The 288,358-nt window shown below is 37.5% G+C and overlaps 20 protein-coding genes and 2 long non-coding RNA genes across 39 annotated transcripts in view; 9 read left to right on the top strand and 13 right to left on the bottom strand.

The window, feature by feature from the left end:
* The window catches only part of LOC306858146 (adhesion G protein-coupled receptor A1-like), a gene marked incomplete at both ends in the record, with an annotated part of 13,793 nt that extends 8,570 nt beyond the window's left edge, over positions 1–5,223 (bottom strand). Inside the window, 2 exons of the mRNA XM_079398545.1 lie at positions 3,714–3,816; positions 5,219–5,223. Of these exons, the coding sequence (XP_079254671.1) occupies positions 3,714–3,816; positions 5,219–5,223 (108 nt within the window). The remainder of the gene's footprint in view (positions 1–3,713; positions 3,817–5,218) is intronic.
* A 19,761-nt stretch (positions 5,224–24,984) lies between these two features.
* On the bottom strand, positions 24,985–52,893 carry LOC306857889 (gamma-aminobutyric acid receptor subunit pi-like). The gene is made up of 10 exons (XM_079398156.1): positions 52,671–52,893; positions 46,273–46,350; positions 35,937–36,037; positions 35,607–35,674; positions 34,591–34,808; positions 34,139–34,221; positions 31,532–31,669; positions 30,648–30,800; positions 29,022–29,215; positions 24,985–27,899 (listed from the first exon to the last, which is right to left on the bottom strand). Exons 2-10 carry the CDS (start codon positions 46,323–46,325, stop codon positions 27,564–27,566), a joined length of 1,344 nt encoding a protein of 447 aa, XP_079254282.1. The 5' UTR covers positions 46,326–46,350; positions 52,671–52,893; the 3' UTR covers positions 24,985–27,563.
* A 29,567-nt stretch (positions 52,894–82,460) lies between these two features.
* Positions 82,461–90,204, bottom strand: LOC306857616 (vertebrate ancient opsin-like; the record flags this gene model as incomplete). Its single annotated transcript, XM_079397642.1, has 5 exons — positions 82,461–82,721; positions 86,737–86,976; positions 87,492–87,609; positions 88,919–89,129; positions 89,835–90,204. 5 exons carry the CDS (start codon positions 90,202–90,204, stop codon positions 82,461–82,463), a joined length of 1,200 nt encoding a protein of 399 aa, XP_079253768.1.
* Positions 90,205–95,612: 5,408 nt separating this feature from the next.
* Positions 95,613–98,027, bottom strand: LOC306857389 (galanin peptides-like). Its single transcript, XM_079397312.1, has 6 exons — positions 97,909–98,027; positions 97,191–97,274; positions 97,049–97,103; positions 96,866–96,955; positions 96,569–96,622; positions 95,613–96,465 (listed from the first exon to the last, which is right to left on the bottom strand). The coding sequence occupies exons 2-6, from the start codon at positions 97,272–97,274 to the stop codon at positions 96,407–96,409; spliced, it is 342 nt and encodes a 113-aa protein (XP_079253438.1). The 5' UTR covers positions 97,909–98,027; the 3' UTR covers positions 95,613–96,406.
* Positions 98,028–99,249: 1,222 nt separating this feature from the next.
* On the top strand, positions 99,250–104,828 carry LOC306857598 (CD82 antigen-like). Of its 2 annotated transcripts, XM_079397618.1 has the most exons (9): positions 99,254–99,359; positions 100,030–100,097; positions 100,297–100,360; positions 100,474–100,604; positions 100,918–100,992; positions 101,177–101,284; positions 101,755–101,928; positions 102,014–102,097; positions 103,363–104,828. In XM_079397618.1, exons 2-9 carry the CDS (start codon positions 100,032–100,034, stop codon positions 103,432–103,434), a joined length of 774 nt encoding a protein of 257 aa, XP_079253744.1. In that variant the 5' UTR covers positions 99,254–99,359; positions 100,030–100,031; the 3' UTR covers positions 103,435–104,828. The 2 variants fall into 2 exon arrangements, with proteins under 2 accessions (XP_079253743.1, XP_079253744.1); XM_079397617.1 differs by lacking the exon at positions 103,363–104,828 and having other exon boundaries at positions 99,250–99,359; positions 102,014–102,317.
* A 954-nt stretch (positions 104,829–105,782) lies between these two features.
* LOC306857600 lies at positions 105,783–106,759 on the top strand. The gene is made up of 3 exons (XR_013783123.1): positions 105,783–105,903; positions 106,193–106,324; positions 106,500–106,759. It is a non-coding gene; the product is annotated as an uncharacterized lncRNA (long non-coding RNA).
* A 387-nt stretch (positions 106,760–107,146) lies between these two features.
* On the bottom strand, positions 107,147–107,848 carry LOC306858144 (uncharacterized protein; the record flags this gene model as incomplete). The annotated part of the gene is made up of 1 exon (XM_079398543.1): positions 107,147–107,848. The coding sequence occupies one exon, from the start codon at positions 107,846–107,848 to the stop codon at positions 107,147–107,149; it is 702 nt and encodes a 233-aa protein (XP_079254669.1).
* Positions 107,849–108,346: 498 nt separating this feature from the next.
* LOC306857597 (uncharacterized protein) lies at positions 108,347–112,165 on the bottom strand. The gene is made up of 2 exons (XM_079397616.1): positions 111,895–112,165; positions 108,347–111,007 (listed from the first exon to the last, which is right to left on the bottom strand). Exon 2 carries the CDS (start codon positions 110,995–110,997, stop codon positions 109,060–109,062), a length of 1,938 nt encoding a protein of 645 aa, XP_079253742.1. The 5' UTR covers positions 110,998–111,007; positions 111,895–112,165; the 3' UTR covers positions 108,347–109,059.
* Positions 112,166–112,664: 499 nt separating this feature from the next.
* Positions 112,665–120,733, top strand: LOC306857596 (zinc finger protein 646-like). Its single transcript, XM_079397615.1, has 4 exons — positions 112,665–112,812; positions 114,085–116,968; positions 117,110–118,204; positions 118,293–120,733. The coding sequence occupies exons 2-4, from the start codon at positions 114,303–114,305 to the stop codon at positions 119,191–119,193; spliced, it is 4,662 nt and encodes a 1,553-aa protein (XP_079253741.1). The 5' UTR covers positions 112,665–112,812; positions 114,085–114,302; the 3' UTR covers positions 119,194–120,733.
* Positions 120,734–120,955: 222 nt separating this feature from the next.
* On the bottom strand, positions 120,956–127,083 carry LOC306857595. Its single transcript, XR_013783121.1, has 5 exons — positions 126,885–127,083; positions 123,542–123,646; positions 122,564–122,701; positions 122,416–122,468; positions 120,956–122,320 (listed from the first exon to the last, which is right to left on the bottom strand). It is a non-coding gene; the product is annotated as an uncharacterized lncRNA (long non-coding RNA).
* A 1,219-nt stretch (positions 127,084–128,302) lies between these two features.
* Positions 128,303–150,779, bottom strand: LOC306857408 (E3 ubiquitin-protein ligase BRE1B-like). 2 transcript variants are annotated; one of them, XM_079397339.1, is made up of 20 exons: positions 150,690–150,779; positions 149,446–149,589; positions 148,589–148,756; positions 148,100–148,427; positions 141,882–142,079; positions 141,634–141,755; positions 140,984–141,130; positions 140,532–140,606; positions 140,255–140,374; positions 139,886–140,065; positions 139,657–139,792; positions 139,233–139,354; positions 138,782–139,044; positions 133,288–133,405; positions 133,029–133,178; positions 132,716–132,928; positions 131,550–131,675; positions 131,278–131,418; positions 131,085–131,186; positions 128,303–129,880 (listed from the first exon to the last, which is right to left on the bottom strand). In XM_079397339.1, the coding sequence occupies exons 1-20, from the start codon at positions 150,699–150,701 to the stop codon at positions 129,704–129,706; spliced, it is 3,042 nt and encodes a 1,013-aa protein (XP_079253465.1). In that variant the 5' UTR covers positions 150,702–150,779; the 3' UTR covers positions 128,303–129,703. The 2 variants fall into 2 exon arrangements, with proteins under 2 accessions (XP_079253465.1, XP_079253466.1); XM_079397340.1 differs by lacking the exon at positions 150,690–150,779 and adding an exon at positions 150,540–150,567.
* A 34-nt stretch (positions 150,780–150,813) lies between these two features.
* Positions 150,814–154,228, top strand: cfap119 (cilia and flagella associated protein 119). Its single transcript, XM_079397399.1, has 9 exons — positions 150,814–151,092; positions 151,181–151,215; positions 151,306–151,371; positions 151,740–151,906; positions 152,006–152,076; positions 152,690–152,806; positions 152,918–152,990; positions 153,079–153,192; positions 153,696–154,228. The coding sequence occupies exons 1-9, from the start codon at positions 151,069–151,071 to the stop codon at positions 153,854–153,856; spliced, it is 828 nt and encodes a 275-aa protein (XP_079253525.1). The 5' UTR covers positions 150,814–151,068; the 3' UTR covers positions 153,857–154,228.
* LOC306857447 (phosphorylase b kinase gamma catalytic chain, liver/testis isoform-like) lies at positions 153,518–162,950 on the bottom strand. 4 transcript variants are annotated; one of them, XM_079397395.1, is made up of 10 exons: positions 162,747–162,950; positions 161,186–161,289; positions 160,932–161,107; positions 160,791–160,845; positions 160,212–160,277; positions 159,935–160,098; positions 159,742–159,832; positions 159,490–159,643; positions 156,828–156,953; positions 153,518–154,843 (listed from the first exon to the last, which is right to left on the bottom strand). In XM_079397395.1, the coding sequence occupies exons 2-10, from the start codon at positions 161,278–161,280 to the stop codon at positions 154,598–154,600; spliced, it is 1,173 nt and encodes a 390-aa protein (XP_079253521.1). In that variant the 5' UTR covers positions 161,281–161,289; positions 162,747–162,950; the 3' UTR covers positions 153,518–154,597. The 4 variants fall into 4 exon arrangements, with proteins under 4 accessions (XP_079253521.1, XP_079253522.1, XP_079253523.1 ...); XM_079397396.1 differs by having other exon boundaries at positions 162,617–162,921; XM_079397397.1 differs by having other exon boundaries at positions 161,197–161,289; positions 162,747–162,880.
* A 1,298-nt stretch (positions 162,951–164,248) lies between these two features.
* LOC306857446 (chromobox protein homolog 1-like) lies at positions 164,249–169,635 on the top strand. 4 transcript variants are annotated; one of them, XM_079397394.1, is made up of 6 exons: positions 164,249–164,393; positions 164,863–164,929; positions 165,914–166,088; positions 166,171–166,321; positions 166,468–166,562; positions 168,436–169,635. In XM_079397394.1, the coding sequence occupies exons 2-6, from the start codon at positions 164,884–164,886 to the stop codon at positions 168,578–168,580; spliced, it is 612 nt and encodes a 203-aa protein (XP_079253520.1). In that variant the 5' UTR covers positions 164,249–164,393; positions 164,863–164,883; the 3' UTR covers positions 168,581–169,635. The 4 variants fall into 4 exon arrangements, with proteins under 4 accessions (XP_079253520.1, XP_079253517.1, XP_079253518.1 ...); XM_079397391.1 differs by having other exon boundaries at positions 164,250–164,742; positions 164,844–164,929; XM_079397392.1 differs by having other exon boundaries at positions 164,252–164,393; positions 164,844–164,929.
* A 1,144-nt stretch (positions 169,636–170,779) lies between these two features.
* LOC306857608 (endoplasmic reticulum membrane sensor NFE2L1-like) lies at positions 170,780–181,953 on the bottom strand. Of its 2 annotated transcripts, XM_079397629.1 has the most exons (6): positions 181,743–181,953; positions 180,023–180,872; positions 179,199–179,426; positions 178,976–179,065; positions 178,728–178,886; positions 170,780–174,261 (listed from the first exon to the last, which is right to left on the bottom strand). In XM_079397629.1, exons 2-6 carry the CDS (start codon positions 180,572–180,574, stop codon positions 172,888–172,890), a joined length of 2,403 nt encoding a protein of 800 aa, XP_079253755.1. In that variant the 5' UTR covers positions 180,575–180,872; positions 181,743–181,953; the 3' UTR covers positions 170,780–172,887. The 2 variants fall into 2 exon arrangements, with proteins under 2 accessions (XP_079253755.1, XP_079253756.1); XM_079397630.1 differs by lacking the exon at positions 179,199–179,426 and having other exon boundaries at positions 181,743–181,934.
* A 1,810-nt stretch (positions 181,954–183,763) lies between these two features.
* LOC306857652 (BEN domain-containing protein 6-like) lies at positions 183,764–191,705 on the top strand. 2 transcript variants are annotated; one of them, XM_079397681.1, is made up of 8 exons: positions 183,764–184,151; positions 184,367–184,472; positions 184,598–184,693; positions 188,373–188,438; positions 188,552–188,657; positions 188,741–188,997; positions 190,760–190,946; positions 191,037–191,705. In XM_079397681.1, exons 2-8 carry the CDS (start codon positions 184,386–184,388, stop codon positions 191,201–191,203), a joined length of 966 nt encoding a protein of 321 aa, XP_079253807.1. In that variant the 5' UTR covers positions 183,764–184,151; positions 184,367–184,385; the 3' UTR covers positions 191,204–191,705. The 2 variants fall into 2 exon arrangements, with proteins under 2 accessions (XP_079253807.1, XP_079253808.1); XM_079397682.1 differs by having other exon boundaries at positions 183,784–184,187.
* Positions 191,706–195,329: 3,624 nt separating this feature from the next.
* On the bottom strand, positions 195,330–208,979 carry LOC306857887 (CDK5 regulatory subunit-associated protein 3-like). Its single transcript, XM_079398154.1, has 14 exons — positions 208,889–208,979; positions 208,571–208,616; positions 208,317–208,448; positions 208,123–208,223; positions 207,976–208,024; positions 207,705–207,883; positions 207,491–207,627; positions 207,206–207,350; positions 207,025–207,126; positions 206,855–206,936; positions 204,388–204,476; positions 204,091–204,296; positions 196,211–196,382; positions 195,330–195,832 (listed from the first exon to the last, which is right to left on the bottom strand). Exons 1-14 carry the CDS (start codon positions 208,892–208,894, stop codon positions 195,767–195,769), a joined length of 1,512 nt encoding a protein of 503 aa, XP_079254280.1. The 5' UTR covers positions 208,895–208,979; the 3' UTR covers positions 195,330–195,766.
* Positions 208,980–215,560: 6,581 nt separating this feature from the next.
* LOC306857407 (proline-rich protein 15-like protein B) lies at positions 215,561–216,542 on the top strand. The gene has a single exon (XM_079397338.1). It carries the CDS (start codon positions 215,569–215,571, stop codon positions 215,878–215,880), a length of 312 nt encoding a protein of 103 aa, XP_079253464.1. The 5' UTR covers positions 215,561–215,568; the 3' UTR covers positions 215,881–216,542.
* On the bottom strand, positions 216,330–219,394 carry pnpo (pyridoxamine 5'-phosphate oxidase). Its single transcript, XM_079397337.1, has 7 exons — positions 219,189–219,394; positions 218,623–218,747; positions 218,427–218,526; positions 218,262–218,315; positions 217,986–218,114; positions 217,530–217,600; positions 216,330–217,426 (listed from the first exon to the last, which is right to left on the bottom strand). The coding sequence occupies exons 1-7, from the start codon at positions 219,375–219,377 to the stop codon at positions 217,261–217,263; spliced, it is 834 nt and encodes a 277-aa protein (XP_079253463.1). The 5' UTR covers positions 219,378–219,394; the 3' UTR covers positions 216,330–217,260.
* Positions 219,395–219,746: 352 nt separating this feature from the next.
* LOC306857405 (large ribosomal subunit protein uL10m-like) lies at positions 219,747–222,907 on the top strand. The gene is made up of 5 exons (XM_079397336.1): positions 219,747–219,802; positions 220,232–220,401; positions 220,493–220,657; positions 221,279–221,423; positions 221,827–222,907. The coding sequence occupies exons 1-5, from the start codon at positions 219,763–219,765 to the stop codon at positions 222,081–222,083; spliced, it is 777 nt and encodes a 258-aa protein (XP_079253462.1). The 5' UTR covers positions 219,747–219,762; the 3' UTR covers positions 222,084–222,907.
* On the top strand, positions 222,512–235,120 carry LOC306857402 (oxysterol-binding protein-related protein 6-like). 8 transcript variants are annotated; one of them, XM_079397326.1, is made up of 24 exons: positions 223,328–223,394; positions 223,470–223,569; positions 225,670–225,898; positions 226,226–226,369; positions 226,474–226,527; positions 226,630–226,743; positions 227,464–227,619; positions 227,842–227,944; positions 228,034–228,152; positions 228,235–228,321; positions 228,640–228,663; positions 229,122–229,272; positions 229,378–229,508; positions 230,249–230,341; positions 230,566–230,731; positions 231,307–231,593; positions 232,171–232,308; positions 232,392–232,455; positions 232,548–232,626; positions 232,704–232,848; positions 232,944–233,094; positions 233,610–233,736; positions 233,896–234,018; positions 234,096–235,120. In XM_079397326.1, exons 3-24 carry the CDS (start codon positions 225,767–225,769, stop codon positions 234,202–234,204), a joined length of 2,697 nt encoding a protein of 898 aa, XP_079253452.1. In that variant the 5' UTR covers positions 223,328–223,394; positions 223,470–223,569; positions 225,670–225,766; the 3' UTR covers positions 234,205–235,120. The 8 variants fall into 8 exon arrangements, with proteins under 8 accessions (XP_079253453.1, XP_079253458.1, XP_079253454.1 ...); XM_079397327.1 differs by lacking the exon at positions 228,640–228,663 and having other exon boundaries at positions 222,512–223,394; XM_079397332.1 differs by lacking the exon at positions 228,640–228,663 and having other exon boundaries at positions 222,968–223,394; positions 226,458–226,527.
* Positions 235,121–236,232: 1,112 nt separating this feature from the next.
* Positions 236,233–256,145, bottom strand: LOC306857404 (T-box brain protein 1-like). The gene is made up of 6 exons (XM_079397335.1): positions 255,343–256,145; positions 246,871–247,025; positions 245,598–245,719; positions 245,278–245,436; positions 244,850–244,911; positions 236,233–239,062 (listed from the first exon to the last, which is right to left on the bottom strand). Exons 1-6 carry the CDS (start codon positions 255,873–255,875, stop codon positions 238,282–238,284), a joined length of 1,812 nt encoding a protein of 603 aa, XP_079253461.1. The 5' UTR covers positions 255,876–256,145; the 3' UTR covers positions 236,233–238,281.
* Positions 256,146–288,358: the final 32,213 nt, after the last annotated feature.

Below are 288,358 nucleotides of genomic sequence, written 5' to 3'. Positions count from 1 at the left end.
AAGTTTCTTAAGCTTACCAAGTCATGTATTTGATCAAAACACAGTAAAACACAGGAATATTGTGAAATATTATTACAAATTAAAAACACCTGTTTTTTATGTTTTAAAAAATGTAAATGTCATTACTACAGTCTTCAGTACCAACTGATTCTTCAGAAATCCTTCATCTTACTGGTTTAGAGCTCAAGAAACAATTCTTACTATTATCAGTGTTAAAAACAGTTACTTTGCTTATTATTTTTTACCAGAATTCTTCGACGAATGGAAAGATGAATAAATGTAATGCACCTAGCTGAATGAAAGTATTAATTTATTTAAACATGTTTAAACTGTAGTGTATATCTATCTATGTGTAGTATCTATCTATGTACCAGTATGCATAACATAATTTAAATGAATAACATGGCTAGAGACGCTAATCTCACTTCTATTTTCCAGCTTGGTCTTATCCAATCAATATATGTATCAATCAATTTATCTATCTGCCTAACACCTACCTAATCATATTCAGGACATAAGCATTGGAACATCCATATATTTACAGATTCATTTAATTGAATCCCTTGACTGGACCTGCTATCATCAGGTCTTACCCAATCAGCAAGCAAGTAGAAAAAAGAATAAAAAGTGAGCTCTAAAGAGATGCCATTTCAGGTCTCAGCCAATGAGCATACAGAGAGGAAGAGGATCATCGCTGGCTCAGTAGGACCTGCTATCATTCTGTGCACTCATCCTCTTTCTTCAAGGGGCAGTCGTGGCCTAATGGATAGAGAGCTGGACTTGTAACCTGAAGGTTGTGGGTTCTAGTCTGAGGTCCGGCAGTGGTTGTAGGTGGGGGGAGTGAATAGCCAACACTCTCTCCACCCTCAATACCACGACTGAGGTGAGACCCTTGAGCAAGGCACCAATCCCCAACTGCTCCCCGGGTGCCGCATGGCTGCCCTCTGCTCTGGGTTTATGTTCACTACTGTGTGTACACTTGGATGGGTTAAATGCAGAGCACAAATTCCGAGTACGGGTCACCATACTTGGCCACACACCACTTCCCTTTCCCTTTTTAAGTAGTAACATTCCAGACCAGTTGGGACCACATTTTGGAGGCAGATATGTAAATGCAATCACAATATCACAGACTTGCAAAAAGAAACCTAAACATACTACGCAAATGCAAGAACAGATAAAACATGACTTCTAAAATCATTTTTAAAATGTGTGCCACTGAGAGACAAATTGTAGGGAGTTTTGAGATGGTGATCATATGAAAACTGACAGATCCAATTCTGAAGCAAATGGAGGCAGTGAAACAATAGGAAAGGACCGGCTGCTGTCATTAAGACACCATGCTTTCTCACTCAGACAGGCTGTGCTTGGATGATTAGCAAATTAGCATAGGCCTATGGCCCTTAAATTGATTAGGGTAAATTGTATATTCATGGGCCAATGTGATTGACACTTTTCTTGCAGTCGTATGAGGAAAGTGACATTTAATGAGAAATTTAAATTGATTGATCAATACAGTGCATTTAATGCATTCTATAAAGCTAAAACCATTCAATCTCATAAAACCCATTAATATTATGTTATAAAATCTGGCGTGACTTCTCCATATTTAGGTCTTTGATGCATCTTGAGCATTAAGAGTGTTCTTGGCTTCTCCTTCTGTGTGCCTCAGTGAGCATGCTTATCTTGGAGACAAAACTTGGTCAATCAGACTGCTCCAGTGCACAGACTCATCTCTCCAACAGAATATGACTGTTTGGGTTTGTTGCAGGCGTATATTCATAAACATATAGCAACTATGCACACTCGCATTTACACGCATACATGCACAAATGTTGCAAACATACATTGTGCAATATATAAAAGTCATGTGCATGTGTATCCAGAAGGCCTACAGGCTTGCATGCACACATGCTCTCTTTTTTCCTACTCTCTCTTACACACAGCGCAAAACAAAAAGCAGTAAAACACTCATTATGTAACAACCATCTTTGTTTTCTTTCTACAAATACTGTTTAATATTCAAGATTTCGCTTCCGTAGAAAACAACTAAAATGAATTACCATATGATCTATAATTAAACTGACTTCAGTATGCAATTCAATTTCCCTCTGCAATGTTGGTGGTAGGGACCTATGATCTTCACTGTAATCCTTGTGGAAAGTGTGCACTTGTGTGCGGTTTAAAAGAGCTGCTCTGCACATCCCTTGCACTTTCATGTCCTCTGTAATCTGAAAAAGCTCTTTTGCAAGGTCTAATGGATAATGTGGCGCTCAGGAGAACATACTTTGCATTTTTACACGGCTCTCTGGAAAACTCGATTCTGATTGGTCATTCGCAGCATTCAGATAATTTTGTACACAGGCAATGCTGTACAACTGACCGCTCATCCACACTATCTCTGTTTCCTATTTAACTTGTGTTCTTTCTCTCCAAAGTCTCTACAAGAAGGCTAATGAAATAATCAATATTTAATGTCCATTTATTTATTTATATCTATCAATATTTAAATATTTTCAGGTTGATCCTAGTCACTTAATTTCCAAAACTGTAGAAGCTAAGGCACTACATAGACACAAAGAAGACCTTGAATAAATAGAAGAAACAACTTGTTGCTGACTACATTTAAAAGCCTTTTGAGATCTATAGATGTATCTTTAGATGGTAGAGGAGGTAGGAAAATGTCCCCAGCAACCAAATCGGAAGTGTCCCGACCAATATTTGGTCCCAAACTACTGATGAGTACCAGTGAGACCTTAATACTTCTTTAAGGTCTCACTGGTGTCACTGTAGAGACATTTTAACTTCCCTAAAGCCACGTCTGTCCATGAGCTGGTTAAGCTGAATACGTCTTGCCTTAAGTACCAAACGTTGTGAGTTCAAATCCGGCTTGAATTACCTTTTTCTTTTTTTTATTAAAGGGACCCTATTATGCTTATTTAGGTTCATAGTTTTATTCAGGGGGGCTACTAGAATTGGTTTACATGATTTAATGTTCAAAAAACTTTTTTTTTTTTTAAATTTACATTGCTGCAGTACCTGTTTTCATCCACTTTCTGAACAGTCTGTTTTAGTTTTGTTTTCTTTAAAGCCCGCCTTCCGAAATGCCCAGTCTGCTCAGATTGGTCAACCGGCCCCATTCTGTTGTGATTGGTCTATTGGAAAACCATAATCAGCAAGTACAAAGTATAAAGTAGTCAGTAGATGGACATAATGACGTACCTATGTTACGGAAATAATGTGAGAACTACAAATGAGGCATTTAAGGCAGTGTTTAATGACAAACATGTAAAAGTGTTTAATGACAGGCGGATGGTTAAAAAAAAAAAAAAAAACTCAGTATGCAGCTGTCATATATAATATTTTGGGGCTGAGAAAAGTACACAAAATGAGTCTTGAGATAAGAAGGAATAAATGTTATTTTCTCTATATCACCAGATGTACATCCACGCAATTGCATTTCTCAGCATCAATACTCTGATCAAGGTCCTGTGATTCACTGTTTTAATAGCTTGTTTGTTTACAAAGATTATAATCTTATCTTAATCTTTTCCTCTGCCTCCTTGCAATATGTCCCTGTTTTCAAAGCAAACCCACGCCCTTGCTAGAATCTATGTTCTTAAATTATTAGACTAACACTGTCACTGACTGTTGGACTAGTTGGTTCGGGTCTCTGTCCTTGGTGCTTAAAACAGATAAAGCGCTAAAGGCACTCTCCATGGTGCTGCTGTGATTTTACGTGCCTTTTCTGTACGGTGGAAAGGGGGGTTGGGTTTGCCTGGTTGGCTGATACCGGTGACCTGATTGGCTGGATATCTGAAAAGAGGAAGCGGCGACAGCCGACATCATACAGCTAATGCAGACGTCATAACGCACACAATTAAAACCTCTATCCACGTCATACAGCCGCGAGTATACTTTGGTGCTGTCATAGAAAAAAAACACTGTGCAATTGGAAAACAAAGTAAAATCGCCTTTGCCTCAGGGATAACCAAGGCCACTGCCCCTTGTGATGATTAGCTGACAATGACAATTGATATTCATTGCACGCGCTCTCCAGCTTCCAGAGCCACCAGTGCGGTTACCCTCTGACTAAATCCCTTCTACACAATCTCTACCGTTTTAAGAGATTCAAAGACAGTGCATCGACTATACGTAATTGAATCAAGTTAATTTAACATTGTTGCGATATTGAGCAAGCGCCTGGCGCTGCAACAAATGGACCCTCTTTCTCTACCGCTGAGAAAATACAACGATAATCTATGGTGCGATGCCATTGTGAGGCATCGCTTTAATTTCGTACATCACATCGGAGATCAATGCTAATGCCCACCGTAAACGCCCGTTTGTTTGGGAGAAGCTCGCAATTGACTGGTATTGGTACTACAATGCCAAAAAACAAAAAAGAAGCTGATTTATATCATGACCGAAAGTTTTTGTGTGTGGATTACATAGGAAGAGAGACCAAAGTTTTATCTTGTAACATGAACTGTCCTAAATTGTAATTAAAAATATAAATGAGATACTTTAAATCACTCACCATCAGATCTGCAAAGTTAGGGTCCAGCTTTAGTGCAGTAGTACCAAGTATCACAGTCGGTTATGATGTGGTCATCTGGCGCGTGGCCCTTGTGCACGCGGAGAGAGGCGCTGAGGGGGGGTCATTCTCCAGCAGCAGAGGCTGCAGAACATCCGAGAAAAAAGCAAAAAACAAAGCGAACATCACCATAAACCGTTTCCTCGTTAAAAGTCAGCTCAGGATTGACGAATTTAAGTCATTTGCGGCGATTTCCGTCGGGCACGTGCGCATTTGCCGTGACGCAAATCTTTAGAAATATCACTCGTGAAATGTTAAAGCACGTGCATTCGAGAAAAAACAACAGTGCGACCTCTTCACAACGTAGGCAGTGTAAAGATGGTTTTAAAATAGTCTTACTGTCATTGGAGAGCCCTAACAACGGTTTAACACCCTCATGTCTCCAAAATTGTAATGCTATGACGAGCAAACAAAGCCAACACCCCTTATACCAAAATGGCACACTCAAGACTTTATCAGAAAATGTTTTAAAATGAACGCAAGAGCATGAATGTATGAGCTACCCTATTTTGTGAATATCACTTACCATATCAGAAAGAGATATAGGCTACTATTTAGACGTAAAATTTTGCCTACCTCATATACCCTTACCTATTTTTAAGAGAGCAACTGGTGTTGTACCCCATCTTTACGTCCTATTATCTGATAGACTTGACGAGCGTGAGCGCATGTAATATACTCCATCTCTAAGGAAGACAAACATCAGGTCTTGGGATTTGAACAGAGAAACGTAGAACCGGTTCCATTTTTCAAACAAAATAGCGGCACCAAATTATTTACTTGACGTTCGATTCTCGAATCTTCATGATGCGGAAGGAACACCGTGGTGAAATACTCCCGTACTACCATGCACCGCAACACCGCCAATGAATCACAGCGTGAGATACACAGCGCGACCAGTGTTTAACGAATGACTCTTATGAGCCGATTCTTTTAGTGAATCAAAACACATTTGAACCATTGAGCTGTTACTGAATTTATGGCTCACTTACTGACCAGCAAGTTATTACTTTCGTCATGTCCGGCTCAAAATAAACTGTTAGTAATAAACATTCTCAGTGGGAAAATGCTCAAAAAGTTGACCAGTGTATCATCAGCCTTGGTGTTATTGGACGGTTTGTGATAGCCTACTGGCATTGTTCAAATTATTACATCTGTAAAAACAAATAAATAAATTGTTACCACGTTTAGTGGGCTTATTTATTTGTTAAACCCTACAAGTGTATGAAAATTAATTTATAAATATTTGTGAAGAGACCTGCATTAATTGTATGAAATGCAATTTTTATTTGTTATATGTTTCTGTAGACATCTTTGGCAACATAATGGTGGCCATAAATTCAGTTAGAAATCCATTTCTATTTCCCCCACCTTATATTTCTTCCTCAAAAGTACTAAAATAAATAGGTAATTGAACCGTTAAGGAGCTCGAGTCACATCGGATGATGGCTCCTATAAAAGCATGCCATGAGGAGGAAGAAAAGTAAAACAGTTTCTCAGAAATATCGTGGGTTGGATTTTTGGAAAATTTCTTCTTCTCCCTAATAAGACGTCTGACACGTTTTCACTTTAGCGTGGGATCTACCAATCTGTAGACGAGAATGTGTGTGAAAGCTGAATATCATGTCTCTCGTGAGAGGAGCTGTTGAGCGCGCGCGGTTGAAGTTACCCACTGCAGAGGTGGAAATGGTTGTAACCTTCTGAGCTCACGGGCACATCACCGCTGCAGCACCGACTTAAAGAGACAAACTACCAGGTTTTACCCTTCGCAAGCAGCGCGTTTTGGAGAATCACTTCGGGAGGTTTCACTCCACAAAAGATTTCTATTTGCCTTTGTCTGCGTGTTTGCATATGTGTGCATATGAATGAAAGAGAGTTTTAAGTTAATTTTAGGGCAATTTATGTTAAATGTGTACTTAGCAATGTCCTGCTAATTAAAAAAAAAAAAATTATAGGCTGACGTTTATATTGACGAGTAAGTTAGGCTACTTACACTCTGTCTGAAATCGCATACAGTCTAGAACAGGGTTCTTCATTTAATTTTCGCTGAGGGCCGAATTCTGCCAACAATGCCAAGCCAAGGGCCACTGACCTATATATATATTAATGTCATTGTGTTGTGAACTTATGTTTACTTTTTTTTTAATTGCGTTGTGTTGTGGCTTAATGTCATTGTGTTGTGAGCTTGTTTGCTTTTTTTAATTGCGTTGTGTTGTGCATTACTGGGCCACCGTACCCATCCCTATCATCTATTTTGATGCTGTAGACAGCATCACTGATTATAATAATAAGTTCTATTGTATTTTGTTGCGTCCGGTGTAGACACGATGTAAGTTAATGTCGCTTTCTAATGCTGCTTTTGAATTTTTATGCCACATTATTTGACATTAGCGCGGGCTAAATATTTTTCTCTCACGGGCCGGATGTGGCCCGCGGGCCGCCTATTGAGGAACCCTGGTCTAGAAGGTACTGTATTTGGTTTGAAACTTTGACACGAAACTTTCTTAACGGCTGTTAAAAATTTGCTCTCTATTGATAGTTTTCACGTGACGTCATACCCTTCTAGGAACGCCCACCTGTAGGGCAAAACGTAGCTTTGCTCCATTGACCGCCAGTTATTTTTACGCAGTTTGCATTAATGTAGAAAAACGCAGATATTAAAAGGCGAAATTTAGTAAACACATTATTGATTATGTATATTTTGTACGGGCAAGCAGATGAAGCCAGAATATAAACGCAACGTACAAAGTTTCACGTTAAGTGGTTTCCCATAGAAAACCATTAGAAGGAAGACTGGACCACTAAATAGACTGCATTCATATTTCGGCCTCATCAGCTTGCCTATGTAAACTGCGCATCATTAATGAAGAAATTACTGAATTTGATAGTTTAATATTACTGTTTTAAATATATTAAGGCACTTTAAAGTGTTTTTACAATGTTTTGTCACGACTGAAATATTTCTGCGGGTGCTTAAATGGATTGCAAATGGCCAAAACTTATATTTTGTTCTCACATCTTTGTTTTATTCTTTTGAGAGGTGATCTAAATATTTGCGGCTGTGAAACAGATGGAAAATGAACAGGCTTGTATTGCAGTTCTATGGATGTTTTGCCCTTCGGGTCTTCGAGCCGGTCACATGACTGAAAGCTATGAATATAGGCTATATGAATAAAATTTGGATGTGCTACCTCCGCCATGTAAAGTGTCCATGTGCACCCCACAATCTCGACAGAAATAGTAAGTCATCCAGGTACTTTTTGGCTACCGTTTTTCGAATACTATGAATTTGGACATAGGCCCGACTACTCTTTTTTTTTTTTTTTTACTGTTTTTCCTATTCTACAGACCTTGTCAGAGAAACAAGTGTGCAGGATCTTTAAAATGTTGTCTTTTAACTTCTGTTTTTGCGGTAGTTCTGTATATTTCTATAGCATCGCTGTTACGAGTAATTAGCTGGTGAAGTGGGTTCACTTGTTTTAGAGTTAACGAAAGTTATGTGCATTGTAATGGTCTAAGCAAATGTCTTAACAAATGTCAGTAGACCAGCAAGATTTTAAAACAAGCGGGGGGGGGGGGGGGGGGGGGTAAATTATTCCAATGCAAATTTGTAACCTTTTCTAATCCACAGTAGACTCAAGTGAGTAAAAGCATCTTCCAATTATCAGTAAGCTTCTCTGCTGCTCAGAAAAAAATAAGATAAATTGAACAGAGAAGTCAGAAGATATCTGTGATGCCACTTTTATTTCTGGATTAAGGTTAGAAGCAGAATACAGACAAAGATAGACATATCTATATATACACCAAAGATGTGTTTTTCTTCCCCTGAGGTAGTACAACTGTCACTCTTTTCAAATTCCTCTTAAAACTATGACCACCCACTTGTTTTCTACCATGTTAGGTCTCAGTATTGCAATGCCGTGGGGAGTGTTTTTACCCTGTCACCCACATTGCTAAATGAAAACAGTCCCCAACTAAACACTTACCTGTTTTATCAGCAGTGGAACAGCTGCTAGCTTTCATGCAGTGCCCTCATGTTTTTTTCACAAGTGTGCCTGGTTTTTTGTTGCTGTTGTTGTTTTCTCTGAGACTCATTATATGCAGTTACACTACAATGCTATTCAATATGGTTATATTAGCATGCTAATTGAAATTTATAAAGCAATTGCCTTAGAGAATGCTGAAAGGTCCCTGATCCAGTTGTTGTTGTGTTAAAAGCATAACTAGCCAAGCGTAATTAAACCCTGTAACTTGGTTTCCATGCCAACAAGTCTACTCTTGACTGTTTTCAATTTAAAACAAGATGAAATAATTCCTCCAGGAAAATTCAATGTATTGTATTGTGCAAATAGATATTTTTTAAAAATGACCCATCAGACACCTCAAAACAAAACTTTTCGCCTTGGGTCAGGAATTTTCTTGATGCGTGAACACCAGTTAAACTAAAGTAGTAATGTCTTAGTGAAAGTTTGTGTAACTTTGGTAGAAGCACAAATTCAGGTTGGTTAGATGGTTACATTTGTAGAATTTCTCTTATAATTATCAGATTCTTCCAGGTCTGCACCACTCCTTCCAATCCAATCAAAACTTCATTCGGATGACCACAGTTAGATCAATTGATGCATTTACATGAAGGCTTTTCAATGAGCCATCAATCTGATTACAAATGGATTTTTTGGTTGCATGTAAACATAGATATTTATGCATACCTAGCACACTGTAAAAATCAATTGTTGACTTTGTTAATGAATGTTTTATAGCAGGGGTGCCCAATCCTACTCCTGGCGATCGACTGTGCTGCAAAGTTCATCTCCAACTCTAATCAAACACAGCTGAACTTTGCAGGACAGTCGATCGCCAGCAGTAGGATTCGGCATCCCTGTTTTATAGGAACTAATTGCCTTGGCTCATACCGATGGTTTTGACTATCGTTAAACGCAGAATATTTAAACGCAGAAGAGTCAATAGAGAGTATGCATGACTATCTATCTATCTATCTATCTATCTATCTATCTATCTATCTATCTATCTATCTATCTATCTATCTATCTATCTATCTATCTATCTATCTATCTATCTATCTATCTATCTATCTATCATAAAATGTCCTCCTTAATACCAGCTACTTTTGACTAGCAAAGGAAGTAACAAGAACAAAAGGCTGATGCATGGATGATAAAGGCATATAAATTCCATCTTAACTTCCTGCTTCGATAAGAAATGATGAATACTACAAGATTCCATGGGGTCTTGTAATGACATCACAAGTGGCATATGCCTATTTAGAGTGGTCTGTGAGATAAAATAACATAATTGGGGACCTGTTCTTCTCTACTACAGAGTATTTAATCTTTAATAATATGCCAAGATGAGGGGCAGATGTTGCTCTGAGCGTTCACATTTAACCTACAGGAGTCAAAGTAAAAGTTAACAGTAAGATGGGAAAATATTGGTCATAACAATTTGATATTTCATAGCCTGGCTCTTCCTTGTAAGGCTGCAACTCAGTGACAGCATTGTCTCGGACAGAAAGTGCCTGTCAACTGTCACATGTGATTTAAAGGCAGGTAAAATATTTGTCAGCATTCGTCTGGAAAGGCTGCCTCAACCAATCACTGTTCTCTAGAAACATGCATTGTGTTACTGTTAATATACAATAGGCTGGTGACTGTTGTGATGACAGGCTGGATGGGACATCAACCATCAGCCACTCTCTGTGAGAGAATCTCCCAGTGGATACAAATCACTGTGCTTCAACGAGGAGGGATGCAAGTTAAAAGTTATATAAATGCACCAAAAAACCCCAAATGAAATGAAATTTAAAATATACTTTATTGTCCCTGGTAGGGAAATTTGGAGTAGACTAAAAACCAACATTCCAACATCACCTGGTACACCTAAAAATATGTATAAAAAATACTATCATACACAAAAAACATACACATCCATACACCATCACAAATATCAGAAACAAGAAAAAATGTAATACTGCTCCACTCAATGCTCCAGATTCAGCAGCCTGATAGATGCAGGCACAAACTAATTTTTGAATCTGTTCAATTTACAACGTGGGGTTCTATACCTTCTCCCAGAAGGTAACAGTTCATAGCTGGAATGTAAAACATGAGACGGATCACTTAAAATCCTTTTGGCCTCTTTCAATGTACATTGTTCAAAAAGAGACTGAATACTGGGATAGTCTTTTTGTCCTGTCAGTTTCATAGCAGTTCGTGCAATACCTTGTATCTTTGTTTTAGATTTTACATTAAGGTTTCCATACCAGGTAGACAAACCATACCTAATGACACTTTCTAATACAGATTGATAAAAAAGCAAGATGATTTTACTGTCAACACCATAAAACCACAGTCTACATAAGACATATAATCTTTGTGAAAGTCGTTCACAAACCCAATGAACATGCGTGTCCCAATATACACACCTAAATACTTGTAAGATTGAACTTAAAATACAGGCGCATGATCTCCAATACCCTTAGGATCAAAAATGATCTCCACAGTTTTCTTTGTGTTCACCTTTAGGAAATTAACGTCACACCAATCAATAAATTACATAATCTCTGAATAATAAATAGAAGAAGAGTCTTGCTTTTTCAGTAAACTTAGAATAGCTGTGTCATCAGAATACTTCATAATGTAATTCTGTGGGTGCCTGTTAGAGCACTCATTAGCGTACAGTGTGAAAAGAACTGGTGAGCTGACACAGCCCTGTGGAATACCAGTACTACAGTATTTCACTTGAGACAGACTATCGTTTACTTTGACTCTCTGAGTTCTATCTGTTAAAATGGAATAATACCACTGTATGATTGCAGGATTCACGCCTAACTGGTTTAATTTTTTCATTAAAACGTGGTTGAATAGTGTTAAAAGCTAAACTAAAATCAATAAAAAGCAGTCGAGCATAAGCATCTGAATCCTCCAGGTGATTTAGAACCAAATGCATTAAGGTATTGATAGCATCACCCGTTCCTCCACCTTTCCTTCAGTTCAAGCGAACTGAACTGAAATGCACACTAAATATAAAATTACCTTATGTTTCAGTTGCACCATAACAATGGTTTCATGGTATTACACAAAGATTGACTGGCCTAATGACAATCTAAATGTCGTTATGTGTTAAGCATGAGAGATACTTGATGTTTTGTTCATTATCAGCAGCATAAAAGTATTGTGGATGCATTATTATTTTAGGCTTTTGGCTGGAGAAAGTGCTAAGTGTTGGGCAGTGAGCCAAAGTGATGAATGTACAATAACTAGATGGTGGCAGCACTGTGAGAGTATGGGAGAGGAGAGGAGCGATTGTCAGAGTGCTTGTTTACCAGACAGAATCTGTCAGATTTACATTGGTAAAAGTCAGAAACATTCTGACAATGTATGTACTACCATTCAAATATTTGGGAGTCGGGACCAGCATTTTTTAAAGAAATCTATACTTTTATTTAGCAATTATGCATTACATCATCGAAATTGAGAGTACATGCATTTATAATGTCTTTCTAAATAGATTTCTATTTGAAATAAATGCTGTTCTTTTGAACTTACTGTTCATCACAGAATCCTGAAAAAATGTATCATGGTTTCCATAAAATATTATGGAAGCACAACTGTTTTCAACACTGACAATAATAATAAAAAAATTTGAGCAACAGATCAGCACAGAATTTTTTCTGTAACACTGAAGACTGAAGTAATGGCTCCTGAAAATTCAGCTTTTGCAATCACAGAAAAATAAAAAATAAATATATACAATTTAAAATATATTACAATAGAAAAGTTATTTTAAATAGTAATAATAGTTCATAAAATTAGTTTATTACAGTTATTACTGATCAAACAATTGCAGCCCTGGTGAGCACAAGTGACTTCTTTCAAAAACGTAAAAAAATCTCATTGATTACATTGATTATTAATATTATCGACTGTAGAACTAAGCAAGACTAAAGACTAAATGGTGGCTAAATATGAGACTATTTTGAACTAATTGATTGTGCATAGAGAATCTAAAAGGATTTCACAGATGTGAAGACTAAAAACCCCTAATAAATTATTGAAATTACTTTCAACAGAGTGAAGCATATCCTGTCAGAGTAAAACAGCAAAGCAACAGGATGACTGAGAGAAGATCGTATGGAAAAGTGACACCTGGGAGAGTGAATCACAGTTCATTTTCTACATAGATCAGCCCACATCTTTGTTACTATGGAAACAACCCAGTTCCTCAGTGCAAAAGGTCTGGGTCAAATGAGGTCGGGGGTCAACAAAGTTGGAGAGGATCAGGGGTTAACATGATGCGTTAAGGCTAAAGATGGTGAAAACAGTTGTCATTGCAACACTTCCCCAAACACTCAAATAGCACTTAGGAGACAGCATGTGACGGAGGTTTCTATTTTACTGTACGGCAGCCCATCCCGGTGATTTAAAAAGTCATTAATTGTGTATGAGAATCTGTCTGTTGAAAGATGCAATGACAAAGAGGCACAAGAAGAGCTACAGTACATTCTGACACATACACTCTGACACATAAGCAAACAAACCCCTGAAAATGGACATCACGCTAACGATATAAGACATGTATGAAGCTTGAATGAGCATCGCAGCTGCACCGTCAGTAGTAAGATCTAAGTGGAAGAGATAGCTTGACATGGTCTTTATAGTCAGGTGAGATGCATCTAAAGATTTCAGAAGGCTAAATCACATACAGGGCTGGGTAGTAACCGATTACATATAATTTGGATTATTTAATCAGATTCCAAAAATGAAGTATTTGTAATTAGGTATACAGTATTACATTTTAAAATGCTCATAATTAGACTACATTTACTTTTTTATGGATTACATGATTACATATTATTTATGCAATGGCAGTAAATTATTATTATTATTAAATTTATAGATTCTGCCTAATTCTTATTTTTTTTTCCTATTGTGTGTCATATCCTTCAGCTTTGACTACTGTATATTCACAAAGACAGAAAGAAAGAATGAAATATTTCAAGGAATATATTTTCAATATGGTATGTTTAATGATAAGTTTAAAACAAGTTTAATAACTTTATCATGTAATCTGTAATCAGTAACAGAGAACAATTTGTAAGCAATCTAACCAGCACTGATCACAAACGAGGAACACAATAATATGAAACCCAAACCAACTCAATATGGCTTCCAATATTAAGGATGATCAAAAATCTATTTATAGCAACAGGCAATTTTCTTTGTAAATGGAGCTAACCCACTTTTTCAATGATATTTGTTATTATCACATTTCACAATGATTCACTGATTACAATGAGAAGAGCAGTGGGCTCTTTAAACATATATGTAATGCTTTCTGCGTTATTATTCCCCTTAGCACACCATAAGATCTGTTGAGACCAATGTAGAAACAGCTTTTTGTGATTGAATTGTGTGAACTTTTAGAGAAATATAATAAAACAACGGTTTTGAGAGTGGCCTATCCAATCAGAATTTAGAGTCTGTTTTATAATGTACCCTTTGTTTAATTGATGAGTGATGACTCGTCATTCAAAAGCTGGCTATCTAGTGCATAATATTGGTGTACTGCTAATATTATTATTACCTGTACAATTCTCTCTCTTTCATAATTTGGTCAATAGGGCTGATACCCCACATTATAATGAAGTGGAGAGTTTTATATCCCACATTTTGGCACAGAAACAAGAAAGTACTCTTATTCTTCATAGTGAGAGAGAGTGAGCGAAAGAGTGCTGGAGAGCAGAATGTACATCACCATGCAAGTGTCTGTGCTGATGGCAGCTAAGTGCACTGATAGTTATGCACAGGTTTACTTAATCATGTAATGAAAATGGTGAAAGGGGGCAAACTCTGAGAGCAGCTGCAGCAGGAAATTAACATGAATAAGAGCTTTTTCACATATAGGCCTACAGCATCAAAATATAGCCATCGACATGGTGAAATTAAATAATAATAAGAGGTTCTTTAAAAAGTGTTAGGTCACTACTTTCAGGTTCTGTTGCTTTCAGGGACTATTTGCAAAAACAAAAAAAAACAAAAAAAAGACAAAAAAAAAACAACAACACTGAGATACTGATGACAGATTTTTAATTTTGGAAACCAATTGCTTAGCGGTCATTATTAACAATATATGACCATAGAATGCCACAAGTGACCTAACCCAAATCCTGACTAATCACAATCAAGTATTTAATTGAGCAATGTAACAATTTCTTTCAATTTACCTATATGTTTACAATGTATTGCATTTGATGCACTAAACTCACAGCTTACAGCTTAGTGAACTACCCAATATTTTTTACAAGTCATTAGCATCTTTGAAACACTCACTCTGCACAGCAGTAGCCAACAGCTGATCAGATAATCTATTGATTTGTGAGGAGCTTGTAAACTAGTTAAGCCATATTACAGAGCAGATCTGGAGCCTCTGTGGGATTTCTCTCATATGTGGGAGAAGTGTTATAGATTAGATATTTTCACTCACACAAGCATTACTGTGTGTGAAGTGTGAAAGCATCATTATTACTATGTCTCGTGGCAGTCACAGCATTTAGTTCACTAAACTATCAAATGAAGTAATTTTCCTTCAGAAATGCAGTTGGCAGCAGCATGGTAATTAAGGAGCAACATCTGTTCCTGTTGTTACGAGGTCAACATCCCATACAATCTGTGGCATTAGTTAAAGCTCCAAAGAGCACAGAGGTGCTAAAAGGTTGTGACATAATGCCAGAGGGTCAGATTTTGCCTTAAAAACATCAGTTGGTTGCAGAAAAAGAGAGTTAATGTTGAATATTACAGTGCTTTTTTTTTTTTTTTTTATGTGCAAATATGCAAATGACATCACAGAACACTTCATTAAATGATTTGCATTACTAAAGCCTTTGATGCAACATAAAATAAAACATAACAGTTGTAAAAAAAAAATGTGAAGGAGAATTTCAGAAACGTGATTAGTGAATATTTTATAGATTCAGAAGCAATAACTACAGTGCTTGGTGTATATGTACAATATTACAAATCATTGGATTGATAGATTTCCTGACTTTCTCATGGTCAGGATCATGTCAGTTCTGGACAGTCGTTCCAACACAAACTGTAATGCCCTCAAATCAAGGTCTGTGCCGAAAGCCTTCGGCTCAGCTCTGTTAATTAAATTAGTCTCAACCTCGGAGCATGCAGCGAGGCAATGAGGAAACATTAGTTATTTTATCTTGATGCCTCTCCCTTCTGTCTCTCCCTGGTGATTTAATTGGAAGATGGGAGAGTGAACAAAACGGTTGTTTTTAGCACTATATCTGGCAGAATCTATAGGAGGGTCAGCTGACATTTAAATAGATCTCATCGACTGGCATTTTTTTCAGCTAGATGCGACGAGTCACAGAACAGGATGGTCAATCATTAGATCATCCAGGAAATTCATTGCTAAATGAGATTATTTAATTTGCTACAGTGAGTCTAGTCTCACTTATAGACTTCCCACAGTCATTTACTCACTGGCTGATTCATTTTGCACTTGAAAATGAAAAAAAAAATGGAAAATGGAACAGGAAAATGCATCTGTTTGGCTAATAACAACAAATAGAACTGTATATTCTTGCTCTCTTTTTCTATATATTTTTATATATTTTCTTGTACACAAAATAACACAGAATATTGGAGTATATTTTATGAGAAAATTCTATTTCAGTCTTTCTACTTTCTAATTTCATGTTTAATTCAACGTGTTACTTGCTATTTCTTTGTATCCAATTGTGAAATTCACTAGCAATTTCTAAATGATAACTGAGTGTTGACTGAGCAAGGGTGCATTCATTTGACCAAAAGTGACAGTAAAGACATTTATAATGTTACAAAAGATCCATGTTTTCTGTACAACTGGTTGTGATTTACCATTATCTAAATAATTTTTTACTATGCCAATTATTGTGCTAATCAGATTATTTCAGATAATCCAGCCCTGACATTAAAACAAAACAATCTGATAGCTGTACATCAGTCAGATGGTTTGTTCCTGTGAAAGTGGGTGGTCCTTGGCTAGAAAAAGCAGCAAAGAGGAATGGATTTTATCCGTAGCTAAAATTCTGGCTACCTGAGACTACGCTCACGTGTTGTGGTTGTGAAAAAATTAGATGAGTCCTCAGAGAGGTTTACAGTAAGTGTAACTGAATTACTTCCTGCACTCCGGTGATACCTACAGTGTTCTTCGTGTTCCCATCAGTTCTGTTCAATTCATCCAATGCAAGAAACATGTCTCAGCTAGTTACCTTTGCAAGTCCAGCACATAGTTTAAGGGGATCCGCTGTCAGCATCTATCATTAGACATGTCATACGCGATCAGTCATATAAATCTCTCCATCGCTCTCAATCTGCATCCCCTTGTTCCTGTCTGCATTTAAAAATGCTGCTTGCACATATAAACACATTTCTGGGTCAGAACACAGAGTCAGCATGAGGGCAAGTACTCAGATATTAGCATGACCAAAATCCGGTCTGTGCTCTTCCAAAAATAACCACACAGCCACCCTGACAGAATGTGTGAGCTTGAGTGTGTGAGCGGACATCTATGTAATGTTATGCATGAAATAACATAAATTCTCTCTCTTTTAGCACTCAACCCTAAAGAGAGATGGGGTAATGGGAGAAGCACATGTCTCATTGGCTTTTTCCTTACAGAGGTCAAATGCTTCCTTTGGTGCTGCTCTAAGAAACAAAAGGTCTAAAAATGACAGAAAAATTCCACCTGCAACCCATTTTACTTATGTAATGTGATGTATTTCCAAGTGAACTAGCATAAAGACGTAAGGTATGACATAATTTTATCAACTGGGAAATCGATGGTGAACAACGTCTCAGGTTATGTATGTAACCATGGTTCCCTAAAGGGAATGAGACGCTGCGTCCGAAGACGCTTAGGGAACGCCTTCAGCGTGACCGCGCTCTGAATCATCTGTACAATCAGTCCAATGGAAGGGCGAGGCGTCATGGGCGGGTGACGTCACGACCAGGAAGCTATAAAGGCACGAGCGGCAGAGCCGGCTTCAGCTTCTAGGAATGAAGCAAGCTCTGGCAGGGATGCCGGAAGTGTGGCTTCGAGACGCAGCATCTCGTTCCCTTCGGGGAACCATGGTTACATACATAACCTGAGACGTTCCCCTTCAGGAACTCGAGCTGCGTCCGAAGACGCTTAGGGAACGAGATACCCACGCCGCCAGACTGACAAGTCCCTGCCTAGTGTGTACTAGGACGAGAGGACAGAAGAGCCCGGAGCGGCTCGAATGTCGAGGTCATAAAACCTTACAAAAGTGAGGGGCGTGGACCACCCAGCAGCGTTGCAGATGTCCTGCATAGTCACACCTGCTAGGAAGGCCTTGGAGGCCGCCACACCTCAGGTTGAGTGAGCTCTGACTCCCATCGGCGAGGGGAGCTGAGAGGACTCATAGGCAATATTAATAGCATCCACTATCCACCTACTGCGGGTCTGCTTAGTAGCAGGAAGACCCCTCTTAGGAGGACCATAGCACCTTTCTCCACAGGGCAGCTCTGTGGATGTACGTGCCCAGTGCTCACACTGGACACATACAATTAAGCTTCTGCTGGTCGGGCTCCCTGAAGGGAGGAGGACAGAAGCCTCAGCGCACCGCGGAGGAAACGTGTAACTAGGGGGTGTCTACCCACTGACTGGCCACAGACAGGAACGTGGTAGGCCGCAATGGTCGCCACGTACACCTTAATGGTGGAGTAAGTTAACCCTGCGGAGAGACGGGCCTACAGAAACTCCAGAACTGTACCAATTGGGCAGTTAACTGGGTTGAGCCGGCGGTCTCCGCACCATGAAGTGAAGAGTGTCCACTTCAGGGCGTACAGTTTCCTCGTAGAGGGAGCTCTTGATTGGAGAATGGTCTCGACAACCTCGGTTGAGAGACCAGAAGTTATGAGCTGTGCCCCCTCAGTGGCCACAGCCACAGCTTCCACAGCTCCGGGCGAGGGTGGACGATAGTGCCCCACGCCTGTGAGAGGAGATCTCTCCTGACGGGAATCTCCCATGGAGTGCCGTCGAGGAAACAAATCAGGTCTGAGAGCCATACTCGGCCCGGCCAGAACGGTGCTACCAGTAGTAGACTGACCTCGTCCCGGCGTACTCTCGCCAGAACTCCCGGGAGCACAGCGATAGGGGGAAAAGCGTACAGACGAAGCCTCGGCCAAGTCTGCACCATAGCATCCAGTCTCAGAGGAGCTGGAGGAGGCAGAGAGAACCAGAGGGGACATTGAGCTGACTTTATAGTCGCAAACAGGTCCACCTGGCCAAAAACTCGCCATATCTGTTTCACCACCTCGGGGTGAGGCATCCATTCCCCGGGCCTTGGCCCCTGTCTCGACAGAACGTCTGCTCCCACATTGAGATGCCCAGGAATGTGCACTGCTCTTAATGAGAGGAGTTTGCCCTGGGACCGCACAAGGATCTGGTGCGCCAGCTTGTACAAGGGTCACGACCGCAGACCTCCCTGGTGGTTTATGTACGAGACCACCGACGTGTTGTCTCGCACACACCGTCGAGAGACCCTGATCATGCGAAGTGGATTCCCCTCGGGGAAAATCCCTTGGTCTTGAGCCACCACTGTAGGGGTCTCATGTACAGCAGGCCAAAAAGTATCACATTGGACGCAGCTGCCCTCAGACCCAGCAATCTCTGAAACTGCTTGACAGTGAGTGACTGGCCTTCTTTCACTCTCTTGACTGACGTGAGGATCGACACAATCCGAGCAGGGGAATGCATGCCTGCATCGTGGTCGGATCCCACACACGCCTAGATAAGTGGTTCTCAGTACTGGAGAAAGCACACTTTTCTTGGCGTTCAGTCTCAACCCCAGCTCTTTCAAGTGCGCGAGAACGACACCTCGATGTCGACTCGCCAGCTGCTCCAATTGAGCTAGAATCAACCAATCGTTGATGTAAAAGTGCGGGGTGAGAGTGCAAGGCCAACGGGAAGAACCCGATATTGGTAAGCTTTGCCCCCAAAAGCAAACCGCAGGGACTTCCTGAGAGTGGGAAGGATGGAGACATGGAAGTATGCGTCTTTTAGATCTAACGTGACAAACCAGTCCTCGGACTTGATCTGAGATGCTTACCTGTTAAAGTTTTGAGCATCTTGAACTTCAGTCTGCTGACTGAGCGGTTCAACTGATGCAGATCTAAAATGGGACGCAATCGTCCATCCTTCTTGGGAACTATGAGGTACCGGCTGTAGAACCCGGACTCTCTTTCGTGAGGAGGGACCACCTCGATGGCCTCCTTCCTCAAAAGAGAACTCTACTTCTCGTTCCCTTACCAGAGCCTGCTCAGGGCCTACCTGAGTGGGATTCACCCCTTTGAATTGAGGCGGAGGAGAACCAAACTGGATTCTGTAGCCTCTCTCTACAGTATGCAGGCCCCATGGAGACACATTTGGCAATAGCCAAATAGTCTACTAAGGGAACCAGTCTCTCGAGACTGGCTTCTGGTGTACCCAGAGCAGCTAGCTCGGTGTCCTGGAACGGCACACCGGCAGGAGACGGCCGAACTAGCTGCTCTAGAGACCCCCTGAAGGGGTGGCGAGCTTCTCAGTTCCGCTACGTTTCCGGGCGGAAGTAACTGAGAGAAGCGCTCGCTGGAGACTGCTGCGCCCTGGAACACTGGCAGGGTTGGCAGACCGATCTCCCGAGGGCACTGAAAAGTACCACTGAAAAGTGAATCATTTCCGAGAAAGAGTTATAGTATTTTATGGTACTTAATAGTACATTTTTATTAAATGTAATGAAGTATTTTTATAATAACATGCATAAATAATTCACAATAAGACAAAGAACATGCATCAAGAGAGTAAATTTGATTCCGCATTCTGCGTGTATTCTGTAATAATGGTTTCTTTTTATATAACAAGACCCTTCGCAGTCATTAAAAATAAAAATATGTGGACTCCTGAAACATGATGATCTGATCTGAAAACATCCATGAAATCAATGTTTCACAGCCTAGGAAAAATGCTCACAGTTCCAGTGAGGCAATTACTTCAGTGACTCAATGTTACACAGCTCAGATTTCTTATCATTAACATAGAAAATATCATGAGCCAACAGCCAGCTATGCTAAATCTATTTAGTATGAATAGCCTCAATCTCTGATACCCTATAAGATACTTTTATCACCCAGGCAGATATACATCCTCATATGAATCAACATTTGCAGTGCTGAACCACATGACTTCCTTCTAATTAGTAGTGTCCTGCTCAACGCTGCCCACCCCCCTCTCTGGAGAATGTTTGCATCGTACAAAGCTAGAATGACAGCGGAAGATATACCCATGGAAACAGGGGTCTCCATGTTTGGGCCCCCTGGCCCTTCATATATGCACTTGCTGTCTGGCCACGGACTTCCTTGGTTTGTACCATGCATGTATGTGCGCCATTACCGGACAGCAGAGTAGATGGCCTAGATTTACAGCGTGCCAAAAAACACCACTCCCTGTTTGGAAGCAGTGTGCTCTGAAGCGTAGTGCCCTGAGAACCTCACCATGCTTTTCATCATTCACACACATCCTTTGCTGATCCTCTTCCATTTTTCCTTCATGTTCATTCTCCTAAGTGCCTTATTTTGCATTTAGGATCATGTGATCAATTGGAAATAGGTCATTGTGTTAACAGTACCAGATAGCAGTGGAAGACTATATAATAACATAAGATTTAGGTTGTTTTCCATTATGCACTGTTGTAATGCAGGTCTCATATTCAACTGTGTACGAACTGTTGCCTATATGAAAATCTGCATGCCATTACAAATGTAGAGGAAAATACGAGCTGTATGACATTTATAGTCCCTGTACGGTAAGTGCAAAACAGACATTTATGGCGCACTGCAGCTATGTGTCTAAAAGCTTCTGAGAATGTACATGTATAATAGTTATTCTTGCATTTGTGAATCTCTTCTCATAAAAACTGGGAGATGAATATTCATGAAGACCCTTAGGGACAGATTGCTGCGTGTCTGAAAACTAAAAATAAAATGGAAAAAACATTTGAAAATACACTCCTCAATTTACACCTCAGAAAAAGCTTCATCGGATGATATGTACCATTTAGCATCTACTGGCACAGGAAATGATCTTGCCAAACTGAAAATAATGGCTAAAAGTGTTCTTGCACTGCCAAAAAACTGCCTCTAATGATTGCACCTTCCACTTTAGCTTAAAGTTTTCCCATCTGCCAACATACCAACTCAGTGAAACACATAGCGTGACTGACTAGTTGTCATATATTTTACTTTAGGTAGGATCATTGCTTGGTAGGTTTATTTTTCGAAAGCCAGTTTCTCTATGCAAAAAGAGAAACTTTTTGGAACCAAGTTTTGGTTACAAAAAAAAAAAAAAACTAAAACTATTGAATATTTTCATCATTATTGCTCCTGCTATGATTAATGAACACAATGTTTAATGAACACAAGTTGATGGGGGGCAAGTTGTCACAAGGGGAACCTCATGTTAATCAGCCTGAAAGCTTTTAAGGGGGGGAAAAGTCACAAAACAGTTAAGGAAAAATGTAAACAGTAAAATATAAAAACATTAATTTCTGTCAATTAATGAAAGACATGACAACTTGCCCCAATAAAATTTGACAGCCTGTCCCTATTTACATTCATATAGGGCTTTTACACCTGGACACTTCATGCATTTTCTCTGATGGGATATCTATCTGATTTGTTAAAACGTTTCCATTTACACTTGGCCACATAAATGTGTCTTCGCAAAACGGATATAAATCCGTTCTTTAATTGCAATATGCAGATTTAACGGAGTTCACGTCAATGAAAGCAATGCGCTGCATTTTATTCGTTATCAGATAATTTCAATATCAGAGACCGCAACAAGAGAGAGCACGGGTCAGCACTGGAAAGATAGGTTAGTCTCACTACTTTTAATGAAGATGATTGTGTGTTACAACTGCGACTTACTTTCAGTTGCATTGCTTTCATTGACGTGAACTCCGTTAAATCAGATAGATATCCGACCAGAGAAAACGCATGAAGTGACCAGTTGTAAACAGGCCCAAAATGACTAGGCTATTTACCAAATACTGTTCATTTAAGAGTGTTTCAAACTAAATTCTCAAAACCAATGCTACACTTTTGTGTAATTGAACTTCATCAAATGGAGCTGCTGAAATATAGTTCTTATGATAATATAAGGCTATATGTGACAACTAGGCCCGGTCTCTTCTAGAAAATGAAAAGGCAATTCAACTCCAATATGCATTGGTTTGAATCCGTCAATCAAAACGTCAAATGTGTGCCCAGAGTTGAGAAAGCTCATTTTAAGAGTGAAATAATGTACTGTAACTTTCAAGGGGTGACTGAACAACTTTATCTCCTGAAGATGGACTTAGTTTATTCAGAAAGTCCCATCCACTTTCACAGATCAGCCATAAGGGAATATGGTCTTGCTGACATGGTCTTGCTGTATATACAAACATTGCTGGAAGATGGCCTCATCTATAATTCAATTCTCCACTGTATTCTTCAGATAGGTCCCACACAACCGGTAGACACACAGACACACACAAATCCTTGTATATACATATGCTGCACTGTTGAATACAAATGCTGGATATTCTGCTTAACACGCACATTCCTTTGCATCATGTGGACAGAAAATAAAATGACTGGGGTTTCACATGTGACCTGAAATCTGAAAATAGAGCAGAAGGGGCAGGGCTTTTACCCTTTATGAGAGAGGAAAAAAGGGACAAAAGTGGAAAATGATCCATGTTGTACAGCTTTTGACCTTCCTGTCTCTGAGCCACATGCATACCACCTGGCCCTCATTGCTCCAGGTGCAGACAGAATGTACTGGCTCTTTTTCTTACCCGCCAAATGTGCTTGTTGACTCAGAGAGTTTGGAGAGCGCGGTAGGGGAGTGGAGAGCAGCTCATCTGTGCAGAAAGTGGTGTGACTCAGTGACATAATGCACCGTGGCTGCACCTCTCAGTGTTCCGCCGAGCTAAATAAATAAAGGCTAAAGCTCAAACATTATACGTGCTTCACAGATTCCCTCTGGATGATTTGTAATCTATGAAACCAGTCTTGCTTTGTTATATAAAATCTGTGTTACATCAAATGAAATCAATTTATTGTGTTGTATATGCTTACACACAGAGTCATATATAGCATAATATATACAATGTGTATTGTATTACACATATGTGCTTTGATTTTTTTGATTTTTTAAATATTATGTATTTTTTTATTTTTGTGTCATTTTATTTTATTAAACTATTTTATTATAGTACTGTATTATTTTTTATTTTGTTATTACATTATTCTTATTATTTTTAAAGTTGTATTAAAGGCAATAAAAAATAATAAATAAATTAAATAAAAATTATATCTATCTATATATATATATTTATATATATATATATATATATATAATATATTATATTATTATATTACTCAAACAAATTATATATAAGTATATATATATATATATATATATATATATATATATATATATATATATATATATATATATATATACACATATATATGTATACATACATTTTAAATTTTTTATTACATTTTATTTTATTTTTAATATAACGAATAAAAACTTATGTAATATATAGGGTACCATGTTAATAGCCTAATAGCAAATTGCAGTGAACAACTAATGCTTGCAGCTGTCACATGTCTGACTGATAGAGGAGGGGGTTTATTGAAGTGTGCTGTTTATTTATTTATTTTGGTTTTGCAGCCCCTGCTCTCAATATCTATTCCCCTTTTGTGTGATCCTAGATGAAGTTAAGCATGGCTGACTGGACTTCACACTGCAATGTTAACCCCATGGCACATATTCCCATCTTTTCATCTATTTAACCATCTCTGCCACACTATCTTCAGCATTAAAGAAACACTACACTTTTTTTTCTTTTCTTTTTTGGAATCGGCTGAATGGATTCAAAAACGGTAAAACTCAACTGTTAAACTCTTGGGGAGTTTTAAAATGAGCCGATTTCCAAAAAAGTGAAGTGTTCCATTAAGAGACAGCTGATTATACAGGTTGTGGACCAAGATAATAGGCACTGGGTCGTACTCAAGAAGAAGAAGATGAGAGAGACTGAGATTTTTCTTAATGGAGAAAATCAATGAGAATTGCTGTGATGTCTGCTTTGAGTGAAGTTGACTTTACAACGCCACCATGTGGTTGGGTTTCAATTAGGCTATGAATAATGATGATGTAGTTAATGAAATGTTGGTAAATTAAGTAATTGTTTAAGAATTCACATTTCTGGAAGGTGGGAAACAAATAATTATAAACTGACAAATGCGCAAATATTCATCTTTCAGTAAAAAGATTTTATTATCCTAAACATTTACTTAACATGCATAGAGACATGAAGTATCTTATTACATCGAAAATAAATAAATAAATACATATAATTTTACAAAAACCTTAATAAATAATTTGACCATGAAACATTAATTTTATGCCTCTATATTTGAGGCTCAGTTTTTAAATGCAACCTTATATTACACATTAACAATGTTCATTTACATGCTGAAAACAAAAAAGGTCCAGTGAATACAGCATTTAATATAAGCTGCTATAAATACCGCAAAGGAATGTGCATAAATTGTGTAATTAGAACAAACTGTTATTTTCATTTCTGGAAGTAAGTGATAAAGACCACATGTTAAATAACTAACTTTTTTGCATCAATATCAGCACTGACAACACACTATCCTAAGGGCAATAATATGCTGCAGTGACAAATGTATTGCTAAATGTGTCTTTCTGTATTGAGTTGATTCTAGATTCTTTAGACGAAGATAAACATAAATGAATACAGACAACTGGACTCATCAGTAAGGGGCTATAGGACTCTAAGGAGCCACTGCCATTGAAGGATTGGACATTACAAGTATTGTAAATTTCGCCACCATTATTGGTTTTTGTACAGTGCAGAGAAACCTGGCAGTTACATTTGTCAAAATGTTAATAAATGTTTCCAGGCAGTAGTGTGTGCTTGTAAATGTACAAAAGAACAACCAAAATGAATTTTTCATATAAATATTATGTTCTGTCTTGAAATAGATTACTTTAAAGCCAGTCTTATGGATGGTACAAATGTTTATTATGTCCAAATCTGTGGAAACAGATGCAGAACTCCTCATGCATGGAAAACATAGCAACATGGGCTGTTGTCTCTCCAACTATGGTATGCAACTTTCATGCATTATTAAAATAACAGTATTAATAATAAATATTATTTGGTCAACATCATTTGCAATATTCAGTCAGTATATACAAAAACAAAATGCGTCTTGGCAAAGTAATATTGCCTTTGTAATTTAAAATCTCAGTGCAAAAGGAGAACATAATATTTGTACAGCTTGAGCACAAAATATATTCACCTGTAAGAAGTATGACATTCACAGTAAAAGAAAAAAATTACTCACAAAGGTCAGGTGAATAACACGTTCTTGAAAAAGGTCATACAAACCAGCAATTCTCTATGACATTGATAACAAAATGTGTTGACAGTGGGAAAAATATACTGCAAACTAAATGCAAATAAGAGCAATTGACATTAACAATGCATAAAAATCTGCCAAGAAGCCTTGTAAATGTCAGTGTTGAATATGCCTTTAGCAAATTTACACATCGCTGTTTCAGTTTTGGCATTTTCACAAAAATAGCCTGCTATCAAAAATACTGTAGTGCAGTCCTTAAAGGAATAGTTCTCCCTAAAATTTGAATGACTCACCCTCAGGCCACCCAAGACGTGGATGAGTTTGTTTCTTCATCGGAAATTTAGCAGCTGTCTGAACTCTCATTCTAACGGCACCCATTCACTGTAGAGGATCCATCGGTAAGCAAGTGATGCAATGCTAAATTTCTCCAAATCTGTTCCAGTGAAGAAACAAACTAATCTACATCTTGCATCGCCCGGGGATGAGAAACTTTTCAGCATATTTTCATTTTTGGGTCAACTATTCCTTTAATGGCCCAACTTTAACTAGGTCAAAGAGTTTTAAATCAGATAAAAACATTTCATTAACAAAAAAATAAATAAATAAACACAACAATATACAGCAGAATAAATAAATGATCATGCAAATAATAGAGAATCATTCATAATCAGAGCTTCTATCCCAAAGAGAATATTCCCATACAACTCACACAGAAAAATCACCAGGAGAAAATGAGTCAAACTGGCTTGATTCTTGTTTGGCAGCTGATCACAAGACATACGACTGCTGAATTTGCAAATACATACAGTATATGCCCCAAAAACAATGCATAACTTGTGCTCATATTAATTCAGATTGTAATTATGAACATTAGATACACATGAAATCTTTGGTCCAGTTATTATTACTATAGCTGTCAAACATGCTATTCTGATGTTCAATTAATAAATAAAAGCATTATTGTATTTTTTCAACTTTCAGTTTCGTGAATTGCTTATGTTTTGTTACATGTGTCAACAGTGATTTATAAATCGTGCTTTTTTGTGCTAAAAGACAAGTAGTCATACTTACATTCATATCAATTTTAAATTGTAGTACAGATATCATAAATTCCTATTGCAATTTACAGCTAGGCCGATTTTGTTGTGGATTTGAGTGAATCTAAAGCTCCATCGGAAAATGAAGGCCACATATTTCTGACACAGAGCTGTAGATGCATCGTCAAGGTGTAGACATGGTACAAATCTGCATACATCTGTTTAGTCCAAAATCCTGCGTACCTCAAGGAATGACACATACTTGGGTGACATGAACACAGTCACTAATACTGAAGTTGAACTGAAATGCATGCTGACATGTAAAAACCCTTAGGAAAACTGTGACACAAAAAGGGACAAACATACTTCACTATTAACCCTCAACACACACACACACAGACAACAGGAGCTTTAGAAGTACAAGTAGTATGTCCAGTAGATGAAGTTGATGAATATGAAGGAGAGGGGGAAGGACAGCCTTGAGTAGTTGTCGATGTAATGCGGGTTTTCCACTTTGCAGCAGTTCAGACAGCGCACGATTTGGCGTGTCGTTGACATGCACTTGGTGCAGTGGGTTTGTGGCTGCGAGGAGTTGATGTCCTCCTTACTTTCACTGGGGGTGGGGATGCTGGTGCTGCCCATCCGGGACAGCATCTCCTCCCGTTTACGGGCCCGCAAAGCGTGGCTGCCGATGGAGGTGACGATGCCGTTCATCTCATCCTCGCGCTCCTGCATTTCCTGGCCATACTGATGCAACAATGAGACATAAATGTATTCGATTTACTGGGTTCGATTATGGTCTCGGTATTATCCAGAAAAAAATGGCTTTTTGATTTTTCCCAAAATTTTTAAAAGAATATTTCACCTCAAACTGAAAATTTGCTGAAAATGTACTCACCGTCAGGCCATCCAAGATATAGATTAATTAGTTTTGCCTCTGAACAGAAATTTTGCATTAAACCGCTTGCTCACCAATGGATCCTCTGCAGTGAATGGGTGCCGTCAGAATGAGAGTCCAAACAACCAATAAAAACATCACAATAATCCACAAGTAATCCACATGACTCCAGTCCATAAATTAAAGTCTTATGAAATGAAAAGCTGTGTGCTTGTAATAAACATATCTATCATTAAGACATTTTTAACTTCATCACTTAATTATTGGTTATGGCTAAAATGTGAATCCTCTATCCATAATATTGCTTTCTCCAGTAAAATCTGTTGTTAATTGATGGACTGGATTTGAGTCGTGTGGATTAGTCATGGATTATTATTATGTTTTTATCAGTTGTTTGGACTCACTCTGACGGCACCCATTCACTGTAGAGAATCCATTGTTGAGCAAGTGATGCAAAATTTCTTTAAATATATTTAGATGAAGAAACAAACTCATCTACATCTTGGATGGCTTGATGGTGAGTTCATTTTCAGCAAATGTTCATTTTTGGGTGAACTATTCCTTTAAGGTAAGTGGTCTTAATATTCTTAATATTAAACACATTTTTTCGTTAGTCAATGTTTTTTAGTTATATCAGCTCAGTTGTATTGAGTAGATTCCAATATATTCAAGTCAGTGTTTTGAGTAAATGGAAAGACCTGTTAATGTAGAAGAGCAAAAGTAGGAAATTACATGTCACTGCAGTGACATTTGCAAATCATACAGTTCTCATTAAGACTTGATCCATTAATTAAAGTATAGTACATCTCAATTAATGCAACAAAAAATGGATTAAACTGAAGCAAACTTTCATACATTGAAATGGATTGAACACAATAAACATCTATAAAAATTGGGTTGCTATAAGTAAATTTAACAAGCAGCATAAATCATTTTTTATAGGCCACATTTATTTTGATAAAGATTCTCACCATATATGCATTGGCAGCGTTTGGCTGGTGTAACGTGCAGAAATGAGCGACTGCGTATTCAATCAGAGCGCCAAAGATGAAGCTGAAGCAGATGCCCAGATACACATCGATGGCTTTGATAAAGCAGTTGGCATTGGGTAGAGAGGTGCGAGCTCCCATCATCAGGGTGGTCATAGTTAAGACTGTGGTCACTCCTATGCGTTAACAACAAAGAGTATTGAGTTATAAAACATTTATGAATCTAATACACTCTCAGAATCTTACTTTGTGTGAACTAAACAACAATACTTTAAAAAAGTGAATACCAAAAGCCGTTTTCTTGACCTTACTTAGATATTCAAGTATTTGTTCAAAACTTATCTAAATGTTGTCCCAAATATTAAATGTCATCAGAACAAACATGCGTTTTGGGAAAAGACAAGTAACACTGACACTTGTCAATGCTTAATGTGAATGTTACATGGTGATTCAGAAGGTTGTTACTGTGGTGATGAAGCTTGTGGTTATGTCAGAAACAAGCTATTACTAGACAAGAGTGTTGCATAAGTTATTTCTGTGAAAAAGCAAATCCAGATTCACCCCGTTAGCTATGTCATTAGAGCCATGGATTATGTGATCTGAGACTATTAATATAAGTACAAAATCTGTTCTTTTGCTAAGAGGTTGCATTAGCAAACATGGGTGTCCACCAATGGGAATAAAAAAAAATATTCACACTAAAGCACTATCAACAACACTAACAAGAGATCATTCTTTAGTCGTGGCCTAATGGTTAGAGAGTCGGACTTGTAATCCGAAGGTTGCGGGTTCGAGTCTCCGGCCGGCAGGAATTGTAGGTGGGGGGAGTGAATGTACAGCGCTCTCTCCACCCTCAATACCACGACTGAGGTGCCCTTGAGCAAGGCACCGAACCCCCAACTGCTCCGGGTGTGTGTTCACGGTGTGTGTGTGTGTTCACTGCTGTGTGTGTGCACATTGGATGGGTTAAATGCAGAGCACGAATTCCGAGTATGGGTCATCATACTTGGCTGAATGTCACTTCACTTCATTTACCACTTTTTATTCAACTTGATTACAACTACTTGCATGATTCTTGTGTAGGTCACAAACAGATTCTTGATTCTGTACCTGAAGGTATAAGTACACTACTATTCAGAAGTTTGTGGCTGGTGAGATTTTTTTATGTTTTTGAAAGAGGTCTCTTTTGCTCACCAAGGCACTGTATTTGATCAAAAATACAGCAAAAACACCAATGTTGTGAAATATTATTACAATTTGAAATAGCTGTTTTCTATTTTAATTAATTTCAAATGTAATTTATTCCTGTGTTGGCAAAGCTGAATTTTCAGCAGCCATTACACGTCTTCATGATGCTTCAAAATCATTCTAATATGTTTATTTGTTGCACAAATCATTTCTTCTTGTTATCAATGTTTAAAACAGTTGTGCTGCTTAATAGGTTTTGTGAAAACTGGATGTGTTTGAGAATTTTTTTGTGACAAATGTTCAGAAGGACCTCTATTGACATTTGTGTCATTCATCAAGCTGCTGAATACTGAAGAGGTGTTGATACATTTTGATGATCACATGTTAATGTGGTAACTAAGGACTGCATTATATTCCTACCTATGCAGATGCGAGCAGGTACTGAAGATTGACTGATCCAGAATGAGACCCATGACAGAACCACCAGGGCACTGGAAGGAACGTATGTCTCCAGAATGAAATATAAGATGCTCCGTTTGAGTTTGAAGTGGAAGACCAACTTAGGGTAATTACCTGTTACATTATTAAAGAGAAAGTAAAAACATCAATACAGCAAATCATTTGTCACGTTTTTGTGACAAATGAGGACATCAATTTGTATAATGACACAGGTATGACATAGGTATTACAAGGTGAAGGTGACTTATGAGCACATTGCTCCATGTCCCCACTTTTCAAAACGCTTATAAATCATACATAGTGAGTTTTTTTTGGGAAAGTACAAATGCACAGACTCCTGTGAGGGCTAAGTTTAGGTGTAGGGTAGGTGTAGGGCAATACAGTTTGTACAGTATAAACCATCGAGGGGAAGTCGTGGCCTAATGGTTAGAGAGTCGGACTCGTAATCGAAAGGTTGCGGGTTCGAGTCCCCGGCCGGCAGGGATTGTAGGTGGGGGGAGTGAATGTCCAGCGCTCTCTCCACCCTCAATACCACGACTGAGGTGCCCTTGAGCAAGGCACCGAACCCCCAACTGCTCCCCGGGCGCTGCAGCATGGCTGCCCACTGCTCCGGGTGTGTGTTCACGGTGTGTGTGTGTGTGTGTGTGCATTTGTTCATTACTCACTGCTGTGTGTGTGCACTTGGATGGGTTAAACGCAGAGCACCAATTTCGAGTATGGGTCACGACGACATTGCGCCTATGGGATGTCCCCACTTTTCACAAAAACAAATGTGTGTGTGTGTGTGTGTGTGTGTGGGTGTGGTGTGTGTATGTGTGTGTGTGTGTGTGTGTGGGTGGACATACCAGTCTCATAAACGGCTTCAGATTCAGAGGTGTAGTGATCCTCAAGGGTGTACTGAGCCAGCTGTAAATGATCAAGACCGCTAACTGACTGGTTTCCCCGTGTCCAATTGAAAACCACATCTTTCACATTATATCCCCCTGTGGAAAACATAATATAAATTGAAGAGCCAATTATCACTACATTATAAGTAATTCCACTGCTGAGAGCTGCTATATTTCCACCAGATTACACTTATACGGCAGTAATAAAAGCATTCAATTACCACTAATTCTATATGCAACGCTACTAGAGCATTACGCTATGATATAGGTATTACCATAACATCAATAATTCTGAAGAGAGCAGTTCAGTCATTTGGAGGCCAACCTGAAATGTTAATTCATATGAGTTCCCTACAGAAAGTTGCTAAATAAGGACTGCAACAGTTGTCTGATTCGTCAAACATGTAAAACACATCCTTGTTAGCATTTTCTTATCTTTTTTTTTTCAAAATCAGCTAGACAAATACTTGCAACAATTATACTTGTTTTAATCACTGTTTACAGTGTGTTCACAGTTTGAAAAAAATATTAAATACCAGAAAATGTTTTTCCTAAATACAGTTTTATCATCTCACAAATTTTTGCAATGTGTTCTTGTAAAATCATAATTTTGTTGTAATATAATACTGTTTTGATCTGCTATTTATAATGGTTAATTTGACTATTTTCATAGTGTGATTTTTTGTGAATTGTATTAAAACCAGTTATGGTTAGTTTGAAAAACAAACAAACAAACAAAAATAAATAAATAGTAGTATACCCCCTAATAGTAGGAACCCACAGCAATTAAAAAAGAGAAACTATACAAAATATATTGTCCACATTTTTTAATTCTCAGATAATAACAAGTGATATTTCAATTATATTTTAAACACAGAACTAGGAGACGTCCCCATTTTCCATTTTATAAATCTGTTTTAAAATAATGTTAATAACTTACTATTTTTTTATCATAAACCGAAAAATTTTTTCGGGGTTTTAGAACTGAAAAATAAGCAGCTCTATTATTGCAGCTTGTTGTATTGTGTTGTAATACATTATGTACACCTCAAGATGGCACTGTGTCATACAAAGTTTAGTGTGCAAAAGAAATCTCATAAAAAATTACTTGTTGTACAGATTAAATATTTTCCCTCAATCTAGAGCATAAAACATTGTGAAATGTTGCCCTGATTTCACCCAGAAATTAGTTATTTCATCAAACAAAAAGCACATACTGAACTGAGAAGACTAAATAAGCTTTAGCTGTCACACTGTTTTTACAGCTTGTGTCGCTAATTTAACTTTGTTTTATATGTCCTGCTGAAAATACCAGCGTACACAACTAAGAATTAGCATGCTGGGCAAGGCTAGTTTGTATTTTTGGTTTGGTGATGGTCAACAATAGCTGGCTCATTTATCTCCTGCTGCATATTGTGTGAGTAATCCATCTGGTGTTGCCAAAAAGCACATACAGCAGTCTTTCTGCTAAGGTAGAAGCCAGATAGAGACGCCAGAATCCAAAACACACCATATGCTGGCCATGCTAGTCTTTTCAGCAGGGTAATGTCCATTCAACTGGCCAAAATCATCAAGCAGATTTAACACCAGCTGATAAAGTAAACCTTAAAATATTTAGAATGACTGCTGTCTTATCTTATAGTGGCTTCAGAATGAATGCAACATATCAGCATAATGCTCATGTGTCTAAATAATATAAAACCTCTTTAATATTCATACATGCCAAGCCAAACACTCACACAGCAGTCATAGGCGAGTGAGCATACGGGAGACCTTGTATGCAGATGAATTTTTTACAACTTAAGGGACATTTATGGTGTGTACACCTGGAGCATCCATCATTAGTGAAATTAATATTTCACAGGAACTTCACAAATTTAGAAAAAGTCTTGAAACATGCAAATATTTTGAAGGTTTTATGCAGCATAAGTGTACTAAATCACACTTTGGAGGGAACACATCATTCTGTATGGCAGATTCAGGAACAGACTAAAAGCAATATAAGGTCAGCTCAAAAAACAACATTCTCATTCACTTACTATTGCAATATAATTTATTTGTCAAAGTCAAAGTTTTAAAATATAAGTATATATTAACATATATACTATGCAGTATAGTAAATATAGTAAAAGTATATATTAAAATTGTGAAAATATATATAATTTATATATATATATATATATATATATATATATATATATATATACTGTTACAATTAACAGTATAATATATAATAAAGGTTTGGACAGTATATATATATATAATGTATATTGTTTATAATATATTTTATAATATATATTTTTATAATATCAAATTAAAAGTATATTAAGCATAATTTATATATTAAAATATATATACATCAAATCAACTTTTTGAAAAATAGAATTTTAAACAATAAAAATAAAAAGGGCATGGAGAATGCATAAAAATACAGTCATGTGTAGCCTAGGCCTATATAAATGTTCTATTTTGTGAACACTTAAGCAATTGCAAGTGAATAAAACCCACAGGATTGAAAATTGTTTAAAATCTGGCTATAGAAATAGCATATTATTTGAGACCTACAGCTTTCAAGTTGAAGGGTACACGTCTGTCTGTCCATGGGATATTTGGTAAGATCCATACTGCAGGCCACCGTTGTAGTAATTCTAGAGAAACAGAGAGAAAAAAGAGTGACATACATGAGATAATGTTGTTGCTTATATAACACTGGAAATCAGCTCACTGTCTGTGGATGCTACTTTCAAGCTTAAATCTTTGATGCCAGCTGCCCATCTGTACACAAGCTTTGAGTCCCTTGCCACCGCTTCTATTCTATTCTATTCTATTCTATTCTATTCTATTCTATTCTATTCTATAAACTCTTCCACTGGCCCATAACTATCCCTGCCTCTTTCTAGTTGTCCCCTTAAACCCTATTCCCTCCATCAACCCTCCAGTCAGTCCTTCAATATCCTTTCTTAAGACCTCAGCAGTGTCTGACTGTAGAGCAGATCCAGTGAATGACACCTCACTACCTCAAGGCATACAGCACTGTTCCGTTGGGGAATATCCGGATCAGTCTGTTTTCGACAGTGATGTCATGCAGGAAGGATTTCTTGGAATCCACAATGAACGTATCAGGGACCCAAAGGAGCTCTACCAGTCTCCCATCCAGACTCAAGCTCTTATTGCCATCAAAACACAAGCGTTCGTCTGTCCAGCGCTGACGAAGAAAGATGGTGGCTGTGTAATCCTGGGAAGGTTGAAAAGAGATGCTTATTTCAGCCATGTGCACCACAAGCTTAGATTTACATCATACACTCAGCCCTTATACAACTCTGTCCAAACATCAAAGAGGCTCTTTGAAATATGGGCCAATGATGTGACACTCAATTTTTCCTACTGAGATTTAAAAAGATACATTAAAATCCAATTCATACACACGACTTGAACACATGCTGTCAATTTCTGAATTATGATTCTGAATTATGGGCTACTATTAGTTTTTGTCAGGCTTAAAGTCTGTAACTTAAATTTTTTTATATACTTTTATACTCTTAAAATTATATTATATTGCATTATATTAAATTATATATTATATTATATTATAAATGGAATCATAGAACATTTCATAATTCAAAACTAAAAATAATTATAATTATCATTGTGTATTTAAAGTTTAAGGATTTTTTTTAACTCAAGTTATGATATTTTAAGTACAATTTTACAAGCTCAACTTGCATGAAAAAAACATGCATGAATGGAAATACAAACAACTGAATTGTTTTCAAAAGGGCATATACTTTTTAAAATACATGAAAGCAACATGAATACTAAAATTACATTTCTAATAACTTAAAAAAAAATTAAAATTAAGATTTCTTCTTTTCATCACCTCAGATTCAAATAAAGAATTTGTAACTGACCCTATACTTCCTTATTAGTTGTATATGCTTTAAAGTAAACATTTACAGAAAAATAGAATGTTTTGTGATACCTTAGTAATTTAGAAATAATATTTGGATGCTTGTGATTTGTAAGAGTATCATACCATGTTGATTTCTGATATGGTGTCTATGCTGGCGATATCCAGACTCATTCCTACAGTAACAGGCCCATCTGAAAAAAAAACACAACAACAACACGCACTGCATTCACTACAGAGTGACAACACTTCTAACAGAGAAAGACAGCAGAAAAAGGTTCTTAATTTACATGCGTTACAAGAGTGGACTGCATCAACTCAAGCCCGGAGCGTTTCCACTGAGTTTACATTTGTTTTAATTGCAGTTGTTGATGATGATAGGACTTTAAGAGAAGGTAAAAATCCACTTATGCAAGATAATAGTTTGTGTAAGTGTAAAAGCTTTGATCGTCATACTGCCAAAGTATGGCCTAAGGTACTTGTTGTATCCCTTCATCAGTTTCTGAATGGTGGGAGGCAAGATCTCCTCTGTGCTGGCGACAGAGCCATCCATGCTCCTGTAAAAACAGCAGAACACAAAACACACAAATTCACACACATTAAGCACTCACTATTCCACAAGTCAGTGCAGAAAAGCAGAAAGCCAATGTTACTTCCACCGAGCCAAGGCATGTTTTGATCATGTGGACTTAATTGCCAATAACTTATGACCTAGATTTGAAACACTGTCTATTTTTAGGCTTCATCTTTTCTCTCATTAAAGCACTGCTGCCGACTGTGGCGTGTGCGATTTGAACATCCTCAGCGATGGTAGAAGCGATTGTGTTCTTTCCCGCAGAGTGAAGCCTCTGTTTCTACAGTGTAAAAGGCCCATGAGCTTCAGATATTATTCAGCTTCAGGGTAACAACTCCACAGAGCAGAGCAGCACATGTAGGAAATACTTCAAGAGACGTCTGAGGAAAAAAACCTGCTTGGTTGACACTACACAATACCCTTATAAATATTCTAGAATGAACAGAAACAAGTACTGTGGGCAAAGCACAGCAGGAGGACAGAGGTACACGTGGATTTTTACTGCGGCAGATCTCTTCCGTCCCTTCTGTAGCTTTCTCAGACATCACCCTATATATAATATTCTTATTCTTCTTTAAAAACATACAGTCAGGTCCAAAAGTCTGAGTGTACATTGAATATCTGAGATTCAAAATGGACATAAATAGAAGATTTAGGGAGTTACAATGAAGCAATAAAACATTCATAAAATGAATGGGAAATATTTAAGATTCTGCATTAGTTTTAGATATCTAATCAAAATAGGTTTGCAATATTGAACTTGTGACTGATCAATACAATGTTTTTGTATTCATTGATGCTCTTTCAAGATGCTCTTTGGATCATTCACAAATTATACTGGAACACACAGTCGTCAGATTTGACACAAACTTGTGGAGTTCATGCAACTCGGGTGCTGCGGTCATTGTAAGATGGACAAATAAAATGTTATGACTATGAAATTCATGTTAATTTTGCTCACAATTCTATGTTCAATACAATACACTATGTTCAAAAGTCTTTGGTTAGAATGTTTTTTTTTTTTTATTTCAGCAAGAATAGATTAAATAGATAAACAGTGACAATAAGACTTCTATTTCAAATAACTGTTTTCAAACACAACTGTTTTCATAATAATAATAATAAGTAAGAAATAAGAAAACAGGAAATGTGTCTTAATGATTTCTGAAGGGTTATGAGACACTGAAGACTGGAGTAATGGCTGCTGAAAATTATATTTTATAATAAAACAGATATTTTAAATTGTAATAATATTTAAAAAAAAATAAAAATAATAAAAATATTGTGTAATACAAATATTGCTATTTTTACTGTATTATTGAAATTAATGCAGCCTTCGTGAGCCAAAAACATTACATAATAAATTATTTTACTGACCCCTAAATATATATATATTCAGTGCCCTCCATAAGTATTGGAACAGTAAAGACAAAATTGCTCTGTTGGCTGTGGAGTCAAGACATTTGCAAATATGATTAAAATATAAATATGAGACAAAACTACAGAATGTCACATTTTATTATTAGCCGTTTTAACACATACATGTTTTACCAAATAAAAAGAACAGCACTTTTAGAGTTCATCCCACTCATTGATGTGAGCATAAGTATTGGGACAGTTGAACATAAGGCAGATATAAAAGATTAAAAGCTATTATTTAGTTGCAGATCCCTTGCACACAATCACAGCAGTGAGTCTGGGACCCATAGACATCACCAGACTCTTGGTCTCATCCTTTGAAATACTTTTCCCAGCCTTTAATGCAGCCAATTCCAATTGTTGCTTGTTTTGGGGAGTTTCTGCCTTTACTCTCCTCTTCAGCTGGTGAAATTCATGTTCAGTCGGATTTAAATCTGGAGATTGACTTGGGCAATCTAAGACTTTCCATTTCATTTATAATTTTCCCTTATAAATTCCTTGACTGAACTGGCAGGGTGTTTGGGGTCATTGTCCTGATGGAATATGAAGCACTTCCCAATGAATCTGGTGGCATTTTCTTGAATATTCGTAGGCAAGATGGTTTTGTACCCTTCCAAATTCATTCTGCTACTGTCATCATACATTAAGTCATCAGTAAAGTTGAGACGGCCTGTTCCAGAGGCAGCCATGCATGCCCATGCCATGACACCACCTCCACCATGCTTTACAGATGAGGCTGTATGCTTGGGATCACTGCAGTCCCCTTTTTTTCTCCACATTTTTGCTTTCCCATCACTTAGATAAAGGTTCATCTTTGTCTCATCGGTCCATAAACACAGTTCCAAAACTCTTCTGGCTCACCTTTGTGCTTTTTTGCAAACTCTAATCTTGCCTTTCTATTTTTGGTGCTGGTCAGAGGTTTGCATCTTGCTGTGTAGCATCTGTAATTCTGTGTCAAAGTCTCCTGAGGACAGTAAATTGTCCGGAGAGTGAATTTCGAGGGGGGACGGTGTTTTATTTCCAACTGGTTAGATTTATTTGAAAATTAAAGTGATTTCTATACTTTATCCATTCAAAAGACTACAAAAGCGATCCCAGTTCTGCATAAACCGTAGTGCAGTGCAGACTAAACAAAATGTAGCGGGATATTTGTGTCTATGGTTTGCTGGGCAATGCCGTCTTTGATTGGCCATCAAGAGCAGACTGCAGCCAATGGAAATGCTTCTCTATTCCTGCACATGCTGCTCCTCACAGCGCAGATGGTGAAAGCAGACTGCAGTTTGTCATTCACTGAAACACACAAAGTGTAGAGACGATGTAAATAATAGATTCAGTGTGCAGTGTAGAGAGCGTCACTAAAATAGAAGTTTGTGAGATCGCGATGAACTTCATGATTATAAAGAGTTTGCAAATGTGAAATTGAATTAATACAATAGATTTATACATTATTGATTTTATTCAAAAGTTAATATAAAGCGACTTACATTTTAGGAACACTTGTCTGATCTGTTCAGAACTATTTTGTTGATGTCACAGCTGAGCCACTGCGCATCTCCAAGCAAACAGCGCTGTTTCAATTATGAATGAATCTTTGTTTTTGAACAAATCTAGTGAGTCAATGATTCTATGACCCATTCATAAAGAGAGTCACTTGCTTCATTCCTTAATGAATCAGCCGTTTGAACGAATCGATTAGATGAATGATTCAGTGACAGACAGTGACTTGCTGCCACCTACTGGGAGTTTCATTTTTAAAGTATACATTTTAATTGTTTAATGTTTCTATATTCATTCTCATAACATTGTTTTTATTAAATGTATTAATGCCACCTTGGCAAAAAAGTCTTGTTAAAAAGTCTGTAAATATTCCACATTTGTGCTCTTCTGTTCCGTGCAAAGATTAATTGATGATGCTGATTTCAGGTCTTCCTGATTGTATCTTATTATTTTAAATGAATTTGTTGTTTAATTTTTTTTTTTTTTTTTTTTTTAAAGTTAGTAAATCTATTTTTGGCACAACATATGACATGTTGGCAATAAAGTTAAAAATGTCATTACAAAGGTTAAAATTTGTCAAAAATCACCTTATAATAGTAACTTTAATTTCTGTCATTGATCAGAAGGTGTTCCTAATTTATTTATTTATTTTTTTAAGTAGAAGCACTAGTGCTCCTGAAAAGAAACGTAAGTGTAGAGTCCTTAAGAATGTAATGTTACCTTTTAAAACTAATTGAAAAGGTTTTTGCAAAGTGTAAACTATTAAATATAATCTACAAATCATGCAATACTGTACCGCTAATCAGGCCAATGAGAGACAATCATTCTAATATTTTATGAAATCATTAGTTTGTTTCACTAATCAATGTTTTTTTTTTTTTTATTAAACACAAGAGGTCATTAATAATAATTATATTATAAGATGCACAAATTCAAACACAACGCATCTTTAATTTGGGCAGAATTGCAGGTGCCTGTCATAAGAAGGTTTAGAGAAAATATGACATAAGTTCTTAATAAATGTTTTCATAGATTATAAATGTTTTTATGATAAAATACATCCGAAAGGTAATCTAAAATTACCATTGTTAACCCCCCCTCCTCTCTCGGCCATTTCCACCACTGCCTGTGAGGCAACTGTTCCAATACTTATGCTCACATCAGATAGAGGGATGAAACTCTAAAAGTGCTTCTTAGCTGGTAAAACATCTATGTGTTGAATCACCCAATTCTGTATTTTGTCTCATATCCATATTTTAATCATATTTGTAAATGTCTTGACTCCACAGCCAACAGAGCAATTTTGTCTTTACTGTTCCAATACTTTTGGAGGGCACTGTATATATACTTAAAAAAAACATATATCAGGATAAATGCATTCTTTATAAGCTATTGACTTAAACCTAGAATTCAATATAAATATTATTTTCAAAATCAGGTTTGCCTCAAATAGAAACACTCATTTGAAATGTTCATATTCACCTGTATCCAGGTATGAGACATTTTTTTAGACATTTTCACCCATATGATGTACAGAATTATGCATGCTAAAATTCACACACATACTTGTATGAAGAAACAAGACAGACAACGACTGGGAAAGATCAAAAGAGAGGAAGTGAGACAGATGGTGAGAGAGTGTGAGAGACACAGAGAGTTTGGAAGACAGACGGAGAGCTCTAGGTCATTGACATGATGGCTCTATACTCTCATTTAACTGTTACTAAAATCTAAAAAAAAAAAAAAAATCTAAACAAGAAGTGAACCATGCAGGTCGCGGCCTCTACATTACCCCCTATAAACACATGGAAGGCAGTTCAAAAACATTTTTGACCTCCCAGACACATCTGATAATGTTCTGCATAGTAGAAAAAAAAGACTTTATACATGATGTATAGCTATTTTCACTGGTAAGCACAGCTAGAGTTTCAGAATGTCTGTTTTTCAGGATGATTTTCTTGATGAAGTCTGACTCCACATGCCTCCCATGATAAAGCTGAGGTGTGCAATTTGTTACAATATTTTCTCCTATCTCAGCTTAATAAGCAGAGACAGCTAAAAGTAAGCCATTTGTAGGTTGTTTCCCCCTCAAAAAGGTGTAACACTGTGTCTCTGTGGTGTAGCAAAACATTGCTCTGTTTGTTTGAGCATCCCGACACAGCAACCAACGGCGTGACTTGGGTGGGACTACCTGAAAATCTGACCAATGGCAAACAGTCATTATTTTTGCAATTCTGACACTACACTTCAGCTTTAATTGTCCATGCTAGTCAGAAAATCTTTTTTAGAGCAATGCTGCTTGGGCACTTTCGCATTGAGAATCGGAAACAAATTTCTATCTGGATATTGGGCCCTGTGTCTCACCTGGTTGCCCGCTGACAGCAACATTTCCTAAAGTGGCCCAGCAACATTGCTCAAAAAGTAGCCTTGTGTATCATCAGCCTAAGACTAGACATTTTTAGTGTTAAAAGTCAACACTTAGTTTGCTGCCCCCTTCAGGCTGAAGTCCAGTCATGTGTGAGGGAATGCTGAGTTATCGGCCTGTGAATGCTGGGTAGACAGTTTTTCTCTGCTAACTGTGGCAGCTGATAAGCATCCATCCTACTCTTATAGGCATTTAACACGGTATTGATGCATTCATTTGTTACATGCTTTGACTCTTTATGTGAAATACCAAATAGCAATGTGTTTGCAAACAATTTTGTTTCCATAATGCTATGAATTTTGTTCCAAACTATTTTTTCTTTTGAATCATATCTTTTAATAAACATACTAAACCATTTTACTGAATTTAATGAACAAGTTGAATGTAGTTCACTGAATTGGTCTGAATGCCGTTCTCAAAATGGTCAGAGTGGATCATTTGGACATACTCTCTCTCACAATGATCCGTGATAACAGTTCACAGACTCGGTGAAACAAGAGCCATTTCTTTCTAACATATCAGAGTCATAATGATTTGAATTAGTGATTCATCTGCAACATGTAGACTGCGATATGTAATGAGCCGAGAACTTGAATTTAACTCATAGGGCACAAAGTAAGTATTATTACAAATGTTAAAAGTAAACCTATAGTGGAAATAAGTTTTACAAGTTGGTTTTAATAACTAGCATTATTTAAACTAGATTTATTAAGATTAGGATTATTTTTTAGCCAAGTGATATAAACAGTATTGTTTAATGTAAATGTATTAAATCAAATATAAAACAAAATGACATCTAAATTAATTTTCATTTTGCATTAAATTGCTAAATATGATAAATATGATTAATAAATACAATAAATCGTAAATTGAAATATATATATATATATATATATATATAAAATTTCCCCTTTACAGAACTAAATATTTACATTACATTTATATATATATATATATATATATATATATATATATATATATATATATATTATTATTATTATTTTACCTTTATACATTTTCTTTCTTAGTTTTGAACCAACCTTGAGACTAAATCCAGCCACGTCTCTGGTGTTTACTCTGACTGACGTGTTGTGTATGGAGGAAAAGCTCTCCTAGCCCCAGCTGTTTCTGCTTTGGTCCACAGAGACAGTTTCTCAAGCTTGTATCAACTCCATCTCCCCGTCTACACACATCAGTGGTCATATGAGATATGAGCCCCAACATTGCAAATGCTCTCTCTCAGAGTATCTGGAAGACCTTATCCAGTACTGAAATATTAAACAACCCCAGAAAGTTTGTGCAGAAAATATTTTAAGTCTGAATGTTTTTAAACTGATAGAAAACAGTCTGAAACAGCAATAAACCAAATAAATAAAAAATACGCAAGCAAGCTTGCCAGGCAATTTGTTTATTGAAACTAGCTAGTGATGAGTTCAGAGTGATGATGACCTAATTATTTTCACCACTCTGATCTCCTCATGTGATTTGGATCTAGTCTTGTTTACCCAGAAGTGTGTGTCAAAGAAATGAATGCTTACTGTACTGCGGGTTCATGCATTAAATATGGCTTTTAAAATCAAGGCTTGAAAACGAAAAAAGAAGTCAATCGGTTCACTCCGAGCAGAATCGATATTTTAACGTTTCCGTTTCTGTGTTCCTCTGTATTATTACCGTTCCGAAACCGGTTCGAGTAGAAAAAATAACGGTTAATACCATTATTTTTAAAACTGTCTTTGCCTATAATAATATAGGTTGTTCGTGTGCTTGCACGTGGACTTACAATGACTTTTGCGTTGTCATTGTAAGGTGTGCTAATAGGGCTTGCAGCAGGTGAATCGGTCGTGCCATTAAACTGCCTTGTGTTCTTTTTGCCATGGTGGCTGTATGATGCTAACTGCAGAATGGCTTTCAAGGACCGCGCGCGCAGATCTACGGCCAATGTTGAATCCAACGTTTATATGTTTTCTACGAATCTTTGAGTTAACATGCACTAAACATGAGTGGAATAAATTTACACCGCAGCGCCCCCACACCTTGATGCTCATGACAAGAATAGCATGTAAAGTTATCTTTATTGAAGTGAATTAGGTTTAAATCGCCATCATGCATGAATGAATTATATTTTTGCAATTTTACACATAATAATCCACGATGATCACATTACACAAAACTGAAATTGCACGTCAAAATAAAACATTGTTAATATTTTTTGAGACACCCCAGAATTTCAGGGGAGCCCATGTCTTATTAAAGGGAGCCGAGCTCCCCCGTAGTTCGCACCCTGCTCTCCACAACAAATCCTCTAAACTTAAGGCTGCTTTAAAAGGCTATAAAAATGTCAATCCAAAAACAAATTAAAGGTGAAACTGATGCCTACCTCTGTCACTCGGCACGTCTGTCACAAAACAGTCCTAAAGTATATTTATATGTTTCTACAGATCTCTGGAAACTGACCTATAAAATAAAAGTTTAATCATGGGGTTTTCATTAAAATAACTTTTAAAAGGGTCATATTATAAACATTTTTCTCTGAGGTCCAATTGTAATGTTATTACTTTTTTGTGTACCAAATAACATTTTAGTTTTTTGTTACCATTTCAGCCTCTCCCTCAATCTTGAAACTAAACAGTCATGTGAAATAAGAAACATCAGTTTTCTTTGCCAAATCCTAAACCCTCCAACATTATTGCCATGTCCGCTTACTATAAGCAACTTTGAGCTTGTTTTTCATGAAGTCACTAACAAATTTGGGCAGTGGCAGATTGCATTTTATAGGCTTATTTGTCCAAAATACACATGGGTGTTCAAGAGCGAGAGAGTGAGAGAGGAACGAGAGAAACACACAGTCATTGAATTGGGTTAACCAGTCATATATGTGAAACATTTTAATCATTTGTGTAAGTAGCAAATTCAATTTAGAATTATATTATGCTTTGCTTTCACTTTCTCCCAGATAAAAGGGGTGGGGGAGTGGTGTGTGGCCAAGTATGGTGACCCATACTCGGAATTTGTGCTCTGCATTTAACCCATCCAAGTGTACACACAGTAGTGAACATACACCCGGGGAGCAGTTGGAGGTTCGGTGCCTTGCTCAAGGGTCTCACCTCAGTCGGGGTATAGAGGGTGGAGAGAGTGTTGGTTATTCACTCCCCCCACCAACAATCCCTGCCGGACCTGAGACTTGAACCCACGACCTTCAGGTTACAAGTCCAAATATCTATCCCTAACCCTTAACAAGGAACATTCTCAGCTAACGTTTTGGCAAGGTTCTCTCAAAGTATGAACAAACGTTCTTCCAGTAATGTTAATAGAATGGTTGTTCAGAGTTATGGTTTTTACTAATGTTCTTAAAACGTTAGCACACAAATGTTAGTTAAGTTATACATCGTCTATGGAATGTTTTATTTCTGAAAACTTTTAGCTGGATGTTCCACTAACGTTATTTAAATGTTACTTGAATGTTAAGAGAACAGTCAAAATTAACATTGTCTGTAAAACTATTAAATGGAATGTTTCCTTTAACGGACACTTTTTTTTACCCTACATATAATATCACACATAATCACTGTAAAAAATTGAGGTTGCCAGGTGTTGCAAATAATTAACTTGCATGACATCAACGGGCCAAATTTCGAATCACCCAACAGACTTTATCGAGCTGTTTTTGCAGAAAGTGAGTTTGGGTTCTAAAAGTTACAGTATGATTTCACAGTCAAAAGATCAAAGAAAATGTTTTTATGACACGGCCCTTTAAAATCCACCTAAACATTATTGGGCCTATATATGGACCTCAAACCAGTAGGTTTATATTTCAACAAACAAAAACATTACAAGTCCCTTTGCAAGATTAAGCCTTCATCCTTATCTTCATGTGCTAAACTCTAAGAACCCAAAAAGGAGGAATGGCTCTTGTTGTTGTGGTTTGTTATGTGATGGAAGCTGAATTCCTGGCTAAACTATATGTACACCCACTAAAGTCTCCCAGCTTGCCAGAAAGAGAGACTGGAGATTGGAGGGGAAAGGAGGACAGGAAGGGGGTGGGGGAAAGCAGATGGTGAGGTGAATTGATGTTGGCACACTTCCTCAACATCCTCCTTTGATCTATTGAGTCATCCCATCAACATCTTCCCATCAAATATCAAAGGTCAGACCAGAATACCAGCATCGACGATGAGATGCATATCTCATTAAATGGAATCTGCCTGAACTCTCATTGAACATGGCTGAGCGGTGGCCGTTCCAGTAAATCGACGTGCTTTGTCTCTACACTGTCACCAGTAATCGCGTTAGCATTGCAGCTACTGTACTGCTGCATGGAAAGATAAGCTCAAACAGGCAAAACAGAGAGGAGACACGATACGAGGGCTGTTATTTCCATCTGTAACCCGTACATCGACTCCGACGGTCTCATTCAGGCTCACCCAAAAGTCTACACGGATTAGCTATAATTCCATCCTTCCTTTAGCTACACCTTTCACCAAGCCCACATAATCTGGTGTGAATGGATACTTAAGGCATATAGTCTTTTATTTGCTGCCAAAAGAGTAAAACCTAAATTATACCCAGCTTGTCATCTCGGCAAATACGTCACTCCAAGAGCTTAACACCCAGGAGAACTTGTTGACAAAAATGGGTTTTCCGCCTCTGCTTTCCTGTGAGCGTTGAGAAAAGCCTTGTTTATCAACTCTACAAAGTCACTACTGAAGTGAATGCACATCCTACACTCTACAACTTTTTGAGACACAAATAAATTAAGGGGGCACGACACAAAAGCAATAAACAGAGTAGGATGCAGTCATATTCAGCTAGCCATATGGCAGTAATGAGTGTAGGAATAGCAAAATTGTGTTCATAATAAGCCACCAGGAGTTTCTTACCTGCTGATGAAAAGGAGGAGGAGCAAAGAGCCCACAAAGCTGCACAAATGCATGGCTGCTTGAGCGTTACACGTCTGACTGAGAAATGAGAGACAAAGAATGGAGAGATTATGTAGAGATTGAACAGATTTGTACACAGAGATTAAGCATTACTGACAAATTTCGCAGTTAGAACAAGCGCTCAGCATTTTAGCTTGATGATGTTCTGTCTATGGTCATGTCTCTTTTCTGTATATTTTTATTTTTATTACTATTGTTATTCTTAATTATTGTATATTCTCTTCATTAGTGTTCTTTATCACCTTAATTATATGTTGTCTGCACTATGTTTGTACTTTCTGTACTGGAAGCTCATAACACCAAGACAAATTCCTTGTGTGTGCAAACACACTTGGCAATAAAGCTCTTTCTGATTCTGATTCTGATTCTGAAAACTTTCCTGTAGCTCAAATAGTAGAGCATGGTGCTAGCAACGCCAAGGTCATGGGTTCGATTCCCAGGGAAAGCAAGAGCTGATAAAAATGTAAAAACTGTAACTTGAATTTGGATAAAAGCGTCTGCTAAATGCATAAATGTAAAATTAGGGCAGGTTTTCTCAATCCACCTTAAGTGTGTCTAGGGACTGTCAAAAATATACCACTTACTCAAGTTTTGATTTACGCTATAAGGTGATACCCTTAAAAATAAAAACTTGTTTCATATTTTAAGACAAATTTTGAGGTAACCAATGGAGATAGGAAAATATATAGAAAAAGGATTTTCAATAGCAAATTTCAAATACTTGTGAATTATTTGTGAAACTTTGATACATTTGTCTTCGGAAATCTTTTACCTCAGACCTGTATGTATAAATTTAACCATTGAAAATGTGCACTCTGATGCATAATCCCAGAGCAACGAGTGAAATAATCCCTTAAAAATGTTTTAATGTTGGAATCCAGTTCACTCTCACAACAGATTTACTGATGGTGACATAAAACTCTATATAAACTGTGCATATTTCCAGGGAATTATGTAAAACCACTTTAGCCATGTGATCACCAACTACACAAAGATGACAAGATACAACCGTATAAGTAGTATTTGGGTTCATTCTTGAATACTTTTCATTTGGCTCTGAGCTTTTCTGCCTTGTAAATAACAGCTTTTAGCTGGCCCTATATACCAGAGCTACTTTTTATCTTCTTGATATCTATTTTGAGCCTTGATGGCAAAAAATAGTCTGTGATTCTTTGCTCAGTCTTCCAGCACCATTACAATCTGTGTGCAGCTGTGACGATGAGTTTGAGACAACAGACGTCTGCCCTGAAGCCTGTGTTCATAAACACACAATGTGCAGCAAGAAGCAAAAATGCTTCAATTTTCGATCGCATGGATAGTGCTACTAAAAGCAGTTGTGCTATCTTGATATCATCGAATCATGTAGACATGGCCAAACAAAAACAAAACTGTCATATTGCTAACATGAAAAAAAAAAATCTGCTGACCCAGATTAATATGTTCATTATTATTTAAACAGACAATCACAAACAGAAAACACACTGAGATTATCTTCCAATCTGCATGACAGTGCTCATCTCTAAAATCAGAATATTTAATTTAATAATTTTTTTAATGTAACACTCCTGTCTCTTTTCTACTCATCAGCTCTTCATGATGGATTGTGGTGGAGGCGGGTAGCAGAATAAGTACCACTGTTCATGACAATGGTAAAGCAAGTTACCACAAGCACATATTTCTTGTTGTAAATCAAATGAGGTACAAATAACAGAAAATGTCTTAAAGGGATAGATTACCTCCAAAAATGTCATTCCGAACCTGTATGACTTTCTTTCTTCTGTGGAACACAAAATAGGTTTTCTGAAAACCATTTGGATTTTTTTAATAGAAGTCGATGGGGTCCACACAGATGAAACACTCTTACATTCTTTTATATTCCACAGAAGAAAGAAATACATACAGGTTTTGAACATCATAAAGATGAGTAAATGATGACAGAATTATTTTTAGGTGAACTATCCCTTTAATTTTTGTAAGCACAAGTTGAAACATCTTTACTTGGAGAAAATGTTGATGTCTCTTGATTTATTTGTACCTAAATACATAAAAAGTGCATTCTTCCCACACACATATAGTCTTCTATCCGTTGCAAAAGCTGTTCTCTTGTCTTTTGTTCCTACCCTAATGGTTTGTGAGTCAGTGGCTGCTCGGAGGATCCTAATCTTAAAACTGAGGTGTCACTCATTTACAGTGACAGATGACATCTTCCATGAGGTCCTGGACCTTGATAGGGAGGACCCCACGGGAAGGGTACACTGGACTTGTTTAACAACCTTCCCAAGAAACCAAAAAGGCCTGAAGCTGGGAATGCTGTTGTGGTCATAGCCAGGCACAGTCATGGCCAGAAATATCGGCACCCTTGGTAAATATAAAAAGAAGGCTGTGAAAATTAATCTGCATTGTTGATCCTTTTTATCTTTTATTTAAAAAATTCACAAAAATCTAACCTTTCATTGGAGAATAAGAATTTAAAATGGGGGGGAATCTCATTATGAAATAAATCTTTTTCTCAAATACACGTTGGACACAATTATTGGCACCCCTAGAAACTCTTATGAGTAAAATATCTCTGAAGTATATTCCCATTCATATTCACAATTTTGAGCACTCCAGGGTGATTATGAACATGAAATTATCCAGCCATGGCTTCCTGTTTCACAGAAATATAAATAGGAGGGAAAATATAGCCCAAATTCCCTTAATCATCCATCACAATGGGAAAATCCAAAGAATATATTTCTGATGTACAGCAAAAGATAATTGAACTTCACAAGAGCTAGAGCAGTGAAAATGCCCATTTCCACCATCAGGGCAATCATTAAGAATTTCCAATCAACATAAAATGTTACGAAACTGCCTGGAAGAGGACGTGTGTCTATATCGTCCTAATGCACGGTGAGAAGGAGAGTTTGAGTGGCTAAAGACTCTCCAAGGACCACAGCTGGAGAATTGCAGAAAATAGTTGAGTCTCTGGGTCAGAAAACCTTAAAAAAATTGTCAAACAGCACCTACATCACCACATGTTGTTTGGGAGGGTTTCAAGAAAAAATTCTCCTAGCTCTTCCAAAAACAAACTCCAGCATATTCAGTTATCAGACACGACTGGAACTTCAAATGGCACTGGCTTCTATGGTCAGATGAAACTAAAAAATGAGCTTTTTAGCAACAAACATTCAAGTACCCATAAAAAGTACCCCATGTGTACAATGAAATATACTGCTGTATTTTTGATGTTGTGGGCCTATATTTCTGCTGGAGGTCCTGGACATCTTGTTTAGACACATGTCATCATGGATTCTATCAAATACCAACAGATAAAAAAATCAATAAGTGACTGACTTAATAAGTTAGAAATCTTATAATGGGCCATGTTTGGATCTTAAAACTGTACAATAATCCAAACACAAACCTTGATTCTGGATGAAGGAATGGTCTCTGATCTCTTGTCAGGTGTTCTCTAACCTCATCAGGCATTATAGGAGAAAAAAAGTATTGAATAAAAGGGTGCCGTTAATTGTGGCCAATGTGTATTAGAGAAAAACATTTATTTCATAATGATATTTCCCCCCATTTTAAATTCTTATTATCCAATGAAACGTTCGATTTTTGTGAATTTTTTAAAATAAAAGATCAAAAGGATTAACAATGGAGATTAATTTTAACAGCCTTCTTTGATCATATTTTTTCCAAGGGTGCCGATATTTTTGGCCATGGCTGTATCTCTAGAGTTAAAGATACAGTGCTCTGCCCTTTTGACTTTCTAATGTAATATACACTACCATTCTAATGTTTGGGATTTGTAAAAAAAAATTAATGTTTTTGAGTCTCTTAGTAAAAAGACTCCATCTCACAATTCAGACTTTTTCATGCAGCTGTGAATTTATATCTCACAATATTGACTTTTTGCTCTGAATTCTGAGTTTATATCTGAACAGTCTTAATTGTGAGATAAAACTTCACAATTACCTTTTTATATCTTAATCCCATTGCTGAAACAAGCTTCCATTATACTCACCAGGGCAGTTTTCTATTTTTAAATATTTAAAAATGTAATTTATTCCTGTGATGGCAAAGCTTAATTGTCAGCAATCACTTATCCAGTCTTCAGTGTCACCTTCATAAATCATTAAATTATGCTGAATTTGTGCACAAGAAACATTGCTTATTATTATCAATCAAAAATGAAAACATTTTTTTTTTTTTTTGTTGTTCTTAAAACTGTGCCTAATTGTCTCTAGGATTCTTTAAAGAACAGCATTTGTTTAAATTATTAAACCTTTGTAACATTAAAATATCCTTACTGTCATTTTTGACCATTTAACAGTCTTATCTTTGCTGAATCAAAAGTATTCTCTTTTTTCCCCAAAGAAAATCTTACTGTCTCCTTTTCACTTTTGAATGGTAGCATAATTAGGAGGCCTGAGGGCTGGTCTGACATTGCTAAACTACATCCATCTACAAAGCAAAGAGCCTCTGCTATTTTCTTTATTGCTCACCTTCTTGCTATATTGACTTCAAACAGCAGATATCTCAGCGAGAATCTAGGTCAGTGAATGACTGATTTCTGGATCTCGCAACAGCAAGGACCAATTACTGTTCTTTGACTAACTTAAAAATATCTCAAGAACCTTCTGAATTAATCATGAAAGCAAAACAGGTGCATAATGCAAACCATTTTACTTTATAAAGCCTTTCTTGGCCTTATAATTCACTGAAAAGATGTTTATTTTTTGCTGTTTATTTGTGTGCATGATGTAACAGGGAAATCATCTCATCAGAGTATTGTAAATAAAATATGGATGTGGAGGGGGGGGGGGGGGGGGGGGGTTGTGTACAGGGTAAATATTATCATCCTGCCTTTGATAGAGATTATCTGGGCATCTCATGGCACCCAAGATAAACAACTTTCAACACAACTGATAATTTACCAGCTAACAGAGCACATGAGACATGCTGATTTGAAAACCAATGGTGAGCTTAGCCTTAAGCCCTCAGCTAATTGCCACATGGAAATTTCACAGTTTTTTTAGGCTGCAGTCCATAGTAATGGATAGCAAACAAACAGGGATCACTACCAAACCATGTCACTTGAGGACGTTAATATAATCTCAGTTCCCTTGACGTAACTCTATGCCTTCTTTACAGATTCGTTCCAGTGCACATTACATTTGGATGCTGATAAATCAATCTTTGAGTGCCATATCACTTTTTTTTACTACAAAGCAATCTTCTAATGAAATTAAGCATGGTTGCCTGTGACACAGGACGTGGAAATACATTAAACTAAAATATTTGTATCTTAAAGCTACATTTAAAAGTGAAGCTTCATGATGGCTATTTTTTCTGTAGGCTATGAAGTGAAGTGACATACTGCCAAGTATGGTGACCCATACTCGGAATTCGTGCTCTGCATTTAACCCATCCAACGTGCACACACAGCAGTGAACACACACACACACCGTGAACACACACCCGGAGCAGTTTATGCTGCGGCGCCCGGAGAGCAGTTGGGGGATCGGTGCCTTGCTCAAGGGCACCTCAGTCGTGGTATTGAGGGTGGAGAGAGCGCTGAACATTCAGTCCCCCCACCTACAATCCCTGCCGGCCCGAGACTCAAACCCACAACCTTTGGATTACGAGTCCACTCTCTAACCATTAGGCTACGACTTCCCCCTATATTCACTGTATGGACAGTGAGTATAAGTGCAAGCAAAACACAAAACAGACAGATGTGATTTCCCTTATAATATTTCTGTAATGCATATTTTTAATGCAATCTTCAACAAATATGAATATTTTCAGACCATACCTGTCAAAAACAAAAATTGTATTCAAACATGCACTGACACTTAATCGGCTAATTCAACCTAACCCAAAGTTTTAATATAAAAACTATAAAACATTATTATGAACTGATATTTGAATGGATTATCATATATGTCCGTATTTAGAGTAGAAATAAAGCACGGCCATGTGTGTTGTCCCTTGAACTTAGTTCAAGACTGAAAGGGTTCAATTTTACCATCTATCACAGTTGAACTACATTAAACACAAATACAATATACATTTAGACTATTCTCATTAATGTAAAACGCGATTTACATTTATTATAACAACACAACCGTCCTCCACAATATAAAAGAAGCGTGTTTAAACTGTTTAAAGTCTTCGAGAGATTTAAACAACAAACATTGTTTTGTTTTTTTAGTAAACGATATGATGAACATAACCGTGCAATCCATCGTACAGTTTTGACTTTGCAAGTTTTCACATATCAAAACATTTCATTCAAATTCATAAACGTACATCAAATCACATATGACTCACTGCGTACTTACATTTAAAGCCGGGCAATCGTTTGCATTTCCCAAACGCTTAGAATTTCGAATCACTCATCTACATATGTTGTATCGGTTGTAAGTCCGAGCCATTTAGTTCTTTGAAAGGAACAAACGTGACTTTCAGCGGTGTTCAAGGCGCAGGAATCCGTCAGTGATACGCAACTTCTTCACAGCAGTCCCTCTAAACTACTGGTTGCATCCCAGACACATTCTGCGCTGTGCTCATTGGAGAAGAACCTATCAGTGATGATTCAGTGGTGATTGGAGGGAACAGGATTGGAAAATATACATTGAATCACAGTGGCATGTAATTATCACATAGGCACATCATACTAATCTCCAGGCTATTTATGCCACATATAAGCAAACACAGTCTGTCATCTCTTTCTTTATGTCATGTCACTTTTGACCAAGAGGTTATTTCCTTTGAGGCATGAAATTGTATTTTCACATGCTCGCCCACTTATCCTTGGCAAATAATAAATGTTTGGCATTGCATCATATAGCTATAGATTATGCAGAGCACTCTAGGGAATAATGCGGTATCGAGTGCAGAAATGCATTCACTTCTTCTAGTGGGTTGTTAGAGGCTGGATACTGCAATTTTGGGGGAAGCTCCAGTTCCAGCACCCACGGAACTGGCAAGTCTTCATAATAAACCCGCTTACTGCTGCTCTCCGACATCCAACTGCCAACAGGCACATAAATCTGATTGTAAGAGATTTCCTTTTGAAACTGATGGATGTTTTCACGGTATGTTTCAGAGCCGAAAATGTGTGCAAATCATTGTACGTTTGGCTGTAGGCTATTGAAGTTTTGAGAAGGTAAGTTAACTAGCTAATAAAAAACCCCAGAACTTATTTGTGGTTGAAAACAGCATGTCTTCTCTGATCTATCTTCATCAAGTACCTGCAAGTCCGTTGGTGCCAAAGCTAATGGACTGCATATCCAAATACATCAGCATGTTGCCTGTCAGATCAAACATTACACAAGATGCATTCAAATAGGATGCTCCCACAATGTTGCAGAATAAAAAAATTCAGGGTTGCATGCCAAACGCTATGCTGTTCCTGTCCAAAAAGTTCTCTGCTCACTCATGCAAAAACAAGCAGTGAAGGCTTCCCGCAACACTCCCACTCAAGACATTTAAATATGTCCTTTAGTATATCACCCCATGAGAACAGAACAGAGAATTGTGAACCCATGAGGGATTCAATTCATTATTCAGTATGAAGCGTGACCTGGGACAAAAACTACACCACATTAAAACACAAAACATTAATCGTGTAAATTTAATGGATGGCAAAATAAACAAAGACAATTGTTCTGACGTACAGAACAAAATCTGATCTATACAGTATAACAGAGAATTCATGCCGAAAAACCAGGTCATATGTTGAATACACAAGATTACAAATGAATATATATATATATATATATATATATATATATATATATAAATATATGTATATACTGTGTGTGTGTGTGTGTGTGTGTGTGTGTAAAACACACACACACACACACACACACACTGGGATGGATTAGATAAACCAGCCTTTGTTTTTGTACATAAACGAAATGATAACCTAAAAAGCTTCTTTATGCACAAAGTAAAAAAGGAAAAGAAAAACAACAACAACACATTATAAAAAACATTATATTATATTATATTATATTATAAACTGGAATTCGATTATTGTTTTATCGATTATTGTTTTCACTTCTTGAAATAACCTCCAACAAATCTATAAATATAATAATCTGGATCCTGCCACTGTTTTGAATCATAAATACCTATTACAACATTATTATAACCCTTTTAATTCTTGAAAATTGTAGGTTATCCCTTTTTTACTGTAAGTCACATAGAAGAACAGTGCATTATGGGTTTGCACAGTGCTTGATATGCTGTTTAACCTGCTGATCTAAGCAGTGACTGGACAGAAAAGACCCTAAAAGTAAGCAAATGTGTTCAACAGTGAAAGCACTAAAATATATGCATGCATAAAAATATCTCTCTGTTCTGCACTTTCTAGGGAGAGACAAGCCTTCAGCTCCACTTGTCAACTCCAAACTTATAAATGTGACTAAAAAGACATGTACAATAAATGTTTTATTCAAAATCCTCTTGCATTGCTGCCTGATGTCAGACTGCTCACTGCTTTTTAAGTTTTAATTGCCTGCAAGTAGTCCATTGGGACAGTTCCTCATTTTGTTTGATAAATCTTTAATTGTAGGAAGCCATGCCTTCTGTTAAGTTGAACCTGGGCCTAATTATAAGTAATTATAGCAAGCATGAATAATGTATTTAACATTTTATACAATTATATAAAACATGTAATTACTCAAGTACTTTTTTACTGTTGTTTCAGTGATTGCACTTGAATTGCATACATTTTTTGAATAATTTAGCCGAAGAAAAAGTTCAAGGGCAAGAAGTACGCATTTTAAATTGCCTAAAATATGCAAATTGTTTAGCTTGTGCAAGAGCTGAGGTCATTTCCTGTGAAGACGCATAGCAAATAGGTGGAAAACGATGAGCCATAGTAAAATAAGTGGGGTGCAACTGTAATAGGGAAAAGAAGGCAACAACTGCATGAATTATTAACTGCCTTTGTTTGAGACCTGTCAAGAAGAGAGTGAAGGAGAGGAGGGAGAGAAATGGTGTTTAAAACAGGTTGGTTAACATTGCTCCATTAACACCTACAGCACTCCTAATGCCATCATCTCAACAAGGCAAGACCGGTCTCTAACATTGTAAACTCGCAGGAGGCTTGAAAGTAAGCTGTCAGGCACTTCGCATCTAGTGCCGCCCACTCTCGTCCTGGCAGCTTCTTGGAAAGCCTGGAGTCCGTGCCATGCACTCGATGCCTCACCATTCTCTTGACAAAATGTCAGCGGCATCCCTGTTGCTGTCTGTCTGCCCGTTCCACACAGGGCAGTTTTCTTCATTGTGGGGGACAGGAGTTCCTGTGAAGGTTGAAGTTTTGGAGCTCTGAGCCCGTAGCTGAGCTGATAGACTGCGGAGAGCGAAAGCACCAGATGGTAAAGCCTCAAGGCCAATTCTGACATGTATAGGGTAAAAAAAAACTCAGGACTTACATAAGGATGTGACAGAGCGAGGGCTCTCGCTTGGGCCTCTGAGTAATGTGAATCAGGAGAGGGCAGGAGGTTTCAGGACAGTCTGGTGTCGACTGGCAACAGTGCCCTGAGTGTAGAGCTGTGTGCCACCCACCGCTGCCGCAGAGCCCGATGACAGCATGTACAAACCCTGCCTCATTCCCTGGCCAGCTCCCAGGAGGGATGAGCTTATGAAGCTTTATATACAACTCTACACTAGCTCCACAAATCTTTCACAACAACAAACTCACCGCAAAAGGGAAGCTGATGTGATATGTTGTCAGGATTGATGCCTGGAAATGTTTCTCCTCATTCTGTCATTAAACGGCGAGGAACAATGTCTCCAAAGCAGGGGGTGGGGGTGTATAGTTCAGCATAAAAGAAACTCACAGCAAAAGACATGCAGGAAAGCTCAATGACAGGTGACAGCAATTACTGTACAATCTAAAAAAAGCGCATAATGTGGATGCTCTCCTACTCTCGCTTACAACAAAATGGTTTAGAATGATCAAATAGCTTTAATAAACATCAACAGCAGCATTTCATCTAATATTTCCTTATTTTTTTTAAAGTTCATCACTAATTCATACAGCACAGTACAAGGATAGCTAAAGATATTTGTTGTAAATGAGAAAACGATATAAACAACTGATTACATGTTTTTCAGTTAAATATATCCTTGCAAAAAAATAATAATAATACATATACAACTGTTCAAATGTTTGGAGTCTGTAAGACTTTTTTAATGTTTTTCAAGCAAGTCTCTTATAACTAAAATTTCTATGATAAATGCATTAAAAACAACAATATTATGAAATATTACTACAATTTCAAATGTTTTCTATTTTAATACCTTTTAAAATGCAATGTATTTCTGTGATGGCAAAGCTGAATTTTTAGCAGCCATTACTCTAGTTTTCACATGATTGTTCAGAAATCATCTAATATGCAGATTTGCTGTTCATGAAAAATTTTGTATTATTACCAAATTGACAGTCATGCTGTTTAATATTTTTCAGGATTATTTGAGGAATAGAAAGTTCAGAAGAACAGCGTTTATTTAAAATATAAATATTTTATGTTATAAACATCTTTACTGTCATTTTTGATCAATTTGATTTTATTTTTTTACTTAAAAAGTATGAAACATTGGTTTGAAGAATAAAGTTGACTTGATTTTAATGATCTGATTAATGATTTAAAAAATGAATTACAATGTTTGATCATAATTTATTTTAAGGTCCAATTCTCACCACTAACAAACCATTAACTACGAATTTTGCACCAATAAACTCCTAATTAATAGCTTAATTAATAGGTAGGTGTTAAGTTTACGTATTGGGTAGGATTAGGGATGTAGAATATGGAAATAAAGAACCAGTTAACTCAGTGAGAATTGTTCCCTATAATAAAGTGTTACCGAATGTTTTATTAATTTAAATAAAACTGCCATCTAAATCAATAAATACATATTTCTCTCTGTGTTTAGGGATTGGTGGGTCAGTCTCACTTTGTTATTAAAATGTTGTGTGGCATAGAATTTATTTGTCCTTCTTATCCAACCACAAGCAGAACTTCTGTAAGAAACACAGATAATCACATTACTAATTCAGACGGAGCAAAGCTTACAAGACATCATGATATAGAGACAGAGAAATATAATTTTGGAGTTATTTCACACTAAATCACTCAAAGCCCAAATACAAGTGTATTCAATAAATAATTTAATAGTTTAAGAAATAATATAAATTTTTATGTGAAATGTGGGGGTAAAACCTAAGCTCAAACTTACTTAGAATAAGCAGATATAGTAACAATGGTACCATGCAAAAAGCAAACAAATAATCAGAAAACTTAAACCAGAAACATTCTCTGTCTGTTAATCTTTTTGATTGATTGGTTTTAAGAAATATTCTGTGATATCAAATGCAGCAGACAGGGGACACATAATTCCATTTCACGGTCAAAAAAATAACTAGTAAAGCACCTTTAATACAATATTTGTGGGTCATGTTCTGATTTCATCAGAATACACAGCTATTTTTGAATAACTGTCAATAGAGAACATTACAAATTTGAGTTTCAGCATCAATCAGGAGGGGCTAACTGGCCTATACTAACCAACCAAACCATGTCCTGCAGAGGTTTCCTGATATTTCTTTAGAATTATGCCTCAAGAGAATGAACACTTTTGAGGCCAGATTTGGCAGATTTACCTTTAGCCCGGCCCATTAACTTCTTAGGTCCTGGGCTGAGTTTAGCCTGCTCCAGGGGTGTAAATTAGCAAATGAAAAGTTATCACATTCAGTTCAGTGGTTTCCACAGAGCTAACGGGCCCTAATTCATTCTAAGCTGTTGAGTCAGCATTCCCTCCCCCATACTTCCTATGTGATAACCTGAGTTTAATGCTAAAGGGCAATGATTGCTTTCACAACCTATTATAGCATAGCGGAGCATTTCTTGATGATGATTTCACAGCACAGTGCATTTTCTTCTGTGAGAGATGAAGTTTACATCAGCCACAGGGTGAGATTTATCCACTCTCACATCTACTGTATCATCACTTTTCACACCTCTTATTTCTGCAGACATTTCGATGGCCCCAAGAGCAGAGGTTTGTAAGAGCTGAAGTGTGTAATTTTTTTGATGTTTAAATATTTTCAACTACATCAGCTTAACAGGCAGAGTAAGCCATTTGTAGGTTGTTTTCTCTGCAAAAACTGTGTAAACATGTTGTCTCTGAGACTTTATCACAACATGTGATATCACAACTGTTTTTGAAGCATTAAGACCCACATATCCTAGCAACATATGTTTAACCAATGGCATAGGCTTGAGGCAGGACTATCTTTTTGTCTGACCAATGGCAGATGAAGGGGAGTGTTTGGAAAACCTGTTTGAAATAAGCCTTATTCACTAAAACTTTCTACAATCTGTGTATTTATGTGCGCAGAAAAGGTTTTTACCCAATAATTATTTTAGATTTATAACAAAAAGTGCGGACACACAGATAAATTAGTTCTTACCTTTGTTCTAACATTGATGAATCTGGATTATTCTAGAATCTGGATGGACTAGTCAAACTGCCCAAATCAGGACTTTCTGTGCACAACAAATTATGTACAACTTTACAACATACCATTTTTTTACAATGTACATGTCATTTTTATTTTATTGTTTGGCATACTTGGAAATAATTTATACTTTTGTATAAACAAATATATAAATAAAGATATATATATATATATATATATATATATATATACGTGTGTGTGTGTGTGTGTGTGTGTGTGTGTGTGAGTGGTATGCAGTAGTGTTATGCAGTAGTGTTCTGAAATGAGGAGGCAAAGTCCTCAAAGTTTTTATTTATTTTTGTCCCCATCACATTGTTTTGGTTAAACATTACTTACACTATTAAAAAGACAAATCTATTACATATTTTTACATTAACTATGTAATCAATATTCTATTTATTAAAGCCAAGTATGACTCTCATTAAGTTAGTGTTAGTTCATTTTACATTTATTTCAAAATAATAACAGTAACAATTTAAACAATGTATTTTATTTGTGAATTTATGTTCAGCTATTCTTTTTAATTGTTTTTTTAATAGTTAAAAACAATTTTTTTAGTTTTTTTTTTTGGATCATCAGTAGAAACAAAGCAGGCTAAATATTGGTCACAGATATGGAGATTTAAATTTCAGATAATTACTCACTAAAAACTCACACAGATAATTTTTTCAGGTAATCAGGTCTTATTTTGATGTAACATCATGGTTATATCTATGTGTGTGCCTTGTTTACTTAATTAAAAACAAAAAAATTAGCATTCCCATTAACACCATTATATTGTTAATTCAGACTGATTCGCAAAATGGAACGCTCACAAACACAAGAAGTGGGATTTATCACATGAACCAATCACAGCCGATCATAACCAGTCATATCCAATCATATCGCGATGGAGGCAATACCTCCTCTCATGTGACTTTTTCTCTATTCATATTCAATTACGCCCAAGCTTTAGGGTGGGTGTTAAAACTCAATGGGCTCATGGGAGGCAAGACAAAATGCGGACACCCGCTGTAACTTTACCTGTTGGTTTCACTGTTGGACATTGTTTCTTGAAAAAAAACGAGTGATTTATACACTTTGTAATGTTATATTTTGCATTGTATTTGCTGCTGCGGCTGTGTTGGATTGTCATCATCACGATCTAGATCAGATCACAATTTTTTAAAAATCTGGCTTGCGTCCAGCCCCGACAAAATGGTGCAAAAAGTTTATTAAATGGAAACGGTGGTGCGTTGAACACCCTGTTCTGATGACGGAAGATGGTCGCTGAGAAGGCCATTCTTTGTGTTGTTTTTGAAGAATTTCCAGAGCTTGATGAAATCGGTGTAAATACGTGTTTAATACTGCAAAATACACTTGATGTTACAGTCACTGCCCTTGCAGTCCAGAATAAAAGAGAATATCCCAATCGAGTGAAGAGATTTGTGGAAACTGTGGTTCCTAATTATTGTGATCCAGCATTTGCCTCGCATTTCAGGATGAAAAGACAAACATTTCAGGTGAAGTATAATCCACTTCTTACCTCAGAGACTGTGTTAGGATCTATTATTTTTATTGTATTAGGCTTATCATTATTGCTGATCACTGTTATTGTGCTATGATATTGTAATATTTACTATTATATAATTAGAGGAGCAAAATATATAAATATATATTTTTATGCTACATTAATCAGTGTCTAGCACACATTCTTAAGGAAAGGATATGGACCAGAAGATGTTGCAATTACTACATGATATTTAGACAGACTTAAAGAAGTTCCAGATCTATACTTGTGCTCTTATTATTTCAGTTATTTTGCCTTTAATGTAAATAAACATGTGCAAACAATACACTTGCTCTTGTGAATTTATTTTGATGTTAATTACATTTACTTACAAATTCACCATCATCACGTTATTATGCTATGTTACAATAAAACTCTTACGACAAACATGTCTTCTAATATCTTCAATTGTAGCGTATACTGAGCAGCAGCAGACACATTTGTAAACGACTTCACTTGGACCCATTCAGAGCCATAAAGAGATGGCCACATAGAGTCATGTCTCTCTGTGGCTCTGGACCCATTGTGCGAGCTGTCTCTTTAATACCGCGTGGTTTATATACATGTTGCGGCTGATTGGGCTGACATTTTTGACACACCCACCAAACAAGAGTTCACGAGTTCACACTTGCATATAATAAACTGAGTAAAGGTTATGCGTATTTGGCGGGCTGTCCATGGAGAGGGCTCCGAGCTCAGTAATTACTCCCAAGCCCGGGGTACTCCCCCTGTCCAGGGAGAGGGGTCCGAGCTCCGCATTTATCCCGGACCCAGAGTGCTCCCCCCAAAGATGTAATAAGCATGGGACAGCAGCCAGAGAGGTGCGTTGATAACCCCCCAAAATTTGCAGAGCTTAAGGTTTGTGGGGTGCACACTTGGAGTAACGACACTTCTGTGGCCTTAGAGAAGAGAGTTTGGCTCCTGCGGGAGCAGACACCACTATGGTGGTAGGAACGAGAGAGATAAAGGCTTCTGCGGAAGCGGGCACTGCTGCAGCATCTGAAAGAGAATGTGGCTTCTGCGGAAGAGGGCACTGCTGCAGCATCTGAAAAGAAAGCAGATTCTGAGTAAGCGGGCACTGCTGTGGCATCTAAAACGAAAGCATATTCTTCGGAAGCGGGCACTGCTGCTGCAGTGGGGAAATACAGATAGGGCTGGGATGGGATGGGATGGGATGGTTGATGTGGAGATGAGCTGCTATAGGTGGATTTGGTGATGTTAAAAGGGGTGGCTATGGTGGGTCTGAAGATAGAGTGAACAGGGATAGACTGGCGTTAAAGGGGGTCGGCTGATGAGGGTTCGATGAGCTTCTTTGATATGAAAGTGATCTGACCATATGTAGGTCTTGAAGGCCTCTGACAGCCGAGTTCCTGGATCTGAGGCTGGGAGAGGCCTCTTTTTTTTTGTAGCTACGCCTATTGCGGAAGGAGTGGCAGGAGTAATGATCTGCTGGGATGCCGGATGGCAGTAGAACGGACTTGGTGTTTTTTGGAACCAGAACCGTGTGGCAGGGCTTTTAGAGTCATCAGCAAAGTAGGTCAGACTGGAGTTTAGCCTGCGGGCTTCTGTAATGCAGATAGGCTAGGAGGGTTTGGTGTGGTTGGATTAGTGATAGGAGATTGAATTAGTAAAGGGTTGGGAGTGGTTCCGCCTCTGGTGCCAATAGTCTGATCTCCATTGTCCTGATGCTGCTGGCTACGGGGGGTGGTTCCAAGGCGAGAGCATTCAGTAGGGGCATGGCGGAAGATAGTGATAAGGAAGGGCGAGCCAGGGGAGTAGGAAAGGTATCCATTGTAACCACTAGCGGAGATAAGCTCGCACTTGGGACGGCTCTGGGAGTGGGAGAAAGGGAGGGAAAAAGAGGGGGAATGGCGGGCGTCGGGGGCCTGCACCATTAGCAGAGGCGTGCTTATGCTTGGGACGGCTCCGGGACTGGGAAAAGGGGAGGGAAAGAGAGGGGGATTGGTGGGCGTCGGGGCCTGCACCATTAGCGGAGGCATGCTCATGCTAGAGTTGGACAGTGGGGCTGCAGGCCATGGGTAGAGGAAGGGGTTCGGAGTGGGGTGAGTCAAGGGCTGTGGATAGGTCTGTGCTGCTAGCGGAGGCGTGCTCATGCTAACGTCTGCTATGGAAGCTGAAAGTCACTGAACAAGGAAAAGGGGTTATTAGCAGCAGCAGGAGAAGACCGAGATGTGTGGGCCTGTGCTTCAAGCGGAGGCAGCCACATGCTTCCTTCTGCTGCTATAGGTTGCAGAAAAAACGGGGAGTGGTTTGTGACTTTGACGGGACATGCTGAAATGTCCGAGTAGCCTGCAGTGATGCCAACTAAGCAATTTTTGTTTTTGTTTTTTTAAACACTTAACAATTTCTCAGATTACCCTAGCTACTTGTTTTTCAAAGCAACTAGCAAAAGATGTAGCTATTTAAAAATTTTTATTTGGCAACCTTAAAAAAAGTGATAAAAAAATAAAAGGCATGCAAAACTTCCCTTCCACTGCTGATCTTAACCACAAAACAAAAATTAATCTCATCCGACTTAGCTATTCATTTATCAAAATGAAATGAGTTAATTAAATACAGGTAAAATGCTGGTGAAAAATACAGAAAGTTGAGTTGAGTGATTTCAGTGTGTATTCTTAGCACTTGCGTCATGGTTACAAAATGCCATTAAAATCCAATGATGCCCCGATGTCACTTAACAACTTTAGCAACAAATTATCTGCCTTTAGCGATCTTTACCTGAAAATTATTTGGCAACACTGGTGGCCTGCGCCACTAGCGGTAGCAGCTTCGCGTTAACAGAAGTAAGAGGCCCGGCTGCTTACGGCTCTGCGGCCGGAAGAGCCGCGGTGAAAGGGTGACCCGAAGCGGGAAGTGAGTGAGGCTTTGCTGCAGTGAGTACTGGGGGCGCGGCCCAGGCTCGTTGATTAATAGATGGTACAGATCCGTTTGTTTATCCTCCGCGAGAACGGAGCGTCGGAATTAATCAGCATTTGCCTCTGGCTTAAATACAGTCCACTTTCCGATCAGAGGAATTGTTGGCGCGGCCGAATGATACGAGGATGCCGGGAAGTTGAAAGTTTCGGCAGTAGAAGCGAGGTTAAGCCCCGGTGTTGGGGAAATCTTGTGGCTAGTCGAGCGGAGCGGCGGCCGCGATGGAGCCTGGGGCTCGGCGGCGATGACTGGAGGAGAAGGAGTGATCCTGGGGCCGGTGGATTTGCTGCAGAGGATCTGAAAATCTTGAGTATAGGTCTCGTTGTTTGGCTGGGGAAAAAATTGGGTCTGTGAAATAATGGCAAAGGAGCGAACCGACCGCTGAAAGACTAGAAATGATTAAGGTAAGACTCAATAATTTGAAACGGGCAGCTCCAGTAGTAAGAATAAAGGATTTATCTTGAATTCTGTCACGGAAATTATGTATAAACCCTAGTTAAACAATGCAATAGTCAATTTACAATGAAATTGTACCTGTGTTGTATTACACCGTGGATGAGCGCTTTTAAAATGAATGAAGGATGATTCAGCTGCGGGCGAGACGCAGTTGAAGCAACTCATTCGGCGCGCGACTCTCACAGTGCATTATGGGGATTCTCTAGCCGTTGAGTGTACATCGGTTGTACACTCGTTTTTGCGGTGCATTGTGGGATTGAATGAGTGCACTCGAGAACGTCCAAGCTCACACAATGGGTCCAAGTGAAGTCGTTTACAAATGTGTCCTGCAGCTCGGTAAATGCAATAATTGAAGATATTAGAAGACATGTTTGTCGTAAGAGTTTTATAGTAACATAGCATCATAAACATGATGATGAATTTGTAAGTAAACGCAGTGCTTGAAGTGGGCCGGTACGCACCGGTATGCACTTCTATATTAGGCTATATGATCCCATATATGATTTTGAAATGATATAGAAACTATGTAAATCACACTACCCAGACGGGATCACCTCTCATCTCGACCAATCTCGTGAATGAATGCAAGCAGAGTCGGACTCTGTCTACTTCATTGTGTGGTGCGCGAGAGCATGTCAGGGGAGGCACGCGGAATAATATTAATAATATAAATTAATTATTAATTACTAATTTGATTCGGTACTTTATAACGAAAATCATATCTTAAAATGAAAAGAAGCAGGCTTTTGCAATCACATCATTTTAAACCATAAACTCCTGGAAAGTCCAAGGATCCAGTGAACGAATTCAAACAGTACGCTCAAAACAGCGCTAATGCAACGAAAACAGGGCCAATTTCATCAGCGATTATGGAGAGAATAATGACTTGCGTCCAGATGTCAGTAAAATTATTCTTTTCAGCGTGTATTTGGCAAAGCAAGAGTGTTTTATAATGAACGCTGATTATGCGGTGGTCAGAGATTTAGCGATTCTGAATGGATCCGTATATTAAAGGCAGACGATTTAGTGGTCTTTGGCGTCTCCCTGTGGTCCTGTTTGGTATCGCAGCTTGACTTGTGCTAATTTGCATTGAAAAAATTTATTTCATTATCGATTGCTTGATTGTGGCACTATACATACATTGTGAATTATTAAAAAATACTTATTTAATATAAATAAATAAGGGGGGGAGGGGTCGGCTGAGTCGACCCGCACTTCTTTTTTTCCACTTCAAGCACTGAGTAAATTTAATTAACATTAAAATAAAGAGCAAGTATATTGTTTGCACGTTTATTTACATTAAAGGCAAAATAACTGAAATAATAAGAGCACAAGTATAGATCTGGAACTTCTTTAAGTCTGTCTAAATATCATGTAGTAATTGCAACGTCTTCTGGTCCATATCCTCTCCTTAAGAATGTGTGCTAGACACTGATTAAATGTAGCATAAAAATATATATTTATATATTTTACTATTGTATTGTGGAGTGACACTTTCATAAACTTTTCTATGCACCTCTAATTATATAATGGTAAATATTACAATATCATAGCACAACAACAGTGATCAGCAATAATGATAAGCCTAATACTCACAATAAAAATAATAAGGTCATATAGATCATAACACAGTCTCTGAGGTAAGAAGTGGATTATACTTCACCTGAAATGTTTGTCTTTTCATTCTGAAATGTGAGGCAAATGTTGGATCACAATAATTAGTAACCACAGTTTCCACAAATCCCTTCCCACTCGATTAGGATGTTCTCATTTATTCTGGACTGCAAGGGAAGTGACTGTAACATCGAGCGTATTTTGCAGTATTAAACACGTATTTATATCGATTTCACCAGACTCAGAAAATTCTTCAAAAAGAATGGCCTTCTCAGCTGCCATAGTTGCAACACTTGCGTCATCAGATCAGGGTGTTCAGCGCACCACAGTTTCCTTTTAATAAATGTTTTGCACCATTTTTGTCAGCCCGGGACTCAAACTCGGGACGCCTGAAGCGCAACAGCTCTACATGTAGGTGTGTTGCCCACAAGGCTATCGGCACCGATGTAATTTAACATTTTAAGATTAACAAAATTGTTCTGTGGTCTCATTTTTAACCTAATTCGCAGTTTACTAATGGTTTTGAATAATTATTAATTGCATGCTGTTGTGGTCATTAAGACAGAATTTCAATGTTGATGAGCATACCCCAAACGTAGTCCAATCTCAGCGAAATTTGGTTTGTTTCCATTTCTCATGAAGGTGAGTTGGAGGGTAAGAGCAGAAAATTAAAAAAGTCCAAAAATAAGGGCCACCCTATAATGTATCCTTTAAGCCTAGTTTTAGGTTTTGATCAGTGTGTTAACCCTTTACCGTGAACCAGCCTATAAGAGAATAGTCTTCTCAACAATTACATGTCTAATGAGACCATCAGTGCAATAGCGTGCACTGGCACCCATTCAAGCCTCTTGATTTAATTTCAAACAGATTTATGTATCTGCTCAGAATTTTTATAGGGAGGGAGTCTCACTGAACTGGTATAACATCTCTGTTATATCAGCTTGGCAAATCATAAATTCAGGCATTTACTAATGCTTTTAGCAGTATGTTTGTGAGTGAATTAGTGTAATCGGATTAGTTGGTAAGCAGTTAGAAAAACAGACACTTTAAATTGTTTGTGGAGTCAATTTAGCTTTGATAGATGAATAACATTTTATGAACAGGTAATGTAACAAATAAGCAGGATGAAGGGTTTGTTCTGGATAAGTGCTCGATTAAATGTACGCAATAATTCTTACACAGACTAAGACTGTTTAAGATTTTCTGTGGAAATGCAGGAGACTCATCACACTGCAGCAAAGTTCCACCTCATTCTTATTCCAGAACTTAAACCATGTTTCCCTCGGGCACATCTCTGGTAAAACTAAAGCTACTGTTGACCAGATGTTTTAATGTATTACAGAGGTTCATAAATATAAACCACACCACTATCAAAAAGTGCTATGATCAAAGCATTAGCAAATTGTCAAAGATGTAATGTTACTGTCTTCACACCAGAGGTCAATATCACTGTACTATTGAGATTTGGAGTCATGACTGGTTTATGATGACTGGTTTACGACTGGCTTCAGATGATCTCAGCCTGTTCCCAATTATGTGTTATTTGTATATGTTTGCCTCCTGCTGTATTCAGTTTCTGTTAGTTCTCGTCCTCCTCATTACATCCTCAGGCCATTTTTTTTCTCACACATTCCCAGTGGAGAACTTCAGACCTTTTCTTCTGATATGGCTAATGTGTTTAGATACAATTGATGTATATACTTCTAATCCCACCTCATAAAGTGATTCCTCATGCTGTATGTTCCTACCAGCTATGGTTTTTATCTAAAACCGTGTGCCACATTCTTCCAGTGCAGTGAAGATGACGTCTCATAAGTCTGGATAATCCACATGTGGTGTGACTGGGCCTGTCTAGTGCCAGTTCAGGAAACAGGATTATGATCTGCTCAAGAAGCAGTGCTATCTGCTTGTCACATCACACCAATCTGGTCTGAAGTGAATTTAGAAATCACTTTTTTTGCTACATAAAAAAGTAAAGGCATTGTGTCAAGTAAGCTCATTATTTGCTATAAATGAAAATGTGCCCTGGCAAAGAGACGCTGTTATAGGTGCTGAAACCAGGTGTGTTTCTGGCCATGTAGCAAGCCTGTTTTAAAAACACAGCCAGATCTCTTTACAGCAGACAGGAGTGACAGAAGTGTTTCCCTCTTTATTTTTTATTTTTTGTCTGTTGCACCCAGCATAGCTTTTTTGCATGTTTAAATGGATATTACTAAATTACAAATTTTTTATTTGGAGAAATGCATACATATTTACACCAGGTGTATACTACATACTGTAAATTATATGTGACCCTGGAGCACAAAACCAGTCTTAAGTCGCACTGGTATAATTGTAGCAATAACCAACTATACATTGTATGGGTCAAAATTATTATTTTATGCCAAAAATCATTAGGATATTAAGTAAAGATTATGTTCTATGAATGATTAATTTAAATTTCCTACCATAAATATATCAAAACCTAATTATTGATTAGTAATATGCATTGCTAAGGACTTAATTTGGACAACTTTAAAGGGGATTTTCTCGATATTTTGATTTTTTTTGGGGGGGGGGGGGGGGGGGGGGGGGTTGCACTTTCAGATTCCAGATGTTAAAATAGTTGTATCTCAGCCAAATATTGTCCTAAATAAACCACTCATCAGTGGAAAGCTTATTTATTCAGCTTTCAGATGCCGTATAAATCTCAGTTTTAAAAAAAATTTACCCTTATGACTGATTTTGTGGTCCAGGGTCACATATGCACACAATCCGCCATGTGTATCTTCACGCTAGAACATTTAAAAGCAGCATTTGAATAAAAGAAAAAAAAGTCTTCTTATTTACAACTACAGAAATGATCCATTCAAGAGTATTATTGTTTGGGTCATATAACTGTATAATGCTGCTGCCACTTAATGCACAGATCTTATATAAACATGCAATTTATTTCCCAGCTGTTTACCTTCAAAGACATAAAAGACGGTGTGTTTGTAACTCGCATGTTTTTTTAACATAAACTTGTGTGTATTTAACAGATTAAGCGCAATAAGACATGAAAGAGGAATTAGTTTAGTACTCACATTCCGTGTGACAGCCCCTTTCTGTGTGTGCTCAGAAAACAACCTGTTTCTCCTTACACTCAAAACAGACATTTTCTATATGATATAATAATGATCTGTGGGGTATTTTGAGCTGAAACCTCACATACACATTCTCGGGACACCTGAGACTTATATTACATCTTGTAAAAAGGGGCATAATTGGTGCCCTGCATGGAGTTGTCATATGGCAAGAATTAATTTCTACTCATTTCCTTGTTATTCTGAAAAAAAAACAAAAAATTAAATAAAACAATATATTGCACTATGGGAATTAAAAGGGCAGGCCTTAAGGTAGACAATGATGTGCTGTTTTTAAGTCACATGACATTTGAATGTCCGTCCAAAACTCTTTTTTCTACTGTTACCCTCACACGTAAGACACCTGTTGAAGTGCTCCAGAAATTGCTCTGTTAACCTCATTTCTGAACATCTCTTCTTAAGGGAGATTTTTTGCAGCATCTTTCCCAAGTAAATTAGATACTGTTATTCACAATTTAACTTTATCTAACATAATTTTACTGTAAATTGAGAAAATATCAATGTTTCCATATGGCAACGCTCTACCACAGTGGAATTGCAGTAATGTATTTCCCCATTGGGATTTTTTTTAATAGATAGTAGCATCAATAATATGATTGCAGTTATTTATTTATTTTAAGTGTTTAAAATAGTATAGTTGTATTTATGCATAAAAAAACAAATGTATTTATTTTTTTCAAAAAATTAATACAGCAATATTTTACAGAAAGGCCAATGGGAAGAGTGCAGAGTTAGCTCTTTCATGTGATAAGAGTTAGGATGAGTTAGCCTTCAGTGTAGGTTAAATGATAAGGATCTACTTATTTTTGTTTTGCATGAGTTCCGAGTATAAGTCTATCGATTTCTAAAAGAAATGTGCATTTAAATAGAAAAGCAAATAATTGTTTAGAAATAACTACTTTTTTGACCATTTTCTATTGCGTTGCCATAAAGCAACGTTTCCCTAAGTACTTGTAACGGCGCCGACGAGACATGAGACGTACGTATCCATGTGCAAAGCTTTATTAAGAGACGTGATCATGAAACAGGCATGGATTCAATAATGGCAAACAGGTACAACACAGGCAAGACAAAGAGTAATCCTAGGACAAGCATAGGTCTTCGATCAGCGAACAATATCCAACAGGGCAAGGCAACGAGATAATCCAGGTACACGAGCAACAGTCCAAGCGAGGTGCAAACAGAGTCCGAAACAGCAGGCAAAGGGTTAATCCAAGATACACAGGTAGGAGATCAGGAAACAACAAGGCAACACAAAATGACTAGACTTAGATTAGAACTAGAAACTAGGACTGGAAATGTGAAATGGCTCCGTAGTGTAGCTATCGCTAGAAGAGTGATATACACTAGACAATACTCTGTGATCTGAAAGAGGAAGTCCAAGGCTTATAAAGCGTGTCTGAATGGATTCAGCTGTGTATGTGTAATCAGTGCATTCAGCTGTGTGTGTGCAATCAGTGCAGTGGATCATGGGAACAGTAGTCTGGAATGACATGTAAAAGTCTGTGTGGTGTGAGAGGCAATGTAAAAAGAAGACGACATCTGTTGGTGAGCAAACGGAAGTGTATGGACAGGATTCGTGGCATAAGGACTGATAAGGAAACCATGGCAGAGACCAGACAACACAGGCAGTGCATTCATGGTCTCAGGTGACAAGGCTACTAGAGCCTGCAGGGAGCTCGGGAAAGGTTTCTAGGGTCATGACTGGACTAGTGGGGCAAAAAAAAGATTCATAGACAATGATTAAATCAGGTTCGACAAATAGATCAAATTCAGATTCCTTGACGGAAACAGGCAGGACAGACAGTACAAAACCAGACACCATGGCTGGTTCAGAACAGGACAAAAGTTCATAAGCGGCCTCTGTAGCCATGACAGGACGAGAGTTCAGGGACAGCCCTTCTGGCTGCGACAGGACAGGCAGAGAGTTCGCAGATGGCCTCCATAGCCATGACAGGACAGGACGAGAGTTCAGGGACAGCCCTTCTGGCTGCGACAGGACAGATAGAGAGTTCACAGACGGCCTCCATAGCCGTGACAGGACAGGATGAGGATTCGCATATGGCCTCCATAGCCGTGACAGGACAGGCAGAGAGTTCGCAGATGGCCTCCATAGCCATGACAGGACAGGACGAGAGTTCAGGGACAGCCCTTCTGGCTGCGACAGGACAGATAGAGAGTTCACAGACGGCCTCCATAGCCATGACAGGACACGATGAGGATTCGCAGACGGCCTCCATAGCCGTGACAGGACAGGACGAGAGTTCATAATTGAGTACCACTGACACCTGTGGAGGTTCTGCAGCAGATGCCACCTAGGGCTCACAATACTCTGATGGTTATGCTACTGACCAGCATAACCGCAGAGGAATGCAACAACCGCAGCAACCGCAATATTTCTGTGTTTTCTTTTTCTTAAGGTTACGCCCTTCTCGCTTTACACTTCGTGCATGTGTACTGAATATTAGTAATGATAACAATGTGTACCATGCTGATTTGTACAGAGGCTCTGTAAATTTGCACTTAACAAACCTAAACAGACGAATGAGACAGAGATTGACTGATCGCGTGCGATTACCTGCATCTGTCCTTCAGGCCAAGTCATGTATATTTGTGAAAATAGGTTGTCGTGTCCAAGGAAAGCGAAATCTGTATTAGCCTCGACGCATTGCTGGTCTCTTTGAATGAATCAGCGTTTTTGAACGTGTAGTTGAATGAACGGTTTAAATACTCACTCAAAGACAGTCTCTTGATGCTACCTTGTGGCGAAATAATGAAACTGCACTGACTGACAGCCCGTCTAGAAATCGCAGGTGAAATATCAACAGAAAAAGTATCTTGTCAGTCAGATTCGAGGATCAGAACTAACTGTTATATAACAACAGAATAGCGATCTTATTGTCAGGTTTATGTTTTGTTATGTGGACCGTTATTTTGTCATTCTCTTCTGTTTACTTCACTTCCTGTTTCAACACAACTTTTTCGGTTTCATTGGTTTCTGAATATGACCTTGTTACATGTCACATTTTATTATTGGGTGATTCAACACATAGATGTTTTACCAGCTAAGAACTTCAGCACTTTTAGAGTTTCATCCCTCTGTCTGATGTGTATTGGAACAGTTGCCTCACAGGTCTTTCTAAGTGATCAGCTGTGTCCTGTTGCATTAATTCTTCAGATATTAAAAGCAGGGAAAGTGTCGTATCAGTTATATCCATTACTTCTGCATTCTGAATCCTGCATTCGATGATGACACACACAAACCAGGATGAAGACGAGGGAGCCGACTTTGAGAGAAAAGCAAGCAATTTGGATGCTAAAAGAAAAGAGGAAGTCAGTTAGAGCTCTAGCAAAAACAAAGGGCATGGAGAAATCAAGAGTTTGGAAACCACCAGCGACACCAGCAACCAACAACGGCCTGATCAGCTGAGCAAACAACAGTAGTTGATGACAGACAAATCATAAAAGCTATGTAAATTAATCCTAAAAGACGTGTCTGTAAAATCACCAACAACTTCCAGAAAGCTGGGGTGATGCTCTGACAATTTACTGTCCTCAGGAGACTTTGACACAGAATTACAGATGCTACACAGAAAGATGCAAACCTCTGACCAGCACCAAAAATAGAAAGACAAGATTAGAGTTTGCAAAAAAGCACAAAGGTGAGCCAGAAGAGTTTTGGAACTGTGTTTATGGACCGATGAGACAAAGATGAACCTTTATCTAAATGATGGGAAAGCAAAAATGTGGAGAAAAAAGGGGACTGCAGTGATCCCAAGCATACAGCCTCATCTGTAAAGCGTGGTGGAGGTGGTGTCATGGCATGGGCATGCATGGCTGCCTCTGGAACAGGCCCTCTCAACTTTACTGATGACTTAATGTATGATGACAGTAGCAGAACGAATTTGGAAGGGTACAAAACCATCTTGCCTACCAATATTCAAGAAAATGCCACCAGATTCATTGGGAAGTGCTTCATATTGCATCAGAACAATGACCCCAAACACCCTGCCAGTTCAGTCAAGGACTTTATAAGGGCAAAGAAATGGAAAGTCTAATATTGCCCAAGTCAATCTCCAGATTTAAATCTGACTGAACATGAATTTCACCAGCTGGAGAGGAGAGTAAAGGCAGAAACTCCCCAAAACAAGCAACAATTGGAATTGGCTGCATTAAAGGCTGGGAAAAGCATTTCAAAGGATGAGACCAAGAGTTTTGGAACTGTGGAACATCATGTAAAGCGTTACTTTTCACGCTTTACATGTTACCCTTGGGAGATATCATTAGGAAATTTGGTGTTAACTTTCACTGTTATGCTGATGATACCCAGCTCTATATTTCTTCGCGTCCCGGTAAAACTAATTGAGAAACTAACGGAATGCATAGTCGATATAAAAAACTGGATGGCAAGTAACTTCTTACTGCTAAATTCGTTAATTCGTTAATGTTAATTATCGGACCTAAAAACCCCACAAGTAATAACCTAGAACACTATCTAACACTTGTCGGCTGCTCTGTCATGTCTTCTTCATCAGTTAGGAACCTAGGTGTGCTGTTTGATACCAATCTTTCATTTGAAAGCCATGTTTCTAGCATCTGTAAAACTGCATTTTTCCTTCTCAAAAACATATCTAAATTGCAACCTATGCTCTCAACGTCAAATGCAGAAATGCTAATTCATGCGTTTATGACCTCAAGGTTAGACTATTGTAATGCTTAATTGGGTGGTTGTTCTGCACGCTTGATCAACATACTACAGCTGGTCCAAAATGCAGCAGCTAGAGTTCTTACTAGAACCAGGAAGTATGACCATATTAGCCTGGTTCTGTCAACACTGCACTGTCTCCCTATCAAACATCGTATAGAATTTAAAATCTTGTTAAGTACTTATAAAGTCCTGAATGGCTTAGCTCCTCAGTACCTGAGCGAGCTCTTATCACATTACAGTCACTTTATCAGTGTTTGTTTGGATCAATTATGTCTGCAATATCATGGTATTATGGTATTATAAAAATCCCATAGTTTCATGCTACACTACTAAATTATATATTTTGCAGGTAGAAAAAATGCTAGGGCATTATAATGCCTCAAGGCAAGTCTGTGGGCTGAACAACTATGTTTTATGTTGACATGCTATAATTGGAAGCAATCCGTATTGTAATTTTGCCAAAAGATTTCAAAATGTGCCATGAAGATGTGTTTTGCTTACCCTGCATGAAACCATTCAATTAGAAACAATTCAGGTCTTGGGCTGAAGGTCAATTCAGGTCTTGGGCTGAAGGTCAATTCAGGCTGTATGTTACACATTATAAGGCACTCAATCATGCTATCAAGAAAAATAGCAACTGCTTATATTAGTTAATGCGAACCATGAGGAACATGTTTGGTCATCTGCACCATGTGACCCTGCAGCACGTCGGCTTATGAACGAGCTGAGCACAGATAAAGCAGCACCAGAGAGGCTTGAGAGGCCGTTCTCTCCCTGAGGGCTCAGCGTTTTGCCTGGAATCCATGAATTGCTCTGTGTCGCCCCCGCCACCCACCCCTGTTCTCCATTTTCAGTTTCACTCAAACACACAAAATACAGTGTACTGAAAATCTAGTATAACCACACTACATAGGGCCTACAATACTTTGATTTAAGAGTACGGTTTGGGTATATCTCAATTAGTATTTCCTGTATGACAAGCTGTGCTACGAATGTTTTCATCACAAACATGTAAGATGATAGTTTTAACTGCTGGTATCTTAAGCAGGTATTTTCAAAACAAGTTAAACAGACACTCTACCCACTGAGAAACTTCTATTCTCTCTGTAAATACTGACTGTCAGAATCTGTTCATGTCCATTTAGGGCATCATGTTTGTCACAGTCTTTGATTCTAATCGGTGAATTATTTATCACAGTAGTGTTAGTTTGTTAGATGTAAAATGCTGTTGGATTTTCTCGCTTTTTCATTATGTGCCAAATATACACTTGAGCAGTGCCTTTCAGCAGTGCTTTTTCAAAAAAAACAAAAAAGGTAGAAAAGAAATATAAATGATTACTGCAGCTGAATCTCATGGTGGGCATGGTGAGGTATTGAGCAAGCCTTTACTCTGCAGGCAGTGAAACGCTTTGATTTCATGTTTCAGTGACTCACAATGCATTCATTATACAGCAGGAGTCAGCGTGTGGTTATTGAAATTGAAAATGTCATGCTTTGTGTGCAAACATGTAATGGCCAATTGTGCCATAATAAACGTCTGAGGCAAATAGGAGCAAGAGATCTGTAATTTTTTATTCAATTTCGAGACCAACAGTCAGTAAAACTATGATGTGCTGCAGAATGAAGCTGAAACAAACACAGTGAGTGTGATGTAACAGTGCACTCTTGTGGACTCAAAAGAAGTGAAACAAAAAGAAGCCACATTCTCACCTACCTTAAATTCATAATGTAATAATACACTACTTAGCCATTATTAATACTAACATTAATATTAAATATTATTTAATATTAAAATCATTGTTTTTAATAATTATAATCAAAATGAAAGATTTGCAGGGTTTTGTTGAGTCCCATAAAGAACTGTATATATTTGTACACAGGCACAATTTTTTTTATTTTTTCTGCTGAACAAAACATATTCAAGTTACAGTTATATAATGAATTGCACGCTCTGAGCTTAATTTGAGGGTATTTTCATCAAAATTGGAGGAAAAGTTAAGGAATTACAGGTCTTATATGTACCTCCCCCCTTTTTCAAGGGACCATAAATTGGACAATTGACAAAATCTGTTTCATGGACAGGCGTGGGCTATTCTTTCGTTATTTCTACATCAATTAAGCAGGAAAAATGGCTGGAGTTGATTCTAAGTGTGCCATTTGAATTTGTAAGCTGTTGCTGTGAACCCACATCATGCGGTCAAAGGATCTCCCCATGCAAGTGAAACAGACAATTGTTAAGATTCGAAAACAAAACAAATCCTTTAGTGAGACAGCAGGAACGTTAGGAGTGGCCAAATCAACAGTTTGGTACATTTTGGGAAAAAAAGAGAAAAGAATGCACTGAACTAAGCAACATAAAAAGGCCTGGATGCCCACAGAAGACACCAGTTGTGGATGATCGGAAAACCCTCTTCATGGTAAAGAAAAACCCTTTCACAACATCCAGCAAAGAGAACACTGTCCAGGAGATAAGTGTGTCACTGTCAAAGTCTACAATCAAGAGAAGACTTCACGAGAGCAAATACAGAGGGTTCACCACAAGGTGCAAACAAGGCCAGATTAGACTTTGCCAAAAAAAAAAAACTAAAAAAAAAATCAGACCACATCTGGAATAGCATTCTTTGGATGGCTGAAATTAAGATCAACCTGTACCAGAATGACAGGAAGAAAAAAGTATGGAGAAGGCACGGAACAGCTCATGATCCAAAGCATACAACACCATCTGTGAAACATGGTGGAGCAGTGTAATGGCATGAGCATGCATGGCTTCCAGTGGCACTGGGTTACTGGTGTTTAGTGATGATGTGACAGAGAACAGAAACAGCCGGAATAATTTAGAAGTTTATAGGTATATAGGCTACTCTCTGCCCATATTCAGCCAAATGCAGCTAAGTTGATTGGACAGCACTTCATATTATAAATGGACGATGACCCAAAACATACAGCAAAAGCAACCCAGGCGTTTTTGTAGGTAAAAAAGTGGAATATTCTGCAATATTCTCCTGATCGTAACTCGATTGAGCATGCATTTCACTTGCTGAAGACAAAACTAAAGGCAGAAAGACCCACAAACGCAACAACAACTTAAGTCAGCTGCAGTAAAGGCTTGGCAAAGCATCACAAAAGAGGAAATGTCCATGAGCTCCAGACTTAAGGCAGTCATTGCCTGCAAAGGATTCTCAACAAAATATTAAAAATTAATATTTTATTTATGATTATATTTATTTGTCCAATTACATTTGACCCCCTGAAAATGGGGAGACTGTTTAAAAATGCTTGTAATTCCTAAGAATTTTATCTTATATTTTTGTTCAACCCCTTTAATTAAAGCTTAAAGTTGGCACTTCAATTTCATCTTGATTGTTTTATTTTTAATTCTGTTCTGGTGGCATTCAGAGCCAAAATTATGAAAATTGTGTCAGTGTCCAAATATATATGGTCTAACTTTATATCATAATAATATAATCACCATTATAATTAAAATTATTGTAAAAGGTCAGTGCTGATAGTCTTGTGGGCAGTGTACCGACATATAGTGCCGTTGTGCTTTGAGTATCCCAAGTTCAAATCCCGGGTCTAGGACCTTTCCTGATCCTGTCTCCCTCTTATGAACAGTTAAATGCCCCCCCCCCCCCCCCCCCCAATTATGTAATAACAGTGTGCAATAACCTTATATTTATTTGCTACCACCTCCATCCTTGTACATCCCTGTATCTCTTTCTATTCTATCCCATTCTATCATCTATTGCACAACTTATATTACAATCATTTATGTTTCACTTATTTTTTTTCTTTTTCAATTTTGTGTTTATTTATATTTACATATGTGCATTTTTTTATTGTCATCTTATTTTTATTGTCTGTGTGTCGTTGTTGGTGTGAACTGGAAGCTATATGTCACTAAAACAAATTCCTTGTATACGCAAGTATACTTGGCAATAAAAGCTCTTTCTGGTTCTGATTATTATCTCTGCTCTTACCAAAAAGTAGTAAACTTCTACTAGTATACTAGGTAGTATACTAAGTTTATTTTATTAAGTATACTTAAGTAAAGTTCAAGTATATTTTTAAGTATACTTTATCTAGTAATATACAAATATCAGTGTACTAGTAGTATACTTGTAAGTGTACTATTTCAATACACCTTGGGACTAAATTGGCCCACTAGTATATAAAAGTATGCTTTTAGGTGTACTTTCAGTATAACAGTAGTAAACTTACACAACAAGTTTACATCAAAGTTTTTAGCTTGTACTGATAAAATTGAACTTAAAGTATAATACACTGATAGTTTATTAATTAAATACTTAAATAGTAGCATTTTAGTATACTTATAATACTTATAGTCTCAGTAAACTACTAGTTTAGAAGTTTTATACTGCAAGTTTTCTTTAAGTGAACTTCACATAATACTTAAAGTATACTACTATGTCCCTATTTAGGTATTAATTTGTATATATTTTGTTATATGAATATCTGAACATACAAAACATCAAAAGAAAGAACAGGGTATCTGCTTGTAAAAAAAAAAAAAACATTTTATTCTAGTTTCTTGCATTCTTTTTTAACACTTGAATGTGGGTAAGTTTCATAAATAAAAAATAAAGAAATAAACAACATTTTGAACAAAAACCTGAAAAAAGACTATGAATTGGATTCAGAATGATAATCAAAACGTAGATGGAGTCTATCAACACCCCAAAGCTTGATTAAGCGTCATTATTACCTCTTCATTGGTGACATTTTATTCCATAAAGTTATACAGTTTTGATGCTGTTTTATGTCTGATGATCGCACATGGAAGCATGTTGTTTTGGTTTCTTCTTCACTTGAGGGGTTTTTTTTTTTGGGGGGGGGGGGGGGGGGGTGGGGGGGGGGGTCTGTACAGAAGATGTGTACTAGCGGCCCCCTACCGTATAACAATGAAAACACAGATTCTAAGAGCACAAGTATATCTGAAATATATTTAGACTTTTTCTATGTATAAGTCAAGTGCAATTTGAAGTATATTTCTGAGAAGTACATAAAGCACATTTCTGAGAAGTACATAAAAAGACTAAAAGTATACTTTCCTATTTTTCGTTTAAAAGAAGTATACTAAAAGCACACTTGAATAAACTTTTTTGTAAACTACAAAAACATTATTTTGTGAAAACAGTCAAAAACGCAAAGGAAAAGCTTTCTTATTTTTGTACATAGTTGGCGTCTAAACATCTCCTCATGTGTTATACTGAAACCAGTGCTACTTACAAGTCTTTCTATCATACAGCGGGCTCGCCCTCTCTTATTTCATAAATGTGACTGGTGACATCTTGATTGTAGCGTCAGTCAGTGTCAGTGTCAATTTTTAACTAATTTATGTGCACATTCTACAGAATATATTTCAGAAATATTAAGTTGCTGCTGACTCCTATGTTTTATGGATTAGAATTGATATATTTCTGTGCACATCTGAAGTTTAATACCTCAAGATATTCCTGCAGATTTAAAAGTGTGTTTATATAGGACAGATGTGCTTTTCCTTATACGGGTAACCCCATGGGTAATGTTTCTGTGCATACAAGATATTCTTAGACTACCATGAAGAGAAAAATAAATCAATCTTAATTTTTAAATATCTTATTTGTTCTGCTTTGAGAGCTGATTACATGCTAAGACTACAAATCCAATTCCCATTTAATTGCTTATTAGGCAAAACAGTTTTTTTTATTAGATAAAGCAGCAGCTTGTAGACAATATAGTCTGAAGTTTCATGTAAAATGCTATCTTGACTGTTAACAGATGTTTATCTTTTTTGCAAGTCTCAAATTAATTTTAGAATCCCATGCATTTTTCAAAACACTGTTTTCCTTTTACTGATGATTTCAACAAAGTAGATACTGTGTGTGGGAAATGCAGCAAAAGGAAAAAAATAGCATAGCATGAACAAATACACATATACAGTATATATAGCATTCCACTACCTTCAAATGAAATAGGAAACTGCAGAAAGTAATTCATTTCAAGTGAGCCCTACAGTCACCTCATTGCTGTTTGTGTAAATAGGCATGTTGGCCTCGTGACCAAGCTAAGCCTGTTCTTATCACATTGCTTTGGAGATTTCCCATTAGTAGTGCAAACCAAAAAAGTTCAGCATGCCTGATGAAAAGTAACTAAAGAGCGCCTCAGGCACTGCAGATTTCTATAGCAAGAAATCTTGAAATTCATACCAATCTGAAGCCTTCTCAGATGAATACAAGCTCAGAAAATTAACATAAAAATGAGACAAAGACAAGGACAAAATTCAACATTCCAAGCAAAAATTTAATATAAAACCAAAACTGAGACCCAAAAGGTGAACAAAGATATTTTTCAGGAGGAATGTAGCCAGACATGTATTTCCATGCATACTTAAGTGGTTTGCATGATATTCTAACAAAGGGAACTGCATTACTAGGTCACCGCTCAACTATAACAAAGCAAAGATTTTGTTGAAAATAATTAAAGCAATTAAAGAATAATTTTATGCTTGTAAAGCTGCAATGAGATTTTAACCATAATTGTTTCATCTCTTATTTTGCCAGGCACATTTATGTGTGATTACATCTATAGATATTTTAGTATGAAAACCTGAAACTGTTGCATTATGAATTAGCTAATAAAAATAAGATCTGACATAATGTTCATATTATTGCACAGAATTATTTAAAAAAAGAAGGTGGACATATATATATATATATATATATATATATATATATATATATTCTGTCTCTTTCTATTAATGTTTCACACACACACACACACACACACACACACTCACACCAACTATCCTCTGAAGATAGTGACAATGAATGTTTATATTATATATATATCACATAAAAAAATGTATAAGCTACAGGGCATGATGTACACAGCATGAGCTGTTTTAATGACTATCACTGATATACATCAAGGGCTCAAAAGCGCTGCAAAAATGTCATCTTTTAAACCCATCTACTTTAATCTTGAGGCCTTTGTAATTGTCATTGATCACACAGAATTGTGTGATATACTAGGAATAATACTTGAAATTCATAACTCCAATCGAATGCCTTGGAATGCCTGCTAATGCTTTAGGGGAAAGGTAGAAGACATCTTTGTTCATGCCCATTGCTGAGGCCACTTTCATCTGCTTTATGATGTATAATCCATTATTAAACTGAATTTGAAAACAGGTTGAAATGTATTTAATTAATATATTTGTCTCAATTCAAATATATTAATAAACCACCTTCCTTATTTTACCATAAGCTCTGAGTTTGTAGAAAACGTTGTTGTTGTTTTGTTGCTGATATATGTAAAACAGGATATAAAGGAATAGTTTACCCAAAATCTGCTGGAAATTTAATCACCCTCAGGCCATCCAAGATGTGGATGACTTGAAACAGATGTAAAGAAATTTAGCGTTACACCAGTGGATCCTCTGCAGTAAATGTGTGCCATCAGAACAGCTGAGGTTCAAACAGCTGATAAAAACATTGTAAAAATCTACATGACTCTTTAAATTAACTTTTTCTGAAACTAAAAGCTATGTGTTTGTAATTAACAAATCAATTATTAATGTGTTTCTAATTGTTTAAAACTGTTGCTTCTGGCTAAATATGATATCCATTATATTGCTTTCTCCAGTGAAAAAGTTGTCTCGTGCGAATCAAGAGAGAAATATGCATGGATCAAACAATGCAAAACAGTGCTGAACAAATATGTAGGTGGATTTTGATGTGATAGGACAACACGGGATTGAATTGTTTTACTGAAGGAAGTGTTATTATGGATTTTAGACCGGAATTTTGTCCAGAAGTGACAGTTTAACATTAAAATTATGGATTTGTTTATTGCAAACATGCCGCTTTTCACTTCAAAAGAAGTCAGTGATGGACTGGAGTAAGGATTGTGGATTATTGTGTTTTTATTAGCTGTCTGGACTCTCATGGACCCACTCACTGCAGAGGATCCATTGATGTGCAAGTGATGATAAACATCTTTGATGGCCTGAGGGTAAATTTTCAGCATTTTTTTATTTTTGGGGTGAAATATTCCTTTAAGATTTCAGGCCAAAATTGTTTACGTCCTCTGACTTTTTACTTCATGAGTGAGAGCAAGCATGATGGCCCTCTGCTGATAAATCTTCTTCTGTGCTCTGATACTTGGTTCCTCTCACTACCTAGGGTGATAACAAACCATGGCCAGGAGAAATTGAATTCAGATGTTTTCATTTAACAGTCTGATGTTGAAAGAGTGCTTCTGAGTTTAAGGGAACCTGCAGCGCTCAACTCTCAACTCAAAGATTCTGTTATTTTAGGTTCTCTGTGTGATGCAATAAACACATTGTATTTGCCACAGTACTATTTTGATATATACATTTTTTTTCCATTACTGATTCACAATGCACCTCTGTATTGAATTATAAGTTCATTATAAGTTGTGACCACTCTTTAAAATTATTGCAAGTTGTTTTATTAGTGTTCTACAACATTGACGTTTTAAAAATAAATTTAAAAATTCATATTAATCGAAATATGACACCAAATCTAAATGACTCCAAGACATTGATAAATAATACATAAGTAAAACATTACTTGTCATGCCACAGACAAACATTAACATCAATATTCAGTTTGGACAAACTGTGAGCAAACACCAAGCATTGTGGCCTAATAAGACATTCAGACAGTTCATTCAAACTCACATAAATACAATTTGATAAACACTTCATTAAACCTTTCAAAACAAGAAACTGAATTGTCGGATGAGGATGTTATTTCCATGAGATGAGGGACATAAATTGCATGGTTTATTACTATATTGCAAAGTAGATACGCTGCCAAACATGTTTGACCCATTAGTTCACTAAATTAATTGCTATGCTATATCAAACAGCAGTGTGTGTTAGATTCTGAGATGTGTAGATACACTTTATTTTTCAACGTTTTTATGTAAACATGTACTAGAATGACTGTCTTTGGTCAGGCTTAGATTTTGTGATACAGAGCAACTCATCAATGTCAGTTTTATAACAGCAGACCAACCAGATAAAGCCGGAGGTGGAGCAAACATTGCTAGCTGAGTGATTATTTTATATTTTCAAAAACAGCTAATTTTAATTTTGCTGTTCGGCTGTTTGTGTTGTTTTGTGTCATTTATGCTTTAGTTAGACAACAGATTAGATTAAAGGTATACATTTATTCTCTACAAAGGACATACTCGACTATCAGATAAAGGGAGCTGCTTTGGATCTCCATTCCCGCTTTGCTCTGACTCTTCCTCTTCATCATCACTCTTCTCCATATTGCACATGGACATAGGCACACGAGCAGCAATGGTGGACATCTCTCCAAGGTGACTCTCTGCTGTGGCAGTGATGGCCCCTTTGTCTGATGTCTGGTTCAGATTGGTGGAGTCCAGATTGGTGACATTTCCTTTAAACATCTGGATCAGACACTTCCTGAACTGAGAGGAAGAATGTTGGATTCAATGTAAATAAGGATCATGGTCTTTCTAAATCAAAGAAATCACACAGAACCTGTAGCAGAAGAACCGCTTCTCAATATTATTAACTCATCGTTATCTTTAGGTCACGTCCCAAAACCATTCAAGCTGGCGGTTATTAAGCCTCTTATTAAGCAACCACAACTAGATTCTAATGAACTAGCAAATTACAGACCCATTTCAAATCTTACGTTTATGTCTAAAATTTTAGAAAAACTTGTGTCTGCTCAATTGTGCTCCTTCTTGCAAAAAAATGATCTCTATGAAGAATTTCAGTCAGGTTTCAGGCCTCACCATATACAGAAACTGCACTTGTTAAAATTACAAATGACTTCCTTCTTGCTTCAGATCAAGGCTGCACCTCATTGCTAGTATTACTTGATCTTAGTGCTGCGTTCGACACTATAGACCATGACATACTCATAGATCGCTTACAAAACTATACTGGTATTCAAGGGCAGGCTTTAAGATGGTTTAGATTCTACCTGTCCGATCGCTACCACTTTGTTCATTTAAATGGGGAGTCATCTCAGTTATCCCCAGTAAAGTATGGAGTACCACAAGGATCTGTCCTAGGTCCTCTGCTATTTTCAATATACATGTTGCCTCTAGGTAATATTATTAGAAAATACGGGATTAGTTTTCATTGTTATGCTGATGATACTCAACTATATATCTCAACAAGACCAGATGAAACTTCTCAACTATCTAAGCTAATAGATTGTGTAAAAAATTTAAAAGATTGGATGACCAATAATTTCCTCCTATTAAATTCAGATAAGACAGAGATATTACTTATTGGACCAAAAAACAGTACACAAAATCTCTTGGATTACAATTTGCAACTAGACGGATGTACTGTTACGTCCTCTAAAGTAAAAAAATCTGGGTGTTATATTAGACAGAAACTTGTCCTTTGAAAATCCTATTGCCCATGTTACAAAAACAGCATTCTTCCATCTTAGAAACATTGCCAAGCTTCGAAACATGCTACCTGTTTCTGATGCAGAAAAGCTAGTTCATGCATTCATGACCTCTAGACTGGACTATTGTAATGCACTGCTAGGTGGTTGTCCTGCATCTTCAATAAACAAGCTACACATAGTCCAAAATGCAGCGGCTAGAGTTCTTACCAGGTCAAGAAAATATGATCATATTACCCCAATTTTACAGTATCTGCACTAGCTACCTATTACTTACTTACTTTACTTACTTTTGTCATTTAGCAGACGCTTTTGTCCAAAGCGACTTACAAATAAGAAAAAGTAACTAAAACTAAAAAGTTACAACTCTATAAATACTATCTACCCACATATTTAAGAAAATAAAGAAATTAAATAAAATTGACACATGCATATAACAACAACATTTCAATAATAAACATATCAATGAAAAAATTTAATAAAAAGCGATACTACTATCCCTTGCCGGTGTCCCTGCCCGGTGGAGTCGCACGGTAGAGTCGATGGTCTTTACACTCTTTACTTTTTTACTTTTGTCATTTAGCAGACGCTTTTGTCCAAAGTGACTTACAAATAAGAAAAAGTAACTAAAACTAAAAAGTTACAACTCTATAAATACTATCTACCCACATATTTAAGAAAATAAAAAATTAAATAAAATTGACATGCATATAACAACAACATTTCAATAATAAACATATCAATGAAAAAATTAAATAAAAAGCGATACTACTATCCCTTGGTGGAGTCGCACGGTAGAGTCGATGGTCTTTACACTCTTTGGTCTTCACACTAAGAGGGCTTCACACGACGACTGCCGCGACCGCTGCCGCGGTATAATAACCTTTATTATACCAATCCAACAAATGATCATTTCAATTCAGCTGGACCCACTTTCCTGTTTATCAACTACAAATGGCCAAGCAAGTGCACACACTGACAAGATACACGATACAGTACGAGACCAAACGCGATTTCAGCAACTCTCATCCCAGTAAACAAAATAAGCGTTTCCTAGCAACGGCAAATGCGCTAAACACTGAGACAAGTAAATACACTTACGAGCTGATTTTAAACTTCCGCTGATAGACTGCTTCTCTTAAAGACCACTTCATTACACTGCCTTCTGCTGGCGCTTGAACCCACTTTCCTGTTTATCAACTACAAATGGCCAAGCAAGTGCACACACTGACAAGATACACGATACAGTACGAGACCAAACACGATTTCAGCAACTCTCATCCCAGTAAACCTATTAAGTTCTGTATCATTTACAAAATATTATTACTTGCCTATAAGGCTCTAAATGGTTTAGCTCCTGCGTACCTAACTTGTCTTCTACAACGCTATAATCCAACCCGCTCCCTAAGGTCGCAAAACTCTGGACTTTTGGTAGTACCTAGGATAGCAAAGTCCACTAAAGGAGGTAGAGCTTTTTCACATTTGGCTCCCAAACTCTGGAATAGCCTTCCTGATAACGTTCGGGGTTCAGACACACTCTCTCTGTTTAAATCTAGATTAAAGACACATCTCTTTAGCCAAGCATTCACATAATGCATCTTATAATCTTGTACTGCAGTTATATCTGATCAAATGTACATTATTATTATTCTTTAGCTTGGGTTGAACAAATCATTTTTGCTTAGATGGAACAGCAGTTACGCTAATTATGTCTCTATTTGTTTCTTCAGTCTGGATCCAACCCTTTGATAAATAAAATAAATAAATCTAGTCGTATATGTCATATTTCAGATCTATCAACTCTATATATGATCCATTTCAGAAAAGGCTGACAATCAACTTTGCATTCTTATTGGATACACCAAATAACAGCAAACTTCAATGAAAAAACATGCCTATACATATAGCCCATATATGATATGTAATTTTTTTGTAGGATTCTCCATATGCTCAAGAGCTCTTGCGATATCCAAACACAATGCAGCATTACTGATGCTATATAAACCACCCCTATTCTCACTCTTGAGTGTTCGTTCTCGTGTCTCTATAATGTAGTCTGTCTCTCTCTCTCACATCAAAGAAATTTGCGACCCTGTGACCCTTGACCTGAATTTATTCTGGGAACAGCTGGGAAGGAATTGGGTTAGTTCTGGAAGATGTGCACAGCTCAAGGGGTCCAGCAGCCTCCGCTCCAAACCACCTGGGACCCACATCCTAGGGGTGGTCATCAAGAGTCACATGACTACAAAAGATCACTGCTTCACACTTTACATCAAACGACACACTACAGGGACACTGAGGAGAAATTTCCCTCCACAAGCTTAATGTATAGGTAAAAATAAAAGATATCATGGAGCAACTGTGCAGACTGTATCGCTCATAATGCATAACTCCTCTGCGAATACAGAATATCTTTAATATGGAAATAGTCAGAGGTTTAAACCATTGTTTGTCCAGGATGACAAAGTAACTCAAGCAATTTAATTGTAGGACCTAAGACCCCCCCTGATGAAAGCTATAGGCACCCAAACATTTCCTGAGGTGGATTATACTCGAGATATATAATATTTAATACATTTTTGAACTAAGAAAAATGGAATATCCTCAACCAAAACTGTCAAGAGTAAAGAGCATCAGATGTCTATGATTTGTCCCTGACATTTGATGAAATAAAAAAAGTTTAGAAGTTCAGACCACCTGCTCATGCAATGGCTTTTCTAGTAATGCATAGTCAATTCTGACAAGATAGCTATAATATATTTCTCACAGTGCAATAATTATTTAATGATGTTTACTGCAAAAAAAAAAAAAGAATAAAAGATGTATGTAATATATGCCAGGTAAGATTTACTGTCTTTGCTCCTTGTTGCTTTTCTGTCTTTTATTGATTGGTGGCATAAAAACATAAAAACACTACAAATCGATTCTTAATATATAAATCATAAAACCCTCTCATCGGATTGTTTCTCAATGTGGCACCCTAAACTTTTTTTAATAAAATGTGTAAGTGATCCAAAAATGCCAGATAAGGATGACAAATGGCAAAGACATACCTGCTTATTCATGAAAACATAGATGATGGGATTGTACACAGCTGCAGTCTTTGAGAAGAAGGCCGGTATTGAGCCCAGACGAGGATCAATATGAATTGTGGGACAGGCTGTGACAGTAATTGAGAATGCTGCATATGGTGTCCATCCAACCATGAACGCAACTATCATTACAACGACCATCCTCGCCACCTCTCGGTCAGGCTTACGCGTATTACCCAGCCTTCCATGAGTGTTCGACACCTATTAGGCATATTAGAGTTCTAAGATTAAATGCAGTCCAAGAGTAAGTTAATGTACATTAGGCACACCAAACAGAACCTCAAAAGCTTTGTTTTGCTAGTTTTATTCAGATTTTGGTAATACTGTGAAATAGGGTTGCATTTGTTAACTATATTTAATGCATTAACTAACAATGAGCAATGCATTGTTACAGTATTTATTCATCTTTGTTAACGTTAGTTAACAAAAATACTGTTCACTGTTAGTCCATGTTAGCTGAGGTCCATTGAATTACATTAATAGGTACAACATTTGATTTTAATAATGTATTTGTAAATGCTAGAATCAACATTACTTAAGATGAATAAATGCTTTAGAAAAATTTTAAATTGTTAGATTATATTAGTTACTAAATGTTAACAAAAGGAACCTTATTGTAAAGTGTTAGCAAGTTTTTTTGTTTGTTTGTTTGCTCTTTATTTTTATATCTGCTAAAAAGCAAATAATGAAAATCAATATAAGAGTATATTACCAACCTTTCTGAGTTTCTGCATAAGTTTGCCATAGGAGATAATGATCATGCCAAGAGGAAGGATAAAACACGTAACCAAAAAGGTGATGATGTAGGTGTGGTCGTAGTAATCAGTTGAGTACCTTAAAAAAAACAGAGACTTGAGACCTCCACAGTTTTTCCTATATGTCATCTTGCAGCAGGCACTTTTGGTGTTTTCAAGTCATGTTAGAAAAAGATCATATTTACGAGTTGAATGCCACCACAAAGTAGTAATTACAAGAGGAAAATATTTCTTTAAACCCCAAGTTTCCGAGTTGGGGTCATGTCAGTGAGAAAATATGTCAGCCGCAAAGGAAGCAGCCTGTATTTATGGTAATTTTGTTCAAATTATGTTTTTTTTATTTTATTTGGATGTACAAAATATGATAGTATCGTGCAGCATCTTCATAAATGAAATAAAAAGATAAAAAGCAAAAATACTCCTTATGCACATTCTTTATTCATCTCTTTTTTAAAGTAGAGTTAATTTTTAGAGTTTAAAGGGGATTTTTTTTATAAGTACTTCGCCATCTTGTTCTGACTAAATAGACTTGAATGCACTTGACTTCATAATTATGATGTCCCAACTAATAAATACAAACCTCCCAGAGGATTTGAACACACCATTTGAGCACAAAAATTTGTGTTGATAATAATGAGCTGTGCCCAAATCTTTAACATTAAGAGCACATGTGCATGTTTTACAATTGCATAATATGCTTAGTGTGCTTTGTTTGGTCCAAACAAACAATGCAACATAACAGTTGAGTAATAATAAGCACCTGCAAGCTCAAGGCAGTGTCAAAATTTGGATCACTGAGACTGAATAGAAACCAAAATTTACAAACTTACATTTAATGTTTAGCTGTCAGAGCTCTCACCTGCAGAAACTACATTACTCTTACTGAACATCAACATGGACGCAACTATCCCCCACAATGGTCAAAATATTCCCCATCCTTGGTCTTCTCTGTGTCAGTGTGCATTCCCTATTCAATAGTTTGTCCACTGATTTTGTTCCAAGGCCAAGGCCAAGCTACAGCCACAAATGTTTTGTACCAGTCTCTTGAAAGCAATTTTTCAACTGATGGCTGCATGGCATCAGCCTTGGGTTTATAAGTGGTTTCCTTTATTCTGTCACAATATAATAACACACAGGAAGAATCCTTGACTTGAACTCCTTGTCTACTTCCAAACGATGCCACTTTAAGGAACATGTGCCAGGCACATTAGTATTCATCAATAGGGTCATACTGTGCAACTGTGGATGTTGTTCTCTTCATTCATGACCATGACAGACAAACACAAAAAGAGATTGAAAGACTGCGAGCGCGAGAGGAACAAAAAATGGATGAACAGCGTGAGTGAATGAAGGAAGGTAGATTCAGTGAAACAGTATTTTGAGCTCACCAGTTCGGTTCACAAGTGGTACCAATTTTGCTGACTGTATAACTGTTCCAGCCAAAAACTGGCGGGATTGTCCAGATGAAGGAGAAGGTCCAAACGAAAACAAGACCCATAGCTGCGTGCTTGACTCCCAGCCGGACATTTTTGAGAGGACGACAGATCACAAAATAACGCTCAAATGCCAAGATTGCTAAAGACCACAAAGCCACAATCCCTAGAAATCAAGAAAGTACACCCATTATTACTGTGCTGAGTCAGTATTTATACCTGTACTGACATTTAACAAGAAATGAAAACAGAAGTTCTGTGTAACTTTGACTGTTAAAATGAATTCATAAGATTCCAGCTTGCTTTTCAGAAAAGCAATTATTTTACATCAAAAGTAATGAGCATAATGGGAGACAAGAACAACTAATGGATGTTTACTGCAGGGAGGGGAAACTCCTCAAATTCAAATAAGACCCTGATTACCTGATTGCAAGAAACTAAGCCATTAAGCCACCACATAAGAAAAAAAAACATGCTTTGGTCTATCACAGTTATAAGTTAAAAAGCAAAATGAGAAGATACAAAGTTGACTATTGTCATCAACTTTATATCACATAAGTATGACTTTGGATCTCATAATTTCTCATTTTAATGTCATAATTATGATTTACCAAAACAAGATTTTTATTTCTTATGTAGAAGAAATGGGTTGATTAGTAAAACAAAGAAAGTCAGGGCTTTGCATAAACTCGTCTATCTAATGACAAGAATACGCAATTTATTACCAAAACAGTGGAATTGTCCTTGGGATGTCTAGTAGCAAAGGAATAAGTACTACTAAATTAAAAAAATGTATTAGTAACAAAATTTGTACTATTTATTTTAAAGTAATAAATGTTACACGTCTTGGTATAGTTATATAATAACTCACCGAAAAAAGTGACAGCGAATCCCTCCAGCACACACGCCCAGACGCCCAGGAAGAAGTAACCTCGTGCATTAGTTAGAAAACTTATAGTGCCTCCTGTCAGTGAAACTAGAAAATCAGCGACAGATAAATTAACAATGATGTAATTCAACGGTTTCCTTAACTGTTTGAATCTAAACGTCACAAGCATAACGGTGAAGTTCTCTGTTATAGACAGTGAAGTCACTATGAACATCAGACATGCGAGGACAGTGTAATTCCAGGGCGCAACAGACTTCAGGGGACCAGAGAACGGATCGTCCGGTGTGGAGATGTCGGTAGACTCGGTGACGGAAGACCCAAACGATTCCATGACAGAGTTTAGGGCGAGCATCGGGATGAAAAAGACCAGAGGGAAAAAATCATCACTAGGAAGCTTCTTGAAAGTCCAAGACGGGTGTTTTTATACTAAGAGACACATTATTTGCGCACTGTAAAACATAATTAATATTAACTCAAACACACACATAAATAAGTGTAAAATTAATGTGTTGTATGCGTTGACTTATTAGTTATTTATTTTTAATTTTTTTAATATTCCAGTCCTTTCTAGGAAAGCTATCCACTTGAGGAGGAAGAAGTCCAGAAGAGCGCCTTTGCGTAAAGGTTGCAATTAAACGTCAAAGGTCCGCTCGCTTTGCGTCCACAGTTGAGCATAAGCATGTTCATGCTGTTCTCCTTTATATATGCAGTCCGTCAATGTGGCCATCTCAATCCCTCGGGGTAATGAGAAAAGTCCTTTTCCAAGTTTACCGAGAGACATTTCAGAGGGGCGGCACGCGCTTTGCTCTCTTAAAGGTACACGTAGTCGTTTATAGCTAACGAAAAAGTTTTACACATCATACAGTAGGCTACCTTTGAAATACCGTCGTTAAAATAATACACACTCACCTGAGATGAAGTCTCCGGGCACATCACTCTTCTAAAAAAGCTAAAAGAAAAAGCTATTTTATTCTACATAGAGCGGTTGCCCCCTCATGGGCATCTTCATATTTATATCACATGACCAGTTGTGTCATTATTACAAGCAAAGGTGCAAAAATGGCGTAGCCTATGCAATAAATGCACCTCATAGGGGCATCAGGAGCATCAGACAGCGGGCTCCTGCTCTATTTACAAAACAGTATAGAGTTTTTCCTTATCATGAATTAGTTAGAATAATTCACTCAAATATAAAAATTTGCCAACACCGAACTCACCCACAGGCCATCCAAGATGTAGATGAGTTTGTTTCTTCATCACAAAAGATTTGAAGAAATTTAGTATTACATAACTTGCTTAACAGTGGATCCTCTGCAGTGAATGGGTGCCGTCAGAATGAGAGTCCAAACAGATGATAAAAACATCACTCCATTCAATCAGTTAAAGCTGTGTGAAGTCAAATGCTGCGTGTAAGAAACAAATCCATCATTAAGGTGTTTTAACTTTAAACCATAGTTTCTGGCCAAAATACAAGTCCATTCTCCATAATAAGAAAAAGTCCATCCCATATTGTCCACTCACATCAAAATCCACCAACATGATTTAGACCGGTTTTAGCCATTTTCACTTGTTCTGTGCATATTTCTCTCCTGATTCAGACAAGATGTTTTCATTGGAGATACACTTTTTCACTGCAACATTATTGATTGAGGTCAATACTCAGCTGAAAGCAAAGGTTTGCAATGCCTTGGATGGATGGAACAATGGATTTGTTTCTTACAAACACACAGCTTTTCACCTCACAAAATGTTAACCGATAGACTGGAGTTGTGTGGATTTCTTGTGGATTATTGTGATGTTTGATCAGCTGTTTGGACTCTCATTCTGACGGCACCCATTCACTGCAGAAGATCTATTGGTGAGCAAGTGATGTAATGCTATTTCTCTGAATCTGTTCTGATGAAGAAGGAAACTCATCTACATCTCGGATGGCCTGAGAGTGAGTACATTGTTGTGTGAACTACTCATTTAATGCAAAGTTTGCCTTTTGTAAAAAAAAAAAAAAAGATAAGTTTTAATTATTCACTACATATTTTTGATGTGCTAAATATCTTTGACATGAGAGATTATTTTATGAAAGTCAAATCTTCTCCCACAGATAATGTCTGAAATGCCTTCTTTTCCTGCCTCAAACTGACAAGAGTGAAAATACCAGGAGTGATTCATCTGCTACAAGATAAAACCACATAATTAACTGTGCAGATTTACTAGAAGGAAATACAAACCCGATTCCCAAAAAGTTGGGACACTGTACAATTGTGAATAAAAACAGAATGCAATGATGTGGAAGTTTCAAATGTCAATATTTTATTCAGAATACAACATAGATGACATATCAAATGTTTAAACTGAGAAAATGTATCATTTTAAGGGAAAAATAAGTTTATTTTAAATTTCATGGCATCAACACATCTCAAAAAAGTTGGGACAAGGCCATGTTTACCACTGTTTGGCATCCCCTCTTCTTTTTATAACAGTCTGCAAACATCTGGGGACTGAGGAGACAAGTTGCTCAAGTTTAGGAATAGGAATGTGGTCCCATTCTTGTCTAATACAGGCTTCTAGTTGCTCAACTGTCTTAGGTCTTCTTTGTCGCATCTTCCTCTTTATGATGCGCCAAATTTTTTCTATGGGTGAAAGATCTGGACTGCAGGCTGGCCATTTCAGTACCCGGATCCTCCTCCTACGCAGCCTTGATGTTGTAATTGATGCAGTATGTGGTCTGGCATTGTCATGTTGGAAAATGCAAGGTCTTCCCTGAAAGAGACAACGTCTGGATGGGAGCATATGTTGTTCTAGAACTTGGATATACCTTTCAGCATTGATGGTGCCTTTCCAGATGTGTAAGCTGCCCATGCCACACGCACTCATGCAACCCCATACTATCAGAGATGCAGGCTTCTGAACTGAGCGCTGATAACAACTTGGGTTGTCCTTGTCCTCTTTAGTGTGGATGACATGCTGTCCCAATTTTCCAAAAAAAACTTAAAATTTTGATTCGTCTGATCACAGAACAGTTTTCCACTTTGCTACAGTCCATTTTAAATAAGCCTTGTCCCAGAGAAAACGCCTGCGCTTCTGGATCATGTTTAGATATGGCTTCTTTTTTGACCTATAGAGTTTTAGCCAGCAACAGTGAATGGCACGGTGGATTGTGTTCACCGACAATGTTTTCTGGAAGTATTCCTGAGCCCATGTTGTGATTTCCATTACAGTAGCATTCCTGTATGTGATGCAGTGCCGTCTAAGGACCCGAAGATCACGGGCATCCAGTATGGCTTTCTGGCCTTGACCCTTACGCACAGAGATTGTTCCAGATTCTCTGAATCTTTGGATGATATTATGCACTGTAGATGATGATAACTTCAAACTCTTTGCAATTTTTCTCTGAGAAACTCCTTTCTGATATTGCTCCACTATTTTTTGCCGCAGCATTGGGGGAATTGGTGATCCTCTTGCCATCTTGACTTCTGAGAGACACTGCCACTCTGAGAGGTTCTTTTTATACCCAATCATGTTGCCAATTGACCTAATAAGTTGCAAATTGGTCCTCCAGCTGCTCCTTATATGTACATTTAACTTTTCCGGCCTCTTATTGCTACCTGTCCCAACTTTTTTGGAATGTGTAGCTCTCATGAAATCCAAAATGAGCCAATATTTGGCATGACATTTCAAAATGTCTCACTTTCAACATTTGATATGTTATCTATATTCTATTGTGAATAAAATATAAGTTTATGAGATTTGTAAATTATTGCATTCCTTTTTTATTCGTAATTTGTACAGTGTCCCAACTTTTTTGGAATCGGGTTTGTAATTAAGGAAAGTAGGAAAATGCAAGAAACTGAGATAATATCCAATACACAAGTGTATTGTTTGTAGCATTTCTCACTGTCCCCACATCCTATTCAGATGCTTAGAAAGAACACATTGCCACAGCCCTTGCATATGTAAGCAATTTATGCATCCTGTGAGGATTGATCAACAGTATAGCATGTGAGATTGATTTACTTGCAACCACAGGCATGACAGGAAAATAAAAGTGTTCAATTGACTATTGCTAATTGCTATTTTAAAGTAAGGGTCGATTGATCATGAGTATATTTCATTAACTTGAGTAAGGTCCATCTAAGTTGTGCAAGGCTGCTTTGAGGATGGATCTTTTTCTTTGAGGATAGATTATGTTTGTGTGTGTGTGTGTCTTCCACAGTCATCGACTTTTTTTTATTTCTAGTGATACTAATTTCCAGTCTGTGCCTATTCACTTAGTGACGTGGGTCTCTGGACCTTTTAACACATAATGGGACACGTCAAGAAAGCTGTCTGATTCTTCACAGCTGCAGATTCTCTGTAGCAGTGGCATTAAAATGACCCTAGTCCTACTGAGCAGTTAAACATTCTCATTTACCTTGAACCCTCTTATCAGTATTCTGACTGGCTCAGTAGATGACAGGCTGTCCATCATATAAGCACAACCTAATTAATACCAGCACTTTTAAATCGTGGCATTACCATGATGCTCTGGTTAATGGATTATTGTGATGTCTGGAATTGACCCCGACTGATTTATTACTCACGTATTTTCTTGTTTTCACTTTCTAATTGTGGTGGCATTTATGTGATAAGTGGTCTGCTAATTTTATAGCTTTGCAGTTATCACATAAAACAAACAAAACAATTGTAGCTTAATGATACTGCACAAGTCTAATGTAACCTTTACAAATCCAAGCGACATTTATTGAGCAGAAGCTGTATTGGAGCCATGAGCGAGCTGAGTGCAAGAATTTCTGTAAACACAGTGATTGTCAGTCAACCTTTTCCACTACAGAATCATTACACATACAGTCCACAGTTGGTTGGCCTTTCTACATGAAGATGAAAAATGTCAACCCATCTTCCAGGAAGACGATTGATTAAAATCTTATTATCTTGTAAATTCCAGTTGACTTAATAAACGGACACAAACTAATCACAAAAGTGTTTTTTTTTTTTTTAACGAGAAGGTGTGATACAAGGTGCTTTTGTAGAAAACTACATTCACGATGAGCAGTTCAGACTGAGGATAAATGGATTGATAAGATGGGGTATATTTAGCACAGATGCAGTTTTTGAAATAGTTTTTGGAAAAATGTTAAGAGCTCAGATGTTGTTATAATCACCATGCGGAACTAGGCAGCCATCCTTCCAGGGACCCCATCTGCCCCCCCAAGCCCTAAATCGCCCCTTCCCATCTGCCTCATTCTGCCCCCAGCTTTCTTCTGATGTCTCTCTGTATCTAGATAACCAAGTTAAAAACAACTTCAGAAATGGCTGAAGCAATCCATGAAACACTTAGTAGTGTTGTTTTTTTTTTCACTTTGGTACGACTTTATTCTGCATCTACATCTATTTTTAACAGTGGGCCTATTTATTCTTTTGAGTGTTTTGCATGCAGTTTTATATCCTCATATTATTTAAGAGATTATATTCACATTTTTAAAAAGTAATTTGTACCACTCTACAATTTAAAATAAAACTAAAGAAAACATTGTGACCAGTGTTGTGGTAAAATAATTTGTTGAGTTACGTAATCAGATTAACTTTTTTCATGTAACTAAAGTAACACATTACTTTTACATTTTCAGGCAAATATCTAAATTACTTTTTCAAATAAATGACGGCAGGTACTTCATTTTCTCATTTATTCGCTGACACCTCTACTATCCCCATGTTGAGAGAAATCGGGAGTAAGTGCAGAGGCAGAAGCAGAAGCACTTCTTTCAGCCTGAGGCTTATTTATTTCACTTTTGGTGTGAAAGGGCCTTTACAGTTGCCTTTTGGGTTTTTTTGTTGTTAAAAACAAATAAACAAATAAGCAAAAAATTAAGCAAGCCCGGCTCAGGTGACAAAAAGTAAGGCAAAAGTAACGTAACACATTACTTTCCTTAAAAAGTAACTAATGTCCAAGTGTTTTGTGAAGCCTAAATAACACAGCATCCATTTACAAGGATGTCGTTTCATCCATCTGCCACTAGATGGCGCCACACGTTAAAACTATGCTCTTCATTACATAATAACCTACATTTGACATCAAATAGAACAATATCCAAAACACCTTAAGCGCTCCGGACGAATCAGCAATCACGAAAACTGGTCTAAAATTAATTTCAATTTTGTTCATTTTATTATCACATTATTCTAACTGTGTTAGTCATACAAAATTCCTTTTGGAAATCAACGGGTTATTATTTTGCTATTTATTAAAAAAATGTGTATTTGTAAATGGCAATGGTGAAATCACCCAGTTTTTACCTCTGACTCAAAGCATTGCTGCATTTGCAAAACATTTGTCATGAAGTGCTTTATTTGATCTCTGAAGCAGAAAATTATGCACCAGCAATGGTTCAAGATGGAGAGTGGAGAGATGAGTCAAATCAGCATGATTCATGGGATATTAATCTATGCATTTTACCCGTTTGAGCTTGTTAATACATATTAAATAATGATACAAATTATCAAATTAAAAACAGTATTAGAGGGCAACTGTTGCAAAACAGTAAAACAGAGATGTTTTGTTATTGCTTCATATGACCACTCATTAAAGAGCCGCTGAAATCTTCAGTCATTCCCATTTCTGAAAGAGAAAAATGGTACTTTTACTTGCCTAGAATCACATACATTTTTCAATTACTAGAAATAGAAAGGAAACAAATCAATCAAACTACTTTGTAATTTACCTTTTAATTGCAGATATGCAAGATGACCCAGCAGTGAGAGAAGATAGGAATCATCTGTGAAATAAGAAAATAGACCTCTTTAGAAACAAAGAAAAATTAAATTATCAGAGGAAAAAACTAACAAACTGAATAACCAAGAAAGAATAGCCTAATATTTTAGAAGGGGACTAGATCACAAAATATTAATGTACTAACATTTCAGATTATTCCTTAATATCAGTCCGGTTTAAGGTTGTCTATAATAGCCTAATAATAATAATAATAATAAAAGTTATTATAAATGCTTTAAGAACTGACTGTATGAAGATGCTGGTAAGCTTGAACTTTCATTCCACATGTCTCTTTTGCCCATAGCTCTGTGTCTTACATTAAGACTTCTGTGAGCATCTGCAATAGAACCGCAACAAAATCATGTACTTAAAATACACATTTGCACAATATTTTCAAGTATGTCTAATTATTTGAATACAATGAACTTACAAGGTCCTAGTAGGTATCCAGCACTGTTCAGAGTCCATCCCTTTTTCTCTGGATTCTGTGGGATTAACAAAGAGACTCATAAAAGAAATTATGATAAAACAATCATCTTGTTGAGCTTTAGAAGAGGTAATAGAAGATATACCATGATGGTCATGCCATGGATCATTGACAGATGTGCAGTGAAGACACAGAGCGAGATACAGAGTAAAGCACAACTCATCTGCATCTGTGAAAAAGACATAGACTATATGTAACAACCCTCATTAATTATTTTTTTATTGTATTTATAGGTTGTGTTAGGTGTTTACCAGATCACATTAATCCGAAAGGATGACATTAGAAAAGAATCAGTATTTATAAATAACTATGTAAACTGTAAAACAGCAAGATTGAGATTACTTTTTTAAATTTAAATATTTAAATAAAAGATCATGATTTTGTGTAGCAGTTGTTTTTCTTTCCAAACTTGTTGAAAGCTATATAATCTGAAATATCCTTTTTGTTAGCCTTTTCCTCCCCGGATTTCAATAAAACAATTATAATAATATTCAACAAATATGATAAAGACATTTGTACACCTCTGTAAAATAAAGTTTTTTTTCTTTGTTTGTTTTTTTTTATCTATGGTTCCATGGAAAAGCTCTAGCATCCATGGCATCTTTCCATTGCACAAAAGATTCTTTAGTGAAAAGAAGCTTCTTCAGATGATTAAAATGTTTTTCACGCTAAGAAAAGAACAGATCTTTGGGAAGCCCGAAATGGGTCTTCTGTGGCAAAAACACCCTTTTGGAACTTCAGACATCATTTTAAAAATATATTAAAGTGGCTAAAGCATTAAACACAACACAGATAATACTCACCTTATAAGAGAACAGTTGCTGTTTATAAATATTTATAAAAACCCCGGATTCCAGAAAAAAAGAGACCTTCAAATGGCAGGTTTGCTGCAGGTGTGCGTCTGAATGAGGAACAGTCTGTCTTTTATACACCCAGCAGCATACAGCATATTAACATAATGAAACTCTATTAGTATGACATTCATTTGTTTATTTCTCATAATTACTGGTACTGTTTACAGAGATGGGAGAGAGTGGAAGGACAGAGAATGATGAGACAGAATTAATCAGACAGTAAGGCTACACAGTACATGACAGGAGGAGGAATAGTGCCAAACATCTAAACAACAACAACATAGATGTAGTGTAGATCTATCTATCTATCTATCTATCTATCTATCTATCTATCTATCTATCTATCTATCTATCTATCTATCTATCTATCTATCTATCTGTCTGTCTGTCTGTCTGTCTGTCTGTCTGTCTGTCTGTCTGTCTGTCTGTCTGTCTGTCTGTCTATCTATCTATCTATCTATCTATCTATCTATCTATCTATCTATCTATCTATATCTGTCTGTCTGTCTGTCTGTCTGTCTGTCTGTCTGTCTGTCTGTCTGTTGGATTCACAAGAGGCAATACTGAGATCCATTTCTATCCATGATGCTTTTTTCCATTTAATAACAGCACTTTGCCCTAGATATAATTACAGCACCTTTTGCTCCTTTCTATCCATTAACAGGGAAACCCTAAAAAATTCCACCTAATTATCTACAACTAATTGTGCTAAAGCTGCATTTGTGGCAGGGGTGGGGGGAACAGGCCGACCAGGAAACGTGTTGAAACAGGGAATGAGAGCTGAAATTTCAGTCTCCTGTGGGAGGCATAATATTGACCTCAGATGAATTAACCCTGATCTCTGCCCCTGTGTTTAATTTGTATGCACTCATCTTCAGCTAAGCACAGGTCAGCTCTTATAACAGAGGTAATTTCTTCTGTCCCCTTTCAGAAATTGATATCCTGAAGTTTTGGGCAGCAGTTGAAATCACATGCATCGTGGAAACAGATTAAACTATTCAGTGCTTTTTTATATAAATGTCAAATCTATTAATTGTTCTATATCTTGCAGCCTGTGAAAAACATGAAAACATCACAAAATGTCATATCATGGCACATAATATACCTTGTATTTCAAATGAAATGCTGCTAATTCAGAAGAGTAAAAGGGGAGTGTATGAATCTAAAAGCTGTAAGAGTCTGTAGGGCTTATATTTTATGTATGGTGGGTGTTCTGTACACTTGCTTTCCGCTGAATTATAGTCAAAGATGCTTTGCTCACAGACGGGAACTCTCAAGCAATACAACGAATCAGAATTAAGAATTTTATTTATGCAAAATTTAGTTTCACATGATCTCATGTGAAGCCACCACATTTCATTTACCTTCCGTTTAACCTTACCGACTTTGCCCAGTTTAAGGTAAGTTTTACAACTTTATTTCTTTTGTAAAACAATTGATTCTAGAAAACAATATAAGGAATCAGTCAAATTATTAAAATGTTTTGAGAAATGCCAGTTAGATGTTGATAAAATAGAAACATTGTTATTCTGAGACACCATTTCCTGAAAAGCCAGTTGCATAATTTTATCAAAAAAAGTTACATGATAAAAGGAGGAAATAACCAAAAAAAGCTGTTTTAACCATCATACAGGATGTAGCCCTAAGAAATCTCAATTTACGTAATCACCGAGGGATGTGTTCTCAAATTTTCATTACAGCAAACAAAGCAATTTTTCCCATGTGCTAGTACTTGAATAGTTAATGACACGCATGTGTAAAATGATAGCTTTGGTTTTGTTACCGTTGGCGAGGAAATATAAGAATACAAGACACTTCCTGTACCCTGTTCTGTTTTTGTGCTTGAGAAGAGGAGCAGGGGTTATTTTGTAGTATCTTTCTGGGCAGCAAATCCATATAAACACATACAAAAACAAATGTAGCTCACATGCTGTTCTTAAAGAAAACTGTGAAACCAGCTTGGTTCTGTTACTGTTACATATTTTCTGCTACTGATAATATCATTTATTTATTTGAATTTTTTAACAATTCCCACTGGATGTTTAATATTTATTTATTTTGTGCTCACAGATATGGCATCTGAGTGCTGTCTCAGTCTCACCAAATACTTCCTCTTTCTCTTCAACTTGATATTCTTTGTAAGTTGCAAATGAGTCATAAAACACAGTTAACTGGTCTAAAATCAAATAAAGTATTTTATAATATACCAAAAATATAAAATACATACATTACAATACCATTTGGTACAATGAGATAATTTTCGTACAGTAATATAATTGTTGCCTTTTTGGTCTCAGCAAGGCCAAACTTTTACATTTTATACAATGTCTCATTTAGGTCTTAGGATCATTCCTCTTATCTATGGGACTATGGATACTACTTTCAGAGAACAGAATATTCAGTAAGTGTTACATTTATTTGAGTGTGGAAATCACAGTGCTATTTTGATACTTTGTCTATTAATTATTATATATTGTGAACTATTAAATAATTTGCTCTATATGTCTTTTGCAGTGCCCTCTCCTCCCTACATTTCCATCTCTCTCTTTTCCTACTTGCTGATCGTCAGTGGATCTGTGACCATGTCTTTAGGCTTCTTAGGATGTCTGGGTTCTCTGAAGACTGTCAAATGCCTGCTGGCATCTGTGAGTTCTCAGAAAACCAAACCTGTATGGATTTATATGATATTTATGTGATTGATTTGAGATTTGTGCCATCGGAGATACACTTTAACCTTAAAAATATGGTTATTTGTTAGGAGAACTCTTGAAATATTAAGAGCTTAGTAGTAGTAGTCACCAACCTCTTGGGAATTGTGCATGTTCTTGGTACAGTTTTTATAACACATCTGTACGTTTATCTGCTCCACTGAGCTGTAACAGTGTGTTAAAATAAGCTTTATTTATCTGCTCCACTGAGCTGTAACAGTGTGTTAAAATAAGCTTTATTTATCTGCAGTATTTTATCCTGCTCACGGTTCTTCTCGCGGCTCAGATAGTGGGTGGGGTTCTTTTCTACACCCAGAAGACTGAGGTAACTCAAGCGTGAGGATCAGCAGTCCCACCCAGTTTGGTGTTGGGCTTTTTAGAATGATCCAGCACATGACATTAATTTTGAAATAAGTTTGATTGATATCTATTTTTGAAAGCTATATATGCCTATAAAGCTTCAGATACAATCATGACCAAAACATCTTCAACTTGTTTTTTCCCCCCAGTTGACTGGTTCACTAGAGGATCATACTCTTCAACTAATAGCATCATTTGGAAGGAATGATTCCAGTCTCAAGAGTTTTGAAAAGACTCTAGAGTATATTCAGATAGAGGTGAGAGTCAAAGCACAGCAAACAAAAGCACACAGCAGTAAACAACAAAAAGAAAACTATATATGAAAAAGATAAGTAAAAATTACTCTTTATTTTACAAGTTTTTGCACTCACATTTTCCAAGTAAATTTCACACACAGAATTAAGAAAAATCCACAATTGATAGAAGTGTATACGTACATACTTTTTGATTTTAAGGCAAGTGTTTGCATGCAGTTTCAGTTTAATGCCACAAAATGATTCATGTAGTGCCAGCACAAATGGATTTTACATATTTAAATGAGGCTATAAATTAAGTTGGGTTGCTTTAGCTCATTTTAAATGTAAATTGAAAAGGCAGCTATAAAAAGTTTAGAAAAGGTGTTTTTCTTATTTGTGCTAGAGGTGTCTCGTTGTATATGCTATGATATCAGTAGAACTTGACAGTTACTTTGAAACAGGATATCACCTCCACCATTACATCTCCACAGGGCAAATGCTGTGGTTGGAATGGAAAAGATGACTGGAACAACAGTATACCCTGTTCTTGCTACGTCAAAGGCAATGCCACTGTCAATGCGACATATGAAATAAATGATCAAAATTGTGTCAAATGTTTCTCAAATGGTAACCTTTCAAATTACAACTGTGACGCTTATAATCAGGTACGGTTTCAGTTCTGCCCTCTAATTATTTTTTGGTAAATTGTGTTCCAACATCACACATGACACTCTTTTCTCTGCCTCAAAGGGTTGCAGTAAAAATATAAAGGAATGGCTGAATGGAAATCTTCACATAAGTTTGTTGGTTATTTTGGCCATTACTGTGGTGGAGGTAAGCAAGTTGTCACCAAACACTTTACACCCGATTCAGAAAATCCAAATAACTATAGCCCTTTGCTGTCCAAACTGAGAGTTAATGAGAATAAACAAAGTAAAATGGTGTTCTGTCTCATAGTGTCTTCAGTGGATATGCCTTGTATCTTACTGTTGCCTTAATCGCACACACCGCTGCTGCCCTAGAGAGTCTCATGGCAGCCATGTTCAGCTGTCCAGGTCTCAGTTTGTGACTGGTGGAGTGTCTGAGTGCTTCATTTTTGCATGCTGAAATACTGTCAGTCTTGTATTGTCCTTAAAGGCTGGAATACAATACACAAATTTTAAATTTGAACAGATTTTAAAACACTAAAGGCATCATACACTTGCCAACTTTGTACGGTTACAGAGAAAAACTGGACAACATCATACACTAAACGAATGAGGATCACACACTTCCAGATTACAAGACACTACAAACTCAACAAACTGTATTGCAGCCTTAAGGAGGTTAATTTGAAATACTAAGTAGACATTACTTATTATACAGCTCCTCAGTAAAAAATAAACAGTTGGACAAGAAATACTGATTCAAAATTGTTTTATAATCTTATCTGTATAATATCTTAAGTCAATCGCAAATCAGTCAGCCAAGCAGTAAGAAGAAGAACACAACAATATTACAATTAAAACTGAGGTTTTCCATTTTTATTACAATCAGCAACAGAGACATAAGATTGCATTTGTTTAAAACAAGATAGAGCAATCAGTGACATTTCATGGGCCAAAAAGATCCTTTGACTGCTACGATTGACCAATCAGAAGCAAGCATTCAAGAGCAATGTGTATAAGTAAAATAATGCATGATACTACTTAGTGTGGAAAACCAGAGTATAATATTGTTTCTCAGATTAGAGAGTTTGCTGTTTTAGCTGTACCTTTTCTTATGATTTTTCTAACTGTGTGAATGTTTGTTTTATGAGCTCGGAGTCACAAAATATGATCGTACAAAGGCCTCAATGGTTACTTTTAATTATATCTTCCCTCACAGAGATTTCACTGTGGAATACTGGCAAGGTAGATTTATTGTGCTGTTATAATAGTAGCCTAGTGTGTGGTGTGAAGATTCATCCATTGGCTTGGTCCCAACATTTGAATCTGCCGTGTTTGACCAGAATAGTTCATTTAGTACATTGTTAAAGGTAGATTATTAATGTTTAACTGAGGTTGAAACATGGAGGATTAATTTATAATATATATATATATCTTTCATCCTCTTTGCAGATATGTGGTATGATCCTTTCGATGTGTCTGTATAAAGAGGGTTCTGTGGATTACAACACAATTCTCCGCTAAGATGACCCGGATCAGTGAGGAAAAAAATATATTCATATATTTGATGTTTTGTTCATGTGCTTCTTATGAGATTATTATTTTTTGTACAGTATTTGATTGTTTTATACAGATATTTTTTCTTCTTCAAAAGGCAGTCACTTGTTGTTTTTCCTTGTTATTCAGATGATATGTGTTTTTTTTATCTGTTTATGAAAAAGTACAAATAATTTGAACCTGTTCATATGATATTTAAAGGATATAGGCCCGGTTTCACAGACAGTGCTTAGACTAAACTAGGATTAGGCCATTGTTCAATTAGGAAATTTATGTAATTTTTATTAACATGCCTTAGAAAAAACTTTACTAGTGTGCATCTTGAGACAAAACAAAGGCACTGATATATTTTAAGATCAATCAGTGCAAGTTTCTTACAGTTAAAACAGCTCAGACTCACACTTTAGTCTTAAGAGACAGCAGGTGAATAGGGTAAAAAAATAACTAATAGTTATCACCTTACTTACCTAGTTGATTGATTACATTGATATCTGCAAACATTTTTTGTATTACAAGCTTTCTAAAATGTTAGGTTTAAATATGCAAATTAGGCATTATTTAATGAAATATGCGCTAATTTGCTATACATTTCTAGAACAAAAATCTAAACACTGGATGAAGTTGGTTTCAAAATTCTTATTTCATTTTATTGATATATTAGAGTCAAAAGTTTTTACAGAGGGAATTGTGGGTATCTCATTTTGTCACTCCATAATTCAGAAAATACTTAGAACAGACAGAAAACAACAAATTTTCACAATTTTGGGGAATAAAATGTTGTATATAATCAAGAAAATTATATATGAACAAATCCCTCTGTAAAAACCTTCAGGATATAGACAGGAATAAAGATGTAAAGTTTGGTGTGTGTAAGTGCCACTGAAGTGGCGATATATGGCTCAATGTAGGAGAGAAAAATCATTTTGAGAAAACGGCCTTTGTATTGTAATTGAAATCTATTGACACAAATAGATAAAGTGCTATAAAAGAAACACTTAACAGTGTCTTTTGGATGTTTTCTTTACACTAGTCTGAAAAACCAAAAAGCCCAAAATCTCAAATTTGACAGGTGCATGAAAAAAACTTTAGTTTTTTTTGCCTGCAGTGTCTCCCCTTAAGCCTTGTCTGTGAAACCGGGAGATAAACTTTTATTTCTTAATTCTTAAAATATGTGCATGTGACTAAGAATGTTCTCATTTGTTCAGTTTAGCCAGTGGGTGAGAAAAACATTAGGGTGGGACAGTATAATATTTCACCATTGTTGTGTGCACAAAGCAAATGACCTCAATATTGAGGCAATGTGTGCGATACTGTTCTCATAACATGTATTTTACATGTAAAATATTAAAACTCAAATTGTCCTTAAATATATGTTGTTTTTATTTAAGGTGACGACAAGTGGTACACACTGACTTTTAAAAATGTTTGAACTTTGAAAAACAGAGTAATTGTAATAAAACTGCTGTTGCTAAATGGAAATAAAACAAAAAATTACGTCATAAAGATGACTTTTTTTTGTCGTAATGAATGCATTTATGTGTTTATTTACACTGAGGATCTAAATGGTACATGGGACATATAATACCCCATAGCAAGTTATTGTTAGGGCAGGGAGGAGGACAGTACACTTGTTATCAGGTATCATATATATACATGCTGTGTTCATCTCCCTCATTAACTCCAGAGCAACACTACAGAGAAGGTAAGAAGGATATTTTCAGACTATTTTTTACTGTACTTTTAGTCTTTATATGTATATTTAGTCGCATATATATGTATATGTATATATATATATATATATATATATATATATATATATATATATATGTATATATATATATATATATATATATATGTATATGTGACCCTGGACCACAAAACCAGTCGTAAGGGTAAATTTTTCGAAATTGAGAGTTCTACATAATCTGAAAGCTGAATAAATAAGCTTTGCATTAATGTATGGTTTGTTAGGATCTTTCAATATTTAGCCGAGATACAACTATTTGAATATCTGGAATCTGCGAGTGCAAAAAAAAATAATATTGAGAAAATCACCTTTAAAATTGTCCAAATGAAGTTCTTAGCAATGCATATTACTAATCAAAAATGAAGTTTTGATATATTTACAATAGGGAATTTACAAAATCTCTTCATGGAACATGATCTTTAATTAATGTCCTGATGATTTTTGGCATAAAAGAAAATTCAATAATTTTGACCCATACAATGTATTTTTGGCTATTGTATACCCCAGCGACTTAAGACAGGTTTTGTGGTCCAGGGTCACACACACATATATATAATATATATATATATATATATAACACATTCATTCATTCATTCATTCATTATTTATTTATTACTGTCAGTTTGATAAAGGTACAAAGATGGTATCCCGCACATTGGTTCTGATCATGTTTTTAGGTGCACTCTGTGGTAAGTGGGAAATAATTTTGACTTTGTCATTACAATAAACTGGGTAATATATATGTGACCCAGGACCACAAAACCAGTCATAAGGGTCCATTTTAAAACTGAAATTACTACAACATCTGAAAGCTGAATAAATATGCTTTCCATTGATATATTGTTAGGATAGGACAATATTTGTATATTATATATATATATAATATTATAGAGCATTATAATGAAATCAGCACAGAACAGAAGCTCTTTTTTTTTTATTATTATTATAACAAAGATTTCAAAATTGTGATCTCATTAGTTGCACAGGCACTGAGGTGCAACTTCTGCCAGAAGATTGACAGAGATAATCCCGCCTGTGATGTGATGCAGGAGAAAGAATGCAGCAATGGTTTTGACAAATGCATTAAAATCAAGATGCATCATCCAGCCTGTGAGTTGACCATATTCTTTTCCTCAGATGTTGAAACTGATAAAAATAGGATAGTGCCTTAATAAGTTCTATTGCATGTGTAAACTGAGACTTAGTTGCATCAAATGATGAAGTGCAATGATTTGTAGTGAGTATTATTTAATTTGTAAGAGCTATTCTGCATTTCTTTTTGTAGATGGTGAGGTGCGCAGATGTGCCACAACTAAAGAGTGCAATGTTCAGCTGCCTCCTCAGATAGAAAGAGTGTGCTGCAACACAGATCTCTGCAACTGATGAGATCCATCAGCCAAATATATTTTACAATGATCTGTTTTTATCTCATGCTACTTAAAATGTTTAAAACATACAGCTATCATAGTTATTAACTGACTCGAATTTAATACATGTAAATGTAAGTAGAAAATAATATAAAGAAATAAAATCTGGCCATGCAGCAAAACAAAAAGCAATGATGATGATTCTTTGTGTTTTCTAAAACATTTTATCTTCTTAAGTACAATACTTTACAACAAGACCGCTCAGTCAGCATTCACACAAAAAAATTACTTCTCGCCCAGACCAAACAGCACAAAAATGCAGACACAGAAACACCTCACAGAGCCAAAAAGCATCTCCTTAACAATTTTTTGTTCTTGGTTTACATTACATCAAAGTTACATTTAACTTGCAATTTCAATTAGACTGGATTAAAATACAATCAATACAGTTCACAATATTCATCTGTAAACCATAAAAAAGCATTTAAGAGAAAAAAAGGAACACAATTTATATACAGATGCATTAAAGCTACTTAATATGCTTGTGTTCAATGAGAACCTTTCATTAACCATTACAGAGATAGTGGCCTATTGAGTAGAGACAGAACAGACCACTTGTTATGATAACCAGGGCAGACATAAACAGTAATGCATAGACAGACATTCTCTTTTCTGCTGCCCCTCGGACCACACATTGCTGTACTGAACATTTACCAAATTTTTGTGCATAACAAAGGTATGACTCTTCATTCAGTTTAGGCAGAACCCAGCAGAATAAGACGTACACGAACATAACCTCCACTGCAATCCGCAGCATGATGCTGAACAGGTACACCACCACACTGCTTTTGCTTTTGTGGAGGTCGATCATCATCCTTCCACCAACAGTCATGGTGGGATCAGTGACAGCTCCCTGCTCGCTTTGAGATGCCATTTCTTTCTCCTTCTTCTTCTGGAATGAAGAATGAAGATGGGAGGAAAACAGCTCCATCAGAAGGACCGAGAGCACAAGAAGGATAAAGAGGAAATGCCACGCCATCACTATAGAATTGTCGAAGTGTTTATTAAAACAAGCTCTAATGCAGAAGTCGTCAGTGCTGTTACAGTAGAAATCCCCATTTAGGCTTTTCCATGGAAACTGAGCCAGAAAGACGGTCACTAGGCGGATGCAGAGCAGGCCGAACCACATGGTGCGACCTTTATAGGTGGCAGTGGAGTCCACCGCAGTGCGGAGGATTGGGATGAGCCCGGTAACTATCGCTGCCATCGCTCTCTAGGGTGGATTTGTCTTCTTTATGGAAATAAGTGTATCTGCATAAAAAAGGGAGAATTTTCAATTACAGTTATGTTACAGATATTTGGTATGGATATTTTGTTTAAAGAACATCAACCTATAGCTTACCTTTTTCTAGGGAACAAAGGCTTTGTGTGTTTGTCCAGTGCTGAAGTTGTTTTTGAGAAATTTTGAGCTTCACTCAATATATAGTCTGTAACTGAACGAGTCATCAAAAATGGTTTCTCACATTTATCCACAGTTTTTCTTAACTTAGTGTTAATACAAGATCTCTAGTAGTTTTTGTGCAAAACCTATTTATATTTGTCTATCATAACAATAATAATATTTATATTTAACAAACTTCAAATGTTAAATGTTTACTGCTCATCCCTTCTTTAAGATGATTTTCCAAACTGAATTTAAATAACATGTTAGTTTAATGGCATACTCTACCACTAGTTAAAAAATTGACACCTATTTTTTTTTTTTACTAATAACTATTAAATTACTATGTTCCACATGTATAATAAAAAAAAAACAATAAAGTCATCAAAACTATGAAATTGGAACTGTCGGCTTCTTTCTTTCACTATCTAGGCATACTGACAAAAATATATGGTAAAGAAAGTCATATCTTTGTGTCTGCAAAACTAGATTAAACATTTTTAAGATCATAGAAAACACACCTTTAATCAATGTGTCCAAAATTGTGACTGGCATTATAAATGAGACCTTTTTCAAATCATAAATATTACACTATACCAAACTGTCAAAAATCCATGAAGTACAATTTTGCTTTAGGACATATAAAGAAGAACAAGAGCCGATATTGTTTAGTTGTACAGCATAAAAGCATTATATTATGTCCAAAAAGTAATTACTGTCGTATTTACCACCACATACACATTCTTGTTGCCTTCAAAAAACACTGAAATAATAACAGCTGTTAAAATAAAATAAGAGTATAAACTTGTGTAGTCAGTTGATGGAGAAAAACAATAATGTTTAATTAATTAACTAAACAATCTTGGCACATTTCTAAAGAGAAAAACATTTTTGTACAATATCAAGGTAAATTAAAGCCATTTATGTGTGGCTATTTATGCACTGAAGCATTTAACACTATTAAAAAATGAGATTTTATTGATTTTCAGGCTTTTTGCAAGATACTCTCAAAGCAGCTGACACAGTCAGCAATAAGTTCAGAGCCCCTCTTCCTTGTCTATATACACATGGGCTGGCATGGTCTGAAATGCCGACACCGGCACAGTCACTGGAACAGTCAGAGAAATAGCGGTGGGCTCGGATCCTGACGGTGACGCAGCACTTGGTGGGGATGGCAGGGGTTGGCTGTGCACTATATCAGTCTGAGGCAGGGAGGATGAGGACTCAGTGTCGCGGTGGGTGCGTAAGTGTTTGCGAAGGTAGGCGGCAAAAAGAAAAGCCTTTCCGCAAACAGCGCAGCAATGTGGCCGACTGGTCGAGTGGATGCGCTGGTGTTTACGAAGCCCGGCTTTATTCAGAAAACCCTTACCGCACTGGTCACAAACGTGAGGTCGGTGCAGTTTCTCGTGTGCCTGCATATCAGCCAGCTGAACAAACTCAGTCTGGCAAGTCACACAAACATATGGGCCAATAGGTAAAGCCGAAACCGTAGAATCAGACGGAGGAGAGATAGTGTGAAGGCTGGAATGGGCCTGCACTTCCTCCCACGTTCCAAATATCATATCACAGTGAGAGCAGGAGAACTGGGGCAGGGTGGTGGGAAACATTTGAGTCGTTTCAGGAGCGGCCTGGACCTGTAACGGCCTCTCGGACAAGTGTGTCCTCTCATGTTTGCGCAAACTGGATGACACAACAAACGACTTGAAGCACAGCTGGCATTTGTAAGGACGCTCCCCTGAATGCACCCTTCTGTGCTTGTTCAGACTAGAGCGCTCCGTAAAGGACTTGCCACATTCCGTGCAAGAAAAAGGCCGCAGACCAGAGTGCACTAGCATGTGGCGTCGCAGATCCCACGAAGCGACGAAAGCTTTATCGCAGCGCTGGCATTTGTAGGGCCGCTGACCAGAATGCACACGCTGATGCACCGCAAGGTCCGCAGGCTGCCGAAACCTCTTAGTGCACTTGTCACAAGGGTACGGCTTGAATCCTTGATGCGCCCGCTGATGTCGGCGGAAACTAGAGGGATCGGAGAACATCTTGCCACACTGTGGACACAAGAAGGGTTTTTCACCCGAGTGGGTACGAAGATGGGACTGGTACGAGGACAGCTGAGTAAAACCTTTGCCGCACTGTTCACACTGATACGGCTTGCTCTTGGAGTGGATTCGCAAGTGGCACGCCAAAGAGGACGACCGGGAGAAGGCTTTGCCGCAGTCCGAGCACAGGTAAGGCTTCTCGCCCGTGTGCGAACGCTCATGGTTCTTCAAGTCCTTCAGCTCCGTGTATGTTTTGCCACACTGGCCGCAACAATACGGCCGGTGGCCTTGGTGATTACGCCGATGCTTGCGGTACACCGAAGGGTCGGCGAAACTCTTCCCACACTCGGAACAGAAGTAAGGCTTCTCCCCGGTGTGTGATCGTTGGTGCACTTTGAGTTTGGATAGTGTGGGATAACTCTTAGAGCAATGAGGGCAAGAGTGAGGCCTTTCGCCACTGTGCTGTGTCATGTGGATACGCAGGCAAATGGCCTGCATAAATGCCTTGCCACAGTCAAAACAAACAAACGGTTTCTCTCCTGTGTGTGAACGGCTGTGGTTGCGTAACTCAGTTGGAGTCTTGTAAGCCTTATGGCAGTGTGGGCACTGGAACGGCCGCTGAGCAGAGTGGGAGCGCTGATGCTTGGAAAGCTGCGCCCGGCTGGAGAACGTCTTTGTGCACTTACCGCAGGTGTATTGCTGCTGTTTGTCTTTACCATGTACTGACAGCTTGTGGCTTTGTAGAGCTGAAGGGCTGGTAAAGACCTCCTGACAGGTCGAGCATTTAAAAGTGTGCAAAGTTTTTGGCGGTCTCCCTTTGCCTCTTCTTCTCAAAGGTTGTTCTGATGAGTTGTCTGGTTCTTTGTTGGGCTCGGTCTCAGAAGGCGCTGGTGTATACTGCTCTGCGGTTGGTGGGCTGCCTGGTTGGGGTAAAGCCATCCTGACAATGCTGGAGAAAAAAACAAAATACACAATGAGTGCCTTGAATTTATATGTTATAATTTAATTTAGATAATTTACTTACATTTGACCTATTAATTTAAATATACTTTTATTTATTGTCACTTATATTCTTTGTTACTCTTTGTTCCAACTTCATTTTTAAGGAAAAATATATTACATAATTACATTAACATTACATAATAATAATAATAATAATAAATAAATATATATTATTATTTGTAAACTTGACCACTCACCAAAAAAAATGTGATTTGAAATTGCAGATTATAGCTAAATTTCTTTTTCAGTTTCAGTTAAAATATCGTGATCACTAAACTTACTGTTAATTTTGTTGGTCATTTAGTATATTTTATATCTTGTGACAATAGAGGAACACAGATTTAATATAAGAACAACAACTGTAGTAACTAGCATATTTAGTGTATGATGTATATAACGTACAGCGTATAAAAATAAAACTAATATGTAGTATTTTGGCAGAAACCATGCTGAATGTTTTGTTTAAAAAGTTAAAAACGCTGGGATAGGCCAGGCATCACAAAATGGCCGGCATTAGGACCTCAGGGACAATTAGGAAAGACGCTCTTGTTCTCAAAGGAAGTTGGCATTTGAGCTCCTTGTCTACAAAACTGAATTACATTTCTATGTTAACTTAAATGTATTAACTACCATGACCAAATAGAAGCACTACAAATACAAAAACCTAATGAACAAGCATACAACTGCTCTTTTAGCTTGCACCATAACACAAAATGGCTGGCTTTAGGACCGCTGAACATGCGAAGCAATTTGCAGTCACTTCATTATAATCACTGCATAACAAAATGTTTTATCCCTGTAGCATACCTACAAAATGTGATTTACGTTACGTACCTTGCGTGCTCTCTGGAGAGGCGTGTGTGTCTTTGACAATGAATTGCAAATCGATGTCAGGAGGAGGCCGGCGGCTTTAGGACCACGACGAAATTATCCCGTGAACGCAGAGATGTGAGCCTTCTGTCTTCCTCACTCACCACCTGGGGGAATGTCTACAAAATGATCTGAATTTCTCTTGAATTAAAACGCGTTCATGCCTCTGCGATTTTGGTGTATCTACGGACTACAGTGCATGGTGAGTGGGGTGGAGAGAGAGCCTGTGGGAGGGGAAATCACATATGCTCACTTCAATGTGCTGTTGTTTTGTGCATATAAAGTTACATAACAAAATGTCACTTTTGATTTATTTTAAGAGTTGACAAATACAGTGAAATTTACATTTAGAAATTGTGCATTTTTAATAAAACAAGCTGTTATTAACATTGACAACATTAAAGAACGAATAAACAAACAAAAATGAGGTTTCGAAAATATAATGTAATGACTGGAACAAATTCCTAGAAGTTTATTATATGCATATAATGTAAGAGTGCTGTGTTTGCACATTTGTGGCTATATATTACAAAAATAAAACATTGTTGGTAACTTTTTTGAGAAAAGCGGACTAAACTTCATGTAGTTCATGCTTATTCCAAAAGGAACTGGCGGAGAGGATAGAAATAATATAAGTAAAACACGTTTTCAAATGAAAATGTATCGTTAAATAAAACACCTCTTAAGATGAACGCACGGATGTTTTTCGCTGATGCACATTTCCTGTTTCCTAGCAACAAGAGCAGGAAGTGAGTCGAGTGGGATGGGGAAAAGACAATTGTCAGAAAGGGGGACGAACACGCCCGTCCTGAAACTAAAATAAAGTGAACGGAGTGCCAACATTACATGCACCAACATCACACAGGGAGACTGCAACATTCAGTATGTATATTCCTAGCGTCTTTTTTGCCGTATCAGTGGGTTAGTTTTAGCTGTAGATTCTAGCCGCCAAATGCTAACTAGCTCGCAACGGGATGGGATGCTACTGCCTCTCCCAAATACATATTTTATTCCGTTCAACTTGAGGGCAGTTTGTCTACTATATTAATTTAAACTACGGCTATAAGACTATTAAAACTATCATGATTGTGCTTGTTGTTAGCTGTTAGGCTAATGTACTCGGCAAGTGTTTACTGTGTCAATAGAGCTCCATTGTGTGAGGCAGTCTGTCACCTAACTGCTGAAACCCATGAGTTGATCCTTCAAGCTGTCCGCTCATCTGTTAAAATTCTATCTAAAATCTGTTAGAGATCCGTGATGCTGTCTGATCCAGACAGATAAGCAGCGTTATTTTATTGAATAGTGTTTTAAAATAAGATCTAAAAATAAATACTGGAGCCGACTAAAGGCTTCATGATTGATGGTAAATAGCTTTGAATGGATATTAAACCCCTGCATGTACTTTGTTTTTTTTATATAACGTCTAAGTTGGTTTAATAATTGCTTGTATAAAATAAGTGTGTATTTTGTGTTTTTTTTGTGTGTGTGCTTAATGAACACTTTTTAATATGAACAAATAAAAAGTGTTTGTTAAAGGGACAAGAGACCCAGAAAAGAAAAGTCACTATTTATCCAATTAAATCCATCCTATTTTGTCCCAAGTTCTGTTTCTGTTTTAATTGATTTTAAAAACAATTTAATAAATTAATAATTTATTAAAATGGTAACAATAATAGACCTTTGACCTTTTAGAGGAATCAGTTTTACCTTTTTCCCAAATTCCTATTTACTCACCCTCATGACATTCCAACCCTGTAGGACTTTTTCTTCTAACAGCATTAAAGGAGATGTTAGGCAGAATGACAGCTTCAGTCAGCATTTCGTTTTATTACATTTTTAGTCCATACAATAAAAGTGAATATTGGCTGAGACTGTCATATGGAAAGAAAGTCATATGAAAATTGAAGACTAAAGATAGAATCTTCAGATTTGCATGAATTTCCCTTATAAACCGTGTTTTATTGTACAGAAATGTTAGAATACTTCCTTTTATTTCATTACTCGTGCGTTATGTAAACTCAGAGCTTTTTGTCAAGACTTAGTCACATTAGAAAGCAATGTTAGTGTTAGTTTTTCATCATTATTGACTTTCTTGTTATGCAACTGCCCTGTGTGAACTTAATGGTAAATAATGTATGGGTTTTCCTGTTACAGATTTCATCCAGTGCCTGCGTTTGCATCATCTTCTCAATTACATTTTTCCAATGGAATGGAACAGAATGTATTCTCAGCTAATTTTTTGAATGTTGCCTTTACATTCACACCTCTTCGAACAAGCCAATTTGATAATAGCGAGGACAGGTTTGTCCCTTACAGTCATTCAAACTGGCTCTTGTTGACAGTTCTTATGATTATACTATACCATTATAGCTATGCAAGAGCCAGGCCGGACCAAAGGCTTTTCGTGTAGACATTGTGGTGTAGTATGTGCAAGCATGCCCAGTCTTTTGGAGCATACAGACAATTTTCATCAGTCGGAAGAGGAACGGAAGTTCAAATGTGATGAATGTGGACGAGGCTACAGGCATGCTGGCAGCTTGGCTAACCACAGAAAAACACATGAGGTTGGCTCTTTTCAGTGTCATGTATGCTCCAGGAAGCTCTCCAATGCATTGGCTCTTAAAAGCCACCTGCGCATCCACACATCTAGAAAGAAATACTCTTGCACAGAATGCGGAAAAGCTTTTCGCCTTGCAACTCAGCTGGTCACCCATCAAAAGGTTCATCGCAATAAAGAGTCTCAAATCAGGACAAAGGATTCTGCAAGCAGTCTTATTGAAAGTGATTATAAAGATGATGAGTTGCTGCATCTGGATGAGATGGATTTTGACATGATACCAGATTTGCAGCCAGACATGAAGCTAAATATTGCTCCAATGAGCAGCCTTAGTAATGGTGCCGTGTCAGAACACATTTCAAACACCACCACAGAAAGTGACATGGCAGTTGAAGATGATGCTGGAGACAGGCCGTTCAAATGTGACTTGTGTGACAAGACGTACAGACATCATGGCAGCCTCATAAATCATAAGAAAACTCATCAAATGGGGATATTTGAGTGTCCAGTCTGTTTTAAACAGTTCAATAATCTTGCTGCACTTAATAGTCACCAGCGAATACACAGTAAAACCCGAGGTCGTCTCAGTGTGCAGACCTCTAAAACTACCTTTACGGAATGCAAGCAAGAACTTGCCCCTCATGTTATGCCACAGAATGGTGATGCTAATATACATTTTTGTCACCTTTGTCAGGTTGTTTTTGCTAATGATGATGAGTTTCAAAATCACATTCTGTTGCATAACTCCTCCTCGGTGTCATTTGAGCTCCCTACTAACTTGTCAGAGGAGCACAATTTTTCTTACAATGATAGTGTTACTCATTCCCCAGAGTCTAATCCTTATCCCTCCTCTAGTGACACTCCACCATTGCCCCCGTTACTCGATAAGTCTGTTGAATATTCCCAAGCAGGTGTGCCATTGGAAAATGGTCATATTTATCTACCCAACTCTTTAGATGAAAATCCATTGAATATACATGCTCAGGGACAGCCAATGGCCCTACCATCAGAAAACCTCAACCCTGATTGTTCAGCACAGGGTACTGATAACATCAAAGTAGAAGATGCTGACAGTTCTGATCGCAGATTCAAGTGTCACATCTGTGGCAAAAGCTACAGGCATGCAGGCAGTCTTATAAATCACAAACGGTCCCATCAAACCGGAGTCTTTCAATGTTCCATCTGCCGCAAGAACTACCCACATTTGGCGGCTCTGCGAAGCCACCTTCGGATCCATAAGGGAAGGCCCGCATCTTTGCCTGCGAGTTCTGAGGGTGACTGGCTTTCCTCAGAGCCCTTGACACACGAGAACCAACAGAACTGTTTTCCATCACATGAGGGAGATGTAAGTGGAATATTAGGCCTTCCTCAGGACCTGGTAGACTCTGTGCAGCATAAATCCGATGAGGAGCATGTGAATGAGACAAATGCTACTGAATTTCATGAGCAGTTTGACAATTCCTTCTCAGATGAGCACCTACCTCAGGATGAACACCTCATGGAGAGGCACATGTGTGCTGACTGTGGAAAAACATTTACTGATATTGCAGGAATCAAGTCACACATTTGTCCCCTCCTGAATCAGCAGTATCAGACCATGATGAACGGCTCACCCGGTCACATGGACTTTCACAACACAAAGCATCAACATTTCTTAGGAGAGTCAGAGGAAGATGTTGGTTTTGAGGGACACAATGCTAGTGCAGCAGACGCTTTTTTTAGACGGCAGACCTTTTGTGACAACATTCATGGTCAGATGAGTGACAGTGAAGCTAAAGCTGAATGTGAAGACGATGAAGAAGAGGACGATGAAGAGATGTATCAGTGCTCAGTGTGTGGGAATCACTATACTAGCATGCGTGCACTGCGAAGCCATCTCAGAGGTCATACTCAAACTCATGGTGCACCTTCAGCATGTGGCCCATCATCGTTGTCTTCTCTAGAGGTCAAGAAAGATGAACAGAGTGAAAATCAGCAGGGTGACTGCAGTCTGATTATCTGCAGCACTTGTGGAGAGAGCTTTACAAAGAAACAAGACCTACAAGCCCACCAACTCTTGCATAGCAATATAGAAGGTAATCCACAAGAACAATTTGTAACAAACCACCAGAATGAGCTCAAACCAAAAGTGGAAATGGAAAGTATTATTTGTGGGAAATGTGGCATAAGCTGCAGCGATATTTATCACCTCAGTAACCACAACTGCACAGGGCAACGAGATGGACAAGTGGAGGAGAAATGTGGGGAGAAACCACTTCTTAAAAGTACATTTCAACGAGAATGTTTGCAGGAAAGTCCACATGATGGAGAGCGCCAGTACAAGTGTGACCAATGTGGTCGTTCGTACAGACATGCTGGATCATTACTCAATCATAAGAAGTCTCACAAAACTGGAGTGTTTCGCTGCTTTGTTTGCCAAAAGCGTTTTTATAATTTGCTGGCTCTCAAGAATCACCAGAGGACACACTTTGATGTTAAAAAGTGAGTATTTCAAAAAATCGTTCGAATTGAACCTCAAAATTGGATTGCTTTGAAAAAAGTTATTGTATAGGTCATAATTAATTTATATTGTTTTACAGCCAAGTTCTTTTTTTTTATCTGATATTTTTCTTTTTCTACCAGGCATAGATGCACAGAATGTGGGAAAGCATTCAAAATCTATAAACAACTGTTGAACCACCAGAGGGTACATCAAGAAAACAAGGCTAAGATTGAAGAGCTCAACAAACAAATTCAGACACTCATGCAGATGAGTGGGAATGCCTCAGGGAGTGGAATGCAGGCACTTAATTCCAGCAGAAAGAGAATGAGCAGACGCCACAAGCAACGGCAGACCTCTAACAGTGATCAGTCTAGCCAAGAAAAAGAGGGCCAGATGGGAGATCCCAGAGACCCTCGCCCTTTTGTCTGTGATCAGTGTGGGCGAAGCTATCGACATGCAGGAAGCTTGGTCAACCACAAAAACTCGCACAAGACAGGTGAATATTACTGTGCTTTGTGCAACAACACTTACTCCAACCAGCTAGCAATGAAGAACCATTTGCGAATACACTTTGCCGTCAAAAGACACCGCTGCCAAGATTGTGGAAAGGCCTTCAGGGGGAACAAACAGTTACTCGACCACACTTGTTCGACCAATAAAAGAAATGCAGCAGCAAGAGGAAAGGTCAGGGGCCACAAACGAGAAAAGCGTTTGATTTGCAAGCAGTGCCGTCTGGTATTTCCAGATACTGAACTACTTGAAGGACACACCTGTAGCAAAGAGACTGCCCCTGATTCGGTGACCCTAGGAGATGTAGATGGTGACAACGATGGTGCGGACCTAGAAAAAGAAGAACGACCATTCAAGTGCAACATTTGTAGTCGCAGTTACCGTCATGCTGGTAGCTTGTTGAACCATAAGAACACTCACAAAACAGGCCATTTCACCTGCACCTTCTGTGCCAAGCCCTTTTCCAATCCCATGGCTTTACGAAATCACACACGCATTCACACGCAGAAGAAAAAGTATGTCTGTCTTACTTGTGGTAAAGCTTTCCGTCTCTCCAGTATCCTGTACAATCATCAAAAAATCCATGCACGGGGAGTAACTCATTACAGCTGCCAAACATGTGGCAAAAGCTTCCAGGGAAAGTCTGGGCTAAAGAGACATCGCTGTTACCGACATGGCAATCCAAACTCTACTGTAAACCAAGACGGTGTGGACAAATGCTATACGTGAGTCATTTTTTTTTTTCTTAAATGCTATTTGAACGCACATCTTTACCTATTCGTCATCTGATGCCAATCTTTTCCTTTGTTACAGGTGTGATCAGTGTGGACGCTCTTATAGACATGCCGGTTCCCTTCTTAACCACAAGAAGACTCATTCCACTGACCTCCTCAACTGCACTCTCTGCCTAAAAACATTCACGGACCCTCTGGATTTAGAGAGCCATTCTCAAATGGCTCGCCACTGCTGCCCAGATTGCGGGAAAACCTTCTGTGAGTTTGCACACCTGCAGAGCCACATGGAGGTGCATAGTAAGGGACTCCCCTATTACTGCACCATATGTCAACAGAACTTCCCAAACCTTGCTAGTTTTCAGCAGCACCAGGAGCTCCATGGCGGCTTGCAGGGGCAGTCACACCAAGAGCAAGGTATGCAGATGCAGCAGGATTTAGGCTGGGACTCGGCACTAGACCAGCAGATAGGAATTCAGAGCCTTCCTAAGATCGATTCAGCCTTCAGCCGAGTGCACAGATTCCCCGAGCCACAAGACCAGCAGGAAAGTAGCGAGGGATACGGTAGGGAAGAGAAAAGTCATGTGTGCGAGCACTGTGGGCGCACTTACCGCCACGCTGGTTCACTGCTCAACCACAAGAACAGCCACAAGACCGGCTCCTTCTTCTGCTCGGTCTGCCAAAAGGAGTTCACCAATCTCATGGCACTGAAGAATCACCGGCGCATTCATACAGAACCCAAACGCTATCAGTGCCTGGAGTGTGGCAAGGCCTTCCGGGTCTCCACCCAGCTTATCTGCCACAGGCGCATCCACACCAAAGAGAAGCCTTTCTCCTGCCTCCTTTGCGACAAGCGTTTCTCTAGCAAGTCCAACCTCCGGCACCATCAGAAGATGCATCAGAATACCCAACAGACTTATGAGTCCTCCTTCAACATGGATGATAATGCATTCATGGGACTGGGTGTGGACCCTTTCCTCTAAGGCCACGCTCCAGTCTTGCCGCTTCAAGGGAAGATTTCAAAACAATATTCTGTTACAAGACTCTTTCTCCACCCAAGGCCCAATGCCAATAATCGTACAACATCAGGTTTTCTGCTGTACTTGTCTAGATGGTGTCGCACACAGATGCTAATCTTGGCAGGACTTGCCTACTTTACTGTTGTTTTCAAATGTTGTTCTTTTAATGGACACTTAAGACTGGCATTGATAAGATACTACCTCTGGTAGGGACTGTAATACTGTAGACATTTTAGAATAAGTGACAGTGCCTGTCAGAGACCATTTTAGATTTTTATTTAATTTGTTTTGTGTCCCCACACAGTGCACAAATTGTTTGGTACTATGATAGGTCTCAGACTGAGAGCTTGGATGAGCATTTCTGTCCAGACTCTTACCTAGTGCTGCCTTCAAGAGCCTGACCGATTATTTGGCGTAATCGGAGGGGGAACAAAACAAGCTGTTATGTTTCTTTAAGGTATTATGGGAATAAAAGGATACATACTATCCTTCTCAATATATTTTGTATTAAGTGCTTCCATATTTTCAGGTTATTGTACTGCTCATGGTAGATGTGCTGTAATCATTGTCTCATTAAGACCAACGTACTCTTGATGTTCCTGCAGTTTCATTATGGATGACACTGGTGGTAAGGCTGTTAAACAGCAACCTTCACTAAGGCCTGTCTTGTAGAAAATCTCAAAGATATTTATTTATTTAAATAGAACTATTTATACCTTACATTAATATTTGAAATGTAAGCATATTTCTTGTCTTTAATACTGTTAAATGTGGTACACATTATGCATGGTATTAAATGTGTGATGATATGCTAGATTGGTCGATTATGTAGGTATTCTAGATAATGGTTGTAAACGCATAAGAAATACCTCTTTAAAAGCATTCACAACAGAAATATTTCCGTTTTCTTAGTGCATACTTTTTTAGTAAATGTTTTATGAAGTGGAAGTATATTCAAGATTTTGGAGCACAGAAAATTTATGGACCCAAAAAATCCATGATCGGTCGGGCTCTATTAGGGCAGGAATTCACAGACTAAACTCTTTTCAACAGTTTTTTTTAAATGCTCAGGTCTCGCAACTTACTAGACGCAATGTAAGAAAATACATTGAGCTTGATGCTTCTTGCATCAAGGCTTCTGCGTCTGTCTTTGATGCCAGATTGAATTTCAATGTGCCATTTCATATCACCACCCTACTTGGATTAAATTATTTGTAAGATGGTTTCCTTTTTAAGCCTATAGATCAGTGCTTACTGATTATTTAAGAGTAGAATTTGCAAACTTTCATGTATTAATGGCTTCATTGCATTTGAGAAAACTTAAACTGACAACTGAGACTCGCTGTAATCAGTTGCATATATCGTAAATATAAAATATTTATTTTTGTTCAGATGATCAATGTTTTTCTTTCTCAAGTAGGGACCTTAATAAGCAGATAATGTTCATTTGTAGGTGTTGATGCCCTCACTTTCTTAAACTGAATAAAACCAATATAGCAGTGCGTTTTGGCTTCTTCTTTGAGCCTTCTTGTATCTTATCTTTGTTTTAACACTTGAGTTGCTTGCAGTTGCAATGCATTACATGATTATTTTAGGGTAAGCAAATGAGAATCGAGTCAGTGGGTTTATCATTCTGCTGTCATATTGTGTCTTAAAGTGTGACGCCTGCAAATTAGACACTTTAAAAAAACACATTAAGGAAACAAAAACATTAACAAACAAACACAGTATATTAGTTGTCTCTTTATTGTATTAAAATGTATAGTTTCCTCTGCAGTCTGTGGAGTAATTGTGAATGAGTAAAGGCACAAATACACAACCAACTTTACTCAAGACTGTGACAGCGCCGTGCATGCTTCACAGGTTTATGTTTATCAAGATCTTGGACTAGCTTCTTGATGTTCCTAGATTTCTGACAAACATGGCAGTGATTCACAATGAGGTACATAAAGTATTCTTGGGAAATGGGTATAAAGTGTGCTTAGTTTTCTTGAAAACAATGCAACATTCAGCAAAATATAATTTCTTTTGATTCTGGGTGGAAATGTTACTCAGACATGTTCTTCACAGGTTTCATGAGATTAACCTCTTGCTAAACATGCTTTAAGTCATTCAAACAAGTTAATTACTCGTTAGCATCTGCTGTATATAAATATATACATCCCCTAATGCCCATAGCTGGCCACACACATCAAAAAATTGTGATTTTATCCTTTCTATATATTTTAGTAAACTGAAATGATAAAACACGAGAGATTAAATGTATTGCGATACACGTATGTAAATATCACTCTAAACTATCTAATCTCTTATTCGTATAAAGGCAGCAAAACTAAGGTGGAATCTGACACCTGCGACTTTTTCTCAGAGAATTTGTTAACGTCAGCTGGCGACCCTTGTCTTTCAGGATATCGGCTTCTGTTGCTTCGCTGGTCTTCAGTGTCTCCAGAATGTTCATCAATGCCATAGACAGGCTGGTGAGCCAGTCGGTGTCAGAACATTGTTGTACAAAGGGCTACATCTATACAATGTGTAGTATTCCAACACTATAAAAATAGATAATTCAACTAACAATGATTACAAATACATTCAAATGGCTGTGCCATATAAATCTGTTTAGGGAGCCATATTTGTGTAAAAAAGATGATCTCTAAGTCTACTATATTAAACTGGTTGTGGTTATTTGTTTATCATGTTTACAAATCTAACAAGGAATATTCAAGTGGGAATGCATCTACAGTGCACTCTAAGTGCAACATGAATGGCCTCAAATTTCTGTAAAACAGTGTAACAAGACCTGTCACTGAAGCATTTTAAGGGTTCCAAAAAAGGAATATATATGCTATCATGCTGTCCATAGGATGTCACTTAGCACCAAGGCTTGCAAAGCTATTCTGCACAGTGAGTGACAAGGAAGGTCTCAGTGCAGCTTTTGTGCATGACATAGCCTACTAATGTAATAAATTAGACAAATCAGATGCTACTCATAGAACACTCTGTGGTTGAGTTACCAGCCAGTGTTTACCAACTGGAGCATTAATTGACTGAAGCAACAGTCCATTTTCATTTTCGTCAGCTTGAGTTCCATGAACTGCAAACATTTAAAAGATTGCACATGAACAAAACTAATTTCCTTAACGCATTTCGAAGCATTGTAAGAAGTGTTGCATTTTTCAACCCTTATACCTTATGAAGATCCTATACTGGATAAAGGGGTCCTGTCGTCTCTTCAATCGGTTCTGAATTGTGGACAGAAGAAGTTGAGTTAGTTCTGAGTCCTGCTCTGAAGGAGAATGTTTGTTGTTAAAAATGTGCTGTAATGTTAATTTCTCACCACGTAAAGTCCTCTTGGACCTGCTCTGATGTACTAGAATGCCTATGAGCAAGGCTCCGCAAACAATTACGGCTGCCAGGACAGATAAACTGGTAATTGCTGCCACCCTCCAGGAATCTGAAGGCTCTATGGGTGGGCCTTAAAAACACAGGACAATGTTACTGGAAGACCTCCAGCTCAACTGATCATACAGAAAGAATCTGGCCACTCCTTCTCTGTATGTAGCTAAGCTTTGACCTGTTGCAAAAGAATCTACTTACAATGCATTCTGATGAGTGTTCAACCTGATTCAGTTTGGGAATATCAGACCATTTTATTGACTTGGACCTTTGTATCTTGTTCAGCAAAATGAACTATTTTTCTATTCAAGTTATCTCATTCATTTAAGTGGATCTAACCATTTTTTAGGAGCGAAATTCCCAATTTTTGAAAATAGTAGAAATTAGGATATTTTAATGCGACCCTTCTTCCACCACGAAAATAAATAAATAAATAAAAGATGTTTGCCACTTTTTATCTCGCAATTCTGAGTTTATATCTCACAATTCAGACTTTGTCTCTTGCAATTCCGAGACAAAAAGTGAGATTTTTAGTCTTCATTATATGGTGGAAACAGGCTTCCATAAACCAAATTTAAATGAATGATTACCTCCCCAGTCGCTACTGCAACTTGAAAAAAATAAAGAAAAAAGACAAAAGTGTTAATGGGGAGGCACCCTTTCAAAATATATACTGCAGGTAGGCTAATAATATGTAGGCTACTTTTAAAATATGTCAACTAATGTGTATCTTTATGGTAGGCTAGTAAGCCTATAAGGGCAAATAAGGTACAAAGATGTACCTTTAGATTTTGTACTTTAGGGTACCACCTTAGTGACAGCTTTTTGCACCTTTTTTTTTTTTCTTATAGTGTTCGTGAACGAGCCATCACTACTATTCAGACCAATTATAATCTTAACTTTGATCGAATATACTCACATGTGTCACATGATGGAGTTTTCGGGTACTGTTTGCATATATGACAAGGTACACATTGTGCGACATCTCCGTTCCAGAATTCGGATTTCGAACAAAGGGCTGAACCTGACAAAATTGAACAAAGAAGCAAACACAGAAAGGTGTCAAATAGCGGTAACTTAGTAGATTACAGCGAAACTGACAAAAACAACTTCTCCGCACAGGTTTCCTGATAACTCGGGGTGGGTTCGAGGTTTTGCACATGGGTAATGTGTTTTACGACTGAATAAGAAGGTCCAAGAGCTTTCTTCGCTCTGCCTCTTTTTCATATGAAATGAGATGGGAAATTCCGTTGCAGTGATGTGGTGGTGCACTCGCGGGGAAACGATATTACTCATGCTCTGTGTGCGTAAGCAAGTCTAAGCTCACGGCCAGACTGTGATGCAGCTCTGAGTGCATGCAAAGTGAGAACTGAGGACATGGAAAAGTGACTTTAAGAGAACTAATGGGTTGGCGAAGGAGTCATCAGTGAAAGCTGCAGGGCTTAGGGTTTGTCTTGCGCACATGCTTGCAATCAGGGGAGGTACATATAGGAAAAAGCGATAAGGCAGGTACCACTGAAAGTCTTTCACATAAACTGCTGCGGTCTTCAGATGACAAACATCTGCGAATATCACCCGTCCCGCAGTACTAGCCTATATGACGTGATTTGGAGAATATCGGCAGATTCTAATGAAGACTTGCTTTCTTACAAATGACTCTTGACGTCTAATCCTTGTGGGGTGCACTACATTTATCACTATCAAATGTTAGCCATCCTAGTACATCCCTGCATCTCTTTCTATTCTATTTCATTCTAGAACAGTAGACAATAGCACAACTGTGCATACAACTGATTTATTTTTCAATTTTTTGTGTATTTATATTTACATGTGTATTTTTTATTCTCATCTTATTTTTATTGTCTGTGTGTCATTGTTGTCTCTGTGAACTGGAAGCTTATGACACTAAAACAAATTCCTTGTGCGCATAAAGCATACTTGGCAATAAAGCTCTTTCTGATTCTGAAAGTGCATGAATGTCAGATCTTCTCATGACAAGTTGTGTGACGTAACAGAACAACGTGCACAGCTTACATTGATTTATCGATATTGATCCTTTATGGACACTTTCAAGGATGCATTATACTGCATTAAAAGTACACTGTAACACAAATATCTGCATATCTTTTTGTCATATACATTAAAGAACATTTAAAAACAGTTAACTCTTCAGGGAGTAATGAATCAGACCTCAGTATTCTTATCTGATGGTTGAGGTAGTGAATGTGGGCTGTTCAACAGAAAGGCTACTGAAATCACAGTTCTGCTCAATCACTGCTGCGCCCTTGAGCAATAGTAAAATGTGACCCTGGACCACAAAACCAGTCTTAAGTCGCTGGGGTATATTTGTAGCAATTGCCAAAAATACAGGTCAAAATGATAGACTTTTCTTTTATGCCAAAAATCATTGGGACATTAAGTAAAGATCATGTTTTATGAAGATATTTTATAAATTTCCTACCGTAAATATATCAAAACTTCATTTTTGATTAGTAATATGCATTGCTAAGAACTGGACAACTTTAAAGGCGATTTTCTCAATATTTTGATTTTTATATATTTTTTGCATCCTCAGATTCCAGATTTTCAAATAGTTGGCCAAATATTGTCCTATCCTAACAAACCATACATCAATGGAAAGCTTATTTATCCAGCGTTCAGATGATATATAAATCTCAATTTTGGTTTTGTGGTCCAGGGTCACAAATATCAAAGTCTTGTATGTTTTATCATGCACACCCAAGCAAGCTTATCAGTAAACATCAGCTTGAGTATCAGCCCCTCAGTGTCTGTAGTTCTCAGCCTTTTTAATCCAAGGACCCTAGTCAAAGTTAGTATTTGAAGGGCCCCCTATATACCCTATAGGTGGTCTTCCTTTTGTACTTCTGCTAAAATTATGAGGTGGCATATTTTCCTTTTTTGTTTTTAAATAATAATATGTTAAAATAATGAACCGACAAGGTTTTTCTTCATAGTTCACAAAGTTTTATTGATGCTGGAAAAGTTCTGTTACCAAAACATTTTTAAAGAAAAGTAATATGATTTTATATATATATATAAATTAATGAGGATAATGTTTCAGTTTTGTTTGCAAAGGTAGTGTGCTGCACTGAAAAACAAATCTGCTGTGAACTCAGCGGAGAGTCAATTCCTGAATTTTCTATTTGTTAAATTATTTTAACAGTTATAGATAATATGAAGTTGTTTTGCAGCCACCTTTGAAGTTTGTCTAAGGCCCCCTAGTGGGCATGAGGCCCCCAGTAGTGAACCACTACAGTAGGCTATAATGATGATCTAAGCATGTTTTGATGTGCATGATTGAATCCATAAGACTTTAAATCTAATTTCCTCGTTATAAAGTAACTTTGTGACATGACATGAATCAGTTTTCTGTCTGTATTAAATCACTGCTTAACTAAAGGAAGTCGTGGCCTAATGGTTAGAGAGTCGGACTCGTAATCGAAAGGTTGCGGGTTCGAGTCCCCGGCCAGCAGGGATTGTAGGTGGGGGGAGTGAATGTCCAGCGCTCTCTCTACCCTCAATACCACGACTGAGGTGCCCTTGAGCAAGGCACCGAACCCCCAATTGCTCCCCGGGCGCCGCAGCATGGCTGCCCACTGCTCCGGGTGTGTGTTCACGGTGTGTGTGTGTGTGTGTGTGTGTGTGCATTTGTTCACTACTCACTGCTGTGTGTGTGCACTTGGATGGGTTAAACGCAGAGCACCAATTTCGAGTATGGGTCACCATACTTGACAATACGTCACGACTTTTTTTAAAGCCCCTGAATATAACGAGGGCATATGGGCACTTTCCAAGACATTGCCGAAGACTTTTCCATAGCAGACAATGCACTTTTTTCATTCCTGCAAGTGTTTTTACAATTAAAACTGTCCCAGCAGTACTACACATGCCAAAGTAACAAAGGTGCTTCAAGCTTCATGTTCCTCGTGGAAAGCTGAAGCCTCTTGTGCTGCACTGTTCTCAGCTGGGCACAATACAACCCATGGAGCGGGCGGGAGTGAAATAAGAGCATTGGAATGCGGAACCGGTGGGACCTGTAACTGGTAAAGGAAGCTATTACCAATGAGGCAGTTCATCGTCATTAACTCCACTGACTCCACGTCTGGCCATGTTCATAGCAAGAGGACAAATGAGACGGAACTTTCCTCACCAACAGACAAATAGGCTATATAACAAATGTCACACATACGCTCTATGTTATAACACGGGGATATTAAGCAAGTAAATGTGTATATCCTTACTTTTATCCGCGTTTATCCCATGAATAAGCGTGGCGATCAATAGAGTAATCCAATAGAGGCAACGCAACATAGCACCGGAATCCATAGAGCTTTATATATCTTAAGATCCCACAGCGATTACAATAGATTAAAAGCCACAAATGGGTTTCAAGCATAGCAAAAGCAGCGCGTGTGAATGACCACCCCAAACTTTCAGTCTTGTTTTAATAGCGCCCACACCCACGCGTTGGATTCAACTCCTCTATGAGTCATTTCCTATGTACTGTACTGAAATTCTGTGGCCGTATCTCAAAAGCTATGTAGACAGCGTTTAGGACATCCGTACGATTTACAATTAGAGTTGAGAACTAACATTTTTCACAATAATATGTCCTAGAACGTTTAATAACATTCCCTTTAAGTCATGAAAACGTTATTTATTTATTTATTTTTGGTTATTAAACATGAATAATTTTGCAAACAATATGCGAATGTTCGCTTTAAATGCTTTCTAAACCATCAAACTAAACTGTTTTAGAAAAACGTTCCATAAACGATGTAGAATGTTTTTGTGCTTTGAGAACGTCAGATCTTTGAACAAACATTCTATTAATGTTCTTAACTTTGAAAGAACCTTGCTAGAACTAGTTGCTAGTACGTTCCCTATTAGTAGGGTTCTTATTCTGAGAACACAATCCTATAAAAAATATTGGATTTAATCACGACGTTTGGTTTGTTCACATGCATCGCGAAATATACGAGTTGCAACCATTTCCAGAAAAGACGATCTTGTACCTGTTATTTTCTGTAAAACAAAAGCATCCTGCTTCACTATGGTGATCCCTCCCCGCTTCTTTAGTGAGTCATACAGTGCGACCGGTTGCTGAACTATGACACCGAACCGACTCAATAACACTGACCAGTCTTTAAGCAAATAAATATATTATCTTCGTGAATCAAAGCATTTATGAATCATTCAGAGTTGTTACTGAATGAATCTGAATGAATAGCCTACACGTAACATTCGGCAACTGCGGATGGCATCTACTAAGAATTTCTAAATCCTTCCTCAAAAGTACTAGCTGTCGAACCCGTAAAGAGGACGCGGAATTGTTAATTCGTTATGGCAGGCAACTCGCTAGGATTTGAACCACGGCCCTAGAATCTCTGTATTCACAGCACGACGAGTAGGAAACCGTGATGGTAGAGACACACAAACAGCTTGTTCGCTGACAACACTTTCGTTTTTACTTTCAAGAGCTACATTTACGTGAAAAAGAAACATGTCTCTATTAATAGGAAATATCAGCCAGTAAAATACTGGTGGTCTTGTTGACGCAAATAACAAGCTAATAACAAATAACATTAAATGAAAAATGTTTAAACGAACAAACAAGTTGCTAAAATTTGTACTTTTTTTTTTTTTTTTTTTTGTAAGACCACGAACTAGACCCCAGACTCCGCGCACAAAGTATGTTTGAGCAAAATAGGCACATTAAAGTCACCCCACCCAACTACGTAATTCACTGTCTCTGGTCCAAGGGAGCAAACAACAGTTCAGTGTTTGGCAGACATACAGCGCAGTCTGAGAGGAAAAGCAGTACGACAGAATTAATAAGAACGGCAAAACTTTGGGTGCGGGGAATAACATAATGTCAATTGCGCAATATAATGAAAAACATTTACATATATATTCCAGGCAAAAAATTTGCAAGTACAAAAAAACCCGAGTGGTAGGTTTTATATTCTCCCCAGGACTGCTTCCCCTGTGATCCTCTATTAAATAGTAAGCATATCTAGCTAAACCATCTGAAGTTACTAAAGACACATGCATTGTGCAAATAGGATTGTATTGGCAGACAGCACATGGATTGCGTTATTGCATTTGGAAAGTCCAGTTTCGAGTCATCCTTTTCCACAAAAGTACAACAATAACATCACCATTAAAATGAAAATCCAGATTTCATCTAACAAATCAATCTTAAATGCAAAATCATAAAACTGTACACAAGCTTTAACTGGTAAGGTAAAACACTTGCTTAAAACACATTGCATAATGTCTCTAAATGTGTTGTCTAGGTTGACATCAAAGGAGTTCTTAAGTAACTTCATCCAGCTTTAATTTTTTTTTAAGGAAATGCAATAGTTATTGACATATGTTGGTGATATATCACAGTATGGTTGGGTATATGGTACCTACTGAGAAATGTTGTTCATGTTTTATCTTTTTAAGATCACTTCACCACCATCTATGCTTCTAATTCTGCAGCTCTCCTTTTTCCACCCAGAACCCATCACATCTGTTCATTCCTTACTTTAAGGGGTTCAGTAACAGTGTGTGTCACCATAGAAACTGACTAAGCACATTACTGGATAGTTACTGTATGACTCAAACGGATAAGGCCATAATTGTCAAAACAAAACCGTTTCTGTTAACTTCAGACGTCACTCGTATTCTGTGGAGTCATGACATTTATGATATATTGATATTTGAGCAGATACTTTTTTTTCATGGTCATTCAACAAAATGTAGGTAAAAAAAAAAAAAAAAAAAAAAAATCACTGCAGTACTTTAAAGAACACAAGAGAGACAAAACTCAATAGATTCCTCTGCAATGAAGAAGCACTGCTTGAGTGCCGTAGACCATGACTAATTCACAACTGTTTCCATTCTGTCACTGTCTGTTTGGTCACTAGCACCACCTATCACAGATGGGAGTGAAAGTGGCCTTTTAGGGCATTTTAAAATACCATATTATGGTAATCCAGTGCTTCAAGACCACTTTCATCCCTTCGTTTCTCATCTACTGTATTCAGTTCATCAAAAAGCCCACACTAAATTAGGTGATGTAGATGCGGTGGAAGTCGTTTGCTCCGAATGCAGCATTGCATTTGGGGCACTTCCTCTGGCGAGTGTCGTAGCGAGTCTTCAAGCATTCATAGCAGAAGACGTGGAAACACTTGGTGAGGACAGTCTCCTTATCTCGGGTATTACAACAGGGACAACGCAATTTAGCCTAGAAAGGAGACAACAGTCAGGTCAGCCACAAATAATACAGTATTAAACTAATCTAACAGTCATTAAATGTCATAGACACATTAATTGTGCTTATCTACAAAGATTTTTTTAAAAAGGAAGAGTTGGACCAAATAGTATAGGAAAAGCAGCCAACTAGCAGGCCGCACACATGGGAAAAAGCCCATCCCAGTTGGAGTCCTCGAGATGTTGTCTGGAAGAATAGCCACAGTGTATAATCTACGCAAAGTGTAGCTACTTTGAAGAAGCTAAAATTATATGAGTTTAACCTATTTTGGTCACAGCATACTTCTCATACTTGCATTTGTATTTTCATAACTTTGATGACTTTATTATTGTAAAGCTTAATTTTTTTTAAATCTAATTGTTTTAAATTATATATTTACTTAATAAATATATAAGTTTGGGGTTGAGATTGTTTTTTCTAAATACTTCTAAATTTTCCCAAGGCTGCACTTATTTGATTAAATGTACAGCAAAAAACAGTAATATTGTGAAATATTTGGTGCTGGGCAACGATTAATCGCAATTAATTGCATCCAAAATAAAAGTTTGTGAGTACATAATGTGTGTGTGTACTGTGTATATTTATTATGTATATATAAATACACACACATGCATGCATACATTTAAGAAAAATATGTTATGTTTATATATTAAATATATTTATATAAAATATAAATTATATGAATATAAATATATATTTTCAAAATATTTACTGTACGTGTGTCTTTATATATACATAATAAATATACACAGCACACACACATATACTGTATTATATAAACAAAAACGTTTAATCGTGATTAATTGTTGCCCAGCACTAGAAATATTATTACAAATTAAGTAACTGTTTTGTATTTTAATGTAATTTAAAATGCAATTTATTCCTGTTAATTTTCAGCAGGCATTACTCCAGTCTTCAATGTCACATGGTCCTTCAAAAAAATCATTATAATATGCTGATTTGGTGCTCAAGAAACCAATATTTGCTGCTTAATCTTCTTGGGAAAACTGTGACACCTTTTTTTATTGAAGACTCTTTAATGAATATGAAGTTCAAAAGAACAGCATTTACTTGAAATAGAAATCTTCTGTAACATTATACTGCATTAAATTGCATTTCCTGAATAAAAGTACATATGACTTTAATAAATATATAATATAAATACATTTTGACTCACCTTATACTGATTAATTTCTTCTTGCAGAATCTCATCAGCATCTGTGTAAACCTCAACTTTCTTCTGTTTCTCCAGCTTACGCCGCAGTCTGGACAATTCTTCCTGAAAATTACAGCACAGTAGAAGAGTTTCACAGACATTGTTCTCACTCGTTTGTATCCCAAACCTTTCTACAACATGCGTGCCCACGTACCTGTGCTTTCTTCAAGTTGACACTCTCCCTCTCACGGGCAGTGCGGTTGTCTAGTACAGAGGCTTGGATTTCCCTCAGCTTGGTCTGTGTGTGTTCCAGCTGCACTTTAAGGTCCTCGGCCAACTGGGCCGCCTCCACTGCCTGAGCCATCGTGCAAAAAGACGAGCATCAAACACACATCTGGGAATGTACGCTAATGGTTGGCTAAGCTGAGTCATGGTTGTCATGGACATGAGAACAGAGGTGGGCGTCTGTGATCTTTCCAGTTTTACCTTGCGCTTGTTGAGCTCCAGGGCTTGGGTGCGTTGCGCCAGCTCTTTCTCCAGAGCAGCGAGTGTGCTCTGCAGGACTCCCTCCTTCTCTTCTAGTTTCTGCACTACCAGCAGCTGAGCGTCCACCTGGGAGGGACAGTTAAAGAGCATAAGACTAGACTCAAAACATTTTTTTGTTTGTTTTAAAACATTATGTGCAGATTTTATGCCTCAAAATTGAGAGGGCCATCATTTTAACAGGGATGGGCTTACTAGTTGTCTATCAACCAACTAGTCAATTATATTATCCAGTTTTTGTCTAATTGTTATTTTATATTTAGTGACGATACATTAAATGTGATCAATTAGGAGACTTTTAGTTGATTTCTGTTGGTTTGCATTTTTAAGGATATTTTTGAAGATTAGTTTTGTGTATTATGTTACAAATATTTGAGTAAAGATGGCGTTATGTTAAAAACAGTGGGAAAAAAATTTGAGACCCCTATGATCTTGTCACATCCTGGCCCGGTTTCACAGACAGGTCTTAGACTAAACCAGGATTAGGCCATAGTTCAATTAGGACATTTAAGTACTTTTTATAAACATTCTTAGAAAAAAACTTTACTGGTGTGCATCTTGAGACAAAACAAAGGCACTGATGTATTTTAAGGTCAGTCAGTGCAAGTTTATTTAAATTGAAACAGCTCAGATTTACATTTTAGTCTAGGACTAGGCTTAAGCCTTGTCTGTGAAACCGGGGGCCTGTCTCCTGAGATATCGTCATCTGAATGATTTTTGAAGGCAGCGTAGATGTAATCTTTGCTGCCTATGATATCCCACTATTGTATTTAATTCAATGATAGCTGAGGTTTTTGACTTTTGATTTCATATCCAGCAAGAAATTAGTATTATATTAGCTATGACCAATAGTTATGACTATTTTGTTACAGATCATTAAACCGTTATGCTGCCATAGAAACCTGTCCAAAATCAGTTTCGGGAGGTACCTTTGTGTGCAAACGTCTGATTGGATGGTGAAGCAACAAGTCAGCCTAACCTTTCAGGTGTAGCCGTAGTCAACTAGAACCCATTGACTAGAAGATTATGAAAATGTTTGTTTTGTACATTCATAAATTCACGTGTGGGTGCATTGTGATTGTATGAGTAATGCTTTTTTTTTTGTGCACCTGGGTTTTGAAAGTAAGCACTTGGTCTGCCAACTCCTCTTTCTCCTCCCGCAGAAGCTTGTAAATCTGGTTGGATTTGATTCTCTCACTCATTAGTTTGAAGTTGGCATCGTCTTTCTCTCTGAGCTGCTGCATGAGTCTGCTGTTCTGCTCCTGCATGTCTTCAAAAGCCTGTCCCGTCACATCCATCTCACTCAGCAGAGCCTCTTCCTCCTGAAAGGTCCATCAGTTTTTAATAATCAGTTAATCTGCTAAAGAGGCTATTGATCTAAATTGATTCTGACACAAAATAATTCTGATCAACTAGACACACCTGTTTAGTAGCAGCCAGTTTTTTCTGCAAGTGTTCAATGGTCTCCTCAGCCACACGGATCTTGCGGAGAGCGTCTTCATCTGCCAGCTTTTTGCTTTCCTTTCTTTCCCTCTCCTCCAGTTCCCGTACTCGCTGCCTCAACTCTTCCACCTGCCAGACAATGTTGACATTAGCATTAAAAGAAGGACCATCCCAAGTGAATTGCATGTTAATGGTTTTGCCACACAGAAATACAGCAAATCTTTGTGGGTTCACATACTTCTGCTTTGGACTTCTTTTCTGCGGCCATAAGTTGCACTTTATCTCGCTGCTCCTTTGGGGCTGATTTATACATGTCTAGCAGTAGTTTCATTTCCTTCTGAGACTCCTGTGCTTTTCTGTTGGCATGACACAAATGATGTGTGGGAGAGGTGACTCAGATGTGAAGTTCATTAAATGCAAAACAGTATGGGTTGATATTATAGTTGTCCAAAATAAAGCACATTAAAATACAACACAGAAAGTGCTTTCTGTCTTCATTTTTAAATACTATATATTATATATATATATATATATATATATATATATATATATATATATATATATACATATACACACACAAACCCGATTCCAAAAAAGTTGGGACACTGTACAAATTGTGAACAAAAACAGAATGCAATGATGTGGAAGTTTCAAATTTCAATATTTTATTCAGAATACAACATAGATGACATATCAAATGTTTAAACTGAGAAAATTTATAATTTTAAGGGAAAAATAAGTTTATTTTAAATTTCATGGCATCAACACATCTCAAAAAAGTTGGGACAAGGCCATGTTTACCACTGTGTGGCATCCCCTCTTCTTTTTATAACAGTCTGCAAACGTCTGGGGACTGAGGAGACAAGTTGCTCAAGTTTAGGAATAGGAATGTTGTCCCATTCTTGTCTAATACAGGCTTCTAGTTGCTCAACTGTCTTAGGTCTTCATTGTCGCATCTTCCTCTTTATGATGCGCCAAATGTTTTCTATGGGTGAAAGATCTGGACTGCAGGCTGGCCATTTCAGTACCCGGATCCTCCTTCTACGCAGCCATGATGTTGTAATTGATGCAGTATGTGGTCTGGCATTGTCATGTTGGAAAATGCAAGGTCTTCCCTGAAAGAGACAACGTCTGGATGAGAGCATATGTTGTTCTAGAACTTGGATATACCTTTCAGCATTGATGGTGCCTTTCCAGATGTGTAAGCTGCCCATGCCACACGCACTCATGCAACCCCATACCATCAGAGATGCAGGCTTCTGAACTGAGCGCTGATAACAACTTGGGTTGTCCTTGTCCTCTTTAATCCGGATGACATGGCATCCCAATTTTCCAAAAAGAACTTCAAATTTTGATTCGTCTGACCACAGAACAGTTTTCCACTTTGCCACAGTCCATTTTAAATAAGCCTTGGCCCAGAGAAAACACCTGCGCTTCTGGATCATGTTTAGATATGGCTTCTTTTTTGACCTATAGAGTTTTAGCCGGCAACGGCGAATGGCACAGTGGACCGTGTTCACCGACAATGTTTTCTGGAAGTATTCCTGAGCCCATGTTGTGATTTCCAATACAGTAGCATTCCTGTATGTGATGCAGTGCCGTCTAAGGGCCCGAAGATCACGGGCATCCAGTATGGTTTTCCGGCCTTGACCCTTACGCACAGAGATTGTTCCAGATTCTCTGAATCTTTGGATGATATTATGCACTGTAGATGATGATAACTTCAAACTCTTTGCAATTTTTCTCTGAGAAACTGCTTTCTGATATTGCTCCACTATTTTTCGCCGCAGCATTGGGGGAATTGGTGATCCTCTTGCCATCTTGACTTCTGAGAGACACTGCCACTCTGAGAGACTCTTTTTATACCCAATCATGTTGCCAATTGACCTAATAAGTTGCAAATTGGTCCTCCAGCTGTTCCTTATATGTACATTTAACTTTTCCGGCCTCTTATTGCTACCTGTCCCAACTTTTTTGGAATGTGTAGCTCTCATGAAATCCAAAATGAGCCAATATTTGGCATGACATTTCAAAACTTTCAACATTTGATATGTTATCTATATTCTATTGTGAATAAAATATAAGTTTATGAGATTTGTAAATTATTGCATTCCTTTTTTATTCGTAATTTGTACAGTGTCCCAACTTTTTTGGAATCGGGTTGGTATATATATATACAGTGAGGTCAATAAGTATTTGATCACCCTGTGATTTTGCAAGTTCTCTTACTTAGAAATCATGGAGGGGTCTGCAATTTTCAGCATAGGTGCATTTCCACTGTGAGAGACAGAATCTAAAAATAAAAATCCGGAAATCACATTGTATTTTTTAACAATTTATTTGTGAATTACTGTGTCAAATAAGTATTTGATCACTTGCTTATCCACCAGATTTCTGACCCTCAAAGACCTGTTATTTTGCTTTTAAATAGTCCAGCTACACTCTGCTCATGATTCTAAATTAGTAGCAACTGTTTGAGGTCGCTAGCTGTCATAAAGACACCTGTGCACCCCAAAAATCAGCCAAAGTCTAAGTAGCAACATGGGCAAAACCAAAGAGCTGTCAGAAGACACAAGAGACAAAATTGTAGACCTTCACAAAGCTGGAAAGGGCTACGGGGCAATTGCCAAGCAGCTTGGTGAAAAAAGAACAACTGATGGAGCAATTGTCAGAAAATGGAAGAGGCTAATGATGACTGTCAATGTCCCTCGGACTGGGGCCCCAAGGAAGATCTCTCCTCGTGGGGTATCAATGATGCTAAGAATGGTGAAGAATCAGCCCAGAACTACACGGGAGGAGCTGGTCAATGTCGTGAAGAGAGCTGGGACCATCGTTTCCAAGGCTACTATCAGTAATACACTAAGACGTCATGGCTTAAAATCTTGCATCGCACGGAAGGTTCCCCTGCTTAAGTCAGCCCATGTCCAGGCCCGTCTGAAGTTTGCCAGGGACCATCTGGATGATCCAGAGGAGTCATGGGAGAAAGTCCTGTGGTCAGATGAGACCAAAGTAGAACTTTTTGGTCTTAACTCCATTCGCCGTGTTTGGAGGAAGAAGAATGATGAGTATCATCCCAATAATACCATACCTACAGTGAAGCATGGGGCTGGAAGCATCATGCTCTGGGGGTGTTTTTCTGCACAGGGGACAGGACGACTGCACTGTATTAAGGAGAGGATGAACGGGGCCATGTATTGTGACATATTGGGCAAAAACCTCCTTCCCTCAGTCAGAGCATTAAAGATGGGTCATGGCTGGGTCTTCCAACATGACAATGACCCAAAGCACACAGCCAGGAAAACCAAGGAGTGGCTCCATAAGAAGCATATCAAGGTTCTGGAGTGGCCTAGCCAGTCTCCAGACCTAAATCCAATAGAAAATCTTTGGAGGGAGCTGAAACTCCGTGTTGCTCAGCAACAGCCCCGAAACCTGACAGATCTAGAGAAGATCTGTATGGAGGAGTGGGCCAAAATCCCTCCTGCAGTGTGTGCAAACCTGGTCAAGAACTACAGGAACCGTTTGACCTCTGTAATTGTTAACAAAGGCTTCTGTACCAAATATTAAAAAAAATTGTCTCAAGTGATCAAATACTTATTTGACACAGTAATTCACAAATAAATTGTTAAAAAATCATACAATGTGATTTCCGGATTTTTATTTTTAGATTCTGTCTCTCACAGTGGAAATGCACCTATGCTGAAAATTCTAGACCCCTCCATGATTTCTAAGTAAGAGAACTTGTAAAATCACAGGGTGATCAAATACTTATTGACCTCACTGTGTGTGTGTGTGTATATATATTTATTTATTTTATTTTTTTTATTAGGGGTGACCGTGACCCAGAATAGTGGAAGATTCGATGCTTCGATATGAGGAGCCTGATTTGACTCCCATCTCACAGTCAAATATTCGCGGGGTGTTAGGATCATGCCATTTTGGCTATATGGGGTGCTGAAATGTCTGATTTCACATAGAACTACTGGTTTTCTCCCAATAAGTTAATATACAGCCTATTATGATAATGCTGTAAATAAGAATATGTAAAGAAAGCAGCTTTAAATAAATATTTTAACGTGCGTGAATAAATCCAACCACCCTTATGGATTTAAGTTAAGTTTCACTTTCCATAATCCGTGACCGACAGAGAAGCATCTTGGCGGCAGGGATTTAAAACTTTAACTCAAACTGACACAAGCAGAGTTGAAGTCTGGATTTTTTCGATCAGGTGGGGTATAAGTGATTTCAAAACATGGCAGCCGGATTATACATTGTGTATTATTTTATCTCGCATAGGATGCATCGCGCTGAATTAAAGCGCTTCATTGTACAGTGATTATCAGTGCGAGCAGTATAAACAACAATGCATAATATTAATAACTATAACTGGGACTGTCATATACATAACATTATAATGAGAACACTAGTATAATAAAACGCAGTGAATTTTTAGAGTTTGGTTGCCGTGTTTCTACATGTTGTTGCGTGAAGAACGCATCCACAAAAGGAGTTCATTCAGAGCCACGCAGACACGTTCACTTCTGCATTCAGGGCATTCTGTGCAGATAGCCTTTAAGTCGTAATATTAACGTTATGTTTTATAAATAATGAAGCGTATTCTATATTAGATAAATTAGTTAAATCCCACTGATTAAAAAACTGCTATGAAATGCTTTATTTTACTGGTCATCTTCAGCGCGCGCAGCTCAAAACAGAAATGCAGAAAATTAATAACTACTGTCTTATAGCCTACATAACGTTATAATGAGAGCACTGTCGCAAAAATCTTCTGAATTATTAGGGTTTCGCTGGCGTTTAATGTTAACATTCTTTTAATCAAAACATAAAACATTATTTTTGTATCTGCGAGGTGTCCATTACACATTTTCCCTGTGTGTTAACGTCAGTAATTATGACTGCCTCTTGGTAATGTATTTTACCCTGTCCCCAAACATATGATTCGACTATCAGTCGAATATTGGCAAGATTCGATAATTCTGATTCGACTTTGAAAATCCTTAGTTGGGGACACACACACATTGAACAAAATTATAAACGTAACACTTTTGTTTTTGCCCCCATTTTTCATGAGCTGAACTCAAAGATCTAAGACTGTTTCTATGTACACAAAAGGCCTATTTCGCTCAAATATTGTTCACAAATCTGTCTAAATCTGTGTTAGTGAGCAATTCTTCTTTGCCGAGATAATCCATCCACCTCATAGGTGTGGCATATCAAGATGCTGATTAGACAGCATGATTATTGCACAGGTGTGCCTTAGGCTGGCCACAATAAAAGGCCACTCTAAAATGTACAGTTTTATCACACAGCACAATGCCACAGATGTCGCAAGTTTTGAGGGAGCGTGCAATTGGCATGCTGTCTTAGATCTTTGAGTTCAGCTCATGAAAAATGGGGGCAAAAAACAAGTGTTGCATTTATAATTTTGTTCAGTGTATATATATATATATATATATATATATATATATATATATACATACACATACACGCACACACACACACATACATATACATATATATATATATATATATATATATACTTTAATAAAAATGCTACTTGCTTTTATAGTTTATGTAATGCAGTGAATTATTAAGCAGGACTTAGGCATATTAATTATGATCATACATTTAGATTCACCATGATTGAGAAAAGAGCAGACATCATTATAGGAAGTCAAGTAGCACTGAGAATCATGTTGTAGGCTGAGACGTACTTGAGCTCTCCTCTAAGCAACTTCAGTGTGTCAGAGTCCTTCCTCTTGAGCTCCTCACTGCGCTGTCTCTCCCGTTCTCGTTCTCGCTCCCTCTCTCTCTCCACCTCCCTCTCTCTCTCCCGTGCCCGTTGCCTTTCCAGCTCTCTCCTCCTCTCTTCCTCCTCCTCCTGGTCCTCATCTTCCTCTTTCTTAACCTCCAGTCCTCCATCACCCACGCTTTCTTCCAACATCAGTGCACCTGCCTCTCCACTCTGGCACTTCAACTGAAAAAAACAAAAGGAGTGACATTTTAAAGAGAAAAACATTTAGTTAAAATTCAATCATTTTGAAGAAAGAAACAGCCCACATATGCAATGGCAGATTAGTAAAATGTTTAAAAAAAGTTCCCATCTGAAAATTCCGTTATAATGGAAAAAAAAAAACTATCAACGGAGACCAACATGAGCAATACCTTGTTTATTTCCATCTGTGTCTCACGAAGTTTCCTCTTATATCTCTGCACATCACCTTTCAGCTGATGATTATGGTTTTGAAGACTGCTGATTAAGTGTCTCATTTCTCTGTTTATTGGCCCTGGAATGAATAAGAGAGGTAATATTAAAAGAGAGAGATTGTGATGCTGATAGTCATTCAAATGGCACAATGACAGACATCTCGGTTTATGATGCTTAGTTAAAAGTAAACCCCAGCCAAAACAATGAACAATGAGAGAAGTGATGACAGGATACACCCCACCCCGTAGATTTCCTCGCTGTAGCCATGGTTACTTTAAAACAAATGGGCTGTGGGAAATTCACCACTAAGGAATCCCACCTAACCTTAAAGTCATGACAACCAAAATGGACACAACAAAATTTTTGTATGAGCGACATTACCTGCTTGCTCATTGGCTGCAAGATTCTGTTCGAACTCGATCCGTAGCATTTCGTACTCCTTGCGCACCTGGGCCAGTGTGTCCTCTAACTGGATGACCTCAGTGCGTAACTTTTTCTGAAGAGACAACTCATCACTCTACAAAGAGAGAGAATGACATTCAAACAATCAGAAAAAAATATACTCGGATATAACTATCAGCAATCATTTCTGTCCCGTCATCTCTCTCACCTCCATGTGCTCTATCTGCCGCAGGTGAGCATTTTTGGCTGTAAGCAGCAGAGCTCTGGCCTCATCAAGCTGGGTTTTCACACTTAGAGACTCATTGTACAGCAGAGAGAACTGTGATTGGAGGCACTTGTACTCTGGTGACTCCTTTAACACTTCCTCTGGTATATTCCTCAGATCCATCTGCAAAGGGATACAGAGATCAGTAATAAGTCATGAAAAATAAAATCCTTTTGATATGCCCCCACCCAGCTTCCTGCTTCAACAGGAAATACGTTGAGACATGAAGGAAAACTGCTCTCGTCAAATAATGCATTGGGGTCATTACTGGGAAGTTTGAGCTGGTGTCGTGTTCTCAGTAAACTCTACTACCTTTAGTTTCTCGCTCTCCCGAACAGCTTCCTGTAGCTCTTGCTGCAGTTTCTCAAGCTCTGCCATGCGGCTGTTGGCAAGTTCCTGGTTCTGCTCCAGTTCGGCATTCAGAGACTCAAACTGAGAGTAGAGAAATACTTATTAGACAAACTGACGTGCAATGACAGACTGGAATAAGGTCTACACCATTACACTAAACAAATATTTTAATGAGATTTTTGTAAAACTACATAAAATTATTAAAAATTATTTTAGGTAACAATTTTTGAACTACTACCTTCTGTATACTTAGTGTTATTTGACCACCAGGTAAACCACCTGAACTGCCAGTGGCATGGTAACCGGAATTAAGCTGATTTGGAGAAAAAAAAAAAATTCACATTCAAGAAATCAACAAAAAAAATACGTAATAAAATTGTTAGTAATTCCCCGTCAGTAATACCCCCTAATTGAAACCACAAACAGATTAACATCACTGCATTATACTATTGTGTCAAATTACTGTGTTTTGCCTTTATGTTTCACCGGTACACTGCGTCTACTGTAAATGGTGCAGCAAGATTTGTAGTATAATATCCTGCAGTACAATTTCCTTTCTCAAAGGAAGTGCTGATAGATATGCAAATGACACATAACACCTATGACTACTATGATGATAATGAATTTCAAAAGAAATACATTGCCTGAAAACTTTAAATGTATTATTTCTGAGATGAAGGAAAAGCTGACCTGCTCCAGAGCTTCTGCTAGGTGTTTATTCAGCTTCTGCTCTCTCTTTCGAAGTTTTTCAATGTCCCACTGCAGATCCTCCACAGCTGTTTCCATCTCAGACACTTTAGTCTCAGAACTTGTAACTTTGTCAATCAGTTCATTATACTGTAGAAGCAAGGGCTGGTCTTAAGGACAGTTCAGGGTACAAGATACACATCTTTAAAAATGTGGTAGGCAGTATCTACACTCCCATTCAAAAGTTTGGGGTTGGCAAGATTTGTTTTTAATGATTTTAAAAGTCCCTTATGCTCACAAAGCCATTACTCTGATCTTAAGTGTCACATGATCCTTCAGAAATCATTCAAATATGCTGACATTGAGCTTAACAAACATTTCTTACTATGATTCTATGCTGAAAACAGTGCAGTGTAATATTTTTATGGAAACCTAGATACATTTTTTAGGAGTTTTTGATGAATAAGTAAAAACAAAACAAAACAGCATTTATTTCAAACAAAATGCTACTGTAACATTTACTTTTAATCACTTTAATGTGTCCTTGCTGAATACAATTTTCTATTTCTTTTCAACACATACTAATCCCAACTTGTGTAACATTTAATAAATATAAATAGAATAAAGTCAAACAAAACTAGGTAAAGAGATACCTCCAGTGACATTTTGTGGTGTTTCCCTTGAAGGGAGTAAGCAAGATCTTGCAGTCGATTATGTTCCTCTAGAAGTGTACGGTTTGTGGCAATTATCTCTCGCTGACTGTCATCCTCACAAACTGATAAGAACAAATTGCACAAGTTTAGCATTTGTTCACAAAGTGATTAAAACTTCTAGATATGCTTTTTTCCTGTCATAAGCAATTTGTACTTTGTGAATCACACCAAATGAATTGTTATTTTACCAGCTGACTGCACTCGGGTACACAGCTTATCAATGGTGGTATGCAGACGGTCAAATATGCAGACCATACAGGCCACGGCGCTCTTGCTGAACTGCATCCTGTCCTGTAGCTGCAGTGTGAGCTCCTCCTCACTGCTGTTATCCAAAGTAGCCAGGAAAGCCTTTGCGCTCTCACTGAGAGGTGGTGGAGGTAGAGGGGCTTAAAAAAAAAAGACCAAAAACAACATGAATTTGCCTGATAAAAGTTGCTATGGACAGAAAAATCTAATCTTTTCTTCAAATCTAAAAGAATTTGCATACGTGTTGTTTCTTGAGTATCAGATTGATACGTTAGGCTTTTAAAATATGATAATACAAGGATAAAGAATTCCAAACTCAAGGTGGAAAAAAAGACACCTCAATTTTATTTAGAGGCCCAGACTGGGCAAAAATTTTAAAATAAGATGAAATTCTGAAATGTTTCAGTCCAACAAGTGTTCATCCTGAAATATTACTAACCATATAAAAGTTATTCGGACATTTAGTTCAGGCCAATCTCATGATGAAGGTATGGCGGGTGGGGGGCTACAATGATTAGCTTTCCTTGGACTACAGTTCAGTCGCCAGCCAAATGGTTTATACGGGCTTTATTTATCTATCAAAGTTATAATGGAATCAAAATATTTCCAACAAAGTGTAAACAATCTTGTTTTTCAAAAAGAGCTGTTTTTTTTTTTTTTTTTAATTTTTTTAAATTTTGTGCAATAGTTTTTAACATATAGGGGTATTTTTAAGTCAAAATTTTTAATACACAGTTAATCAGGCAAATTATGTTTTTTTCTTTTATTATGCTGGAAGATGTGATCAAACATAACATGTGATGAGGATTCAATGACTTATCCATGTATAGAATGACATAGTGATGTAATTTTGGTCAAACCTTAAAGGAATTTTTCCTCAGTAAATAGAATTCATAATGGAATTTGTATGCACATTTATTGCAACTACCTGATTTGACATGAGTAAATACTAGGGCACAGAAAACCTAATGCTGAGATGCTAAAGATGACAAATGGCCAAAGGTAAAAGCACATGCAATATGAAAAGTTTATACAATGAGTTTTTGGAAAATTCAATTGTACCAAATCACAGGTTTAAACATGAAACATGTAAAGTGATTGCAACTGAATGTTGATCATACTTTTTTAGATAATACTGGAAATGCAGTCTATAATTTAGCTAAAGTTCTGCATGAACAAGTATCTAAACTTGATTAAGGAATATGTTTGGATCAATATTAAGGCCACTTTGGAATCATTTAAGTGCTTTAGTTAAGGTTTCAGGAGTGTTCATCATCTTACTCTTGTATACTGACATAAGAGTGTTGATTTGCTTCGTCAGATTACTGTTAACTGTTGTACGACAACAGCCAGAGACACACATTTTCTCTAACTGATGCTGGTATGCAGACAGAAGTGGCCTGTTTCCTGATCACCTGAACTTTTCAATGTTTTTGATAATGATTATGGAAGTTCGAGGTTTCATATGATTAAGAGGGGGGAATGAAGGATCTGAGGATCCTCAAATGCAAACTGTTTGTGTTTTGCTTCAAGAGAGCAATCGTACATTTGTGTTGCGATTTACATTCTTTCATATTAATTTGTTCATTCATTTATGTATAATAATTTAATCATTTTATTATTCAATTTAATCATTTATAATAATCATAGTCATTTATATACCCATTTCACTGATTCATTAACTGATTAGTCATTTATATTATATTATAGTTTTTTATATTGTTTTTCCATTGTTGTTTAGTCTTTTGACTGTGTGGCTTCAAGGGCTGTTTGTCTTCATGAATAAGAGATAAGAGGGAATGTTTATAGAAACTCAAGGTTTATGGGATATTGTTGTGAATCACTTTGGTATAATATTACTTTGTGTTCGTCAGATGAAGTATGAGCATTGAAACATACAAAACTAAGACTATTTAATAGTATTTCCTGCTTCTGCTCTTTACTGGCTTTTTCCTCAGTCAACTTCTTGGCTGATAGACTACTTTGCCGATTAGTTACCAGACAAAACTGATATTTTCTTACAGGATCTGGCATCCGGGGCTGGATCTTAATTATCTGGCATGGAGGCATGATCTAACAGGATGTCTCAATCAGGTTTTTTGTGCCCCGATCCGATTCATTGAATATTAGGTACCTGCCGATAACGAGTCCCGATCCAATACTAATATATTTCAAGTGTTTGGTGCACAATTCAAGTACATTAAGATTATTAAAATCAATCCAATGTATAAAAAGTTGTGGAAAGAGCAAAAATAATGTATGTATGCACGTATATACAGTGCAGTCAGAAAGTATTAAGACCCCCTTCGCTTTTTTAAATTTTGCCTGATATTACAACGTTTAAATTATTTTTTTTCCCTCAATCTACACTCTGTACCTCATAATGACAAAGTGAAAACAGAATTTTAGAAATGTTTGTAAATTTATTAAAAATAAAAAACTGAAATATCACATTTACATAAGTATTCAGAACCTTTGGAACAACACTTGCAATTTAGCTCAGGTGCCTCCCATTTCTCTTGATCATTGCTGAGATGTTTCTACACATTGATTGGAGTCCACCTGTGGTAAGTTAAATTCATTGGACATGATTTGGAAAGGCACACACTTCTCTACAAAAGTCAAGTCAAGTCACCTTTATATAGCACTTTTAACCATGTAAATTGTGTCAAAGCAACTGCACAATATCAAAAAAGGAAAATAGTGTGCCAATAATGTAAAATGAAAAGATAAAAAAAAAAAAGATTTTCAGTTAAAGGCATTTCATTATTGAATTCAGTGATGTCATCATCCAGCTCAGTTCAGTTTAAATAGTGTCTTTGCAATCAGGTCGACGATATCGCTGGAAATGAAGTGTCCCCAACTAAGCAAGCCAGAGGCGACAGCGGCAAGGAACCAAAACTCCATCGGTGACAGAATGGAGAAGAAAACCTTGGGAGAAACCAGGCTCAGTCGGGGGGCCAGTTCTCCTCTAGCCAAAAGGCCTCACAGCTAGCAATGCATATCAGAGCGAAAACCAAGCCATGAGATCAAAGGAACTGCCTGCAGAGATCAGAAACAGGATTGTATCAAGTCATAGATCTGCTGCAATGAAGGTTCCCAAGAGCACAGTGGCTTCCATAATTCTCAAATGGAAGAAGTTTGGCACAACCAGGACTCTTCCAAGAGCTGGTCGCCCAGCCAAACTGAGCAACTGATGGAGAAGGGCCTTGTCTAGACTGGTGACCATGAACCTGATGGTCACTCTAGTTGAGCTCCATGATCATATTTGCAGATGGAAGAAACCTACAGAAGGACAAACATCACAGCCACACTCCACTGATCTGGGCTTTATGGCGGTGTGGCCAAACTCAATCCTCTCCTCAGTGAAACGGCATGAAAAAACGCTTGGAATGTGTAAAACAGCACCTAAAGGACCCTCAGACTCTTGAGAAACAAGATTCTCTGGTCTGATGAACCTCAATTCTAAGCATCGTGTTTGAAGGAAACCAGCACTGCTCATCACCTGCAGAGTACCATCCCAAAAGTAAAGCGTGCTGGTAGAAGCCTAATGCTGTGGGGGTATTTTTCAGCGGCAGGGACTGGGAGACTGATCAGGGTTGAGGGAAAGTTGAATTGAGCAAAGTACAGAGATATCCTCAATGAAAACCAGACCTCAGTCTGGACCGAAGGTTCACCTTCCAACATGACAATGACCCTAAGCACACAGCCAAGGCAACAAAGAATTGGCTTAGGACAATTCTGTGAATTAAAGGTCACCCGATATGGGTTTTCTCTGGCCAATGCCGATATTTAGAAAACAGGGAAGCCAATGGCCGATATATGATGCCGATTTTTTGGCTTATATGTTTCTTTTTTCTCCCCATCATCTCATAAAAGAGAGTTTGAGTAAATGATTACTGCAGGGTACAAGATAGTAGTAATAGCTTAATTCATGGTAATAATACATGGCTCAAAGCTTAAGTACCTTCTCAAAACAGTTCAGAAGCATGCTTTTTGTTCATGTTTGTTGACAGACACCAGTGTTTCCCACAGACTTACAAATGCAAATTCATTCTCTGCCAGCAAGAGGCACTGCGGTTTCCCCAGTAACGGCTGTAATGAAATAAGCACTGAGCTCACAAAAGCTACTTTATCAGGCATTACAGGAAAAACTAAATGAAAATGACATCTTAGTTTTTCTGAAGACGGTCGGCTCTTTTCAAAGATACATTCATATAAAAACACCCGCGCTGCATTTTAATTTTGAAACGTGCAGTGCTAAGTTTATTCAACGAAGTATAAGCCTTTTGGAAAATGTATTTGTGACGGTCAGTTTTGATATTGTGATGAGTAGCCACAAATAACTCAATATATGGGAAACACAGGACACTGCTATAAGTCAAATGGCCACAGTGATAATAAAAATAAAAGAGTTCACATATTACACAGCCTGCTGCTCATAACTGCTTAAGAGTGCACTTGCCACGAGCGATGACATGGAGGAGGCTATTGTCGGACCCACACACATTTAATTAGTAAAGTTAACGTGCATGTTATAATCAGCCCAGAAGTTTCGTCTGAATTGCACGTGTTTCTACTTTCAAGTGCAAATGACTTGTTGCACTTATGAATCCGATAAATTTCCTGCATCAATTCTAGTAGGGTAAAACGTAATTACGCTTTTGAAACTGTCTGTTTTCCCCTGCCATCATTAGCTAAAGCTGTGCATAAACAAGGCGCTCCTGCAGAATGCTGCTCCGTCTCACGCAACCTCAAGGCTGGCGTTCAACAACAACGCTTAGCTGCCCGCAGATGCGCCTGCCTATAAAGCGGCCTAACGTGCAGTACAATCGATCAATGCCGATTAATTAAACAAATGCCAAAAATTGGCCCGATTAATCGGTCGACCTCTACTGTGAATGTTCTAGAGAACATCTCCAATTCAGGTGTGCAAAGCTTTTTGCGTCATACCCAAAAACACTCGAGGCTGTAATTGTTGCCAAAGGTGCTTCAACTAAATACGGAGTAAAGGGTCTTCTTAATACTTATGTAAATGTGATATTTCAGTTTTTTATTTTTAATAAATTTACAGACATTTCAAAAATTCTGTTTTCACTTTGTCATTATAATGTACTGAGTGTACATTAATGAGAAAAAAAAATAATTGTATATAATCAACAATTGTAGTATCAGGCTGCAACATAAAATTGAAAAAAAAAAGTGAATGGGGTCTGAATACTTGCTGAATGCACTATATAATATAATATAATGTAATATATAAATATAAGATTCACTCACTCTCTGTGCGCACAGTATATAAAGACTTCGGTAGATGTAAACATGTTACAATGTTAACCAATGTTAACAGACTGTCTCGTCACAATAACGAATATGGGACTGCTTATGTAAACTTCCTGTATTTTATGTACAATAAGCAGAATAATTACAACATATGGTTAGAAAATATGAAGCTTGCGGTGTCAGAACTCCAGTCTATCAGTCAAATTCGCATTATGACAATGAGATTTCAGATAATCTGACGGCAGATAAAAGTAAACTATAAATAAGAGATTGTTACAAAAGTATGCATCAAATTCACTAAACCTCACTGGTTCGCCCACGTGACGTCACATTCACACATTTCTTTTTTTCCTTTTAATGGCAGTTGGCAAAACCACTTAAAGGTGCAAACTGCCACCTACTGCACGTCACCTGCATGACAGCTGATGTAAAACAAGGATCGGGCTTTAGCCGATGCTATCACTTAAAAAAAAAACGAACCTTTGATCATGTGCATGTCAAAGGGATCACCCCCCTTGAGATTGGCTTGAGATATCCCTCAAATAAACGATCAATCAGACAACAGAAGCATGTAGTAGATTGAGTACAACAGTTTTTTTTCAGCAAGTTTTGATCGTGTTGATACTAATTTAGAGGATTTCAAAATGTGCATGTCAAATATGAAACAGTAGGCTTTACAGGACTAATAAGATAACTACATAAACTTTGATCATCAACATGATCAGAACTTGCTGATAAACCTGTTGTACTCTATCTATAACATGCTTCTGTTATTATTTTTAGCATGTAAAAGGCCTTTGGCACAATTCTAAAAATGCATTATTTGACATATTTGTAGATATACAGTGTATTGGAGTCTAACTCCTTGCATGTTTACCGGGAATTCTATCCTCCACTGGCTCATCAGCCGACTTCTCCACAGAGTCAGGAAGCTGCTGTTGCTGCTCTTGCTCCTTCGTCTGTTCCTTTTCTTGCACTGGTCGTTGCTGCTCTTCTTCCAACGCCTCAGCTGAAGGTGGAGGCTGGGGGAGGCCGTCATCACCTTCAATTGCAGCTGGAAAAGGAGCAGAAGGTTCAGGAGCAGACGAAGGGGCTGTAGCAGGAACTGGGACGTCTGGAACAGGAGGGGTGGCAGGGGTCTGGACAGGTGTTGGGGCGTCCTTAGGCTCCACACGTTGGAGCAGTTCATGGATATTTTCCTCAAGCTGTAAGAACATATCAAATGAGTCCGTTTTCCTACTCATTTTTGTATGCTAAAGCAATACTGTTAAAAACAATAAATTATCAATTTGACCGGAAAAGCTTCATGTTGAGGTCTGCGATAGAGGAGAATGAGTACAGCATTGGAAGAAAAGAAGTGTCGAACCTGAGTCCAGCAGCGGTTGACAATAAGCAGGGTGGTGTCATCAGTTGCCTGCCTCTTCTCCAACTTCTCAATCTTCTCCCTCAACTCATCCTCCAAAGCCTGCCTCTGTTCAAGCCGTTCGCAGAGCTTCTTGTTCTTGAATTGAATGACCTTCATGTCCATCTCCTCCTGCAAAGGACAATTTGGGGCAAAATTACAGAAGCTTCAAGAAGTCTACATTGTCTACAGAGGTTTTCAAGGTTATGACTGAAACATACATGACTGTTCCAAAGTTCGGGGACTGTAAGGTTTGCTTTAAAAGAAATGAATTATTTTCTTCAGCAAGGATGAAATTAACTGATCAAAAGTGACAGTAAAGACATTCAGAATGTTACAAAAGTTTTCTATTTAAAATAAATGTCTCTTTGATTCATCAAGGAATCCTGAAAAATATGTATCACAGTTTCCTTCAAAAATATTAAGCAGCTCAACGGTTTTCAACATTGATAATAATATGAAATGTTTCTTCAGCACCAAATCAGCATATTAGAATGATCTCTGAAGAATCATGTGACACTGAAGACTGGAGTAATGGCTGCTGAAATTTCATCTTTGCCATCAAAGGAATAAATTACATTTTTCTTTTAAATATTAATAATATTATTTCACAATTTACTGTATTTTTGATCAAATAAATGTAGACTTGGTGAGCATAAAAGAGTCAACAACATTGAGAAATCTATATGACATTTTTAAAGGTAGTGTATGAGTGATTTTTTTTATGTTAAAAATCCACATTCCAAACACACAAAATATTCCATGTCATCTGCACCTGACAGCTACCATGCATTTTGTTTTGAGAGCAGCATGAAACGAACCGTAGAAGAAACTCCTCCAATGCGGATAGGCTCAATGAGAGTGGTGGTCGTCTTCTCCTCTTTCTTCAGCTTTTTTTCAGGAGGGCCAGGGGGACTATCCCCTCCTGTGGGGCGCTTCCCACCCCCTGCGCCAGACATGCTTCCCTACAAAAAGTGTTACACATAAGTTTGAAAAGATTATAATATCATTTAGAACTACAACACAGGCAAATTAAAGGGTGCTCATCAATTTCAGAGGTAGTCTTATTAAACGGTCTAGTATAAGCTGCCATCATTTTGCCTTCCTTTTGTGGAACACGAAGGGAGGTGTTAGGCAGAACAACAGCCCCGGTCATCATTCAACTTCATAGTGCAGAAAAAATATGCAACTGAAAATGAATAATGGCTGACGCTGTCACTTCTAATCATTTTGCACAACACCTCCTTTTGTGTTCTACAGAAAAGCAAGTCATATGGATTTGGAATAACATGAGGGTGGGTACACGATTGACAATTTTTTCTTTAAGGGGTGAACTATCATTTAAAAAAAATACTATTACACTGAAGAACTCAATTGCAAAGACAGCTATCAGTAATAATAATTTCAAACAAAGACACTTTATATTTAATATTTACCTAACTGGCATAAAATAGACTTTACATAGTCAAGATATTAATATGTTCCTCCTAAACAAAACTAAATATTGGACGATATCAAATGCAACTGTCACTTAATTCACCAATATGAGAATTTCTGTTATATTAATGCTGGTGGCGATATAATTTTTATTTATTTGAATTTCTTTTATACTGAAACAAACAATAAAGAAGCTATAATAATCATTTTAATCACATTACATAATTCTTAGAGTAAAATATTATTTTCTACATTAATTTTAGGCAACCATAGCGCTTAGAGTGAGGTTAGCAACGATGCTAGCTGAAGCCTAGCAAGCGAGCTGCAACCGTCACAACATGGGCCTTTTTACATTATAAATTACACTCTGGTATAACTATACGGCGTATGTCATACGACAACGTTTTAGTTACCTCGCCGTAACAAATATGTATTAAAATATTTGTGTTAGTGATTTTCTTTGCACCCAGAAACAAACCTCCGCTCCTGTCGGAAAACAGGAAGAACAGTAGAATATGAACACTGACGCTACCGGAAAAAGTATTGTCTATCAAAATAAAAGTGTGCGGGTAACGTTACAGACAGGCCCTCACGTATGTCGAAACGTTTTTGTTTGTAGCACTCGTACCTTTTTGGACATTTGTTGGGATCACTGATGTATTTGCTCGAAGTGAGCGATTTGAATAACGTTTGGTTGTGGACTCTTTCGTGCAGGACTGATGCTTTACGTCACTTCCCCTAAATCGTAGGGTGATAATAAAAGTTCGGGAAAACGTGAATTAATTTATTCGTTGATTCGTAGAAAACGCATGTAGTTAAGGCAATCGTTATTTTTATTGTTTAATTTAATATAAAAAAAATTAATAACTTACACCTTCGTGTAAAGTTTTTTTGTTTGTTTTTTACAGAAGAAAAAAATAAAATCAGTTGCTAGGATACGATGCAACATACACAGGTGGTTTAGATCAATATTTTATAGAGCAGCTTCCAGACTGCCAGGGGGAGAAATGAGGCATTTAGAGAACATCAGGGTAAACGCTTGACTTTTTCTGTAGTAAATGGTCATTTCATCAATATTTGATCCGTTATTGTACATTATTCGTAATCTTTTTTTTAAAGGTTCCTCAGCCTCCAAGATCACGGGTGCTTTTATGGTAGGTCCCACAATTATGAATCTAAATCCAGCTCAGTTTGCTCATATTCAGACACAAACATCCTAAAACTCTTGTTGATTGCATTTCTAGGGCTGATCTGAAACACAGTGACATGGAAGAGATTGAGAAGAGCAATTCCATATCAGAGATTGAAAGGTTTACCTTAATACTATAAACTTTATGTTGCCTAACAATCATATTAAATTGTTTTTTTTTTTTTAAACATTCCATCCTAATTTGTCCATCATGTATAAATTAGTGTGACAGTCACATTATAAAATATAACACCCTCTTTCTGTCCCTTATTGATATATTATTAGGCAACCTGCTATTTCCCCTGCAACTGAATAAACAAATTATAACTAATTAGTTTAAATGCTTAAGCTAGACAAAAGTACATTTAAAAAAAATCTGTTAGACCCTTTTATAGAAATGCTACCCTGATGACCCTAATACTAATTGATGCATGATGTTCAGGAAATTGCAGGTATTACATGAATGCACATTGTCTGCTTCCTCTCTAGGATTTTGTGCCGTGCATTATTGACCTCTGATGTGGCTCAACCTAAACAGAGAGTACTACTTGAGCTGTACACAAATCTTGTGTTGTTCTGCAAAGAGCAAGAATTTAACAGGGAACAAACTTCTGTACTTATCTCTATTATCAAAAACGTACATCAGTTTAACACAGGTAATGCACCCATAGTACTCATAACTTGCTTAATAAAGAGTTCACTGTATAGAATTTTGTAAAAGAAAATATAAACATGCTTTCTTGTTAACCTTTCAGAAACGCCCCTCAATAACACAGATCACTGTTTGACCTACTGCAGTGAACTTCTGCTTTGCCATTCAGTCAGGGTATGCACATACACTACTGTTCAAACATTTGGGGTCAGTAAGATTTAGTTTGAAATTAATACTTCTATTCGGCAAGGATGTATTTAAATCAAATTGATCAAAAATGACAGTAAAAACAGTTGTAACATTATAAAGCATTCTGTTTCAGATAAATACTATTCACATTTAAACTTTCTATTCATCAAAGAATCCTGAAATAAAAACTGTTAAGCATATTAAGCAGCATCACCGTTTTTAACATTAATTCTAATGTTTTTTGCTTACCAAATCAGCATATCAGAATAATTTCTGAAAGATCATGTGACAGTGAAAAGTGAATTAAAATTCCGTTTTACCATCTTATGAATAAATTACATTTTAAAATATATTAAAACCAGTTATTTCAATAATATTTCACAATATTTTTTTTTTTTTTTTTTTTACTGTATTTTGAACAAAACAAACAAAAAAGCATAAAATATATCTTTCAAAAACATTTTAAAAAATTGTACATACCCAAACTTTTAAACAGTAGTGTAGATCTCATATCTGCATACACATACATTATGGAAACCTCACATAACCAACATTTTTGTGCTCAAACCTCTTTTGTTCTTTTCCCCATTAAACACAGAGGCCTCCTTTCAGTATCGACCTTTTCAGCTCGGAGCAAGTGACACAAATTTTGTCCTATTTCATCAACACGTATATGAGACATTATTTTTTATACAAATATATTTTTACCCCAGAGGTATGTATGAGGCTGTGAATTTGTCAGGCCAAATACTGTACATAAATTAAGTATAAATTTATGTTAACAGGAAAAGTAATGATGACCTTTATTTTTTCTTGCATGGTAAAGGTACAGCTGGATATATCTTTGTCATATTTTGGAATTCCTGAGGTCACCGATATAGAGGAAACTGCCCAATCTGGTACAGTAATTCACATCTTGTGAAATAATATATACATATTGCATACAACTGAGAACTGAAAGCATATACGGTCAATTGTTGTTTAAAGAAAGTGTTGCAGATGGCAAAAGAGAAACTGAGAGGGAGACAGAAATGGATGGAGAAGTTCAACAAAGTGCTGCACTGGAAATAACGGCTACAGAGACAGACAGTCTCGAGCAAGGTACTAATATATTAGTTTATCAACAGGTTTAATTTCATTTTAAGTAAATACGACAACTCCAAAAAAACTCATTTGCAAGCTAGCACAAGGCATTAGCTCTAAAATATATTTTTGTTAATACAAATAAACGAATAAGTTCATCCGACTCCAATTTGACAAATTATTATTAATGAAAAATGTTATAATTTGTTTTTAAATTTTTTTAAAAAACAGAATAGAATTAAATCTGAAATAAAATTATAATAAAAAGGAGCAACATTTAAATTATATTATTATACATGTATGCCCAATTTCCAGAAAACACAAAAACATTTTTTATTTATTTAGAATTTATTTTAGTCATTTAGAAAACCTGTAAAGACTAGAGGAAGAGATTTTTAAAAAAGTGATTACATATTAAAGCATGCGGTCTGGCATTCAATAATATGTAATAATCACTACATACAACAAATAAAACAAATGTATGTGCTTATGTTTATATTATGTTTTTTTCCTCACACAAGGGTCTTCTCCAAAGTCTGAGCTAAGGACCATTGTTCAAAAGGAAGTGAGGGACGAAGTGGTGCGTTTAACTGCTCAGCTACAACAACGGCTCCAGGACAGTGCTGATCAGCTAAATAATGCCATTAGTAAACTGGAGACCAATATTCAAGTTAAGAAGTAAGAAAATATGTCCCACTTCTTTAGTTTTGGAAACCACTCATTAAAAAAACAAAAAAACAAAATAACACAAAAGACAGTAAAATATATATATTATTCATATATGTATACCTGTTTAGAATTAGTACAGTACCTTGATGATGAATGGATAATGTCTGATCGACTAGAAGCAAGTGGTACACATCATTTTGTAAGGATAAAAAAAAACTCTCAGTAGGGTTACGTAACTGTAATGCTATGCTTCAAGTATGTTATCCTTTGTATCCTTAAAGTCCACTTCACATTGTTAAGTATTCCCTGTGCATCTATGGTTTAGTCTTCAACAACCTGGAATTGTTTTCAAAGCATAAGAATGATAATAAATTCAAATACAATCTGCTATGTGTCAAAAACTGTCAAAAGTTAGAGAGCTTGAATAGGAGACAAGCTCTGTAATGTAATTGTGAATACGAGTTTTTTCTTTTTTTTTGGGCCCATATAATAAGCAATATCAGACGATAACACCAATAAGTATGTGACAAAACTATAAATTTTAAAAACGTAAAATCCACAGTGAGTGATTAAAATGAGGTCACATGGCCTGCTCCTAAATCCATCTTTAAAGACAAAAAAAAAAAAACATCTATAAATTGTTGTTTTGTGTGTGCCTTTTGGACAGGCAAACTACAGACCCTAACTTAAAGATATAAACAATAAACTGTTAATTGACAGATGAGGGATATCTTTAGAAACAAAAATATGACCTTTAGTTTTCAATGTCTTCAAGGCCCAGTAGAATGATTTTAGCAGTGTTCTGGAATAGAGCAGCTCGGTTCTGTTGCTCCCCTTTCTTGACCCAGTGTCCATATATGCGGAAAGCACAGCCGTCGATCAGCTTGCGCACACCGCGGATGGAATAAGGGTCTCTTGCTAGGAGCTCCTTTGTTAATGGTCTGGCTCGGTAGTAGCGGCACTGCATTCGTATACAAGCCAACACGGTTAAGATCAGGGCCTGAAAATGCAAACAACAATTTTGAATTACAGTTTCTGTTGTGTACAAAAAACCTAAAACATTCAAACAAAAAAAGCTATTTTTTATAATTAGATTTTTTTTTAGTAATTTAGAAAACCCTGTAAAGACAAGTGGAAACAATTTGTTAACACTTTAGAATGATGGTCCATTATTAATCATACACTACTGTTGAAAAGTTTGGGGTCAGTATGATTTTTTAAAAAAGAAATTAAGGACCAGGTTTACTAACAACTTGTGCCAGCGCAAACCGTCTTTTGGTGTTAAAATAATACTGTCAGGTTTTAAAGACGTGCAGAGAAGAATTAGTGCTGAAAAGACGCCTGAACTTATTGAATATGCATTTACAGGAGTTTCCCTTTCAGACGCAAAATTTATGGGAGGAGAGTATTAAAATCAATCACGCAATGCGTTTTACTAATGTTTGCGCTCATCAAATTACTGGCATTTGCACCATTATTTACAGCCCAAAAAAAGCATGTCTTAAACTATTTTGCGTTTGAAATGGCTGCAATTATTGTTGCTAGGAGAAGGCACCGCAGAGAACAGAGTGCACGGTAGAACGGAGAGGATTTTTCCACACGTATTAATTTATTTGGAAAGAACATATTATCCGAACATATTGTTTGCCAAGCCATGTAATTTTTAATTTGCTTCAGGAAATAAAAGACGACTTGGAACCCTCATCTAGGAGTCAGGCAATACTAGCTCTATCAAAACCTCTTGCAACCATTTATTTTTTGTTCTTTTCAACGTACTGTGGCTTATTTCTTTATTCAGTATTTGCGACTACGCTAATTTGCGCTGCGCTTGGTATATTGCGTTGGTCGATATGTAAATGAGATGTTGCGTCTGTGTTCTTTAATTTGCGCGTTAGTAAATCACCCGCAGTAATTTCCACGCCCATCGGTGCTGTTTTGGAACTGCGCTCTCGCGCTAATTTACCCTGCTTAGTAAAACTGGCCCTGTTACTTTTATTCAGCAAGGATGCATTCAGTTGTTCAAAAGTGACAGTAAAAACATTTATAATTTAATTCAAATATATGCTGTTCTTTTGAATTTTCTTTCATCAAAGAATCCTGAGAAAAGTGACTTTTTTTTACAAAAATATGTTTTTCAACATTGATAATTTAAATTACATTTTAAAGGGGTCATCGGATGCCCATTTTACACAAGTTGATATGATTCTTTAGGGTCTTAATGAAATGTCTTTAACATACTTTTGTTAAAATTTCTCAATGGTAGTGTAAAAAACACTTTCTTTATCCTGTCAAAATCAGCTCAGTTTTCAGCGAGCTGTTTTTTAGTCCATATTGCTTTAAATGCTAATGAGCTCTGCTGACTCCGCCCCTCTCTTCCATGGAGTGACGAGCAGACCATAGATATGTGTAGATTCCCTATTCGACCGCTACAGACTGCTCCTCTGCATCTTAAGCGGCTCAGATGTCAGAAGTAAATGACGACTGCTATATTCATTACTACATCCAACATGAACACTTCAATTGCTTAATCTGAGACATCTTGTCTTCTCCTGCACCGGCTGCTCTCAGCTCACTCAGGGCTGGTTTAAGGTAAGACGGCCTTGTCAATCAACTATCGTAGGAGGGGCCTGTACAGAACTATGTCATTCTGACAGGAATCTCAGAACAGCCTGATTTGAGAAAGGGGATTTTAAAACAGGGATTAAAAAAAAAAAAAAACACTGGGTGGATTTTTATCATTATAGGATGGATGTGTACACACACATAAATTTTGCATCAATTTTGCATCACAATTTTGCATCTGATGACCCCTTTAAAATATTAAGATGACATCACATTTCACAATACTACTGCTACTGTAATTTCTTAAATAAATGCAGTCTTGGTAAGCATAAGCGATTTCTTTCAAAAACAATAAAAAATTTGTCCAACACCAAAACTTGAAAGGTAGTTTATGAAAATGAAAAAAAAAAACAAATACACACCTTAAATGTCTTCCTGGGACTAAAGAGCCGCACATCCTCCTTTTGGTACTGACGGAAGAAAGGATGAGCTAAAGCTTGCTCAGCCGTTAGACGAAGTGTGGGTTCCACCACTAAAAGCCTGGAGATCTAAGGGCATTTAAGCAGAGGTGGACAGTAATGAAGTACATTTGCTTGAGTATTGTACTTAAAGCTGCAGTTTTGCCTCTTTGTCAGTTATCTTCCGTGTGTGGGGTTGTTCTCCGGCATCGGCATTGTGAATCCAATGTTTTGAGGAGTATGTGTGTTAGTCTGTCAGTCACCGCACTGGTGTGGATGCTGTACTGACGAATCACAGATTCTAGCCTACGTCTTGGAATATATGACCCAAATAAGAATTTTCACTGTATATTGCCATCTGAACAAGTAACAAATCTGCCACGCTTGTTCTGAGCAACTGAGGAAAAAAGCATTACAATAAATCACGCTACCAATGGTAATTAAATCGGTTAGCTCTAATCACATCTAACCGTGCAAATTATTATTAGTGTTATACTTTATTCTCAAATTATTAATGTTAACAACATCAGCATCACGTGACAATGACTATAGTGTGTATTAGCATGTAGATTTCAATTTCTGTACAGTCTAATCTAATTGTCATACCATTCGAATTTCATATTAAGAAATCCTTTTAACCCAAAAAGCAAACTATGCTCCCTTCATACTGGTTTTCTTTAAAATACAAATACTGTGTAATAAGGCTATCTGTAATCAGAAGCACATTTAAAACTGGAATATAATTTAATTTCATTCACATGTGTTTCATAAACACATAATCCTTTCTGGACAATCCGCCATCAAAATGATACATTTAATTATTCTAGCTGCTGTGAGAAAAGGCTAAACGATCATCCACCTGTAGGATCCACACATGCCATAGCCTAGTAGCCGGGACAACTTCTTTATGTTTACAGACGTGACGTAATGACGCAGTGCCATGCTTGAATTTCCAGCGAAAATCTACCCATACCACTCAATTTAGAAAACATTATTATAAACTGACTGTTGTGAATCGAGCTAAAGTAAGGCGATAGTTTTGAACACTGGCTGGTTATGTACTTGCTCAAATATTGATTTCAGATCATTTTTAACCCAAAAAAGTTATGGACTGCAGCTTTAAGTACACTTTTTGAGTATCTGTACTTTACTTGAGTATTATTTTTTCTGGAAACCTATGACTTTAGCTTTCGAAAGACAAATATTGTACATTTCACTCCACTACATTTCTATCAAGGTCCTCGAAGTAGAATGTCTTTTGCTTTGAAAGTCAATGGGAGATTTTTTTTCTTCTCTAAAATATGATTTTTTTGACAGCCTATCAGTAATTTTTCTTCTAGGGTTACATCAAGTGATTTCCCAGCATTTTTGAACATTGACTAGTTGCAAATGTGATATTTATTTACAACAGTTAAATAATAAGTAGTTAATATTGTGGTATATATTAGACACAATATTGTATTGATTTTGCAAAATTGTGTGAACAAAAATATCACCAATAAATCCACAGAACAACTGTTGTGCGTCTCCTAACAAAGCATAGTAGGTGTTTGACTTGAAGTAGCAGTGCACAGACTGTTCTGTGTATGATATCAAAGTACTGCGAGAGTGATGTCAAATAAATCTTTCTGTATTGCTTTTTTGTTAAAGCAGTGTTGCTTTTGTAAAGTTATACAGCTACAGTTGTGTTGCTGTGTTTTAATGCATGTTTGATTTTTATTTTACCGCAATTTCACTGTCAACTCAGTTCAAATGTGGATGAATGGCTACATGTAGATGTGCACACACTGCTAGAGCTGTGTGAGACCATGACCATGCTGCTTTTGTCAGGGTGGGTTGTTAAATGTTTTTTTTGTCAACTCGTTTCATTTCTAACATTCTACATTTGAGTTTTTAACATTCTAAAAACTCTTTACTCCAAAGATACTACAGGCTAGTCAGCGTATTCAGGTGTAATATTGTAAGTTGCTTCAGAGGCATAAGGTATTGCAAGTATTGCATACGACAGTAATAAAACAGTGCATTGACAAAAAATAAATAAATTTACTTTTGGTACTTAAGCACTATTAAATGCAAGTAGTTCTGTACTTTTACTTAAAGGGAGAGTTCACCCAAAAATGGAAATTCTGTCATCATTTACTCACCCTCAAGTAGTTCCAAATCTGTATGAATTTGTTTGTTTTGCCGAACACAAAGGAAGATATTTTGAAGAAAGTTTGTAACCAGGCTGTTTTGGGGCACCACTGACTTCCATAGTAGGAAAAAAATACTATGGAAGTCAATGGTGCCCCAGAACTGCTCCGTTTCCCACATTCTTCAGAATATCTTCCTTTGTGTTCAGCAGAACAAAGACATTCACACAGGTTTAGAACTACTTGAGGGTGAGTAAATGATGACAGAATTTTCATTTTTGGGTGAACTATCCCTTTAAGTAAAAATCTGTCTTTACAACTTTCACTTGTAATGGAGTAATATTTGACCAGCGGTATCTGTACTTTCACTCAAGTAATGGAGTTGTGTACTTTGTCTGCCTCTGTATTTAAGAGAATCCACATATGGTTACATTTCTCAATGCTAGCAGTTCGCCTGTATAATACAGGCTAAGAGAATGCTAAGAGAATCTCACCAAGTCTTTGACCGTGTCAGACCGGTCATCCCACTCTGGAGAGCTAAACTGGTACCGACCTTCCATGATCATTCTCAGCATCAGCAGCTGTTTGCGATGCCAGAATGGTGGCGAACCAGCAAGAAGGGTGAACATGATCACACCACAAGCCCACCTGTGGAAAAACATGGAGCAAATGATGAACCAACTGCAGTACAAAGCTTTTGAGACCCAAAGAAAGGTTTAATAGCAAATCTCAACCTATTTACTCACAGGTCAACCTCTTTCCCATATCCTTCATGTGTCTCATCCATGGAGCACTTCAGAATCTCTGGTGCCAGATATCCTGGTGTTCCACACAACTCTAACAAAGGAAATTGACAGAGACCAGTGTCAAAACTGTTTTTGAAAAACTCTGAATCTGTTTTGATTTGCCGCTGTGGAAGGACAGGGTTGATTTTCTCACCTCTTAGTTTTTCATCAGGCCCCAGCTGGACTGAAAAGCCAAAGTCAGAAAGTTTGATGTGTCCCTGGTCGTCCAGCAGAATATTTTCAGGTTTGAGGTCACGATGTACAATATTTAGAGAATGTAGATACTGGACAGCCTCCAGAAGAGCACGCATCATACTCCTAAAAGCAAGAACAGTTTTGCAAGAAATATATGTGGATAATTATGGTATGTGGAGAACAATTTGCTACCACAGAAACTTGAAGCAAGCTCTGAGAATAAATTGAAACCTCACCTGGTTTCCTTTTCACTGAGAGTGACTTTTTCAGTCAAGTAATCAAATAGCTCTCCTCTCCTCATGCTGTATGAAAAGATGTGTGTGAAATTACAACATATACACTACTGTTTAAACTTTTAAGATTATTATTTGATCAAAAATACAGTAAAAACATTTAAATATAGTTAAATATTATTACAATTTTGAATAACAATTTTCTAATTTAGTATATTTAAAAATGTTATGATGGCAAAGCTGAATTTTCAGCAGCCATTACTCCAGTCTTCAGTATCACATGATCCTTCAGAAATCATTCTAATAGTCTAATATTTCTTCTTATCAATGTTGATAATATCTTTGAAGAAACTGTGATAGATTTTTTTTTCAGGATTCTTCTTCAGAAGTTCATAGAACATTTATTTAAAATACTAATCTTTTGTAACATTGTAATTGTTTTTACTGTCACCTTTGATCAATTTAATGCCTCCTTAATGAATAAACATATTAATTTCCTTTTATTTATTTGATAAAAAAATTTAAAATCTCACTGACCCCAAACTTTTCATAATAATATAACAATGTAATATAGCTACTTACAGGTCAAATACCAAAAATATGAAGGTTGTTGATTCATAAGAATCAATAAGTGTAACTGAAAAAGGAGCACAGATAAGGTCAGTTACTATTCAGAAAGGTTTGAACAGATGTTTAAACATTAGCAATACATTTCAGACTCACTGATGGACGGGTGGCCCTTCAGCACATTGAGCACATGGATCTCCTTCAGTGTGGAGCTCTTCACCTCCTCTAACTGCTGTTCTGTCATTTTCTCTGCAGTGATCTCAATGATCTTCACCGCAAACTCCTGCCTAGCGTGTTTGTGTACACATCTGCGCACCACACTGCTCACACCTCTGCACAGGGGACAGTTCAGTTACAAGACGTCTCAATAAATGACATCAAAACACTTGTTGAATCGAACAAATACTCACCTGCCAATCACCTCTTTGGGATCATACTTCTGATAAAACTCTTTCGCCCCGACCCAGTCAGGCAGTTCTTCTCCAAGAATGATATCGCGAGTCATACTAATAACCTAAACCAGACACATTTATTTACTTTGATTTGAATGAGTGAAAAGAATGTATGCATGTTTACATATGATGTGTATTACATATCTTGATTGCCTAATTAACCAATCAATCAGTCATTCTTGCGCTATCATATTCCTCTAATGCACAATGTCCCACTACACTCTACAGATCTTTAAAAGCCATTTCAGGGTGTGATATTACATCTAAACCACCACAGCTGTTTACCTAAAGAAGAATAATCCTCTCTCAATGCCCATTTTAATGGCAACAAAAATTAAACGTGATCTGAAAGCAGTGAAGCACATTTTTAAAATTGTCTTTAGTTTATCTTCAAAAACAATTCCTTTGGGAGTTTCCATTAAAATCTACTAAATATTTATTAATAATTATTAGATCTAAAATATTTATTACGCAATATTATTAATAATTACAATCATTATAATTAGTACTGTATAAAATAAATAATTATAAATATTAAGTATTAATATTTGTAGTAATATGGTAATAGCACGTTACTTTACATGTTTGTAATATGTTTTAAATTAGTTGCTATAACGAACATATTCTTAAAGTCCGTGTAAAGAGAATTCTGAGAATTGCTACAAATGTATCGCTGAAACACATTACAAAGACTGAACTATGAAGTACTGAATTGTGGAAACAGTTTTTCACTATTCAGGATTTTTTTGGGCGGGGCTAAAACGGTGGCTCGATGACGCCATGGAGCCACCGAGCGTGGCCCCGCCCCTAACACTATAATAATAAGTACGTTGAGAGGTCAAGCTTTCTCCTTTCAAAGCGCACCGGAGCTTGCGAAATGGCTTTTGCCGTTGCTAAGCAACCATGAACCGCTCTCGCCTTGATGACGAGAGGTTTCAACTCGGACACGCCCACAGCGTTTGAGCGCAGAGAGTCCTGCTTAATTTTCAAGATTTTGATAATTTATTTCAGTTACTTGGCGGGTTTTTTTATCATTCAAATTTGGCTGGGTGGCTAATAACACATTTTTCTGTTGTGTGACAAACTCAGAAGACATATTTTAATATCACTTTACATGGACTTTAAGTTAACTGATATAACGGTCATGCTTTCCCATTAGTTGCCATTTATTTACATTACAACCATAAAAATATAGGGGACTACAGTGGACAAATGTGTACCCGTCTAAAAATACTTTATTTTTTAAACGAAGTAATATAATAGTATATATAGTAATATTTTGAATAATTTGTTCTGAAGCAAAAAGAAACCGTTATTTATAATAATTTAATTCATGCATCGAAAGGTTAAACCACATGCTTGCAGCAGACTGATAACCGTAATACTCACCTACATGAAATAACAGCACAAAATAACAATAACTGAAAACAAACAGTCTGTTCTGAGAAACGAGCTGTTGCGATCAATGACCTCGTATGCTGTTCCTGTCCCAACCCCGAAAAGCCAAAAGTGTACTCACAACCACTTCCACAAAATCAACCGAAGTGCACAGTCATCTGAAGGCTCGGTGTTTTCAACTGTCCGACTGAAAACATGTATTTGAAGCCACTGACAATACTGCCATAGCACCGCGGAAAACTATTGAAGGGCTCCTGGGAAATGTCAACAACACCCTACTGGACTCGCACTTCTCTGCCTTGTAAAGGACCGATGCTGTACTGTCGCTGTTCATCACTGCCACCTATAGGATGGAGCGGGTACTAGCACAACCTGTTTATTGAGGTTTTCCCCCTCTGGTTTTACCAAAATAAATTTAACATGATGTGGCAAAAGATATATATATATATATATATATATATATATATATATATATATATATATATATATATACATATAAAAATTACATATAAAACATGAATAGTAAGTCTGAAAAATATGGTCCAGTCAAATCAGCCCAATAAAAGCTGTTTTACATAAAGTTGGTCACTTCATGGGGCCCGTCATGCTGAGATCCCATGACCAGCTGAATACAATTTATGGTGCATTCAAGTCCACTTAGGAAGATTGTATTTATGAGCTGGTAATCGTAAATCAGCTGCTGTCTAAACACTTTGGTCAATTGAAAATGCAAATGATCAAATAACTATTGATAGACAATTATACAATACACTAATTAAAATAATCAATAAATTAAATATTAATTAATTAAATTTAATAATAATTGGCATAAACAGCAGCAAGATATAAACAGTGCCAATCAAAGTGCAAAGCCCATCTTCTGATGGGATAGACAGATTGGGTCTTTGTTTCTAAGGATGTGCTTTTCATTCTCTCAGTGGGTGTTCTGTCATTATGCTGGCATGACTATGCTCACTTTAATGAGCTTGAAATAACGTACATAACATTGTCTTTTCATAGTTTGCCAATCAAAACATATATTTACTTACTTTTGATTAACAGAGGAAATAAGTAGACCCTTGACCTGATTTATTTGCTCAAGAACTCTATACTAGACAGAAGCTAAATATAGCCTATACCATGAAAAGGTGTATTTACACATACAGATGTTATATAGACATTGAAACTATTAATTAACTATTAAGCTTCAATGCTGCATAACTCACATGGAAGCAAAACAGCATCAGAATTGCATTTTAGTATGGCTTTCTTTGCTTTTATGCAGCATGTGTCGAGAGTTGCATGGCAGTGTACGGCTGTTTTAAGTGGGAAGCCCACATTTTCACACATTCCCTTCTGAAATTCATGAAAGGAAGCTAGAACATCTGCAAAAGCAGCACAGATGCGGCATCTCTGCTGAGTAAAGATGGCTCATGTTGAAGCAACATGGGAGAGAAAGACTAAGAGGAGAGGAGGATTTCAATGGAGAAAGGAGTAGACTAGTATTGCATAACACCAATCATAATTCCATCCTCCAGAATATCTAATAAAGCAAATCTACTTTTATGATGAAAGAAACCATAGAGATAATTACACCGGAAGTCAGCGTTTTGTCTCCTTTCTAATACGGAAGTGGGCGTGAATAAAAGCCACATTCAGCAGCATCACAGCACAGTAGACGTCTGTAATTAATCACTGCAACCTATTCATTTCGGATTTAAATACATGCAGATCAGCTTTATTTCATCCTTATCTCAGCGAGATACAAGTAAGTGCGTTTGTCTCGGCGTGCCGCCGATTCACGGGCTCGTGCACGTATGTTGTGGTAAAATCGCAGCGATCAAACGTGCTGCGGCAAGGATGCAAGATGTTTTGACTACAGCAGACATCGAATAGCGTGCTTGCGCTCTCTAAAACAACACGGAGGAACAAAATACAGTAAAACAGCGGCGTCCTGCTTTATCCATCTCATCTAGCACAGCACGTGAAGCATGCAATGCATTTATTCAGAATGGGTTTTGTCGCGCGCGCTGGCCTGCCTTCTCAAATGCATAACAGACAGTCCTAGTGTTTGTCATATTATGCATGCAGATGTGTTGTACAGCTGCATCCCTTAGGTAAACCAACACACGTTAAGATGAAATGATGAGTGTAGTATGCTTACGAAATTTGTGATCGATTTATCTCATTTAATTTTTTTTATATCTGTATTTATAAGGATCTATATATATTTCCAGCTGTTAATAGCCCTTGGAAATATGAGCCAAACGCCAGAGCCTTCAGCCGATGCTGCTGTGATTGAAGGTTTGGATTTTTTTTTTGTATTCGTTTGCAATGGAAACAAACAAAATTCGTCAAAATACCATAGTTACAGTTATTATTTTTTATAAAACCATAGTAAATTGATATGACATCTCATCCGAACATATAAGAAGCGTTTGTAATCTTTTTGTTTAGAGGGATAGTACACCTGTTATCAGTGCTGTATAGATTACTTGAAATTGTAGTTCGTTACTGACTACAGATTACCTGAAAATAATGTAGTCTCGTTACTTTTAGATTACTTTTGACCTATCTCGTTTATCACTTATATTTGATTTGTACCATGTTGAAAAAGAAGTTTATATATATATATATATATATATATATATATATATATATATATATATATATATATATATATATAAACTTCTTTTTCAACATGGTACAAATCAAATATAAGTGATAAGACAGTCCTAGGGTTTTTTTGTGAGCTGATGAAAAGCTAATTTATTGAAGACATACTATAAAATTGAAGAAATACTATACAAATTAATAAAAATGACAGAAAGATACTTTAACATTAAGAATAGAAATAGCCTATTTTATATTTATTTACCTGCATCACAGTGTGATGACCAATGACTGACAGACATCAGAAAACTGATGTATGTTAATATATTATTATTATTATTATTAAATATTAATAATATTGAAATATTAACTTTAAATCACAGGGGGTCTATTGTCAAAGTAATGTGTGAATATGTAATTATTTAATCCCATGATGTGGACAGCCTCTAACTTTCTTCCTAACATCACATTTTGTGTGTAAATAATGGCTTAAGTTTTATTTTGAGTGAACTGTCCCTTTTTTCTGTTATGGCAGTAGCTGCTGTATCAAGTTACCCATATTTTGCGGTAGAAACAACAACTATTGTAACTGTGGTATTTTGACACAAACTGTGGTAAATGATTTAGGTCAACTTGTATGTTTATGTATTTTCTACTCACCATTCATGTATCCAGCTCCAGTTACTCAATCTGAAACCAAGCAATCAACAGCAGGGAAGAAACAGAACAAAAAGAAAGTGGAAGAAGTGGTGGAGGAAGAAGAAGAGGAGTATGTTGTGGAGAAAGTTCTGGATCGGCGTGTGGTGAAGGGAAGAGTGGAGTATTTCCTCAAGTGGAAAGGCTTTTCTGAGTGAGCAGCCGCAGTTGGATTTCTACTTGATTTTGTGTGAAAATCCTGCTATTTATTTTATTTAATTATTTATTTTCCTCAGCGAGGACAACACCTGGGAACCAGAGGAAAACCTAGACTGTCCTGACCTCATAGCAGAATTCCTTAAGTCACAGAAATCGGCTGAATCTGGAGGCAAGAGGCGGGCCGAGTCAGACGGAGATGGAAAGGAGACCAAAAAGCGCAAGGATGAGGTAAGAGCCATGAAGATCTGAGAATCTGAGATGTCTACATCATTCCATGTCTTTAAGCTGGTCAGGAAGTGTCTTTAAAACATTAGAAAACCAAAAGAGATTGAATGGGCTAAACAGTGTCTTACATGCCATCTCTCTTAATTTAGCCTGAGAAACTCAGAGGTTTTGCACGTGGTTTGGATCCTGAGAGGATTATTGGTGCTACAGACTCAAGTGGAGAACTCATGTTCCTCATGAAATGGTTTGTATGGAAATTGTTACCTGTAAAAAAAAAAAAAACAAGTTTTGGATTAGAGAGACAGTTCCTGAGCAGCATTAGGAGAGACTGGGGGCAATTGTAACACACTAAATTTCTTCAAACCACATCTATGTAGTATATGCTCTGCATAAGGGGAAAAAAAAGCATGTTTTGTATCACTGAGATTTTCTGTCTTTTGCTTTCTAAAGTTTTGATGCCTTCAAATTGAAACTAATATCTATCAACTGGTTAAAAGTTAACGAGAATGAAAAATTTTAACAGGTAGCTACTATGTAACATTTGATCACTTCTCGGGTCGGTGTAATTATCACACTACGGTGAATATTTAAAATGTGTAAGGAATGTTATTTTACAATTGTTTATATGTTTGGGGTCAGTAACATTTATTTATTTTTGTTGAAAGAAATGAACTTTTATTCAGCAAGAATTACTTGAATGGCAGTAAAGACATTTAATTAGAGATTGCAATTTTCTTGGCTGATTTGGATTTCCGATTTTATTTTATTTATTTTTTGGAAGTCTGACCTGCCGATTCCGTTTTTTTTTTTTTTTTTCCTTTCTAAGAACTATAATTGACAGCATATGCAAACAAAAATCTATGCAAATTTCAATGCAAAAATTATTCACATCATAAAATAATTCAACATTACAATTCCCCCAATCTGGACTAAGTTACAGATTTTCTCTCACTTAAACAACTCTCAAAATAAAGTGCTCTGTGACTGGAAAGAGGAAGAAATAGTTAACTTAAAATCAGTTGCTGTATTTAACAAATGGTTTATAAATGGTCATTTCTTCCCCGAACCTAACCTTATTAAATGTCATCTTTCACATCAAATTCTGACTGTTTCAATTAATTCAGTTAGCATAATAAGAAACTGTAGAGTTGTTACCACTCAAATGAAATTAGTATGATCAAACTCCATCTTTCCACTGCTGAGGAAACAGAAGCTGCATCTAAAAATACGCAAGCAAACAGCATATTTAAGGTATACATACTAGTTTATGCGGCATACAAATGTATGCATTCCATGACCTTGCCATTACTACTTGCTATATTGCTGTAAAATGGTTTATTTTTCAAGCATTACAATTGCCCCCATTCACTGTTAAAGGGGTATTTCATGTAAAAATTAAAATTATGTAATTTACTCACCTTCGTGTTCTGTGGAACACAAAAGGAGGTATAGTGAGACATTGAGGCCATTTTCGGAATATCTTTTTTTTTTTTTTTTTTTTTTTACAGGTTTGGAATGACATGAAGGTGATTTAAATCATGACAGAATTAAAATTTTTAATGTGAACTATCGCTTTTAAGTGTGGCCACATAAGACTCCATTCACTTTCATTCATACGCATGTGAACGCGAGAGAGTGGAAATGCAAGCTTCATCTTCCTCTGGATACTATAGTTCAAGTTTGGTGAACTCTGACCTGCATGTATGATTTGCAGTTTTGAGGGAAAGCTTTTGAATTATTTATTATCAAAAACAGATGAAATCCTATCCGGTTGCGAAACTTCATTTCCAGAACCAAATCAATTTCACATGCTTGAAATGTAGTCGTACCCTTGCAATCACCCCCATAACGGGGACAATTGTAATGTTATTAACATCTGATATAGAATTATAGTATTATGATGTTTACAGTATATTAATATTAGACTTACTGGAGCTGTTATTTTTGGCACATATACCAAAAGATGGCCTGGTGTATTTTGAGTTGTCTGTTGAAACTCTGTTGAAAGAAATGTAAATGTTACAATTGCCCTCAGTTTTCTCTACTCTAGAAACCCATCTCAGATGAGAAATAGCCGATTAGTTGTTAATGTCTTCTTTTGTATTTTTATATTACAGGAAAAACTCTGATGAAGCTGATCTAGTACCAGCCAAGGAGGCGAATGTAAAGTGTCCACAAGTGGTCATCTCCTTTTACGAGGAACGTCTCACCTGGCATTCATACCCCACTGAAGAGGAAGAGAAGAAGGATGACAAAAACTAGACACACACACACAAAAAAAAGATGTAAGGGACAGTCCATATCAGTTGTGGCCATTGATATGCTTGTTTTATTCATTATTATTATTATTATTTTTTTTTAAGATGGCAAAGGAAACCTGTCAGGAACATTTGCAAAAAGCGACAGTATAAACTCTAATCTACATAGGTTTCAGAATATTTTAGTTTGGGCACCGTTGCCATAGATGAAGCAGACAGAACACTGCTGTCTCCGTGTGCTTGACATTTAATGTACTCTTCATGCTTTCTATTGATGGAAACATTCAGATCGTGTTTTGAAAGAGAATCACAGTCTGATATTCATACGTGTGAAATGGTGTTCTTTACATGTTAGAAATGCTGAACATTTCCCCCTTCCCTGTGTAGATTACAGTGTTTAGTCTGTCATACTGGGTCGGTTATGTTTGATGCTGTAGCTGTCTCAAAAAACGTCCTGAAGCATTTCAAGATTCTTAATTTTATGTATATATAACTGTTAAAATATTACTGCCTTAACAGATTAAGAAAATGACAATTTTATACATCTGTCAATGCAGGTGGTCATTGAACGCAGTACTGTATCTAGGCCCACGGTAAAAGAGGTGTAAGATATGGGCCTTATTTGACGTTTGGAACTGGCTTTGATACGATTGGTTTTATAAAGACATGCCAGCAGCTGTTACTCTTCAGTGTTTGTTTGCCCATGACGTGTCTGGTCTCACCATAGGTGCTATTTGTGAGTCAGCCCCATTGGATATTAACAGTCTTTCTTGACATGGTCTTGACATTTGTGTTTGTAAATAGGTTTGCCATTTCCTTGCACATCAGTATCACTGTGTACAGTCAGCCGAAGATTGGCTTTTACTTTGATACTTTGTCTTATTTCTCTCTTATTTAGCAAAGTAGAAAAACTGTAACATTTGTTCTCCTGTAGTACGTTTTTATGTTCTGAGCTTTAACGATTGTATGCTAGTTTTAACCATATTATTATTATTGCATATTATCAGAGCATTTACCAATGAAATACCATTTTCAAAAATAAAAATCTTTGTTGTATTTCTGTCAAAACTGGTCATACTTATTTATGCTTATACTCTGTGGTCAATGTTCAATAGTTCTAATCTTGGTAAATTACTTATACAGGGAGTCTCTTTTTTTTCTCCAGTTGAACCAGTTTGACGTGAAATTAACCCCTCAAATTTGAAGTTATTTGAACAATTGAAAGATTTTCGAAACGAAGCATGTTCATTATTCTGATATTAATTAAAAGTCACATGACATCCAGGTAAAAAAAAAAAAGATTTAATCTGTTTATTTTGTTTTTATTTTAAAATGATTTAATTTTGCATTTTTATTATACTAACATTTGAAAGTTTGGGGTCAGTTTTTTTTTTTTTTTTTTTAAAGAAATTTTTATTTCGCAAGGATGAATTAAATTGATAAAGTAACAGTAAAGGAATTTTGAATATTACAAAGGATGTTTTAAATAAATGCTATTTTTTTACTCATTATAATCTCTTCTAAAATATTATGCAGCACATTTTCAATATTGTTAATAAAAATGGCATTGAAAATGGTCAACGTGACTGAAATATTTGCCGTGTTTTTATCCAGTAAGTTTGCTCAATATGCTTTCATCTCGCTTCTTTGAGAGTGTGCAGGCTTTCCTCAAGCTCTTTAATATTGTTAATAAGAAATGTTTCTTGAGCTCTCCTAGTGCACTACTAAAGGATCACATGAAAAAAAAAACATTTTTTGAGGGACCATGTAACAAATTATATTTGAAAATGTTACAATAAAAAAAATGCTTATTTAAATGGTTATATTTCACATGATTACTGTTTCAATAAATAAATGAAAACTTAAGAGCATAAGAGACTTATGACTTAAAACATTACTGAGCCCAAACTTTTGAAAGGTAGTTTATATTTCAAACATTGTTCATTTAGGCTATATTAACCTAGATTAATGTTGAAAAAACTGCAATGTTAATTGAAAACAAATCACAAATTAAGCTGAACTTAAGTGTTACCCCATAAAGAGTACCATTTTACCAAACATTGAGAGGTGAGCAACACAATTAGCTGATATAAGCAAAAATTAAGCTTCGCCAGCAATAAAGACAACAGAATTCATATTTATATAACTATCAGGAGAGTTTTAACAGTATAACCAAATCCTCTGACATTTTTTTTTTAAATTCAATTTATTCTGCCATTCGTTTTTAATAATCACAAATCTTTTTTTTTTAAAGGAAAACCAAGGAAATGAAACAAATGTTTATTATATTTAATAAAAGAACAATTCCAGATTGCCAGCAAATCTCTGAACATAAATCATATAGGAATACTCTGAACAGGCAAATCCAAAGAAGGTGCAAAAAGGCCTGGCTGAACCAAGCAATTAGGACAAGAGACATACAGAACACAAAAATATTTACAAACCGAACAAGACGAACGGAAAACAACAGTGCTTAATGGCAAGTACTTCTGACAGTGTAACAGGGATTCAAATTTCATCTAAGTGAACAAATCGCTCGTCTTTTTTCATTATCTCTACCCCAACTACGCTTATTTGTAACCAGTAACATAAAGATTGTCTCTCTTCCATTTCTGAGACAAAAAAATTACCATATCTTGCATATTTATTGAAGTCACACCAAAAGGAACACTGACCGTGTCTCATGGTGCTTTATGAACAGTGTAGATGGAAACGACAGAGACTGACAGAAGAGGATGAAGATGAACATGTAAATTAGACATTCACACCAGTGTTAGTGTTTTTTCTACCCATTCATTGATATGTCAGTGTATAAGGTCAGCTGTATCCTCAGGCTGCAGTAAAGCACGATCCAGTTGGTTATTGGCACAAGCTTAACTGCTTTAATTTGCCAGGAGGCCATACATGGCTTCACTCAATTAGCGATGAAGGTACTTTTACTAAAAGTAATGTATTGGGTAAAAGAAAAAAAAAAGTCAGGTTCACGTCACGTCAAGTCTAAGACACTGACCCAGCTAATGAGAAGTTGTAATGACCTATGCCTGCTACTATTCGTATATTTTGGTGAGAATTTTATTCCTTTTTCAAATGACAGTACAACTGTAACAAAAGCATCTCTTAACGTTCCTCCACTGCACCAGACAAAAGCCACTAGCATGAGTTGCAGTAGCAAGAGAGCATTTTGACCTGCAACACAGGCTAAACATTATGAACTTTAAAAGCAAACGACTCGTTTCGTTTCAATTAATTCTGTATACCAAGACACACCAGACTCAATCACATGATTCAGGAGCACTGATGCCACTCAGGTGTCCGTGTCTGATGGCTTATTAAAAAGTTTATGCACGTGGGAGAGAGTTACATTAAAAGCTGACAGAAAGGCCTGAGAGACCCTTTCCCCAGCAGAAGAGGAGGAAAGCTTATAGGCAAACTACAGTGTTGATTTACAGTGCTGAAAAGGGTACAGAAGCCGATTTATTAGCAATAATGCAGTGTATCCATCCTCCATCTGCACCTCCAATGCTTTTCATCAATCCAAAGCTAAATTCAAACTCACTCATTAGCTCTATTCGTTTCGGCGTCCAAGTTCCTTGGCAAATGGCATTGACCCTCCAGAGAAATTTCAGGTGGGTTTGTTGTCCAGTGAGACGAACAAACTTTTTTTTTTTTTTTTAAGTGAAAACCTGGATTTGGATCCACAGAATGACCTGTATGATTCGTTATGGGAACAACACAACCTTTGGTTAGTATTGGCATGCCTGTAGTTTCTTTTGGCTTCACTTCTAGAGTACAGTAGACTCTTTTTCTACCAGCTCTCAGGGGTCCTGCTTCTCACCCACCAATGAAATCCCAGGGTACGCACAGACACACAGCATGGGCTAATGCTGAAAATGTAACAATTTTTGCATCCTCGTGGTCAACGTGTAGGTATGGTGTATTATTGTCATCGACTACATTTTTGGGAGCATTACCGAACAGTTCTTTCAATTAAGAACATTTTGTTGGTGTCCTCCATGACCTCACGTTCTGGACAGTTCTTTCAGTTGGCATCGGAAAGTATCCCGTTCGCTTGCATCTTTCTGTAATGAGAAATCAGTACTACATAAAGTACGTCTGCTTTAATGCCGCTTTCAGGAGAAAACTTCTTAACCAAAAAGGAACAAAGAAAACCCAATGCAGGAAGAGTAATCAATGGTGCAATTTTCTTCTCCTTGCTAGTATCGTCTCAAAGAAAAAGGCTTCCTTTGCCTTTCGAAATACTTTGTATGGTAGTGCCTTTGCAAAAAATAAAAGAGCAACAGTTTGAGTTCCTCACTTCTTTTTGTCCTTCTGCTTCTTGTCAGGCTTGTTGCTTTGTTCTGTGGTCATGTTACGAGGCATGAGAAGAACGCCATCGGGGCCGTACTGCAGAAAGTATTCGCTGGCCGAGTAGGGTCTGCCTTCCTCGTCCCGCAGCTGTGCGAACAATTCCTGGGAAAGGCTTTGAACCTTCTGCTTCGTCTGTCTGATGCACTTACAGTACTCCATCTTCTCCTTCAGCAGCTGAGCTTTTTCGCGTTGCAGGTCTTGCACGCCCTGCTCGAGTTTCAGGATGGTATCTAGCTTACGTTTACGGCAGTTTTGCGCCGCCATTTTGTTCTTTCCGCGGCGGCGGATGTCACGAATGAGCGAGAGCTGGTCCTCGTTGAGATGGTGCTTGGCCAGAAGCTCGTTGAACTCCTCGACGGGGAGGTTAATGATTTTCTCATTGGTGAATGGGATGTCCATGGCCCTCGCCCTACGTTCATCACGGCTAGACTGCCTGTCAACACAGTCTTGTGGTAGCTGGAGCTTCGTCTGCTGCATTTGCTTGTCTCTGCCTTTCTTGCTGCATGATGCGGACAGCTGAGAACGCTCAGAGTAGGACGATGCCAGTGGTAGATTGTAGGTGTGATTGTGATTGACACTTTCCAACTGCGGTATGCCATGGAACTGAGCTGGATCTTGGTAGCTCATGCGGCACAGCTTGCTATACTCTGGTTGGTAGCCCCCGACGGCTCCTTCCTCCACTTCTGCTGTGGCCGCCTCCGAATCTGTACTGTAGCCCACAGCTCCTTCCTCCGAGAATGTAGCAGAGGTGGAAGAAGACGATGCGGCTGACGAGCAGGATGTCTCCGAGTTGCTAGGTGAGGCTGGGCTATGGCTAGAGTCCAGTGAAAGACCCGAGTCGGAATCGAGCTCATCCTCGAGCTGAGAAGCCTGGTCTTGGCTGAAACCCTCTTCCATTGCAAGGTCTAGCAGGCTAATTTCATCCAGCATAGACTCTTCCAACAGACTGGAAAATGGATCTGGCAGCACTGGAGTGGTGGTTAGGTTTGTAGTACTGTTTAGAGGTGGTGGGAGAAAGAGTCCGGTCAAGTTAGTAGCTCCAAATGTTGAATTGATGTTGGAGGAGTTGCTAGAAGAGAGCCTGACTAAGGTAGGCCGCTGTACCCCGGTGGAATCCAGCTCGGCGTTGAAGAGTGTGGGAAAGTCCTGGCTGCAACTGGGAAGTGAAGCCTGGTGGAGACTAACATCCTGGTTAATGAGAGTGGACCGTGGGAGTTCAAAACTTCCTATTGTGGCTGATTCAGTGGTGCTGGCATTGTTGTTATTGGGGTCATTATTCATGGCGACATTTACTGCTGTATTGTTCACCTCCATGTCCTAAAAAAAGACGTAATGAATATTAGACAGGGTTTAATGGAGTGATGCTCATTACTGTAGTCCTATCTATTCATTAACTAAACAATATTTCATTTTATTTCACACAAACAATGACTTGGATATACTTGCATAATAAAAATTCAGTTTAATTTATTTATTTTTTTTGTCAGGGTGATAAAAGTGTATCATAATAAAAAAAGATTAAAAGTCTGACTGAAAGGAAGAAATTCCTGAAGTTTTGGGGGAAAACATATTTTAAGTGGTTATTAATATTTAAAAAAACTTGTCTGCCAAGTCATACAGTAAGACCAACATACTCTTGTTCAGAACCTCAAGATGCGGTGTCAAGGTCAATTAGTCTCTTAGACATTTATAGAACAATGCAAGGTTAGTTTAGGTTTTACAATGTCATGTGATTCCCCCAAAAGCTATATATTTTATATATTAAGGAAGTAATGGTACACATATTCGTACTGAAAACCTTCGGTTCGGTACGCATGTGTACCAAACAAATCATTCAATTTTTTTCAGGAAATTCAGACAATACATGCCGTTATGACACTCTTCGATGTGGCGTGACAGATTGCTGTATAGAAGCCTCAGTTCTAATGGCAGCGTGGAGCGCGTTCATCCCTTCATCTTTACTACTAGTTTTAACACAAAATAAACATGAATGAACATCTCATGTAATCGCTCAATCAGTGATTCAATTGTGGAAAGACGTCCCTAAAACAGCTTGTTAACAAAATGTCATGTAGCATTTAATTTACCTCAGGAAAGTCATCAGTGTCTACAGCTCATTATTTCCTAGAGAAATTAAGTCTAGAGAATAGCATTTTGAGAAATTTTAGACTATATACTCCATTATATTTTACTTTACCTGTTACTGATGTTTTAATTTAGAGGTTAATTTAAAAACTGCATTATGTGCAATGTTTGCATACACATTTTTAATCTGAGTGATGATTATTATAGTTAAAAATAAATAGTAACTGAATTTAAGTTTGTGTTCTTTTGTTAATTGTAACCTTGTAGTAATGTAAAAGGACTCCCTATAATTAAGAGCAGATGCTGAGGTAGATTTCATTTAGATTTTAATTTTTTGTTGTAATTGAATTTAAACAATTTGTTTAGTAAACCATTGTTTAATTAGAAAAAAAAAAAAAAGTTTAGTTTTTTTTGCTCCTGCTGTACAGAAACCATACCAGACTGTGACGTCAAAACCAACGAGGTACGTACCGAACCATCATGTTTGTGTACCGCTACACTCCTAATACATGTTATATATATATATATATATATATATATATATATATATGGGCTGTCAGTTTAACGCGTTAACTTATTTAGTTATGAAAAAATAACGCGATTAAAATATTTTAACACAGTTAATGCACTGGCACCGCCCCCCTGACTAGTATGTCATCTTACATTTCATAAACTTGACTGTTGACAAATATGATGCAGGGCAACGACTTTATAAATTAAATTATGGCCTAAAATTCAAGATGTTGGGGCAAAAATGCTCCTGTATGAGTTTTTGTCTCATATTTATATCACATGGTAAACGATATCACACCAGCAGCGAGAGCAATATCACACGAGTCCTGTTTACGTCCGAATAGCACGAGTGCAAAACCTGATTTTACACAACGGCTGAGCAAATAATAAGTTAATATTGTGTTGTATTTTAAACACAATATTGTCTGTTTTTGCTCCGTTTTGCCTAAAAAAATTGTACCTATAAAGCCACAGCAGAACTGTTGTGCCTCTCAACATAGCGGTGTTCGGTGTTTTAAACAAATCAGATGAATCAATGATTCAAAGGCCCATTCATGAAGTGAGCCATTTACTGAATTCCTGAATGAATCAGCCGTTTGAATGAATCAAAGACTCAAAAATGTTTACCGCCACCTGCTGGCAGTTTTAGTTTCTTATTTAGAGAATTATATCATTAAAAAAAGGGAAAAAATTAGATTTTTTTTTTTTTTTAAAGGAATAGTTCACCCAAGAAACTTTAAAGGGGTAGTTGACTGGGGTGCAGTCTAACGTGTTAATACTTTGTTTTTTCAAAAACGCATTATTTTTCACATAATTTACCTTTATTCCACACCACTCTGTCCCTTCTCTGAAAAACACGCTGATCATTTCCTGCTTTTATGAAGCCCCTCCCTCAGAAATACGTGATGGGCTCTGATTGGTCAGCTGGTCCAGTGTGTTGTGATTCGCTAAATTGCCTCTAGTGTGCGTCTAAACGTCCCACCTCTCAGCTCAGCGGCATGTGCTCCGGTTGTATTGTAAACAATGGCGTCTTCTTATTGCTTATCAATTTGAGCCCGATTGAGACCCAGAAAGTATTAGTGAAGAGGAATGCGCAGAACCTGTGCAAGCACGCCTTTTAATGGTAGTTTTTTGTTTGTTGTTGTCTCATACTTATAGATATGCTGTTAAAATGCTACTATGTTAGCCTTTAATATAAGGTTTTATCCTGATTAAAGCTTTAATACAGTATGGCAACCGCACATGCGTCCATGTATAACGCTTCTCATAGCTATGTGAAAATAAATGTATTCACTGAGCTGATGATCTGAATGAGAGAGAGAGAGAAAGAGAGATGCAGAGTGTGTTTAGAGCAGGGGGCGTGAGGAACAGTATTAAGAACCGCTACTTTAGAACATTGATTTTGAAACTTGTGAATCGAATCGTTAGAAGACAGAATCGTGATTCATATATGAATAGATTTTAACGTCCACCCATAGTTTTCTCTTCCTCTTCCCTAGCAGTGCAGCATGGCCTCGCCCCCTTTTCTGCATGTTCCCAGGGGCAGGGTTTATCTGGGTTTGTTATGTCACGAACCCGGAAAGTAACTTATTGTAGTCCCTACGAGCTGTTTTTGTAGGCATTAAACTGCCAGAATTTTAAAAGACGATATCTCTGTTTACATTGATCTTTCAGCTTCGCAACTTTGCAGATACTGTTTATGCTCGAACAGGAACATTACACACTAACTTTAAAAAAGTGAAAATCGCAATCAACCACCCCTTTAATTATGCCATCATTTACTCAAACCTGAATGACTTACTTTCTTTTGTGGAACATAAAAGAAGGTATTTTGAAGACTGTTGGTAACAAAGCTGTTTTGGTTACCAATGACATCCACTGCATGAACGAAAAACAAAACAAAAAAAAACAACAAAAAAACAGATGTTACTCAAATTATCTTCTTTTATGTTTCATAGTGTATGTTGAAACAAATAAAATATTCCTTTCTAAAGCTACTATTTATAATGTCTACTTAATACTTTCTCATTTAACACAAAAATAGCATTAAATAATCTTTTGGGGGTATTTTCACAGCCAAATGTAATTTGCGATTAATTCGATTAATTAATCGACACATCATAATTAATTAGATTACAAATTTTAATCGACTGACAGCCCTAATATATAAAATATATAGATAGACAGATAGATATAAGCATACACTCACATGTATTCATGGTAGGGTTGTGACGGTGAGGAAATTTTCCCACCAGTTAATCGACGAGTGACAACAGCAGTAATATCGGTATCACTGTGCAGGTGAGGTGGGGTGGGGGTGGGGGGGGGGGGGTTGTTTGGGTTTTCCCTCTTTTCCTTGCTTTCCTTTGCTTTTAAATAGTGCCGTGCACATTTTACTTTCGCTTTCAAATATGGCTTTTCATCTGAAAGATGTATGTAGTAGCAACTTTACATGGCCGCTCAATCTAATGTTAACCTAGAAATATGTGCACTGTTCAAGTGTCTGTGCGGAGTGTGGAAACTGAACAGCAGCGCGCTCACTGCGTGACAGATGGAGGCACCAGTGCGGTCACTTGCTCTTAAAATACTCTGTCAATTTTGATCATACAGATAAGAGTAATACATTTTTAGAATCTGTAAAAACTCTGTTTATTTGTGTGCACTCAGAATAACAACGAGACGTTGTGCATTTCGTTTCTAAACTAAATCTTCCGCCATCGCCTTATCTGTCTCACCACCACTCTCCTCACGTGATACAAGAAATCTGATCTGTGATGCAACTGTCGTTCGACACGCTGCATTGAGCAGGCGCATTCAGTTATACTTGTAGTGTCTGTTCTCTAACTGAACAAAATTATTTTTATTACTAATAAAAATCTAAACGGCGGTGGGGGATGGTGCCACGGTGGGCAAGTGATGTAACTGGCTTCACACCGGTAAAACAGTCAACACTGTCTATCTCAGCAAGCCTAAATTCATGGTTTAAGAAAAATGTGTTATTGCTTTTTATTCGATGGACACACCACATTTATCACAAGTAAAACATTTAATTGGAAATGATATAAATCCAAAAGCATATTATAATGTCTTTTTAAATTGACACCATTACAACCACTGTCACTAAGCCATAAATAATATTTATATATATTCCCTTCATCAATTTTGAATGCAATAAATGTACAAACCTGCAGTTCCATTATTGACATTATGTCCTGCCACTGCTGCTCCAGGTCTAGTGGTGTATCAGACTGCGACAGAGGGGCTTGTAGAGGGATCCCTTGTGATGTTGAAGGTGTTTCCTCAGTTGAAGCTCTCAGCTGTGTGGTGGGTCCAGTGGCCTGGAACTAAAGAGAAAAAGAATGTAAAATGACAATAAACAAAAAAAACTGCCAAGTTTTAATCCATAATGTAGCATGAATTTCACTGTCGCTACCTCTGGCTCTTCTCCAAATGGAAAGGTGGCCTCCAGAAGCCTCAGACATTCCTGCAGGGATAATGAAGTCTGAGCACCGAGACTGGTAAGCTAGGAAATACAACAAGAAAAGTCCATGTAATTCCAAGGCTGACTGAGATTCACTAATCTAAAAGCATTATTAACCAAAACCTTGCTGTGCTCCTCACACCTTCCTGTAATCCTAACATATTACAGCACATACCTCCCCAGGTATGCTCTCTCCTGTCTCTCCATCAACATGAGTTAGGCTCTGCACTGCTTGGAGATTAAGTCCATTTCTCCAGCTTTCCTCTCTTCCACCTGACTCCTCGTTCTCTTCATTAGGTTTATCAGCCTCACTCTCCTTCTGCCGACTGCTATAGTTAAATACTTCTCGGCCAGCACCAAGGTCAATATCCTGCCTCCATAGGATGTCTATGAGGTCAATGTCCTAGAAATATATTAATTAAAGGGGAGTGTCATAAAAGGCCTAAGATTACAGGACATCATCAGATAATTACATTTAATGAGGGACATGATGCAGATTTGTCAGCTCTTATTTGGCTAATTGTCCCAAGCATGTATTCCTAAATAAATCCCAAAGGAACCACGTCTCTCTCTCAAAAAAAATTAAATACTCCATATCCTATAAGGTCCTGACAACCACAAGAGTAGATGATTTCTACTACTACTACTATAATCTCCATTTGATTCAGTGCAGTATTTGTTCCACATTGCTAGAAAATGCAATATTTACATTACCACTATTAGCCTAAAACATTAACATGAGCACAAACACCTAGTTTTAAGAGATACACAGCTCTAGCGATGAGACCACACCCTGTCCAGCCACTATTGTAAGGCTCATAATGTAGAGTAAGAATACTACTCTTTCACATACAACGCTCTTAATAGCCACTATGCATTACGCTTAACCTAATAGCTAGAGATAATAGTATAACATGGTTCTCTCTTTGAAGAAATCAAATATGAACCAATGTCAATCTAATTACTGTAGGCTAAGCTAAAAACACACAGCTACTGTACCTCTTTGGAGAGGTCGTCGCTGCTCTCTCTCTCCCCTTGCTCCTGACTGTCCTCAGGGGCCACGGCTCCCAGGCTGTCCTCTCCGCTGAGGCTGTAAGTGGTCTCAGAAGCACCACCAGCCCCTCTCATGGCCGAGGCTTCAGAGTTGTTCACGTCCTCCAGGCTGCCCCCATTGTCCAGGGCAATGCTGGGGCCGGACTGACTGGTTGCCGAAACCACAGTCTCAGGGTCACGATGCACCAGCCAGGCACTCAGCTCGGTGCTGGGCACACGCAGATGATCCAGGGAGCACACCTGGTTCAGAAGCCGGCGAGTGGCAAAAAAATGGTCCAGGTCCACACTTTTAGGATGGATGCCATAGCCGTCCAGGGTGTTACGGAGATTGTGGAACTGCGTCTGGGTGTAGGCCGAGCTGGGGCCCAGGATGATCTCACGGAGTGGGGGGAGCTGATTGTTTAAATAAGTGTCCAAGTCCAGCCGTACCCCAATTAGACTCAGGAGGATAGTGAACTGAATAAGACCCTCTGTGAAGTACTTTTTCAAGTAAAGCATTTCTTTGCAAAGGAACAAAAAAAGAAAAAAAACTCAAAAAGGAACTAAAAAGCAAAAAAAAAAATACACACAAACAAATGTCAAACCCAATTAAGGTTATGGTCAGCCTTGTATACGATAGAAAATCGAAAGCAGACCAGATAAAAGGATGCTCGCTTTGTTTCAGTCATGTGCTTCTAATAAAACAGAACTAAAAATGAAGATAAATCCTCTTTTGTTGTCTTTGAAGAAAGATTTTTCACCCAAATTATATCCAGCTTATATATTTGTAAGCATGCACTTTCAAAGTTCACCAAGCCTGCATAGAAAGAGAAGACAAAAAATAATCAAAATTTTACAATATTATTAGCACTTAAATTGCAAATTTTTCACATGCAAGTGAATTGCAATTAAAGCTTAATCAGTTAAATAACATCAGATGTGCTTGCATCATAATGTAGTATAATACACAAATTAAATTTCAACATTCTAATGTTAACATTCAGATTTATAAAAGCACATCAGACATCACAACAAAGTGTTTTAACAACCTAATTCAAGTAATACAATGACAATTTACAGTCTTACTATGAAACTGTTGTTATAAAATATTAATGACCTCCCACCACATACACCCACCTCACAATCACACCCACATCAATCCATCCATCCCTGTAGCCCTCTAATACCCTAAAGTACGCAAGGAAATTGCGCATATTCGCCACCAATAAATTCCACATCGGTGACTGAGCTTCGGCCTAATGTCATTCTCTGCCTACTTTCATCTCCTCCTTGTAAAACCTCATCTAAGAACAATTTACTTGTCCAAGCACTGTGAAGTATTGACCTCTTTCACTTCCGCTATCACAGCCCAGCAGCCCGTTAGCAACAAGTGGCGCAACAGCCTCTGATTGGCTAAGATGCCTGTCACTCATTTCCTCTCCGCGCTACAGCCAATAAGGAGGCGGGCCCTAACGGGATTCTACCGGGGACGTTGAATTACTAATAACAACTTTTATTAAATACCCAGTTCTTGTCAACTGGTTAAACCTAACCGTTCAAAACGGTTCCTTCAGTTCACGCAAAGCTGTCTTGCGCACTGACACACACTCCCACATTCGCAATTTCGAAAGCTATAGCTAACTTAGCCTGCTAGCATAGCATCAAAATAGTCCGTTTTCATACTTACTCGGGAAGAGTTTACTGACAAATGACACCGAATGCCTCTACATGCATACACAGCCACTGTCATCAGTCACTTCCAACTAATTACGCACTTATTCCCTTAGATCTCTATGTGGTTGTCACTCCCCTCTCGCTTTGAATGGCCCACCATGACTTGCAGAATTTCCTCTTGCCGACAACTTGCCTGAACTGAGGCGCTGAAACATGCTACCACTGCGCATGCGTAGAATATTCTAGTGCACACACGGGATGAGATCATTCATCAAAATTCACCATTGTATACAAACCTATAAATAAGACTTTAATATATATATATGTATATATATATTATTATTATAACAATTTAAAACTGGTATCTATTTGACTTCTATTAGTTGTCCCGCGTGTATTTTCTTAATGAGCTCCGTGGGAATACAATATTGACGATATTTGCAATATTCTGAAGTGGTACTGAAAGTCACAAAATTATTGACAATCACTAAAAAAAAAAAGAAAAAAAAAAAACACTAGCCAGAAATACTCTGATACCGAGACTACTGGATAATGCTTTATGTCAAACGAGTCATGTATTATCATATGGGGATAGTTGTCACACTTTTACTCCAATATGAATATTTCTTAGCGCAGGTTTATCTTTGAAAGTCAGTTTTCCATTGGCACATAAAGTCTAGGCTACAAAAACGTTTCTGACGACATTTAGAAAAATGCATACCATATACATTTATTGACCTTATATTCTCGTTGTCACAATGTCACCAGCCATTAAATAAATAGCATGTTATAGGCTTTTCATCAACATTGAAACATTGAAACAATTATGAAGCATACAAAACAGCAACCAGACAAAATTAGCTTATGTCGCATTAAATATTGTAGTTAATTTATAGAATTAAATTATATCACTTTGGATAACTTGACAATAAAATACTTTACTATAAAAATGCGTTTGGTTAGTCATAGCCACTAGATGGCGCTCATTGAGCGTGTTTGACAGGCCAGAGGTCTCTTCTGTTCTATAACAGGGTTCAAGATTGTAACTGCCCTCCTCTTAACATCATCTTTTTTTATTTGATGAATTTTGAATTACAGCTATTTTGATCTTTAAAGGTTTTTAATGGATATCTACATCAATCATGCTTCTTTGTGTCAGATGCTTGAAAGAACTGAATGCCTCCAAGTTTTTCTTATGTCTCTCTCTCCAACTCACATTCTCTCTGAGACATGCATTGAGAAATTCAGATATTATAGATACAGTCAGGACAGTTACATATAAGAGCCCTGTTAGCATTTGGCTGAACTGCAGTGTCTTTTGAGGCCACATTAAATGCTCAAGTATCTTTGAACTCTTAAACAGACAATAGTGCATTGCCGTATAACAAAAACAAACTGTTCATAAAATGCTGCTATGCTGCATAAGTCAGGAGTTACTGAAGAAAATATGAAAGCATAACAATTGATTACTGAGGAAAAAATCTTGGAAGTGGAAATGTCATTTGGAGGCAGTAAACATCTATTGCCATTCAAGATGTCATGCTCCAATTTATGGTTATCACTGGATCAGTCAGGAAACATTTCAGAGAATGTGTTTATTCTCGAAAACACATTTGATTCTTGGAAATTAGTCTGACTGCATTTAACCTAAACAGAGTTATTGCTTCTTCCTTCCCCCTTTTTCAATAAATGTATTCACATTTCACTTCAAGACTTTAAAAACTAATTTTAAGAAACATCATCGTGTGTCAGTTTCCAATAATTACAAAAGCAGAAAGAAAAACTGAAAACAGTGCTCAGGAATAAAAAATTATTTTGCTCTTGAAATCATAATACAGGAGGTCCTGTACAGAACAAAAATATTTTTTGTTTGATCACATGACTAATAACTTACCATATTTTGTAAAGTGGTATTTGTACACTGGTACAAATTATATGGTATTAAATTCTATTATAATCGCAAAATAAGTTAATTATTTTGTTGAATCCTCGGGAAATCTTTCTTAAAACTGCGTGACGAATCTAACTTTCTCAATTGTCAGGATAAATACTCTGTAAACGACGTGTCGTTGGAAATATCCTATACAAAATGCTACATATGGAGGGGAAACATGAGTTTAAAGAGCAAATATTTACCGTGGTAACCATAGTTTCCGCCGACATACCAACCATAATTACTACAGTAAAACTGAGGTAACTTGGTATTTGGTGACAGTGCCATCAATAAAATAAATGAAGATTCTGAAAGCTTCTTGAACTGTTTTAAAGAGAATTTGTAATGATTTATGACGGTTTTACAGCAGTAACTAGGGTATTTTTGCGGAAACTAGGGTTACCATGGTAAAGGATTTCCTGTTGTTGTGAGGATCTGCCGTTAGATTGAATCTAGACGGGACTCAAGCTCGTGCCACGTTACGCTACGGTGCGTTAGCCTCAAATGTGTTCCTGTCATTTCTCGGTAAAGTGCTGTCCTTCCATAGATTCACTCAAGTATTTGAGCTGAAGTAGAGCAATCGCAAGACACATAGTTGTCGGTATCTGTAGTAGATCTGCCGCGTCTAAATCTCAGAAAGAGCAATAGTGTTATTTTAGTCGTAACTGCATTATTCAGAGTGGAGCCTTTTTTCTCGCTCGCAGATAAAATAATGGGAGAGAAATGAGAAGGAAAACAAAAGCGCAGCGAATTCTTGACTACGAAAATGAAGAGGATGAGGAAGAGGAACAAAACCCGGACTGCTTCAATGTAAGATGATCGATGGAAACGTGTTTTTGAGTGTTTAATGTCTCATTGTTTGTTTGTAACTGTTAATGGCATATGTTTGATCCCAAAAGAATAATTAGTATCATGTCAACCCGACTGTCCAACAGAATGGTGCACAGAAACGAAGAAAAATGTATTCCTCCAAAGAGAAAGCAGAAGAAAATAGCTCATCCGATGCCGGGCTTCCGAAGTTAGACATCAAGGTTTGAGCTTTTTCTCATTATCGGCGTTTAATCGATGTTTTGGATGCATTTTGACAGAAGACGGACCTGTTTTGATTCCCACAGTTGTTCCACGCCGGTTGTTAGCAGCATTTTACGCAACAATCTCACCCATAATTTACTGTTGTTGGTTTACTACTGCACTTTTCGCACCGTATAGCAATAGATTGAACGCTTGCAGCAGTGGTGTGAGGCAGGGCAGGCGGCCATGCCTGGCCGCTAATGGAGAACAATGGGGTAAAGCATGGTACAATACACCATTTGATTGAAACCTCATCAGGGGCTCGCACAACTAAAGCCCTGTACTCATTTCCCTCCAAGTACAAGCTCACCAGTGGGTTAAAAGTTTTAAAATTCGAAACTTTAGAAAGTTTGAAACAATCTCTTCTTTTCAAGTTATTTTGTTGGTACCCTTATAGAAAATTACCATGGTACTTCCCCCATGGAAAACACCAGTATTGTGTGCAAGGCCAGAACCCATAGTTCTTATTTAAAGAGTTTAAGAAGCATTCAGTAGCATTGCTTTTGCATGACAGTAGTGGCTACCTTTGCTGACAAAACATCTTGAACCAGTTTAAGATGCTTTGCTGGTCTTCTATTCTCCGATGCTGGTCTCTTCAGTGGTTTTAGATGGGTTTGAGGACCTAGTCAGGCTTGGAGGTCAGCTGAACCATTTAAAAAAAAAAAAAAAAAAAATTCAACAAGTAGTTCACCACAATTGCATTGACTGATATTTCAGTGGAAGCTTCTTATCATGGCAGACAAGGTATCAACCTTGTCAATGCATATGTAAGCAGAATTAAAGCTACTGTTGTTGTAAATAAGAGCACGGCTGTGATTTGGATATACTCAATAATATTACAGTTTAACATACATTAACCCTTTAGTTTATAATTTTTTATCTTCGTCCGCTGCCAGATTATTCATGTATTTCTCAGTGCTGTTGAATACTCAGTCCTTTCATTCAGGAATGAGGAATGACCACCAATGCAAAGTTATGTTCTGGTCAAGCTTCTTCAAAGTTTATTGTCCAAGCATCAGCTTATATACTTTTTTAAATATAAAAAAACAGCATGCAGTGTAATAACCATTCAATTAGAATAAACATTACATCATATAGAGATAAAATATACAGTATCTCACAGAAGAGAGTACACCCCTCACATTTTTGTAAATATTTTATTATATCTTTTCATGTGACAACACTGAAGAAATGACACTTTGCTACAATGTAAAGTAGTGAGTGTACAGCTTGTATAACAGTGTAAATTTCCTGTCCCCTCAAAATAACTCAACACACAGCCATTAATGTCTAAACCGCTGGCCACAAAAGTGAGTACACCCCTAAGTGAAAATGTCCAAATTGGGCCCAATTAGCCATTTTCTCTCCCCAGTGTCATGAGACTCAGTGTTACAAGGTCTCAGGTGTGAATGGGGAGCAAGTGTGTTAAATTTGGTGTTATCGCTCTCACTCTCTCATACTGGTCACTGGAAGTTCAACATGGCACCTCATGGCAAAGAACTCTCTGAGGATCTGAGAAAAGAATTGTTGCTCTACATAAATATGGCGTAGGCTATAAGAAGATTGCCAAGAGCCTGAAACTGAGCTGCAGCATGGTGGCCAAGACCATACAGCGGTTTAACAGGACAGGTTCCACTCAGAACAGGCTCGCCATGGTCGACCAAAGAAGTTGAGTGCACGTGCTCAGCGTCATATCGAGAGGTTGTGTTTGGGAAATAGACGTATGAGTGCTGCCAGCATTGCTGCAGAGGTTGAAGGGGTGGGGGGTCAGCCTGTCAGTGCTCAGATCATATGCCGCACACTGCATCAAAGTGGTCTGCATGGCTGTCGTCCCAGAAGGAAGCCTCTTCTAAAGATGATGCACAAGAAAGCCCGCAAACAGTTTGCTGAAGACAAGCAGACTAAGGACATGAATTACTGGAACCATGTCCTGTGGTCTGATGAGACCAAGATAAACTTATTTGGTTCAGATGGTGTCAAGCATGTGTGGCGGCAACCAGGTGAGGAGTACAAAGACAAGTGTGTCTTGCCTACAGTCAAGCATGGTGGTGGGAGTGTCATGGTCTGGGGCTGCATGAGTGCTGCCGGCACTGGGGAGCTACAGTTCATTGAGGGAACCATGAATGCCAACGTGTACTGTGACATACTGAAGCAGAGACTGGGCCGCAGGGCACTATTCCAACATGATAACGTCCCCAAACACACCTCCAAGAGGACCACTGCCTTGCTAAAGAAGCTGAGGGTAAAGGTGATTGACTGGCCAAGCATGTCAATCACATGATACAGTGGTATTTTTCATAATGTTGTGGAGATGCCTTCACACGACATCAACACCTCTATGCAGCTGCGGTTGTACAGTAGCTATTATTCAAACCGACAATGGCCCGTTCGACCACTGGATACAGCAGTGTCCGCCATAATATCAAAGTAAGTGTGCATCATTGATCATTGTTCTCGCTAAAAAAATTCTCATAACATGAGATCCGCAGTTTAGTTTAAATATATAAATTATTATAGCACTCATCGCTGTCATTAAAACATTGCATGCCACAGGAAAAGTGATCAACTACAAATGTCTAAATTCATATAATTTTGCTTTAATTTCTGTGTAATGACTTTATGTAATTTCAGTGCTTAGCTCCATTGATGAGAGTGGAATATTTAATGTAAATGTGTATATCGAAATGAAAACAGTTTAAAATCATTGTTTACTTCATTACTCCAGGAAAAAGAGTGCGTACACAGTCAAGAGCATCCGTAAGGGGCGCACATATTTACGCCAAGTTTATTTTTTATAAATCCAGATATGTGCTTGGAAAACAGCGTACGTTTATACATGAGGCCCCAGGTGAACTCCATGCCCTAGAGGGTTAAGGCAGTGCTGGGAAATAATGGTGGCCACACAAAATATTGACACTTTGGGCCCAATTTGGGCATTTTCACTTAGGGGTGTACTCACTTTTGTGGCCAGCGGTTTAGACATTAATGGCTGTGTGTTGAGTTATTTTGAGGGGAAAAATAAACAGGAAATTTACACTGTTATACAAGCTGTACACTCACTACTTTACATTGTAGCAAAGTGTCATTTCTTCAGTGTTGTCACATGAAAAGATATAATAAAATATTTACAAAAATGTGAGGGGTGTACTCTCTTCTGTGAGATACTGTATATGAAGAGCATAATAACTTTTGGGAAAACAACAGATGTTTTCTGGCCAGGATACTCACAGTTCTCTGCATCACATCCTGTCTTGCACAGTTTTGAACAACAACAGTTTCGTACACCAACAAAAATAAGTAATACTTTTTTTTATTTTATCAAACTATATAAACAGTTTCTCATAGAAAATAGTTTATTCAACGAAAACCTAATTAACAAGTGTATTCAAACAGTCAGTAATCTGGAATGGAAGTTTATAAGTAATACTTCTTTATTTTATTTATTTATCAAACAAGCAACTCTAAAAATGACAGCAGTTCTGAAACGGCATATGAGAGGAAGTGTGAGAGAAACCTCAATCCGGTCATGGGGAGAGAAAATGTGATCAGATTTGACGGCTGAAATGAACTGTTATACAATTATCAATGACAACTGACTGAGTAAATAGAAAATATTAGGACTCTTTCTTGTCATAACAGGTTAATGAGCTGGATTGTTCTTCCGCAGACCTCTACACTGACAGTCCTCCTGCTTCTGAGTCTGAGGTAGGTTGTGAGTCACTTGTATTCAGCATTCGAGACATTTGCTTGTTGACATACATGTTTAGTTGCAAGACATTTGATTCTAGACCTGAGCTTGTGTACTTTTATGATGGCAGGAGGCTCATTATTTACAGTCCTATTCAAAGAAGGAGCTTATTGCCATGGTCTTATGCATGCAGAGGGAAATGGAAGACTTGAAGGAACAACTTAGGTGCCTTACAGGTCAATACTGTTTGATTCTGTTTGGTGTTTTGATTTATTGAATTGCATAAATCAAATCTTCACATTTGATGTACTCACTACAGCATGTGGAAAGCTAGCAAGAAACCTGGAAATGCTGATCGAGAAGACCCAGATGTGGTCAAATGGGAACAACGGGACCTCTCTCGGGACCCCAGATTCTCAAGACACGGCACAGGCACCTGCCGAGGCAGATGCTGTGATACCAGATGTGCGTTCTCCTCCAGCCATTGTGAATGGGCAATGGCTGAATCAGGGTCCAGGACCACAGAAACCTCATGAGGCCACTCAGAATGCTCAGAGGGATGGGCTCTTCACAGAGGTAGTCTATAAGAGTTAATTAGGCATTATAGTCAGAGGTTGTCATTATTGGGTCATTATTCATACAACCAGTTGGGTTGTATATTTTCTGTCATGCTCTATTTTCATCCTAATATTGTAGCACTCCATATTTTCAATATGGCACTAATATCAAAAGAGTCTTATCGTGGTCTTTTAATTATATTGTTGAATGTTTTCTCAGAAGTTGCAAATCAAACATTGGAGTATCTTTTTACAAGTATTTTTACCTAAAACGTTCATGTTTAATAAAATGCTACTTGTTGTTTAGTTGTAATTATTTGTTAAAGCTGCAATCTGTAACTTTTTTGGTTAAAAATTATCTGAAATCAATATTTGAGCAAGTACATAACCAGCCAGTGTTCAAAACTATCGCCTTACTTTAGCCCGATTCACAACAGTCAGTTTATAATAATGTTTTCTAATTTGATTGGTACGGGTAGGTTTTCGCTGGAAATTTGAGTATGGCACTGCGTCATTACGTCACGTCTGTAAGCATAAAGAAGCTGTCCCGGCTACTAGGCTATGGCATGTGAGGATCCTGCAGGTGACGGATCATTTATAGCCTTTTCTCACAGCAGCTAGAATAATTAAATGTATCATTTTGATGCCGGATTGTGATCCAGAAAAGATTATGGGTTTATGAAGCACATGTGACTGAACTGAAATTATATTCCAGTTTTAAATATGCTTCTGATTACAGATAGCCTGGGATTACACAAGATTTTGTTTTTAAAGAAAACCAGTTCGAAGGGAGCATAGTTTGCTCTTTGGGTTAAAAGAATTTCTTAATATGAAATTCAAATGGCATGACTATTAGATTAGGCTGTATAGAAATTGAAATCTACATGCGCACTATACTCAGTCACGCAATGCTGATGTTGTTAACATTAATAATTTGAGAATAAAGTATAACACTAATAATAATTTGCTCTGTTAGATGTGATATGAGCTAACCGATCATTAGATTTAATCACCATTGGTAGTGCGATTTATTGTAATGCTTTTTTCCTCACTTGGTAAGAACAAACGTGGCAGACTTGTTACTTACTTGTTCAGATGACAATATACAGTGAAAATTATTATTTGGATCATATATTCCAAGACGTAGGCTAGAATCTGTGATTGCGAAGTACAGTAAATATCCACACCGACTGCCACACATTTACCTCAAAACTTTAGCTTCATCCTCGCTGGAGCCGTGCCGACTCACAACCCCACACAAGGAAGATTATTCCGCACAGAGCTGCAATTCCAGGTTTTCAAACGGACATGGCGACAAAGAGGCAAAACTTACGGACTGCATCTTTAAATTTACTAGCAATTTCTGTTTTCTAAAAGTGAAACAAAAAGTAATTTAAAAGTAATCCTACACCAATTTTGTCAGTGTACAATATATATTTTTTTGTTGCCATTTTATCTTATGCTTTTTCGATATATAAATGGTCTAACTTTATTCTTTTCTCTGTTGTTACTTTGTAGTGATATATATTTTTAATAGGCCAATTAGAGCAGTTGGCTGTACTGCTCAGTAACTTGCAAAAAATAGTCTTATAAAGCAGTATTCGAAAGAACTCATAAAATTGTGATCCTGCCTGAAAGAAATTGCTATACAATGTTTTTTTCATATTGGCCACTCCTAACATACATGAAAGGAGAACTTGTCTAGTCTGATCAAGTTATTTATATTTCACAAGTTCAAATAGATAGCATCAGTAATTGTTTTGCGTATTTTCTTCTATCAGTTTATCACTCCTGAACTTTTGGAGAGGTGTAACACAGGCACTACTGCCCAAAAACTGACCAACGACCTGCTCCGTGGACTCTATGAGAGGGAATGCCTGGCTTCCCACTCTATATCTGGAGTCGTGTACAACAAGAGAGGCCAACCAAAGCCTGCTCTCCCCACCGAAGAGGTCCAGGCAATCCTGAGTAAGATGGTGTTCTGTCATTTTGAAGATTGTCAAAATTTACACTAATTTGAATCTATTATACCTAATTTGCGGAAATATTCCTGTACAGGAACCGTTCAGTATTTCTTTCCTGGCAAGACTGACGCAGAGATCAAGGGCTACATCCGACAGAAACTGCAAAACGAAGCCAAGAGGCTGAGGAAGAAACCGTCAATCTCAGGCCAATACGAGTCTAGAGGTTTCAGTGTACCGTTAGATATGATCGACCAGAATTGAAACGTACGGTTAGTGGATATTAATTGCGTGTTCTCCATTAAATTAGCCTTATTCTGTGTTACTTACAATTAAAGTCCTGTACTCAAGTGAAATTGATGTGCATTGGCAATAGTCTTCAAAGAAAGTCACAATGATCTCTTGCAGCAGCCATGCGGCGGTTGACGGTTGTGGTGTTTCTGATGTGAAAATGCAAATTAGCGATTCCAGATAAGTCCAAATGTTGCATTCACGAGAGCCTCTGGCTGCATCGAGCACAGTCGACGCTTAGATATAGAGATGTTTAGATATTAATGATGTGTCTCTGTGAACGTCTGTTTTTTTTTAATACTTTGTATTTAACAGATGTAGGATTTCAGGACGTACCATTGTGCGCAGAGCGTAATAGGGTGTGACCATTATTTACATTGTATTTTCAATGTATTTCTTATTTGATGATGTTATTTGGTCTATATGACAACAGCTTTATGTATGTAGTTTTTTGTTATTAAATGCTAAAAACGTAGGTGTGCTTATTAGTATTAGCTTTTCAATTTTTTATTCAATATGGTTTTTGGTTGTTAATGTGCGACACAATGAAATGGACGTGGGAGAGTTGGTAGGTGTATTATCGTGTACAATGCCTTCTCAATGAGGGCCATTGAGAACAATGCAAGCTGCATGTGGAGAGCTGGTGAGATGGAGAGAATCAATGACTGAGCGACACAGGCAGAGTGACAACAGCAGGGGTGCTGGGCCAGTTGTCTTGGCAACCTCAGTCTTCTGGGCCACAACAGTCTGGGTCTTACCCTGGCCATCGCCTCTGAGCATCTGCCCGCTGCAGGGATGAGGGGGATTTTTGACAAACAAATGAAAGACAAAAAGCTTTTAGGGCCCAAAAAGAGATTAGGTCTGTCACCCAGTGACAATTTTAGTCTTCGTTTGATCATCATTATGATGTTTCAGTGGAATATTTGATAAATGCTCAGACCTTTGTCTTGTTTTACCGCTCTTGTCGACTGGGCAGAAAACAAAGTGTTTTGTAATGTCTGCTCTTTTAAGCTTCTGTGTCAGTAAACAGGGGCTTGTCTGGCCTGATTGATGGCACAGGCGATGATTGGGCTGAGCGCAACCCTGTACTTATCATAGCTTCATCAGAGACAGCGGGGGATAGGCGGAGACAGACAAAAGAAAGAATGGATGAGTGTGCATTTTGCAAACCAATGAAGTGAGAATGCAGAGATAATATCTTGGTTAAAATCTTGGTTAAATGTCGCCATGATCGACGACACAAAGTCTACAATACCAATGTGGTATAAAACTTGGGTCTGAAATTGAGCTGTAATGCTTCACTGTTCCTTGCCTTAGATGATGTCCATTAGATCCTCAATCTTGTGAGCATAATGTGTTTCTGCCTTGTGATTAAACCAGCTGCCCCAGGGCAAAACAGAGACAACACAGTGATAAAACATCAGGGGAGATGTATGGCTAGAGTCTTTTTAGATGAGTTAAGGTGCAATTCCTATGATGCTGTTCTAAAGTAATTATATTTCAATATATGTTTACTATACTGTAGAATACATCTTTAGGTGGACTATACAAGGAAAACATTCTAGGTACAGTATGTTCTATAATTTTCAAAAGTTTGGGGTTGGTAAGATTGTTTAAATGTTTTTAAAGAAATTTCTTATACTTACTGAGGCTGCACTTATTTGATCCAAAATATAGTAAAAACAATAATATTGTAAAATATTATTTAATTACTACATTACATTATTTAATGTTTTAAAATTTATTTATTCATGTGATGCAAAGCTGAGTTATTCCAGTCTTCAGTGTCACATGATCTTTCAGAAATCATTCTAATATGCAAATTTGGTGCTACAGATTTCTTATCAATGTTAAAAACAGTTGTGCTGCTACCATGATATTTTTCTGGATTTTTTACTGACACTTTTTGTTTAATGTCTCCTTGCTGAAATAAATTAAATTCTTAAAAATCTTAATGACCCCACACATTTTAAAAACATTACAACAGTAATGTTTTTTTTTTTTAATACCACAAATAAGAGTAAAATGCATCAACAGTCTGTTATCTCCCCCTTAAAATGGTGTATATGGCATATTCCACCTCAGACGTTTGACCTTATATTCTGATTAAATTAAAATCATCATGATCTGTTGACAGTGAAATATTCATTTTATTGTAGTAAAACATTTTTAAATTCATTTAAAAATCTAATATTTAGCTGTGCCCCACAATTGCATGCAACCCTGTTAGACTGCATTAATTTAGCACTTTGAGTGCTTTTATCAAATTCTGCCTTAAAACTAGTAACCCCTAGTTAGTATGCATGCATGTGTATATATATACACACACAGTATCTCACAGAAGTGAGTACACCCCTCACATTTTTGTAAATATTTTATATCTTTTCACAACACTGAAGAAATGACGTTTTGCTACAATGTAAAGTAGTGAGTGTACAGGTTGTATAACAGTGTAAACTTGTGTCCCCTCAAAATAACTCAACACACTGCCATTAATGTCTAAACCGCTGGCCACAAAAGTTAGTACACTCCTAAGTACAAATGTCCAAATTTGGCCAAAAGTGTCTATTTTGTGTGGCCACCATTACATTCCAGCACTGCCTTAACCCTCTTGGGCATGGAGTTCACCAGAGCTTCACAGGTTGCCACCGGAGTCCTCTTCCACTCCTCCATGACGACATCATGGAGCTGGTGGATGTTAGAGACCTTGCGCTCCTTCACCTTCTGTTTGAGGATGCCCCACAGATGCTCAATAGGGTTTAGGTCTGGAGACATGCTTGGCCAGTCCATCACCTTTACCCTCAGCTTCTTTAGCAAGGCAGTGGTCGTCTTGGAGGTGTGTTTGGGGACGTTATCATGTTGGAATAGTGCCCTGCGGCCCAGTCTCTGCTTCAGTATGTCACAGTACATGTTGGCATTCATGGTTCCCTCAATGAACTGTAGCTCCCCAGTGCCGGCAGCACTCATGCAGCCCCAGACCATGACACTCCCACCACCATGCTTGACTGTAGACAAGACACACTTGTCTTTGTACTCCTCACCTGGTTGCCGCCACACATGCTTGACACCATCTGAACCAAATAGGTTTATCTTGGTCTCATCAGACCACAGGACATGGTTCAGTAATCCATGTCCTTAGTCTGCTTGTCTTCAGCAAACTGTTTGCGGGCTTTCTTGTGCATCATCTTTAGAAGAGGCTTCCTTCTGGGACGACAGCCATATGGACCAATTTGATGCAGTGTGCGGCATATGATCTGAGCACTGACAGGCTGACCCCCCACCCCTTCAACCTCTGCAGCAATGCTGGCAGCACTCATACGTCTATTTCCCAAACACAACCTCTCGATATGACGCTGAGCACGTGCACTCAACTTCTTTGGTCAACCATGGCGAGGCCTGTTCTGAGTGGAACCTGTCCTGTTAAACTGCTGTATGGTCTTGGCCACCATGCTGCAGCTCAGATTCAGGGTCTTGGCAATCTTCTTATAGTCTACGTCATCTTTATGTAGAGCAACAATTTTTTTCTCAGATCCTCAAGAGTTCTTTGCCATGAGGTGCCATGTTGAACTTCCAGTGACCAGTATGAGAGAGTGAGAGCGATAACACCAAATTTAACACACCTGCTCCCCATTAACACCTGAGACCTTGTAAGACTAACGAGTCACATGACACTGGGGAGAGAAAATGGCTAATTGGGCCCAATTTGGACATTTTCACTTAGGGGTGTACTCACTTCTGTGGCCAGCGGTTTAGACATTAATGGCTGTGTGTTGTGTTATTTTGAGGGGACAGTAAATTTACACTGTTATACAAGCTGTACACTCACTACTTTACATTGTAGCAAAGTGTCATTTCTTCAGTGTTGTCACATGAAAAGATATAATAAAATAATTACACATTCTCACAGAAGTGAGTACACCCCTCACATTTTTGTGTATATATATATATATATATATATATATATATATATATATATATATATATATATATATACACGTGTGTGTGAGACAATGTATGCATAGGTTAATTGGTATCTACAAAACATTTCGTTTCAAACTTTTTAAAAGTCTGCTGATTCAGGTCAAATCGACTCGTATATAGTTTTTAAAACATTGATAATTCAGCCATTTAATATTTAGTTTATTTAAAAAAAAAAGTTTTACTTTATTGTACGTTGTTTGCAAAAATGTAAATTTTTCTGACCGTTTCTTTCAGAGTTTTGATAGCCAATCCATGGAAAGTAGAAAGTGCCACATGTTTTTCTTCACAGAAATTAGGGTTAGCAATTGTATATTTAAATGTTGGCCTCTTAAAACGGTACTGGTCATTTACTGAATTCAGCACGTCAGATTAATGAGGCCAGCTGTGTAAGCGCAAGTTATTTACAGCCTTCTTTGAATATTCAAAGCGCTGTGATTGCAACAATTTTATTCCTCCAAAAAGGAATCACCACAAAACAATTACCTTCCCAATTTAATTGGGAAAAATATATTTATGAAATGATACATCTGTGCAGCATGTAAATACTCTTCTTGGTCACACATGAACTCCCATGAGGTTGACAGGCCGGTTGTTGTATCTTTTGGAGATGTCAGCTTCAATCTGTGTGTGAGAGACAGACAGACAGATAAAGAGGAAGCTTTTTTCATATTCTCAGCCAGTCCAGGGTTTAGTTTTCAATACAAGTTATGTCCACCATGACATTTTACTACATTAGTTTAGCTTTTTTGCTCTATTAGCCTAATTTCTTTTTATCTTTAACACTATCAGGCATCGGCTCCTTTTGCAAAGAGGGGAAGCGTGTGAACAGGAACTTGAAGGTTTGCTAGGGTGCCAGTTTCACTTTTGCAGAGAGAGGAAAGTAAATGAGTGAGAAAGTATCAGGACTATACCATATACTGCTGTAATAGGATAAATATACTATGATAAACATGTACTGAAACAAATCCACAAACACATCATTTTAACAGGTTGCTGTACCAGTTTCTGGAGCTCCTTGGTACGAGCAGCCAGCAGATCAATGCGGGGCTCCAGCTTGGCCTGTTCTTCCAGAGCTTCCTGTCGTTTTTCAGCCAGCGTGCCACGCTTTAACACCAAGATATCAGCCTGCTTGATTTTCTGCCGCAGTAACTCTGAAACACGCTCCACGTAGCTGAGACACAAACATACACAACACCAGATTTATCATTATCTGACTACTAGATCTCAGCTACATCAACATTAAAACTATATATACAGTCATGGCCAAAAATATCAGCACCCTTGGTAAATATGATCAAAGGCGGCTGTGAAAATTAATCTGCATTGTTAATCCTTTTGATCTTTTATTTTCAAAATTCACAAAAATCTAACCTTTCATTGGATAATTCTTATGAGTAAAATATCTCTGAAGTATATTCCCATTCATATTCACAATTTTGAGCACTCCAGGGTGATTATGAACATGAAATTATCCAGCCATGGTTTGCTGTTTCACAGAAATATAAATAGGAGGGAAAACAAAGCCCAAATTCCCTTAATCAGCCATCACAATGAGAAAAACCAAAGAATATATTTCTGATGTGCAGCAAAAGATAATTGAGCTTCACAAATTAGTGAAGTGGCTTTAAGAAAAGAGCTAGAGCAGTGAAAATCCCCTTTTCCACCATCAGGGCAATAATTAAGAATTTCCAATCAACATAAAATGTTACGAAACTGCCTAGGCAAGGCAAGGCAAGGCAAGGCAAGGCAAGTTTATTTATATAGCACATTTCATACACAGTGGTAATTCAAAGTGCTTTACATAAAAGAAAGTGAAATAGACATTAAAATCAATAAAAACATGGAAATAAGAATAATAAAAACAAGGAATTTTAAAATGATATAGAAAATGATTTAAAATAAATTTAAAGAAAATGATTATACATAAAATGTATTGCAGTCAGTTCGGACATATAGCACAGTGCTCATTCAAATGCACAGTTAAACAGATGAGTTTTGAGTCTTGATTTAAATGTAGCTAATGTTTTAGCACATCTGATCTCTTCTGGAAGCTGGTTCCAGCTGCGGGCCGCATAATAGCTAAAAGCAGACTCCCCTTGTTTTGTGTGAACCCTTGGTATTTCTAACTGACTCGATCCTAATGATCTGAGTGGTCTGTTTGGTTTATATTCAGTGAGCATATCAGCAATATATTTAGGTCCTAGGCCATTGAGTGACTTATAAACGAGTAAAAGTACTTTAAAATCAATCCTAAATGTAACTGGAAGCCAGTGTAAGGACCTGAGGACTGGTGTGATATGCTCAGATTTTCTGGTTCTAGTCAGAATCCTGGCAGCAGCGTTCTGGATGAGCTGCAGTTGTCTAATGGTCTTCTTGGGAAGGCCGGTGAGGAGACCATTACAGTAATCCACCCTGCTGGTGATAAAGGCATGAACAAGTTTCTCCAAGTCTTGATTGGAGACAAAACATCTAATTCTTGCAATATTTTTGAGATGATAGTATGCTGATTTAGTTATTGCTTTGACATGACTACTGAAACTAAGGTCTGTCTCCAGAATCACCCCAAGATTTCTGACTTGATTTTTCGTTGTTTGACCCCTAGAGTCAAGGTATGCATTCACCTTGAGAACTTCATCTTTGTTTCCAAATGCAATGACTTCAGTTTTCTCCTTGTTTAACCGAAGAAAGTTCTGGCACATCCAACTGTTAATTTCATCAATGCATTGGCAGAGGGAGTCAATGGGGCTGTAGTCATTTGGAGATAAGGCTAGGTAAATCTGAGTATCATCAGCATAGCTGTGATAGGCAATTTGGTTCTTCCTCATTATCTGACTTAGTGGGAGCATATACAGGTTAAACAAGAGCGGTGCAAGAATTGAGCCTTGTGGGACTCCACATGTCATGGCCGTCCACTTAGACTTATGCTCTCCTATACTCACATAATAACCTCTCCCTTCTAAGTATGACCTGAACCATTTGAGTGCCATCCCAGAAAGCCCGACCCAGTTTTCCAGTCTCTCTAAAAGTATGTTATGATCGACAGTGTCAAACGCAGCACTAAGATCTAGTAGTACCAGCACTGATATTTTGCCAGAATCAGAATTGACGCGAATATCATTTATTATCTTAATGAGTGCTGTCTCTGTGCTGTGATGCGCTCGGAAACCAGATTGAAAATTGTCCAGGTATCCATTTGAGTTTAAGTAGTAGTTCAGCTGATTAAAAACTACCTTTTCAATAATCTTACCTATGAAAGGAAGATTTGATATGGGTCTATAGTTGCTCAACATGGTGTTATCAAGATTGCGCTTTTTCAGAAAGGGCTTAACAACTGCAGTTTTGAGGGAGTTTGGAAAAGTCCCAGAAAGAAGTGAGGCATTCACCACTTCTAAGAGATCAGCTTCTAAACAGTTTAGCACATTTTTGAAAAAGGATGTGGGAAGTGTGTCAAGATAGCAGGTTGAAGATTTAAGGTGCTGTACTATTTCTTCCAAAATTTTGTTATCAATTTCTTTAAAAACACACATAGTCACTTCTTTTTGAAATTGCGGTCGAATCTGTGTGACCTCTGCATAACTTGAGGATGTGCCAATCGCCTTTCTGATATTATTGATCTTCTCAGAAAAGAAGGAAGCAAACTCATTGCATTTGCTGTCGGAGAGCATTTCACTGGGAATCTGACTTGGGGGGTTTGTCAGTCTCTCAACAGTCGCAAAAAGAGTGCGAGTGTTGTTTAAGTTACTGTTTATAAGGTTTGAAAAGAAAGTCTGTCTAGCTGTGGCTAGTTCCACATTGAAAGCATGAAGGCTGTCTTTATAGATGCTATAGTGAATTTCGAGTTTCGTCTTCCGCCACATCCGCTCAGCTTTTCTGCATTGTCTTTTCATGCTCTGAACTGCTGTTGATTTTCTCCAAATTGATTTCTGTTTCCCCGTCTTCTTGCTGACCTTTATCGGGGCAATATCATCAATAACATTCTTAATTTTTGAGTTAAATGACTCCAGGAGAAGATCAACAGAGTCTGCAGAAATGCTTTGTGTTAATGATATTGCCTCCATAAATAGCGCACTAGTGTTCTCGTTAATGCATCTCTTTCTGATAGAGACAGATCTAGATTCAGTGGTGACCGAGATCAATATATCAAAGAAAATACAGAAGTGATCAGATAGTGCTACATCCTTGATTACAATGGATGAGATGTTTAGACCTCTACTGATGAGTAAATCTAGGGTGTGTCCACGATTGTGTGTGGGTCCGTGCACATGCTGACTCAGGTCAAAAGTGTTTAAAACAGTTATAATTTCTTTTGTAGTTTTGATTTCTGCATTATCTATGTGAATATTAAAATCCCCTGCAATAGCAAAACAGTCAAACTCTGAGGAAATCATTGATAACAGTTCAGTGAAATCATCAACAAAGGCTGGAGAATATTTTGGAGGCCTGTAAATAATGATAAACAGGGTGCGTGGAGCACCTTTCAGCACAATACCTAGGTATTCAAAAGATGAATACTGACCAAATGACATTTGCTTGCACTGATAAACATCTTTAAACAGAGCAGCTACACCTCCACCTCTCCTAACAGTCCTGCAGACACTTATAAAATTAAAGTTAGGAGGGGCTGTTTCATGAAGGACTGTTGCACTGCAGCTGTCTTCTAACCATGTTTCATTTAAAAACATAAAATCCAGGTTGTTTGTGGTTATTAAATCGTTGATCAGAAATGATTTATTTTTAAGTGAGCGAATGTTTAAAAATGCTAACTTGATGGAATTACATTTTGTCTCTACAGCAATCTTAGATTGATGCATTATAGGCCGCAGGTTAGATGGGATAGCCGTACGGCTTGAGAAGGTCTTAGACTTTCTATTGCTTAATAAAACAGAGATAGAGGAGGCTACAGGCACACTGGGTTCCCGCTTGTTCTGTAAACATTTGTGAATGTTGCTGCTAATATAGCGGGGACCCGACACATATCACTGAGAGCTGTTATCAGTTGTTTTTGGTTCAGAAGAGGACGTGTGTCTATATCGTCCTAATGCACGGTGAGAAGGAGAGTTTGAGTGGCTAAAGACTCTCCAAGGACCACAGATGGAGAATTGCAGAAAATAGTTGAGTCTCGGGGTCAGAAAATCTTAAAAAAAAAAAAAAAAAAAAATAGTCAAACAGCACCTACATCACCACATGTTGTTGGGGAGGGTCAAGAAAAATTCTCCTAACTCATCCAAAAACAAACTCCAGCATATTCAGTTATCAGACATGGCTGGAAAATGAGCTTTTTAGCTGCAAACACTCAAGATGGGTTTGGTGAACACAGGGATAAAAAGTACCCCATGTGTACAATGAAATATACTGCTGTATTTTTGATGATGTGGACCTATATTTCAGCTGGAGGTCCTGGACATCTTGTTTAGACACATGGCATCATGGATTCTATCAAATACCAACAGATAAAAAAAATCAATAAGTGACTGACTCTGTTAGAAATCTTATAATGGGCCATGTTTGGATCTTCCAACCGTACAATAATCCAAACACAAACCTCAAAAACAACACAAAAATGGGTCACTGAGCACAAAACCAACCTTCTGCTATGGCCATTCCAGTCCTCTGACCTGGACCCTGTAGAAAATGAGTGAGGTGAACTGAAGATAAAAAGCACCAGAGGTGGAAAGTAACGAATTACATTTACTCGCGTTACTGTAATTGAGTAGCTTTTTTGTGTACTTCTATTTAAGTAATTTTTTTAATCTGTAATTTAACTTTTACTTAAGTATATTTTGTTTGAAGTATTGTACTTCGCTACATTTTAAAACACATTATGCGCTCTGACATGATCAGTATTTAGCCAAAAACCAAACCAAACATTCCTACAGAGTGCAGTGAAGTCTAGATTAGACTAGTGCGCGCGCGCATTTAGATTCACTGCGCGATTCAGTCTGTTAAAATGCATTTAAAGTGATCACAAAATTGAAGATATAGGGGCAGAAAATTTATATTTATATCATTGTATATAGTAAATCAATAAATCACACAAAGAGTGCCATTTTTCTCCAAAAATCAGCATGATTACAGATTTTTTTAAATGTATTTTTTTACAACAGTTCAATAAACCAAGAAGTTAATTAAAAGAGACTTGCGTTTTAGACACCATATTGCCTGTTTTTGTTTTATTTTGACAACAAAAATAATCCCAAACACAGCCACAGCACTGTTTTGCGTCTCTGAGCAACATGATGGTGTTTCGTTCCTGAATGAATCAACTCTTTAAATGATTCGGTTCAGTCGCAATGACTCACTTATTACCAGTGACTTGGTGGCACCTACTGGTGGTTTTAATTTCACATTTAAAGTATCTTTTTTTTTGGTATATAATTTCAAATGAGTATTCAACATTTTATGTCTTGTATATCAAAACATTATTTCTGCATTTGTAACTGCAGGTTAAATGCATTCATGTCCTGCATTAAACAGTGTGTAAATACATCTGAATGTCACTTCAGACGAAGCGTCTGCGTTTCCTCTGCATTGCAAAGATTAATTTTGTTGATACCGATTTAATTTGCCTGGTAACAGCCCAAATGTCTTATAATTCCTTTAATTAAAAACAACTAGTTTGAGATTTATAGGTCTATCCCAGGGGTATCAAACTCGGTTCCTGAGGACCACAGCCCTGCAGAGTTTAGTTCCAAACCTGCTCCAACACACACACACCATGTAGTTTTCAAATAAGCCTAAATGATTAGATTAGCTGGATCAGATGTGTTTAATTTGGGTTATATCTATACTGTGTAGGGCTGAGGCCCTCCAGGAACTGAGTTTGACACCCTTGGCCTATCCCATTTTGCGTCCCTCCCACTGTTAAAAAGTAACTAAGTAATTTTTACTCTGAGTAAATTTTAAATGAGCTACTTTTTACTTTTACTTGAGTAGATTTTTAGACTGGTACTTATACTTAAGTAAAATTTCATTAATGTAATGGTACTTTTACTTAAGTAAAATATTTCCGTACTCTTTCCACCTCTGAGAAGCACCAACATGGAGCTGTGAATCTAAAGGGTCTGGAGTGATTCTGGATGAAGGAATGGTCTCTGATCTCCTGTCAGGTGTTCTCTTACCTCATCAGGCATTATAGGAGAAAATTTAGAGCTGTTAAACTGGAAAATGGAGGTTTCAAAAAGTATTGAATAAAAGGGTGACATTAATCGTGGCCAATGTGTATTAGAGAAAAACATTTCATAATGTATTTCCCCCATTTTAAATTCGTATTATCCAATGAAAGATTAGATTTTTGTTTGTTATGTGACTAATGGCTTCAAGGAATAATTCATTAAATGAAAATTTACTCATCCTCAGGCCATCTAAGATGCCGATGAGTTTGCTTTTTCATCTAAACAGTTTTGGAGAAATTTAGCATTACATCACTTGCTATGGATCCTCTGCAGTGAATGGGTGCCATCAGAATGAGAGTCCAAACAGCTGATAAAAACATCACAATAATCCACAAAACTCCAGTCCATCAATTAATCCATAAGCCATAATAATGATTGATCAATACTTGATCTGTGCATATTTCTCTACTGATTCACAGGAGAAAGCAATTATTATTGATAGTGGACTCATATTTTTACTGGAAGAAATTGAAAAGTTTTAATTCTGTTATTAACTACTCACCCTCATGTCATTCCAAACCCATAAGAATTTTGTTCATCTTTGGAACCCAAATTTCTGACCCTGCATAGACTGCAATGCAACTGAAATGTTCCCAGACCCAGAAACATAGTAAGTTTCTAATGTGACATCATTAGGTGAACCACAATTTTACGAAGGTATGAGAATACTTTTTGTGTGCAAAGAAAACAAAAATGACTTTCATCAACAATTCTTCTTCGCGACACCCTATTGTTTACATGCAGAGGGATAATGGTGGAAAATGTGATTTGGAGTAGAAGAATTGTTAAATAAAGTAATTAATTTTGTTTTCTTTGCGAACAAAAAGTATTCACACAGCTTCGTAAAATTACGTTTGAACCACTGATGTCACATGGACTGTGTTTGTTTACCTATCTCCTTAATGACTCAATGGCAGTCGTGGCCTAATGGATAGAGAGTTGGACTAGTAACCTGAAGGTCGTGGGTTCGAGTCTCAGGTCCGGCAGGGATTGTAGGTGGGGGGAGTGAATAACCAACACTCTCTCCACCTTCGATACCACGACTGAGGTGAGACCCTTGAGCAAGGCACCGAACCCCCAACTGCTCCCTGGGTGTATGTTCACTACTGTGTTCACTACTTGGATGGGTTAAATGTAGAGCACAAATTCCGAGTATGGGTTACCATACTTGGCCACACACCACTTCCCTTTCCCTTACTATGTTTCTGGGCCTGGGAACATTTCAGTAGGGACAGAAAGCGCTCAGATTTCAACAAAAGTATCTTAAATTGTGTTCCGAAGATGAATGAAGGTTTGGAACGACATGAGGGTAATTAATGACAAAATTTTCATTTTTGGGTGAACTATCCCTTTAAGAATGTCCCAATGATGGATTTCTTTCTTACAAACACAGCTTTCAGCTGCACAAGATGTTTATTGGTGAGCCGGAGCAGTATTGTGGATTACTGTGATGTTTTTATCAGCAGTCTGGACTCTCATTCTGACAGCACCCATTCATTAAAGAGGATCCATTGGTGAGCAAGTGATGTAATGCTACATTTCTCCAAATCTTTTCAAATTAAGAAACTCATCTACATCTTGGATGGCTGGAAGGAGAGTACATTTTCAACAAATTTTCATTTTAGGGTGAACAATTCCTTTCAGATAAGCTGATATGACAGATTTAAAATGCACTTCTGCATTTGAAAGCTTTGAGTGTGTAGTTACCGTGGTGACGCCTGGATCATGAAGAGGTGCTGCATTCGTACTGAGGTGAGCCCGTTTAGCAGGTCACGCACGTCTGCCAGCATGGCCTCTACACACACGGGAGTCTGGGCCTGGATCACTGAGGGAGCGAGCTGGAACTGACTCATGGTCACCAAGTCATCTTCTTCATGCATCTCACTGAGCCGCTGACACAGGAACATTTCCAACTGACCCACAGAAACACAAAAAAAATGATTTTGGCTTGGGTGAGGACTAAACATTCTGTCTAATACTTGTAACAATGAGATGTTGTTGTACCTCCTTCAGCTCATTGATGAACTGGCCACGTGTCTGTGAGTTTTCTAGAAGAGAAAGTGCATCTTCACCTCTGGCAACACCATCAGGACCTGCAAAAGTAAAATTATTCAGCACAATACCCAAATCCAGATGAAATCTGCAGACTTTGGAGTTGTGCATTATGCACGCTGATTGTAATGTGTATTTACAGAATGGATATAAATATGTTTTTAATACGATTATGTGTGCCTGTCGGTAATTCTATAATTTTACCAGTTTGCAGATCAAATAATATTTTTGATATTATTTGATTTTTTTTTTAATGCTTTTAAAGTAAGTCATTTATGTTCACCAATGCTGCATTTATTTTAAGAAAAAAAACTTTTCTATTGTAACATTTTATAATGTAATTTTTTTTGTTGTCTCGTGGTCCTTTGGAAATCACTCTTAAAAACAATATATAAAAGAATCCTGAAAAAAAAAAATGGTTTCTTTACTCTCTCTCTCTCTCTCTATATATATATATATATATATTTACACACAGTGCCCTCCAAAAGTATTGGAACAGTGAGGCCAATTCCTTTATTTTTGCTGTAGACTGTAAACATTTGGGTTTGACATCAAAAGATGAATATGAGATGAGAGATTAACATTTCAGCTTTTATTTACAGGTATTTTCATCTGGATCTGATACACATCTTAGAAGATAGCACCTTTTGTTTGAACCCACCCATTTTTCATGTTACCAAAAGTATTGGAACATGTGACTGACAGGTGTGTTTTGTTGCCCTGGTGTGTCCTATTAATTCATTATTCAAACAATAAATATCACTGAATGTCTGCGCTCAGTTTCAGATCCGTGCAGACTGCATTTATAGTTAGTTAGACGTGTAACCAACATGAAAACCAGAGAGGTGTCTATGAGTGAAAAACGAGCAATTGTGAAGCTGAGAGAAGATGAAACATCAATCAAACCATTGCACAAACACTAGCAATAGCAAGTACAACCATTTGAAATCTCCTGAGGAAGAAAGAAACCACTGGTGTACTAAGTAACACACCTCAAACGGGTAGATCAAGGAAAACATCTGCAGTTGATGACAGAAATATTGTGACAGCTGTAAAGAAGGACCCTAAAACAACTGTTAGTGACATCAGCAACAACCTCCAGAGGGCAGGAGTGAAGGTATCACAATCTACTGTTCGCAGAAGACTTCATGAACAAAAGTACAGAGGCTACACCAGAAGATGCAAAACACTCATTAGCAAGAAGAATAGCAGACGAGCCTCAAAAATTCTGGGACAAGGTTTTATGGACTGATTTTATGGACCAAAGTGATGGAAAGGCTAAAGTTTGGAGAAAGAAAGGATCTGCTCATGATCCCAAACATACAAGCTCATCTGAAACACAGTGTACACAGGTGTACATTATAGTACACATTACACAAGTAATGTAATGGCTTGGGCTTTCATCGCTTCTTCTGGGACAGGCTCATTAATCTTCATTAATGATGTAACATGATGGCAGCAGCAAAATTAACTCTACAGAAAGAAGTCTACAGAAATATTTTGTCTGACAATTTACAGAAAGATGCAACCAAACTGATTGGGAGATCCTTCATCATACAGCAAGATAATGACCCAAAACATAGTGCCAAAACAACAAAGGAGTTCATCAGGGGCAAGAAGTGGAAGGTTTTAGACTGGCCAAGTCAATCTCCACACTTAAACCCTGTAGAGTATGCATTTTACCTGCTAAAGAAGGGACTGAAGGGAGTAACCCCCCCAGAACTGAAAGAGGCTGCGGTGAAAGCCTGGAAAAGCATCACAAAAGAAGAATGCAAAAGTTTGGTGATGTCAATGGGTCACAGGCTTGATGCAGTTATTGAAAGCAAAGGATTTGCAACTAAATATTAAGGCTTTTTCACTTTAATCTATGTTAATTCTATCTGTTCCAATACTTTTGGTAACATGAAAAATGGGTGGGTTCAAACAAAAGGTGCTATCTTCTAAGTTGTGTAAATAAAAGCTGAATGTTAATCTCTCATCTCATATTCATCTTTTGATGTCAAACCCAAATGTTTTCAGTCTACAGCAAAAATAAAGGAATTGGCCTCACTGTCCCAATACTTTTGGAGGGCACTGTGTACATACTGTATATGAAAAGTTCAAGTTGAAAATATTTTCACGTTTCTTTACAAATATATATATATATATATATATATATATATATATATATTAAAGAAACCATGAAACTATTTTTTTATTCGAGATTCTTTGATTAATAAAAAGTTCAAAAGAGCCACATTTATTTGAAAATCTTTTGCAACATTATTGATGTCTTATTGGCACTTTACATCAGTTTAATGCATCCTGAATAAAAATATATTGACCTCAAACTTTTTAAAAGCAGTGTACATTTATAACAAATTCTTAATGTTAAGTACAGTTATCAACATTTAATTTCAGTAAATCCCAACACACTTACAGTCTGTGCCAACATCCACAATTTCAATTTCCACAGGTGTAGATTCAGAGTCTCCCCAGTCAACACCACCAGCACTGGTTTCCTGAAGTTGATTGGTAGACTGTTTAATTCTGTTTCAAAATGTGATAACCAAAGACTTTTTATTTGTACTATATATTTAAGGCTCTTACCTCTGTGCCAGACTCGAGGCTAATACCCCAGTTCACACCACCCTCAACAGAGATCCCAAAATCCACCTTTTCAGTACCACCACCAAGGTCACCCCAGTCAATCTGCACAAAACAAGAATGATAGATAGATGACAGATAGAGGCTTAAACCTCAACTCATGGAGTCATATTATCACACTTACAGTCTCCTCTGCAACAACATCAGGTGGGGCTTCCTCCATCACAGGTCTCTCTACAACCGTGGGCACATTTCCTGTCTTCCACTCATATACAGTTGTGTTTCCTTTCTTGTGGACAAATCTTAGAGAGGGCAGGACTTCTTCAGACCTAAAAAAAAAAAAAAGAAGTAAAATTGCACTTAGACGAACATCATATAAGGGTCATGTTGGAGTTCAATCACAGGCATGATTTCGGGTGTCTAAAGGTCAATCAATGCAGCATTAGAAATGACAGGAAGTCACACTCACCAGTCACTAACAAAGTTTACGAAGGCTGCGTAAAATTTTATTGCTTCGTCCAGACAGGATGCTTTTTTACCGGTTTCTTCTAAAACTACAGGCAGATCCGTAACGAGTGCTTGTAACTCCCTTGCCACATTTTCCCCCTGTGAAATATTATAAGTCAGTATCGGTAATCAGCATCAAACGATGCAAAATAAAATTTAATTATTTGTTGTCTAACCTGTATCCCATACTGTTTACAGGCAGCATAATAGCGTTCCCTCATGTCGGTGGCACCGCTCTGACACTCCAGTTCTCGTCGGCTCAACTCCTGCTGCAGCTGCTGAGCTTTAGACACCTGCTTCCTCAAAGCTGGACCTTCATAACTTACACTACGAATCAAAATACTGGCCACTTCAGCTGGGGATAAAGACACACATACACACAATCACATCACTGTGTTTGGGTAACTTAAAAAAAATGGCTTAAACAATTAAATGATGATTGTTTACCTAAATAGACATTATCTTTTTCATACAGGGACACTATTTCTTGCCAATCCTGTTGACATAAAATATATATAGCGTATTATTTTTACTACATACAGCAATAAATGACACATTAAAAGAATAATAAACAGCAGAGAGATACATCATCACCTTCATCCTTTGTGATGAATATCTGCCAAAAATATTTTTGGTGGACGCTTCTGTTCCTTTTAATATTTCGATTATTCTTAAGCAATGGAAATAGTGGATATCTGCAAAAGGAACAATATATGAGCAATAACATTCAAACAAATATAAGTATGTTTGTATTATTATAATGCTTTTTTTATTTTATTTTGTTATACATGATCCAGAGAGCAGCTGTTTGATCTCCTCATTCTCTGGCATATCCTGAATGGCAGCATTGATTTTCTCTCTAATTGTCATCACTGCACTTTGCCATTTCAGTGTGCAGTGCCTCCGGTCCACCAGCCAGTCTGAATGATGGAGACAAAAACTAAATATTAAATAGATCTTTGTGCAAGATCTAAACTACTGTGTACAGAAGTCAAGCTACAGCACCATATGTTTAAGACTTGTGTATGCATAACAGTCTTACCTAAGAGTTTACTGGTCTGGATGTCAATTGGGACATTCTGGATGCTCTATTAAAACAGATTTTTATAACAAAGGTAAATTACAGTATACACAACACTCACGGTAACTTTTTGCACATTATTATGGTCTTATAATCTTAATGGAAAGACAATGAAAAGATGTAAGCCAAGTAAATAATTCAGGCTTCATATTAATAAAAACAGAAGTATGCATTGATGCACAATTAGAGTATATTCTTGAATAGCTTGTCCGTACACAAAGAGAGCAAGACTTAAATAATGGTGACACTTAATTTTAACCAAAGAATATTTTGTTTTACCTCCATTGCAACCGTGGTTGTCGTTATTTTGATAAAACTATACCTAAAGCTACTCCATGCTTGCGATGCAGCTCAAGTTTACAACTCCACTGACACGTACATACACAACTGACCAATCAGCACACGCGACACTGCTGAAAGACCAATGAACTGCACGAATAGAAGAACCCTGAATCACTTCCTTGTAACGTCAAAATAAAAGTCGCTAGAAATTACTTGTAGCAAAGTTACCTAGATTTTTCTCTTACAGTTATGTATTTTCCGTGAACTCAAACATATATGAAATTCACTGTAAATTGTTTAAAAATAAATAAATAAATAAAACTACAAAATGTACGGAAATCTTTAATACACGCTTTCAGATGTTGTGGATGCTCAACTAATTTTATTTCATAAAATTAAGATGGTTCAAAAATGTCAATTATTAATAATTGAATAATTAATTATAAGTATTATTATCCATGTTGTTTATATATTAATAAATAATAAGTATTTATTATTACGTGCACTTTATCTCTTTATACTTTGCATTTTATCACACTGTTTTCCATAGTTACGAATCTGGTAATAAAAAGTTATTTATATCACGTTATATACATCACATTCAAAAAACTGCAAATTCAACACATTACTTTTTTTTCAGAAAAGTCCTTTCACAATGTTACGGTAAAAAAAAAAAAACGATTAAATTGTTTTTGATCATTTGGATTTATTTTTCTTATGGTAATTTAAAAAAAAAAAAAAAAAAAAAAAAAAAGGAAGAAGATACATTATTTCCTCACTTTTCAAAAGGTATACTCATCTTGGTTAAACAGCAGAAGTGGTATGTCCACTAGATGACGCGATTTCCTTTATATGATACCACTGGAAAAATAGTGTGACATTTTTTTCTTACTTATAAGCGGGCCTGGCAATAACAACTTGAAATAGTAATTTCACATTTTCTTGCACCATATGCATTGCATTTGTGCATCCTTTCTATTCCTCCTGCTTGCATAATTCATAAAAATATTTCAACATGCACTTTATGGTAAATATCCTGCTCTTTTCTCAGTTTTATTTGAACAAGGTGGTTTTATAGATTTTTCTGTTTGCCGGATCAAACCACACCTTATCCAAAGTGTCTGCCAAAGGGACTTTGGCTGTAGATATGACTGCAGGTGTCTCAGGTGTTTCCAACAAGAGGCTCCTCTCGTCGTACATTTGACAGAAATATCTAAGTATTTCTTCTGTTTGTTGGCAGAGCAGATTAAAATCAGCAAAGAAAGAAAGCAGAAAGTTTGAAATAAAGGTCAGTATGACACTATGCAATGTTAAAATCAAAGATAGGATTGTAGTTCTGCTTCTTAAAGTTTGGATATCTTGGGCAAATCCAGTAACACTTAATAACCAGGTTACACATGAGAGGCCTTTGAAAAGGAACTTGGATTGTACTCCAAACAGAGCAGTTTTAATCACTCCAAAGACCACTTCAGCACCTTGCCAAGAGCAGAAATCAGAATTTTAATCCTAAATCGGTTAAGATCTTTTATGGTCCTGTGAAGCACAATGGCTGTAATAGTTAAAGGGAACTACATAGGCAATGCTTTTCATATTTTTTGAATGACATTCAAACCTGCTCCTATCTCAGCTGAGGATCTCGTATCCGTCTGTGATTTCCCCACATTATGCAAATGTGAGCATCATCTGTCTGGTGGCCTTCTGAAATTAAACATCAGGGGTGAAATTGTGAACAAGCTCGGGTCAAAAGCATCCTTCTGTTGTTAAACCCCCTACAATCCCAAAAAATCATGTAAAAACCATATTCAAGAATGCAAACTATGTGTGAATACAAACCACTGACTTTTGCATTTGCAGTATGAAACTAAATCAGGGCAAACAAACAATTATATTTTATTTGTCAAAAGGTTGAACTGTAGACATTTATTCGCAAAAAAAAAAAAAGTTATTGAAGTAATATGCTGTGGAGATATTTTATATCACACATAATACTATGGTTGTGTATGTGTGTGTTTATTAATATGTTTATATAGTTTTTTAAAATAATTTTTATATTTCATTTTTTGTTATTTTTAGTCAGTTCAACTAAATGAAAATGAGAAATGTTGCTTTGCCACACTGTAAAAAAAAAAAGTTGGGCCAACTTAAAATTTTAAAGCAACCAGCTTTTTGCAGATTTTTGAGTTCTCTCAACTTATTTTTGTAGGAGATTCTCAACTTTTTGTTGTATAAACTTAAAACAACAAGTTGAGAAAACTCACAAGTCTGTTGAAGTTTGTTGCCTTAAAATTTTAAGTTGGCTCAACTTTTTTTTTTTTTTACAGTGTGCAGTTGGAATTTTATTTCGGTTTATTTTATTTCAATTGTTTTTAATGGTTTGAGTTAACTCTAATAACCCATATAATATCTCCTACAGTTGCCTGCTATTTCCATGGACAATAACTTTTATGAATTTTTACTTTGCACTTTATACTATGCTCTATGGATGGATGGATGGATAGATAGACAGATAGATGGATGGATGGATGGATGGATAGATAGACAGATAGACAGATAGATGGATGGATGGATGGATAGATAGATAGACAGATAGATGGATGGATGGATGGATGGATAGATAGATAGATGGATGGATGGATGGATGGATGGATAGATGGATAGATGGATAGATAGATAGATAGATAGATAGATAGATAGATAGATAGATGGATGGATGGATGGATGGATGGATGGATAGATGGATAGATAGATAGATAGATAGATAGATAGATAGATAGATAGATAGATAGATAGATAGATAGATAGATAGATAGATAGATAGATAGATAGATAGATAGATAGATAGATGCATTTATTTTCTGAGTTTCTCTGCATTCCATCTTGATTTGATAAGGTGAGCACCTTTTTGGTTGACCATGCAAATGTTAAACCAACTTCACACTCCCATGAGGTCGTTCACTCGGATTGCCCTCCCTCTTTCGATCACATGGCTGTAACATTTACTCATGTTGCATTGGGTTGGACCTAATGTTCAACTTGGACTGAAACAGTGTGTTTGTGTGAGGCTGTATAGGCTGCTGTCTGTGCAGGAGAGGGAGATAAAACAAGACTGATAAAGAGAAAGGGAGTAAGGGAGGGACCAAGAGAGAGGAAGGGGAAAAGGGAACACCTGTAGCATGAGACGCTGCACTCAAAGCAGACATTCAGTAGTAGGGAGATTAATTAAGAGCAGGGGAAGCAAAAAGGTGAGAAGGTATTAGCAGCTCTCAGCAGACTGAACTTGAGCAGTAAAGTGAAATTACTAAGTGAACACAGGGAGCAAGGCTGTCAAGGCAACAATGGTTTAACTTCTTCTGGACACCTGTTCTTCTGAACCAAGAGCACTTTTGAAAGAAGTGAACACTTCTTGTCAGGTGAGAACTGATCACTTGCTCTTTTTTGTGTTTTTAAGTGAAATTGTTAAAATATTGAACTGCATTAGTTTAAAAATGCACTAGGATTTTTTAAATCTTAAATTAAATGCATATAACATTAATTAAAAATTATAACAAAATAAAATAAGATAAAAAATAAAATATACATTTAATATAAAGTTAGCAAAAAATATAAAATAAAAAATCTTGGAAAGACAATGTCTCTTACTTGAATTTAGTTTACCTTAATGTACTAAAATAACTACAAATATTAAAATTGATAAAAGCTATACAGACATTTTAAATGCAGTACTAATAAAAATGACAAAAGCACACAACAAAATTACTAAAACTTTAACTGAAATTCATATTGAAAACTGAATATATAAAAATACAAAACTAATTCAAATCGTTTAATAAAAACGAGTACCTCAGTGATACTAAAATAATAACACTGCCATTTAATAATTAACAATGAATTTAAAGTCAAATGAACAAACATGAGTAGTTTTCAGAGGAATTTGAACGTGTGTTCATAAATCATGAATTCTCCTAACAGAGCCCGTTATGAACAAATGCTCTATGAAGGCCTCTCTTGAGAGGCTGTAGGCTACATGAAGCTTGATATGCCATGTTACAGGCCCAGATGAGAGAGAAGTAACATTCAGGACACAAACAGCAGCAGTAGGATGTCCAGGCCTAGACTTGCAGGCAAACTTGACACCCTCCATGACTGCTCTGAACACGGCAGGGCCTGGCTGCCCTTGAGTTAACCTCTCCTCTCCTCAAACATTTGTATCACCGGGAAGGCTTTGAACTTGGTTAGTGATTTCCTAGGTTTAGACAGGCACAGTGTACTCTCCCTGTGATCTCTGAAGTTCTTAGTGCCGCTCGGTCACACAAGGGGGAAAACAAAGTAACTTATTATCTAGCTCTAAGGATATCTCTTGAGTATCAGAACGTCTTGTAGAAGGTCAGGTGACTTTCAAGAAACTGCTGCAAAAGGTTTGTATTTTTGTGAAAATATTGAAGAAAAATAATTCAATATATGAATAAAATATTGCTATTATTTAAATTATTTTCATATTTCCTATTTTTGTCATTTTAATAGTGCAAGTAAGAATTCATTAATTACTATATATACTATATACTATACTATATAAATATATATATATATATATATATTTGATTTCTAGCTGGTTTGAAATTTTTCAAAAGTAACATTCTGTAAAGCACAGTCAGTCTGGCACATTTCAGTATGCAGGCTGTGACTCACAATTCAACATAAACAAGTCATAATCAATAAGCATGGACAATAAAACCATTAAATGAACCTTCACACCACCCTAGCTGAGGAAAGCACCTGACTCTCCCAGGATTAAACTTTACAGTCATTTTCAGTGTGCTATAAGATCTCCTCTACATACATCTACAGTCTACTTGGCTACAATAAAAGTGCAATTAAGGTGAAATTGTAATAGCTGCTTCAAAAAGTGACTGAATCCTGTCATTATGTAATTGCAGAAGATCAGTGACGAATCCAGTGGAGAGTCTCTGTTTGACACAATTTGCATTGTTAAAAGCGCTATACAAATATCGACTTGTTTGCTCATAAAATGGCCATATTCCCTTGTGTTAGAAATGGCTTCTTATTTTGTAAACACTGCAACATTACATGAAAATGTTTTATGTGTTGCATTAAGGCTGTTGTTTTTGTCTCAGAACCTTTATGGCAGTGGTTTCAATGACCTCCAAATATGATATGAGGACCTCCTTTCTACAAATGCATCAATATTTTTACTGTATAAGGCGTGTGAGGAAAAAACAGTAAGAATGTTGTTTTACTTAGTTTTTATTTAACTGTCTTTTAATACTGCTATTTTATTGAGGACAAAAATATTTAAAATTTTAAATATATATTTTTTCTACCCAGATAATGCTAGGTGTTTCAATTCAGTTTCAAATTATTTTTTTTTCATATCGCATTTTACACAATAAATATTGTTCCAAAGCAGTTTTGCAGAGAACAAAACTTGCAACCCCCAATAAGCAATATATGCTAGAAAGATACAAAGTGCAAACAATTATTTTAAACACAATTCTTTTACAATTATGTAGTTTTGAAAAGAAGAAATATTTACACTTATATAACATATATTAAAAAAATATTCAGATAGCTAGATAGATTACCAAAATGCTTTTCATTGCTAAAACTCCTCAAATATTTTTGGCCTGATCTCTAGATCTAAATCCAATTTCTTTATTTTACTGAAAATGAGTTGCACCCGGAAGTCAGAAAGGAGCTTGTCACATTTTAGTGGAATTCACCATAAATAGCTATATTCATGTGGAGACACTGCCTTGTTTAATGAACCCTCTATAACTGATCAATATTCTACCAGACAGTTTAAAGTACCGGTATATTAGGTGGCAACTGCCAAGTTAAGGGTGTGTTTACTAGTGCCTTCTAAAGATCACTTCAGGTCTGATACTTAAAATCTTATCGCACACCAATGCTATAAAACCTGCTGCATTCGCTGGACGACCCATCATATCTTCATTGATACGTTTCATTTGGCGATGACTATGACAATGTTGTTAAGGTACCAGATGACACATTATTACCAGGTGTGTGATTCTCCAGTGTTTACACTGGTTGCCATCACATGGATAAATCATTGTACATCCTTTGTGATGTGTACAATAGCTATATACAGTCTGTCCAATATTACATAACAAATGATACTCTATCGGAGTAGGACAAATACTAAGTTATCCATCAAGGAGATGTTCAAGTGTCTTGGTTGACACAATGTTATTTTGGTGCATCTCAGATCTCAGGGGAGTGACAGGGGATCCAGTGGTGCTGCTGTTCATTAATTAAACAGCTGAGCAGCAGAGTCAGGTGTCCTCTTGGTATTCTAATCTAATCATTGGATGAGGAGACACACTCACAGAGAACTAGTTTAGCTGCTTATAATGTGCTGAAGTATGCAAATGAGCCTTTATGATAATGTTCTAATATGTTTTTGTATCCATAATAGCACATCCTATGGCAAAAACTATCTGTGTGTTAGTGATATGAGTCTTATGCTTTATGGACTGGAGAATTAAGCAGCTTGCAGACTCACTGTTATATTATGAGTTGGAGTCTACAGTTTGAAACATTACTCAGTATATTTCATCTCTAGTTAGGCCCTGACAGTTACCTAACAAATCTGCATTCGTGTTTTAGGTCTACTTTGCTAACTTTCCTTCGCACCTGTCATGGCCGACCCTGCCTGGTGGAAGCTCACTTTCCTGAGGAAAAAGAAGTCAGAGCCAAAGGTCCTGTATGAAATACCACCCGACTTCAGCACCAACAATGCAAATAAAGACCTGGGTAACGACGACGCAGACAGCAATTTAGACGCCAGACTGGAAAAAATTGTGGATAAATCTGCCACCAAGGGCCGTCATGTAAAAGTTTCCCATTCTGGGCGGTTTAAGGAGAAGAAGAAGATTCGCTCGACTCTGGCGGAAAACCCAAGCCTTTTCCCCGAACCTGCTCGGACTGACAAGAGCCATGTGGAAAAATAACTTCCAGACCGTTTGCAGCTTGTTTATACATGCAAACTTATTTTTACTCATTCTTATTTGTAAGGCTGCATGTTGAATGGAGTTTTTACCACTGACGCAACAAAGAAAATTAGGCTATTATTTTTTTACCGGCCATATTTTCATCGAAAAGCAACCCCAAGATGATTATTAAGGAGTTAATGTTTCCTGTAAATCATAAACACAATATTGTCATGCTCATAAAATGTGTTATCATCACTGTGGGAAAAACCTGACAAGGAAGGCACAGAAACCAATCCAACTCTCATTTATGAATCACACAATCCGTTAATTTTTAAATTGAAAGTGCAGAATGGTCATAAAAATGTACGTTATTGTTTAATGAATCTCAAACCTGTGGGAAACAGACTTGTTCAGGTTGCAATTTGATTAGCATTTAATCACGTGTTTTTTATGTCGTTTTCTTTTTTGTGGTTGGACGCTCAGTTGTGCATATCTCTGATTTTATCATTTATCATAAAAAGGGTTTCAACTAGGACAAGGACAGTCAAAAGTGACAGCACGCTAGATCGGTTCTCCACAACTACAGCTTTAATTTGTCTTGTTTAATTTGTACTTGTCTATTGTTTACTGCAGTCTTTAAAGGTTCTTGTTGAAATATGCAAAATAAAGATTTTTATTGCATTGCTGAGATGTGTTAAATTGTGGAGAAGTACAAAAAGTTGTTTTAATGCCACTGCCATCTGGTGGCAAAAAAACTCAATGAGGGTTGCTGTAAAAATTAAACAGGTTTATTACTTTATATTTACAAGAAAAAGTCACCATTCTTTACAGAATTACAGCCAAATTCAGACAGTTATTTTAGGTCAACATTACATTTGGCACATTTATAACACAATCTAATCACATTTCACATTTGTCTTGTAGAATATTTGTTTTAACATGAACACATTTCAAGATGTCCAAAACATCAAACGAAGCAACATGTTTTTTTGGTGACAGAAGTCCAAAGTCTATGATTTCTGAAGCTACAATTAAGGCTGCAAGTACAGCTGTGTGTTTTAATTATTAATAAACAGTAGGCAGTCATCAGACTTTGCACTTACAAGTAATAGATTAAGAATGTGTTGAGGTCAGTCTTGAAGGCTTAAACATGCTGCAACGAAGCACCATTTGTAATGCAACATGATTTATATTCATAAAATCATGTATACAGTTATCAACATATAAATCTCCCTCCTGGTTTTGGTTAAGACAATACAAATGCAGGATGAATATGGAGTGATAAGTCTTCACTAGTCAGTTGATGCCCTGGTGGCATTATTAGCGACAGTCGCTGTCAAGTAATGATGATGTATTGATGTCACAGACGGTGATGTTGATTTCACAGCATGCCCTCTATTAGGGGGATAAGCGTTGGTACATCCAGCCTCCCTCAGCTTGATGCTGCATATCCCCCAGCTCAGTCTCTCCCTCTTTTGGCCGCAAAAAGACTATTCGGTCATGTAATCTATTTGTCTGACCCTGCCAGAACTCAATCAGGTGGGGTTTTACAATGTATCCACCCCTGCGGAAAAATAAATATCCATAAAAATAAATGAAACTAAAATATAACTGTCTACATACAAACACAGACAGGGATTTGATATTAATAAACAAAAATTACTCACCAGTAATCTGGCATTGGTACATTAGTGTTCTTATACTTTTCCTCAAGCTCTGCATTCTTGTCTCTCAGGTACTTTAAGGGGGACACACAACAAATTATTAATTAATCAGGTGTTGCATCAAACCAGGAAAATAATTAACATTGAGTATAAATATCATTATGAGTGTTTTATTAGCAGTTTGAATTAGTTTTCATTAGTTTTTATTTTAATTATAGTTTAATTTGTAGTTATTTTTGTTATGTGCTTTTGTCAATTGTAATTTTATTTATTTTTATTATTAATTTTAGTACTTACACTTATTTCAGTTAGTTTCCAATACAACATAATGTTGAATTAGTTTATGTTTTTCATTAAATATTTATATTTTATTTCAGCTTTATTTCAATTAGCAAAAATGTTTTTTAATAGTTTTAATTAATGAAAGTAACCCTAGATGGTGTTGATAGTGCTACTCACTTGTCTGCTTGGTATTACTGTGCTCTGCCTGCTAACAACAGCACCGATTTGACTGCTCTTCGGCCTCGAGTGGAAATAATCACATGAAATCTCATACGGGATTCTCTCTACAGCACCTTCAATGCGAATCTGTTAGGATACAATGAAAAAATACAATGGGCTCAAAAACTACATTCAAAATGTGTTACATTTTTTGTCATTCAAACTGAAATATGGAAAAGATTATCCAAAGAATTAGCTGGAGAAGATTCTGAGTCCCCCCCCAAAAAAGCTTACCTGTCTGTTTAATGGTTCCCAGTAAAATACAAGACAGGCGTGGGGATTGCTGTCCTATTTGATTGCAAAATAAATAAATACATTTTAAAAATACAAGACGTGAGAAAGATGAGAAGGTAAACCCATAAGGACATTTTGTAAATGAAATCGGTTTTAAAGACTCACCAGCTCTTCACCTTTCCGACTCTCATAGTTGGTAAAGAAGCGAAATCCCTCCTCGCTGTAGCCTTTTAGAAGAACCATGCGAGCAGAAGGGCGACCGTCCCTTTTGAGAAGACAAGAAGGGGAAATTTTTATCAAATTTAAAAAGTTGCTCTGTTTATTTCCAGGTATTGATGAACCACACCACATCCATTCTTACTTGGTGGCTGTTGCGAGACACATTGCATTGGCTTCTCCCACCTCAGGGCATTTAGTGGCTTGATCAAACCAGCTGCCGAATTGCTTAATTGGATCTAAAGAAGCAAGCTGATCCTCCTCAAAACACTGTAGGATGAAAATGATAAATAGGAAACATTTATGGTATATTCTTTTTAAATTACTTGGCTTTCCGTTGTGACATATATGGCAAAGTAGGTTTAAATACCCCATGACTGAACTAGTACAGTGTCCTTACTGTGTAAAGGGGTCTTTACCAAATATGCTATTACTGTAACACTAACCCATGCATAACTGAAAAGCATGTTTAATGGGTAATTAGTAAGTGATTGATGAAAGTCAAGGTAAACTGACAATGCATGCATTTTTGAAAAGGCATTTGGCAAGCACGCAATTTAGCTGCAGATAATATGTAAAATGGCAAATAATAATACAGAAAATGACGGCTGTGCATATCTAGCTTTTTGATGTAAAAATCATGATATGATGCATATTGTGTTTTCTGAACAGGTCAGGTCATGGTCATCTATATAACGTTACGTGTCCCACCTCCTGATCGCTCTTATAGCTCTTTCTCATGTTACTCAGATCCATGTCGGTGCCGCTGTCTGTAAGATTCCTGCAGAAAAACGAGGTAAATAACGAAGTATCGCGGACTGTAAAGGTAACTCTTGGTTCAGTAAACTTCACAATATTGCCGATGTTCCTGGACGTGCAGAAGCGCAATAGACGTCTCATGCCTGCAACTCCAAACCTGCGTCATCACGTTCATGCTCTTACGTAAAATGTTATGAAAAGCAGTCGGTTTTATAACTAACCTCTAATTTTGGAATTAATTTAGGAATGAATAAAATATGAAAAATAAACACGTTAACCAATTAATCATTAGTTTTATATTCTATAATTAATTTTTTTTTGTAAATGACCTTAATATAAACATTTAAAAATGTGCTATTTCGTAAAACTTTAAAAATAAAAAATCTTTTTTTAGTATTTATTTATTTTTTATTATACTTTTTATTAATATAATTTTGATATTTTTTAACGTAACCATACAGGCTTTTATTTTGCAAGTAGCTGCTAGGAATTCAACAAAACAGCCCCACGTCAAATCCGGATCAAGATGGCAGCGACCTTCTGTTACAGGCTTTTCCCGAAATCGGGTAAGATTATGGTTTGATATTATTGCAAAAAAAAAAAAGGAAATAACATATATAAAAAGACAATACCTGTCATTTACAACCATGTAAATTATGAATTACATCGTAAAATTACGTACACCTGAAAGCCACTATGAAGCTATTTGTGGTACTGTACAGCATAATCATCATCTATCAGAGAATATGCAGTTCATATTTGAGGTGCTTAATGTTATTTGGTACATCTCTTCATATTTAGCATTTGTTATGGATGCATTTTGGATTTTCGGCAAGCCCTTTTATTTTCATTATTAAAACTCCAGATGTGATGGTCTCATGATATTAGTGAATCATTTGTGGCATCCTTTACATTCATAATGAAATTTGAATAGTAATGTTTATATTCTAGCCTTAATGTTATTCTTACCCATATTTGCATATTATAACCTACAGGATGGCTGCCATTAAGCCAGAGTGTTCGTCACGGCTCCAAAGCTGTTACTCGTCACAGAAAGCCAGTACACTTTCTCAAGCAGAAGCTGTTGGCTGTCACAGAGTACATTCCCCCCACACCTGCAGCTCCTCCTGCTGCTTTGGCTCCACGAGTCAGAAAGACAGAGGAGGTCAATCATTGCTATAGCCTACCTACTGAACACTATCTTCTACAAGGCTTTAAGTGTGTTATATGTATATCTTTACTCCCTTTCCTTTTAGGAAAGTCCTCTTGCAGTTTTGTTGAGGAAAGATCTAGAAAACTTGTTTAAGGAATGTAAGATGATTGCTGTGGTCCAAAACAATGCAATCAATGCAGAGGACCTCATGGTGCTGAAACACAAACTGAAGAGACACAATATCAGTGTCAAGTTCTTCCCAAACCAGGTGATGGCAAATTATAGTGATGCTTACCACTGTTGAGATGTGCGCTACTGCTTTGTGACATTATTATTTATTTATTTAGTCATTTAGCAGACGCTTTTATCCAAAGCGACTTACAAATGAGGACATAAGAAGCAATCAAAACCAACAAAAGAACAACAACGTGCAAGTGCTATTACAAGTCTTGGTTAGCCTAACGCAGTACAGATAATTATTATTATTATTATTATTGTTATTTTTTAATAAAAAGACATAGATAAAATACAATTAGAATAGATAGTGCTAGAGTTAGAGGGTCAAGTAAAGATGGAACAGATGAGTTTTTTGCCGTTTCTTGAAGATGGGTAAGGATTCGGCTGCTCGGACCGAGTTGGGCAGGTCATTCCACCAGATGGGAACAGTTAATGAAAAAGTCCTTGAAAGTGTTTTTCTGTGTCTTTGGGATGGTACAATAATTTGTTGTTCACTTGAAGAACGCAAGCTTCTAGAGGGCACATAAGTCTGAAATAAAGAATTTAGGTAAAGGGGAGCAGAGCCAGTGGTGGTTCTGTAGGCAAACATTAATGCCTTGAATTTAATGCGAGCAGCTATTGGTATTGACATTTTATTTGTGTTTCTTTGCAGGTGACGAGGTCCTTTCTCAGCAACAGCATTTACAGTAACATGTTGCCTCTGTTTGTTGGCCAGACTGGGATATTTGTTAGTAAAGAGCCAAAAGTTAAAGAGATGCTCCAAGTATTAAAACACAGTCCTCAGATGGTGCTGTTAGGTGAGTGTTTCCTAAGCATGAATTTGCATTCTTAAAGGAATAATTCACCCAAAATGAATCCTCTGCAGTAAAATGAGAATGAGAATTCAAACAGCTGATAAAAACAAGACAATAATCCACACAACTGTAGTCAGTTAATATCTTGTGAAGTGAAAAGTTGCATGTTTATAATAAACAAATTCTATAAGACTTCTAATCATTGCTTCCTGCTAAAATAGTCCTCTATTCCCCATAATATTGCTTTTTCCAGTGAAAAGTGAAAAAGTTGTCTCGTCTGAATCAGGAGAGAAAAAAAAGCACTGAACAAGCGTTATTATTTAATTTTTTGGTAAAGTATTCTTTTAAAGATCATCTAAAAATGGTTGGTATTGTCTCACAGGCTTTCTGTACCATTTTCTTTCAGGCGCTTGTATAGAGAACACACTGCTTTCATATCAAGGCATTCTCAGTTACTCCAAACTCCCGTCTATGACCACTATCCAGGGTGAGATAGTTGGTGGTCTAACAGTGATGACTTCACGGACTGTCTCAATGCTGCGTCACCATCCAGCTCACCTTTCCGCCCTCCTTCAGCAGTACATCAAACAGCAAGGCTCTGGGGACTCCACAAATGCTACTACAGATAAAGATACTTCTACAATACAGGAAGCAGCAGATTGAATTTTATAAAATAAATGAACAGCTGTGTATGGTTAACATAAAATGCATATAATAAAATTTAGTTATTTAAAGTGGCTTTTTGGTCATTTATATGTTATAGTTGGAGGTGATTTTTTTTTGTTTGTCACTCCTTCATAAAGGCAACAGATCTGCTGTTTTCTCTAGCAGTCAAATGACTAGTTAAAAATTAAATTAGATTAATATTAGTAATAATTTTGTCTTTCAAAGTAAAATTTCAATGACATATTTTGTAATTGTATACGATTTAAGAATAACTATATTCGCTATGTCTATTTGTTAATAATTGTTTTACTGTTAAATGTTGCTGAAGAGCCAATAGTAGGCTATTTAATGGCAGGTTCCATTGTGACAAGTTACCCCATATAGCTTGGCATAAAAAGTAAATGTGCCGCTGCTGCTTTTTTTCTTCAGCCTTAATGGTGGAAATGCAACAGCTTTTTTTCTAGTCAACTCTTTAAGGTATGTACAGAAATTGTCAATTTATATTAATAGGCACAGTGTCTATGTATTTATTTTTGCCAGGGGTCTCCAACCCTGCTTCCTGCAGACTTCAATTCCAATCCTGCTCCAATACACCTGCCTGTAATTTGCAGGTAACCCTGAACACCTTGATTAGCTGGTTCTGGTGTGTTTGATTAGGTCTGGAGTTGAACTCTGCAGGACAGCAGCTTTCCTGGAGCAGGGTAGAGACCCTGATTTAAACCCTTTTGGATATTTAAACAAGTGTATTTGAACTGATTTTAAGTTAAAAAGCCAAGAGAAGCATGTATTTGTACAGACAAAATAAAAACTAATTGGTCACGGATCCTGATTAGTGCTAATCTCTGGATTACTTCATGGTAATCTAGGACAGTTAGTCCTTTGTTATAACTCTGGGTTCAGTGTAGAAGTGTCTCTGTTCTTCATATTTTGACACGCTGTTTAATTTTAGGACAGTTTTACAATAATGTATATTTCTCTTTCAGGAAAAAAATATGTGAATTTGTAAAACCTCTCTGAATTAAATGTATGTGCTCTGTGTGTGGTAATATATGAACCAATAGGGGGTTACCCACTTGAATATGACTACGTTTGGAGGTTATCTCTTCTCAGTAAACAGGTAATGGCATTGGCAGAGCAACTCAGTAATTTCAGATGTAATGGACCTGAATGGCTGGCTGTCAGTGAAGTTCCTCCTACATGCCTGTAATTCCAACAGCTTTTAAGACACTAATGCGGATAATGATTTGACCGGGAGCCTTGGGTAGATCTGGAGGACAGTTTGGGAGCTGTCGGCCATACATCGTTCTGGTATGCACATGGAATATCTGCATTCTTGAATTTTTAGTAGAAAGTGGTTGAACTGGTTTCCTGTTCTGACAGTAGAGTGACGCAAGGTTGTACAAATGGGGGAACATGAAACTCGGGCGCTTGGAGGGAATCACTCGGAGATACACCACACGCTGGCCAAGAGCAGGAACCTCAGGTAAGAGCTCGAGTTACAATACTTAAAGAAACTTTGTAGTTTTAAATGCTGGTAGCAGTAAAAATAGACATTTGAAGCGGATTTTTATATTTACTGTTTGGAAACGGATATGTATGGAAATCAGCCTTTATTAAGTGCCTGGTGAATCTAACTAGAGAAGTTAGCCTACTCAAACAAGCCCAAATTTTCTATAAGTATAAAAATATTTAATTTGTTCAAACATGACCGTTTTAAAGCACATCCTAGAGCTCAATTTCTTATTTTTACATTTAACTTATTGGTAGCTTGTGGTGATTGGTAAGAGTATCAGGCTATACAATAATTTTCTATTCTGTAGAGTTCATCTTAGTTACAAAGAGTAAGTACAATTTTAGTTTCTATGCTTCACATAGGCTACTACCCTGCTGAAAAAAAAAACCAATAGAACCTTGCCCAAAACACAATAGAAAATGTAATGGATTTAATGGTTATAATGGGAATTATATTGGTTTTAATGGAAACTATAATGGTGTCTACTGGTATGTGATTGATTATATTGGTGGGATGTTAAATCCTATTGGGAAAAGTGGCCAAAACGGAATTTTGAAATGGTTTTTACTGGAAAAAGATAATCGTTTATAATGGTATTTTAATGGAAACCATGGTTTCTATTGAGCTTCTATTGTTTTTTTTTTGTTTTTTTTTTTTAGCAGGGTAGACAAGGAGGAATGGCTACTTTGTCTGACTAAACCTGCTTAACAATTATTATAATTATTTAAAATTTGATTTACAGTTTAATCGACAATTAAATGAAATTAAGTACTCTAAACTACTAGATAATCTTTCTATGTTATGATTATTCAAACCTGTACCTCACACTGTTTTCCTTATGCTGTACATCATGTTTACTGTGACCTGTCAGCATGCTCACAGTGAAAAGCTATTCAAGCTAAGGGCTGCTAAAATGGGTTATTCAAAGCCAATTATCGTAATGACGCTAAGCCTCTCCCGTAGGGACCGTTACCTTTTGTGAGTTTACTATCCATAAGCATGTGTTAATGTGCATATTCTGCCTTCCATAAAAAAAAATTATATCTAAAACAATTAAAACTTACTTAAAAACAAGGATGATTTTTGGTACTGATTGAATAATTCCAATTGCTTTTACCTCAGATAGGCCTATTGAGTGCCAATTATGTAATCAAATAGTTCATTACTCAACTACAAATTCAGCTGTTTACAAAACATCTCATTTGCCCTCATTCTAGTTTACTGGGTATGTATGAGCTTGTCAGTGTTGTCAAGACAATAAGAGATTCTAGAGAACATGTTTGGTTTCTGTCACACCCCTCTGATGACATTCCATTCGGCTTATATCTAGAAAAAGGATTTTTTTTTTTTCAATAATCTGTCAGTATGTAATTAAGAATAAACAGCAATAAAAGTGTTTCCTTGGTCCATACCTAGTGGTTTAGTATAATTTAGATTTATGTAATTATGAGTTTATTTTGGTTTCTTTACTTTGCATTACTATGCTCTTGTTGTGTTTCATAGTAAGCCATTTGATGTGTTTGAGACGATGAACCATTGTGATCTAGTAAAGGGCAGAAGTTAAAGTCCTGCCCAGGAAGTGTTGGTTAAGGCAGATCCCTGCTGTTAGATAACCTAATTAGAGGAGTTTTCTCTGGACACTGTATTGCTTCTGTTTTTGTTCACTGTCACTGTGCATGGCATTTACTGCCTTGGCTATTTATGGCATTTAATTATACAAAACATTAATAAAAGTAGCCCTGAAACAAAGGCAACTATATATTTTCATGTACTGTTTGAATAATTAAAAAAAAGTGCAATATCACAAAGACTAGATGTTATTTTCAAATTTAAGTTATTGTCTTTTATAGTTTCACGCAATTAAAAATCAAAATGGTATAAAAATTCGTGTTTTCATGGTATTTTTTTAAAAAAACCTCTGATATCGGTAATGACTAATTGTTTTCCTAATCCTGTTGCATAATAGTATACAATTAAAATTCTTAGCAGTCTTAACACATGCTTGTCTGACTAACCAATAAATGGTTTGTCTTTCTAAAAAGCCAATAATGAAAACTCTTTGCTTTGCAGACATATTGTGCTCTAGTGTACAATGAGAAGGAGTCTCTAGCAGAGCGTATTTTCACACCAAGCTCGACTAATAAGTGCACAAGCGGACATTTTCAAAATGGACTCCCATGGGTCTTCACTGGACCACGTCCAGTCACAGATGAGTGGTGTGGAGAAGGTGTCTAGCGGCTGGCATAAGCCCACTCATTCCAGGAGCAGCAGCACGGCATCCTCACGTCACTCACGGCTGGTTTGTACCATCTGCTTGACATAAACATACTCAAACTCTGGTTTCTTCAACTGATTTTTGGACACACCTAAATATTTTCCTTACAAGTACATACTGTATGTGAAAAGCTAGCATTAGGAGTTCTGCCCTTAGGGTGTTTGAAACCAGTTGCTCAACAGCTAACAATTGTCCAATCAGATGGTGTGAAAGCTAAACCAACAAGTTTGTGTCTTAACAAGCTCAAGAGTTACATTTCGTTCATAGCGATTACATGTGGCACATGTTTTAAATGGGAACGCCCTATTGTATGTCAACTGTGATTTGCATTTTCCCCTCTGTTCCAAATAGAATATTAAAGACTGGGAAGTAATGGATGACTTTCCAGTAGATTTGAAACTCACTGGAGAAAACAAGCAGGATGCGAATAATCCAGGAATTTGTGAAGGCTACTTGATGAAGAGGAGAAAGTGGCCTCTTAAAGGGTGGCATAAGGTATGAGAAAAAAATGTTTCATGTAATCTTTTCCTTAATAGTTGTTGGTATCATTTTAGAACTGTGTAAAATTTAATGAACTTTAAAGTTATACTTTCTCACAGAGATACTTTGTCTTGGATAAAGGGATCCTGCGATATACAAAAAACCAACATGATGTAAGTATGCTAATTATCTTTTTCCTTACCAGCAACTGCAGATCTTGCATCCAGGCTTTTTATTTTATTTTATTTACAATCAGGGATTTACTCTTTCAACAGTTTTCTAAAGGGAAAATGCATGGTGCACTAGATGTCAGTCTCGCAGTTATGTCAGTGAACAAAAAAGGAAGGCGCATAGATCTGGATGCTGGAGACATTCTGTATCACATTAAAGTAAGTCATTAATGCTGGCATTAATTGAAATGTATTCATTTTTGTTTTAAAGCTAAAATGATCTTTAGTTCTATGGAAGCTGGTTTCCATCATAGGATAAAAAATAAAAAGGTAATTGAAACTTTATTTCACAATTGACATTTTTCTCACAACTTGCAAATAAGACTCTTTTTTCAGTTTCAGAATTAAAAGATAGAAACTCAATTGCGAGATGTAAACTTGCAATTTCAATAAAAAATAGTTAGAATTGTGAGATGTTAACATAGAATTCTGAGGAAAAATGTTAGAATTGTTAGATACAGTCTTAGAATTGTGAGGTGTAAACTCAGAATTGCAAGAAAAACAGTCAGTTTTTAATTGAGATATAAACCTGCATTGCTGCATAAGTCAGAATTTTGTGATGAGTTGCAATTAACATTTTTAAATGCTTTTTATTATATGATGGAATGGGCTTCCATAAGTCATTCAGCTACTTAAATACTTGTCCGGTTTTGAAAGAAATGCAGGGGGTTTATGAAAAGCTAATAATTAATTAAATCATAGAAATAAATCAGTTAAAATAAAAACAATCAAAATAAAACATTCTAAAAAAGATTGTTTAATTTGGTTATCTGCATGTCATGTGGCTCCTTTTCCTTCATCCAGCAAATTATTATAATTATTTCATCAAATAAATTCTGTCAAAAATGTCGACTGAATTCATTTTACTTTTCTAACTAGGCCAAAACTCCAGATTTATATTACAAATGGGTCACCAAGCTGAGTGGCCACAGGATGTATAAGAAAAACGAGGCTGCGCACGTTCACAATGGCTTCCTCCAGGCACTGTCCCAGACCACTCATTTATCTCACAAAAACAGTCCCATGCAGGACATGGTGAGTAAAGTTGTTCCTACATTGACTTCCTGTAGCCCTCTAAATCACCAGGGATTAGAAGAATGTGTCCTCACAGTTTAAGAACAAGACGAATTAGTGATTAGACCTTAATGTCCCAGATGGTGGTTTTATCTGTAAATGTACACCAATAGATGCTTCGGTGATTGAATTGTTTATTTGTCTGATGGAAGTTACAAATGAATGTCATATGAACAATTCTAGGGCAGGTCTTATGTGGGTGAACCTCTACCATGTGTCAATCCCGCAGTTAATGGGAAAGTGTCAGCATGGCTACAGACCCAAGAACCTGACATCTGTGCACAAGGTACAGCTGTGCTTTTAAATACTAGTGAAACTGTGATAAACGGATGTATAAGCACAGAATAAGATGCTCCACTTTGTGTTGTTTTCCAGAGCTTACCCGTTGTCAAATGGAGCTCAATGAGCTGCAACGGCTAGTCCAAAAGTTGCACTCTCTAGAATCGGCTCAAATGGTCAATAACGGAGATCTCCAGAGGATTATCAGCATGCAGGTTAGTCAAAGCAGCAGGCTGAAGACAGGCCTTTACTAAAATGACTTGCAAGTAAATGTTCCCACATATGTTTGACCCATAGAATCTCCTTCTCGACAAACCCAAAAAGAAGAGTGGAAAGACTTGGGGTCATTCTCGCACTCTGTCTCGAGTTGAGGCGCTTGGAATGGTGAGGCTTCTCAGTTTACATTTTCTTCTACTTGATATTAGGATATCTTAGATAAAGCCTTGGAAGCAATTATAATCTTTGGCTACAGGGAGTGCCCTGCCATTTGGTATTAATTCATGTTTTCCACAAAGGTTTGGAAATCATAATAGAATTTATTCCATATTCATGTGCAGTGCCATCCCAAAGATTTCTGAGTATTTTTTTTATTTTGATTTTATTTTTGCGTGCTGTAGTCAGGCATTTGTGTTGTGCTAATGTTTAGTAAGCATTAGAGCTTCAAAACCAAGTAATTTAGTCAACTCCTTTTTTTACTTGAAGCCGTTTCGTGGGATTACTAAATCGGTAAGTCAGCACAAGAAACACTGATTGTAAATCAACCTTGTAATTTTCGACACGTTATACCAAGTGGCAAATGCTTTACACCACTTCCACTCAAAGGTTTGGGGTCAGTAAGTCTCTTGCCTATTGTTAAATACCATTGCAATATAAAACAATGGTTTTCTATTTTAATATATTTATAATAATGTTTTTCAGGATTTTTTTGATAAATAGAAAGTTCAAAAGAACAGCTCTTTTTTTTTTTTTATATTAATTTGGAAATACTAAAAATGTCTTTACACTCACTTTTGATCAATTTAATACATCCTTGCTAAATAAAATGAATTTCTTCAACAAAAAGTCACTGAATGGTAGTCTATATTGTATTTTAGTAAATGTGCTATAGCTTCTGATTGCTACATGTTGCAGAAATTAGATAATATCTCCTCCTACTTGTTTTCAATCCACTTTTTTTAATGCAGCTTTCATCAAGCCACTTGACCAGTTCTGCCCACCTGGGAACCTCGGTCCCTTCGATACCCGATTATGTCTCCACCCAGGCAACCCCACCAGCCTCCACCTCATCAGAAAGCAAGAAACTCCACCAAGAAATCTGCTCCATGTCCTTGAAAGGTATGAAAGGATGATTTTATAGTTGAAATTTAAACCCAGTTTATGCTTATTTGCTTTATTAGATGTATAATGTTGAAGGTCAGCACTGTGTCTTTTCCCATGAAGTTCATGCCTCTCTGCGTACTACACATGAGGCTCTTGCTCAGGAGCGCCAAAGATTGCAGGACACCTGGTCCAGCAGGGAGCTTCACCAGACCACCTCTGCCCAGATCAACAACCTCTGCAGCCTGGCTGAGGTGACAAGGACTTATATTACTTATCGAAAAGCACAAAGTGCAGCAGTATTGCCTTGAAATTTTCTGCATGCTTGGCTTGCAAAGAATATATTTACTATAGCTTATCTTGTTATTAAAGATGCTGTAAGATCTATACCATAAAACAAACACCCCTGCTAGTAAATGCTTCAATACAGTGGTTCTCAATCCGTGTCCTCAACAGATTTCTAAAAAGGTTCAAGATGATTTAAAACAAAACGAGCATTAAAATAAGATAAAATAAAAAATTCTGATTATTTCATAATTATTAAGGAGTAGTTAATCCAAAATGGAATATTCTGTGATCTTTTGCTCACCCTTGAGTTGTTCCAAACCTGTTTGATTTTCTTTTTTTCTATCGAACACAAAAGGTATTCTGAAGAATGTTTGTAATCGAACTGGTCCCCACTGACTAGTACTTTTTTCCATACCATGGAAAATAATGGGGACCAACAAACGTTTCGCTGCTCACATTCTTCAAAATATCTTATGTTCATCAGAAAAAAGAAACTTGTACAGATTTGGAACAACTTAAGGCTGATTTTAATTTTTGGATGAATTATCGAACAACCAGAGAAGTCAGGGGGGCTTGGAATATTGTTGTGGGCAATGAGGTGCCTTGGAGTCAAAAAGGTTGAGAACCACTGGTTTAATAGTTTATTTTCAGTGCATTACATGTTATGTTTTACTGCATAGGTGTGTGTGTGTATGTGTATCTTCAGTTAGACGTTAAGTCCCGTCACACCAAAATCCACAAACTCTCAGTGTCCTCCGACTCCTCAGAAGAGTCCTTCCGTACTGTGCTACAAAGGAAGGTGTGTCTCTTTCTACCCAGAACCTACTTATCCTGTTCCCATTTTCATCTCTTTCTTTCCTTCCTCCACCCTCTTCTTTTTTTCTGTTTACAGGTTGATGGGTTTCACCTATTTCATATGCCGACAGGCTCTTTTGTCCTCTCATAGTTTTATTGTCATAGCAGTATGATGCAATCAAGTTTACAGTTTCTGACTACCTACATGTCTGTCTCTGTTTCACTCAGTCTGGCTCAGGCCGTAGTTTGTCTTTCCGTGCGCCCTCGGTGGCTGACTCAGCGGCGGAGTATTTTGACGCATGTGATGAGCTTATGTGTGCGAGCTCTTCGGAGATGTCCGATGAGTCCTGTCTGAGTGATGGATCCAGTAATTCAGAGCCTGATGAGGCTCATGGTTAGTAAAAGTGAAATGCTCAGTAGGCACACGTGTGTGTGGTGTTTAGGTGTCTATATATACTACCATTCAAAGAATTGGGTTAAGCTGGAGAAATTCATACTTTTATTCAGCAGAGATGCAATAAATTGATCAAAAGTGACAGTAAATTTATATTTCTTTTCAACTTTCAATTCATTAAAGAATGCTAAAAGTGTATCACATTTCCACAACAATGCAGTACAACTGTTTTCAACATAGAAAATAAGAAATGTTACTTAAGCACCATATAAGCATATTAGAATGATTTCTAAAGGATCATGTTACACTGAATACTGGAGTAATGGCTGCTGAAAATTCAGTTTTGACATTACAGGAATAAATTACATTTTAAAAATTACTATTTTTAGATTGTAATTATATTTTACAGTATTTGTCTGTGCTGTATTTTTGATCAAATTAATGAAGCCTAAGAGACTTCTTTTAAAAAAACATAAAATTGTATCGACCCCAAATTTTTGAACTGTAGTGTACTTTTGTTCATGTAATCTATTACATTGTGTTACAACATTATCTTTTTCTTATGAACTCAACAGCAATGGCTTCACGCAAGTACCGCGCCAGCCTTTCAAAGGCACCACCAAAACTGAACAGCATAAAGAGCACCGGACGTCGTACTACTCTGCCTGCAGTCTGCCCTGACAACAGCCACGTTGGATTGATGACTATCCTCTACAACAACATAGGGAAGGATCTGTCCCGTGTCTCCATGCCAGCAGCTCTGAATGAGCCTGTGTGCCTGCTGCAGAGACTCTGTGAGGAGCTGGAATACTCTGACCTACTGGACACTGCCAATCATACAGATGACCCCTACCAGAGGATGGTAATAATTACAGAAACTTCAGCAAAACTGTATATGTCCGAATGATTACAAAAGGAGTGATTCATTTAGAAGTGTATAAATGATATAATAAACGATTACTATATCTGTATACTGCAGTGCTTTTGAAAGAAGGCTGCTTTTAATTGATCCAACAAAAAAAGCAGTAATATTGTGAAATTATTGTATTTTAAAAAATTTTTTTCATTTATTTTCCATTGTAATTTAATCCTGTGATGGAAAAGCTATTTTTTTCCGCAGCCATTAATCCAGTCTTCAGTGTCATATGATCCTTCAGAAATCATTGTAATAAGCTGATTTGATGCTCAAAATAACAACAAAACTTGTATTGTTATTAATGTTGAAACCGTTGTTCTATGATGAATAGAAAGTTCAAAAGAACAGTTTTTAATTAAAACAGAATAAATTCGAACATGAATGTTTTACTGTCGCTCTCTATCAATTTAATGCATCTGTTCTGAATAAGTATTAATTTCTTTAAAAAAAAATCTTACCCTAAATGTTTAAACTAGTGTATTTCTTTATATTTAATAGAAAATTATGTTTTGTCTTTGTAAAGGTTTATATTGCTGCTTTTGCCATATCTGGCTATGCCACGGCTCAGTATCGCAACCGTTACAAACCTTTTAATCCAGTTCTGGGAGAGACATTTGAGTGTGTCAGAGAGGACAGAGGTTTCCGCTACATTAGTGAACAGGTAATTAATAATCGCATCTTAATCATACATCAGATAAGTTGCTATAAAGTAGTTGTTTATTCCGTGGTTTTGTTTGTACTCAGGTTTCTCATCATCCACCAATATCTGCGTGTCATGCAGAATCGGACAATTTCGATTTCTGGCAGGGTATGTTTTAAGGCCTGTGTGATGATGTCTTAATGTACTATATGTTTGAATTTGAATCCCATTCTTTTTTTAATTCTACATGCTGAGAGCAGACCAGAGATGGAAAAACAAGTTTTGGGGCAAATCTTTGGAGATCATGCCAACAGGGATGGTGAATGTGACTCTTAAAAAGCAAGTATCTGCTTTGGTGTCAGTGGAATTTTAATTCTGTTAAAGAAGAATTCTGATCGTTGATGCTGTACTTGTAGATACGGGGACCTCTATGAATGGAACAAAGTGGTGACGTGCATCCACAATGTCCTCAGTCAGCAGCGATACCTCGAGCACTACGGTGAAGTCGTTATTCGCAATCTGAAAAGTTCGGTCTGCACCTGTAAGATCACATTTGTCAAGGTGTGTTCGGTTTTGATTGTAAATTTTGTTGTCATTTGAGTACATATAGATGAAGTCTAAGTACAAATGCAGAAAATGTTTTTTTCCCCTCTCAGTCACGTTACTGGGGTTCAGATGGTTCCAAAAATGAAGTACAGGGTCAAGTTCTAGACCAGGCAGGTAATGTCATCCATCGTTTTGGTGGATTTTGGCATGAAGGCATCTTCTGTGACACCCTTCCCAATCCACAGTGTATCTGGAAGCCAAGTGAGTAGTCCTCTTTCATTTCATTTTATTGAATACTCTTATTTTATTATTGTACCTTTTTATTGAAGTCACTGCCGCATAAACTGATGTTTGCAACCCAAATTACTTTTCTAAAAAACAAAAGAAAACAAAACATAATTTCTATAACTTTCCAAAAAAAGGAAACAAAAAGAATTTCTTTTTTTTTTATATTTTTATTTTTTATCCCTCAGCTGTTTTATTAGAAACAGTAAATTAATGCCAAGATAAAAAAACAAAGTATAGTGTTATAAATGTACATTATATTTTTTAAACGGAAAATATATTTAAAAAACTTGATTTACAATGTTAATATCTGAAAAAACGTCATCACTGTGAAATAGGTTAATTGCTCACAAGAAGACCAGAAATGTATTGGGTCAATTCTGAATGGGATCCCTTCTGATTTTGTGGCTGGTCTGTCTGACAAAACAAATAAGTGAGAGATCTATCTTTGTATTGGCAGATGTTGTCAGAATGTCTTTGCTTCCTTACAGATCCACAGCCCAAGAACTACATGCTTTACTTTGGCTTCTCAAGCTTTGCAATAGAGATGAATGAGCTGACCCCTGACCTTAAGCACCTGCTGCCCCCTACAGACACACGCTTGCGCCCTGACCAAAGGTGAGACCTTCCTAATAGACAGTGATAAATAGACAAACGTTTGAGCCAGAATGATTTAAGAGTGCTACATAAACGGATTCTCCGCTTTGTTTAAAATATAGAAAGTCCATGAAATGCTTTTTTTTTAATTTTACATTTGCTCTTTGTTGGTGTTGTTAGGCTTCTTGAGGAGGGGAAAATAGAGGAGACCGATAAAAAGAAGGATGAAGTGGAGGAAAAGCAAAGAGAGTGGAGGAAAATTCTGGCCAAGAGAGGAGAGGAGCATATCCCTCGCTTCTTCAGGTGTGTTGACATCAATCCTACAACTGATTTATTTATATGAATTAGAGTTGGAATATTAAAATGTTCCCATCTCACAGGAAAACTTTGGATGCTGCTGGAAAGGAAGTTTGGCTTCACAATGGAACGTATTGGAAGATCAGGAATAATCCTGGTTTTTCCAATGTTAAAAACCTGGAATTGTGGTGAAGGCAGATTGCTGCAACACTGTGGACACTTAATGCCTGTGATAAATTCAGTTTGCACTCAGTTTTGGAAAGACTTTACAAACTTGGAGCTTTTGGGAGCAACGATGAATTGCCAAGGGTTTTTGTACTAAACCGAATCCATTGAGCAAGGATCATGCTTTTACCAAACAGCAAAAGGAGGGATACATTTTGAAGATTTCTATTTAATTTATGGTTGAGGACACCAAAACTTGGTGGACAGTTTGACGTTGTCTTCCACTTTGGATAAAATATAAGCCAAAAGGTAAACGAGAATGTATGCAAGTTCTGGAGATGTTTAGTTTTAACAATTACACACACACGCATATTTCTATGGACAATGTTAAAATACTTTTCACTTTATATAAGTACTTATGTGCCGAGTCTGGATAAAGAAAATTGATTATTTGATCATATGTAATATTCAGAGGTCTCAATAACTAACTTTTTCTTCCGTTAACTCGCCAGTTTATAAAAGGACCATTATTTCCCTTGCAAAGCTGTGTCTCAACCTGAGCAGGATTGAGCAGGAAATGGATTAACTCTAATTTGGGCCCTTATTGACTGGTTTCTGAAATGTGTCCACAGCACTCTTATATTGCACATCTTATTTTTTTTAATGAACTAAATGTCATCTTTTCATTTTAGACAATGATATCATATTTATTGGCATTTAAGTATGAATTAAGCTCACAGTTTCAACCCAAACGACCATATTGTGTATTCAAGTCCATCGAGACCATATTCAAGTCATCACTTGTATAGTTATTTAAAACAGCAATAAAATGTACAATATTAAAGAATAGAAAAAAAAAATATTTGTATTGTTCAGTCTTTATTACATTTAGTATGAATCAAAAACATTATTTACAGTATTTTGACTGCTGTATCTGAGGCTCAGTTTGCTTGGCTGAGGAAACTTACTATAGAAGTACCTCTTTTATTGTTAATAACATTACTTAAATTGTTGCTTTTAACTCAACCGATAGACAAGGATGGTGCCATAGAGAATAACCTAAATAGGTTCCTGCTATTGACACTCAAAGATATGAGGAGCATAATGTCCACCAGGGATCAGCCAAAGCATGGATTGACTGCTAATATGACAACAGACAATTTGTTCATTATTTTCAGTGCACATCAACAGTAAGAAACGTTTCAGTGCATTTCAGTGTATAAAAAGAAACCAAACACAAACATTAATTATGCATCTTTTAAATTAACATAGAAACACTTTAATTGCACTTTAAAATACAAATTTGTTCTTTTAACATTGATTGTCAGTTAAATAATTTTTGCTGCCATCTCTTGCAGCCATTTGCTTTTTGTTTATCATTGTAAAATTCTTAATAACTAAACCTTAATAAACCCATAAGAAAATTAATGAATTACATTTGTAAAATATTACAAATTTCCCAGCTAAATAACTTTGCATGATATCTGGTAATGGCTTTATAATCCAGTAATGGCATTTTAAAATAATGCAGTCTTAACCATATTACTCGTATTTTGATGCAAAAGCAAACAAAACAAATGTATGAAAAATAAACAGAGGCAGTTAGAGTCAGTCTGCTGACTTAAAAAAAAAAAAAAAAACTGTGATCACAGAGTGGCCACAGAATATTGATACCATGTTGGTTTTTGCAGCACTTTACAATTTCTCTGAAACTTTTATGAACACAGATGGCAATGCATTTTATCATTTTTAATTGTTCTATTTTACAATAGTTTCATATTAGGACACAGACCATATTCAAGTGTCTGTGTGCATATTTGTGATCAGAAGATGCAGAAAGCTTCTATAAATGGACAGTTCTGAGTTAACAGGCTTCCGGTGTGTCCCAGAAGTCTGTGTATGTCTTCTGCAGTGGCATCTTGTCACCCACCTATCTGTCTGAGGTCATTCTCACCTTTGAATGCCAGCAGTGCCTGATGGGGTTAGACTGAAGGCTCGTACTTCCTCTGTGTCACTGACGTCTGTGTGTGGGCTGTCTGCATGTTACTCTGTTGTTTGAATAAAGATGATGTATAGTCAGTCTGAAGCCCCTGCCAGGTGTCCATTTTTCCACCCTGTCTATCTGTGTACCGTCATGTGCGATGCCTCAAGACATGATGCTGTTGGTTTAAGTATGTTCTGTTACAGCTCATCAGATTGACACTAGTGTGTTTATCCTAACTCGTGGACTTTAGCTAAATGAAACCTGAGAATTACAAGGCCCTGTCTCAAACAATCGCCATAACATAAGTTGCCAGTACACAGTATGAAAAGTAATTATTTTTTTCAGAACTACAAAACTTTAGAGAGATCAGGAAAGAACTACTACAGGTCTCAAGGTTCAGTTTTGCATTGTAAGTTTATATTTATTAACCTTCACCTGTCTGTTTCTGTATTTATCATTTTTTGTTGGAAGATTTTTGTAATATTTCAAAAAGAAATCTCTTATAGTCATGAAGGCTGCATTTATTTGATCATAAACAGTAAAAACAGTAATTTTGTTTTTAATTTCTTAGCAGCCATTCTTCAGGCTTCAATGTCTCATAATCCTTCAGAAATCATTATAATATGCTAATCTGCTGCTTGAGAAACATTTATTATTATAATGTTGAAAACAGTTGTGCTGCTTAATATGTTTTTGGAAACTACAATAGAATTTTGAATATTCGAAAGAACTACATTTAAAGTTTTTCTAACAATTTGATGCAAAAGTACAAATTTAAAAAAAAAAAATCTTTCAGTCCCCCCAACATTTTAATTAATACTTAATATAACCACATGTATAATAACTTACGCATCCTGTCAAACTTTATTATGTCTGTCTATTAAAGGATGGAATTCCAGCTGGTGCATACAGCCATGGTCTGTTAGACATCATGGCTATTTTATTTCTTGTCTGATTAGCCTGGGCTTTAATGTGCTTATTAATTGTGCTCCCTGTAGGGATACATTTTAGGATTGACTGGACACAGAAATGTTGCACTGTAAAGAAGGCTCACATTCAAATGCGCAATGTATTTAATCTGCATTGTGCTAAATTATTATGCAGCACTCAAGTGCATGCAACATTACTCTAAGTATAAATCTTCTGCTTAATATGTAAATTTCTGTTGTTATTTCCAATGAGATCATCTATGAAATAACTATGTCAGAGCAACCGATCTGAAGATGTTATATCAGCACATGCTTACAGGTCCACAGCATCACATCTTAAGCAAGTCGTTTTCATGTCATTTAGAGACCAGTTAAAAGATTTGTGTTCAACACTACAGTAGCTTTTGAAGTTATGAATGCAGTTTCAGTCTTTCTTGTAATTATCTGTGAAATTTACTAGCAATTTCTGAGTGAAAATTGAAATGTACAATAGCACTGGATGAGAAACAGACTTTCCTTTGTGTGTTCATGAGAGAACAAGCAATGTCCGAATCAGATGATGTCAGACTTAAATTTCATGTCCTTCCATCAAGCTTTAGATGACTTGACATGCAGCACATGAGCTGTATGAGCTATTTTTATAGTGATTTTGAAGCTTAAAAGCACCTTGTTGTAATTTCTTAAAACTGTCTTCTTTGTGAAAGTCAAACAGGTTTGAAATGACATGAGGGAGAGTAAATGACGGACATTTCATTTTTGGGTGAACTATACCTCTAAGTCCACGTTTTTCAAGATGGATGTGAATGTGATGAAAACGATTTGATTGTTTGTTTGAGTGTGCTTGTGGTGCGTGGGTTTTTATGTCTGTGGCTGATGAGGGGGACAGAGACAGTTCCTTTGGGGGAGTGTCAGCAGGTGTGCTGTGAAATCTTCAGCTGCTAAAGTCACACAGGTCTGTGTGTCTCCAGGCCAGTGTCTCAGCGCAAGTCACATCCTCTTCGTCTTTTGTGTGACAGTGACCTTCAAAACACCTCCACATGACCTCCAAACATCTAACACGGGGAACACAAAGCACAGAGGGGCCACCTAACATCTGTAGCTACTATCACAGAGAGCTCGATCCCTGCGTCTCAGGTCATGCAGACAGACGGTAGGTGGAAGACAGCAGGAGCACAGTCTGAATGCTGGTCTTCAGTGGGTGTAGAAGCCGTAGTAGCCCGCGTCACTGCAATTGTCCTTTTCGCAAGCCTCTGCGCTGCGGTTGGGAGGGGAATTTTCCGTGCTGGACGTGTAAGGCGACACGCGCCTCTTCTTGCTCTCTCCTCCCTCGAACGAACCTGAGTCAGCTGAGTCCACCGATTTAACCGAGGGGGCTTCCATCCAGGCGTCCTCCCCGGACTCTTTAGACTTATCTTGGAGCAGCGGCTGGCGCTGGGGATCCAGGAGTGATGGGGAGGAATGGAAGCGTGAGTTCACCGCTGAGGGAGAGGAAGACGTGGCTGGGGACGAGATGGTTCGGAACCAGCTGAGACTAGACCCGGGTTTACTGTGGTGTGGGTGATTAAGGTACTGCGGTGAGGGTCGTCCTGAGCTCCACGCTCCTGTGTTGGCGCCAGAGACCGACCCGGAAGCGAAAGGGCTTTCAGTGTAGTAGCCCAGAGGGTGGTGTGGGGACGACTGAATTGGAAGCGGCTTGTAGACGTTGTTGGAAGTGTATTCACTCTCGTATGTGTTTGGCGGCACCCCCTGCTGGCTGGGCAGGTAAAAGCGGCTGTGAGGGCTGACGGCAGGGTCTTTGGGGCACTGCTGCATCATACTGACCGGCTCGCGGCTGTAGAAACGACTCTGAGGCAGGGGGCTCATGTATTGATCAGACAGGTATGGCTGGTGAGGGTAACAACTGCCTGGGAAGAGCTGCTGGCTCTCGGTTGGGGAAGGCGTAAGGCGGTCTGAGTCAGGAGGTGCATAGAGCCTACATGAGGAAATAAAAGGGGTCAAAGGACATCTTCAACTGACAAAACCCCTTCTGAAATGTTAATGTTACAGTTTTTCACAATCGATTTGACACTTTTCTCCAATGTAATGTAATTGTTCTCAAAAAAAAAAAAAACACAGCTATCTGAACCATATGAACTAAAGACCATCGACTCTACCGTGCGACTCCACCGGGCAGGGACACCGGCAAGGGATAGTAGTATCGCTTTTTATTTAATTTTTTCATTGATATGTTTATTATTGAAATGTTGTTATATGCATGTGTCAATTTTATTTAATTTCTTTATTTTCTTAAATATGTGGGTAGATAGTGTTTATAGAGTTGTAACTTTTTAGTTTTAGTTACTTTTTCTTATTTGTAAGTCGCTTTGGACAAAAGCGTCTGCTAAATGACAAAAGTAAAGTAAGTAAGTAAGTATCTAAGCACAAACTTATCTTAACCAAACATTTAAATTTCACTGCAAAATGAAGCACTGCAAATTTCTAGTATTGTGTTTATTAAAAGAAAATATTTACATGGAATCTATAGGTTTGATTTCTAATGATTATAAAACATAAACGGTAGATGCACAAATACCTAATGAAAATACATGTTTATTGCAATTCTTCAACAGGGAGTTTTGTTTTATGTATATTGTGTATATCTAAGCGAAATAAAAAAATATAGTTATCCAACTCCAAACACCCATGTGAAAAACTAATTGCCCCTTTAAACTTAAAATCTGTTTGTGCCACCTTTAGCAGCAAGGAACTGCAAACAAACTCTTCTGATACTCTCTAGTTATCAGAAGAGTTTGTTTACAGTTGTTGCTGCTAAAGGTGGCACAAACAGATTTATCTATCTATATCTACACTGAACAAAATTATAAACGCAACACTTTTGTTTTTGTCCCCATTTTTCATGAGCTGAACTCAAAGATCTAAGACTTTTTCTATGTACACAAAAGGCCTATTTCTCTCAAATATTGTTCACAAATCTGTCTAAATCTGTGTTAGTGAGCACTTCTCCTTTGCCGAGATAATCCATCCACCTCACAGGTGTGGCATATCAAGATGCTGATTAGACAGCATGATTATTGCACAGGTGTGCCTTAGGCTGGCCACAATAAAAGGCCACTCTAAAAATGTGCAGTTTTATCACACAGCACAATGCCACAGACAGGGCTGGACTGGGACAAAAAATCGGCCCTGGCATTTTGGCCCAGACCGGCCCACTACATACGATCAAAATACTACCCATCTTTGCTCGCCCTTGAATATCTATACCAGCTCCTATTCCATAAAAGCACTAAAGCCATATAATAATAGGTAGGAAACAGTGAGAGTGGACACATTAAAAACTTCTAAAAAGTGTAATTTATTAAAATAATAAAACTATAATCCACACTGATGAATCCTAAAACTATAGGCCTATATAGTTATGACATCCTGTGTATGCGCCTGTGTGTTTGAGGGAGAAAGGGAAGAGCCATGATAACTTGTTGCTCAGATGATCACTGTTTCCCATAGTATAGCATTAAATAAACTGTAAACTTACTTAGTCAAATTTGTAAACTCCTTGGATGAACATTTAAAAGCGTAAGAAGGCATCCTGTGTGTTTTTGTGTGTGTGTGTGTGTGCGTGCGTGTGTGTGTGTGTGTGTGTGTGTGTGTGTGTGTGTGTGCAGTGGTGTATAAAGTACCCGAAAGCCATACTCAAGTACAGGTATCTTACCAAAACATAACTTTGGTATAACTTTGAAGTCTTCGTTTAGAATATTACTTGAGTAAAAGTCTTAAAGTATATGATATTTATTGTACTTAAGTACGAAAAGTATTAAACTTAAACGTACTTAAGTATTGAAAGTAAAAGTACAAGTAAATGCAAAATGGAAAAGAAGCAAATAAATATATATATATATATATATATATATATATATATATATATATATATATATATATATATATATATATATATATATAAATATTCATACAGCTTTAGTAGCAAGATTGTGTTCAGTTTGAACTCTTTCTTCCATTTTGTATTTTTGTGTAAGAATAAGAAGCACTTCATCCGGTACTTAGTGTCTTTCATTCCAACATAAGAAAACATTTCTAGAATCTGCATCTGAAATAGCATTAAGATGTATTTATTTACACAGTTTATGTATCTCAGAGGGGACATGGATGCATTTAAACTGCAGTTACAGATGCATAAATAGGCCTAATGTTGTGTTTTTAACATAAAACATCGAATACTGATATTTGAAATAATTTAAAACATGAAAAAAATAGTCAAAATGTGAAATTAAAACCGCTAGTAGGTGGCAGCAAAGACTTTGGTGACAGAAAGTGACCATTAATGAGTGAGTCATTGAGATTCAACCGATTCATTCAAACGGCTGATTCATTCAGGAACAGAGCATTTGACTGTGTTAATGAGTGAATCACTGAATCATTTATTCAACCGATTCGTTCAAAAAGCGGATTCATTCAATAAGTACACCGTACATTGCTCAGAGATGCAAAACAGTGCTGTGATCTTTGTTTGGAACTATTTTCTTTGGCAAAATTTAGCAAAAACAAGCAATAAGTCTAAAATGTAAGTCACTTATATTTTAGAATATAAGCTTATATTTTAAAATGTAAGGAGAGAGGGAAGTCGTGGCCTAATGGTTAGAGAGTCGGACTTGTAATCCGAAGGTTGTGGGTTCGAGTCTCCGGCCGGCAGGAATTGTAGGTGGGGGGAGTGAATGTCCAGCGCTCTCTCCACCCTCAATACCACGACTGAGGTGCCCTTGAGCAAGGCACCGAACCCCAAACTGCTCCCCGGGCGCTGCAGCATAAATGGCTGCCCACTGCTCCGGGTGTATGTTCACGGTGTGTGTGTGTGTTCACTGCTGTGTGTGTGCACGTTGGATGGGTTAAATGCAGAGCACGAATTCCGAGTATGGGTCACCATACTTGGCTGAATGTCACTTCACTTCACTTCACTTCACTTATTGCTTACTGGACTTGTATGAAATGATTGTTAAATGTGTTCATGCTGATATCTGCAGAAAAACGGTACTCTTTGTGTGATATAGATATAGTCCAGGTGATATGTGCAAAATTTAGAAGTTAACTATATTATATAAATATAAAAAACATACAGAAGCATTTTTGCTGTCCATAATTTAGAATGCTTGGAATTGTTTAATACATTAATAAATCAAATGCGTGCACTCTGTGTGTGATGTGATGATATAGCCTACTTGATAATGTCAGATCACACATCATTACAACAACACTTACTCTATTATTGCAGAAGATATACTGTATATTACACACCCCAGACTGACTTTGAGTGGAAAATGAATCATCCGTGATTGTGCGCGCACTTGTTTGCACGGTTTGCAGATGAGCAAAGCTTTTCTAACTTACAAACACCAGACCACTGATTCTCAAACCTGCTTTCCTGCAGTCTGTGTTCTTCTGACTGTTAACGAATATGCTTTGGGGAAATGTATCGGAGTAAAAGTAAAAGTTGGCTGAAAAATAAAAACTCAAGTAGGCTACAGATACTCCCAAAAAATACTTAAGTACTGTAGCAAAGTATTACTTCGTTACAATTCACCACTGTGTGTGTGTGTGTGTGTGTGTGTGGGAGAGAGAGAGAGAGAGAGCGAGAGAGCCCAAAAGGGGAGTTGTTTAAAGATGTGATTGGGTCAGCCCAATATCAATTAAGAAAATAATCAATGGGCTGCTGATTAAATGTCTCATGGGCCGGTCTGTCTGGGGGGAAAAAATCCTAAACCGACTTTTTTTGACAAATACATTAAACAGCCGCAAAGACCACAGCACCGTCAACTATTTAGACAGAAAAACTATAGGCTGCTAAGAGTTTTATGGGCCGATCAGACAAATATGGTATGATAAGATGTATAGGCCCGGCCCAAAAAGTACGTCGGCCCAGCGGGAAAATGCCCGTTCTGCCAGATGGCCAGTCCGCCCCTGGCCACAGATGTCGCAAGTTTTGAGGGAGCGTGCAATTGGCATGCTGACTGCAGGAATGTCCACCAGAGCTGTTGCCCGTGAATTGAATGTTCATTTCTCTACCATAAGCGTCTCCAAAAGCGTTTCAGAGAATTTGGCATTACATCCAACCGGCCTCACAACCGCAGACCATGTGTAACCACACCAGCCCAGGACCTCCACATCCAGCATCTTCACCTCCAAGATCGTCTGAGACCAGCCACCCGGACAGCCGCTGCAACAATCGGTTTGCATAACCAAAGAATTTCTGCACAAACTGTCAGAAACCGTCTCAGGGAAGCTCATCTGCATGCTCGTTGTCCTCATGTTGCAGCATGATAATGCATGGCCCCACGTTGCAAGGATCTGTACACAATTCCTGGAAGCTGAAAACATCCAAGTTCTTGCATGGCCAGCATACTCACTGGGCATGTCACCCATTGAGCATGTTTGGGATGCTCTGGATCGACGTATACGACAGCGTGTTCCAGTTCCTGCCAATATCCAGCAACTTCGCATAGAGTTGATCAGGTTGTCCACTACTCTTCAATGGCTGTGCAAAGGAGATGTGTTGCACTGCGTGAGGAAAATGGTGGTCACACCAGATACTGACTGGTTTTTGGACCCCTCCAATACAGTAAAACTGCACATTTTAGAGTGGCCTTTTATTGTGGCCAGCCTAAGCCACACCAGCGCAATAATCATGCTGTCTAATCAGCATCTTGATATGCCTCACCTGTGAGGTGGATGGATTATCTCGGCAAAGGAGAAGTGCTCACTAACACAGATTTAGACAGATTTGTGAACAATATTTGAGAGAAATAGGCCTTTTGTGTACATAGAAAAAGTCTTAGATCTTTGAGTTCAGCTCATGAAAAATGGGGGCAAAAACAAAAGTGTTGCGTTCATAATTTTGTTCAATGTATCATCTATCTATCTATCTATCTATCTATCTATCTATCTATCTATCTATCTATCTATCTATCTATCTATCTATCTATCTATCTATCTATCTATCTATCTATCTATCTATCTATCTATCTATCTATCTATCTATCTATCTATCTATCTATCTATATTATTAATAACACACTTAATAACACACACAGCAGCACAGGAAACACAGTTTGGAACAAAAGCGAATGGTTCCAAACTGTGTTTCCTGTGCTGCTGTGTGTGTTATTAAGTGAGCAGTTATTAGTTTGGGGCCAACTGAAAATATACCATGTGCATTTGATATGACAATTTACAGATTACAGATTACAAATTACCTTTTTTTTTCAGATGTTTTAAAGTATTGGTTGGTTTTACTAACTATTATGAAAACATTTGAGAGTTTTGTTCACAGTGTTTTGAGAAAATTATTTGCATGATTTGTAATTTGTATGAAATTAATGAAAACGTACAATCTGTTCAGGACAATTACAAAGTGTTCAGCTCACTGTAAACTGTTTTGAGAACAGTGGCCTGAGTTTGGAGAAATGTCTCAAATCGATTGAGCAAAACTGTAATATTATATCATGTTAATAATGTTGCACCATTAATTAAACTGAGAATGACATTCCTGAATTTTAATTGAATTTAGGTAGCAAACAGGATGCAGAATTGAATGTTGGCTTGACTCTTGTCTTATTTTGTAAAAAAAAAAAAAGTCTTGAAGTTTGAAGGTTTATAGGCTTATTAGATAGATAGATATATAGATAGATAGATAGATAGATAGTGCTCCACAGAGACCAATTTTCTGTATTTAATTTACTTCAGGCTTACTTACGTGTCATAATTGTCCCGGAAACCTTTAGCAAAAGGGTTATGATCTATTTTCAGCTGAGTGATCTGTGAAAGAAGTGGCAGGGGAAGAGGTTGGAGAAAGGGCAGAGAGAGAGAGAGGGTAAGAGCAAAGTCATATGGGTACAGGACGCATAGCCAGGGAGACTGATAGATCACTACCATTATGAAATAATTAATGAATTACACTCATACTCTTTCCTACAGTCAGACTTAACATCTTCTGCACATACACAACACTTTACCAAGATAACAGACTCAAAGTGCAGACATAACACAACTCTGTCGTCTGGGTCATCCCACACTGTCATGACATGCATCTTTGTTTGCTGGAAGTATTGGTTATGTGGCAGTTGCAATCTGATTAATAAGAAAATAACCCTCAGCATGATGTGTTCAGATGACATGACTTACATCTGCATTCTGGTAGGCAGTGACGGCAATGAACTGAGTCTCAGGGAAGACAAACGTCTGAGTTTTCGAGGTCAGAAAGGGATCCTTCGTTCCATCGTCTTTCACCTCCACGATGTGAAGACGTGGTTGGTATTTATGGAGTGACTGCAGCACTATCATCTGTATTCCAAGCAATGCATTTGTTAGAGAAATAGTGCAGACATGCTATGGTGTTATATATTCTACCTAAATGATAACCAATGTTGACAGAGATGACTCAGGTTTGGGTATGTTGCAGTAAGTCGGCTTTAATGTAGGAGTTTATTATTATATTAAATTACCTGTGCTACATTGTTAGAGCTGCCTTTGTTATTGGTAAGTTTCAGTTTGCCAAAGGAAACTTCCTGTCTCATCCAATGATTCCCAGTGTTGGGAGAGTCTGGGTGCATATACATTCTGTTTCCTGTAAAAAAATAAAAGAAAATTAAGCACTTAAGCATAAATATGTAGGTACTGAATGCAATTTAAATATTCATGTCTTTAAACCACATTTTACTGCCAATGACAGTATTTTATTGATAAACACCATTTAAAAAAACAATTAGGTTTGGGGTCAGTATGATATTTTAATGTTTTGGTCTCTTATGCTCACTAAGGCTGCGTTTTTTGTTGTTGTTGATAAAATACAGTAAGTAATATTGTGAAATATCATTACATTTTAAAATAATACAATTGTTATTGTTTCTTTTTTGTTATTGTTTCTTTTCTAATATATTTTAAAATGTAATTTATTCCTGAAACTCCAGTATTCAGTGTCACATGATCCTTCAGAAATCATTCTATGCTCAGGAAACATTTATTATTATTCAAAGTTGTAAACAGCTGTACGGCTTAATATTTTTGTGGATACTATTATATATTATTAGGGTTCTTTGATGATTAAAACATTCAAAAGAACAGCATTTAATTGAAACAAAAAGTCTTATAACAATCTTCTTATTAGCAGTCTTTACTGTCACTTTTAATCAAATTAATGCATCCTTGATGAATTAAAATATATATTTAAAAACATTTACTGACCCCACAATATTAATTATTTAATTATTTGTAATATTTGCTTATTTTTCATACAGTATTTGTATACTTTATACAATTTTATTACATTATATAATTATTATAATTATAGAAGAGCCATATTTATGTAAGGAAAGGTCAGGAGTTTAAGTAGAAAAAAATAGGTTGAAAGAGGCAGAAGTATGAGTATTTAAATGTTTGCACTTTGTAAATTGATTGGTATAAGCCAATTAAGAGTGCAATGTCAAATGTTTCAGACTTGCACTACCATGCAGTCACACTTGAACAGCAGTTGCAGTGCAGAGCTCTTGTGGTGGGCCACATGCTTAGGTACCTCTGATTGTGGCGTACAGTGGTATCAGAAACACTCATGCACTTCTAGCCACAAAAAGACAGAGCTATTGGTATGTGAAGTTTTCTGCACTGCTCAGAAAAGACTCACACTGTGAAAACCACAATGCAGATAAAGATATTTATCTTGTTTGTACAGTTTAAAAGTAGATAGTGGGCAGAAAAATGCACCGTGTGACTGTTAGTTACCTGGCATGTTGCCTTCTGCCTTGCCGCACTGGACCCATTTGCCTCCTTGGTACCTCCAGTGATGCTGGTCTGCAAGAACCACGTCCACATATACATTATAATGAGCCGAGGGGTCCAATGAGCTGATGTTAAAGCCGAGGAAAGGGAACATCCTCCTGTTGACAGACAGATCAGAAAACACAAGATAAGATCGCGTTATTAGGGGTACAATGTAAAACTTTGGTCATCAGCGATAAGCTGACAAACAAATATTTTTGTTAGAAATATATATATTTTTTTAGATTTTTCATTTTGTCTAAAACAAATATATACATTAATACAAATATAGATTAAACGTAATTACATTAAATTAAAATATATATAAATAAACTATAATAAATACTATCTGTCAAAGTCAAATTGATGCAGTAAAAAAAAAAATATATATATATATATATATATATATATATATATTTGATGAGTAGACATTCATGAAATAGACAATTTGTTTGGAATCAGTTTTATTTGGAATCTAAATGTTTGACCAATTTAATGCATTCTTGCTGAATAAAAAGATTAATTTCTTTAAAAAAAAAAAGATTTCTGACCCCAAATTTTTAATGGCATTGTAAATTTGTAAATTTTAAATATATTATTTACTTTTTGTAGTTGTTTATTTTTTATTTGTGTATTTTGTATTGTATTATATATTATTTTATATACTTTATTATATTAGAATTATATAAGTGCCATTTTAGGAAATTAAACGTAAGGGGTTTAGATAAAGAAAGACTAGGCTAGAATAGTATTTTGACTATTTTATTGAATATAAAATGAAAATATAACTAAATGAAGAACTATAACAATGTAATATAACTGTAATATGTGTTAATTAATGCAACATATTTGTGTCAAATATTCATTCTGAAAGTTTGTGAAAGTTTTGTTATAAAATAACTAGGTGACACCCACTCTCTTTAAGAAATAGTGGTCTTAAAAAGAAATAAACATATGCCACAGTCTTATTCTTTCCTTTATGCTAAGGTCATGCTAGATGATTGCAGTCTAAAAATATGCAAAATGGTTTTAAACAAATGTCAAAAATCATCTGGTACAATACATGAAATTAATTCATATTTGATAAGGTCCCAATATATCATGCATATGCTATTTGATATATGCGGGTGGTATTTTGTGGGAAGCAGTAGTTACGAAGGCACAGACATTATGATAGAAAGGCAACTGGGAGCAGGCTGTGTGTGAATCTTTAATATGACAATTAATAAAACATGTTGGGAGATGCATCTGCTTGATTGCTGTAGTTTTCCTTGCTAGACAGATTTTGATCACGGTACAGAGATGGAGAAGTAACTGGGAGGTCACTGTGTCCCATGGCAGGGTGAAGTTTACAAAAACATGACTTAAGACTCAGTAGACTCAGTATGAAATGTGCAGCTTCTGTTTTTCTGTGCCTTTCTGCCTTGGCACCACTTGTGATGAAACACACCTCTGACATCAGCCATGCTGGCTTGAATTCAACCTCACCCAATACTATGACGCTTTCGGTCTCACTAATACACTCCAGCGATGACGTCTATGCCTCATAGCTGTCTCTCATTCAATAGATTCAACAGTTGCGGGCTACTGCTCATGCTTGCATATTTCCCCTCAGCCGGATGCTTCTGTCAGGTGACACTCAAGTGCAGTTGTCTCCTCATATCTGTGTCTGTGTCCATTCCATGAATTGGATACACACCTAATAATTTGTATATGGCTCAGAATGGATTTAGGTTATGAGTATGTTTATAAAAAATCTCTCACTCTCTATCTTGCTCTGTCTCCTGTGCCTGTGAGCTTGCTGAGAGAAACTGTACACCTTTTTCCCATTGGGAAGAGTGTATGAGGGTCAGATTTTTAGAACGAGTTCAGCTTTATGGCTGGCTTAAAATAAACCCAAAATAGGTTGTAAATTAAGAATCAGACACATAATAACTAGAGGCATCAACAATAATCAAACGGTGAAAATATATTAATAAGCAATTTTTTATTGTCATTTATTAAACGTATTAATACATGTTCTTTTATTGAACATATTAAATGTTAATTTACAACCTATTTTGGCTTCATTTTCAGCAGGAAATATAGTATTTTTTAAGCAATAGTGCATTTATTTAACTCAGCATTTTTTTGAGTAAAATGACATGTATAATACTGTACAAATGTTTGGGGTCAGTAGGATTCTGTTTTTTTGTAAAAAGAATTTATGAATATTTTTATTCAGCAAGGATGCATTAAATTGTGATCAAAAGTGACAGTAAAAACAAAGCATATTTTTATACTGATACAAAAATATTATTTCAAATAGAAAATTATGTTCTTTTTGAACTTTCCATTTTTAATAAAGAACCCACAAAATATTAATCACCACCACTGTTTTTTAATCAAATAAATGCACATTTGATGATCATAAGAAACTTCTTTCAAAAACATTCAAAAATCTTACTGACCCCAAACTTTAGAACAGTACACTGTAAGTAAGTAACAAAACTAGCAAATCGAACCCCAAAACAATGTTAAAACTATTTAAGATTAGAAAACATTAGAATTAAAGTTTTCCATTTATGTCTGTCATTTAAATAAACAGTGCACCCAAAAATTATACACGTGCTATGTGAATGTAAAAATCTGGACAGATTCTCTGAACTACAATGAAGGGATTTTTTTTAAAGCATATAACAACTGTACATTTGTTACGCTGTCTGTACTTTTTTTTTTCATTTTTGATGTTCAACAACTCATAGCCATAGTCTCCATTTGTTTTATGCAAAAGCGCAACTTGCACATATACTAAATATCTTATTTTGTGTTTCCAAGAAGTTACACCCGCTTCAGTAAGTGGAAAGAGACGGAAAAAAAACAGACTGCTTTGAAAGAGAGAATTAAGAGCTATATTTTGACCTGAAATAAGTTGAGTTTCACAATTTCTCTTTTCAAGTAGGGTAAAGGACGCCTATCGAGGATCAGAGCATGAGGACGATGACACTCATTTGCTACAGGGCGGCATAACACAAGCGGATGGATTGCCCACCCACGGGCAGCTGTAATCAATCATCATTCTCAGATGTAGCCCTGGCATTGTGGGGCCTTGTGGTGGTGAAGAGACCGAGCAGGTGAAGGGTTTCTTCTTCCACATCAGTTGTCAATATAAGTGAAAACAGAAACCAGAATTGTCTCTGTATCATGCAACGCTCATGCGCTGCCTCCTCGCTCTGAGTTATAACTATACCGTCTGTGGCAGTCACTTTCCTCATCTGACTGAGCCTCAGAAATTGTCATACTTATTTAAAATGAGACATTTATAAGAAATCAGTACCTGGAGAGGGGGAACCCAGTGAGTTTGCCACTGAGAGGAATGTTTTGCATGAGTGGGAGGTTAAGGTTTACGACAAAAAAGTTAGAGGTTAACCTTTGGAAACTTATCTGCCACTCCTTGACTCAGTGATGGAGCCATGAACACAGTAGTAGGTGGTTGCCAAACAAAAGTGCCTCCTCTGCTGTCTAGGACTAGGAAGGTACAGTTTTCCATACATACATGTGTTTTCCCTAAGCAGAAGAACTGCTTGATGTGATCAAGGCAACACTGCTCAGTAAGAAAAACAGGAAGGGACACTCTAAAGAAAAAAAAAAAACTGTCTGAATATCGACCGGTGGTCACTAATTCGCCAGGACAGAAGTTCAGGTCCAGTTTATGTCATCTTCTTAGTCTTGATCTTCTAAAAACATGCCAGTCTGCGGCTGCTAGCTCACTTTTTTACACCGTAAAGGTAAAATATCAAACATGACACATGCAGATTGACATGTACAGTAAATACGGCATGTTTACGTGGTTATTGTAAGCTATTATGCGAATGTGGTTACGTACAGAAACCACTATATATTTGCTGATGTTGGAGAACCGTCATAGCTGTAGTGATGAGCTTGTAGCACGGCTGTTGAAAAACAGTGGCTGGAAATGGAGCAGCCAGCAACCACAGTTACATGCGATCCCTTTGATCTTGATGCCGTTCTACTGATGTGCTACTGTCACAACTCATCTGTTTCTGTCAGAGCTGCTTGATGGGATTCTGCTGGAATCATGTATACAGCGATAGGTCTGTCCTGCAGTGAGCAAAGACGATTCAACAAGTTTGCTGCTTCTGAGGTCTGCTTTTGTTGCAGCAAAACTGCATACGCCATGTTACATGTACATCTGAACAGGAAGTGATTGTTAGATTAAAAAAAAAGAAAGACAGAGAGCTCAAAGGCTACAGACAGAGAGACCTTGGGTGGTGCAGGGGGAGAGATTGCATTTTATGCAGAGCCTGGCCCTGGACGACCTCAAGAATATTAATAAACCTGATGCATTTATATTGCACGGGTTGCTCTTGCTGGGAATCTTTACAAATGCATAAATAAAGTGGCCCCCAAAAGTAGCACACCTAAAAATGTATGATTATATAATAAAAGTTTAAGCATTTTATCTAAAAAAAAAAAAAAAGCAAAGCAAAACGTTTCAATGTTTTTTTTTAGGTTTTATATAAATATCATTGCATTTTTTGCACAATTTTTGCTCATTTAACTTATTGTCCCTAGGTCATGTGATGAAAAACATCTGCGGTTACTCTGCTATGGGATTTTTGTGAACGTTTTACATCTAAAATCACCTTGACATCTGATAGTAAAAATGTTCCGAAAAAGCTAGTTCTGAGTGTTTTCAGATGCCACTTGGTTTGCTCTCTTTTTTATTATTATTATACACTTAAAAAAATGTGGTAAACTATTTACTTTGAAACTATTTTCCTTTAGAAATGGCTAATAAATTTCACAAATAATTACACAGAAATGGCAATGAATTAAAAGTTAAAGTATAAAGACTGAAATATTATTTCTTGTATTATATTTCTCAATCATTATATTTCTTGATTTTGTCTGGCCAGAGGAGAATGACACTATTTTGACAAACTATTTCCCCGTCTAAATACTGTAAAGCTGATATAATGCCACCCAGCTTTATATCAAGCCGATGTAAAGCTGCTTTGACACAATTTGCTTTGTTAAAAGCGCTATACAAATAATATTGACTTGACTAATCTTGAATAATCTTTATTTACAATTGTGAATTTTTTTTTTTTACAGTGTAGGCAATTCAGTGAATGCCGTTTATGCGTTCACCCAAAAATTAAATTCTGTCATCATTTACTTTATTCCTTATGCCGAACACAAAAAAGAAGATATTTTGAAGAATGCTAGTAATCAAGCAGCTTTGGCGACTATTGACTTCTATTGAGAAAAAATTTAAAATAAATTCTCAAAATATCTTTTTTATGCTCCACAGGAGATGGGAAATCATACAGGTTTGGACCGGCATGAAGGTGGGTAAATAGTGATGTAACTTTCATTTTGGGGGCCACTGTTTATAACTGCCGTCTTTATTATCTTACCCAATGCTGCAATTTAAGGGAGGGCAAATGAAGGCCAGATAAATTATTCATGTACTTTAACTTTTTGCTTTGCTGCATGATTTCATTGTGTAGTATATTTTGTTATACCATGTTGTGTGTGAATATAGAAAGTGTAAAGAAGTTCCTAAGAGTTTCACTACACAATTTTTAGATTTCACTGGTTATAAGCAAATGCTTGGAAAATTTCTAGCTTTTCATGTGAATCCACTGAAGCGGAAAGCCAGCTTTATTTACACATAATGCACAGACCCATGACTCCTCCAAAAGACTTACGAAGAACCTACTGATTCACATCTCCTATACAAGCACCTGAGGCCAGAATATATCTTTTATAACTTCTTATACTGACTTTTATAATGACAGTGAAAAACCCTAGTTTCTCTTTTCAGGCATGTTGCAGATGCGTTTGACAAGACATTTTTCTTTCACTCTAGTATTTATCAGCCACTGAACATGCAGTGGAATGGATTATCTGTGGTTTCATAGCTCTCCCAATGACTTTCTGTGAAGCAACATTTTTCATGAATTTCAGTCCAGTTATTAGTCTGGCAGTCGCTTGTTCCCTTATTTGGATCTCAGACTAACATAAAAGCAAGACAACGCTCACCTACACCAATCTATGTTTAGAGCTCATGGCCCCATGCCTGTTAAAGTTTGTGAAACCTGGTGGCAGGGGTGAGGTTAGGGGCTAGTTTTAGAGTTCAACTTGAAAAGGGCCAAAGACCTCTGCTCTCATCTCAGGCTATGGGCCTTACGGTGCATTTCAAAGCCTCGAATCGGACTGCACCTCGACTTCTGAGGAAACGTGCATCACTGCACTCACAAGGTACCAGACCAGAGGAGAGAGAGAGCAAAGAGAAAGAGAGCGAGAGAGAGGAAGAAACTGCCTTCCTTCATTTCCTGCACTTCAAAGCTACCTCCACTGATGTGTATGGCCATCAGAGTCTCAGTGGTGCTCACCAACTTTACCCCCAAATGCACCACCCCCTCCTCCTTACTTTTACACTTCCTGTCTTGGGCAGAATTACCTGAGCTCTGACACTGACTGGCAATGAGAACCAATAAAAATAACCCTCATGTTGTAGATCGTACAAACCAGAATGTAATAATAATTCACCAAAAAAAAATATTGTGTATTTCAATAAACTGACTCAAACTGATGCAATCTGAAGCATGTGAGAAGATTACTTCAGTAGATTAGATACAAACAGGATTTAGAGGCAAAAAATGTATCATCAATATGCTGATTCAAAACAAACAAGGTTTTCTTGCTTAAGTTAAAGATTAAATCTCACAAATAGTCAGTTTAATTGTTACTTGCACATACTAGGGTGATTTGAATTTAATGGTAATGTATACCATTAATAATCTACACAAGACATGCGCCGTTGAATTTCTTGCTTTCTGAATGTATTTATTCTGAATGCGTTGAGCACAGCTGTAAAGACGGTTTGCAAAAGATTTCAAGACACCTGCCAGTAGGTTACAGGCTACAAAAGCGTGCATTCACACACTAACATCCTCACAAACAATTGTAGCCTACTGAACACACAGATGCACGCATTTCTGCGTAAAAGTTTCCAAACTATAAATAATAATAATATTAAGAAAAAAATGTATACATATCTCTGTTTTAAAAATGTCGACAATGAGGGATTAGTTTTTAGGTGGTGCATATAGTACAGTACAGTACAAAATAAAATAACGAAAGTTATATGTGATGACCATGACAATCGGAGTTTTTAAAGCAATATCATGGTCAGGATTGTACTGCTATGATATATAATATAATATTGGTGTAGCATTATTTTGTGAAATTCAATCAGTAGTGAAAACACTGAGAGAGAAACATTTAGTCAATTTTTCAAAGTTACGCCTGGTTTCAATACCAAATTTAAAATGTGTATTATTTCTTAAAATCTAATTTAATATATGTCATATATGCATACTGAAAATGCTAAATACATTTCAGATTACAAGTGTTAATTTTTTGTCTGAATATTTTTTTAATAACTCTTTCTATGGATTTAACGTGTAAGCGTGTAAGTTTTTCGCATGCTGTCAATTCTCATACATTTTAAAAGGAATCATTTTTATGGTGACAGGTGTGATCAGCTTAGATATTATAGGTCAGTGCAACAGTTTTAAGCGTTGTTTATTTATTTATTTGAACATATTCAAGAATCTGTGATAAATACTTTCATCAAACTGACTTATAAGGGCCTACTTAGAAACAATGATGTAGTTTTATCAGTCAACATTTTAAATTTGTATTATGCAATGACTAATGTATGCCTTGAAAGCAGCTCTAAAATGAAAGTGCATGGTGCACATCTGTAGACTATAATCATTAGAGACATGTTTAGAAATTAATGCTTGGTGACCTGTCAAACGTCCCCACAAGCACTTTCCTCCCTCTCTGGGGTCCCTAGGGAACACCACCGGTGATTTATAAATCACATTTTAAATTAACAGTGCGTTTATTTTATTTTATTATTATTAGGCTACTCACACTATAAACATGATAACTAAGTTTGATCATCACGTTCTTTCATAACACTGCCGTCATTATTCTCAGCATTTAAAAATAACGTATCCAAAACATCATCAGAATTCGAAAACTCCTTTCAGAATTATTCCAGACAATGAGGTAATTCACTTTCAAAGATTTGTGTCAGAGTGCATCTAGGTACAGTGAGAAAATTTGACAAATTGCAGTATTTGTTTACTTTTGACAATAACTGAAACCAGGTCGCGGTCTAGAGAAAAAATATCAGATCAGAAGATCTCTGTAATTAGGCTTCTAAATTTTAGACACATATGCCAAGGACTCGGTTACATGCCCACCTGCCCTGACTGGCACAGCTGGCATTTAGATAAGTACACAAGTAATAGGACTAAACATTCAGTGTCTTATTATGATCCATGCTGTTTTCGCGTACAAAAACCTTTACGTTCATGCTAAAGAGTGGTAATCTATTATGCTTCTTACCGTCCTTGTTTCGTTATGATCATCTCTGTCTGGTACTTGTGGAACTTTGCCCACAGCGGGTAGTTGTTGAGGAGCACTTGAGTCTTCCCAGACACCTGTAGACCAGGTAAAGAGTACATCGGTGCTCGCGGATACCCGTGCTGAAAAGACGCCGGGTAGCCGTCTGCACTGCTCGGGTACACGTCTTTACCGTTGGCTGAAGAATACGCGTCGGCTCCGGCTGGAACGTAAGTATGTCCCGTCCCGCTCCGGCTGGTGAAGTGACAGCTGCCGAGCGGAGCCGGTGCGTAAAACCTTCCCGTCTGCGCTCCGGCGCTTTGGTGGTGTTCAGTGTGGAACGGCAACGTCAAACTGTCCTGTCCATTTGGAATCGAGTCCTGGTAGTAAAACCTCGTGTCTTGGATGCCCATTTTGAAGTCCGGTAAGTCGCGGTTTCGGTGCAGGTGGCTGTTCAATTCTGCGTCTTTGGCGAAACTTTGCGCGTCTGTTCCATTCAACATATTGAGATACAAATTCCTGCCTATGCCGCCCATCTGCAGCACCGGTTCGAGCTCACTGGAGGTGTCATAGGTTTAGCGTCCGTATGCTTTAACATTTAAAATAAGACTCCAACACAATTCTCTATAGACTGCAAGTTGTGGAGCTTGTCTGAAAAGCGCACCGTGTAATCTAATTTTAAACTACTTGGGATGTCTTCACTTTGATTTATCTTAATATGTTGAAGACATTGCCACTATGTATTTGGAATAGGAATCGGACTTCAAACACATGATAAGACTCTATGATACATCCATATCTCGAATGGTAATTGGTCCGGAGGTGGGCTTTACAGACTGGGCGTGATAGGCTTGATACGCGAGGACGGGCCTTCCCCTATTTACGGGGGCTTCAGTTTGTATGCCCACTTAATAGAACTGAACAGTCTTTATAGTGTATATTCACAGAGTGTAAAAAAGTAATTCTTAAGGCACGTATAGAGGTATGTGTGTCGGTGAGTGTATTGAATAATGCATTTTGTTTTAGTTTTTAATAAAAACAATTAGCCTTCAACGAACTAAAAACAGAGTTATATTTAGACAAAATTCATATAACTCATTAAATTTGTTTGCAGGTGTTAATGAATAATATATGAAATACCAGAGCAACATAAATCACAGAAAGTGAGTCGTTTTCCACCCATTTGAAATTGTTCTTTTTCCTACGTTTATGACATTCATTCTTACTCAAGCACACAGGATTTTTATTTTTTATTTTTGTCTCCACTATGAGAGCATCTTTATTGAAGTTTTACATCTGAAATATTACATCACTGTAAATAAGAGCACTGATTTTTTAAATTAATTAATTAATTAGTTAATTTTTTTAACCATTCTGTTGTACATGTACAAAATGAAGTTATATGATGATGTTCACAGCAGTATTATATGGCATTGTAGTAACGGCACACACATGATGCCTTAAAGTTCACTATAAGTGTATTTTCCAATAACTGGTGAAAACTTTCCAACAACTAGCAATGTTATAATGACAAACACTACATCAGCGTAACACACATGACACTAAAATAATGCAGTAAATACAAATAATTTAATATGTCACATACAATAACACTTTCAAAAGGTGTACATACTAAAATAAAAAACTAACTTTTTAAATAGATTCCAAAATGTTATGAGTTGTACAGGGGATTCAAGGAATGCCTCTTTTAATGAACTACAAGGCAATATTTTTTATTTAAAATGCAAAATTTCAAATAATATGTAGTGGCTTAATTTATTTCTGTTTGTTTTTTTAAATACTTAAAAAAAAACATGTACCTTCTTCTAAAATGTATTTTTTATTGTACGAACAAATTACATTTAAATATGTTTTAGTTTCCTCACTTTACTTTGTTGTAATGTGAAAACATTAGTCTTGTGTTGACAGTCTGTCTTCTTTTCACTTTATTAGTTCAGTTGCACTCAAGTGACACTGTACAAATCATTTGCATAAAATAGTATGCATTCATAGAAAAGTGTGAAATAGTAAACGAAGAAAATCGCAATACCCCATTCAGCCAACATTCAACCAAACATAACACCCACATTCACACACACACACACACACACACACACACACACACACACACACACACACACACACACACACACACACACACACACACACACACACATGTTGGGTTTCCATGTTTTATGGGGACTCTCCATAGGCGTAATGGTTTTTGTACTGTACAATCTGTATGTGCTATTGCCCTACACCAACCCTACACCTAAACTTAGCCCTCACAGGAAACATGCTGCATTTTTAGATTTTCAAAAAACTTTATGCTGTATGATTTAGAAGCTTGTTTCCTCATGGGGACCAAAAAATGTCCCCACAAGATTAAGATTTACTGGTATTACTATCCTTGTGGGGACATTTGGTCCCCAGGACGTGATGAATACCAGGTGCACACACACACACACACACACACACACACACACGCACACTTACTCAGTGTCCCTCCAGTGCAGGTATGACACAATTGCCTTTCCACACTGTCATTCCTCTAATTCAACTTCCTGTGTCTCTCCTAGCAAGGTGAACTCACAAGGTCACCAGCTGAACTCATTGGTGTTGACACCCTGGATGATCGCGTATTGTCCCCAATGACACGTCCACAAGGCCAGGCGGTTATACTCGCCACCTGCCCTGTGGGGGTGACAGGCACCTTTTAGGCCTATGTTAAGCTGATCTTCCGCAGGCGATGTCCACCACAGCCGTTGGGAACACAAATGGTACACACGAACATCCCACATCTACTGTATCAGCAATTAAAGAAATAACACTACACATACAACGCTCTGTCCGGCAGTCTTTTAAGCATTTATGCAGCGGCTTAAAATTCTAACATCTAGTTGTCACAGGTGTATGGCAGTTCTCTGTTCACAGTGTGTGGGAGGAGGGATATTATACTAGCTCAACTCTTCTTTGGAGCAGTTTCTGTATGTAGCTCTATTATGTAAGAGTTGTATTTTTATTGTAGCAATAACATGAGAGGATATGACAATCAAATTATTAATTTCTTCTTTTCTGAATATTGCACTGGTGTTCCCTCAGTAACCATATTATCTATTTTACAAGGCATAAACGATAGCAGCAGATTTTTATGAGGTCATATTCATATCTGTGGTCAGAGTGGCAGATGTACAATGTGAATGATATGACCAGGATCTGACGTCATTTTAGATTTGGTGAGATATGTTTGGTTTTGAAAGTCAAGCTTTCCTAAAAATCATATCTTTTCAGTTGACGATCAATCAGAGAGTGATGTGAAAGATTGCTGGATTTCTTTATCACACTTCTTCTTCCTGCAGTTTCAGGGGTTGAGAGTTTTCATGTGGTGGGTTAGTGTAGTGAGGTGTTATACTGACTCATCCTGTGCTAATGTTTTATCTATACATTTGAGATTTTCCATCAGTAACGATGATCTGTTCAGGAATATACCTTCAGCTATAGGCAGCTGTGATAGTTTCAGTGTGTGCTCCCTCTTTCCACATCAGCATATGACTCTCGTCTCAGTGTTACGGAGGGGAGAGGAGGACATAGGGCCCGCGGAAACCTGAGAGCGCCTAATGCTCTGATGGACCCAGACCATGCCTGCACTCTATCAGTCATGATATGAGGTACCCTTGTCAAAGCAGCTCTTGCAAAATGTAAAGTCTCACTTCCTTTTCCTATTTACTTCATTTTGAACTTTACTCAAATTTATTAAAATAAAAAATTAACACAGCAAGCCTAAATGTGTCTGTTTTATTTTGTAATTTTATTGCCTTCAAATAAATAATTTTTCTATTAAAATTGTTTTGGACAGCAAAGAACACATATTTTGTTTATTAAATGATCTATTCTTAGTGTACTTTAGAAATTTAAGTTATGACTGTTGCCATTATGAACACTGACATACAGAAGTGTATCAAAATGATAAATGTGGATTTAAATATATTAGCATTATCTATTTTTGGACTGTTCTCTAAAATTAGTTATCACTGAATTTCATATTGCTGAATAAATCTAAAAAAGACATAAAATGATTTGTTACAGATTATTAAGACTTGTGGATTTACTCACAATATCCGTTTCTAAATAGGCAATCTCTTAGTGATCCTCGAAAAAGTTGCTCATCAAGACCCCAACAGGAAGTTCATAAAATATTTTCAAGCTTGAGCTTTGCATCCTGTCAGTCCTCTGTAGTGTGTAATGTGTTCCTGCCTCATGTGCCCATATTTGGTTTGTTTCCTGTCCTTGTTAAATGTAATTAGTTAATTCTTGTCCAGCCATGTTCGTCTCATTATCTATGATTTACCTGTGTATTTATAGTCCTGTCTGTTGAGTTAGATTTTGTCTGGTCTACTCGTTACTCCCCGGTGTTCCTGTCTGTGTCTTGCCATGCCCTGCCTTGTCTTGCTTTGCCTTGATGTTATAAGTAAAGACTATTATTTGAAGTTATATCCTCGTCTGCGTGTTCCTGTGTCCTCCCTCGTGTGTGCACCGTAACACATCCTACCGCTAATTAATTTTGTAATATTAATGTTTAAATGCTTTCGGTCCTGCAGTATAACAGAATCCACATAATAGAGGAATTTCCCTATTACGAAGCATACAATTAGTTGAAACTTGACTTCTGTGTATGCTAGTGTTTAAAAAATAATGTGTCAAAATAGTGCTGTGGTGTGACATCTATTTTAGGAGCTTATATTAATTGACGGAATACATTAATTGTTTAATTATTTAAAAGATTCATTGTCACATCGCAAGACTATTTAAATTAACCAGTAACATATTAAAATTGGTGCCCGTCTAAAAATATGTACATTTTAGCTAAATCTTGATGTTGCAAAATATTTATTTCCATGTCTAATCATTAGCAATATCATACAATACACTTTCAGATAGTGATACTTAGATTAATATGTGATTTTATCATGCACTCCAAAGAGAATACATTGTTTGACTGGTGTTCATTGTGGGTGAATATGGGGCGCTGGATGAGAACATGAGTATAACATGTCTAATAATCACCGTGTGAATAGCTCTGATTAGAGAGACTTAGCAGCATATGTTTCTTCAAGTCAGCCTTTACACTAGGCCTTCCTGTCAGGCACGGGGACCTAATTAACGCAACATATGTTTATTGAAACCCCACTCTGGGTGTGAAAGAAGGCTTTTGGGAGGCACCACATACAGGGGCTGTGAACGCGGAGAGGGGTTCGTTGAAAGGTGGCAGAATTAAAAGGTGTAGAGAGAGAGCTTTAGAGGAGTGAGAGACAGACAACTAGAGTGAAGTAGAAGAAGAGAGCGGAGAAGGTAGCACTTAGTGCTCTGCGGAATTCTCACCCGATATTACATGATCTCCTAGAGAAGTGCAAATGTATTCCACTGCAACCATAGAAACAAACAAGCTGCCACTTCCTTAGTTTATAATTAGCTGGTAATCAATGCTGAGTCTCTTGGAAAGGGGAGAAGACTTGTCAATGTCCATAAGGTGTTTCAATCAGCAATTTTCTTACAGGACACGTGTGGTGGATCGTTCCGGTAAAAATGAGAGTTGACACCTACTTTTTTAACATAACAATAAAAACGGCTTCATCCATCAAAAGGGATTTTCCACGTGTACATTCATTTTTGAATGCGCATCTGCTCTTGTTGTGGGGTTTGCATTCTCCAACCAGCCTCTGAACCCTGTGTCACCTCCATAAATGCAGTGACTGAGTAAAAGCTTGAGGCGCTAAGTTGTACATGGCTAAACGTGGAGGAGAGACCCACATGCAGACATATCCAGGGCTCCAGACGTGACCTTTCCTACCGCAAGTCTTCTTGAAGACAAAAAAAATAAATAAAAAAAAGCTGAGAAATCTTAATAAACATACTTTGTGTGTGTGTGTGTATATCAGTTCTAACAGTCAAGAGCAATTTCTTTTTTCAGTTCCTTAAAAAAATAAAAATAAAATAACTTTATCAGCTAAATGAAAATGATTTAACATTTTATGATATTGATATATACTGATTCTAGGAAAGAGACTAAAAAAATGTAACCTAAAATTGTAAACTAAAATGTTCTTCAGGTTGTAACATCTATTTAATTTAACATCATATAAATTATAAAATTATATCTTTTTAAAAAATAAATAAAAAACATATAGTAACATTCTATTTTATTCTATTTCTATTCTATAATGAAAAAATGCAATGCTCTATATGTGTGTGTGTGTGTGTGTGTATACAGTAAATTTTATACTATTTGATATTTTATTCTGATATTTTGATGACAGGATCTTAATTTTTGTGTGAACTATCCCTATTTTTGTGTGCATTTTCTTTATTGTGAGGCATAAATGTCAATTAACTTGGTAAAAATGATAAAATATTAAATTATAACTAAAATAATTTTTCTTCCTCTAATACAGTAACTTTCTTTGAAATTACTTCTCCCTTTAACACATACAGGCTACTGAATAATATTAAGCAATAGCCAAATAGCTGTATAGAGACTGTTTTTTTTAGCAAACATACATTCAATCTGACCCTATTTCACTCAAAATTCTGTTAGATTGTAAAAGTAAAATGTGTTTTCAAAGGCAAATTGCATTGACTTAAAGGAAACAACTGCACATTTTCATCTCAATTCATCATTTCATCAGGAATGCTGCTCCAGTGAATGATGGGAAATGCTTAGCACACCCTGAACATGTCGAACTGTAGTATGTGGCCCACCAGTCTGGCCTCAGAAGGTGAGGAGGGGTCCTGCAAATGAAATGCCAAGCTTATCTATTCTTCAAACAGTTTAGGGTCTGCATTTGACAGGAGAAGACAGCTGTGCTCTCCCGCATTCCTCTGGTTTGCTCCGCAGGCCCCAAATGATCGTCCCCCCAAAGCATGGCTGCCTCTTATTGGCCGACGGACCATACAATTCGCTTTCCCCTCCATCACTCCCTAATGTCAGAAACGGGCCTCCCACTGTCGCCCACTTGGCGAACATTAAGAAATCATCACCACTGTCATGCCTACTGTCTGACAGGGGTCATCACATGTAATGCAGAATCAGCAGCCTCTCAGGGCTGCTTGGAGAAAGCTGACTCGTAAAGATGTTAAAAACCGCATGAGAGATCTGACGTGCCCCACCGCGTCTGCTCTGACTGAAATCATGAATGAGCAATAGCGTGTGTCTCTGTCTGTATCTGTTGGCTCATAGCCTGGAAAAAATATGTGGGCCAGTGTCAGTGAGCCGTGACAGTCATAAATCACTGCAAAAGCCCATTAAATCCACTTTTGTATATGAACTGTAACAAGGCAAGACGAGCAGGAAGAGTTTTGTATCTTAATACATGCGGGGAGGGAGTGACAGGAGGAAAACAGAACATAGAGATAGTGTGGAAAAAGACATCAGTGCTTGTAGAGCAGAAATGGATTGTTGCTGGGTAATGTGTAAGGAAATGTAGGTAAGGATAGAACTAAAGGCACATAAAAAGTGGAAATTGGGCAATCTGAGTAATACAAGCTCTTAGGCAAATAAAAACAGATTGGCTTTCAAAAAGATACTTCTGATACAGCTTTCCTTTCAGTCAGTTATCATTTAATCATTTTCCACCTCATGATAGTCACTCATAACATTTTTTTCAATAAAATAAATATTTACACACACACACACACACACACACAAACAAGGCTAATGCATCTGGTTTCTTGGCATTTTCTTCTCATCACCTATTTGCTTCACTTAATGAAATATTATTATTATAAATGTGATTATATTAATATTGAATTGTATAATATTATGCATATTGTACTTATTACAGTATATAGTTTTTAAAATAATATATTAATATCACATAATATGCATATACAATATCCATATAGGAAGATTTACTCGGCTAGCAGCATTGAGTGGACAACACAGATGGTGAGCTGAAGTGAAATACATCTCACTCTCTCTGCTTTGACAGGCTTATGACAGGTTAAGGGGAAGTCGTAAATGGAATGAAAAATTCACAGGAATGATTTGACCGATAAAGACAGTTTGCATAGCTATTTGTTTAAGTTAATTAATTAATTAATGAATTAATTTATCACTAACTCAGAAAAAAATGTAATATTGTAATGTAATGTAATGTAAAATGTACATGTAATATTACTGTGTAAATAAAGTATTTTCATTTTTTTTACCCCCAAAATCATTACAAATTTTGACAGATTGATGAGCAACTTAGGGTGGCTGCGGTTGTTGTTTTCCTGTTGTGCTCCTGGACTTTAGTTTCAGTGTAGCTTCTGAATACTGACCCTTGATGGTGACACACTTGGCACAGGTTTGAAGCCTGCCACATTTGGACTGGATCAGACACACTTTGGCAGGGTGGGTGCAGGATATTAAGTCCACATCCAGGAAGGATCACTATGGGAAAACGGACCTTCAGAGAGCACACAGATGCATTTAGGGGCTCAGAAAAATCCTGTAATCAAACATGTGTCTTCTTCTATTCTTTCTCTTCTGCCTTTTTCTTTGTGTTCCTTTTGTGATTTGTTCAACACATTATTTAGTCTTGCCGTATCTCTGAGTTAGTCTACAGTTACATTAAATAATACATATTAAATTGAATTATATCATATTTAATAATAATATATCTATTAAAAACGATATTAAATGAATTAAAGTATTTTACAGCTAGGCAGCTTTCTAATGCAGCACCCTAACTAAACCACTATGGAAGTCAATAGCTACTGTTTGGTTACCAACATTCTTCAAAATATCTTCTTTTGTGCTCAGTGGACGAAAGAAACTGACAGAATTAAAATTTTTGGGTCACTTTAAATGGTTATGACAATATTAGTATATTGATTTTATTTGTACACAGAAGTGCGATAAATTGCAAATCTGACAAAACCTCTCAAAATGTAATTTTGGGGATGTTATACAAATATATAAAATTGTTGTACAAAGTTTTTATTATTGTCAAGATTTTTTAGGGTTAGCTTAAAATATTTATAAATAGTTATATATAAAACTATAGAAGTCTACAGAATGTTCCCATTTAGATATGCACAGGAATGCATTTTAAAATTGTAGATGACATTCATTTTTGGGTGAACCATCCCTTTTGATTACTAGTGAAAAGTTAAGTTGAGGAATACTAAGCTGAACCAATAAGTTATTGATTTTGAATGCTCTAAACAAGTAAATGCTCCAGAAATATTTATTACAAACAAACAATAAATAAATATGCAAATATGCATATTAAAAATAATTAAACATGTATTAAATATATAGACAAATATATGCAAAATAATACCATTCATAAAAAGTTTCAAAGTTTTTTTCATCTCTTTCTACTTTCTGTGCCGGAGGGCCTGATTCTTAAATTACTGTAATAATCTTCCAATTGATTGAATGATTGACAGACTAAGACATGCATAATGATGAATGACTTAATTTAGGGATGGTGAACAAATGCAGTGATGGACAGGTGCCCTTTCTGCCTGTGAAGCCATATAAAGTGCAAAGGATTTAGGCATAAAGACCAGGGCAGGACGTTCATGATGGCGTATGCTCGGAGTGCGAAGGCAAATGCATGTACGAGGGGGTGTGTTACTCAATTCACCCTCTAGGATTTGGCCTTGGTCACTCCTGCATTTAAACTGTGGCATGAAGCAGACATTGATGTGTGTGTGTGCGTGTGTGTGTGGGCGTGCATAATTTACAGTATTTGTGTGCCTGTGAGTGGCAGCAGGAAGAGCGGGCTCAGCTTGAGGGTGGCCGACACCAGCGCTAAGAGGCTGGGGGTGGTGGGTGTCATGGAGGCTTTAAGCGGCCTTTCATGTGACAACAGCTTGCCAACCAGAGGTCTTGCCTGAGCTCTCTTCTATTTCTAATTCATCTGGTTTTATCAGTACCAATCATTTGAATCATTTATTTTTAGTGGGATATGGTCTCTCTGCGCTGCTTCCCTGGGCAATGGCTCTCAGCGGCCTGCTAATGAGTGTCAATCTGCTGGCTTTGGCAATTTTACGACAGACACCTCGTCTGACAAACGCAGGGCTACAGTCAACATGCATCATTCCTTCTGACACAGAGCTGAGCTGCGGTGTCACGCTCCCTCAGATGCTCTAAAAGAGCGTTTCGCTGTTGTTGTGAGGATCTTTATGTGAAGCGTGTTTAGGTCAGACTGTCTTTTGGATTCCTTGTGTCAGAATGTACTTGAAAGTGAATGTTTATCAGACAGTCTGTTGAAGTGTTTTTGTAGAGAGCGACATTATGTTTCAGAAAACTCAGTCACATATTCTAGATCATGTGGGCTTATAAAGATGGTACTGTACTGTATAAAGATGGAACCATACTGTATTTGGTTTGTAACAATGTTTTATGATGTATTTGAAAGGATTACAGGTAGTTTGGTGTATTTGAATGTACTTTACCATATTTTGGGAACAAATTGTACCCAGAAGTGAGCTAAATCTGACAAAACCTCAATTCGAGGATGTGCTCATTTGTAAAAATAGTATTATTATTTATTTGTAAAAATAAAGAAAATAATTTTTTTAAATTGTAAAAATGCATACAATTTTAGGGTTAGGTAATAGTAGGCTATTTATAACTATAGTTGTAAATCAAAATAACAAAAGTTTATGGAATGTCCCCTAGATAGTCAGGCAGGAGAACATATTTTAATGTTGAAAAATTGACACATTTCTCCTTTAAGTGCAAATTAATAAACTAGCGAAAAGATAGTTAAACCGGATATGCCGTCAGCTTTTCACTTTGAGCAGATCAGTAATCAAGTGCCTACTTTAATTACACTGACAAAAAAAGCTGGGTAACACTTACACAGGTTACATGTACTTACTATTATAATAACAATAAATTATGCATAATTACATGCAAGTAACCCTAAACCAAACCCTACTCCAAACCTTCGTAAAGACGGGTGCTAGGTCGGGGGAGCTGTTGTAATTTTTCAACACCTAATCATATAGTAGTACATGTAGTTAATTAATATTACTCAGTACTTAAATGTATAATTACACTGTAACAAGGACACAAAATAAAGTCTAACTGAAAGCTGCACTACTGCTTATGATTCTATGAACCAAACAGCAAGACTTGGGAAAAATTTAGATACATTTTTTGCAGGTGATAGTAGTGGCTTTTCTTACAGGTAAGCAAACATGACGCTTGTTGCAGGCTCACCTGTCTGTCTACCTTTGTTAACTTGTCCTTTGTTATACATTTACAGTTTGTAGGAATCACAAACCTTACAGTTTTGTTTTAGAATTTGGTATTTTTATTATCCTCTTGTAAAAAAATTGCATTACATGTAATTTGTACTCATAGATATTTAAGTTGCCACCACTAAATGCACAACCTTCTCCCCTAATTGAAGTAGTCTAGAAACACCACAGAATCATCATGTAACACTGTGCATGTGTGTCTCTGTGTATTTTGACCCTAGTGCACCTGGACAGCTGTGTCTGTGTTAGAGACTGCGCGGCCACAAGTGGACAGATACATTTTGTCCGTTTACGTATCCTTGTTCCCGGGGTTCTTGGGAGAGTTCAATTTTCTAGTAACTCAGCAGACGTCACAGAGCTATTCTGGCTGGCCAGTAGTGACAGCCGGCCAGCAACAGCAACGCCAGGGCAAGAATGCTGCTGGGGGGAGGGTGCCTGCTGATCTTGTCAGAGGAAGTGGAGACGAGGGCTTCATTTCACAGGGGGTGGGGGGGCAGCAGTTTGGGAGAAGGAGTGTAGCACGGACTCTCTGGAGAGACAAGGAAGAAAGGGAACAGGCACAGGAAGAGGGGTGGGCAAGGTATTTGGGTTTGGTGCCAGCCGAGTCAGGCCTCTGGCATGCTGCATTCCTAAAGATCAACACGACGGTGTTTCCTTTCAGCTCCCCTGCCTGCTAACCCCTTCAGCTACTCTGCTTTACAACACACAAACACACACACGCTTGCCTTTCTTGTCTCGTAAGCAAGCCTAATTAGGGTTGTAATAGTGCTGCGGCCAATTTTCCATAGACATCTTAGTGCGTGTTATGATCAATAACCACCACGTACACACATTTATGACATTTTTGAGGGTTAGTTTGTAGTGTCCTCACAAAATGCATGAAATAAAACTAATAAATAAGCTAAGGTGTATTTGTCAAATTTGGTATTTTATTTATTTTCATAATTTTGTATATTCTTTATTACATACATGATCATGGCTGAGAAAGCTCTGGTCATGTTTTTCTTGCAATGCAGGGTTCAGGAGGTTAAAGTGCTTGCTGCTGGCAGACTGTTTGGCAGCGGGTGTAAATTAAGAGGGTCAAGACCCTGTTAAGGGATCCTATGGGGTTGTGATAAGTACAGGCATTCTGGGTCAATATTCAGTGCCGAAGCTTGACTTGTCAGGTCAACTGGTTTGGTTTTACTTTTGAATCACATAGAGCAGCCTTTACCAAGAACTCCATTGTTGTTCATGAGAATAAAAGGTGATGCAATCATGGAATTATAACGCTGATGGATGGAATACTGAGAAGGACCATCAGACAGAATGACCTTTGATGTCACACGTATTGCAGGTTTGACCATAATAGGAAATACTGTCAATAAGATCCAGCCTGCTATGCAGTGTATTGTTATTAATAATAATAATAATAATAATATTTTTATTATATAGTTAATTAATTAAATTGTATTAATATTATAACTTTATTATTATCATCATCATTATTATGATTATCAGAATTATACATACAAATTTGTTTGCAAAACTAAACTTGTAAATAAAAATTAAATTTATAGTAATAATTATAATGTTAATTAATAACAATACTAATGGATAAATATTTCTTCTTTTACTTGAGAATGACTTCTAAAACTTGAAAACTTCAAAATGACACCCCATATATATTTAATGGCCATATAAGCCATTAAAATCCATATATTTTAAATTATTTATTTAATATAATTCTTCATTTAAGAGTTTTGACTGAAGAATCAAACAAATCTGAGATTAATCACAATACAGATGTTAATTTGAAGCAAAAAAGTGTTTGAAAATCCTAAATATATTTAAATTGGTTGTTTTGTCTCATAAAGGATTATGAACGATATTACACTGAAAAAAATGTTGGTGTAGAAACAGTTTTGACTCCACACTAATTTATAACAGCAAGTAACACATCAAATTAAATATGAAATTCTAGAGACTATGGAAGTTCTTGTAAAACATACTCCAAAAATCTTTGTTTTATTTACAACTTCGAAAGAAATACTTTTTTCAGACATAAATCAGTTAATGGTACATCACTGATTATGCATATAAAATGCAATATATTTAAAGTATAATGACATTTTTTTTATTATGAAAAATATGAGTTTATATCTATATATTTATATAAGTTACATATTAAAGCATTTTTAAACCACCCATAATACCAGGTCAGAGGTTTCTGGAGAAATCAGTCCATTAGCAATACAAAGATACATGATACATTCAAAGGATGTTAACAAGATGTAACAGAAACAAAACAAATTGATTGTTATTAAAGTAAATGTCAGTTATGTGTATAGGCCTAATCACACTTGATGAGCTTATCAGTCTAATTAAGTGTTCTGTTGCTGCTTTGACGTGACATATTTACAGATCCTCATGGGAATTCCGACGGAAGTGTGTTTTGCAGCACCTCAGATGTACAGCACACCTGAAGACGGCGCTGGCAGGGAGTCTGCATCCTCCTGCTTAACACACTGCAGCTGTGCTGAGGGAAGGTGAGGAAAGACTGTGCTAATTTGAGGGCTGTTATTTTTCTTGAGACCAGACTGCAAGCTCCATGGGCATGTTCACAGTGCTGACAAGTGCATGAGTGAATCTGATGTCTTGCTTATGATGAGCATGATCTTTCAGTTTGTGCCTTAGTGACAAACTTTTTGTATGTACAATACCAGTCAAAAATTGGGACACACTTGGCTGAATTTGTTTCTCATAAAGTTTGTAATTAGTTTTGCCGAATATATGAAATATATTTTAAAATATGTTATTAACTGTACAAATTTCTTTAGAAAAACAAAAACAAAAAAGGAAAGTTTAGAATGATAATGTTAATATAAAATAAAATAATAACAATTACTTTTAATCTGCATGTATTATTATAATTATTATTATTATTTACAAATGTCTTATAAAAATGAAAATAAAAAAATACACTCACATTTCTTTGCAAAACGGTTTTTGCATGCTTTTTGCAAAAATGGCATTAATAATAATAATAATAAATATTTCTTCTTATACTTCTTATATCTAAAGTTTAATGCAGAAATGTTCATTTAACATTTTTAGTCACTATGTAATTCTCATACTTTCATCATGTGTGTTATTTTATAGTTTTAAATGACTTTACTGTTATTCTAAAATGTAGAAAATTGTAATATTAAAGAGTACGGGTGTCATTTTGAATAGTCAGTGTAGGTGTGTGTGTGTGTGTGTGTGTACCTGGTATTTATCACGTTATGGGGACCAAATGTCCCAACAAGGATAGTAATATCAGTAAATTTTGGCCTTGGGGGGACATTTTTTAGGTCCCCATGAGGAAACAAGCTTATAAATCATACAGAATGAAGTTTTTTGAAAATCTAAAAATGCTGAAAGTTTCCTGTGAGGGGTATGTTTAGGTGTAGGGTGATAGAAAATACAGTTTGTACAGTATAAAAACCATTACGCCTATGGAATGTCTCCATAAAACATAGAAATTTGTGTGTGTGTGTGTGTGGGGCAATAAAATACTATTTTAAAGTGTACTTTTCAGTGTATGCCACATTAATCCCGTTGTGCTTTCTTTAGTGAGAAACCTACGTGTCTGGGTCATGTAATGTTGGGCTAATCTTGCAGTGTGTGTTTAGATATGTGTGTCTTTGTGCTTGTGTGTCTGTATGTGTCAAGATATCTGTCCGTGTGTATGTGAGTGTGCATGTTCTTGCTTTTGTGTGTGTTTGTGTCTGTCGGCTCAGCTTATGTTGATGCTGAATGCCCACTCCTCGAGGGATGCAGGCCTGCAGGGTGGTCTTTCTCTCATCAGCAGCATTAGGGTCCGGTGCATGATGGGTGCTGGCCCCTGGGAGGGCCATAACCAACCTAAGCTCTCCTCCTGTCACTAGCACTCATGCCCTGGCACCACTCACTCATGCTGTGTGTTACATACACGGCAAGCAAGCTCCTTTTAAAGCTGTTCTGAAAGCGGCTCCATAAGCTAGTTCAGTAGAGGTGAAAAGCTGAGAGAGCTCTCTGTGTTGTGAGCAGAAAAGACCTTATTCAACTAAGCAATAGGTAAATATTTCAGTGATTTCATAACATTTCCTTAGCCACATCTTTGTAGGGTATTATGGGTAAAGGGCCCTTTTGATTTTTTCTTCTTCTAGCGAATAGCAACAGAAACCACTACTATACTTTCCTAAACACCTGTTTGTCACTATGCATTACGAAATTGTCCTGATTGAGGTTGATTTCTGTGGTAATTCTGTCTAACATTTGGGGTTAGTAATATATCAAGCAAGAATGCATTGAATTGATCAAAAGTGAATTCAAAGATGTTCTTTTTAACTTTCTATTCATGGTTTTCCCAAAAATATGAAGAAGCAAATATTAAACAAGCATTGTTAACATTGATAATAAGAAGAAATATTACTTAAGCACCAAATCAACAAATGAATATTTTAAGGATCATGTGAAAGTGAAGACTGGAGTAATGGCTGCTGAAAATTCTAAGGAATAAATCACATTTACTATAAAATATATTAAAATAGAAAACTGTTATTTTTGTAATAAAATTTTACAGTACTGTAATTTTCATCACATAAATGAGCATAAGAGACTTTTTTGTACTGCTAATCAGAATTTCTGAAATGATCTCAAAATACATATGTATGATTTTCAGTTTCAAGGTGGATGAAGCCATTTGAATAAGTTCTGACTCAAAACTGATATCACAGAATTGCAGTATTACTCAGATCCCCCAAAACACACAGATCAGATCTTTTTAGATGATTTCAGAGGAGGTTATTTCATTTTGAGTAAAGGTAACAAAAACATACATGCTCTTATGACTCGTCTGCAATAAAAACAGAAATGAAGTAAGTGCCATTTTTTTTTTAAATTTCACATTCAGCCTAATCTCTCAACAACAGGCCGTTAATGTCAAATTTTGTATCTTTTTAATATTTAATCTCTTTGTACCAAAGATATTAAGAGGATTTCAATACCTGCGCTTGGGCCAAAGGTGAAACTGAGGCCTGATGGCAGAATAACCATTACAATGGAGCCGACAGTAAGGCAAGGAAACCCTGGAAATGTGAAGTGACAAAGGCTGCCCTTTGTGTGTGAACTGATGGGGTGGAGGGCTGACAAGGTGCTCCCTCTAGGGGTTAACCTTCCAGTCCGGATCAACTGCTAAATCTAGGTCAGAAAAAAGAGGGGGAGGGTGTGTTACATGCACGGACGTTGGAGAGCACTGAGGGAGGAAACGGTGATTAAGATGAGGGCGAGTAGAATAGTACTTTAAAAACTATTGCTGCAAAAAAAGACACAGGGTGTGTTGTGTGCAGGAGGAGATGCTAAAAGTCAATCGATGGAGGAAGGGGCTGACCTTCACCCTTTATGGCACATTTATTTACTAATGCACTAAATATACACAAATTAATATCATTATAAATTCTAAAGCCTAAATTACTTCTCAGTGGGTGTGCAGTAGGCACTGCAGCTCCGCTATAGCCTATAAAGCATCTCAGTTCATACTGAGAAAAGAAGATGAGTCAGGAGACGAAACAATACCATTATTAGTTTAAGGCCTCTATTTGGCATCATTCAGATTGAAGTTATGATAGAGCACTAGAGGAAGCCACAGCTGGGTTCCTCCACAAGCAGAGACAGTCATCTGACAGTCTTCTCACATTCATCACGCAGGTTTCATGAGCTGGGGAGATGATGGGGAAAATGAGCTAAACCACTGTGCTTAAAATAATGGTTCACCCAAAAATGTCTGTATGTTCTAAAACAAATTGACATTTAGTGGACCACATAAATAATAACGTCTCAGGTTACGTATGTAACCATGGTTCCCTGAAGGGAACGAGACGCTGCGTCGAAAACGCATATGGGAACGCCTTCAGCGTGACCAGGCTCTGAATATGATGTGTAATCAGTCAAACAAGGGCGAGGCGTCACGGGCGGGGTGACGTCACGACCAGGAAGCATATAAGCACGTGCGGCGGAGCCGGCTTCAGCTTCAAGTCATGAAGCAAGCGCTGGCAGGGATGCCGGAAGTGTGGCAACGCGACGCAGCGTCTCGTTCCCTTCAGGGAACCATGGTTACATACGTAACCTGAGACGTTCCCTTCCAGGAACTTCGAGCTGCGTCGAAAACGCATATGGGAACGAGATACCAACGCCGCCAGACTGACAAGTCCCTGCCTGGTGTCAGGACGAAAGGACAGAGGAGCCGGGAGTGGCTCGGATGTCGAGGTCATAGAACCTAACGAAAGTCAGGGGCGTGGACCACCCAGCTGCGTTGCAGATGTCCTGCATGGAACACCTGCCCAGAAGGCCTTGGAGGCCCCCACACCTCGGGTTGAGTGCGCTCTGACTCCCACCGGCGGGGGGAGCTCAGAGGCCTCGTATGCCAAAGCCATGACACCCACAATCCACCTACTAAGCGGAGGGCTTCGTAACAGGAAGACCCCTCCTAGGCGGACCATAGCACACAGGCAGCTGGTCCGACTTTCTCCACAGGGAGGACCTGTGGATGTATGCGTCTAGTGCTCGCACTGGACACATACGGTTGTGCTTCTCCTGGTCTGGCTCCCCGAAGGGAGGAGGACAGAAGGCCTGCAGTACGACCGGCTGTGGAACGACCGATGGGACCTTCGGAACATACCCCACGCGGGGGTAGAGGAATACTTTCGCCGAACCGGGCGCAAAGTGAATAGAGGCTGTAGTCAGGGCCTGAAGGTCACTCACCCTCCTCAGAGAGGTGATAGCCAATAAGAAAACGGTCTTGATAGTGAGGAGTCTCTCAGTTATCTCCTGAATGGGCTCGAAAGGTGCATTGCACAGAGCCTCCAGAACCACAGCCAGATCCCACGTAGGGACAAGATCGTACCGGAGGCCTCAGCCTCAGCGCACCGCGGAGGAAACGTGTAACCAGGGGGTGTCTACCCACTGACTGGCCACCGGTAAGGGCGTGGTATGACGAAATAGCTGCCACGTACACCTTAACAGTGTAATGGGTTACCCCTGCGGAGAAACGGGCCTGCAGGAACTCCAGTACTGCACCAACGGGGCAGTTGACTGGGTCGAGCTGGCGGTCCCCGCACCAAGAAGTGAAGAGCCTCCACTTCAAGGCGTACAGTTTCCTCGTAGAGGGAGCTCTGGATTGGAGGATGGTCTCGACAACCTCGGTTGACAGACCGGAAGCTATGAGCTGTGCCCCCTCAGGGCGTCACACCAACAGCTTCCATCACTCCGGGCGAGGGTGCACCTCGGTGCCCCCGGCCTGTGAGAGGAGGTCCCTCCTGACGGGCACTTCCCACGGAGTGCCGTCGAGGAGAGATATCAGGTCCGAGAACCATACTCGGCCCGGCCAGAACGGTGCTACTAACAGTAGACTGACCTCGTCCCGGCGCACTCTCGCCAGAACTCCAGGGAGCAGAGCGATCGGGGGGAAGGCGTACAGACGGAGCCTCGGCCACGTCTGTACCATAGCGTCCAGTCCCAGAGGAGCTGGAGGGGTCAGCGAGAACCAGAGAGGACATTGTGCTGACTCTTGAGTCGCAAAGAGGTCCACCTGGGCCTGGCCGAAAATACCCCAAATCTGCTTCACCACCTCGGGGTGAAGCCTCCATTCCCCGGGCCTCAGCCCCTGCCTCGACAGGATGTCTGCTCCCACATTGAGATGCCCAGGTATGTGCATAGCTCTCAGAGATAAGAGCTTGCCCTGGGACCACACAAGGATCTGGTGTGCCAGCTTGTACAAGGGGCGCGACCGCAGACCTCCTTGGTGGTTGATGAAGAGACCACTGCCGTGCTGTTGGTGCGCACCAGCACGTGGTGATCTCTCAGGTCTGGGAGGAAGTGCTTGAGTGCACGGAACACCGCTAACATCTCTAGCCGATTGATATGCCACGTCAGGTGGCAACCTCTCCACAGACCGCGGGCAGGGTGGCCACTCATGACCGCACCCCAACCGGTGAGGGAAGCGTCCGTCGCTAGCGAGACGCGGCGACAAGGAGCTCCCAACACCGGGCCCTGGGACAAGAACCAAGGATTCCTCCACATGTCGAAGGCACGGACACAACGGCGTGACACTTTGACAGCGCGGAGTGAGTTTCCCCTCAGGGAGACCCCCTTGGTCTTGAGCCACCACTGTAGGGGTCTCATGTACAGCAGGCCAGAAGGTATCACGCTGGACGCAGCTGCCATGAGCCCCAGCAGTCTCTGAAACTGCTTGACAGTGAGTGACTGGCCTTCTCGCACTCTCCTGACTGTAGTAAGGATCGACTCGATCCGAGCAGGGGACAATCGTACCTGCATCGTGGTCGAATCCCACACCACGCCTAGATAAGTGATTCTCAGAACCGGAGAAAGCACACTTTTCTTGGCGTTCAGTCTCAACCCCAGTTCTTTCATGTGGGCGAGAACGACATCTCGATGCCGAACCGCCAACCGCTCTGATTGAGCGAGGATCAACCAATCGTCGATATAATTGAGTATGCGGATGCCCTGAAGCCGCAACGGGGCCAGTGCCGCATCCACACACTTGGTGAAAGTGCGGGGTGAAAGTGCTAGGCCGAAGGGAAGAACCCGATATTGGTACGCTTTCCCCCCAAAGGCGAACCTCAGGAACTTCCTGTGAGAGGGAAGGATGGAAACATGGAAATATGCGTCTTTGAGATCTATCGTGACAAACCAGTCCTCGGACCTGATTTGAGTCACGACCTGCTTGATAGTAAGCATCCTGAACTTCAGCTTTCTGACTGAGCGGTTCAGTAGACGCAGATCCAGTATGGGCCTCAGCCCTCCATCCTTCTTCGGAACAATGAAGTACCGGCTGTAGAAACCGGACTGGGTCTCGTGAGGAGGAACCAACTCGATGGCTTCCTTCCTCAGCAGAGTACCAACTTCCTGTTCCACAACCAGAGCCTGCCCGGGGCGGACCGCAGTCATAACAACCCCGCAGAACGGCGGGGGTGGCCCGCCGAACTGAATACGATAGCCTTTCGCTACGGTCTGCAGGACCCAAGGAGACACATTCGGCAGCCGCTGCCAGGCTGTCAAATGCTCTACTAAGGGAATCAGTCTCTCGAGACTGACCTCTGGTGCAGCCAGACCGCTGTCTTGAAGCGGCGCACCGGCAGGAGACGCGTAATCTGGCGGCTGAGGCGAGTTTCTCGGCTCCGCGCTGCCGGGCGGACAAACCTGAGAAATATACTCGCTGGGACCGGCTATGCCCTGGAACAGCGGCAGGGTCAGCAGACAAGTCCCTGGAGGGCACCGAGGGGAGACGGTCACCGTGTGCCACGGTGTAAGCCGCTCCACCCCGGTAGGGGTCGTCCTCCATAGTCCTGGGGCTCACCCGTCAGGACCTCTGAACGAACCAGACCCTGCAAGGCAGGACCCAAAGAGACACATTCGGCAGCTCGCTGCCCAATGATCTTCTAAGGGAATCAGTCTCTCGAGACTGACCTCTGGGTTCAGAGAAGCGGCCAGACCGCTGTCTCGATGCGGCGCACCGGAATGAGACGCGTAATCTGGCGGCTGAGGCGAGTTTCTCGGCTCCGCGCTGCCGGGCGGACAAACCTGAGAAATATGCTCGCTGGGACCGGCCGTGCCCTGGAACAGCGGCAGGGTCAGCAGACAAGTCCCTGGAGGGCACCGAGGTGAAGTGGTCACCGAGTGCGGCGGTGCAAGCCACTCCACCCCAGTAGGGGTCGCCCTCCGCGGTCCTGGGGCTCGCCCGTCAGGACCTCTTGCGCGAGGAGCTGGTATGCGGAGGAGGCTGCGCCCGCCCAGCAGCCACCTGAGTTTAGAGAGCGTGCATGTAAGCAGAGCAGGAGCCTTCAAAGGCGATGCCGTGGAGGGAGACAGATAGCTCGCAAGCGTCTGTTCAACCCGCGGCATCATCGCCGCATACCCGCGCTCATTCAGTTCCCGCGGGAACGACTGGCCGGGACGAAAAAATTTCACCCGCGATCTCGACACCTCGGTGAGGAGATCGGGGAAAACGGAAGGCTCCTGTGTAGAAGTAGCTCTCTGGGGTGAGAGAGGCGGCGAAACCTCGTCAACGTCACATCAACCTCCTCGGAGGACGCAGCGTCAAGCCCTCGTCTCGGGGGAAGAGACCGCTTCCGAACCGAGAGACGGGGCGCCAGATCAGGCGCGGGAGGAGATAGGGACATGCCCGTCTGACTCTCGCCAGCCAGATCAGCCTTTTTCTCTTTTTTTTTCTCTCCGCAAGCCCCGCGAGCGCAGCCGCCGCTCTGCCTTTTTTTGATTTAAAGGCAGAAGCGGGACCGGCTTTATTCATTTTATGCTTGTGCAAACACTGCAGCTTACAAAGCTTTCATAGTTATATCATATTGGGGTGACAGAGGCGGCGAAACCTCGTGAACGCTTGTCACATCAACCTCCTCAGAGGAAGAGAGACGAAGCATTGAGCCCTCGTCTCGGGGAAGAGACAGCTTCCACACCGAGAGACGGGGCGCCAGATCTGGCTGATACGGGAGGAGATAGGGACATGCCCGTCTCACACTCGCCAGCCAGATCAGCCTGCGAGCCCCACGAGTGCAGCCGCCGCTCTGCCTCGGCAGCAGCGGGACCGGCACCGCGTGGGGAGCTCGCGAAGGCTCCCTTCTCGAAGAGAGCCCTCCGGGTGCGGAGACCGATTTTGCGTGCTCCGCACCCAGGCAGACCACGCGCAAATCGTGTGTGTCCTCGCTCATGATATAGCGAGGGCAAGGATGCACACACGACTCAAAACATGGTCTGAAAGCTTCACCCCTGAGCTTGCCCTTGGCTTTGGCATGATACTGAATGCTTTCCACTTAAAACTAGGACAAACAACAGTAAATAAGACTGACACACACAGAGCGCTTCGCTGAATGACAAAAAGCTGAAGCCGGCTCCGCCGCACGTGCTTATATGCTTCCTGGTCGTGACGTCACCCCGCCCGTGACGCCTCGCCCTTGTTTGACTGATTACACATCATATTCAGAGCCTGGTCACGCTGAAGGCGTTCCCATATGCGTTTTCGACGCAGCTCGAAGTTCCTGGAAGGGAACTGCAGGTTTGGAATGACATTAGAATTTTTTTTTTTGAGTGAACTCTTTTCTTTAAATGATCAGCATGAGATGTGTTTAAAAGGGATAGTCTACCTAAAACTGATAGTCTTATAAAAAATCATAAGGTGTGGTTACAATTACTTTTGAGTTATTTTAATTGGAATCTCAGCAATTTCACTTGAGGGCAAACAATTTCCTTAAACAGGTTTCAATATTTTTTATATTTCGCATCAGGTTCAAGTTGGCCACTTTAATTTGCAGTGGTTACAAACAGAAAGCTGATTGGTTTGAAAGTGTCTTGCGTGTGAGCTGTGATTCATACGTCTCTATTGACAATAGACAACAAATTGTTTTTTTTTGGCCGCAAAATTGCACAAGGATTCACCTTTAGTTAGTGAGACATTTTGAAATATGTATCACTACTCGAAACCCAGTAAAGTTTGCATGTACATTCCTGTAAGCAATGGAGAACTTTGAGAACTAGGGTGGAAGTCACGGCATTCACTAAATAATGACTTCAGTTTGAATTGGTTTCATACACAAAACTGCGTTGCATGAGAAACATTATGAGAAACAGCATTTACTGTGAACTAAGCTGCTCTGAAAACACATTATTAAAAGAAGCACACGTGTAAATGAACAGTGCCACTCTTCACTCTAAGAGCCCCATTTGTTTATTTTAATGTTGCATTCAGTTTAATTAATTTTTAGTCTTCTTATCAATTCACAAACTACCATTTGGAAAACTCTACTTTAAATCATACATGCATATTGTGCAGTTTATGCACAGCTAGCTTGTTGAAAGCGAGAATTATAGGGTCATCAACAGGTTCTTCCAAGTCTTCTGTTCCTAAGAGGTCACAAACTTCAGGACTGAAGAATTTTGTTCTCTGTTCTGGGCATTTCATTTTGATGGTGATTGTTGTTGTGGTTTACCTCTTGGTAATTTGTTCACTACACTCTCCACTAGCATTTTAGCACAAACTGACCCTTACATTCTATTAATTAAAATTAGCATCCATCCCCTTAGCATTGACTTGTTACGTCAGATAGAATCAACTTTGTATCAGCAGGCCTGAGGGTCTCAGGCCCTAACGAGCCCAAGATCCTAATTAGGGACAGAAAAACTGAAGGGGAGCGGGCAGAGGGCCAGAGAGGGTCCTGCTGGGATGAGCATGGCCACGGGGCTCACGGTATTTATACTTCATGCACCTATGGTACACATGGTGTGGGTGAGACCAGAATGGAACTGGACCCAGGCAGCGCCTCACACCCCAGCCATCACAACCACTATCAGTCCAGATGGGAGGACGGAGAGAGAGGACAAGATAGAAAGCGAGAGAGGAGAAAACGATGGGAGGACATATAAGATGAGAACAAAAGAGAAAACACTGGGGACAGAGAGGAAGTGAGAGAAAAATCAAGATAGAAATACTGACAAACTGAAGAAATAGACCAACGGTTGCTGGTGTGCAGAATAAAGTGTCTATTGATATCAGTGTGGCTAGACAGAGGAAACAAACTTTTGAGTTGCTTTCCTTCATTTGTGGCGTGTTCATGCATTTATATGTATTTACAATATGTATATATTCTATTCTTGTTTTATTATTAATAATTAAAGGGTTAATATGACATTGCTAAAAAGAACATTATTTTGTGTATTTGGTGTGATGCAATGTGTTTATGCAGTTTAAGGTTAAAAAAACACATTATTTTCCACATACCGTACATTTGAATGAACAGTATGTGAGCCATTGATGGTGATAAAAAAATCCAACCATATGGATCATAAATCCAACATATCTGTTACTTACTGAGTGGAGAAAAGGACAGAAATATGAGAACCAAACTATTTTTAACAAACTATACAAGTGAATATACAAGTAATTACAACTTTTTAAATGTTATTTTGTTTGTACTTCTGGAAATGGATCATTACTGTCTTGAATTCACTTATTTTGCACTGTAGGCTCATTTTGAGCACAAAGCATGTGCTTTTTGCAAATGTAATTGTTTAGTTGATTTAAAAATTTTATTTATTCATATTGGGTGTACTTTAACCCACGGGGTATAGAAAGATCGGTGGAACTTTGGCGAAAGTTTCAAATTAAGTGCAAAATTAATAGTTAGTATGTCACTACCTTGAAACGATGTCTCTACTTTGATAATTGATGATAATAGTGCTCTGCTGGTGAAACGACAAACAACCAGCACTACTCTACACTGCTCAAAACTCGCGTTTGAATCATCAGTGGCAAATTCTTTTTAATAAGAAAACATACTTACAGGCTGTGAGTCAGAAGCGCCAGACTGTCCTTGCAAAGTTGGAATTGCCCCACTTTATAGAAACAGCCTTTGTGCAAGTCAGCATTGTAGGCTACTCTTCCAGGTTCAGAAAATAGTCCTCTGTAAAATGCGCTGCACACACTCTAATATTTGGGTTGAACCGTTCTGGAACAGTGTTGTAAATACTACTTAACCACTGATTTCTAGTTGTGTCCTCTTTTGGAAGCCCAAACAAAGTACTTTCGCTTTCACAACGAAACACAGCATCTCCAGGACATGGCGCCGGCGGCAGCAACAACACTACAGCGAGAATAAAAGTTCCGCCTTCTTTCATTGCGTAAACATTTTGGCGGTGTTTTGCAAATCTTCCTACACCGTGACGTAGACATGTGGGGGCATGTTTAAATGAGCCGCTTTAGGGGGCGTGGTCGAGTCTTAACTTTTATAAAGAACATCTCTTTGGTTTTGAGACTTTAGTCTTTGCTACTTCAGGGATCTTATCCATGCACAAACAGCTTGTAACACTCCAAAGAGAAAGGAAAACTTGAAATCGCATCATATGACCCCTTTAATATATACTACCCTTAAAAAGTTTGTTTTGCTGCATTTGAAAAAGTTCATTGTGCTCACCAAGGCTGCATTTCGAAATACAAAACTGTAATTTTTGAATATATCATATTTCTGTAATTGTGAAATATAATAATAATAATTTTTTAAAAATGTTTTCTATTTTAATATATTTTGAAATGTAATGTTTTGTAAATGTTATTCCTGTGATTCCAGCAAAGCGAAATATTCCAGTATTCAGTGTGACATGATTCTTCAGAAGTCATTATTGAAATCAAATCAATATTCAAAACAGTTGTGCTGCTTAGTATTTTGAAAAAAAAAATAAAAAAGTTATTTTTTCAGAATTATTTAATGTATAGAATGCTCAAAAGAACAGAATTTGATTTTTTTTTTTTATCAATGTAAAGGTCACTTTTGATCCATTTTTTGTTTTGTTGCTGAATAAAAATGTATGTTTCTTTAGGCCCCGTCCACACAAAGACGCGTTTCGCTGTATACGCATACATTTTTTACCGTATAGGCGTTTCGTCCACACGAATCCGGCGTTTTCGAAGAGTGAAACCGATCATTTTTGAAACCGGGTCCCAGGGTGGATAAATTTGAAAACGCCGTTTTCACGTTTTCGTCTGGACGGCGAATCCATATATTTTATGAAACGATGACGTCATCAGCCCACGTCTCGCCCCTAATCAGACACCGCTACGTCACATAATAGCGATAACAACAACAACAACAATGTCAGACTACGTGCCTGTGTTCGTGCTGCAGAACCCACTGAGCTCATTAACTTTAATAAAGCAAAATCTTCTGCTTTGTGTGTTAGTTTGTATTCAGCGCGCAAGGTTTACGCACATGGTCCAAGTCTTCTTCTCTGTTTTTTGTGTATCTCTATGGCAGAACTACAGCGCCACATATTGGTCTGGCATGTGTACTACATAGTTTTCAGTGATTCCGTGTGGACGCAGATATTTCCTGAGACGACTCCGTGTTTACGGAATTTGAGGCAAAAAAAAGATCGGATAGGGAGAAATCTGGCTTCGTGTGGACGTAGCCTTAGTTTTGTTTATAATTTTTTGGGGGGATTTTGTAAAAACAATTAAATACATATTTTTTTTCTATCTTGATTGCCATTCATTTTGTTACAGCAGCATCTAATTTCTTTGTGTATCCCTATCTGTGACTATGACTGAGGCCTTTAATGTGTTCTTGTCATTTCATCTTTTTATATGCTCATGTGAGTGTTAACTCTGAATATGACAAATCCTTTTGCCCCAGCTGAGTGGTTCTCGGCCCAGGCAGTATAGGATAGCTGGTGATGTGGGTTCTTCCAACAGGAATAGACGGGCCAGATGAAGCGGGGAATATGAGCCCAGGACCCGAAAAGACATGTGTCAGTAACACGGGGGCTGACAGGGTCCGACACCCTCTGGTCCAGTAGACGTTAAGCCTCTATGAAGGTCTCAACCTGAATGAATGTGGTTGGATCGAGGCTGAGGCATTTTTAGACATTACAGCTGATAGCAGAAGACATCTCCAGATCTGCCCTGCTGGTGTCTTCTGACTCAATCAGGCATTTAGGAAGCACAAACGTGGAAGGGTTGGGTGTGGAAGCATGTATTCAGAGGAAGAAAATCTGACATTTTAATCACCCAATTTCTTATCAACTCTCGCACCCTTCACCAACAGTCTCTTTCTTGGTACACTTTAAGTGTTTTTCCTGTTTCATTTCATATCACTCCTTCCTGCCCTTGCTCTGTCACCCATTGTGACTCATTCTGTCCTGTTTTATAAATTTTATGCTGTTAGTTTACGTTATTTTCTATTTAAACACAACGTTAATTTCAGATTAAATTTTCAGCATGACAATTAAATTCAAAATATCAACCATTACAGTAACATTCCATAATGACCAATGTAAATAGATATTTCAGTTAAATAGTTATCCTTCTCACATGCTGCTTGTTAATTCTAAACTGTTGTTCTACACTAAAACAAATTGCCTTTGTAACAATTTTAACTCAGAAATTGGTAGTAAATTTCAAAAATAATTACTGAGAAATGGCAAATAACTTTGGAAGCCCATTTCTGCCACAGAATAAAAAAAAAGAAATTAAATCAATACACAAAAAATGGTTATTGCCACTTTTTTTCTCTCGCAATTCTGAGTTTACATCTTGCATGTTTTTGTTTTTGCCACAAAATAAAAATAACTTTTTATTTCACAATTCTGACTTTTTTCACTCAATTCACAATTCAGACTTCTCTTCTTGCAAGTTTATATCCACATTGTGAGAAAAGAAGTTGCAATTACCTTTTTTTTTAATCTCGTGGCAGAAACAAGCTTCTATAAGTAACACATTGAATAATTAACATTAGATTTTATATTATTTTAAGACAGGATAATAATCTAATAATCCTTATTTACAACTTTGATATATATTTTGACATAAATATATAGTTGACAATTTATGGAAAGAAAAGCTTAAAGAAAAACTTATTTGTCCAGTTGGACTTTTGGAATGAGGAGGTTATAGTTCAATAGTTACTGTTGATTAACAGTTATTGTATGCATGAATTAAACAATGATTAGTTATTTGCTGCCCCAGCAAAAGCTGATCAATGACAGAGATGACAAGTAATAACAGAGATGGAACATTGCCTGTTCATTCAGTCATTTTTAAGTTTCATTTGTCAATAAACAACTATGGAAAGTGGGGGAGGACACACTGGGGGGTTGCCATCATTCTAGAGACCCCACTTGGGTGGAGGTGGAGAAAAAACACCTTTTGTGGTGACAGAACCAGTAACCCCCACAATAACACAATAACCTTGCTCAGTGTTTCCAGAGATCACACCCACACTGTTAACAACTGACCAGCACCACCTCTATATAGGTCCATTTAACCAACCAGCAGATTAGAAATTATTGAAGTTTTATAAAGTCAACTGAAGTGCATAATAAGCCTTCACATACTTGTCATTGACTGACAGATGAGAAATAAATCAAATGAAAATATTAGCTTTCGCACAGAGGTGTGTAATGAGGGTGTGAAAAATGGAAGGAAATGTATGATTGACTGATAGATATGTAAGAAAAACTAAGAGCTAAAAATATGTTACATGGTCGATTTGAATATGACAGATAGTAAAGCATGTCTATCTATCTATCTATCTATCTATCTATCTATCTATCTATCTATCTATCTATCTATCTATCTATCTATCTATCTATCTATCTATCTATCTATCTATCTTACTGAATTGAATTGAATGCACACACACACTAAAATAATACTATTTCTTGTTTTCTTTTTTCAATAATTTTACATTTTTCGTTTAGGTAGGGTTTGTGTTATGGTTCATTTGTTACTGGTCATTTTAATTGTTATTTAAATTACTTAATTTAATTGTTATTGTACTGTTAAATTTTAATTTGCTTAAATCTTCTAAATAAATAGCTAAGTAAATCTGTGTGTGTGTGGCCTGTGTTACTGCCTGAATGGCTGCTATAGGACCTCCTGTTTGCCAGCCAGCTCTCTGAATATAAGTGCTCTAATTGCTCAGAAAATTACATTCAATGCTGATTGCAAGTGACATGGCCTGGCGGTACAGTGACATTGTGATGCCTCCTATCTTCTCTCCCTCTGTTTCTCCTCTCCTTTTCCAGATCCATCTCCTATACCATGTCATTCCCTTGTGACCGTAGCTATGCCCCTGGTGACCGCCTGCTGCACTCTTCTTGTTGAAGCTGTCGAGTGCTGAGATGTCGCAAAGTTCAATCTTGTCATGCTCAGGCATCGCTTTCTGCCACCCTCTATCCATCAACTGAGCTGTTTGTGAACCATTATGATATGTGTGTGTCTGTGTGTAAGCATGTGTATGTGATGTGCTCACTGCTCCTTCGTTCCTGAACACATCATCCCAGCTGCTTCACCCACCTGATATTTTTACTCGCATTTCTGTGTGAATGAATTTTAAACATTGAATGTGTCCAGTAAGGGTCAATTTAATTGATTCAGTTCATCTCAATGAATTACGAATCACAATTTCACCCTGAAATTGACCCTCTCAACCCTGTAGGGATATTTAGGTGGATTTATGTGGATTGTGTGTGTGTGCTTGTGTCTATGCAGAGACTTTGCGTGCATATGTGTCTGCACCGGCCCCTGCGGGCTGGGACGTGTCACCCCTTTGTCTCGTCACTGCTAATATGAACTTGAGCATCCAGGCGTGGAGCTGTGACAGATCGGCAGACAGCCCTACCCCCTCACGCCTCTGCGACCAGCATCCCTTCATCCCTGCTATCTATCTAGCGCGCTTAATCTTAAATTTATTTCAGGTCAAAAACCAACCGATCCCTGGCACTAGGTTATGATACCTCACCTGCCCACTGGGGATCATGTGTAACATCAGATTAACAAAATATCACATTGTTGACAAGTGTGGATTATTTACAGCTGCAAGTCGCTTTATCACCACATACGACTCCATTTTTTTATCTTTTAGAGAGTCTGCGTGCACCACGATGTGATTAATAAACAAACCTGTGAATCTCATGTGTGGCGCTGTCAGCAAACCTTTTAAATTGACTCCCGATGCGTTAGGTCAAATGGTGTTGGAAGATGATGTTATTTGACGTTTTTCCACTCTTGACCTTTCCACTAATGTTACAGGAGATCTGTGGAGTGTTTCTGCTCAGTAGCAGTTCACGATCAGGTCTTGCATGCTGAGTTCAGGGTCGCTAACCTCACTGGCAGGTACTTAACCTTTTCACATCACTGACTCAAACACCATGAACTCTGAATTGGAGTACATAGATCTTAGAAGTTTTCACTCAATTATTTATTAAAGGGATAGTTCACCCAAAAATGAAAATTATCTCATTAATTACTCACCTTCATGTCGATCCAAACCCGTAAGACCTTAGAAATTACACAAATTAAGATATTTTTGATTAAATCCGAGAGCTCTCAGACCCTCCATAGACAGCAATACAACTACAATGTGCCCAGGTCCAGAAACGTACCTAGGTAAAATAGTCCATGTTGCATCAGGGGTTCAACCGTAATTTTACAAAGCTACGAGAAAACTTTTTGTGCGCAAAGAAAACGAACACAATGACTTTATTCAACAATTGTTCTCCTCCTCATCCCATCTGCAGTGGTGCGCAGCCATTGTGGAAAAAGTATCATGGCGCATGCGCTGGCTTCTGCTTCATGTAAATGATGCATGCGTGCAGGGGCGTATTTAGTGTTTTGGGGGCCCTCAGCAAGTGTTCCCGGAGGGGCCCCCCTCGGTGGAGTCTGCGATCGATTCTGGGGTAGGGATCGGTATCTTTTACATTTTATCGATACTGATACGATACTTATCAATACAGTTATCCATACTACTCTCTATAATTTGGTGCAAAAATAAATGATGTAAAAAGATGTTGACAATTTCAAGTTATTTTATTACTGCAGTTTACAAATGCTTCTAAGCAAACAGAAAAAGGCACATAAAGCATATTTTTTACATAAAAAGGCCCTTCAAAGAGAGAGAGAGAGAGAGAGAGATTTCCTCAGCATACCATAGCACAACATATTTGAACATTGTGTGCATAATAGAGTAATAGAAGAATAATTTTGAGCGTAATAGAGAATTCTGGCGTCTCTAGCTATTTTTATTAAAGAAAATTTAAATATTGACTTTCTCAGGGAGCGGGCGTGATTTCTCCTAACAGAGAGTGTCCCTCTATGTTTTAGAGGGACTTTTTTTTATCTCTGTTTTTATCTACATGATAAAAAATGCTTCTTTTTAACATGTAGACTTATTTATAGTGATTCTCCAATCAGGACATTCATTCAGGTCCTGAGTTTCATTTTTGAAAATGGGGTGAATTCCCCTCTTAGATGACTCTTGTGGGAGGGAGGATTTTTTTTATTATTATTTGAGTGGTGGAGGGGGAATTTTTTTACTTTCCCCCCACAAAAAAATATGTAATTAAATGTTTGATCATGCTATGTATTTTTATTTTTACAATGGGGAAATTGTTGAGAGTGCACACTGAAGAGCGCACGTGTGCTGAATAGTTTAAATACGGGCAAACTTAAAGAAATGCAAATTACAAACTTTAGTGATGATGCATGTAAACTGTGACAATTCCTGTGTCAATCGTGCAGTGTGCAGCTTGTTTATACTGCAGATGCGATGTGCTGATATGAAGCCATTTGCACATTTTGAGAGGGAAAGACAGAGAGCTTGCGGAGAACTCATGCTGTTTGTAAAATTACGCCTCACAGAAAGTTTTCAAATTATTTTATAAGTTATTTAATAAAGAAATATGAATTGTACCTCACCTTCAGCATTATAATTACTTTACACGCGCCAGACAGACTTTGAGTCTGTGCCGCTGCATGTCGTGCCAAACCTCTGACGGAAGACAGCTTGAGATCGGTTTATGAGAACAGCTTCTAATTCGCCATTAACACAGAAGTACGGAGATAAAACCATGCACGTATCGATAACATTATTGTTTGTCCTCAAGCTTATCGGTAGTCCGGTATTGACACATTTACGCACCGGTCCAAAAAAATGCCGGTTCTCAATTCCCATCTGTAAAAATCACATTTCGCTGGGGCCCCCCTGGATCGCGGGGCCCCACGCAATTGCATGGTGCCTAAACACGCTACTACATGTGTGGGCTGATGCATGTGCGTAATATGTAAGCAGCAGTGCCATGCGCATGTGTTGTTTAAAAGAACCGGAAGCAAGCGCATGCTCTCCAAAATGGCGTCGCTCCGATGCTGACAGGATGAGGAGGAGAACAATTGATGAATAAAGTCATTGTTTTAGTTTGTAGATATTTAGGAAACATGTTATGTTTACATAGCTGTTTTTCTGAAAAATAATGCTATAGCCAGTAATTCTACTCTGAAATGTACGTTTCAGGCATATGGTTCCAGGTCGGAATTGCAGTACCCATTTCAAATGCTAGCAAGCAATATTACATACTGCACCTTTAATCTGTATGACCGTGCCCACTTCCAGTTGTTGGAAAACACACACACACATACACACACATATTTATTTATTTTATTTATTTATGTTACTTTTTTAATGTTTATTTGATGAATAAAATAGTTATGTTACATAATGCATGAGCTTTTCATAGAAATGTAAAAGACACAAATGTAATCCCATTTATATATCCCTAGAACCTAAGAATTTGATTGTACTGAAATTGTTTGTAGGTTTTAATCCCGTTTTTATTTTTATGTTTGTTTGTTTGTGTGTGTGTGTGTGTGTGTGTGTGTTTATAGCCGCCTGACTGTGCAGTTGATGTCAAGCTGATGTGGAGTGACAGTGGGCGCCCTGTCTGGCAGGCCCAGAGTGCGGACCACCATATTGCCTGGCTCCTCAGGGAGGACAGATCAGCATGCCAGCCTTGCCAGAAAGTGCTAATAGGCGCAACACGTCTTACTTTCACACATTAAGGCGAGCAAAGGGTGACAGATCGGAGCTGTGATACTGCCGCATGGAAAAAAAGGGCTGCGCCACCCGTTTGCCATGCGGCAACAGCTAATGATGAGCGCTGCTAAGTTGCGCTACATGTCCGCCAAAAACTGAGCTGAAATGCATCCTGACAGATACCGCCGCAATACCAGTCACAAGAGCAAATGAAGCCAACTTACAAAAACACCTGGCTGATTGCTAAAAGTTTTTAAAATGAGAGAAAAATTTGAGAGAAATATGTAATAATTCAGTTTGCAATACTGTTTTTTGCAGCCTTGACTGGGGACTGTGAGTCACTCTTCCTGTTAGTGGAAACAAACTCA

The sequence above is a fragment of the Barbus barbus genome (assembly GCF_936440315.1).
Source record: "Barbus barbus genome assembly, chromosome: 38".
Lineage (NCBI taxonomy): Eukaryota > Metazoa > Chordata > Actinopteri > Cypriniformes > Cyprinidae > Barbus > Barbus barbus.
Note: the sequence above shows the minus strand (reverse complement) of the source record. Positions and strands in the feature narration are given on the sequence as shown.

Bases quoted from the DNA above. Each gene is read 5' to 3' on its own strand.
- LOC306857889 (XM_079398156.1), bottom strand. From the start codon at position 46,325: ATGCATTTGTGCAGCTTTGTGGGCTCTTTGCTCCTCCTCCTTTTCATC. The intron at 34,222-34,590 runs GTAGTGAGGTGT...CTGTTTCTCTAG, and splicing joins ACAGTGCTGTATGCCTTGAG to AATTACTACAACGGTGGCCT. The intron at 30,801-31,531 runs GTATGTCCACCC...ATAATGTAACAG, and splicing joins TGAAGCCGTTTATGAGACTG to GTAATTACCCTAAGTTGGTC.
- LOC306857389 (XM_079397312.1), bottom strand. From the start codon at position 97,274: ATGCAGATGAGTTGTGCTTTACTCTGTATCTCGCTCTGTGTCTTCACT. The intron at 96,956-97,048 runs GTAAGTTCATTG...GTTCTATTGCAG, and splicing joins TGGATACCTACTAGGACCTT to ATGCTCACAGAAGTCTTAAT. The intron at 96,466-96,568 runs GTAAATTACAAA...TTTCTCTTTCAG, and splicing joins TGCATATCTGCAATTAAAAG to AAATGGGAATGACTGAAGAT.
- LOC306857598 (XM_079397617.1), top strand. From the start codon at position 100,032: ATGGCATCTGAGTGCTGTCTCAGTCTCACCAAATACTTCCTCTTTCTC. The intron at 100,361-100,473 runs GTAAGTGTTACA...TGTCTTTTGCAG, and splicing joins TTCAGAGAACAGAATATTCA to TGCCCTCTCCTCCCTACATT. The intron at 101,285-101,754 runs GTGAGAGTCAAA...ACATCTCCACAG, and splicing joins TAGAGTATATTCAGATAGAG to GGCAAATGCTGTGGTTGGAA.
- LOC306857597 (XM_079397616.1), bottom strand. From the start codon at position 110,997: ATGGCTTTACCCCAACCAGGCAGCCCACCAACCGCAGAGCAGTATACA.
- LOC306857596 (XM_079397615.1), top strand. From the start codon at position 114,303: ATGCAAGAGCCAGGCCGGACCAAAGGCTTTTCGTGTAGACATTGTGGT. The intron at 116,969-117,109 runs GTGAGTATTTCA...TTTTTCTACCAG, and splicing joins ACACACTTTGATGTTAAAAA to GCATAGATGCACAGAATGTG. The intron at 118,205-118,292 runs GTGAGTCATTTT...CCTTTGTTACAG, and splicing joins GGTGTGGACAAATGCTATAC to GTGTGATCAGTGTGGACGCT.
- LOC306857408 (XM_079397339.1), bottom strand. The intron at 141,131-141,633 runs GTATCTCTTTAC...TTGCTTCTACAG, and splicing joins ACCACAAAATGTCACTGGAG to TATAATGAACTGATTGACAA. The intron at 132,929-133,028 runs GTGTGTCTAGTT...TGGACCTTTCAG, and splicing joins AACTGGCTGCTACTAAACAG to GAGGAAGAGGCTCTGCTGAG.
- cfap119 (XM_079397399.1), top strand. From the start codon at position 151,069: ATGAGGCATTTAGAGAACATCAGG. The intron at 151,372-151,739 runs GTTTACCTTAAT...CTTCCTCTCTAG, and splicing joins TCCATATCAGAGATTGAAAG to GATTTTGTGCCGTGCATTAT. The intron at 153,193-153,695 runs GTACTAATATAT...TCCTCACACAAG, and splicing joins GACAGACAGTCTCGAGCAAG to GGTCTTCTCCAAAGTCTGAG.
- LOC306857447 (XM_079397395.1), bottom strand. From the start codon at position 161,280: ATGACTCGCGATATCATTCTTGGAGAAGAACTGCCTGACTGGGTCGGG. The intron at 160,278-160,790 runs GTAAGTAGCTAT...CTTTTCATACAG, and splicing joins ATATTTTTGGTATTTGACCT to CATGAGGAGAGGAGAGCTAT. The intron at 160,099-160,211 runs GTGAGGTTTCAA...TCTTGCTTTTAG, and splicing joins CTCAGTGAAAAGGAAACCAG to GAGTATGATGCGTGCTCTTC.
- LOC306857446 (XM_079397391.1), top strand. From the start codon at position 164,711: ATGCAGATGTGTTGTACAGCTGCATCCCTTAG. The intron at 164,743-164,843 runs GTAAACCAACAC...TGTATTTATAAG, and splicing joins TGTACAGCTGCATCCCTTAG to GATCTATATATATTTCCAGC. The intron at 164,930-165,913 runs GTTTGGATTTTT...TCATGTATCCAG, and splicing joins CGATGCTGCTGTGATTGAAG to CTCCAGTTACTCAATCTGAA.
- LOC306857608 (XM_079397629.1), bottom strand. From the start codon at position 180,574: ATGCTTTACTTGAAAAAGTACTTCACAGAGGGTCTTATTCAGTTCACT. The intron at 179,427-180,022 runs GTACAGTAGCTG...ATATATTTCTAG, and splicing joins GCGACGACCTCTCCAAAGAG to GACATTGACCTCATAGACAT. The intron at 178,887-178,975 runs GTAGCGACAGTG...TTTTCTCTTTAG, and splicing joins CATTTGGAGAAGAGCCAGAG to TTCCAGGCCACTGGACCCAC.
- LOC306857652 (XM_079397681.1), top strand. From the start codon at position 184,386: ATGAGAAGGAAAACAAAAGCGCAGCGAATTCTTGACTACGAAAATGAA. The intron at 184,473-184,597 runs GTAAGATGATCG...ACTGTCCAACAG, and splicing joins AAAACCCGGACTGCTTCAAT to AATGGTGCACAGAAACGAAG. The intron at 188,998-190,759 runs GTAGTCTATAAG...TTCTTCTATCAG, and splicing joins GGGATGGGCTCTTCACAGAG to TTTATCACTCCTGAACTTTT.
- LOC306857887 (XM_079398154.1), bottom strand. The intron at 204,477-206,854 runs GTAAGTGTGTTG...TTACTTTTGCAG, and splicing joins TGTGGATGTTGGCACAGACT to GTCCTGATGGTGTTGCCAGA. The intron at 195,833-196,210 runs GTACAGCAACCT...TCTCACACACAG, and splicing joins CCAAGGAGCTCCAGAAACTG to ATTGAAGCTGACATCTCCAA.
- LOC306857407 (XM_079397338.1), top strand. From the start codon at position 215,569: ATGGCCGACCCTGCCTGGTGGAAGCTCACTTTCCTGAGGAAAAAGAAG.
- pnpo (XM_079397337.1), bottom strand. From the start codon at position 219,377: ATGAGACGTCTATTGCGCTTCTGCACGTCCAGGAACATCGGCAATATT. The intron at 218,316-218,426 runs GTGAGTCTTTAA...GCAATCAAATAG, and splicing joins GTCGGAAAGGTGAAGAGCTG to GACAGCAATCCCCACGCCTG. The intron at 217,601-217,985 runs GTGAGTAGCACT...TCCCCCTTAAAG, and splicing joins CAGTAATACCAAGCAGACAA to TACCTGAGAGACAAGAATGC.
- LOC306857405 (XM_079397336.1), top strand. From the start codon at position 219,763: ATGGCAGCGACCTTCTGTTACAGGCTTTTCCCGAAATCGG. The intron at 220,402-220,492 runs GTCAATCATTGC...CTTTCCTTTTAG, and splicing joins GAGTCAGAAAGACAGAGGAG to GAAAGTCCTCTTGCAGTTTT. The intron at 220,658-221,278 runs GTGATGGCAAAT...GTTTCTTTGCAG, and splicing joins TCAAGTTCTTCCCAAACCAG to GTGACGAGGTCCTTTCTCAG.
- LOC306857402 (XM_079397326.1), top strand. From the start codon at position 225,767: ATGGACTCCCATGGGTCTTCACTGGACCACGTCCAGTCACAGATGAGT. The intron at 231,594-232,170 runs GTAATAATTACA...GTCTTTGTAAAG, and splicing joins ATGACCCCTACCAGAGGATG to GTTTATATTGCTGCTTTTGC. The intron at 232,627-232,703 runs GCAAGTATCTGC...CTGTACTTGTAG, and splicing joins GTGAATGTGACTCTTAAAAA to ATACGGGGACCTCTATGAAT.
- LOC306857404 (XM_079397335.1), bottom strand. From the start codon at position 255,875: ATGGGCGGCATAGGCAGGAATTTGTATCTCAATATGTTGAATGGAACA. The intron at 245,720-246,870 runs GTAACTAACAGT...ATTTTTTTACAG, and splicing joins GGCAGAAGGCAACATGCCAG to GAAACAGAATGTATATGCAC. The intron at 245,437-245,597 runs GTAATTTAATAT...CTTGGAATACAG, and splicing joins GCTCTAACAATGTAGCACAG to ATGATAGTGCTGCAGTCACT.